Source organism: Balearica regulorum, chromosome 20 (assembly GCF_011004875.1).
Source record: "Balearica regulorum gibbericeps isolate bBalReg1 chromosome 20, bBalReg1.pri, whole genome shotgun sequence".
Lineage (NCBI taxonomy): Eukaryota > Metazoa > Chordata > Aves > Gruiformes > Gruidae > Balearica > Balearica regulorum.
In genome coordinates, this window is record NC_046203.1 from 459,638 (window position 1) to 706,745 (window position 247,108).

Genomic DNA, 247,108 nt, shown 5'->3' on the forward strand with positions numbered 1-247,108 from the left:
CCCAAAGCACATTCCTCCCGTTATCAAAGCATTTCCCAACCATTTGATTTCCCCATCTCCGAGTTCCTGCTTTGTTTATCCTATTAATTCCAACCACCCCCTCTTCCCCCAACACACGCGCACGCAGCCTCATTTACAGCATCTTCGCCAGCAGAAGCCTCCCCAAAATATTCAGGGCACACCAACCGAGAACTTACACGTGCAGGGAAACCCTCGTGACTAGAGGGTTGTGGTTTTTTTCCTCCAGCGAACATGATCTCATGATTATTTTTTTTTAAGCTCTTAAAGAAAAAAAAAAAAAAAAAAAAGAAAAACCCCACCAAGGAGCGGCCCTCCTGGCCTGCCGGTGTCTAACCGGAGGCAGCGGGCTGTGCCCAGCACCCGGGACGGCGGGGATGCTGCAGCCGCCCCTCCGGGAGCCTCGGTAACCCCGGAGCCGCCGGGGCTGAAGCCTCCCCGTTCGCAGCCTCCTCTTCCTCGGGTGGTTTGCCTCCCGCCTGCCTCCCTCCCCGCCCTCCCCCTCCGCTCGCATTTCCTCCCTGCACCTTTAAGAAGCACATTGCTCGCCGGTGGGATGGTGTGTGCTAAAGCTGCACAGAGGAAGTTACGCAGCCGGGATCAAGCACGGAGATAAAAGCTCCGATTGTGATTGAAAGTGAGAGCAAAAGGGATTTCAGCCTCGGCATTAACTTGCGAGGGGAGCCGGGGATCGCACAAAGCTTCCCCGGCCATCTGGCCTTGGGGTCCGGCGGCGCAGCGGCTGTCCGCCGGGCTGGGAGGTGCGGGGGGTTCCCCCCGGCCCCGAAGTTCACTGCTCCGCCGGGAGCCCCGCGCCGCAGAGCTCCCTCCCGGTAAGGACCTGCAGCGCCGAGCACCGGGGGGGGGGGGGGAGGCGGGCGGGGGGAGCGGCGGGCAGCGCGCGGTGCCGGCATCTGCCCTCTGTCCCCATCTCCCAAATGCCAGCGTGTGTGTCCCCCCCGCGCCTCGGAAGTTGCTCCGAGTCTCTCCCGGGGTCCCCCCCGCTACCTGCCCCCCCCCCCCCCCCGGAGCAGCGCCGGCTCCCCACAACGCGGGGGGGGGGGATTTTATTTCTTTATTTTTCCTGTTCGGAGTTTGCAGACGAAGCCAGGGATGCTCCCCGCACGGGGACGGCTCTCCTCCCGCTCCGCCACTTGACCGCAGCCCTTGCGGGCTCTGAGTCCTTCAGTGCACCCGACACGGGGGCGGGGGCAGCGCTTTGCCTGGAACCGCAAACGCATTAGGGAGGGCGGCGGAACAGGAGTGAGATTTACCGGTTTCTCTGTCGGGAGCCCCGTGCTCCTTGGAGCTCCGCACCGTTATGCGTAGGGTTCAGCCTCCCGTCACATCGCGGGCAGAGCGGGGCTTTCCTAACTTTGCTTTTAAGGGTGGAGGGAAAGGGATGAGCAGCGTGGAAAAAGAGGAGGAAAACTCACGCTTGGTCGGGGGGGGGGGGTGGGTGGGAAGAGTGGTTGAGGTTTATTTTGAAGGCAACACTTCTGAAAGAAAATTGCAAACTCCTTCATTGAGTTTACTTTCTGTACTTAATTCCAGAGCAGCTCAGTTGTTGCTCAGCATTGTCTCTTTATTTCAATAGGGTGTTAATCCAATAATAATAATAATAAAAAAAAAAAGAAACCGGCTAAGTCAAGATACAATCTAATTTTGTGTTTTTAATACTCTGGCTATCAGTCCCCAGTGATTGCTGAGTACTCTTCAAAGAAAACAAAGAGCATTGATTCTATTTGTTCCCATGAACTGCAGTTTCTTAATAACATCAGGTGAAGATTTATTTTCTGAGGATCAAACCAAATCAAGCAGGGCACAACCTTCAATTTGGAGAGTCCCTCTCCCCCGTTTGCAGTATGCTGGCTTATTTCAGAGCAACACTGGGCAACCGTTTCTGCAAAGGAGCTGAAACGGCTAGGTGTTGCACCGCAGACTTCGCACGGAACCCGCACGCCTGGCTGATTGACTGCTAATTAATACATTTTTCTAGCAAATTTTTATTTCCCTGAGAGTCTGTGATATTTAGCCAGCATAACAAAAAACTAATAGATATTATAGATCCTTTCTTCCTGGGTTTTTCCCCTACAGCCATTCAAGTGCAAAATATAATTGTTAAGGCTATGAAAATAGATCCATAAACTTCACAGCACGGGAGTCCTCATTAAAACTACCCTGCTTGTTTTCTATACAATACTGGAGTCTCACGCTCTCTGCTGTTATTAGGCACTTGGCCGTGACCAGTTTGATGTAATAATTAGGAACTGACTTGTTATAACTGAAAAGACAGCTCTGATGTCAGCGGGACTTACAAACACTGTGTCACACAGGTTTATTATTTTTTACTACATTTACTCATAATGTAAAAATAGCAGCCAGTCTATTCTTTGTTTGGGAGTTTATTCAGGTCCAACGCAGCTATAATAGGCTGCTCTTTGAGAGCTGGTGATGAAGCATGAGAGAGAGCTTCTCTTTTCTGAACTCATTCATCTCAATCAGCACTCTTTCAACCAAAAAGGGGGGAAAGGGAGATGGTAGCACAGCCATGTGAAGCCTCCGAACATGGATCGATGCATCTGTTAACCTGGAGTTTCTGGGCTTTATTAACAACTGAGCTTTATCAGAAAGCAAATCCTAAACATGCTGTTGAGGCTGACATCCTTAAATTCTGGAAGAAAAGTTGGGGAATCACATAGAAAGGGAATTATCCAGAGCTAAATTTCTGTTCTGGATATGTGCCGCCCACCTCCTCTTATGAGATCTCCCTCCTGGGTCTAATGCTGAGAGAGGGTTTGACTTTTTTCTTTTTTTTTTTTTTCCCCCTTTCTTCCCTAGTTCTTTGTCATTTTGTTTTGTAATTACTTAAGATTTTTATAGCTCTACTGGATAGATGACAAAATTGCAGAAATGTTGCTCTAACCTGAAATTAATACTGGGAAGGTCATTGCTCTTTGTATTAGGTGAACCTTAAATGTTATTAGGACTTTAAATTGTTTTTTATTAAATGTTATTGTTCAGATAAATCATATGTGGGGATGCTGGACAATGTATCTGTCTCCCCAGCTGTCTTATTTATTTGCTTATCTTTTTAAGACTATCAATTTGTCTGTCTGTCCCTGCTCTGTGTCTGCATATTCTCTGTCTTCTAATGACCTATAGCAGCTTCTTGATATTATTTGAAGACCCATTAGAGCTCTTCTCCAGCTGCTGTTACAAACCAGATACCTTAAACGGGGCAGCGCTCCTTCCCATCTCCCAAACAGCAGAAGAGCCATAAGCATCTTACTATGGATTTCTTTTTATTAAAGTTGTATATCTCCCTTTTACAAAAACCTGGCTCGGGAAGCCCAGCTGAGGGCTGTTTCTCCTGGGGGGGCCCTGCTCCTACAAGTCTCATTGCTCCAACTGCACACACACACACACACACACACCCCCTTGCTCCCAGCTAATTTGTTTTTCAATTTGTTGTAGGTGCAGCCCGCTAATGAACTCTCCCTTTGCCCTGACTATGAAAGAGAGAGGAGACCTCAGGTAGCAGCACGGCTTGTGGCTGAAGGCTTTGGGAACTTGATGCTCAGTTGCCAAAGGGCAGAGTCAAACAGAAATCCTTGCCTGCAAGTGCCTTGCCACTGCTGCACGACGCAGAGGGAGAAGCAGCAAGGCCAGAGCGGCTCCTGTCAACCCACTGACCACCCAGCATCCTGCTGGGACCACTGCGGATCTGGCCACCCAATGTGTTACTGTTGACACAACCGTCCTTTGGGAGAAAGGAATTTCAGCTCCAAAGAGCCTCTCTTGTCAGAGTTGTACTGATAAGCAGATGCTATACTTATTTTACGTATTAATACTCAAAAGCCCCAATAATTATTTAAAACCACAGTTTAAGGCACTTTCCACAGCGACGCATTTGCGGCAGACAAGAAGGTTGAGGAAAACCTGATCCAGCACCATCTCACAGCCTCTCCAATTTACTCCTATCAAATTTCATCAGCGACTCAGAACTTGATCTTTCTATTGATTGACTGGAGTCACCTCTAGATATTTTCATGCTGATTTGGAAGCCCTTTCATACAATAAAAGGAGGGAAAAAATGAGGTTGAGGAAGACTTTTGACCACTGATCAGCAACTCTGGCCAAAACTTTCCCAATCAAGTGATTTGCAAAGTTGGCTTCTGCGCCAAGAGAAACTTTCCACAACCAAACACAGCGTGCAGAGTGGGATCATTCCTGTTATTGTCTAGATCTCCTTTGACTGGATCACTTGTAGATGAGGAGTTTCCATGCTGATCCCGAGAGCAACCCCTAGCCCAGTAGCTGCCTTCCTCGGGACTCTCGGCACTGCCCTTGCCCAGGGATCCCGCACTTGGCCGCAGCTGCCATGCTCTACCTGGTTGCTCTCCTCTTGCACTGTCTCCCCTTGGCCATGGGACAGTATGACATTTGCAAGTCCTGGGTGACCACGGACGATGGCCCGTCATGGGAGTTTTATGCTTGTCAACCCAAGGCCATGCGGATGAAGGATTACGTGACAGTACGGGTGGATCCGGCAGGAATCACTTGTGGGGACCCGCCAGAGAGATTCTGCACTCATGTAAGTGTTTTTCCCTCCTTGTTTGATGTGTTACAACAGACTCTGCTTGCGGGTGGCCAGAGGCACTGTCCTGCTGAGATGCCATTATAAGGACGTTTCAGTTCAGGGCCGCAATGGCGACAGCTGCCTTGAGCTCTCAGTCTCCTGGTTTGTAAAATGAGGAGAAGGTGTCCTGGCACCCCGGTGCTGTGCCGACCAGAGGTCGGCCCTAGAATAGGGATGGTGCCGGCACGCTGAGGGGAGGGCGAGGAGGAGCCGGGGAGGGCTGAGCAAGTCCTGCTCTGGGGTGGTAAAGTCTGGGGTTTGGAAAAACTCTGCCTGCAGCAAGCACACAACCTGAGCTGCTCTGAGCACGTCCCCCCGCTTGCGAAAGTGTGGGGGTGTGTTCACCAGTCCCATCCCAAAAGGCGGTGCTGGCACCGGGGTTTTATCAGAGGTGAGCACGTCCTCTCGGCATGAGTAAGGGCGAGGGGCAGGGGGGTGGAGGCCAGCGTGGCCCCGCACACCGGCAGCTCAGGCAGTCGGTCTGACAGCCATGAGTTTCACCCGAGTCCCTGGAAATGCAGCTCTGCCTCTCTTCTAGCCTCCACCTGAAAAGACTCTCTGGACAGATGCTTGCCCTTGTAGTTAAAATCTGTAACTTATTTTCTCTTAAATATTAATCATTGCATTTCATTCCGTGCACCACAAAGCTCAGCAGGAACATTTGATTTATAATTCACGAGGCTTTATGTTGTTAAAAAGAGTTCGGGGGTCAAAGCAAAGAGCAAAACAGGACGGCCGTAACATCCCCTCCCAAGTGTCCTCCAGGAGTGGTCCAAGCACACATTTCAGGCACAGTGACCAAGCCAGTCCGTGGTGACAGGCCTTCTACTGGGCTGAGCCCCAGACAAGGACTATGCTAGCCTATTACTGTAATGAGAAGGGGAGTTCTCCCTCTAACTCGGTGGAAGAGGGGACAGGAGTCCCAATTTCCTTTGCCAGACTCAGATACCCCATGCCTCAGTTCCCCACCTAGAAAATGCTCGTACACGTAGAAAAAACCTGGGGCCCAACCAGCCCAGGGTATCTCTTGAAAATCCAAGAGAAAAATGCTGCTTTGATACTAGGAGATGACAAACATTTACGACCATCAGAACATGCCACCACTATTTATTTACCCAGTTCTCCCTAGCCTAAGGGGTCTCATTAGTACCAGGGAAGATATTTTCACTAATTCCCGATAAGTAGCAGCTTTTCCTTTGAAAAGATCATTTGAAGAGAAAGATTAAGTCAAAGGTTGCAAATAAAACAGTTAACTATTGATGGGTCAGTCTGGATTTCCATTTATCTGACTGGCTGCAGAAGGATTAAAAGGTGAACGACAGATTGCTTTCTGCTACATTCGCTGCAGCTATTTGCAAACGCTTTCTGGCTAAGGATGCTCCAGACTTCAACTCCACTGACCTCCAAGGAAGCAAAAGACACAAACTGCAATCAGCTCTCTACATCTCTTGATTCAGTCAATACTGAGCTAAAATCTTTCTATTCTGGGCACCAGCAGTATTTCCTCGTAGCGTACGCCTGCCATGTGCTGTAACACTTGCAAACACCGTGTACAGCCGTGAATGGGAGTTACACAAACGCAAAACATGGATTTGCCTTCCTGTCCCTGCCTCACCTCGGGGTGCACGCCTGGCCCAGCTCTCATCTCCCAAACCAGAAACCAGCATTCACAGCAACGTCCACGAGCAATTCCCCAATGAAGAACTGTGCTAAGAACAGGAGTAATATATTGCAAGTTATTTTTTAGATTTTTGGGATAGGTTTATGAAATCCCACTGTATTCATGGCCCTTTCTCCCCCATCTTGCACCAGCGCTATCCTCTCCAGAGGATTTGAGAGTTTTAGAAGCGAAGCAGATGAAGAGCAGCCCTGCCAAGGTGAGCAAGGAGCCCACCGCCCAGCACTTAGCGCAGAGTAGGAGGTGGCTGCAGGAGAGATCCAGGCTCTAGTCCAGCCTAAGGACTTGGTGTGTGCTGGGAGGCCATCGAGGTAAATTTTCACAGCCTGTGTCACAGAGAATGACACGTGGCCATTTACTGCTGAGTATCCCCCTTATGGTCAGTAGAAAGTGGAATCAGCAAGAAACAGCCTTTCCATCGCCAGTCCTGGGTGGTGACTTGACACCTATTGATGTGCAGAGAGAGGCGAGCGGAGCCCGCAGAGGACGCGAGCGGAGTTTTGCTACCCCAGTGCAAAGGAAGCGCTGGACAAAAATCAATGTCGCTGCCCACCGATCATTACAACCTCCGAGCCCCGGCCCTTGCAGCGAGAGGGGAGGGTTAGTGGCTGGCACGCACCCCGCGTGGCTCCTTGCCGGCCAACCTGTTCAGATGCCTTTTGGTGTCCTGTTATCCTTTCTCTTCAGGTTTTAATTATTTCTATCTAACAGGTGGGTTCTCGTAGGAGCCTGGCTTTCCAGCAGAGAAGTTCTTATGGTGACTATATTGCTTTCTTAGGTGTCTTTCAAAACAGCAGGGTACTGTCCGTGCAGTTAAACTAACGTTACTCAGAATTAAGCACAGCCCGGCAGGACGCCTGCACTGCTCAGACAACTGAAATCAAAATTAAGGACGCACAGACATCCCTCCACACTTAAGCAGGCAGACGGGAGGGAGCTGGGCAGCGTCGCTGTGCGGGGCATTGCTGCAGAGAGGCGGAGGACGAGGGTCCTGGTGAAAGTCAGGACCCTGTAAGACAGCGAGTGTTTCCCGAGGCTGTACCAGTCCCAGGGAGGCACTGCCCAGCCCACAGGATCACACGCTACGCTTTTAATGACTTTGAGCAGCGCTCAGAGAGTTCTGCAAAAAGGGGCGTCTGGGGATTGCAGGGATTATTTGGAGGATTGTCTTTTCTGTTTTACAGCAGTCCGAGTCAGATCTGGCTGCTCCCTTCTGGCTGGGAAGCGTTTTGCTGCTTGTTAAGGTTGGGGGTTTTGCTTTTTCCACAGTTTCTGAACCTTCTCCTATTCATGTCAATGCCTTTCTGGCAGGGTCACCTGAAAAATTAATTGTACTTTACCTCCTGGCAGGGCAGGGGGAGTGGTGGGAGCAGGAAGACAGATGGATAAGTAAATAAAAGCCTGAATGACTCTAAAAGCATGACTGAAGGCTAATAGGGAACAGATCTTTTAACCAGGGATGTCAAGGGAAGGGTGAGACTTGAGAGATCACATCCAGGGGATGGCACAGAGCAGCTAAATGCAGATTTCAAATGAGAGGGGTTTGCAGGACAGGCATGGCTGGGGAACAGCAAAGCTGCATGATCTGCATGGGGCAGAGGGGAGATGCGGCGTAACTTCACCGTCCCCCCTCCCGGGGAGGAGGAGGAGGAGGGTGGTGGAGCTGGCAGGGCACTCCCAGGTATGGAGGTGCTGAGGCACTTTGATACTGAGCAGGGACCTTTGAGAATTGCACTTTGAAGCATCGGCGTTTTGCACACAGGATAAAAAAATACCCAAGTTTTGTGGGCAATTTACACATGGGATGGGCAGCGGAGAGCGAGCAAATGCCAAAGCCCTGCTCCAACGAGATTTGCAGCTCAAGAGGTTTGTAAATCATTCCAGCAAAAGCAAGGAGGGGTGTCCGCAGCAGACAGCCTGCGAGCCAGTGGCCGTCACAGAACGGTTTCGGTGCTCCTTGACACCCCGGTGAGAGGTCCCCGCACCCAGCCAGCGGCACAGGCTCACCGCGGGGATGGGAGCCCTTTCCCCCCACCAGAGGTGTCGAGGCAGTATTTCTTGTTCAGACAGCGCTCTTTGATGCGGGGCCGAGCTCTTAGCCCATATTGATGGGTCAGGGGTATTTTTATTTGGCGTCAGCATTGTTTCATCAGCTAATAGAGGTTGTTGATTTTGGCACGGGTACATGAAAAGAAAAGGCTTTATTTATTCATTACGCGTTCAGCCAAATTTGATGTTTAGTTTAATTCTTAGCTAAACTTTTCTGAATGACATGTGGTTATAAGGCTTGTACTAAGGAACTATTTTTCTTAGTAGAATTGTGGGATCATTAAAACTAACGTCAAAGTTTTTAAAGTAAGACAGAAAATGTAGATGTGCTTCAGAGATGCTCTTCCAAAAGCATTTTTAAAGATGCAGCATGATGTGGTGGTTAAAGGATGGATTCATCCCTTCTGGTACGCTGAGCGGACACAAAACCCGCAGCCCTTCCCCAGCTCACCCAGCCCACAGGACGTGCCCATGTTGTCCCTGCACCATGTTTCAGGTAGGAGACTCGGGGGGTCCTCAGCCTTGCCACCACCCCAGGGTTCAAGGGCAGTCTTTGGGCTGAGCAGAGCCCGTAGACAAGTCAGATGAAAAATCCCTTTCAAGAAAAGTGGATGTTCTCTCTCCTCCTCGAGTAAACCAGCACTACCCACTGTTGATTGCAAATCCATCCTCGGCCTTAGCAGAGGGCTGGGAGACAGAGCTCCCCTTTGCCCTTCCTTATGGGACCTATGTGGCATTAGGGACAATTATTTTGCCTTTATGCCAAAATTCAGCAGCACAAGAAATCCACTGCCTGCTGTCAAATTGCCCATGACATCTTGGTCAGGGCTGTGGGGACGTAAAGCCACATCTTTCTTTTCACATCTGTAACGTGCTAACAGCCCCCCTTACCCCTCGAACCCTCCGGTACATTAAAGCAACACCTGGGAAATACTCCCCTTTCCTTTGAGGAGAGCCTGGAACAGGCAAGTGCTGCCATTTCCATCCAGATGAAGGTTTCCTAATCCACCCCTTGCACCCATCACGGCATTGCTTTCAACCGTGGGAGAGAGGGCTGGGGCCTTTCGGTTCTGTTCCCCCCTTTAATCCCTTCTCAGCACCAGGGTTGCTGCAGAGAACACTATTTGAAGTCAAGATCAGCAGCTCCGTGCCCTTGGGGCCAGACCCTTGGATTGCACGTTATTAGCAGCTCAGCAAATTACACCCTACTGCTCTCCTACCACAGAGGCTACTCCAGAGCGTGGCAGGATCTCAGTGTTATAAAAGCAGAGGCTTTACAGAAAATGAAAGAATACAATTCAGCTTTAAATTAGAGAGTGCTGAGCAAACAGGATTTCCCCTCACAGTCCATAGCAATTTCCTTAAATGCCCAGTTCGGGATTCATCTTGTTGTAAAGCGGGACGCTGCTCCCCTAACAAGGATCATTTCCACTTGCTGATGGAAAAGACATAGCGATAAAAATCAAGCTGTCAAGTAGATTTAATTGGTACAGTGAGCAGAAAGTTTACCCCCATCTTGAAAGAGATGGGGAAGAATAAACTGCTTTTAAGAAAAGCTTTACTCTTCAAAGGGAACAGCGTCTGGAACGGAAAAGCTGGAGAGAACTGACTCCAAAGACTTGCTGGGGAGCGTGGCCAGAGCCGGGAGAGCAGCTCTTACAGCAGCTCTTACACTCGCTCACACGCCAGCTCCAGGTATCACAGTTTTGCATAAGCAACTTTTGAAGCTGAAGAGATTCAGGGAAGTCCATCCTATTTATTTTTTTTAAAATCTATATTGCATTCTATAGCATAGATACGATCTCCCAATAAACTTTAAAAGGAATTCTTGCTACAGTCAAGACTGCCTGAGTGGGAAGGAGTGCTCTCCTACCAGGCTCTGCTTTCCCTAAGTGAAAGTCCAGTTTTAACCTTAGCTGAGCCTGATTACAGTTTCAGACCCCGAACAACATTTTTACTGTCAGGATTTTGAGGCGTGGGGCTTAAGGCTGACCCAGCCCCATGACCCTGCCTGTTGTCCCACACGAGTGACAGCCACGTCCCCGCTGGTCCCCCGCGGCACCGCTGCAACCTGCGGAGCCACGGTCGGTCGGAGCAGTTCACTGATCTGTCTGAAAATCACCTCTGCAAAACAACCCAAACCGCTTTGCTTTCCACTCCTGCAGCAGCTGTGGGGCTGAGCGCTTGGCTGCGGCGCTGTGCGCAGCAACGGCTGGGTCGTCTGCAGCAGCGACGGGCAGCAAACTGCAGAAGTGGGGCTGCAAGATCACGTCCGGCACTGGACGGGCACCTCTCCCCCCGTGGCTACGCTCTGGGGCAGCACAGCAACGAGCAAGCAATGCTGATGTCCTCAATGGGGACCATCCAAGCTCTGCACCTGCCTCATGGCATTGCTCTGGAGAAACCAAAACGGGAACACGGCCAAGCAGCACCAAACCCCCCCCCATCCACGAGTCAACCAGCACAGCCCCTTCCTTCGCAGCACCCTCGTTTCCCCTGCAGCCCCCACAGCACAACAAAGACGCAGAGGGGCCTTTACAAGCGACTGCCCCCCTCCCCGCCAGAGCCACGGTGCCTGCGGCATCACGGTTTCCTGCTGAGCTCAGCCCCGCTCGCCAGAAGCAACCAGACCCCTGCATCCCACCAGGGAGGGGGACGGGGTGGTGGGGAGCCAGCGGTCGCTCTGTGCACACCCCACGCCATCCCTGCCCGGCTGGGTACAGAGTTTACAGCAGCGCAGCGACGGCCAGGGGGTCCTGAGGTTGATGAATTCCTTCACTGACCTAGATGGTGAGCTCCATCAAGCGTGAGCAACAGCAGCTCGGCAATGCTTGGCTAGCAGAGCCCGAATTTCTGACTTGCCAGAGTTATTATGCACGTGAGCTGTTGCTGACCTGCTTAGCAGGAGTTCTCCACCGAGATGGCGTGAGCCCCACTGCTGCTGCCGCCCTCTCGAAGCGTCCATCTCCTCGGGCACCCTGCAGTGCTGAACGGGCCCTGGGCATCACTTGGGCAGGTCAAGGCAGTACACAGGTTCCTGTGCTGCAAAACACCAAAAGGGCTTTTTCCTCTGTGGACTGTGAAGTACTGCTTGATGACCATCCCGGAGACATCTGTCTCCTGGAGGAGCTGATGCCTGGCTAAGACCCACCAGCAAACAGCAGTTTGGACTTCCAGCCCTCGCCCCAGGCAGATATGCCATCCCCCGCCATGCAGCACCCCAACCCTGCCCACAGCCTCAGACGTGTCCCGTGAGCTCCCCGCAAGCCCCCCCACCTTTCAGACAGGGTCACCAGGCGCCACGGAGAGTGCACATGTCAGCACTGACTCTGCACCCGCTCTGCTCCACTGCCCCGACCTGCACTTGCTCCAGCGCTTGGCACCAGCGCCTCCGCACATCTGCTCTGCGCTACGAGCAGGCAGGCTCAGGGGAACCTGCGGCTCCGTTCGTCAGCTGGCCCCGAGCAGGCTCCAGCCGTGAGAGGGAACTGGCTGGGGCTGCTCGGCCAGGAGCTCAGTGGGTGCCGGCACACAGCGATGCAGAGCCACCGGGTTGGGTCACATCCCAGCTGGCTCCCACCTCTCCCGCTCACTCGCATCTCTGCGGAAGCCACCAACACAGCAGGCTCCCCTCCCTGGAGCAGCTCCGTGCACGGCGCCGCAACTCCAGCCTCTGCCTGAGACAAGTCGCACGGGAAGGCAAGTGCCAGCGTACGCTCAGAGCGGCGCAGTGACGGGTGCCAGAGCGGGCAGCGGGGTCACCCACCCGTGAGCGGTGCCGGGCGGCTCCAGCGCCCACGTGCCCGCAGCCCAGGACTGACGCCCGTTTTGCTGCACGCTCCGGCGTGGGCGATGGGTCTCTGCTCTCCCAGCGCTGAGCTCCGCATGGATGCTGCCACCACCGTGTCCAGTCCTGCCCTTGGCAACCTCCTCGTCCCTTTTGTGGGAATATCCCAATGGGAGAACTAACACAGACTCAACTGGTTTTAACACCCAGCCTTCCCCTGGCTAAGTCGGACGCTTCAGCTCCACGGTGCTGCCATGAAGGGGGTTTGGAGGAGCCCTCTAAAGGACAGGATCACAGTCCTGCCCTCGGGGACACCCCCCACAGCAGCCAGGACACGTGTCAGGCTGACCACAGCACCATCCCGGCCACCAGCAAACACCTGCTGAAATGTGACCCCTAAAACAGAGCATAAAGCAGCCAAACACTTTGCACGCAACAGCAAAAGCAGAGTGCTTGACGCAGCAGACGCAGGATCCCTGCTCGGAGGTGAAGGGGTGGGTGCAGGGGTATCTGCCACCCAGCCACCCTCCCCCTGCAAAGGCTTTGGGGCAGATCTGCACCTCTGTTTGAGGACCACAGAGGAGCCTCTGCTCCCTCGCCTTCCCACCCTCAGCCTCCGCGTCCTGCCCTCCCCCATTCAAACTATCAGGGCCTCTCTTACAGAATAAAATATTAATAGCGGCGTAGCGAGCCTCTCTGCAAAGGCTGCATGTATTGAGCTTACAAGGCGCACAAGCTTTTAGAGAATAGGACACTTTTCCTACTTCCTAAGCATTTTCTTAGTCCTGAATCAATAACGCACTCAGAGCCCAGCACACAGGTCGCTGCTGTTGTGCTCCTGCTGGTAGGGGCTGTGGACACGGATACGTCTCTGTAGCAAGACGCGAGGGCTTAATAATCTGGCAGAGAAGGGATGGGGCAGGGTCCAAGCAGCTTAATTTGTAGACAAGCTTCAGGGAAGTGCCCTGGGAAGAGCAAAGCTTGCAACTCTTGGGTACAGAAAGTCCAGGTTTGGAGACAAGCTAAAAAGCAATCAACGGGATTAAACGCCCGCGTCTCTGAACACGTGCCCACAATTGCTGGCTCAGGGGTGTCTGGTTCATCAGCTTCTGATCTCGGGCTCTAGGTCACCCCGTAATCCACAAACTTGCAAAAGGAACAGTTGCAGGGGTGCAGCCTCGGCAGCGAGGGGGGTGCGGAGGTGAGCCCAGGGCGCCAGGAGGGATGGAGTTAGAGCCCCTCACCGGGGGATTAGCAGTTCACAAAGGAAGAGCTGCTCAAAAATTATTCCATGGGAGGCCAGGCTGCGGGTGATGCGTGTGTGCCCAGCACAGGCGAGATTATCTGCTTAGGAGTGGAATTTTCCAGGCGGCGTTAACCCTTGTGTCACCCACAAATCGGCTGCACATGCATTTTTCAGGACAAGGTGCTGGGCAGTGGATCCGGCAGCAGACGCTGAGCTGCTGCCCGGCCACCCCAGGGCTTTGGAGGTGGAAGCGCTGCCCCGAGGTCACCCTGCGAACAGGGTCCCTTCTTGGAGAGGTCACCTGTGGATGGGGCTGATTTCAGTCTGGAGGTTAAAACGCATCATGTCACCAGATTTTCTGACTGTCTCTGGCTTAGCCAGAGTGGGCACAAAGGGATTTGTGTCTGTGCACGAGCGGTGCCGGCTGCGTCGTGAGGGTCACAGGGGACTTGGGTCGGTCCTCGTGCGTGACAAGCAGTAGCTCCCTCCGGATTGTCCCTTTGTGGAGAGGATGCTGCCTGCCTGGATGTCAGCCTGCTGCAGAGGTGGTACCATCTACATGCAAAGATCAGTTCAGACCCTTTTCGTGGAGGGACCAAGCAGACTACGGGGAGAGTTTCTGAGACAGCGTGGGGCAAGAGCAGGGATTTCCTCGACCCTCACAGTTTGCCTTGACCCTCACATCAAGATTGGGTGAAGGAGCCAGTAGTTTGCCCAGCAGCAGGTGCCTGGGGAAGCTTGATCTTCAGAAAAGTGGAGCCCCCAGTGCTCCCGGTGAAGCCTGGACCTGCTCCTGAAATCCCTTCCTGCCTCAGTTTCCCCACCTGCAGACAGGACATTGCAGTGCCACCACACGACCCTGTCTGGCACTGTGACGTTTCCCCACGGCTGGTGGAGAGAAGGACATAGTGCTGAGCTAGGATGAAATACGAACGAGATGCTTCTCGAATTCAGAAGCAGGCTGGAGGGGGAAGGGGAAGAGCAGCCGCAAGTTCAGGTTGAATCTCTTCTCTGGCGGAGAGACGGGCCCAAGGGAGCCCGAGAGCCTTGAACGAGCGGCATGCTGTTTGGTGAATGAGTATCTGCTTCAGGCCAAAGGAAAGAGGCAAAAAGCAAAGCAAAATGTCTCGCTGAGCGTGTCCCGGCGTGTGCTCGCTAAGAGCCGTGCTGCGAAGCCAGCGGTGCCGGTTTCTGCTGACTCACGCTCTCCCGAATCCCGCACGCAGGCGAAGCGTGTCCTCACGCCCGTGCCGAGGGGTCACCTTGCGCTCAAACAACCTCCGATCCAGGAGGAAGGGGAAGGAAGCAGAGGAGCAATCAATCCCCCAAACCACGGCCGGGGGGAGACAGAGGGAGTGACATTCAGCTGAGCCAGAATTAGCAGCAGATCTGTGGAGGGACCCCATTTCCACCCTATTAATAATTCATTCCAGCTCTGCCTTTACCTGCTCGTAAACAGCAAACAGCTTGTTACTGAGGATGGTTTTCTTCCCTTTTGCTGTCTCTGCCCTAATAAGAATCCCTTGAAAATGGCTGGGGAGAGCGAGGCGGCGAGGGAAGGGCACACGAGCAAGAAAACCAGCCCACCCTGAGCTCCCGTCCCGTCCCGTCCCATCCCGTCCAGGGCTGCAAGGCTCCCTGCCCCAGAGCCCGCTGCCTCCCTGCCGGGGCTGCCCTTCCCCTGTGGGGGTGGAACTGCGGAGTAACCCCTCACCGAACCGCGGGTATGCCTCGCCAGAGCCTGCCCACACGCACAGGCTGTTTGAAAACATCTCTTTGGAGGGTTACCACGAAGAAGGGAGCAATGCCCGCGGGGCACGCGGATCAGGGCTTTGCTGGGAGCCTTCCCAAGCACCCGAGCAACTCTCAGGCAGCTGCCACACAGCATCACCTTGAAGAAAGCTTTTAAGATTTCATTTTGAAAAGGCACAATTTGCATTCCGAGCACCCCCAGCATCTCCGCCGTCCAACACTGTGGGACTGGCCCCATCAGAGACCCTCCCTGCACGCCAACGGGCATCCCAAAACGGCGTGGGTGAAGCTGTACCCAAGACATTTGCCGGGTTCAAGTCACAGCCGAGCTGCGGGGAGAGTCGGCTCGGGCACTGAGGGACGTCGTAATCTGTGCAAGAGGAGCAGATCCCGTCCAGGCAGCTCCACGTGGCCTCTCCGCATCCCCCACCGCCCCCCCACGTCCCCCGGGGCATCAAGCGAGGAGGGCACCCTTGGCTCATGGGGAAGGGCCGGCGCGGGGCTGTTTGGCTCGAGAGGAGCCTTGCATTTCTCCTCAATTATCTCCGTGCTCCCAGCCATCTCTGTCAGTGAGTTATGCCACTTGCCAGCTGTTGGAAATAATCGCTGTAAATTAATTACGGTTGTTTCACCCCTCTGATCCCTCCCAGCCCATGAATAGAGTGAAAATTAATTGTCGGAGAGTATTTCCAGTTCTTTGGGAGTCCCATCCTGGCCACTGGCGGGTTATGGTTTATGCCCTGAAGCATGAGATTTAATTACCCACAAATGTTATTTTTGATCATAAAATCACCTTGTCTTTTCATAAATCCAGATAGAGCAGTTGACCCCTCAGGTCAGGAGCAGCAAGAGTGAAAATACCCCGTAATGACGTTAGGACAAGCCTGCGTTTTCTGCCAGGTAGATGCAATTCTGTTTGGGAAAGAGCATCGTGTCCTGGAGCGGTTATTGGAAGAAAAAACAAGGAAGCTTCTCAAAACGTGCATTGCTCAGCATGGCCCTCGTCAAAAGTAGATAGAAAAGTCTATCTAAATCTAGAAAATAGATTTAACTCGGTATCAGTGGGGGGGGGTAAAGGCAGTTGCCACCAGAGCTGGGTCTGGGATGGCATCTTCCCTACCTGGCGGGTTGTTTCCTGGTGCTGAATCGTGGTGCTGACGGGCACCGGAGCAAACCTGCAGCCCAGCTGGGACGGGGACAGAGAACCCTGCGAAGTGCTGGCAGAGACAGGGATGCTGGAGAAGGGGATGGAGGCAAAGTGATGCCCCGCAGCTCAATCCCAGTGTGAATCCGAGGAACTCTGCTGATTGTAAAGCAGCAGGAAAGCAAACGCACCGAGATGATCATTTCAGCTTTATCCTGCAGCCTCCTGAGCAAACAGATCCAACTTGGTGCTGGATGGGGAACGGGAAGGGGAGAAGCCGACGGTGCAAAATAAAACTTAGTGGGGAATGTGTGCGGAGCACCCGTGGGAGAGGCAACGATGGAGCGGGCTGGTCCCTGCTGCCCTCTACAACTTGGGGACCCCCATCTCCCACGGCCACCCGTCCTCCCCGTGACTTGTTCAGGGAAGGGGAGGCTGCAGGACACCCGCAGTGGCACCGGTCCACGGCAGGGATGTAGCAGGGCAGGAGGGATCAGGTGCACACGAGGATTTTGCCGATGTGGTTGTTTTGCAGGATCTGGAGGAAATTTGATACGGACTTAAGGACTTAGTTGCTGTGCGAGGCAACGCAGGGACTTTGTGAACCTCATCAGCTAACCTTTAAGCAGAAAGTCAAAGGCAGGGTTGTAGGGGCACTGCGAGAAGCAGAAGGGCCTTGGGATGCACCCAACAGCTCCTTAAGCATCATAGATGGATGAGGCGGGTGCTAAGGAGGGGATTGTCCCCTCCTGGGTGGGGGTTGAGACCGAGATGTCCTTGGCTACAAGCGCTCCCAAGAAGGAAGGAAGGAGGTTTCTGTGCTGTCGCCTGCCCCACTGAAATCACTCCAGCAACTGCCCGACTCTCTGCCCACCAAAACGCTGCTTCTGCGCAGGGATGTTTTTCCCCCAAATTACTTGTGCTGCTCAGAAAAACTGGATGAAAACCCGTAGATAAGAGGGGCAGCGCCATGCAGCCCCTCCTCACCCGCAGCCCCTCCACCTCCCGCAGCAGCCGGTCCCAGCTGCCCCACCAAGGCCAGGAGGGACAGCCTTCGGTGGGCACCAGACCTTCTCCTGTCTGCTCCAGCAGCCTGGTTGTTAAGCAGATCTCTCATTTCAGAGTCTGCAGCAAGCTCCTCCTCGGTCAACGGAGCCAGACCTGTCTCTTCAGGCGACGGAGGGGGCGACCAAACGGCGCCCAGTCCCAACCGTTGTCAGGGCTTGCAGGAAAGCCTGGAGACACACAAGGTCTGAGAGCTGTCTGGTTGGGTTTGAGAGCCAGTTCTTGGGGAAAAAAACACACTACAGAAGAGAGGACCCAAGAGAAACTCACACAACGATAGATCTTTGTGCCAAAGAAATGCATTTAACTTTTTGTCCCCTTTGATAAAAATACTCCTATAAAAACCCAAGGATTTCTCCCTCCCCCCCACAACTAAAAAAATTTAAAAATTGGATCTCAAAACTAGCACAAGTTGATAAGACCTTGTCATTATTCTTATTAGGAGACTGACTATAATTAAAACCAAGTTAGTCCCAGGGTGACTTAGGTTGTAGCAGAGGCCTCAGCTTAACACAATTCCATCAAGCAGAAGAGACCCCGGAAGGCAAAGCAACTCCCAGGGGGTCCCCTGGGCCAGGACACCATTAAACAAACCACACCGGGTTACGGGAGCTGTGATGAGCAGCCTTGGCCAAGCAGTACTAACTTTCACATCATCTACTTATTTTTCCTTGCTCAAATCTTGGGTTCCCCCCCAGTATTATTATTTTTATTATTTTTCTTCATTGTGCAGCTAATGATAGCAATTGCTTTCCAGCTTCCCTTTGGCATAGAAATCTAAAAGCTGCAGTTTTATTTCTGTGCAGCTTTCACCATTTGCAGCAGATGTCTAGTTTGTTTTAAATATTCAACAGCTTAATGATTAATCAAGTAATTTCACCTAAAAAAAAAATATAATTTTATGCTATGAGGCTTAAAAATGGCATTATCTGCCAGGGGAAAAAAAAAACAAAACAACTTTGTGCGTTCATTAAGAGCCCTAGAAACCAGGTGGGCTTTGTAAAACTGGGGCCTTTTATTGCGGCTGTTTTCCCCCCACCCCATTCCCTCCCTCCCCAGCAAGGTGGGGAACAGCTTTGCTGCAGCATCCTGGATCCCTGTCATCACGCCTTGTCAGAGCGATATCTTGTTTCTTAAGAAATCCTCTTCAAGGAGCAAGTCCCTGCTGTCACCTTCAGAAAGTCCTTTTTGCAGCATTTCTGCCCAGCAGCGACCCCAGGCACCGAGAGGAGGCAAAACCCAAGGGCTGGGTTTGCACTCACCAGGACTGGGACACATTTCCATCTCGAGAAGTTGGCCCACATGAACATCATGAGGTTCAACGAGGCCAAGTGCAAGGTCCTGCACCTGGGTCAGGACAAACCCCAGCATCAATACCAGCTGGGGGATGAAGGGATTGAGAGCAGCCCTGAGGAGGAGGACTTGGGGGTGCTGGTGGATGAAAAATCTAGACATGACCCAGCAACATGTGCTTGCAGCCCAGAAAGTCAACCATATCCTGGGCTGCATCCCCAGCAGTGTGACCAGCAGGTCGAGGGAGGGGATTCTGCCCTTCTGCTCTGGTAAGACACACCCCCCACCCCCCCACAGTACTGCATCCAGCTTGGGGGTCCCCAGTACAGGAAAGACATGGAGCTGTTGGAGCAAGTCCAGAGGAGGCCACGGAGATGGTCAGAGCACCTCTCCTGTGAGGAAAGGCTGAGAGAGTTGGGGTGGTTCAGCCTGGAGAGACCTTATTGTGGCCTTTCAATACTTAAAGGGGGCTTACAAGAAAGATGGGGAAAGACTTTTTAGCAGGGCCTGTAGCAATAGGACAAGGGGTAATGGTTTTAAACTAAAAGAGGGTAGATTCAGACTAGGTGTTAGGAAGAAATTCTTTACCTTGAGGTGGTGAAACACTGGAACAGGTTGCCTGGAGAGGTGGTAGATGCCCCATCCCTGGAAACACTCAAGGTCAGGCTGGACAAGGTTCTGAGCAACCTGATCTAGTTGAAGACGTCCCTGCTCATTGCAGGGGGACTAGACTAGATGACCTTTAAAGATCCCTTCCAACTCAAACCATTTCCTCCATGGAGGCACGATCTTGCTATGATGCCATTCGTTAGGACAACTTGTCCGCAACAAGGCTTTTACAATTTGCCCCCAAGGATTTGCCCCTTGCTGGGACTAAGTAAGGTTGCAGTGCTCTTTGATGCACCCTCAAGAAACAAGCAACCAGAAGAGCATGCTGGAGAGCCGAAAACCTGCAACGTCTAGTCGCCGTGAGGACACTCACAACTGATTTAATAGCATGAGACTCAAAGTGAACTGGTTTATTTTAAGCTCGCTGAGACCAAGTTTTCCTGGCTAATGCATTCTGACTTTTAGATTGAAGACCTAAATATCTTGAGACTTTGGACAGATTCTTTGGAGGACACACAGCTTGGAGGAGGAAACCAGATTCAAAAATAATACCTGGAATTGTTTCAATAGTGCTATAACTGATCTTACAAGGATCAACAGAGCAGCCAAAGTATGGCCATCTGTTTCCGCTCCCCCCTGCCCTCCCGGCTGACTTCAAACCACCCCACCAGCAGAAAATGCATTGAGCATCCCATGGAGGAAGGACAATTCAATAAACCTAAAACCAAAAAGGAACACTTCATTTTAACAGAGGAAGCTGTAGTGGCGTGACTCACTCGGTGGCTTTTGAGGCTCTCCCCCATCTTTCAGCACTATCACTTAGAGGTTATTTTTGTGTTGCCCTGTTACAACCGTGCAGCTCTTGAGCCGCGTGCCGCTCCAGAGCGTCAGGCTGGTTAAAGACATCTTTGGGCTTGCTTGCCTGCTGTGCTGAGTTTGTTTACAGGTTGAGATGTATAGGAGCCATCAGGGATTGTGCACCTCCATTCCCTGATCTCTGGGACAAGCATATGGGAGACAGGCAGAGTTTTGGCTCCGCTTCTTCCTGCTCTTGACCCGCCAGGTCCCCTGCCAGGGACGTGCCTGGCCAGCCCTGTCCATCCAGACGGGACACTGGGAGGGGGATCGCACTTGTCAGACTCAGTTGCTTCCCTCACTGCTCCTGGGAAACCTGTCCCACCTCCCACCCTTTAATGGTCTGGGTAATGTTTTGTTATTGTGGTTTGGTCAGAGTCCTTCCCCATGCATAATTTGGCCACTGCTTAAAGAAGCCTCCAAAGAAAGCTGTGACAGGAGTACCATCCATAGCCCTGAAGGTGAAGCTGGCCACCGTGGCCACGCTGGGGACATCTCTAGCAGCAAACACTCAGTGGAATTCATCTCACGTCACCTCGGGGGCTTTGGCAGCCCCATGGCTGCTGCACGCAAGGGAAAGAAGCCACACAGCAAGAGCACTCTTGCCAGGACGGCTCCATGCACAGAGACTCCTGCTCAGAGCTGGTCTGAGCAGCAAGGCGGGTTTATCAGGGACTTCTGTGCTGCTGCCTCGAGCCAATTCCCCACCTGAGCCCACCGAGACACTGCACTGCTGCACCCTCCTTCAGACAAGAGGTGAAAATGGACCTTCAGGATGGTCTTTTCAGGACCGTCCTATTAAGCCATCTGTACGGCCACATTGGCAGTAGGACCATACTGCAACACAATATGTTGCCTCAGCACAGGAAACGTACTCAGAGCCCCCCATACTTCAGCTGATGGGGATTTTTCTTCCTTTTCTATCAGCCACTGCTGTAAAGCTGCGCTAAGAGGCAGTTACATCCCCCAGCAGGAAGCTGTGTCTCATTAGCAGAGGTAAACAATTCCTCTGAACGTGACGAGTCAGGAGAGCATATTAAATATGTCAATATCTTAGGTGGTTTTTTTTAATTCCCGCTCCAGAACAGCATGTTGCAGCAGGAGAGGACCCCCCACAGTGTGGCTCAGAGCCCTGCTGCACCCTGGCTGGCATCTCCCCTTGCTTGGGGCATCTCCTCCCCTGGGCAGGTGCCCTCACCCCTCGACCTGACCCACCTGAGCACTCCATTTCCCTTGCTCAGCTGGCACAGCTGCAAGCAAGTGAAAAATAATAAAACTATAGCCATTTGCTTTTAAAACATCCATCAAAGCATCCATTTAGTAGCCTCCTTGCTCCAGGGATGGGCACCGCACCGGAGCTCAGCAGCTGCGGCTGCAGCCCTTCCTCCCAGCACACACAGAGATGGCAAAAGCCACACGTCGCTCGAGCTGAGGCTGTAGCAGGAGGAGCAAATCCCAGCATGGCACTCGTGGCTTTACCGTCAGGCGGGTGCGTGTCCGAGAGCAAGACAATGTTGAAAACAGTATGAGTTTTGCCCCATTTTATCAACTGGCTTCTGCTGCTTTCTCTGGCAGCCTCGTGCACACGCACCCGACAACGCATGCTTTATTTACAGGAGTCCCCTTTTCTCCCCAAGGCTGCTGCTGCATCCCCTGCAAAGGAGCCTCGTGCTCATGTACGGATCAGCTGCTCGCTGTTTTGTTTTATCCCTGCTGCTGGCGGAACAGCCTTCTGCCTTATTTACAGCGTGCTACTCGCACGCTGCTCAGAAGACAGAATTATTTATGTCCTCCTGAGCTTTTCTAGGCTTCTCGGCGCTGTGGCCTCCACTCGCTGTGCAAACAGTTGCTCGCATTCAGCGCGTGTCTCTGAGCTGCGGGGAGGCACCAGAGGCCCATTTTACAGACGCAGAGTGAAGAAGCTCTAAGTAGTTCCCAGGACATTTGGTTTCCCAACTGGAGGTGGCAAAGCCCAGATTTTTCCAAAGCACCTCATGTCACACATTGTTTTCCACATTCAAAGCACAACTGCACTTCACACCCGAGAACATCCATTTGTGCAAGCCAGATCCTCTCCTCTGCTCTGCCCAGGGTATATGTGGAACTCCCTCAAAGCAGGTTACAAGCACTTAGACTCCAACTGTTTCCCAGGTCAAAGCAAGCCCGTGGTGCTGGATCAGTCCCCAGTGCAACAGACACAGGAGCAGCTTCTTTCCACACTTCCCCACGCTCACAGCGGGGCTCTCCCAGCCCTGGGACACAAGCAGCCTGCGCAGACTCCAGCCCTGCACCTCGTTTCTTTGAGCCCCCAGGTACCAGCATCAGCTCCCTGCAAGCTGGGAGCCGGCAGCCCCCCACACCCCGGCACAGCCCCGCTGTTGCAGGAGGTCCCCGGGGCCAGGCAGGAGCGCGCTGCTTCCCACACACAGCACCTTCCCATGGGCTCCTGACCACACACAAAGCATTCACAAACCAAACCACAAAACCCAGCTCAGTCTTACCTTGCGAGTCCACTGTGCTCGGGAGGGCCAGACCTCACACCCCCGTAGACTCCTCACCTCCAGCCATCAGCCCTGAGCAGCTCCAGGTACTTTATCAGCTCCTCCCCTGCCAGGTGGCTCGGCTTTCCCAATAAGGGTCCCACTGCAGCAGAGCCTGCTGTCCTGCCAGTTCCTTTCCCTCTCTGATCCTCTGGATTTTAAGTCAAAGAGGGAAGTGAAGCCACAGCAAAGAGGTGCTTTATGTGCAAAAAAGATTTGCGTTGTGTTGCAAAGTTTTTTTGCAGGCAGTGCCCACTATAACGCAGCCCCGCGTCATCCCCGAGGTAGGTCTGACCCACGCGCTCCTGAAGGCAGGAGCTGCAGGGCAAGAGAGACCGCAGCTTGTAATGACAAACTTTAACACGTGTATGGATGAGCAATGAACCCATTGACGTGGCTAACCCTGATGCCCACCTCCAAAACGTCAACATTTGGTGCGTGCCCTTGACGATATGTCCTTAGAGCAGTTCAGCACATGTGGCTGCGTGCATATGTCCTTGCAAAACACGTGAGCTTGGCTGTGCACTGTCACTTGTGGGCAAAATGGGATGCCTGGACCTTTTCTCCCGTTGCCCAGGCCTGCAGGCAACAAGTGACACAGCAGCGGACATTGTCACCTGGGTGGGATGAGCCATCCTTCCCACTGTGGTCTCTGTGGGTGGGCGAGGACCATCGCACCTCCTGCCTGCAGCTGGGGAAGGCAGCGGGGAAGTGCCTGTCCCCGCAGGCAGCGGGGCTGCCAGGCACAGCTATGTAACTTGGTTTCTGCAAAGACAGACGTTAACTGACGTCTGGTATTTGCCACAGGCTAAGGGCACCTGGACAAGCAGCAAGTGGCTGGGGACGGTGTTCAGGCTGCGGGGGGTCCCAGATCCCTTCTGGGCGCTGGCAGGTGGGCACAGGGCTGCCTACCCCCTTCCCTTCCCGATTCCTTCCCTGTCAGCTCAGCCTCCGGTTCGTTTGGGTAGCATGAACTGAGGAGTGACCAGCAATGGTCACCACGTGGGGCTCAGTGGGTGAGCCCCGCCATACCCGCTCTGTTTGCCTGCGAGGCCAGGGTGCTGTCCTGGGGACAGCGGAGACGCCAGGAGCACAGATCTCTGCCCTCCCCGCTACTGCCCAGTCCTGTCCCAGCTCCCAGCTTGGGAAATCGGGTTTCCCTCCTCCAGCCATGCTCAGAGGTGCTGGGGGGGGACACAGTGTGTCCCCAGCCCATTCGGCATCAGGAGCCATCAGAGGCATGCATGTGCTTTGGGGATTTCAGCCATCTGGTTCTTGCAAGGGAGCAGGGCTGAACGGAGCTTTCCATAGGCTTGTAACTCGGCCAAGCTTAAGCGAAGTTTCTCAGAGACTGTCTCGGGGAAAGTGAAAGTGCTCTCTATGAAAATTGCCCCCATGCCAAACTGAAAGGCCCTTTCCTGAAGGGCCTTTTGAAGGAAACAGCTCAGCTGTTCTTCTAGAAAAGGCAAAGCCACGTATTTCTGTCTTAAATTCATGCTCAGAAACAGCACCATCCAGAGCCAGACCCCAGCATGCCCCAGTGCAGCCCAGTAGTTAACGTTTGACACAAGCAGCTAAAACAGCGCGAGCTCGGCCGTGTGCCCGCGATGCCCACGCGATGCCCATGCGATGCCCAGGCATTGCCTTCCTCTCTCGTGACCGTTGTTGTTGTTCCAGGAGAACCCGTACCTGTGCAGCGATGAGTGTGACGCCTCCAACCCGGACCTGGCCCACCCGCCAAAACTCATGTTTGACAGCGAGGACGAAGGGCTGGCCACGTACTGGCAGAGCGTGACATGGCGCCGGTACCCGGAGCCACTGCTGGCCAACATCACGCTGTCCTGGAACAAGAGCATCGAGCTGACGGATGACATCGTGATAACCTTCGAGTACGGCCGGCCCACCATCATGATGCTGGAGAAGTCGCTGGACAATGGGAGGACTTGGCACCCGTACCAGTATTACGCAGATGACTGCATGGAGGCCTTCAGCATGCCAGCACGGAGGGTCCGGGACCTCTCCACCACCAGTGCCAACAGGGTCCTCTGCACGGAGGAGTATTCCCGCTGGGCGGGCTCCAAAAAAGAGAAGACCGTCCAGTTTGAGGTGAGGGACCGCTTTGCCATCTTTGCTGGCCCTGACCTCAAGAACATGGACAACTTGTACACCCGGCTGGAGAGCGCCAAAGGGCTCAAGGACTTCTTCACCGTGACCGACCTGCGGATGAGACTGCTGAGACCAGCCCTGGGGGGCACCTACGTGCAGAGGGAGAACTTGTACAAGTACTTCTATGCCGTCTCCAACATTGAAGTCACCGGCAGGTAACGGCTGCTGTATTTCTTTGGGTGTCTCTTCTCGAAGAGATGAGAAGAGGGTTACTGCTAGAAAACTAAGCCATCAGCGTTTCTGTCGACCGATAAGATTATCGGTGTTTCTCGCTCTAATACCCTCTCTCCCCAGGCAGGGCAGTATTGGTAATAAAGCAGATGTGTCCTTGCAGGGAGCGGCTGGGGCACCTCCAAGGCTGCCGCAGGATTCTCTGAGAGAAGGGCTGTGTCCTCTCGGAGCCGGCGCGGGGGGAGCTGGGACGTGGCTCGCTTGGGTGGACGGCCGGGCTCCGCATTCTCTCTAAGATACCCTGTCCCCAGCTGTGCAAACCCAGGCAGCCTCTGCCCAAAAATCTCGGGGGCGATGCTAGTGGATCTGGGGGGTAAGGAATGAGGCTCGTCCCACTAAAATCCAGCTAACTGCCAGTACAAGCAGGATGGGTCGTCCCGAGTCAGCCCGGCACCCCTGGAGCAGCCCTGGCTCCCGCAGATGAAGTTTGGGGTGAGGGTAAACCCCCCGACAGATCTGGGGCAGGGGAAGGCAGGAGGGGGTTTGTTTCTCCTGGTTTTTGTTTTTCATTTCCCTGTACGATGCCATATGTTACGTTATGACATCAACCGAAAAAGCAAAGTAAGGTGGAAAAATGCCGAGATGGCTAATTTCCCATCCAGCTTGTGGATTCAGCTTGTGCGAGACTTACAGGCGAGAGGGGAAAAAATCTTCCCATCACCCACCCCTCGCTAACAAGAATCACCACAGCGACAGAGGAGCCGTTTGTATCGGGTCCAAACTGTTTGCTTCTGAGACTTGCAAGCAAAAACGTTTTGCAGGTGCCACCGGGGCTGGCTTTGAATGGGCTCCAAGGGGAAGGAAGCTGCAGCGAGGGACGGGAGAGAGCCCTTTCCTCCCGCGGGGGGAGGCAGGAGGCAGCGGTGAGGGCAGCAGCAGGCAGAGGAGCTTGGTCTCTCCTGCGTCGTGGTTGCCTGTGCGGGATGAGCAGCCGTGGCTCCTCGCTCGGCTGGCAGCGTGTCGGGGTGCCGGCTGCTGGGATTGCTCGGGCAGGAGCCCTGGGGAGCTCGGGCAGACGGGCAGAGGTGCGGAGGAGCACTGCTCTGTAATGTGTGTCTGTATAGCTATGTGCAGAGAGACGTCTTGCACCTGCCCCAAAGTACCGCCAGGCGAACTAAATATGCGCGCTCCTCGGAACAGCTCATGGTGGGGCAAAACCAGCAAAGAGCGGAAGGGAGGAAAAGCAGGCAAAGGCAAGCAAAAAAGCCAGCGAAAAGGCCAGTGTGTTGCCTTCTGCTGCCCCTGGCCACAGCCAGTCCTGCCCCCTGCTCCGTCGGCCGCGGCTCCGCTCCCCCCGGGCGGCCGAGCTGCCCGCAGGGATCTTTGGGGTTACTGACAACGGTGGCAAAGCTCAAATCCCAGCCAAAGCCCACGCTGAGCAGGGTGGCTGGCAGGAAGGGTTGGAGCTGGCGCATCAATCTATTCGGGCTGGTTGGGCTCTGGGGCTGGAACAGGGACACACAGAGTTTTCAGCTCAGATAGTGGTAAATCAGGATTAACTGTTTGATGCCCTTGTGCAATGACCTTTCGTTTCCAAGCATGGAGATGACTCTGCAGGTAACCAAGGACTTGTCACTGCACCCACAGCACCTTCAGGATACTTGATGCTTTAAGATACATGTTAAAATACTCCTGGTGTCCCGTGAATGCCTTCCTCCCCAGAGCCCGTTACCTTTTCTGCCTGCCTTGGGCAGGATGTGCTGCTTCAGCACTTTTACGATCTGGCTATGCTGGTGGGATTCTCCACAAACCAGCACCTTGCTGGCTGTTAGCTGCCTTCCTCCCCCCACAGCCAGTCCCCCACCAGCCTTTGAACTCACTGGCCAAATTTAATACCATTTAATAGCAGCAGAGATTGTTTCAAGAGATAAAATCCCTACAAACTTTGTGAAAAGAGGCAACCAGAGCAGAGGAGGAAAACCCTTTCAAACACCACGGGGAGGGGGAGCACAACCTCTAAGAGACATCTGAGAGTCCGCAGCCGCCTACATCCTGAGGACAGGGCTGCGGAGGGAGGATCGGGCTGCAAACTCCCGGTGGAAGCTGCAATGCTGCTTTTTTTTGCTGGGGCCAGAATGAGACAGGTTGGGGTTTGTTGGCTAATTCCTGGCGGCCTCCCCCCTGGAGCTGGCACGCTGCCTGCGTGGACGCCTGCCTGCGTGGACGCCTGCCCGCGGCTGCTGCAGAGCAGCGGCTCCTGCTCGCCTCCGCTTCCCTCTTGGCTCCGCTCACCACGAGCTGCCTGACAGCGACTCCTCTGATGCAGCAGGGCCTCTGGGAGGAGAGGGCTTTTCCTTGGCCAGGGACAAAGCAAACTCTGAAATCTGCTTTTTCCAGCCCAAACTCCAAGTCCTGAGCTACAGCAAGACCCAGTTTTGCATTGCTCCGGCTCTCCCTGGCTGTCCCTGCTTGCTGGGCCAGTCTCCAGGAGAAGGGGACGCTCATCCTGGATGGATGGATGAGGAAGAAGTCAATGCCTGTCCTGGGCTGACTCTCACAGCACCGATGGGTGCAGGGCAGGGCAGGACGAGCGGCTGAGGAGCTGTGGATAAGTGGTGTATGAGGTGGAGAAGCTTCATGTGAATTAACTCTGTTCCTGTGATTATCCTGGTCCCAGCAAGTAGGTTTTTTCACTGGAAAGCAATCTAATTCCAGCTGTAAGCAAAGCCAGTTGCAGTACAGGGACTAAAACCAAATTAAATCCTGTGTATGGCTCAACAAGGGGTGGGTTATTGAGAGGAAAAGAGGAGAAATCAATGTGAGCCTGACAGGAGCGCTGCATGGGGAAGTGGGGAGGCAGGGCTGGGGATGGACAGTGCCTCTTCCAAGACATGGGAACAGGAGGAAAGCGCCCAGATAAAATGGAGGGTAGTGTTAGATACCCACTACGGGAGTCATGGAATACGAGAGGGAAGACGATTGTGGAGAAATGAAGGCTCAAAGGCAAAAAGCAGCCAGAAAAGCCCAGCTGGAGAGTAGAAGTGCCGGTGACTCAGAGATGTGATCAGCCCTGGGAGGTTGGAGGAGCAGTGCCTGCCGCGGTGCGTGGCATCGGAGGAGCAGTGCATGGCATCGCCTGTGCCTCTGTACAGCTCCAGGGTTTTGGCAGGCAGCTGGCAGCATCCGCAGGGCGATGAGACGCATGGCAGCTCATTTCCAGTTGACGTTCACAGTCAAGGGAAGAGCAAAATGCTTTTCCCTCAGAGCAGACCATGAGCCAGAGTGGTTTCTCATGCCTCAGCCTTAACTGGTGGGTTCAGAGAGGTTTCTCTGATGTCCCTGGGCCCTGTGTCCAGGCACACCCTGTCCTTCACCTCTCTGCTTCCCACCAAGGAAAACCCCTCACTGCCATCTCACAGAGCTTTTGGGAAAAGCAGAAAGAGATGGAGCTAAGGACATGTGCAGAAGGGGAAGGAGTTTGCTGCCTTCTCTCCTCCTGTAGGCCAGATGGACCGGGGCAGTTCAAGAGTTTGCCGGGATCTCTAGAGGGTCTGGTGAATCCTGAGGGTCACTGCTCCCCTCCTGGGTGCTGGTGCAATGGGCTGGTGCTTCAGGGCCCCCTCTGCCCCCTCCATCTGCATCTCCTCCCCCCACAACCTCAGCCAGGTCCATTTCTCTGTTCATGGCCGACTGTATTTTTACTCTCTTCTTTCTTGGTATCTTTTTCTTTTTTTTATTTCTTCCATCCTGTCCCTATTGATCTGCAGAGTAACTGGAGATGCAGAGGAGTCAAGACAGGAATAGACACGAGCAAGCCCTTGGCCTGCGTGCTTGTGTGTGCCAGGCAGGGTGGGGAAGGGAAGCGGAAAGACTTTTCCCCGCAGATCTCTATTCACTGCTTAGTTTTCTCCTTGGTGCAGCAGTGAGCTCAATCATCTTCTCGGGAATGGGTGAATGAGCTTTTCCTGGCTGCCTGGACTGACGGCCGGCGCGATGAAAGCCGCTGGTTCCCTTTCCATTACACACTATGTCTCTCTGGAGTAATTTTTTTCCCCTTCATAACGTCAGTCACCGCAGTGCTCAGCGGGGCACGCTCCATCACGGGGACATTAATAAGCCGTAATTGAAGTTAATGTGCTATGGCCAGGACATGTGGATCCAGTTAGGAGAAATCAGGTTGAGCAGAAGTGAATCAATTTTAGGCTGATTATTCAGATTTCTCTCCTTCATCCTCCCCTGCCCCAGTGCACGCTGTCTGTCTGTCCCCCCGGTGATGAGCAGTCCCCAGAGGAAGGCAGGAGGAGGGAGTGTTACTCAGAACCGAGCAGCACCATGTAACAGTGCTTCGTCTTCGGCTTTGCTCAGGCCAAAGAGCATGAGGTTTCCAGTTTTGTAACGGCATTTCCTTTCCTCTCTTCCCCGATTGCTTTTCTGAGGGTTTCCTTGGCTTCTCTTTTGCTTACACAAAAGAATTGAAGGGAAAGGCCCTCTGTGCTCCCCTGCTTTGATCCCTGCCTTCCCCTTGTGCAGTTCTTGGTGCTGTGTGCTGATGCTCTCTGGGAGGCTTTGCTCTCCACATGACTTGGAGTGGAGAGTTTGCACTAGTGGAGCAGAATGAATTTTCCCAGCCTGTTATCCTTGTGCCAAGAGCCAGGATCAGGCCCTCCAGACCTGGAGGATCAAAGCCATCCCCCAAAGCACCTCCTCCAATAAGTTGGGGTGGTTAATCGTCAGTGGTACCCGCATGCAAGGGATACATTTTTTCTACATTCTTGGTGACTCTTGAGATGCGGTGATATTCAGTGCTGTACCACTGTTAAAAACAAAGCCAATCCTGCTTAGTTTGGTGGCTGCCTACTGCTTCTGTCCCCCAGGCCAGCGCAACGACGGCAGCTCAGCGCGCTTCCCCCTGCAGTTGTAGCTCAGCTTGAACCAGGGGTGCCAGCGCAAAGCGCTTCTCATCTGCCCCCAGGCTGCGTTTCCCTGCTTGGACATTCTTCCTTCTGACGCTGTTGATGAAGCTGTTGGAGAGCCTCCAGCCGTAGAGGTTTGCAACCTTGACTTCTCCGACACAGCCATCTCTAAAAGGGACAGAGGAAAGAAGCAGGTTTGGTCAGTGGAACAGTGTCTTGTTGAGGGTCGTGATTTTGTGTAACGGCCGGTGTCCCTGTTGAGCATCTTTCCCTGAGGAGCAGGATGGGACCTGCCGGCTGCGCCACCACTGCTTTGCAGAAGGGGGACAGGCAGGGACCTGGGGTAAACGATCTGCGAGAGCGAGAGCTTTTCCAGATGAGTTTGCTCAGCCCCAGTGCCGGAGCATCGTCCCCAAAATAGCCATGGGCTCACCCAAATGTCCCCCAAGAACTGGCCCAACGCTCCTGCAGCCCGCAGCCAGCCTGCGCCCGTGCTCAGCACCTTTGGGAAGACCATGACATCCACCTGCGCCTGGCCTGCTCCGTCCCCCCGCAGCTCCTGGCAGCCAGACTTGGGGTCCCAGGAGGTAACAGCATCCTCGTGTCAAGGACGGCCAAGTCTGTGCCAACGGTGCGCCGTGTTCCTCGGCCCCTCCTCGCCTCCGTGCTGGGCAGCCCCGGAGAGCTGGATGGCTGAATTTCCCTGGCGTTCCTCCAGGCTGGAATTAGCTTGAGTTCAAGCAAAATCTTGCTCATGGTCATATAGTTAAATTCAGTTAATGCACAGCAAGTGTTTGCTTGGCTTTCCTTGAGTCTCGTAAAGGTTTTTACTCCCACTGCAGCAAGATGGAGGGGAAACTTGCTGAGCGGGAGGGAGGGAGTTAGCAAGAAACCCAGAGAGCTCCTCCTTCCCCCAGACACTTGTGACACTTTGTCAATAGCCGGAGACAGATGCCCAAGGTCCTATTACCTGCTCCTGGCTTCGGTTTGTGAAGGTTTTTATTTCCCCTCCGATTTTGTTGCCGAGTTGCGTCCGGCCCTGAGCGGATAATAGAATTTCGTCGATAGACTGAGAAGGTGATGTATGTTAAAGCACTTAATATAAAGAGACTTCTACAGGAGCCCAAATTCAATTTGGCCAATGAACTCAATTGCAGGCATTATTGCATTCCAGGAGAAAGACCAAGAGCATTTATACACATTACTCTGCAAATATTTATGTTCACGTATCCGTGTGATGTCCTCTTCACCCTTCCTCCCTTCTGTTGCCCGACCCCCTAATGGGGAAGTTTGGTTTCGTGTTTGCTTTTTAAGACAGCTTTGAATGTAAATAGTGTTCCACCAGTCAGCAGGATCTTGACAGCTGGTGAGTGTCAACTTATTTTAAATAAATAGCCTCTCGGATGGGAACAGCCAGCTAGCGTGCTCTCCACTTTGGCATCTTTTAAATTGTCTCCTCTTTGTAACCCAAACCTCAAATCATTTTGAAGAGCAGCGGGGAGGGTTCCTCCCTACACACAACCAAAAGTGAAAACCCGCAAGGAAAAAAACCCGCTCACAACATGTCCCTCTGACCTAACCCTGGGGGTTTTTTCAGTCTGCAAAAAGCAGCAAAACCCAGAAGCCTCTCTACCTGGTTCAAGCAGAAAGAAACAGCGAGTTAAAATGGCTTTTCCTCCCCCGTCAGCCCCTGGACCGCAGGCTCAGTTACGCTCCCAGCCCTGCTCCTGGGATGAATGAGCTGCCATCGTCTTCATCTTCATCCCTTTCAGCCCTGCTCCGTCCACTGGCGATAGCGAACCTCTGCCAGAGAGATCTCCCAGCAAGGCGAATCCTCATGTCACTGTTCTCTGCAAAGGGATGGTGCTTCTTCCGTGGCCCAGCCATTAGAAGCTATTTTTACCTGCTTCTGCACGCACAGATGGGCCAGAAACAATCCAAGCTCAGCGCCCGTTATGCTTTGCCCAAAAGATTTGCTCCCTGCTTTTGCTGAGCTGCCAAAACAGTTTCAAAGGAGCAGGTAAAAAGCGGGTAAGCCATGGCCAGGCAGCTGCCGGAGCGTGCTGCGAGCAACGGCTGGGGATGACAATAGAGAGATGGAGAAGAGTTATTCATGTTTCCCCGAGAGCCGAGATCAGTTGAAACATCATTTTCCTCGGGGACAGAGAGGAAAGAGCTCCCTTCAAACACATCGTCCCATGAGACTCATTAAAGGCTCATCAATTACAGTGAGAGCAAACAATTCAGGGGAAAGCTATCATACGCCTTCCTTCGGATGGCAGTCATTAGCAGCTCTCCGCTGTGCGCTGCCGCTCCCCAACGCCAGCTCGGGCGAGCGGAAAGGGAGCAGGGGGGCACCACTGCCAAGCCAGTGATGGAGGGGAAGCAGGAGCACGGTGGCCCGGGAGCCAGCAGAAGGGGACCAGGTCTCCACAGCACCCCTGGGGCCATGCGGCCGTGCAGCGGTATCCTCATGGTGAGCACGGGGTGGAGATGAGAGCGTGAGGTGGACTGGAAGGAGACTTGGAAGGGACATGGTGGCCCACTGTAGTGGACTTCTGTTGCCCCCTGTCCTCACCCAGGCTCTTTTTTAAGGAGCTTGGGGCAAGGCAGGATTGGGCCATGGTGGGAGCTGGGTGAGGGGTGCACGAGGATGGAGCAGCTTTCTGGGTCTCCACGCACTGAGTGGTTCCTCCAGCCCTACCCAGTACAGCAGTGGGGTCACGGCGTCAGGCCCAAGTAGGGGATGCCAGCACCCCAAGGTCTGTCTGGCTCAGCCCCATGGGGAGGGACAGGGATGAAGAGATGCTCTGTGCCTTTCTCTGCCTTACTTCCCCGCTCTGCAAAGTGGGGCTGTGGACAGAAAAGAGGTTGTAAAACACATAAGGATCCTTGGAAGGAAAGCACAGGGCTGGGGTGGCTTTTTAAAATTATTTCAAAAGTCATTATTAATGAAAGCTCAGGGATGGGGGCCGCTTTCCCACGCCCAGCACGGCTCCTGCAGCTCTGCAGCACTCACCCCCACCTGCACCCCCTTTCAAAGCCTGTGCATGGGCATCTCTTTCCCTCGCACGCGGGCTTGGCGCCGGACACCTCTCCAACCACTCACTGCTGTGACCTCCAGGATGCTGACTTGGAGAAATGCAGAGATGGCAAACTGTTCTTTACGGCTGGAAAAAAAAAAAAAAAAAAGAGGACACTTTCCTGTAAACTTTCCTTGGCGTTCCAAGCTCCGTGATGTTCCCTGGTGGAGGCATTGGCAGCGTCAGCCCACACTGCACCACTCTGAGGGAAGGCAGCAGCTGAACGACCTGTACTAAAGTGAACTCATAAATACCCCATCATGCAAACTGTAACGTCTCGTGCCACGCGTTGCTCTGGCCACTTTTGCCGAGGAATGGTGTGAGCCAGTTTCTGTTTAATGCAAAACGCAGTTGTGAGCACCTGCTAACAGCCCAGGGCAGGACTCAGGTGTCCCCAGGCCATGGAGGGTGCCTGTGGGTGCTGTAGCTCCTGCTGGGTGTGTGCTGGGGCGGCTCTCCTCCGGGCTGTGCCCCACCACACCTGCGTCCTACCTGGGCTCGGAATGCTTGCCGAGAAACAGCACCATTGCCGCCGGCCTTGACCCACGAGCTAGAGAGGAGAAACGCTCCCGGCTCTTCAGATCTCTGTCGGAGCCAAAGGCAGCGTATTGCGGCCGGCCCTGTGCTGGAGCAGCCGCGGGACTGGAGCGGGGCCGTCGCTGCCTTCTGCAGGACACAGCGCAGGCGTCTGCCCCGCTGCTGGTAGTTAACCCTCATTGCTGAGTAGCTCCTAACCTTTCCCTTCACCGTCTCTGTCCTGCGATGGCTGGCCGCTCGAGGAAGCTGAGCGGAGGCAGGCAGGACTAGCAGCTCCCACCCAGGGGACTGGGCTAATGTCATTTACTCCAGTCTCCACCAGCTGGATCTCGGCTGGGGAACGACGTTGTGCACAGACCATCGGCGGGTGGACGTCCTTGGGCTGCAGGCCCGCAGGAGAAGGCAGGGAAGTCTGAAGAAGGGGTTAAAGCTGAGCCGCCGAGCACGAGCAGCAGGGAGGCCCGGATGCAGAAACCTTCACACAAAATGGGGTTGGCAATCGGGGCTGGCTGACGGTGCTCGGCTGTTCGCTATTAAATAATGCAGCCTGATTGATTGGGCTGAAAAGTGCTGTGTTGCGGGGTCAGCTTGCCGGGGTTATAGTTCTCTGCTTAGATTGATGATCCTCAAAGGTCGAATTCAGAAAGCAATTCCCCGGTAAAATTGATCCTTTGGATAACAAAACTTTTGCACAGTGGCGAAGGGCTGAACGGCGAGAAATATAAGTGACCTGGGCGCAGGTGGGCGGGGTGACCGGCTGCCTCTGCTTTCTCTTTAATTAATTTTCCTTGTTTACCCCGATTAGGAAGCGAGGGCCTTCTCTGGGAAGAGCAGTGCGGTGGCTGGGGAACGTCCCTGAGCACCGCCCCGTGCCCGTCCCACTGGCAGGGCAGCGTGCGGGTGCCTTCGCCGGGGCAGGAGGCAGCTGGGGGCTGTCCTGGCAGCGGGTGCTCGGCTCTCAGCCCTCCTCAGCAGCAAGTGAGCAGCGTGCGTGTGTACGAGCAGGCATGTCTGACTGCCTCCTGCACGCATCTGTGCCTCGCTCTCCCGGTAGCAAGAAGGCTGGGTCCCACTGCTTGCTGGAGGTTTTGTGGCTGGAGCCAAATTAACGGCGAGCGGGTTTCACCCTCCTGTACGGGAGCAGCTGGGAGGTGGGAGGAGCACCCCGAAACGGCTGCGCGGGATGCCAGGAGCAAGGATGTGCTACGGGCAGAGGGAGGTGATGGAGGCTGCCGCAGGCAGTAGTCCACTGAGCCCGTGGGCTACTTGTGAGACTGGCAGGGTCCAGGACAGGAGCCATGTGCTACCCTCCACATCATCCCAGACTTCAGAGAAAACAAGGGGCATGCCAGGCCCTGCCATCCTTGTATGCCCTCCCCTGGGGCCCTTAAACTCCCCCTCAGCTGGATTTTAAGGCTGTGCCCTCAAGCTGGCTCCCGTCCCCTCGCTCCCTCCCACCAGCGGTAGGACGGAGGAGAGCTGCAGCTCCCAGAAGCTGTTGCTCTGATTCAGCTGGACCCAGAGTGGCAGCGGCGAGGCTTTGACCTGCTTTAACCCGCTATCTTGCCTGCTTTCCTCCCGTCTGCTCATTTTGAAGTGAGAGAAGGAGGCTGTGCTGTGTGGACACTGAATAATTCAGAGCCAAGCTCCGCAGCAGCCCGGGGCTGGGCATCGCCTCTGCCAAGGGGCTGGGACAGCGCAGCCGAAATCCTTCCTCACCAGAGGGAGAGAGGACACGGAGCAGCTGAAATACAGCATCCCTCGAGTGCAGGTACCAGCCAAAGCCGCTTCCTTCCCCTGGACACTCGGATTCACGGCTTGCTCCCAGAGCACTGATGCTCGGAGGCTGTTAGTGCTTTCAGCCGTGACGCGGCATCTCCAGCTCTTGCTAACACAGAGATTCAAGTGGAGCATGCTGAGTGTGTCTGCCTCTGCTCCATGGATCACATTTTCTTCCTTCCTCCCTTTTAGAGAACGCAATATTCCCTCCTCTGCTTGGTCAGAGACAGGGCAGGGTTGTAAGACGGGGAGAGAAACCATTCATCCAGCTTACGCTTAGCCTCTGAGGGGGGTTTGCTGGAATTAAGGACAGGCAGGGGAGGGGGAGAGGAAAAAAATCATACACGAGGTCAGCTTATCCAGCCATGCGTGAGGACAAGCATGGCAAAGGCCTCACCGGGTCAGGCAGGAGGCTGGGGAGCATCTTTGGGGGCTCCAAGGGAGAGGGGCAGAGGCACCAGGAGCTGCTGGGCATGCGTGACACCAGCAGCCGGGACGGACCCGGCTCACGGCTGCCAGCCTAATCCAGGTTGTTTATCCCAGCACAGACAGAGCACGAGAAGAAACAGGCCATGGTTCCTCTATCTCCTCTGCACGCAGTTCCTTCCCCACAGCTTTGCATCTCTTGTGCAATTAGCTCAGTAAAACGAAGCGCTGCCCGATCAGCCATCTCTACCCATTCACATAAGGCACAGCGTTACTGTTTTCAATGGTTCTGCTTCTGAGGATGTAAATTATTGCACAAAGCAGTGAAAAAACAGCGGGCTGTGTTAGGAATCCACTGTCTGGAATGAAATGAGAGGTTTTAGTCCCCAAAGTCTCTGTCTGATGGCCTCAGCTTGGGCCTGGGAGTCACATGTGAGTTATAGGCTCAGCCTCTGCGCAAGTCACCTCTGGAATCTGAGCAACAGGAATTATTGTGCACAGAGATAATTATTCCCTGCATACTGCACTACAGCTCATTAAAAGTTTGTTAATGTTTGCAAATTGCTGAATAGTGGTTTTTGTTGTTGCCTTCTCTGATGAGGTGGGGACTAAAAGGCAGATTCTGATGGTGACTTGTTCTCCGTGTTATTTTGGTCACAGCAGGCTGGGGCTGTGCGGCACACAGGGAAGAGGGTTTGTGTTGTGCAACTCCACATCACAGGAGAAAACACGCGTGATTTTAGCACACTGTGCAGGGGTCAAGGGGCTGAGTCCCACCAGCGTTAGCCATGCTCCTCCATCGAAAGCCCAAGGTTGTCCTCTGCCTCCAGGTAAAAGCCTCCAACTGAGCTAATCACCCAGATTTCTGTAAGAGCCTGAAATGTGTGTGAATCCTTCCTGGGGTCTCAGCTGGAGACGTTGACTTACCGTTAGACGGGCTGTGCTACCGCAGTCAGATGGTGGGAGTAAAGTATCTCTTGTCTTGGAATAGAGACTGCAGATCCGCCTTGGGCGAGAACGTGGACATCGTAACCCCAGCACCAGATACCCAGGGAAACCAGCTGAGTTCAGTGAAAAACTCCTACAGAAAGAACAGGAAAGGGGTAACCCGCCCAGCTTCACCTCTACATTTTCACGCACACAGATGGCACTACACCGGGGCAAGGAGGAATAGCACTAATACCTGACAACTCTTCTCCTGTCTTCCTCTTCCAGGTGTAAATGCAACCTCCATGCTAACCTGTGCACCTTCAAAGAGGGCAGCCTTCAGTGTGAGTGCGAGCACAACACCACGGGGCAGGACTGCGGCAAGTGCAAGAAGAACTTTCGCTCCAGGTCTTGGCGAGCAGGATCCTACCTGCCTCTCCCCAATGGGTCCCCCAACGCATGTGAGTAACCTGCAGTGAGCCAGCCCTGCCCGCACTCCCACCTTGGGCTGCGCAATGCCCACAGATGGGAATGGATTCTCGTCTTGTCCTCCTCCATCCCGAATCAGTGCGTAGCTCTGCAGGATGCTCAGCTTTCGAAAGGGAAGCAGGTATTTACCCCTGTCTTGGTACACAGAGATATGAGAGAGGATCTGGGTGGATGCAGAGGTGATTTGTTGGCTAGTGGTAGATGAGCGATGAGGCCAAATGATGGTCGAGAATAGGAAGGATGACCTTGGGCCAAGATACAGGTCCATGGCTTTATGACAATGCAAATTACTGTCCTTTGAAGAGGACATTATTTAGCCACAGTAGAGCACTGGCTTTCAAGTAGTCCACAGGCTCAGTGCTGGCACTGCTCAGCTGCAGGAGTGCAGGTTGCCTTCTGGATTGCTTTCTGGATCCCGTTCAGTGTATGCTGGCATTTCAGGCAAGCACTGCGAGCTGCGGTCCCTCTGCGCAGCTCCACTCTCATCCAATTGCCTGCTGGAGCAAGGCACTGACAGAAGCAAAGGTGCGCAGACAAGATGAAGGATACGTACCCACCATTGTTCGAGCGAGGGAATTGGGGCAGGAAACATCACAGATGGGCCAGTTTCTCCTGGGTTTCTGTCCAGTCCATGTTAGCAGACTTGTTTAAATGTCGTGGAGCCACAGTAGCCACTCCAGCCTTTCAAGCAGCAGCTTTGAGCATTACCAAAGAGAATTTTTTCCCTCCCTCCCTCCAAATTTTTTGAAAGATTTATGTGCTTTAAGATGATCAAAGCTGAAATTCAGACTCCGAAGGCCGTGACGGGAATGTTTTGTGTGTGCCAGGGCTGGTAGATGAGCAGGTTCTTTGAAAGGGAACGAGCTTGTCAGCTCCCACCAAGCGGCTGCATTGCTTCAAAGGAGCCTGGGAGAGTTTCTGGTGTTGACAGGCACAGACATGCTGTTCTCTCTTTTTCCCTCCCCTCCGTTCCTTGTGTCTCTTCCTATTTCTCTTTCTCCTCTGCTCTTTCTTCTCCCATTCATCTCTCTTCCCATCTGTCACTCAGTCTTCTTCCTCCCCCCAACCCTGACTCTCTCTCTGTCTCTTCCTCCTCCCCCCATCAACATGTTCTTCCTCTGTAACAGAGGCATTTCTCTGAAGTCCTCTCCTCTTGGTGGTCCTACCTCTTCCATCACCGGTCCTGTGCTTTAAGTTCATGCAAAGCTGAGACTTTCCATGATTCATCCGCTTGTTACAGTCGAGAGGACCATGGCCATTAGTTTCCTGGGTGCCGAAAGCCAGAAGCTGGTCCTTGGATGGCCTTGGACTGGCGGGTTTGAAGCCGGTGGCTTTGTGGCATCCTGTTGAGCGAGTGCTGCAGTGGGACTGGTGTTCAACCCTTCTCGCTCACGGAGAACTGCCCTGGGTGCAACAAGCTGGTTCGGCAGCTATAGTTTGTACTTAGCAGAGTGAACCTCAGAAGATGTGCTTGTCCTTTGCTGAACTTTAAGGGCAAGTCAAGGAAACGGTTAACAGAAAAACCCATCAGCAAGGACCGCGCTGGTTTTTCTTCCCTAGGTGAAAAGCTTGAGATGCCAAGACCCCAGACAGCACTGCCTGGTCGCCTCTGTGGTTTGACAAAAGCGGATTTTAAGGTGTTGCAGCAAACTGATATGCCTATGAGCAAGAACCCTGCTAATTAATTACTGTTGGGTCCCATGTCATGTATCTGTTCGATCTTCTGCTGGTGTCAGAGCCGATGGCGTCCTGCTTCCAGTGACCGGGCTTCTTCTTGTTTTTTTCCAGGTGCAGCTGCGGGCTCAGCCTTTGGCAGTAAGTAAAAACATAACTGAAATGTTGACATTTACCACCCCGGTGCATGGTCCTTGCGGATGTTGCTAGGGGAAAAAAAAAAAAAAGGTTATTTTCTGTCCATTATCATTTTCCAGGCAATAAGTCTTCCCTAATTGTGCTTCATTTTCTGTCCTGTCAAAGAGTCTTATATTTTCTTCCTTTGACTTCAGTAGCCTCATTTTGCCTCTTCCTCTGGCATGGTTTCCCCCCATGAGGTTCGTTAGAATGGCAGCCAGAAAGGAAATAAAAAAAAGACTCTTCAAAACCATCAGTGCTCGCTGTGAACTTTTCCCCCCCAGTATTGCAGACTTCTGCTCTGAGAAGGAGCTGGGTTTGAATTATTTGGCATAGCATCCAGTCTGGGTCACCTTGGGCTATCGATAAGAAAACATATATAGAGTGCGTGTACATCTGTATGTACATGTGTATGTATATGAACATATGTCTATGAAGTGTCGGCAGCAAAGACGGTAGAGCTCAGCGGGGATTTCTGTTGAAAGATTGATGGTATGATAGGACTCCTTATTTAACAAAGCTGGAGGTAGTTTGATATCAAAGAGCCTTGAGTTTTGGGTAAGCAGAAGCCTGGGTTTGAATTTTGTAGCTTGGAATTACCCTGCAGAAGAAACAAATCGGAGAGCTGAATGAATAATGAATTCTTTGGTTTGCAGGCAAGCAGACAGAACTGGAGGAGAAATAGTTTCAGAGAAATGCAAAAGCAATTAAGAAAAATGCACCTAATTGAAAAGTGGAAGATGGGTTTTTCTGGGTAAATTAACCATATTCAGATTTTAAGCAGTTAAATTTAAATGGTTAAAAACTTCAGTAAAAATTAAAAGTCTCCCTTAAGTAATTTAGGGTTAAAAAAAATTAAATGTTTTAACAGTCCAAAATATTCTTTGCTTTTCTGGTCAAAACCATTTTGATAACTCTTTTTTTCCCCCTTAACAGAGCTTGGCATCCTCAGTGCTACCTTTGTTTCATCGGAAAATGTTTCCCGTCACATTTTTCTGCTAGGGAGAAGCTGGGGGGGATGCTGGGAGCGATGCGCAGGAGGTGGACAGGAGGGATTTGTGTCCAAGGCCAGTTAAGGAGAGATTATTTAGCCTGCATAGGAGACTAGAAGTGACCTAAATTAAGTATTTAAACTAGCTCAGGGCTATTATGAAATTAAGCATGATAATCTGCATGAAGCAGTGGGACAAACGAGGACAGGAGGGCAGCAGGTGTAAGTTAAGCAGGAATTTGTGTTCCGAGTGTTATTTTAGTTCGGGCTGTCGTGGCGAGCATGGTGGGCTGGGCACCGCACCCAGGAGCGCTCCTGCTCAGCTCCGCAGGGGCTTGCCGACGTTAAGCCCTCAATTCATTTGCCCTGCTGAGCGAAGGGTGCCAGTGGGAATTAATACGTGCCGATGGTACGGGTTGGTTTTGGTGGTGCCGGGCAGTTCGCTGCCTGCGGGGTGGCAGAAGGGGCCGGTGCTGTTTGCGGAGCCGGGTAGGCAAGGCTCTGCCGTCTGGCACGCAGCCGTCGGGCAGTGGAAGCACATCTCCCGGCAGGGCGGGCTGGGGGCTCCTCTGCACCTCCCACCCACCCTTCACCCCATCTCTGCCCAGGCAGGCTTTTGTTTCCCCTTTTTAGCTTAATTGGCAATTAGTTTACGATAGAGCTGTAAGTATTTAAGCCAATATCTGCACCAAGAGAGTAAGCTGATACAGCCACAGCGTCTGGCCCCTGCACACACACACGCGTGTGCTCGCTGCGCCCAGCGTCATCAAGCCGCCATCGCCTTAATCCTCTCAGTGCCCTGGTTGTAAACGTGCTGAGAAATCGGTCACCAGTTCAGCCCCAGCAGCAGCCGCCTCAGGGGCGTGCGGGCTGGCAAGGAAACCCTCCGTCCCCCCCAGTAAGTGCCTCCCGCCTCTTCTCTTTGCTTGCCAGCGAATGAGCGACCACAGCGGGTTACCACCACAAAACCCACCACCACAACAACGCCCACCACCACCACCAGCACCACCAGCACGAGCACCCCCCTACCTGCCACCAGCGCCACCCAGCCAGGTGGGTGCCACGCTCCTGCCTCGCTCAGAGGGCCAGGACTCTGCCACCGGGCTCCTCTTTTCGGCTGCTTCCCATCCCAGCTCCTCCGGTGCCGGCGGGGAATGTGTGGGGCCACCATGTTGGTGGCCCTGGTTATCTGCTCTGTAGGATGATAAAAGGACATGGATAAAAATCACCCTGACTCTGTGCACATCTCCCAGCCCCCGGGCAGTTCTGGTTTGCTTTGCTCTCCACTCCGTCCAAGGACACTCTGACAAGTGTGACACCAGCTGGGAACAAGCCTTATGGTCCCTGTAAGCAGGGAGCCAGCCACAACGGGTCCACCTCAAAGCCAAGAGACAGCCACATGGGTTGACATCCCCCCTCACCAGCTGATCTCACTCTGCTGTCGCTCTGTTATCATCAGGGCAGCAAGAAGCGAAGCCAGAACTGGGGAAGCAACGCTTTTCCCTTTTTTTCCTCTCAATTTTGTTTTTTTTAAAAAGAAAATGTTTTCAAAATCCATCCCTTCTAGAGCCACTTGGCAACATTGTCCTGCACAGGGCTGGCACGGCTGCCAGAGATGCTCTCCCACAGCTCCCATCACAAGGCAGGGCAGGAAAGCAATGAAGGCTTTACTGTCCCACCGTAAAATTAAACCACGTACCCAGACTTGCCTAGCTGGAAGAAGAGGATTGTCCCCTGTCCTGCTCTATCCCCGACCTCCACGGGCGATACCAGAGCGGGCAGAGAGTTGTGCCCACCGTCCCTGCTGGGTGCTGCTCGCAGAGCGCAGTGGGGAGGGCTGGGTTCTGCTCTGCCCCTCCGGCCCCTCGCTCAGGCGGGGAAGCTTCCCCGTGGAGAGCTGCTGCCGCGACGCCTGAGCAGCCACCCCCTGCCACCCGTCAGCGGACTCAGCGTGGCCGCGGGCTTCGCTAAGCCGTGCCAGGGACGGGACCTCGGGTCAAGGGAGAAGCTGGCTCTGTCCTTGCTGGGTCTCCTGCGGCCGGGCTGGAGGACGTAGCGCAGGCTGGCTGGTGCCTCGGGGCAGGTTTCCGACGGCAGAGCCGCACTCCAAGTTGCCCAGGCGGCTGCTGTACAAGTGGCGAGGGAGCGTGCGGGGCTGGAGCTCACACACGCGCCACAAACACTCTTTCCTAATTGCTAAAATCACCCCGTGGAGGAAAACTTTTGTCCTTTTTCTGCGGGTTCCTCCTTCCCTCCCCCCCGTGAATGGCGTTCACTTGTCTTTTGGAAATGAGCAGATAAAACTTAACAGCAGGACTTTTTTTTTTTTTTTTTAAAGCTTCTCATGGGGGAATTAGACACGCATTCCTCCCCTTGCCATGCTTTCTGGGCCTGATATTTCCCAGGAGGACGTTTTACACCCACAGTATGTTAGTAACAGTCTGTCTGGGGGAGCTGCCAGAAGCCAGTCAAAGGGATGAGGAAACTTGATTGCATGTTTATGCAAATATAGATATATTCATGGAAGTACCCTGCTCGAGTAGTTAATCAGGAAGCCCAGGGTTTAGCTCCAACTTGCATGGAGTTGGAGTGACCCTGGGCAAAAGAGCGCAAGTCTCTGGTCTGTCGAGAAGTGCTCCTCACCCACGTTGTCCGTGTGCAGGAGGAGGTTCACCCACCACCCCTGCCCAGAGCTTACATCATCACCACGGCCCCAGCAGGGACAGGGGATCACATCCACATCTGCACCACACGCTTGGCGTCATTTGATTTTTATCCATGCTCACCTATAGCAACATTTTAGGTCTCTTTTTTTATTTTTTGCAAGTGCTGTGTACGTGTGGGTGGTGTGTTTAGTGTCTATCTGGTGTATGATTTGCAGTGCTCTGCCTCGCTTGTGCCGTACATCTGGGGCGGGCAGGAAGACATCTGTGTGGGGTTGGGGGGGCGGGTAGTCTCTCCTGCCAAACTGCTCAGAGCGATCTGGGAGTCGTCATGCACTTAGGGGTTTATTCCTTCTCCAAAGCCTGCTTCCTGGGCAGAGAAAATGCTTTCACACTGCTTTCACTGAACGATGGCAAGGGACAAAATAAATATATCACAGTCCAGCCATCGCTTCCGTGGCTTGCTAGAGGCAGGGCTGAGTGCTGAGCTCCTCGCCTCTGTCTAGGACCCCTCGTCCACGTTCCTGCAGAGGCAGTTTTCACCCCAAGATGGTGTGCCTGAGGATGGAGACAGCCCCTGGAGGGGCTGCTCCAAATAAGAAGGTGGTCAGGGCCTCCCAGCAGCTCAGGGACCTGCTCTCTTACCTGGGCAGCATGCTGGGTTTGATGCCAAAGGTCCATTGCGTGCCTTTGACCAGCAATAGTGAATCAAGCTGCAGCCTAATTCTGATCTGCTCTTGGCCAGAGACGTTCCTCCCCCTCCAGTCATGCAAAATCTAAAGTATTTCTTTAAATACCGTGACATGTCCAAGGGGCTGTGAATCTTACTCGCTTGGACCTCAGGGGAAACACCTTGCTAAAGAGCCGACCCTTCGAGCTCCTGGTAAGATGCCCGGTAGATGCAATAACTTGGAGTCCCAAAGTGAGATACTGCATCATTACCGCCCTTCTGAATTTTAAAAGCATTAAACAAATCCCCCCTTGCTTTAAAGCCAGCTCAGACAGACTTTAAAAAAAAAAAAAAAAAAAAAATCCTGTTAGGGCCCTGCCCCATCCCTGTGCTGTTTCACCCTCTAATTTACACAATGTCTTTTGCCCTCTGAATTTTTGCTTCCCACCACAAGCAAGCATCATCAGACCAGCCTCTGAGCTCGCTGCCTCTGTGCCTGTGAGAGAGACACAGAAAAAAACAGGTATTTAAAGCCAGACCGACGTGTTTTTCCCTTCATGCCTCCGCACACTAGTGGGTAGCAGCAAGGCAGAATGCAATGTAGCACGTAGGCTAGAGGAGTAGATTAGATTTGGGTTGTCTCTGGGTTGCGTGGATCTGCTAGACATCTGCTTCCTTTGGCTGCTCGTGATGTTTTCCATGGTCAAGGTGGAGCTGTGGTCATGTTCGTAGGATGCTTTTGTGCCCGGTCACCTGTCGTGCAGCGAGGGGGGCAGCAAAATGAGGTTCTGGGCAAGGTCTGTGGTCTGAAGGCAGTCAAGGCTGCCAAAATGGGTAAAGGAAGGGAAAACACAGAGTTACCCTAAGGAGGATGAATTAAGTGCTATTCTCATTTGCCTTCTGCAGTTCTGTTATTTCCAAACCTTCCTTGAAGGCTGTCAAATTCTTCCTTGCCATTTGTTACATTTTTCCCACATTCAAAATAAGCAAAAAAAAGCTTTTTTTTTTTTTTTTTTTCTCCTTTCTCCTATGTTTCCATTCTCCCCACCCCCTGTTTGTAGCCATTTAAGCAGTGCCAGTTCACCTCTGGGGGAAAAAAAAAAACAAAAACAAAAAACCCCAACCTGATCCCTGCTTGACAGTTAACAGCTCCAGCAGAAAGACAGTACCAAAAGCCCACCTTTGTGTAGGTCCTGCAGAAACAAGACCCCATGTTTATGTTTCGAGAAGGACTTTTCCAGGGTCCTTCCCCACCACTCCAGCACTGCTTCCCCCACTGGTTTTTGCTATAAAGCATGAGGTCTTGGTTCAATTCATTCTGCTTCCCCAGGAGCCCACCAAGACCCGCGGGGACTGACACAAGCCCTTCGTCAGAGCTGCCCAGTGTTTCCCATTTGTACGAACTGGGGCTGGGAGTGAAGCGTGTCTCTGCCCCTCCTGAAATGTAAAACTGTCCATTAACATCCCAGAGCTACAAGGGAAAGGTTCTCAGGATAATGAGCATTAATAATTTTCCTGGCTCTGTACATGCGATTGAGTGGAGGTGTATGTGAATGACTAAAAAGCAAAATGCCTTCAGGGCTGTTTTTTATTGTGACTCTAATTAAACCCTTGCCAATTTGCACAGGGCTTTTTTCATATTCTCTTTAACACCATATTAATATCAATTGGTTTCCACTTTCCAGCTGAAAAGGACAATGTCTATCACCTTCTCTTAGAGCTTGTCACTAAAAAAAAATAATTTTTTTTTTTTTCTTTTTTATTCTGCATTGTTTATCATCCCCTTGACGAGGCTGGGAAATCACATTTCTCTCCTACTCGGGTTTGTCCTTTGAAACTTGGCAAGGATCGAGAGGGTTTTTTTTCCCCGTCCTCCTCCTTATGTTACACAACTGGAGCTTGAAATTAATAATATGGCTTTTAAAATTTCATTCCTTGGTTTGTTTTCTAGCAAACCAGAAGATTGTCACCAATATTGAGAAGACGGGAAGGGGTATGGAGCCAGTGGGGGTGATGGTTTGCAGGGAAATCAAACAAGTGATCTATAAATTTCTTGCTGGTTTAATTTCTCTGCAGTGGCTTGCAAATTCTTTAAACCTTGGTATTTCCAAGGGAAGATCAGAGCCTGAAGGAGGGCCTAGAAGTTTGGATTAGAAACCAGGACTTCGTGCCTCCATCCTAAGACAGCTGTGCTATTTCTCAGTTCCGTTGTTTCAGAGCAGGGAGGGGCACAGATCAGTCAGAGGTCCTTACGCAAACACACGAGCAAAACGCCGTGCATTCCGCGGGGCTGAGAACGGGCAGCTCAGCACACTGCTGCGCTCCTGCCCTTTGCATCGCCAGGGCTGCCCGGCCCCTCCGGTGCCCGAGGACGTGCCAGCTGCCCCGTGCCAGCAGCGGCACTTGCACCAAGCAGGCGTGCAAACCTGCGTGGCGCAGGGTTGGGTTGGTTCTGTCCGCCGGAGCGCTGCAGAGCTGCTCGCCGGCTGCCAGCCCCCGGCACACCGCTAACGCAGCTCTCCCCTTTGATCACTGCCAGACTACACCGGCTTGTCGGCGGCTGCCCCGCTGCAAGTGGGCTCTCCCTCGGCCAAGGCTGGTCCTGGAGCAGAAGGTAGGAGACGTGTGGCTGAGCTGGGCCCTGCCAGCAGGTTCCAGCTCCCGAGACGCTCGGCAAAGGCATTAGTTTCTAGTTCTGCATCTCCATTTTCCATGCATCTCTCTCCTCCTCCCGCCTGGGAAAAAGCTCGGGGCTTGTCTGCACCCTGTGCGCAGCTGGTTATCTGGTGAGGCTGGATTGAGCCTCAGGGTTTAGTCGTATACATGAAAGATGAGGATGGTAAGTGGTAGAAGAGATTGTTCGCAGCTTGCTGCTGGGGTGAACAGAGAGGATCATGGAAATCCTGTCGTCTCCCGAGACCGGAGTCTGTCTGTAGAGCAGAAAAACTTTGTAAATAGATAGGCCTGTGTCATTTGTAGCATAGATGCCTTCTTATGTATTTCCTTGCTTCAGGTCTCCCTCGTGGCTGCCTAAGGTGAGCTGCTCCTGGTGGGAACCTGGGGAGGCTTCACGCTGGCTGTTGAGGCTGAAGCTTCTCCTCCTCAGGGTTCCCACCAGCACACACGCTTCTTCAGCTGCCCGTTGGTGCTCAGCTCCCGCTTCCCACCCGAGATGCCTGTAGCTCACTCCAGCCGCAGACGTTAGCATCCCTTCCAGTGCAGGACACAACAACTGCTGAAGTGGGGCCCAGGATACAACCCAGTGTTTGGAAATACTCAACGGGGGGGCAGAAATTGAGGTCCTTTGGAACTGTTGTGCTTTGGGGCCTGTGTGGCCTCACAGAGAGACAAAACTATTTGATGTAGTAACAAGAAGTAGGCCTACACCATGGGCATCAATGCCAGGGGATGCTGACAGCTGAACAAGGAGGGCTTCTGATGCTTGACAGTGGTCTGCAGATTTAGGTTCTCTCCACACTTGGGCAATGTAATGACCACACGCCAACACTCGCCTATCCAGCAGCTCCCCCGCCCTTCCCTTAGGAGTACTTTTTCTGTCTCTTTTCACATTTAAAGACTCTGATTTCCAGGAGACTTTGTGTCTTATTCCCGTTTCAACGCATCCTCAACCCCAGATATGACTCCACCAACCCACCCTAGATACCTGCCTAGAGCTTCCAGTGTCCCTTTGCCACCTTTTTAAGCAAAACAAGAGGGGGATCTGTATTAAATCTGATGTTCTCTCTAATTGATGCCACCATAAGCTGTTCAGCGCCCACCAAACACAGCAGCACTTGGACCCAAGCTGAAGCCACCAGACCCTCCTGAGAACATTCGAGGTAAGGCCATGCCCATCCCCAAAGACAGGGCAGGACAGGTTTCTCCTCCATTGCCCATGGGCCAGGACAACCCACCTATCCTCAGCATGTCCCACCATCATACAATCTGCTCTCCTACTCAGAGGGTCCAGCTCAGCTCAGTTCTGCTCATCCAGCCCCATGGAGATATTTTTGGGGCATATTTAGGGCTAGGATGGCTGCAGGGGTGTCCTGGGGACCAGGAGAGCCTGTGGGCACCTCAGCTGCTTTGGGAAGAGGTTGCTTGCCACAGGGCGACGGGCACACACCTTTTGCCTCCCAAGATTAATTGCACTAATCAGCTGTGCTGGCCCAATAGGGCCAAGCCTCATTAGTGGATCACCCTGCTCCCAACACCCCGTGGAGCCTCCTCACAGCCATGGCACAACCATGGGGGCTTCTCCACAGCAATAGGGCCACCTGCAGCACCCACTGCAGAGATGCGGGGCTTTGGAGCACCCTGGGGACCCACTTGAGCTGCCCCACTTCCCTCATGACAGGGACAACAGGCCTCATTCCCCCTGCACTGTGCCAGGCTGCTGCTGACCACCCATGAGGAGAGGCCACCATGTTCCCTGCTCAGCCATCGTGCCAGGGGATGGAGGAGGCCACGATGGCAGAGCAGGGTGGCCTGTCACGGCCACGGAGGCTGGAGAGGCTGTGCTGGTGCGGGAGGGTCTGGACATCCCGCCAGCCTACTGTGGGACCAGGGGAAGCCATGGAGACCTGAGGAGGCCCCCAACACCACAGCAGCCTCACAGATGGCATCAGAGGGCCCTGAGCCTGGGGGTGAGGAGCACAGCTACCTCCTGCCATCACTCACTGTGGGGATGTGAGCAGCACCGGTGGGACAGAGCCTGCAATACCCTGAGCGCCACAGCACTGTGCAAGGGCTGGTGCACCGCAAACACCAGTGGGACCCATTTCTAAACACCCTGTGGGGTCTCAGCTCTGGTCAACCTTGCTGCTTCCTGGGGTTACCAAAGCACAGAGCCCCCCATGCACCAAACCCCATCAGCTCGATTTGGAAGCAACTCCCAGCACCCCGGTCATTCCATGCGGGAAGGGGGGTCTGTCTGGCAGCACAGCCCCAAGGAAGCACCGTCCTGGCCAGGGCAGCTCCTTATCCTGAGGGACTATCCCAACTCAACCACGCTGGGCTGGCCCTGGGAGCCCTCTCCCCACCACAGCACTCAGATATGTTTTATCCTCTCACATAGCGGCTCCGAAGAGCAAGGCAGGGCGCACAGCACACTCTGCAGGCAAGCGACACGGGAAGAAGCCAGGTATGTGCTGGCAGGGACAAGCTGGGCAGGACCATATAGCAAGCCCTGCCAGATACCACCTCCATAGCGGTTGTGCTCTTAGCTGTACTCCTAGCAGCTATTTTGGGTGCTGGTTGATGCGACCTCCATCAAACTGAAGCCATGGCCAGTAGATTTTTATTTTTTTAAGTTGTTTAGACTTGTAGATCCTTATCCTGAACAACCTGATTCAAACCACTGAACGTGCATAATGGGGGGATGTGTGAGTAGCATCTCTGCCTCGGCCCCTGGCGCTGCACATTGCAATAGCACCGTGCATTGAGTTTTTCACGCATCAAACTTTGAGGAGGGGAAAAGAGAAATTTAGCAGCTACCAGCTGTCTGGTGCAGAAATAGATGCCGGCGCTGCCAGAGCGGTGTTCTTGGCTCGGCATTGTTCTCGTAGAAGAGCTGCTCGCAGTAGGGTAGGACGCGGAGCGGTGCTAAGTGGCAAGAAAAAGTGTGTCTCTGATTTTTCTTAAGCATCCTCAAAGAGCTCAAAACTCATCCGGCTCAAACCAGACTCTGGCCCAGCAGCTCCTATTGAAACATATAAAGGTAAGAGGCGGAAGCGCGGTGCTCCAGGGATCCTAGTCTTCACGCAGGCGACGAGGTCCAGCAGCCTCCAACATGGAGAAGACAGGGAGGGTTTGCCTATTCAAGTCATGGTTAGCTGTATGTAGGAGTGCATCCCTAGGGTGAAACCACACTTGGGAATTGCAGCAGCCAGAAGCATTTAAGCTGAAATTCTTTGGATATTTGTAGAAAAGGCAGAAGTTGTTTCACAGAGGATCCAGATCACAGTGGACTCTCAGCTCCTCCTCAGGCAGGTGTGAACCTTGGGGAAACCTCTGCCCTGCTCCATCATCCCTGATCTTCATTTCATTGAGACAAGTCTCCTTCTCCAGTTGCATGTGCATGCCAACCCACATCCTTCCCTCCCATCCCTCTGCCATCCTTGAATGTTTAATGCTAGAGCTTGGACCAAAACCCCAGCTCCAAGCCTCTCTCCAACGGATGGGGAAGATCAGACCTGGTTGACTCTGTCTCCACTCATGTTATCGCCTGCCCATGCTGGCTGGGACATCTCCTGACCAGGACAGCTGGGCCACAAGGCAACTAGGGTACCTCCTCTCCTCCTGCATTATACTTTTAAACTCCCAGAAAGATCCAGCACCCCAAATCTAACACTGCAGGGTAGTCATCATCCCGTCATGGTAATAAAAAGCAAACACAAGAAGTAAGTAAACAAATTCCTCTGGCTACAAATTAAACCTAGCTGGTTGTTTTCTAACACATGCCTACAGCTGAGAGAGGCCAGCCCTGAGGACAGGAGCAATGCTCGGACAAGAGATAGTGGCATCTCCCACCCTACAGCAGCCTTTGCAGGTGACCCTGTGCTGTGCCTGCAGCCCTGGGTCAAACCCTCATGCACTTGTCCACTATGTTCTGAAGGACTCCATGCAAACTACATTTCCTTGCACTCATTTTAAGCATTTAACGTTGAGAGTCACCATACCCTGCAACCAGCATTGATTTGGGAGAAGCACCTCAGCGAGGGGCATGCTGAGGAGGGACACAGAGGGGGGAAAAGCCAGAGAGGCAGTGAGGTTTTACCTGGACACGCAGCAGCTTCAACTTTATCCAGGGTCTTCCCATCACCAGAGGATCTGCAGCCCCACCAGAACCAAACCCAGGCATCAAGCTGGGCTCTGCTTATTAACAAGGCAGCTCTTTAATTAACACCTGACTCCCCTCCACAGCCCACTGCCTGCTCCCATAATTAGTATTTCCTTGAAGAAATTGTTTCCTGGGACAGCTGGGAGCTGGCTCCTGCCTCTCCTCACCCCATGGGGACAGAGCACCCTGACCCTGCTCTGCTCTCTGAGCAATGGCTTCCAGCCCGATCCCCCCGTGGCAGCGACGAACAGCAGCTCCTGTGTGCACTCGTCCTGCCCAGCCCACCTCAGCCCTGCGTTGGCAGTGCCCATGGTGCTTCACCCAAGCAGGAGCCTCCTCCAAAGCTTCATGGCTCCTCTCCCCTGCTCGGTGCGAGGGAGGGTGCTCCTGGCCCAGCTCCCCAGCTCTCTCCTCCTCCTCTCCGCAGACTGCGAATGCTACGGCCACTCCAACCGCTGCAGCTACATCGACTTCCTGAACGTGGTGACCTGCGTGAGCTGCAAGCACAACACGAGGGGCCAGCACTGCCAGCACTGCCGCCTGGGCTTCTACCGCAACAGCTCGGCGGAGCTGGATGATGAGAATGTATGCATAGGTGAGAGCTTTGGCGGCCTCGGGCTAACGCGACATGACATGGGATGGCTCATGGGGGACCTCGCTCGATGGGGTGGGCTTCAGTTCAGCCCCTCTGCAGAGGGTGATGTGTCCACCTGCATGCTCCCCAAGGACAGCAGCTGTTACGGTCGCTGCAGCCTGCCAAGGCGTCTCTTCCCTGCAAACAAAGCTCAGATAATATCTTTCCAACTTGATTCAGATGCATTGCTCTATCGGGAGCTGCTCAGCTCCAAAGGGGGGTGGTCTTTGCACCCATGGCTGTTTGCACTGTTGGAGTCTCTCATGAAACCATGCCCTCCCAGCCCCTTGGTCTCTAGCAGCCCTCCCGTAGCACGCAGGCAGCCTTTTCCACGGTCCCCAACACCTCCCTTGGGGCATTAGTGGACACAAAGCCCCCGGGCAGGGCAGGCACTAACAGCCCTGTCTTTGGCCAGAATGTAACTGCAACCAGATCGGCTCCATGCACGACCGCTGCAACGAGACCGGCTACTGTGAATGCAAAGAAGGCGCCACAGGGCCCAAGTGCGATGACTGCCTGCCCAACTACTACTGGAGACAGGGCTGCTTCCGTAAGTACCCGAGCCAGAGGGACACAGGGAGGTGTGAGATGGGCCAGACAAGAGGGGGATCTTTAGCACCGCCTGCTCGGGTGCCCCATGATGTAGGCGCCCCAGGGCGTAGGGTGAGCAGACTCCAGGCATTCCTCCCAAATCCAAAATGACTTGATAGCTTTGCCCCTGGGGTTTGCAGCCCCCACTGTGTTCCTCTGGCCTTGGGGCTGCTCTAGTGCTATGAGGGTTGAATAATTTAACCCCTAGGAGCTAGAGAAGAAAGCCAAAAGCTCCTGGTTTCTGCTACAGTCAGTTTTAACATACCCCAAACTGACACCCATATACCTTCCCTCCCTCCTATCTCGTAGCCAACGTCTGTGACGACGAGCTCCTGCTCTGCCAGAACGGTGGCACCTGCTACCAGAACCAGCGCTGCATCTGCCCCGTGGGCTTCAAGGGGGTCCTGTGCCAGCAATCCAGGTGCGAAGCCGACAAAAAGGACTGTGACGGTGCCCCCAGCCTGTGCAGCAGCCTCAGCACCACCCTCCTCGGGGTGCTCGCCCTCCAGCTGTGCGGCTGGGTGGACCTCTGAAGCCGCGGAGGAGGGAGCCCAGCCCAGGCGCGTCGCCCGAGGGACCTGGGGAGACTAAGGTACCGGGTGGCTCTCCCCACCATCTCCTCTGCCTTCCTTCAAGCTAGGACTTGCGCAACGTCTTTTGGTCCGCTTTCCAAGCAGAGAGGTACGCAGGAAATCGGGGGCTGACTCCTGCCCACGAACCCATCCCAGCAGCAGCCGGGGTGGCCGCAGCGCAGAGCCGGCTGCCGAGAGCAGCACGGGGACTGCACCAGCCTGTGCCGGGGCCGTGGTCCCGCAGCCCGGTGGGGACGTGGGGCCTGCCCTTCCCTCCGCACAGCGACTCTCCTTCCCTGCTCCGCACAGGGTGAGCTGGGGCCGGGGCCACTGCAGCCCTGGTGAAATAGTGCCGTGATCCAAGGGATATTTTTTTTATTATTACTTTATTTACTTTGGTATAGGCTGGGGTGTTCTTTTTATTTTTTCCTCTTCTTAGTGTCCTGTTTTGAAAGAGCCTGTCATGACAACTCCAGAGCCCCGTAACACAACAGGCAGGGGAAGGGGAGGGAGGGAAGGGGGGACTCTGGTCCATCCTTGCTGCATAGTCCCACGTCCCACCATCAGCCTGGCCATGCACATACTGTTGCCTACAACTCTAGTTGCTGCATTGATTTTGTATTTTCATTGCTGGGTTTTGTTTTCTTGCACTTATGGACAACACAGGGGCCATTAGGCATACAGTATGTGAGAAGTGCAGTGTCTTATCCACACATTTCCGTATAGTGTACGGTTCAAATATTATTTTTTTTTTGGTAGAGACTTATTTTTGTTTGGACTAAATGCTATAAAAGAACCACAACTTAAAGGGACACATTACCATAAGCATTTGATTCTGGTGTATCCTCCTCCAGTAAAGCAACTATCAACTGCTGCTTGATCACCACGTTTTCCTTTCTGTGTGCACAGTTAATTACAGGTAAAGACTTATTTTTTGATTCACAGTGTCCTCCTGTGTTTTCTCAGTCACTACCAAGGTACACCACATGGTGAGGGAGAGGGGAGGGGGAGAGAAGGTGGCTCATCACTGAGAGCTGTTAATTATTTCTCCTAATTACTTTGCTGAACCTAGGTTAGACTACTAACTGTAGACAATGAACATAGCCTGAGTGATATATTAAGCACCGGTCTTGTGTGGAAAGGCCATTTCCAAATGAGCCTGCGGCAGGAGAAGGCTGGGTAGTCCAGGTTTGGTTCTCCAGGGGGACCTCAGCTGTTCAGCCCCACTGCAGCATCCCACGGAACTGGTGCCATGATGCACCTTTGCAGGAAAAGCTGTTTGTTTGGAGTATCTTTAACCAGCCACAGCCCAGGACTTCAGTATAGAGCTTGCAGGGACAAGATCAACTCATTTAAGGCTTATAAACGAGCCACTGACAGAGGAAGTGTTTGCAGTCAAGCACATAAATGAAAAAAGGAGAAACCAGAGACAAGAAATGATGTAACTCAATCAGGACAGGAACATCAGGAACACAAAAGCTTTAATTTTGTCATGTCCAAAGATTTACCAAACCAGGAGCTGGTTTGAGGAGTGGAGGACGAGAAGATGGGAGACACCCCCACCTCCAGCTCATTCAGTTCCAGGCTAATTCTCTTGACGAGGGCGCAGCCCCCCGTCACCAGCCCAGCCCTACGCAGCCCACGAGCCCCACGCAATCCAACCTTCAGCCTCCACTCGCATTCCCAGGTCTGGTGTCCTCACCAGAGCGCTACTCCAAGAGCTCCTCTATCGACATCTGTTCTGTTTCAATGCTGTGTCTCCGTGGTCTTCTCCCTACAGCTCATCCTGCTCGGGGGGCCTGTGCTGGGAGCAGCCCACGTTTCAAAAGTGCAAGAGCCCGCAGTGTCTGCCAGCCTGACGCTGCAGATATCACGTACACAGCCAGTGCCACCGAAATGCAGCCACCTCCATGGAGAGGGGGCCAGTGAACTTGTACTTCGAAAAAGGAGAAGAAAATAGGAGTGAAGGCACAGGATAGGTATTGTCACATCAAAGAGCAACACAAAGAAATCTGGTGCACATTTTGAGCAGCATTTAACATCACGGAGGAAGGTCACGTCTTAGTTAATCCACCATAAAATAAAGGAGGGTTAAACTCAGCCTGCTGAGATTTGATCTTTGAGGGAGCAGGCTGGCACAAGCATTGCCTCCCTTTCTTTAATGCAGTCGGTTGCTGTCTGTTGTTACTGACACTTGCCACTTTGTACTTTCTGACTGCAAAATATTTAAAATCCTCATACGTTACTGTTCTTACAAGTAATAGCATAGAACAGACTGTAACAAGATCAAGATCTCTAATGGCACTTCTAGAAGGTGAAGCAACATTCTCCTTCCTCTACACTAGTGTTTTTCTCTAGAATATTAGATTAAGCAACAGAAAATTTACTACTTCATAAAGCCATACCACAGACAAACTCTGGACCCAGCAGATTCCCTGCAAAGGCACACTTCTACTGCAATGCAAGCAGGAACGGGCAAAACAACAGCACTGAGTTCTCATGGAAAATAACCTCAGCAGTGCGCAACGAAGCTCAGAACAGCCCAGGCATGAAGATTGCTGAAGGTGACAGACCTGCACTAGATCTTTTTTGGTTTGAGGGATTTTCTTGTTTGATTTGGTGTTGGTTGGTTTGGGGGTTTTGCTTGTCAATTTTTAAGATAAAACATCACTGGCTCCTAACTCAGCTCCAAAGATGGCACCACCTCCCTGTGGACGCAGAGTGCCAGTAATGTTCAGTCCTGGACCTTCTTTAACCAAAGCCCAATGAATAATGCTGTAACTTCAACCAGAAGTCAAAAGCTGTGGCACTAACCCTCCTGCAGCTATGCCAAAGGACACCTGAATAATGTTGAAGATGATGGGTGGGGAACAAAACCAAACCAAACCAAGTCTACCTCCACACTACGTACACCATTCTTAGGCTCCTACTGGTTGTGCAGAAGCAAAGCCCTCTGTGAGATATTAACTGCAAAGGACAAACACAACATGCTTCATCTTGCAGAAGAAATCAGATGGCCTTCAGGCTGTGAGCAAGAGCAGAGCCAAAAAAGGGAGTTTCTGACTTCCCTCCTGCGGCTCTGCCTGCAGACGGGGCAGCACAGCCCATCTTCAGTCTCACGCAAAGCTAGCGCTGCGTGTCGGAGATCCGGACGGCACGTCGCCTGTCCAACGGTGCTGGAGAACTTGCAATCACAGAACAGAAACCACTGCAAGAACGAAAACAAAACCCTCATGCAAGAAACTTAAACTTGGTGTTTAAGAAAGTAATTGAAAGCTTCTGAAAGCTTCAGCACTGAAGACCCATCAACTGCAGACATCTGTTAGCACACAGGCGTCCACACGAATAGAGTATTATTGAAATAATACAGAAACCATCACAGCAAGTACCTGCAGATCCGAAAGTTCATCTTAAGATAAAAACATTTGTACATCAGTTAATGCTTCCAAACAGGAGAAGTTGTCCAATGAGCTTGATACTTTACTTGTGGAAAGGTTAACCAAAAGGTACTTCTCTTTCCGAGAAAAGCCACTTGCGCTCTTTCAAGAGGTTTCCATGTGTATCCTGTCGCCGGCATTCGATTCATTTGAAAAAATTTTTAAATTACACTTCTGTCTGCAAAAAAGTAACCTCTTTGAACAGTACAAGTAGAGCTTTCGATTTTTTTTCTTGTTTACCTCAAATTCTACTCTGATTTTAACTATTTAGAGTACTGAGAAATGTATATAAACAAAAGCCCCAAAGCAACACAAATCTGCCTGAGGTGACAGACCGCTGCGGCCAGGCTGAGTCCACAGCCGCCAGGTACAATGTTAAGCCTACAGCCCCTGGGCGCTGGAGACAGGGGGGATTCCATTGGCACTTACCAGGCGTGTTATCTGTTGTTTTTAAAGATGAGGAAGCAGAAATATCTAGAGCAATTTGTGCAGAGCCTTGCAGAGGCTGGAGTAGCGAGAGAACCAACACTTTAGTGGTCATAAAATTAACTGTCTTACCAACCAATTTGGTTCTATGATTGGCTTTTGTGGAAAGCTCCAAACGTAAATAAAACAAAGTATAAAGGGAGAGCAGAGCTGGGTTTTGAAGAGATTTGTGTCACCATCTCCTCAGCCCTCCTGGCAGGGAGGTGGAGAATTTGGTCGCTATCGTGCAGAAATCACACGCTGACTTGAGATGCAGAGAAGAGCTTCAGACAATCCCAAAGGCTCCTTTGTCATTTTGATTCTCCAGGTGTCGTAACAAGTTTCACTGCAGGGTGAAACGTGTGAGGAAAGCCTGAACTGACCCATTTTTACCGTGTGACTACCTTCGCTCCTGGCCAGCTCCAAAAGCTCCGTCCCAACCCCGCTCTGTGCCGTACTTCAGGAATTAAAGAGAGGGGAAACCGACAGGGTTTCTCTGTAGCAAAGGGAGTTCCTGCTTGACACCACAGTGAAATCGGTGACAAAACTGGACAGCCACAGCAGCACAGCCTGTCAGGCTATAAAACAGTTTTATACGTTTTCACACTACCAAATGTAACTTGCACTCAAACCACCTTCATTTTCATTTCTGTCCCTATTTGCCAGGGAGTTGGTGGCAAATTAGTCGAGGCCTTCGCAGACAGGTACGTATGGCTGGAAGGTCTCACGTGTCAGCGATATTCGATGTGCAAGGCTGCTTAGCTTACATTTATTTGCACTAAAGAATAAGGCATTGGGCTCCTTTCCAAGCATCTTAAAAAGACAAGAAAGGAGACCTTATAAATGAGTCGGGAATGGACCCATTGTGGCAAGAGACTGTATTATATCATTAACATTATAAATTCCATTTACAATACAGCAGTCATTTCATCCATCATTTATTCATGCAGACCGGAGAGAACGTCTTGCATTTTTAGGACCGCAGTTCTGTTTATCCTTGATACTGCTACAGTCGCCAGGCTGTGAATGAACAGCCCAGCTCCAGGTGTTGGCTACTTCAGTCTCTCCCTCCTACAGACAAAAATAAACCCCAGCAGCTCACCACACTTCACTAACTAAAAAAAATAAAAATAAAAATAAAAATAAAAATAAAAATAAAAATAAAAATAAAAATAAAAATGTCTCAACTCCGAAATCACTGGGGTTCCATGTTATTTTTTGGATCTCAGCTGGGACTGGGAACGTTGTTTACCCTCCATCGATACGTTTGGTCACCACGAGTCGGTTGTTGCTGCGGAAGCGCGCGCTGCTCGGCACACAGCAGGGCTGGGGGGCACTTCCATTTTATGGGCTAGCACGAGGAAGAGGCCGAGCGCTCTGCCAGTCGGCACACCTTGCACAACGCGGGCTCCCAGCTCCTGTGCCTCCATCCTTGAGACCCTGCTGCTAATTAGTTACTGCACTCAGCTTATCTCGGAGGCAGCACCGTAAAAACACACTGCCCCGCCAGCGGTACCAGCACAGGACGGGCGAGAGCTGGCAAAGGACGGGGAGGAGAGGCTGACGTGTTCACCGCTCCCAGCAGCGCGGCGCAGCTCTCACGGCTGCCGTTCCCAACCCAGAGGCACCACCAGCTCTCAGCATCCCTCATCCCCTACCACCACCCCGAGGCACGAACGCCCTCCCTGCTGCACTTCCCAGAGGGGGTTAACGCTCCTGCAAACGGCCGGTTTTTCTCTGCCAGGTCTACAGACACCCGTAGGTACAACAGGTGAAGTCACCATTACATAAGCAAGCACTCCATAGCACAGCATGAGTACAATGAAACATAGGTAAGCAAAACTTACTAAGCAAGTACCTGTTTGGAAATCATCCTTGTAAACATGACTCTGGCTTGTTTTCACACTGCCATAATTTGGAGTAATGACACGGAAAACAATTAGAGTAAACCTTAAAGGAAAAAGGAATAACCAGAATTATACTCTGCCTTTACCGGAAAGCCTATTTTACAAAACCCCAGACTGGTTTGGGTTGGAAGGGACCTCCCAGCCCACCCAGTGCCACCCCTGCCATGGGCAGGGACACCCTCCACTAGCCCAGGTTGCCCAAAGCCCCATCCAACCTGGCCTTGAACACTGCCAGGGAGCCAGGGGCAGCCACAGCTTCTCTGGGCACCCTCTGCCAGGGCCTCAGCACCCTCACATCTGATCTAAATCTCCCCTCTTTCCGTTTCAAACCATTACCCCTTGTCCTGTTGTTGTTCTGTTTCACAAAGAATTTAAAAAAAACCCAAACAACCTTTGAACAAAATACAGTCCAACACTTAGAAGTTTTCCCTTCTTAGTGGCATCAAAGACCAACAGTACCAGAGAGGGAACAGGTTTTGCATTGAGAATTAAGCCGCCAAGCTTGCAGGAAGCATGGGAGCCTCTGTATAAAAAAACCCAACTGCTGCTTCTTCCAAAGGTTTTTGGCACAAACTCCAATTAAACTGTTGTACATAAAGTTGTGTTGAGTATGTTCTTTACTGATTTTTCTGACTTTTACGCTCAGCGGAAGAGAACAATCACTGAACAACCTCCTGACTGTCACCAGTTCTGAGATTATATTAAATGAATAAAGCAAGTCTACACTGACAGCTTACCAACACTGACTGTCCATCACTACTCAGTATTTCCTAACACATAGTGGAAACAGCAGAGAAGTTATGAAAATTGTACCTAATGCCCATGTTCCCCAATGCAGATTTATTTGAATTGGTGAGAAGCGTGCTTTGTGGACTGGAGTTTGCCTGGTCTTCCATGTTATGTGTATAGAAGAGCAGGGGAAAAGTGGTTAATTAAAACTACAAACCTGCTCCAAGTGGTATGTGAAAAGGGAAAAGTGGTCTAAGTGCAACAGCCCAAACATTTTTTATTCAGGAACACACCATCAGTGATACGGACTGATAGGGTAGCACTAAGCTACCACAGAAAGACTGACAACTCAAGTCAGATAAATCTAGTATTAAATAAGCAAAAAAGTCTGAGCCACTGACCATGCCTCAATGCTGATTTACGGAAAAACGCAGGCGTTATAAAGTACGACCTGTGCACTGTGTACGTAATACAAGAAAAATCAAATGTTAAACCAAAATTCCTTCCAGCATGTGGTAAGTATAGCTCAGAAGAACATGTTTTGAAATGCAGATTGTTTAAAGAGAAAGACAACTAGAAGAAAAGTTTCAGAGAAACATTCTTTTGACAAAATTGTATTTAATGGCCAGAAAAGCATTTCCTCATTCACACCATTCCCAGCTTCACTTTATTTACATCAAGACAATCTAAATGGCTTCCACAGCTATAGGATCCTACAGCCATTTGCGCAACAGCAGCCTTTATAATGTGCTAAGTAGGAACAGCAGGCAGGTCAGCACAGCCCTGCCAAGATGAGCCAAGAGGTTTGAAAGATGACAGTATTTTAAATACTCCTATTAACATAAAGGCAAATAACGCCCAGGACATGGATGCTGTGATGTGGGAGTGATGGAAAAGTCCAATTCGTGACAGTCAGATTCATTCAAGCGGCCTTCCTTCTCACACGAGAGTCACAGCAGTTTTGGAAGTGCGTGTACCGCTGACAAGAGAAGGTCGGGGTTCACTGAAGCAATTAAGATTGCAACAGAACATATAACTAAAGCTAAACAATGCACACATTCTCATTTCACTTCACAGGCGTCTCAAAGATTCTTGCCCATTACCTTAAAATGCTCTGTACTACGCGGCACAACGAGCAGGACAGTCACAGACAGCAACTAAGAGCCTCCCAACACACAGCGGAGTTGCTACCAGTAAATCACGTTTGTTCCGGGCTTGGATGCGCTGAAGGTCTAAGTTTTAACCGGGAATTACAGTTTGAACCACAACCTGATGTCTTCTATGGTAAGGCACCTGTACGTCACTGAGCTGGATTGCACACACCTCTTTGGCAGCAGGTTAGAAGGACAAAGCTCACACTAATCACTGCAATGGATGTGTCGGGACGGAAACGTAACTAAAGATTATGGCTAAATAAGAGAAGTCTGGCATGCTCATTTGCTTAGGGAAAGCCACTGCCCTTACAGTGGTTAAGCATACGTCTGTCAGCAAGGGACAGCAGGATGGATACTGCCTGCCTCATAGCAGGCTGCATTTTAACACAGATGCACGGAGACAGCAACCTGGCCCACTCACAAACACCCAACTTGTATTAACGTAGCAAGGTGCTGCATTCTCAGGCAGAAGTGTGCTAGACTATTCTCCACGCAAAACGCTGTGCACATGAAACTTTGCTCTTCACCTCCTCAAGACAGACATGTACTCCAGAAAAAGGAAGGGATATTTCACAGGGACCCAAAGGCATTCTTAATAGAAATAATTCCACTTTTATTGTGAAATGTTATGATGAGAGGAAGGCTTTCCTAAAAATAGCTTGGTTTTTCCCTGCCACCCCATTTTACTGGTTACATTTATTCTTCATCAGCACAGTGGAAAAGAATCCAGTAATAACACCTAGAATGAACCGTGTGCCCTTTCTATCTCCATAGATCTCCAAAAGCTCCATACAGAGAAACTCACGTGTCACCACCAATAAGTGTTAACTAGATCTTTGACTGAGATTCCACAGTGCTGCCGATTACTCGTCACATGGACTCACTGGGATCAAACAGACCTCGTAGGCTTTAATCTGCAGTTTGTGTTGCCACTGCAACAAGAAAATGATTCCAACAAATGAAGCAGCAGTAAGAGCAAAACTCAAGGCACATTTGTATAAACGAAAGCTTTTCCATTCCTATAAAAACAGACAATAAAATATACAAATTAAGTAGAATTCTCTCCATTCAACCAATATACATCTGCCTTCAGTCTTTCCTGAGGCACTAGTGGAGCATGAAGAAGAATCACTGCTACCACATGTTCAACATTCACTCTTTGCTATCAAATAAATTAGACTTACTAGTGCAAAGGGAAAAAGAAGTCTGGCTGGTTTTTCGATTTGTTTGTTTGCTTTTTTGTTTGGGTGTTGGGGTTGGTTTTTTTTTTGCTTTGCTCTGGTTCGTCATAAAAAATTACATCACTAAGAAATTAGCATTTGCACAAGGAAACAAGCAGCTATGTATTTGCCAAATTAAATCTTAAAATAATTTTTTATACTGTACAAATATACATTTTAAACATTTACAACCTTAACTTCCTAGATGACAAAATTCACTGCTCTTCCGAGTAACGCAGCTACCCAACTTTTCTTTTCAAAAGCTCAAAGCCATCAACTGTCAGATGTAAAGTCCCCTTCACAGCTAGGGACAGGATGGGAAAAAGATGGATCTACTGATAGTAGTGGTATCAATGTAAAGGAGTTCCAGGTGTACTAAATTTAAAATACAGTCCTTGCTAGACAGAAAGCCGGGAATAGATTTTCAGTAATGAGCCAATACTGAAGTCAGTGAAAGGTCTTTCTCCGCTTGGCACTGTTTGAGTCTCTGTTCTCTGGTAATTCTTCTGATGTTCTCCTCGTTAAAACATGATAGTCTTTGTTCCACCTACTGCTAGTACTTTGACCTTCTTCACTGCGGGCTTTTGAACTGCTTTTTGATACAGAAGCTCTCCAGTCACCCTCGTGCTGAGTTGCATAAGGCGATGTGGAAGGGACACTGCGTTGTCCCATCGTTTGCTGGGGCTTCTTAGAAGTTTCTGTTCCAGAAACGTGATGCCTGGCAGCTGAGGACACATCAAGGCCTTGCTGTGACGTTGACCCTGGATTGCTCTGGCCTGACCGACTGCTGTCTTTTGAGGCCTGCTCCTTCCCTTTTGTTTCGGTTCTACTAGCCATACTTGCCAGCCTTGGGTCCCGTGGTTTCTCTTGATCAGCAGGAAGCGCTGCAGCCTCCACAGGTGCTGAGACACTGCCTCTCCTGGAGTCTGCAGCCTGAGCCCCTTGCGGCTGCTGCAGCTGCCTGCTTCCTTGGGGCACTGCGTGGCCAGCACCTGCAGCGAGTTCCTGCGGGCTGCTGGCCTCCCTTGGATGTACAAGCTCAGCCCTCTTGCTACTGGAAGAACAAGCCTGTGACAGAGGAGATTGCTTTGTCCCTGCTTTGGTCGGGGGTTGTACTGTTGTCCTGAGCTTCAAAATTTTAACAGCATCTTTCCTGTAGTTTTTTTCTGATGTCTTGATAATGGCACCTCTTTTCTGAGCATCCTGAATCAACTCATTCCAGTCTTTATTTTCCTTTAAAAATAGACAAATGACACACACACCCCCCAAAAAAAGAAAACTGTTATCAGAAAGAAATCAACACAAATGGACAGAGGTGTCAGAGGATGCAAAACCCCTTTAATAAAGGTACCTGACACAACTGTCATGGAAACCACTGTTATGTTCCTTCTGGAATGGAAGAATCTTATGTTTCACTTGCAAAACAGCAATAGGCACTCTGGCTGCTGTAACACAGGGAAGGTACTTTCAACCATCAGTGAGCTACTACTTGAAATGACAATTCCTATATTTATGAAGGCCAGAAGAGTTCTCTCATACAGAGTGAAACAGGAGCATGGCTTTAATGCCCTCTAGTGGTGCAGCTAACACCCCCCCTTGGAAAAAGAATAAAAATCAAGTTCTGTGAGACATTATGTCTATTCAAGAGCACTCCCCACACATTCAGTGGGCCTTTAGAGTCCCCCAAATATGTAATCCTGTTTCAGAAACATCAGTTTCAAAGAGCACAAGCAAAGCATACCCTCAGAAACCACATGACTGCACAAAGTAGCATCAAAAACAATCATATGAAGATCAGGGGAATGTTTTGGGGTAGTTTAGTTTTTTATAATCATTTTCCTTGCTCAAGTATCCAGTGACAACTGCAATAGCTGGGGCTGCAGGAACAGTAAGGATCAAGCAGGAATGTATCTCTGCCATCATCCTATATTACCAGTAGAGACAAGATTTTTCACAGATCTCCCACTTGAATTGTAAAGGACAATGTTACAATTTAGTTACTAAAAATATTGTGAGAGTAATTTCTAACTTTCCTTCTTGGAAGCAAGGAAAACAGATTTATCTTTTTAAAAAAAAAAAAAAAGCTTTTAGGACAGTTACAGCCAAAGCTTTCTAAGAGAACCCTTCAGAAGCCTGGACAGTACTAATTTAACAATACTCTAGAAAAGGGTCCCCTCTCAGACTGGAGCAGTCTGAGTATGGTTTGCACTTCCCCAACCCTGACCTGACATGAAAGGGTGGATCACAGAAAATCATTTGATTAACACTGTACCTACCATGAGCGTTTTCAGTCTTCCAAGGATGAAGAGGCTGAATCTGGCTCGGGTAATTGTAACGTTCAGACGCTGAAGGCTTGCCAGAAACCTAGGTGACAAGACAAAACTAAGCTCCTAAACTACTTCTTCCAAGAGGCTTAAGTGTTATGAGAAAAAGAGATAATATTCAATTTCAGTTAAAAGTAACAGAAACAATTACAAAGAAGGCGGCAGTTTGTGACCATTCCCAGATCCCACTGCAGCAGCCCTGCCTTACACGAAGGGCTTTGCATGAATTGTGTTTTCTTTCTTTCATCACACTGATTCCTTGCAAGGAATTCCAGTTCTTTCCAGCTCTTGCCGATGATGTTTCCTTTCTTAGAGCAAATCCCCTCTTAATGCCAACCACTGCTTCCTTAAATGTTCCTCAAAGTACAGAAGACATCAACCTCACTTCACCTATCAAGACTTTAAGCTTCTTTTTGACTTGAACTGAAATAGATGAATAATATTTGGCGTGATTAATGGGAAATTTTTCTACTGAAATACTGAACACTGGACATGAATATTTTATTTTAAAGGTGACCTGGACTGGAAGCACATGAAGGAAGACTTTTGCTTTGTCATGCTTCAACAGTGAAAAGTATACTATTGCAGAAGAAAGTCTGTATTTGCACTATAAAAATTGTCTAGTCTGTTTCTGTGGGATCACAAACCAAGGTACCGAAACCCAAACAAACAAATGCTTAGTGTATTCTTAAAGGTTAATTTCTGTTAGGGCTTATTTATCAAAACTCAAAAAAAGGTTTGTGAAACTAATATCAACTATTTCTTCTGTAACGAAAAAGCTCCCCAAATGCACAAATTATTCTATACTAACAAAGTCTGCAATAAAAAAATCAAGTCCTTACACAACTTTGAACAGGTCCAACATCAACGCCTGGTACCGCAGTACTCACAGCCCCTGCAGTAACACTGCAAAAGCCCCTGAGCCGCCCCAGAAAATTTGGGCAGTGCAGGGAAAAAAAAAAAAATAGAGAAGCAAGAAGCAGACCAGGGGAGTGGATCCAGCAGCACAGATATTATAGTTCTCTAGGTCTTGGGGGAAGAAAAAAAAAAATGGATCTTGAAAGACTATTAAATATTCCTAACAGTTTTTAAAGCTGAAAGATGACAAGATTATTTTCTCAGGAAAGGAAAAAAAAAAATCTTTTGTTATTTCTTGGACAGTTTTCTCCTACCTTTACAAGTTACTTTCAGAGTAAATTTAGTGCTGGACTAGCAACCTTGGAGACCAAAATACCTTGCTCAGCTACAAGATCATAGGTAAGGGTGATGCAAACTTTCCCATCACACCTTGCCAATGGCACTTGACCCTGAAACAGAGACGTTCAAGTCATCAGTATGTACCTGCTTCTAAGGCATTGCACTGCCAAAGCTCCAATATAGAAACCTTCAACACAGTAAGCTGGAAAGTTTTCTTCCAAAAGAACAGATGGGGTTAAATCCTGTGTCAGCCAAAAGAACTGGCAGGTTCCAGCTGCCTTCAGCTTCCAAACCTCAACCAATCAGATTAAGAAATCTCCAAAAAGCATTATTGTTGTTTACTATAGGATTTGGATTCTTTCTCTTCCCAAAGTAACATGGATCAGCACAATAAAAAGCCCTTTATCTAGCAATTAGAAAATTAGTATCAGAGAAACATAAGTAGCTTAACGAAACCTGGTATGAAGAAGCAAAGATTTTTGTTTATTGGAACAGACCTCCCATAGTTTAACTTAAAAGCCAATGAACTATGAGGCAGCATATTTCCACTACCTTTTTTTAAACTAAAATGATTCCTAAGTTACAGAAACAAATCGACAACTACTGTAGTGGTCTGGGGGTAAACAGCACACCCAGTATCTAGTTCCTTCTGTTTCAGACACGAAAACCCCATATAAAATTATCAAACCTGTAATCTTGAATCAAGACCTGCTCCAAATCTCCTCCTAACTCAAAAGACAATCACATTCAACTACAAATCACAGATCCAGCTCATCTGCATCACACTCCTAGCAACATATATAACTAGTTAACAACACTTTTACAGACAGAATGCTATATTAATAGGATAGTGACAGTCACAGAAAATGGATTTCATTATAAGACAGTGGTAATCAGAAAGTTACAATATATATCAAAAGCTACAAGAAAAATAACTGCTGCAGTACTAATGCAAAAAGCCAAGTTCCCCAGATCAATCCTGCCAAACCAAAACAGTGACAGGCTAAGGCAGCCACACAAATTCATCAGCGTGCAACGCAGAACACAATACTTAACATTTCCACGGCCCTTTTGTTCAGAGATCTCAAACCAGTAACATTAATTCATGCATTAAGATACCCTTTTATTTGCTGGCTGTGGTGACTTGTTCTCTAATAACTTTCTTACTGGTTGTATAAAAATATGACTATAGCTAGAGCATCTCATTGGAAACGCGACTTGCAAATCACTGAAGAGAAACATACCCAATTGATCCTTTAGTGCTGTTTGCCCGGACACACGTCACTATGATGCAATCTTTCTCTCGTCCCTGGAATGCATCCACTGTGTCCACTTCTCCCGGGCTGTTGAAGAAGAATTAGCAAGCTGTTAATCATGTTAGGTGAATTTTTAAGCACTACACTGATTCAAATAACCTAAACACTATTCTGAATGATCAACTGGCAAAATAAATCCAGGATATATTTGTTTCAGTGTATGAAAAGATTCGGTGCAGGAACCTAAAGCTAAATTTCCTTTTCTGAGGCCAGCATCATTGTTGAAAAGCTGTTCAGGTCTGTAGAGCTTGGAATTTTAGGTTTTCCTTTCAATAAGCTTTATTCAGAACAGCAATATAATCAAAGCATGTATACAAGTAATAATTAAGGAATGGTTCAAAGAGGTCATGCCTGTTTTAAGCAAAAGGCTTGCACATTTCCTTCAAAGGCACAATTAAGTACAGATTTTGATAGTGCAGAAAAAAATTTGAGAGTCTGTGCCATTATTTTAGGAGGATAAACAAAGGACTAACACGCAAGAGCCAAGTCCCACTTGAAACCTCATGGTTTCTTTACCTGTTATTCTTAAACACTCTGTCAAGCTGTTCTTGAATTTTCTTTTTCTGCGCGCTGTAAGGGGTAATTATTCCAATGCGACGGAGACCCAGATCCTTCCTTTTTTCTTTAATTGTTCTAATTAATTCCATGACCAGCTTCACTTCCTGGGGATTACTAAAAGAACTGAACAAGACAGAATGGAAACATTATAGGAATATGTTTGACAGCTCTTTCAAATTCAACGCTTCAGTCGAATTTCTAGGAGGATTGCAAGTCAAAGCCCCCGTGTTGAACTTCTGCAGCCTCCTTCACATAGAGGCTCACAGAACTTCACAAGCAGGCGCTGACCAGAGGGACTCAACACTGAGAAGTGCCAGCAGTGAAAGGCGGCACTTCGGATTCCCTTAAAACTACACAGCTTTGCTTTCCTGACAGGATAGGCAAAAGGGAGGACTAAGCCTGCCACCTTCTGGCATTACCCCAGCATGCAGCTGTGAAAGGAAAATCACTGATAAAAAAAATACTATAAATCAGGAATTCAAACTGTTACTAGTGTTAGCAGAAACTGTAGGCATTCACCAGCATCTAGCAGATAGTCAACCTATGATCAAAACCAGTTTTAGATTAAAAAAAACAAACCAAAAAACATTTAACACCTGCTTTTAGTAGATTTTTTTTTTTTTTAAATTAAATCAAATTGAAAATGTAGTTCTTACTACTTAATGCATATTGGGAACAATAGAGGACAGAAGATAACTCTTCTGCAGGTAATTAATTCTCAGCAAATCTAAAATCTGGCAGAGTAGAATGCAGGACTTACTCATTGTCTCGCTCCTCACGACCATCTCCTACATCAAAAATAAGGTAGGGCTGGAACGGCCACTCTGAAGAACATCTGTTCTCTTCTGTTGCTCTGTAAATAACATTTTTATCACCAGGTAACCATATAGAATTTCTAAGAACTGATATTTCATTTATTTACACCACAGTTATGAAACACGAGCAACTTTCAGCTCCCCTCCCTCCCCACCCCAGTCCTTAATTTTCACTGATATCTGCATATACTGAGGCCTGAAAATGAACTCTAAGCAGTAAGTATACTCAATTTTAAGTGATCGTTAACTTAGGTGTCACTGCCAGCACTAACAAGAGATGGAATGCAAGTTTTCTCCCATTAAGCATCTTCCCCTCTCCACAACCTCAAGTATTTTTAGACTCAAAAGAATATCCCGATACAAAAAGGCTTCTTTGAAATACCCCCTGCTCAGAAAGGAGAATAGAACGCTACTCACTTGTCAGTCTTCAGAGCCCTGCCATAAACATAATTGGACGGGAAGAGGCAGATGTCAGGGTGCATCCTGTACTGCACAGTCAGCTGCACAACTGGCAGGCTTCGTAAAACATTCTTCTGTACTTGCTCCTCCAGGTGCCTGTGGAGGCGTGCCATCAAGGACTGATCGTAGCCATATTCCTGAGCTTTCTGCCAGAGCAAAAACATGAGACTGACTTCTGGAGAATTAGGTCTCAAATTAACTACAGGAATTTGCTTTTTGGACTTCAAACTATTTGGTATTTTCTTTTAAACTTCTAAATCACTGACAAAATGACAACTACTTGCACTTGAATTTTCTATTTGGTTACTCTTATTATTTCAGTAAAGATCACCTACATGAATCTGAGTTTTTGTCAGCGTAGTTTTCAGCAAGACGACTTTCCTTTGTGAGTCACAACATAGTAAAATTTTAAAAACACAAACAATAACGAGAAGCAAGATCTTCCAGGTGGGATCTCATTAAACAAGCACACAGCCTCCAGATAATTTACCCTTATAGAGAAGCCAGTCTGTTTTTCCTCTCCTTTATCAGATGTTTAAAGCAGTCCTCCTTACTGTTGGATATAAGAAAGTGCTCCTATATGTTCACCCTTAGAACACACATGTAGGGTGAGGAAGTCCCCATACAAACGGGCAGTCTTCATCCTCCATTCCTTAAGGAATGGGACACTCAAGCTCAAACAATGAAATAACAAGAGTCTGCCACAACAGTGTCCATCACAAACCAAGTGTCCAGTTGCTCTTAAGTTTGCGTTGCCATAGCAATTCTTAACCGTGCATGAAATCGGTTTTAAGCTACACCAGGGAAGTCTATAGAGGTTGCACTCACATATCTGTATTAGCTTTATTCACACATTTGCATATTGCCATGGTCTCCATATAACAGAGACTAAATGTGGCAGGGCAAAAGTTATTGTCTGATATGCATCATGATCTGACATCGAAGCATCTTTTTTCCTTTCTACATAATTTCTATATACTGTTCTTATACTATATAGCACAAAAAAATACAGTTAGAACACTTACTACTGATTTTACAGTAGGAGGGAGTTGTCTGGGATCTCCAACAAGGACAAGTTTATTACAGCGATGGATCAGTGGAATCAGTGTTTCAACCTCACAGGACTGCCCTGCCTTTTGTATATGCAAACAGGAAAAAAAGTAGAAGTTGTAAGCAAAGGAGGGAAGTATGTTAAATTTCCTATAACACTGCCACAATAACTCAGAAATGCTTTTTTAAGACTTCCAAACAAACAAACAAAAAACAACTCACCAAAAAAACCACAAAAGAAAGAGAAAAATACTTTTCTCCCTAATAAAAAACTCCAAAGAGATTCTTCTTTTATAATTAAGTATGCAGAGCTCTCTCCAAACACATACAAATATAACCCAACCATCTGGAAACCTCTATAGCAAGAACCACACTTTAGCCATGATTTTTAAGTAAAAGCCGTCTGCCATTAAAGCACCAAATAAGTCAGAAAAAGCAGCAATTAAAAGTTATTCTTTCTTCTTACAGCTCCACATGGCAGGACAGGCTGGTTATCAGTTAAAAGGTGGAGATGGGGCAGTCAACCCACAGCACATTACACCAGCAGCCAAACAATCACACATAGCTTAAGCAGAGAACAACACAGACCTTTAGAGGAGGAACATGCTGTAGTTCTAAATAGCTTTACTGACCTCATCCACGATGACACAGCTGAAAGGATCAAGTCCTTGCCTCCAAAAAGCAGATTCCAGCAGACTTCCTCCACTTGTGCTCAGTGTGCAGCAGATGATGTCAGACTCCAAGATGATATCCACCTGTACTTTCTGAGAGTGCCCCCGAACCTTCAAGTACAACAGGACACCATGTTTCCTCTTCTCTTTTAGTTTTCTTGAATCACCTTAGAGCAATTTCTAACTGCCTGGACAATTCTAACTGCCAAACAGATCAGGCATAATGCATCATCCCAACGAAACTATCTCCATTATTACAAATGAAAGTCATAAGTTGGCTTGACTGAAGTGTTACTCTCACTTTAAATTACACCACCTTTGAGGTGGCAAACTGGAAAGAAGTACTTCTTTATCTCTACAGCTATGCAATCCAGACACAGTAACTGTGAGCAAAGTATAGCTTGCCATCACATTTGTGACTCCAAGCCTCCATGACCATTAAGAGTCTGCATATATTGTTAAAGATGAACCTTCATTCAGCTCATGGTTCATGCTAGTCAGCCTTAATTACTCATTTTGCTATCAGTGCTTATTTCCACTTTCAAACCTATCTGTTTCCACACACAGAAAAAAATCTTCCAGCTGCTGCTTTACTTACAATCATTTAAAAGTATCTCAGTCCCAGTAGGACTGTATGGGGCATGAAAGTGGTGATGAAGATACATCCTAGAAAATGAGGATTCTATTACCTGTTTTGCTAAATATACATTTTGTTTAAAATTAACTGTAAGGAGTGTTTTGTTTTGTTTTTTTTTTTCCCCCAACATGCAGCCAGAGTACACCTAGATTTCACACCAGGCTGTCCATAACTTACTCTGCTTGTGATCTTTATCTATTTACCTACTACTTTATAAATACTCCCAGCAACATCAAAACCAAATCTCCACCACAATTAAAGGATACCAAGTATATAAATAGATTAGCTGAGGTTTATTAAAGAGCTGCCCTAAAGATAAATTCCTACCTCCTTTAGTTGAGAAGCAAGCTGCTGTCTCTCCTTTGAAAGTCTGCCGATTTCATCATCTAACAATTGACTCTGGATGCGGGCAGATGAGACAGAAGAGAAACCACAGAAATATCAAGAATAATTACAACACATTTCCCATACACCTTTTTTCCTCCCATGCCCTTGTTCATTTTCTAAACATTTGGACTTGTTCAGTCTGTCTTTTAATATCAAACATGCCCCAAAAAGCTGATCACTTTCTTAGAAAATAGTCAAGGTATTTAGGCTTTCCATACACAATACTACACTTTACATTTCTGTGCAACTGACAAAGCAGTTTACCATCAGAAATCTGTAATTTGAGCACAAATGCCAAATTTTTAGTTAAAAAAATAAACAAACCACACACCACACCATGGAAAACTTCAAGTGCAACGCATATCCAAAATCTCCGATTGCAAGGTATCTTACTACCACCAGTTAAACAGAGCTTTTAAGTACACAAGTTAAATCATTCAGTTTTATAAATACGGTTACACTGGTGATAAACCTAAATGAAGACAACTGAACACCAGAGCAAGAAGCAGCATGACTGACCTGCTGAAAATAGCAGTATAAACAGACACAAAAAAATTTCTGATGTAAAAGTTCCTCACTCCCTTTCATGGCGCTAACATTTCCATTAGTTGAAAAAGCAAGTGAAGAGACAGTTAGTGCTCAGAGATGGCATTAAGAGGAAGAGTTATTTTTGCATTCAGTTATGAATACAAACAAAAGACACAAACAGGATTAAAAATACTATTATCTTTCTACCTCCTTCTTCTCACATCTGTGCATGGCCCGCTGACGAGACAGCATGTCCAGCTGTTGATCCAGAGCTGCTTTTTTCTTCTGAATATCCTGGTCACAGTCAGCTGGCTTCCGTTCTGCAATAAAACAAAGGAAGACATATAGGAGTAATAAAAAAACATTACAATAACACTTGCTCTCAGTCATGCATCTTAAGTTATTAAAAATAAATGGAAAAACTCAATTTTGTTGCATTTTCCCTTTTTCTATTGAGGTTTTATCTTGTAAAAGATAATGAGACTTGGTTCCAACTGTAGCTCTCAAATGCTGCATAGCCACATTGCTTACAAATGATGGCTTTAACATGCATTTAATGTAGTTCCTTTAAAAAAAAACAACAAGAAGTTGTCTTGCTTATTTCTTTGGTTATGCTTAGACTTTAGGCCATATGTAAGCTCACACCTTCACACTAACACTGAGAAAAACAATGCTTATGAAGCACTGTTGCAGAAAAATCTTTTACCAGCTCTTCCTTCTTAAAGAACACATAGTCCCAAGCGTGAAACATCATCAAGGTCTTACAGAAGACTGAAGTCCAATTTGCATGTTACTTACTCATTCTGTGTTCAACTTGCTTATCCAGGCTAAATCCCCGCACTTCACTGTTGATTGCTTTTTCAGCACCAAGTCGCACTAATTTGATATCACCACAGTTTCCTGTTTACAAAATCAGAATCAAAATACTTTCAGATTGGTCCAATCATCTCTGCACTTTGGTATGAGGGGGAAAAAAAAATTTAAACATCATGGATATCAAAGAAGGCTTTTCCTTTTCTGCTTTTCAGGGGTTTGCAACAATTTATTTGTACTTATCTGAACGCAGCTACCAAATAATTCAGTAATTTCAAACTCCGAAAAAAAAAGATGTTGCCTATGTTTTAGTGGTGGCCACCAGATAGGAATGTTATTCTGAATTAACAGAAACACCTCGTATTCTCAGGCTTGTTTAGCTAAGACTTACAGAATTCCTAAGTTAGAAAACTACTGAGTACCATCAGCGCATCAGTGCAGCTGGTAAGTCAACAGGAAATCAACATTTGGTTACAATGCAGATTTTTTTTTCCCCACTACATACCAGACGCCTTGTTCAGAATTCATCTACTTTGTATTAGTCACAAAATTCTCATCAGTTTGTTTAGCATGATCAGTGAAGTCTAATTTTATTCAAAAGCAAGGTAATAGGTCTTGTATTCAAATTTTTAAGGAGTACTTAAAACCTGGTGAACTGAAACTAACACTATAAGGAAAGGGTCAGTGTCTATATAAAGACAAAGTGCAATTTATTTTAAAAAATATAATACACCTTGTAGAAAAGCACACTAAAATTAATAACAGTATGGGGATGTACCAATTGTGTTCTGCAATAGACAACAGCTGCTTAGAGTAGCATATAAGTATTATATGTAATCAACTGTTCCAGTTTTTCCTTCAGGTTTTGTCTATTTAACATACGAATAGAATTTTAAAATAAACCATACCCAAAGGCTCCTGTCTGTTTTGGCATTTTTCCTTAAATGCAACGATGATCTTTTTCATGAGTTCATCAACAGCAGCATTTGATGGTGCACAAACTAGAAAACGGTTTGGCTTGATCTTGGAATTTGTTTTTTGAGTTGCTTTCTCATTCCTAGTGTTCTGCAGATTAATTAACAATAAACCAAAACAGGCTCTTTAGATGTTTTCAGCTATGATTTAAAAGCCAGACTGTATGCTCATCTTAATCAGCATGCAGAGTCTGGTGACTACTGCATCCAAATATCTCCTAAGGTATGTCTTACATTGAGTAAGAAGTCAAACCTATTAATACTATTTGCATAAATCCCCTTCAACAATGATATACTTGAATCTACTGGATGCTAATATGAAAACCATTAAATGGGACAGGCCAAATGACATTCTTCAATACATTGTAATATTAAGGGGGTTTTATGTAACAAGTGTTTATACTACTGATTGTGCATGTTTTCTTGATTTTAAAGTTCTGTAAAATAAGTGTTTTCCAAGATGCCCAAAGGTATTATTTCCACTTTTACAAGCTATACAGTACAGACAATTAAGTCAGCTTAATGAATTAGACCCACAGTAAATGGAATTCTAGTATTGGTAGTTAATTTGAACAATCGTTGACTACCATCAAGAAATCAAACACCAGCACATGACGATCACATCGCGTTCACTTACTTGTCTCAAAACACGAAACAGAAGTCCAACAATAGTTTTTGATTTCCCTGTTCCAGGTGGTCCATGGATGAGGCAGATCTTGGGAAGCCCTGGATGTTGCTTTACCATGGCATAAGCTGTCTCAATGGCTCTCTTTTGATCTTCATTGTATTCATCCATATCCGATGCCTGAAGGAACAGACAGGGTTAAAAATAATGAATTACTTCATGTTGATCAAACCTCCCATGCTCATTTTAGGTATTTTCAAGAGTGTCTCCCACCCCTCTAGCTATGACTCAAAAACTTGAAGGGCATGGAAGCTTTTGATTCTAGGTTTGCTCTAGATGCATACCCAACCCTGACTTGAAAGCTGTAACGAAATTTTCATTTACTCTACACACCTTTATTTTGTATTACCTTGTCTATACTACGCCTTATTTCCTGAACAGACACACTTATTTCCTGAGCAGGAAAAGAAACTGAAAGCTGCTTCAAGTGCACTACTCGTGTCTATGTCAATACAGCAAAAGCACCTGCACAAATTCAGACTCCCCCATCCACCCAATCAACCAACTATGAAAAGTAGAGTGACTCCATACTTTTGAAACTTGTCTGTTTGCACAAACAGCATGCAAAACCAGTTCTGCAAAACTCATGAAATCCAAATGCCCACTTTGCCATCCCTATCACTTCTAGCCGCTGGACTTACGGCACTTTCTGGAACGACGGGCAGATCTCTTGGACAGAAGTCGTTGTAACTTGGATTTATGATGGGTTTAGCCAGGGGACTCCTGCTCAATAGTAATAGACCTTTGAATGTTCGGTGTGTCGTCACCAGGGACCCAACCACCACACACTTCACTTGCTTATTTACAAAGAAAGACAAATTGCCTCGAGTTTTCACAGAAAGATGGCAGACTGTATGCTGTTCCTTTTGTCCTATTAAGGGGGGCGGGGAAGGGGGAAGGAAGAGGAAAAAAACCCACACCCACAAGTTGTTAATTCAAAGAATATCCAAATTGTTAACTGAAAGATATTCAAACAGGTCACTCAAAGAATTCACCCGAACCAGGCGCTGCCTTCTATTAGGAAGCCAACAACTTGCAAAAACCCAAAATAAAACAAAATAAAAAATAAAAACCCCACACCAGTCCTCTGTAAAACAACTCAGATCACTGTTTTAATCAGGCAACATTAATCTTGATAGTTGGTAATTCACAAGTTCAGTTCCAGAAGACAGTAAAAATTTTAGTCAGTGAGACCACTGAAGTTCATGACACTTCATACCTTACTGCAACACACTCCTAGATGTATGCAGAGCACTTACTCATCGCTACTTTCTGTTATTACACAAAGTATTAACATCTGTATTGAAGGAAGTCCCTAGAAAAATGCATGGAAAGCAGGTCTGCAGCTTCAGTTCCTGGCTTTTTACAAAGCTTCTAGCATGGAATAGGCATGCAATAGTGGAAAAACATTCCCATTTCCTCTGAGGTGATATATTACAACTATCAACAGTCAGCTAAGAAGAAGCATTTTACAGTACCAAGAAGAATCCCACTTTTATTTCAACCCCATTTACTTACTAGTTAAACACCCAGATGCACGAGAAAATCGTGTCACAAGACCAACATGATTCACTGTATGGTTCTCCATCTCGCTTTCTTCCCTAAAGGTGTCTTTTTTCTTTTGGACCACCAAAAATATTAAGTCATCCTCCCTTGGATGAAGCTGCCTTGCCAAATCGCTTTCTCGAAAATGAGCTACCCAAAATACATTTTAAAATTAGAACATTAAAAGGAAAATGGTTACAATTACTTTCTGACTATAGAAGTACTACAATTAACATACTACATATACTCCAGTAATATCCATCTGTTAACTTCTAAAGCTATTAAAAGCTACAGCAAAATACTATGAAGAGTTCTAACTCCATCCTGCATTCTTAAGCCTGAACATAGCACTATATAAAAATAGAGCATGTCAAGGACTATTTTATTTACCAAAAGAAGCTGAAACAATATCCCAAATGACTGAGATGGAAAGTATTCAAACAGCAACCAAGTAACTTTTCACACTGAACACTTAAGGCACAAATTCCCTGCAAAATAGGTACTGCCGTTACATACATTCTGTAAAATAGCCAATTCAAGATTCTTTCTTTATTTAAAGCAAATAAAAATTTCTACCTCTAAGTGCTAGCTCATTATAAGGCATTGTCTGTGTGAAAATTAGGTTTTATATAAAACCCAAAACCTCATACCTGTAAAATCTGCTGTATTCAAGTCAGCAGAGAAGTTCTGTAAGTAGAAGTAGTAACTCTTCTCTCTTACTCTCTGGTTTTCTATCCACTCTTGTGCCAGCTACATGTTGGAAAGTAAAAGCTAAATAAAAATACTTTGAAGGGTTTAGTGTATCAGGAGAAGAGCTTATGACTCAAAGGGCAAACACACTAAGCGGAAATAAAAGAAAGCTAACAGATCGTCAACTACAAGACATCGAAGAGTCTTACCCATTTCTTTTTTTAATATATGCATACACATTACATAAAACCACACACACACACAAAGCAAACAAAAGTGCTTCCTCCCCAACCACTCGCCATTTAATGTACTTCCTTACAAAACTCTTCAAAACAAATGTGGATTCTCCCTGATTGCATTTTCACCTTAAAATGCCAGTATTATCCTAGTAATGACTTCATTTTCTACCTTATTTCTACAGGAGAAGTGATGCCATGACTTAACTTGAAAGCATACGGATTTTAAACGAAGGAATACTTCATCTTCTCACTACTAAACTATAAACTATTAAAGTTAAGCTGTCTGGAAGGAAATACTTCTCAGATTAACCTACCTTCTCACGTAAGTCCTCAACATAAAACATTACATTCTTATTCTTTTTACAGACACTGTCGTTGAAAAGCCTCAGTTTCTTTAAAGATTTCTGGTTTAAGCTTTATATGCTATAAAGAAAGAGCAACCACCTCCTTTTTCCCTCCTTTTGCATGCTATTGTGGATGTGCACCCAAAAAAAAAGCTTCACTGAGGTGAATAAAAGTGGCAGTCCCCAATTTTAAGCATAACTGTCCAGCTTATTTCCCCCAAATTTCCCCCCTGTATTCAGGTCTGTATCTGAACATTTTCAGAAGGTAAATAGAGGACATAAATGTTTTTAATCTCTTGGTAAAATTTACTAGGGTTGACGAAAACCAACCAAGAGGCAGATAGCTACTTACTGTTTCAAAGGCATTTAGCATCATCAAGGGGAAAAATGTATTAAAATAGTCATTGTATCCCTGAAATTGGACAGGAACAGAGGCTACTACAGACTGCAGGAGATTACTTGGAGTTCCAAACTGGCTGGAGCTTGAAAACATTTCGTAAGTCCACTTCAGGACTTCATTAACAAAAATACTATGATCACGCTGCTGAGCGCCAAGAAACGAAGAATAACACACTTCTCGGGCAGGCCTTCTGGGAATATTTGAAGCGTTGTCATTCTGTCTGTTGCATGACTGGAGAACGTTATTGGAAATACAGGGTTGAGGTACATTACTGAAGCTTGGAGACTTGCATATTTGATTTCCTACTGGTACAGCCTTTGCATTTGATGGCCTGACCAGCACCGGTTTCGCCGCATTCACTTTGCTTTTTGAAGCTGGCGGCAGCTTTGTACCATCTTCGAGATCCTTGCTGAAGGCTGCATTCCGTGAAGAACTTGCCAAGCTGAAAATTTTGGTAGTGGAAGGCTTTCTTGTTTTAGGTGGCAGAAGAGAAGGTTTGGCAAACAAGTGATCCTCCTCTGAGCTGGCGGCTGAATGCTTACTGCAGCACTCTCCTGGTTTTTCCACTTTTTCCATACATTCTTTGTACTTACATTTCACAATAGTCAAGGATTCATTCTGCTGAAGGCTTTCAGCAGTATCCATTTCCTCTGTTTTTTTACTCACTACAGGAGTATCTTGAACAGTTTCCTCCTCAGAACATAATTCCATATCTACAGGATCTAACTGAGTTAAAAATAGATCATCATCATCTTCACTGTTTTCATTTGGTTTAGACCCATTTTCTTTTGAAGTTGTTTTCTCACACTCAGGCTGGACAATGCAACCTTTTCCTGAAAGTTCATCTTTATCATCTCCAACAAGTGCGGCAGAAGAGAGACTTGAATCCATAGGTACAGGAGGAACCATCACACTGTTATCCTCTGATTTTCTGCTCAAGTCTGAAGAATTAGGCATTTTAGAGAGACATGGTGGCTCCTCCACAGAGTGGCTTTCAAATTTTCTCTCGCTGGCAAAGGGACAAACAGTGTCCTCCCTTTTTTCCCCTCTTTGGTTTTCAACAGATCCTTCAACAGATGTCAGTACAAAACTTTTAGGCTTTTGTTTCATAGATTTTGCATCCACTTTGCTAACTTTTTTGTTTCTACTCTCAGAACTTCCTGCAAGATTTTTCACTCTGACACTTTTTTTGGGCCTTGTCTGCCTTAAAAACTGAAGGTCTTGGCAGGCTAGCATTTTCTTATTATTTTTTATAGACAAACTCTGAGGAGCAATTAATTTAATCTTCTGTTTCTGTGCAACTCCAACTCTCCCTGCAGCTTTACCATGGCTGCGCAATTGAGCTAGACTGTCTAAAGAGCGCTGGGATAATTCAAATGCTTTGCGAGGTGCCTTCTTCAGACCAAGTTTTTCTACGGTTGATGCTGGTGCAGGATACTGCCGAACCTTCCTCGGAGGAACCACAGCAGGCATTGACCTGCCAGGTTGAGAATTTTTTAACGTACTTTGAAGTAGTTTTTTATTTTGTGCTGTTTTAAGAACAGGAGGTTTTTTAGGACTTCTTTGAACAGTTCTTGCTACCTTAGATTTTGCTATATTCTTCCGTGGGCTCGCGCTATTTTTCTTAAGGGCCAACTTTGAAGCTAATGAGATGTTAGATGTAGATGCTCTGGGTTCAGTCAATTTTGAGTCCACAGTGAAGTCTTCAGTAACGGCACCTTTGTCTACAAAATTCTCCAGTTGATCTTTTGCATTTTCTTTACTAATCGATTCTTGCAATGGTGAATTAGTTACTACTTTTGTATTATCAGCTTCTTTCTGATGAGAAATATTTTCTATCTGCTTTTCTATCAAGTTTGCTTCTTCTTCCATGACATCATCACTTACGTAATCCACATCATAACCCCATTCATTTGTGTGATCATTCAGTAAGCCATCTGAATTACTACTACCATCCGATGTTGAAACACGATCTTGTTTATACTCTTGAGTTGCCTCCATATTATACGCTTGAGTATCTTGCCAAACCGAAAAGACTTCTTCTTCAGTTTCAAATTCAAAGTACTGAGAGTCACAGTCTTCCAGTGACAAAGTACAGCTTGGTGTCTTTGATTCTATTTTGGTATCACTATCAGGAGTTGAAGGCTGCTTTTCAGGACACACATTTTCATTCAGTTTTTTTGTTTCCTCGTCAGCCACACCTTTTTCTTCATCAGAAGAGTCTGAAATTATAATGACCTCATTGTCAAGGCAATCTGCATCAGAGGGAGACTTGGTACTCTGGCCATCACTGGAAGATCTTACAGCACCTTTCACTTTCCTCTTAATATCACATACGTTATGATATACTGAGCTTTCTTGGCTGGAATCAAAGGAAAAATTGACACTTTTGGCATACGCAGCTAAAGATAATTTACTGAGTTCTCTATCAACCTGGGAGTCTGTTAAAGTATTATCTTCAGAAGCCATCTTCACAAAATCCTCCTCTTTTTTCCTCACTGAATTGTTTTCTCTCTTGAAATATTTTGAAAATTCGAACAATCTGTCACTTGATTCACATTTCATTGACAATGGCCTGATCTGAGAAGCAGGGCTGGATATATCCCTCTTGTTTTCAGAGCTAGATGGAACACGACCATTTGCTGAAGTTTTATCCATACAAAAAGTCTTTGAAATTTGACCTTTACAGTCATATTTAACCAAGTCATTTAAATTAGGCTGTTCCCGGTCTGAACTTTGCATGTCAGTGTCTTTCAACAAGGAATTTGACTTTTCTTCAGTGGATAGTTTCTTCAGTAAGGTGTCACTAATCCCTGAAAACAAAACACTGTCATCTTCATTTTCCTGTATATCAGGTTCATTTTTAGAGGAGCTAGAGCAATCTAATGGTGTTTCTTTTGATACCTGTTTAGTGGGGACCAGTCTGGATTGAAAAGCACTGTTGACGCTTTTCTCCTGAGCACTTTCAAAACGCCTTGAAGATGGAGTATCAACAGAGATTTCACTTTCACACACCATATTCACTCCCTGATGTTTATGACAATCTTTGCTTGTACACAGAGAGCCAGTGCAAAAGTTAGGTTGCTCTACCTCTGCTTTTGAAGCACTTGTTGCTAAACTGCAGTTTTCCAAGTAGTGTGGCTTTACTAGCTGAGATACTTTTAAGTGCCATTCAGTTTTCTGTATCTTGTTTTTCAAACTTGTGAGTCTATGCACATCTACTTTAAACTTTGAAGAGGAACTGGGAGACACATTGCTTTCCTCTGCATCCAAGCTGTAAACACGTTCTGGAGAACCCATACGAGTTTGAGCAGCCAGACGCATTGGTGCTATGGATCCTGCTTCACATTTGTTTTCCAACTCTCCACCTCTTCTGAAATCGGAATGCTGGGCATTTGGATTAAAACACTGATTATCCGTATCGCGTTTCCCTGCCACAAGATCATTGTTCCTATTTTCCTGAACTTTCCTACATACTTTTGTTGCCAAGGAGTTCTGTGGGCAGACATATTCCTGAGTTGGCAAGTCATTAAATTCCTTTTTAATATTCACTGAGAGGCCTTCTGTGGATGTCCAAGTTTTTGAAGTTTTAGATACATCTCTACATTCCTCTTCCCAGGCACTCTTTCTTCTAGGTAAAAGGTTCCCTTGACAATTTTCATCTCCACCTTCCTGCGATATGACAGCTAATGGTGGACATGGGTCATCTCTGCCACATACACTCATCTTGCATTCATCACCACGGGCACTCTTCTCTTGCTTTATAGAAACGGCAGGAAAAGTTGTAGAGTTTGCATTGTTTCCTACAGGCACAGGGGTATTCAGTGCTCTGTCCTTTATACTTCTAACAACTTGCTTTAAACACATTTGTAATTCCTGGGTTTCCTGGATGTTCAGCTGCCAGCCTAAAGACAGATTTCCTCGCAGAAGAAGATTGAGTTTGTCTAGGTATTGCTTGCAAAGAGCGTACTGCCCAATTTGATAGCCTTCTCTAAGAAGGCTGCGTATCAACTGCACACAGGCATGCTGCACAGAGTTAGAAGCTTGTAAAGATACTGCCGATGAACCTCTCACAGAGTGTCCAGATGCTTTTTCAGTGCACCGTGTAAATGCTATAGCTGGAAGCTTCACACATCTCACCACCGCTTCCACCCATTCTTGGGAGCTAATCCACAGCAAATGCAGGCACTTTTTATTTCTGTGTAGTTCAATAATGGATACCAAGATCAGGAGAAAAAATTCAGAGATTTTGTCACACTGAAGGACTCTTTCATTGAGAATATCTTTGATTTCTGAGCAGAGGTAGTGAATGACCTCTACTATATATGCTACACCCAAGTCCTTGAGATCCATAAGAGACTGAACAAAAGGGATGAACCATAGAAATGTGCTGTCATGGACACGCATATCTTTGCCAATATCAGACTGAAGCACGTTAGCCAGTGTTTGCATATCTTCATACATGTTGGGGCAGTATTCTGGACAAATGGCAGTCTTCCATCCAGTATCCTGAAAAATAAATTCACCATCCATCATCCTCATTATGCATATCTGCACAGTTCAATCTGCCAGGTCTTTTTCTAGCCATAAAGTTTACTTTCTCTCAAATACATGTTGATTAAATGATAACATCTCTTATATCCTAATATAAGTCAAAATCTAAATTTTAAAAAAAAAAACCCAAAAAATAAAGATCAAGCTATGACACATATAAGGAATTAACTTCCTAAAAATGTAACCTATAAGTGTAAAGTAGTACTTCTGTTTAAAATCATTGCAAAACCCTCCAAAGATGTTGTTATGCTGACATAATCAAATATACATTTAAAGCCTTTAAAAGACATTTCATAAACACAACACACCAACATCAGGAGAACACACTCACAAATGTTTCTTCTGCTTTATAACAAGAAAAAAAAACAGTGCCATTTGGGAGCATGGTTTCACATTTGAAAGTCTATCAATGCATACCTCAATACTCCATACTCAATATATTAGTTTAGAATACTGAGAAACAAAAAGTAAAACACAAGAACTCAATCAACAACTTTTGTTTTAAATTGAATTCAGCGTTTTCATCGAGGTACCAATGGTTCTTTCAATCTTGATAGGAGTTCTTGGGCTTTAATGCCATCTCTGCCTAATTCACAAATACATTCTTCTTTATTTTTACAGCCTGAAAGTACCAGGTAAATAAGAAGTGACCAGACTGGCTGCTAATTATGGCACACAATAGCGACATACATTATTTAGTATTTTTTCTTTACAACATTATTAGTAGAAACAGAGTATCTTCCCCTCTGTATTTTATAGATGGTTTAAACTGACAGTGTTATTCAGTGATCAGAGTTAGAAGAGCAGGGAAATAAAATATTTTTTAATACCTTTTGAGGCTTTTCTGTGTTGTAATTATACACAATCTGACTGCAAGTAACCATGTCATCATCATAGTCTGACTCCGGTTCAGATTTTGTCCTAAAAAAAAAAAAAAAATTACAAATCATTATAGACTCCACACAACTAACTTTAGTTTATAAAGCCAACCAGCCAAGATACAGATTTCACTTTTCAGATACTGACCATGTGACTATTAGAACTTGTCAGTGATAAAACATACCTATGAAAAGATATATTTAAAATTGTAGAGCTTGTTCTATCCTGCTTGTAAGAGGCAGGGGAAGCAACTGCCTCAGGAAAAAGAGCTTTCTCATAAGTCATGGATTTCACTGCCTAGAACACCCAGAAGAATTCAATTTTTTTTTTTTAATTTTTCAGTGCATAAATGCAGCTCAATCACAGCTACATACCCATAAAATTTGTATGCAACACAACACAAATAACTAAAGAAAATCTCCTTTAATATGCTTTTCTCTGCTATCTGTAACATTCCTTGTGTATGTATCTGTAGCTATCTGTAACATTATAGACTGTGTGTGTATAAAAACGCTGAACATTTAAGACATGGTCACTCAAAGCTGATTAAAAATATATCACAGGAAAACAGTAAACAACTGGTATGGTTATCCAGGTATTATTTTTCATGAACTTTTTTTAAAATCAGACACAGTTGCAGTTTTCAAAAATAGGAGGTGTTCCTATTTTTGCCAAAAGGTAAGTTCAAGTTTACATAACACAATTCTGTTCCCATATAAGCTGTTTCTAGACTTCCCAGCAGCGTACTAACTAACCACTTCCACACTTAACAAGCACTTAATTAACTTTCTGTTCAATACTGACAATATTGTCACTCACAAGTGATATAAAAACTCCATTTTATCTTAGGATATAAGTATATGGCTCCATTTTATCTTAGGATGTAAGTATATGGAGACAAAACCTTTCAAGAGAGTATCTGATGCTTGTTATGTGTTTTAAAATATTTCCTTTCAGCAGTTCACTACATTACCCAAGCTATTAAAGGCCAGTTCTGTGATTCTCACTTTATTACCTTCCTTGAAAGGCATACATTCAGGAAAGGAACAAAACTTAAGACCATACAGTACCATTAAATAAATATTTCTCAATATTAGATTTAAGACTGAACACAAGATGAAAGTAAACTCAAACCAGGTGTCATCTGGAAATACAATAAAATCTAACACTATGTCATCCACTGAAAATTCTGGAATTCCCATAATTTTACCATGAGTCTGAGACACTGCAATCTTCACTAAGCTTAAGTGCAAGGTGGTTATAGCAGGAAATAAACACTAAATATTTATCGGCCTTCCTGACTGAGGAAAAAATTCTGAAAAGTGTAACAGACATCAATGTATTCAAAAACAAGTGAGCATCTATGATTTTGAAAGAACCTCACAATTTTAGGGGACCTACTTCACCTTTTCATTGCTTGAAGTTGGCAACATCTGATTTTTATTTTTTTTTTTACTTGCCATCTCCCTCCCCCAAAACAAATTATAGCAGCACTGACTAGAAAACCAAGACCAAGCTACTACACTACCTGGTATTAAAATCATAAAACTGTTCTAGTCTCTTAATAAAACTGACCTCTTAAAGCTACTGCGTATATTTTTTATTTCATTGTTGTAGCTCACACTGTTGATAATGGTTTGAAAGGCTTGGACAGGATCAATAAGCTGACCCCATACTTTAGATCCGAGCTGATCCAAAATAACCATGAAACAATGCAGCGCTGGCCAGAAGGGGTCAGTAGAATCATCTGAAACATAACAGTAATATTGGGGAGAGTTGAAACGCGAGTCCTGTACATTCTTAGACTAAGCTGAAGTTGAAAGTAGTTGGTTTTCATTGATCTCTTCTTAAATACTAATATAAAGATAAGTATTCTAGTAAGTTGCAACTATAGTTTATAACATGGAAAAAGGATGGGGGGAAAAAAAAAAAGTCAGCCTCTCTTATTTATACAGACAGACACTGCTCCTTGTGTGGTCTTAAATCAGCAGGAACCTGGATAACTATCACTAACATTTCCCAGCTCTAAGAAACTGATTCTTCAACACTGATTTTTGGAGTGCTGTTCTAAGAAGTGGGTACAACTTACATGGCTATGACAATTTATACTTCAACTTTAAGCTAGAAGCAATTGGTTTTCCTTCAAGTGTGTTCTTCCTTCTTCATATAAGATAATATCATATCCTCAACAAACATACCAAGATTACAAGGATCTAGTCATTTAAGAGGCAGCCCTGTTCTTGAGCTCACGTACATTCCCGCGCTATGCCATGGCACGTGGCCTCCAAGAACGGCCCAAGGGCTACTAGTCTAAATTCTAAAGTCTGAATTCCCAGCTGCAAAAGGGGTTTCCAACAACAGACGGACGGAAGAGTCACATTTTAAGCAAGTTGCGGCAATTCAGAAGAAGATGTTTCTTTATTTTAGGACCAAGTTCAAACTTCATGCCACAGTGAAATGTGCATTCCCATACGACCTGTACATGAAATGAAAACAATATGGTAGAAATTATAGATTTGTCCTCTCAAAACCTCTAAGCCAGCCTTATGCAAAGCACTGCCATCCCTTCTCCGCTAAAGGGTTTGTCTGAATGTCATTTTTCAGTATTTGTCAGTATTGCCCAAATACTGTGCAATACTGGCCATCTTCCAGAATATAAATAAGCCTCAGTTAAAATCACCTTGGCATTACTACTAAGAATTTACTCAATTAAACAAGGAAGTTTGTTAAAGATGAAAAATAGGCTATAAACTGTCTTAGTCTCAGTTACCAGCTGCTTCCTTCTCCATGGTGTGAAGTATAGACTGCATGAAATCATTTTGTTTGTCTGGGCCCAGTAACAAGGAGTCCATAGCTTGTTCTTCCAGCACTGTTAGCAACATACAAATCCCTACACACACAAAAAAAGAAGGAAAAAAAGAAGCAACCTATCCATATATTTGCAAAAATTTGTTCTAATTTTCACCAAATCAACGATCATTTTCCAAATGCCATTACCAGTGTGACGCTTGACCAAAGAGATCAGCGGCAACATGGAACTAATTAAACACTGCCTCTCTACCGCAGTTGTGCAACATTCCATTTTCCCATTTGACACGCCCCAAAATAAACACCACCTATGAAAGACTATTGACTTGAAAGAAGCACTTAACAAGATGAGAGAGACTACACCTACAAATTCATTCCTGAACATAAATACTCACCTAGCCAATAGTTCTTGTAGTTGGCAGTATCGTATAAATGCGATGGGAGAAGGATGAGTTTACCCTTTTCAAACATTGAAGAGCTGTAAATATCTGGACTCTCAAAAAGCCCCAACTCAATAACTTTGAACAAGCAAGTCAGCACTTCCTGTAAGTCATAGTAATCGTCCCTGTCAACCTTCCCTAAATTCCTTGCTGTTAGGATGGCCCATCGACGAATCTAAGGATTGAAACAAAAAAGTTGTATATTAATAAAAAGAACAAAAAAGCACAATGCTGTAAGATTAGGAATAATTGCTACTACAAATGGGACAAAAGAATATTTTTACTAACGTAAGGTTTCATAATTGCAAGTAAGAGTTAGTCTTTTTCCAAAATAACCTTAGAAACAGGCTTACTATACCTACGAGACATTGTTAACGGAGAAGTTAAAATTCAGGGTAATATATACAAATAAAACTCCTTGGGATTCATGTGACAAAGGAGTAGCGTTTTGTTTAGTACTGGCTTTATAGTGTTTAAATATTACTGACCAACATTTTCTAATTAGATAACTGTATACTACAACAACAGATACTAAGTTGTACTGTCAGCACAGGACACTCATCATTTCTTGTCTTGGTGGAATCATTCTCTGACCTGCTGAGAAAACTTCAGCGTTTGAACAAGTGTGAAGTACAGTACTATTAAGTCTTTTACTGTTTCTTAGGACAACTTGAAATTTTGTACTCTGCGTTGGTGTTCAAGTCAGTCAGTCTTGGAAACAGTACAGCCACAACCTGCCCACCAGCCACAGCAAATGTAACCTGACTCTCCAAAGCTCCATCAAGTGAGGTGGGAAAATGACGGTATGAACTCACACTCTCCTGATACAAACAGCCCTCTTGAGGTGGAATTCTATACTCCTTTGAGAGTTACACACCCAAATTTACTTCACACAGATAAACACACCACACAGGGACTTTTCTAAGGTCATGCAAAGAAAGCACTCAATCTCCCTTCAGTATTAACTTCGTACATGAAACCAGGATTCACTGTTCCAACAGGCTCTCCCAATTGCAGCAGGGCATATGCTCTCAAGTTCTCTGTATTATCACTATTTCTCAGTACTCTTCCCTATTACTGAAAGCAGTCTCACTTCTGGGATGCGTTTGTGTAGCTTGAAGGAACAGCCCTCTTGCTGGATAATACATCATCTTCAAAATAATGTAGACAACTAGGCACTCAGACACATCTGTACTGCTCTGAGAACCTCAGGTCTTTTTTTGTAGTCTCTCACAGCCTTTTGACCAGGAAAAAAACCAACCAAACAAACCTAAAGTGTTGGTAACAACCTCAATTGCAAATCCTCTCAACCCTTTCAATCTAGACACTTCCAGTATTCCAAAATTTCTCTTTTTGTTACTTTCTTAAGAGATTGGAGAGAAGTCTCTGCTATGTACACTAGCATGAATGATACTAAGATCAGTTGACATTTCTAAATATCATAAAGAATGGAGCTCTCCTGTTTGCACTTTCAAATTAACTGTTGATCTTTGACTGTCCAATATCAGAATATCCCATATGGATTTAGAGACAGGCAAAAAAAAAAACCAAAAAACAAACCACCCACACAAACCACCAAAACAAAACTGCTGAGTTTTGAGTTGTCCCACCACAGAACACACAAATCCACTAAAACACTGTATTGCCTCCTTGTAATGACAAAATTCAGTGACAATTGAAGGGCATTTCAGAGGAAGTACACTGCTGAGCATCTCTTCTTGCAAGTAACTACACTATTCTCACTTTTTCAATTTTTAAGGTTCTGAATATTACTAAAATGTGAAAGTTTCTAGGGACAGAGAAAGAACAGGGAAGGAGAAGGGGATTCACACACTAAATTACAAACCTTGGCCCACTTGAGACTTCCATTTGGGAGTATAAGCCGTAAATTTACAGTTTGATTGAACATCTATAGCTTTTGCTGACTAAATGCAAACGGTAAAGTGATTCTAGAAGTTATTGCAAAAGTTATTGCAAAATTAACACACACAGAGTTAAAGAAAAGTACAGAAAATCAAATACTTAAAATTGTGAATGCTACCATTTTCATATTCTTGTCATTAAAAATCTGTTCTGACACTATTTAAAACTAAGTTTCAGTGAAACAGAAAAAGTAACCTACCACTTCATTCGGGTGTACCAAAAAGAGATAAATTCCTGGATATTTCTCAAAGACATAAAAGGAGTTGTGACTTTGTTCCATTCTACAGAGCACTTCTACACACAACTCGCCTAAAAGGATAAACACAGTTGTAGTAAAGACTAATTGATACGCTAACAAAAAAAAACCCCAAAAACCACCAAACGAAAAAACCTACCACCAACCCACACCTATTTAATGTCAAAACAAATATTATTACATACACACATGCACTGGTACTTCCCTTCAACTATTTGTTATTTTCACCTCCTTCAATAGAAACAATACCAGGCCCTTCCAACCATTTACTATAAGATACATACTGACTCTCTCGTGCAGCAGCAGATATGGGTATTTCAGAATTTCTAGAAGGGGCACTCGCAGGTTATTCTCAAATTCCGGGCCCACGTAAGCAGTGAGTTGTGTCTCTCCATTTTCATCCACTATAAACAACTCATCATCTTCTCCAGCTTCTTCTTGCATGGATTTCTCAATGTGGGCAACAAGACGGGAGGTTTCCAACTCCCACAAGACCTATTCAGTGGGGAAAAACAACTAATCAAAGTACATTCTGAAGAAGGTGATTAGGGGCATTTATTATCACATACAAAAACCTTAACTGGACTTTCAAAACTTACAATGTAATTTTGAAGTTTCTTTCCAAGCATAGTGTGACACAATCAAGTTTTTTACACAGAATTCAGATTAGGCAAATCACAAAACTCTCACTTCAGAGTTAAGATTATAAAATAATTTTTAAAAGAGTGGCATTGAAACCAGAAGGATTTTTATAATTCTGTTAAATATTCACACACGGTTTCAGTAATTATTTCAGGCTGTAAGTCATAAAACTTTGTTCCACTGGCCAGCACAAAGTAGTGCAGGATATAGAAAACAATCATATTTAGGAAAATGGGAAAAGCAATATTAAAAATTTGCCTCCTCACCTATTTTGCAACGTCTTAGTGGAAGGGAGTGAATGTAAACAATGCAAACAGACTGACTTGTAAGGGATTCACCTCGCTTAACGTTACTCATCTAAAGTAACTGCTCCAAACCTCAATTAGAAACCAAGGTTATTCCTTACAGTCAACAGACACAGAAAGGAACTTTCAGCAGTCTGGTCACCCCACTGATTTACAATCTATACTCAGATGGGATTGCCCTCCACAGAAATCTAGATGACTAATTTTAGTCAACCTTTCAGACACCTGTATTATGATCAATTAGCTACAAATATTCGTTTTACATACATATACACATAAGGGAAAAAAAGCTTTCCAAAATACAAAATTGGATACTAATGAGGGAGAATTATAAAAGGCTTACAATAAAGAGGTTTAAAACTTTTTTGATTGTTTTTAATTGCACAATCTCACAGGCTTGCAAGATCAGATCTCTGAAATTCAAGCATAGTAGAAAACTACGAATGAGAAATGAAAGCAAACAAGAGGAACACACCCAAAGCTGAACAGAAGCCAGAGGAAAGAAGAAAATGCATTAAAGAAATAGAGCTGTTAGTTTGTCAGGTGGTTCTTTTTCAGATGTCAAACCATCACAGCATGAATAAAGTTCAAGCTATAATATCTAGTGAGCAACTTCCCACTACTGTTTCAGTTCTCACTAATTTGAATATATGCAAAACAAGAGGGTCCTCTTGTTTTATGATCGGCTCTTTGCAACTCAATATAAAAAAAAACAAACAGAAAGTTAAAAAGCAACATACTTTATTCCAAAAAAGCAATAAAACACAACCCCTGCACAAAACTCCCCCCTACACCAAGGCTGGACCACAGAAATCTCTTCTGAAGTTTTCCTTCAGTTCCGAGTCCTCCGTACTCAGTAACAGGCAGGAGCCAAATCTCTTAATTACCTCATGCAACCTTGGCAATTTTTCCCTTGCTTTGTGGTATTCAACCACACATTCCAGGCAGTAACAGAGATCATCATTGGATCCTTCAAGATCTTCCGGGGACAACCGTTTAGAAGCATAGCTCTTCAGGAACTCAGTGGCGTCAGAACCACTAGGTGTACACCATCGACATGTGCTCATTCTTTGGACAGAAAGAAGAAGGGATTAACAGAAGTCCAAAGACTGAAAGTGACAAAATATTGCAGTGGAGTCACAACAGTACCTAATTTTCAAGAGTGAGGAGTTTCAGGATTTATGTAACTTATTAGCAGCATACACACATATGTTCTCAGCTGTTCTTACATCATATAGGCACACGCAATTAAACAAAGAAATATAGATTAAAGCATTAAATGAACATTACAGAAAAATGTCTGCTGAATAATAAACATCAAAAATAAAGCACTGGAACAAAGTCAAATTACATCATTTGCAAACTACAAAATGTCAAAATTCACTTCACATACAAAAAAAACCTCATCCACACTTCACGCACGCTTTCCAGAACTACAGTGCTAAGTTCATTATATTGTTTTACTGGTATCAGTGGAATCTAGGTCTAATGAGTACAAAGTTTAATTAGGTTTTTTTTCTTAATCTTCTGCTAAGATTTATAGGTCAACAAATCCCTGTTGTCAAAAGCAAAGGATATTTCTGGAGAAATTTCCCGTCTTCGTTATTATTATACTTAGAAAGCATTGGAAAATTCTCGCCACGGATTGCTTCCTCTAAAAACAAAAAATTCTTCACTGAGCAGCAACAGAGTCATCTCAGATCCTGCTAGTCTGAAAAAATCAACAGAATACTGGAAAAGCACCAACTTGAGCTAACTATATAAAAGGAATGACAGTAATTGCTTCTGTTATTTAGCATAACAAGGAACGCAAGAGGGAAACCTAGATAAAACAAAACCTTACATTCCCTCATACAGACATACGGGGGAAACCCCCCAAACAACTGTGGCATTTACCTTTGGAAAAGGAAGCCACTTGCTGCGCAGGAGTGACAGGTCACATAGCGGGAAGGAGAACGGCGCGGCCCTGCAGCCGGGGGAGGGGGCTGACACCTTCAGCCATACGTGCCCCGAGTGCAGCACAGCACATTTACTGTCAATAATCCATCCCCCGGTGACCGGGTCTTGACGGTAGCTCAGAGATCTAGAGCAAAACAGTAACCATCAGAAATCGGCTCAGTTCACACGTTACAGACTAAGAATTGCTCTGGTGTTTAGATTAACACGCTTTACGTTAAACACACGTTTAAGTATGATTTGCAACTGAATCCCTTCCGCTACTCGGAAGCCGGCAACACACCACCTACCGCGCCCTCCTGTAACAAGAGGCGCAAACATTCACCCACGCACATTAAGCAAAGAAACCGCTCAAGCAGGCGGGCACGGCCACAGAGAGCTCGGCTGCGAGCGGAACCCTTCGCCTGCAACGCTCTGCTAATCGCTGTGCTCGCACGGCTGCCCGCTGAGCGGTGGCGGCACCTGCTCGCAGACACGCCTGAGCCCAGACGCAGACCAAGGCAGTTTCTCTTTCCCCGGTTCAAGCCGCCGCACCCACTCCCAGCCAGCCGCTTCCCCGCCCCCCCGGAGCCACCCGGGCAGCCACCAACAGCTCCCCCGCGAGAGCCCCGGGCGCCCCCCGCGCGGCTGCTCCAAACACCGCCTGCCCGGCGGCCCCGCTCAGCCCCGCCGCCCCCAGCCGGGGAACGCGCCGCTCCCTTCCCGCCAAGCAGCCCCGGCCCGGCCCGGCGGGGCAGCGCCTCCCCCGAGGCGGCGTGAGGGAGCGGGAGGAGCACAAAGGGAAAGTCGAACAGAAGGCGGCCTCCGCCGCGGAGGCGGCAGGAAGCACCAGCGCGGTCACGGGAGGGAGCCCCGTCCCGTCCCGTCCCTCACCCCGCTGCCGCCGCGGCTCCGTCGCGGCCCTCTCGTCGCGGCCCTCTCGTCGCGGCCCCGCCACCGGAGCCCCCTCAGGCCACGGCGCTCCCCCTCACTTCCGGCCCGCCGGCGGAAGTGGCGTCAGCTCGCGCCCTGGGGGCGGGGCCGCCCTCCTTGTGCCACCAAGCCCCGCCCCTTCGGGGAGAGCGGCGGTGCCTTAAAGGGCCAGTAACCCGGTGAAGGGGAGGGGGCGACTGGGACGGGGAAACTGAGGCACGCAGGGGGTGGGGGGAAGGGAGGGTTGGGCAGTGTCATAAATGTGGGTAGCACAGTACGGGCACTGCCTCAATGACAGAATTAGGTACTAAAATAATAAACCCCCCCCCAATCCACATCAGGCCGAGCGCGGGGCATTCCCCAGCAGTCTGACATAATAAGCCCCGGGGGGGGGGGGAGCTTCCTCAGCCTCCCACGCACGGGAAACCGCTCCCAGATATACTCAGCAGCCCCCGCACCTCTTCCCGCCCAGGTCGGGCCTGGCCCCTGGCCCCAGTGGTGGCCCAGGGCTTGTGTCCCACCGTCAGCTGGTCGCAAAGAACAGGGACTAGTGGCCTTTCTTCAGCCTTGAGGGGAGGGGGCTGGAAAAGGCAAGTCAGCCTTTGATCTGCTGCTGCCGCTGCCACCGCAACACTCCTCGACTTTGAAGTGCTTCTCCGCTGCAAACACAACTCTTGTAACCCAGCTGTCTCTGTCTTTGATAATGCCACACAGCCAAGAATTTTTTTCTAGAACGCCATTCAGGCCATTAACACGCCAGGAAAATGCTTGAAACGACATATCTGCTTGAATCACCAAAGTTTTTAGGGGACACACGGTGCTTTTTAGACTTGATGGATCTGTCATGCTCTTATTTATAATGCAGCCTGATACACAAAGCTTTGTCAATGTTACTTCCCTCATCATTGCATGGAGCCTGTTCATTTGGCTCTGTTTTCAATAATATTCAAATACCTGCAAGAAACAACTCCCTCCCCCCCTGCGCTCTCATGCGCCTTTATAAGATGATGGGAAAGGGAAAAGCTGCGTTCTGGTGCCTTCTTCAGTGCCATTATTCAGCAAAAGGGAAGTGATCAAGTACTCTCCTCCTCCAAACAAGTATTTGCCCATGTGCAAACAGATTACTAACACCACGTTAACCGAGAGATGCGGGGAAGGAGCCCTTTCCTTACTCTGTCTGTTTTTCCCAAAGCAGCCAGTGTAGCGATGGCTCCAAGTTTACAGTTCCTGCCCTCATGTTATTTTGTGGAGAAATTGCTTTTAACAAGTATCAGCAGGAGTCTCCCTTTAGAAGTTTCCCTTTAAAGCAAAGGATAAAATAAATCTCATTATGGAGGTAGAAGTTTATTTCTGTGATATCTACTCTACAAACTCTACAACCATGCAAGTGTTCATGCTCTAGCCTGCAGAAAATTCAGAGGATCTCCATCTTCCAGGAAAAAAAAAAAAACAAAAACCCACCTTGAAAACCACAAACCACTTAGATTCAAAAATTCAAGTTCTTCAGCTTTTAACCTTCAAACCCATAAGGCAGCAGAAGCAAGTGAAAGACCCAAGTGCAAGGGCGCTGGTACGTTTCCTCCCCTCTGCCTCGTGTCATCTCTTGGCTGGAAAACTTACCCTTGTACAGGTGCTGATCTCAGGGGCTGTCCTGCCTGTCTCACAAAAATCACATTGTTTGCTATCTTCAGAGAGACTAAAGCCGGGCTACAGTTAAATATGGAAAATTCTCTTTTAACATCCTTTGCTATAAGTCACAGTCCAGAAGAACCTTCAACAAGTCCTTTATTTCATGCTGCTGAAAGTTCTGTATTTTCAATGACAATTATTAAAGTAGTAAATTCTCACTTATCAAAACGACCATCAAAAAGCAGTATGTCAGAGACCAAGTCGTCCTGCATCACCTTCTAATACAGCATATAGGAAATATAAACAAGCCCTACAAATACCTTACATGCATAGTAAGATATTAGTTTTGTTTTGGTTTTTTTACATTCACTTGGTCAATTTACAAATAATCACTCTAGGCAGATACTTTAAAATATCATACAACAACATGAGTACAACCTCCATCTTATCCCTCAACTTTCTTACTGAAATGTAGAAATTGTCCTTGGCACAATAAAAATATATATATGTATGTATGTGTGTGTGTGTATATATATATACACTGTCCATTTTGTCTCTGTATTCCAAACAGTAATAACACTTTAAACGCATTGCTCTGGTTAGAATGAAGTGACATTACAGTTTATGAATAGTAATGGACAAAAATCCCTTTTCTCTATAAGGGCTGATAAAAGTATAAGTCTACATCAAAAATAAAAGTCAGTTGCTTTTAAGAACAAGGTATCTTTAAAAAAAAAAACCAACAACTCAAAGTTGTGCTGTTTCCATCAACACAGATGTCTTAAGATTTGTTACAGAGATTTAAAAGCAAACTGAATGCCTTTTTCCAAACCTGTGAATTTTTAAAAATTATTTAAAATTCATTAAAGTTCTAAAAACCCAGTTCATGCTCAAAGGGTAGACAGTACTTTTCAACTGTATAGAAAACAAAGCAGTGGAAAAATACCATTTTTGAGACATTCAGAAAGCAACTTGGATGCTTTAATAAAGACTTCTAAAACCAGAGCTAAATTAAGGTAAAAAACAGCAGTACAAAACCTGTATTTACCTCAGTCTTCAATATGAAACAAGAAAATCAGACATGCGTATCTCTCCTTTTTCCATTATTAGATAGCTTATGTACCTGCAGTTGTTGATCTGCACCCACTTTCAACCAGATCCATTTCTGCAGTTAAATATGCAGACTGGGAATTGCTTTTAAAGCAGTCAATTAATCACTCTCTTCACTGGAGTCAAAAATGTCACTGAGTCGGAACACCGCCGTCTGTTTCCTGGCTGCTGAATTGTCAGAACTAAGGTGATTCCCTTTCCTTTTTTCCAACTTTTCTTCAAGTTCTGGAAGTTTCTTTTCAAAAAGATAATCAATGATTTCTTTGGAAAAAGAGAAAAAAAAATAGTCTTAATTTGATCTGTAGGGGAACTGGATGCCTTGGGGAAACAGGATCTTACAGACAGCAATTATTTTGTCAGTGTTAAATGCAAAAAAATCTCACTATGCCGTAGTAATCATAGTGGCTGCAGGGCAGATCAGACACATACATGCAAAGATAAATTAAAAAAACACAGTCGTAAAACTTTTAAAGCCAAGGTATTAAAGAGAAGTGGTTGATAAGCCCTCCATGAAGATGCCATTGAAAGTAAACTGTTATTAAAAAAGAGTATTTAGTAAAATAAGTATAAAGCTTGAGATTTTAGCCAATTTACTTAGGGGAAAGCTAACTAAGGAAGCATTAAACTAGAATACATATCCTTTTAGAGTCAAGCAAAAACCTTAAGGAGTATATAAACAGCTGGGATACTGACCAGAAAAAGTCTTATTTTGCCAAAAAGGGACACAGGAGACTTTCATCTTATAAAATTTTGCTTGAACATAGGTTTTAGGGACATCTCTGAAAAGAGAAGAGTTCAAAGAATTAGTGGTGCAAGGAACTATTACAAAGTTTAGCTGTTATTAAGTTATCCATTCACAAGAGTGATGCCAGTAAAACAGAACCTTAAGCCTGAGGTAGAAAGGATGGATTTCAAATCCTAATCCAAACAGTTTTTCAAGACAGCAGTTCCCCTGCTGAACCCAAGGTAAGAACCCAAACTACACCATTATGCATAAGCATTGTATGCTTAGTGACAAGAACCAGTAAATGAAACTGAAACTACGTGGAAAAGAAAGCAGCACTGTAGAGAAAGTATAGCATTCACTGTAGTGGTAATTTCATATTCAACACTTACTTTGTTTGGAAGAAGACTATTACATTGTGTCACACATTCCAATAATAATCCCTTTTGATATGTGTTAATCAACACCTGGAAAAGTCTTTTAGGAAAGACTTTAGCACAGACTACATAACACAGTTCTAGTACACAGAATGCACTGGGAATACTGTGAGGGTTGCCTGAAGTGGTTAAAAGCTAGTTTCAGAGATTACAGGCATGGTTTACCATTCAGTACTACGCAAAGATATACCAGACTAAATGACATTTACTATAGTTGTAAAGGTCTAATAACTTTGATTCCTTTGTGGAATTTTTAAGACAGTCTGCTTCAACTATCCTTTGTATCCGGTAAACAGAGGGGAAACAAGTTTACCCAATAGCATTACTGAGTTCTTCCCAGTTTACTTCATTAGCATCCTCCACTTTCATTTCATACAACCTGTGAATATAATACAGAAGCAGTTTGTAGGCAGAATTCAAGTAATAATTCAATAAAGCTCACAGCTCCCCCAGTGAGAAGTCACAGGACATTTTGTCCAAAGAAAGAGTGCTTGCAAAACCTGTATGAAACCACAGGCATGCCATTCTCACTCAGCAAGCTTTTATAGAAACAACTCACAACAGCAAGAGATACAAAAACATTCCAGTAACTCTGAACTGTACCTTTTAATAAGGCTGATCTTGGCCTGTAATCCTTTGGTTCCCCGATATAACTGCTGCCCTTTGGTCATCTTGTGTGTTAAAACTGTAGTCCTTTGAAAACACACAATAAAAGGTTTCTGTCATTTCAAGAAATTGCAAGCATCAAAAGGAAGTGTCTTCAAGATGCTACTGCTGCCACAGAGAAGCAGAAATCAGGCTTCACTATCACGGCAAGAAGAAAACTTACGCAGCCAGCAAAGAGTTATTTATTTGTCTCAGACACATTTGCAACACCTCTTCTGTAGCCTACAACCTATGTATTACCTATCTTACCAAACAATCGTCATGGTACAAACAGTTTTGCAGAATGGAGTTAAATACTCCCCAGAACGTATTTTACTGTCTCAATTTAGTATAAAACCTTACCATCTCTGTTTACATTGCCTCCAATATCGGGTTCCTACTTTAGCTTCAATCTCAGTCCATGGTAATTTCTGGTACAGTTTCTCACGGTCAATCGAGAGATCTCTATTTGACTTTTCCAATGATGAAAGAGAATTTGCATCTTCAGTTTCCATTCTTTTCCTAATCACCTCCTCCACTGCATGCATTAATTTCTGGGTCTCTTCCTTCGACCAAGGACCATAATTAATAGCTAAAATTGAAAAATAAGGTTAAGTTATAATTAATCATAATTTCTTAGGGAAAAAAAGGCAAAAGAGCAAATTATTTTCAGGACCAGCTTCTTAACACACTTCCTAGGAACTCTTCTGCACAACAGATTTGAGAGAGGAGTTGCGCCTCATCACTAATGAATAGCACTGATCCCTAGTTTCTGTCTTTTAAAACCTGGTTGCCAAATTCCTCCTGCCCTCCCTCTGAAAGCATCTATTTAGATATCAGTTACATTTACTAAAGAGTTGCATTTGTTGCACTTTTCCTTTTTCTATCAGTGACCGTTCTTATCCTTTATGTATGAAAAAGCAATCAGTGGTCTGGAAAGAACTACCACCACAAATTAACTATAAAACCAAAAAAATCCACTCTAGGGATTTTTGCCTAAAGTTTAGGGCACATACATACAGTTAAAATAACTTCTCACATTGCAATATACAGAATTAATTGTTTTTCTTAAAATTACGTACCTGACTTGATTTCAGAGTATTTCATAGCAACTGAGAGGTTGGAACGGGACATCATCTCAGAAATCTTCTTCCAATCATTGCCATGCAGAGCATGATACTTCTTTAATTTTTCTTTTTCTTCCTTAGTATACCTAGTCGAGGAAATATGACCAGCTTCACTGCAAATTCAAACCACTCCAATATCTTAAAAGAGCTGTAATCTTTACAAGCTTTCCCATGTTACTCATCACTACCACTTCACGTCATATTTTAAAACAGAGAATTTGCTAAGAACTTGTCAGAAAAATGAACTGCCAATTAAGTCACAGTAACTGACACCAATGGGAGAGATGATCTTCATTTATATCCATTTTTAATGTACAAATAAACATCAGAGACTCATATTAGCATTCAGAAACTCTTTCAAATTACTCACCTCCCTTTATAATTATTTGGGTCAAACATCTTCCTTGCTCGATAATATATCAGCCTCCAGGGTCGTGGTATGTCCTTAGCTAGAAGGTAAATGACTCATTTTTAAGAAACATTTCTCACGTTGGTGAGGCCACTTTAAAAAAGCCAAAACACAACAAAACCAAAACTGAACAACATACATTTTCATAACCGTGCTGCCAATGATAGATTCCCTCCATTCAAGAGAATGTACTCTACAACACTTTGGTAACTGCACAGGAAATAGTCTGAAGAGAATCTCCTGAGGCGTTTCAAAGGTGTAACTGTTATGACCGTGGTACGATTGTGAATGCTGACAGCTGGTAAATAATTGTGTAGGCGTGTGCATACCTGTGGGGGAATATCAAACACTGAACTTTTGAACTCTCAAGCACAAGCCTGCTACTCATTAGCTACAGATCATATGGACTGGCTGTAAATTTTGATAACATGTGGATCAAATGTAAGTAACATACTGAATGCTCCCATAACAGAGAGACATGAGACAGCCAGATACTCTGCTTCTGCGTACAGCCTAGTTCGATGGGGAAAAGCAGGGACTGGGGGCATCCAGCAAAAACAAAGCGAAGATCTTTGCTGGAGGAAAGATCCTTGAAGCAGAGAAGAGACCAATACCTGGGAACACATCAACAATCTTGGCCAGCAACGCCCAGGAGAGGTGGCTGCAAGCAACTCACCGAACACTGACCTGACTTTCTGCCCAGTTTTCCCAGAACAGGAGCAATCTCCCAGATGGGAAGTCAACACCAGGCAAATGTGATGATGCAGAGGGGATGATTGCGTACGTCAAATAATCAAGAAGGAACAAATCTGTAGCCTCATCAATCCTTAAATAAATGCTAGTATCCAAATCCATTACAGGTTGTCACTTACTCTGTCTTGCCTACGCTAATGATACAGAACAAACACAGAACAGAATGCCACTGAAAAGCGCACCGAGTAGATTCATCACAGATGTTTCAAAATGAGCATGTTTGCCATATGAAATGTGAATGTTTTCTAGCCAAGAAAAGCCCAAAAAAGGAGAAAAGAGGAAGAGAATAAATGCTCCTCCTGCAGACAGAACCTTAGCCATAAGAATTCTATTTGTTTTCCTCACACCTTGGAAAATTACCTAATTTCTTTCAGTTTCTGCCATCACTCAGTCTCAAATCTGCCACCTATTTATGTGCTCTGAGAACAGCTGACAATTTCAGACAGGACTTAATCACATCTCCCATTAATAAGTCACTATGTTTAATTAGAAGCTAGCAAATAAGGCACCTTAAGCCATAAAGCCCAAATGCAAATTTGAAAGTCTGCAATTGCTGCTGGTCATGATATTTTAATCTCTAAACTCTTCATAAGCAAGGAAAGATAATCAGAACAGTATACTGTACAAATTACCAGCTACATAATCTCAGCAGCACACTCCTTTCCTGCCAAATTTAGCAACATTAGTGCTTTTCAATACAAAAATATTTTAGAAAATACATCATGATATCACCAGGCTGTGGAATATAACAATCAGCTATTTGAGAAGGAAATTAAATACTTACAAAGTTTTTCACAAAAAAGATGTTCTGATTTTAGGCGATTGATAGTTTCTTTATCTTCCGGATACCTTGAGGTAAACAGGAGTTTTTCAGCACTGTCTATTCCAGTAATCAATAAGAACTCTTCAACATTTTTCCGGATTTGATTATTTTCCTTCTGGGAAAATCTACCAAACTTGACAGCAACACCTGAAATATACAGAAAGTTTTATTTAAAAAAAAAAGCAAACCTCAAGCACCATCTCTTGTGCATTACATTTCAGGTTTTTGCAAACGTATATCAACAAATTCAAAAGGTGAAAAAAGAGAAGTGAAAAAGAGACAAAACAAGAGTTGGGAGCAGGTAATTTACACATGTGCTTTGGGCTGTAACTTGACAATGAGGAAGCAGATGCTACAAAGCAGAGAAACAGAAAATTATGCCCATTGGAATGAAGTGAGCCAGACTGCATGGATGTCACAGACACGATACAAAACCAAACTATTTTTCTTCTGTCAAAAGAATAGCACAGCTGCACAGTCCTTCCTCACTGCAACAATATTTTGAGCGCTAACCTTGTTTTTTAAACTGTTTAAACCTCACTAGGTCTCTTCCAGCCATCTTCCTGATGGAACTGTCTGATATATTCCTCACATGAGGAATAAACTCTTCCAACTCTTGTTTTGCAGTATCCAAATCCACGACTGAACTCATGGTAGAGTCCAGGCACTCTTCATCATCCAGATTAAGCTCATCAGATGGTACCATTTCAGTAAAGGAACTATTCTGGTCCTTCTTTCTATTTGATGCCGAGGGCTCTGATGTCCTGAAATTACAAAATGAGTAAAATAAAACACACAACTAGAGATTTTGTAAAATATGTTAAAAACAGATTTTGTTAGTATCTCTACCATTAATTAATGAACATGTTCATTCTTTTAAAGAACAAGCAATATTTCACACATCCCCCCCCTTGTATTTTCAGCCTTTTAACACAGATGTAATTTATTATCAAATTTCTATACTTACAATATTCAAAGAGCTTCCTGAAGTTTTGAAAATCCGAACCTTTCCCACAAAACTCTCACACATAGACATACAGAATAAATAATGCCTCTTGCTATCACTGGCAACACAGAACTTTTCCATCACCAGTGCTCTTATTGTGGGTTCTACACACTTCAAAAGCACCAAGTGCTACTCCCATGTGCATTTGTTTGCACAGAACACTAAGCTTTTAAATAGAAAAAACTATTCTACGTTGAAGACAATGGTAGTGTACTCTTACAAATTTTTTTGTATTGATAACTAAGCTCTTAAAGTAGGTCTCCATAACACCTCAACATATGCTAAATGTTTTTGAAGTTGTTTTGAAAAATACATACAATACAGACTGAAGAAAAATCTGGGGCCCAAATAATGTGACAGAAACGTATCTGGGGTGTGGGGAAAAGAAAAACAAACCAACCCAAAAACCTAAACTTACATTACATCAGATTCTGAAGAACTATCTTCCATGACAAAAGCACTGCTTTTTATTTTCTTTCTAGCACGCACTGGAGTTTTTTGAGATCGATCAGCTGGTTTAGTCAGCTTAAAAAAATTAGCAGGTACATCTGTAGAATCTTCACGCACAGCAGGAGAAACATCACAGTCACTATCTTCATGCCATTGCTGGGGCGTTGCCACACCACCCTCTTCTGCAGGTGATGGCAAGGTTGTGTCTTCCCCTGGCCTGTTTTGCTCCAGAGATGACAACAGTGACTGGTCAACGGTTACATCTGTGTCTTCTTGCATATCTTGGGTACTACTGCCTCTCTTCTTCTTCTTCTTCTTCTTTTTTGATCTTTTATCATCATTTTTATTGTGTGTTTCTGAGGTAAGCAGCTCATGTACCTCATCCTCTGCAGGCAATTTTTCTTTTCTTTTTCTCTTAACAGATTGTTTTAAATAAATGTAATCAGCATTGATGTTCTGAGAACTATCAGTGCTACACTGATTTACTGTGACATAACTTACATCACTTTGATCATCTGTGCTATCATTATACTTCTGCTTCTTTTTTTTCTTTTGGGAAACATCCACTCCCATTTCATCACTAATTTCATGTTCCAGTCCTACACAAGAATTATCTAAGGAAGACTGTTGCTTCTCCCCCTTGTTTTTTGTTTTTTTTTTCTTTTTACAGCCTTCACCACCCTGTGCTGCTCGATCTTCAAACAGCAGAGGAGAAGCACGGCCACGCTCTGCGCTTTGTATACTTTCTCTTTCATCGTTTTCATGTTCCTTATCGTATTCTTTGTGTTTTCTCTTCTTCTTCTTCTTCTTCTTCTTGAGATGATCCCAAACTTGAAAATCATCTGCACTTGCTTTTTCTGTCATATTTTTTCTTACCTTAAATAAAAGATAGGAGTTTTACTCAAGTGCTATAATTTATGTACCATTACACAGAAAAAAAGAAAAAAAAAATTCAAAAAACCCAAACGCCACCCAAAACATTAAAATACTATGGAACTACTCAATATTATCTTAGAAACATAAAGATACTTACTTTTCAATCCAGCTAATTTTGCAAAGTGACTACAAAAAAGTGACGCCTTCTTCATCAAACAGATGTGCATCACAGCTGTATTCAGCCTTCAAGTTGCCTTCCTAGAACAACAAAGTTACACTTTAACAGCTATTAGCTTTAAGTTGATTTTGAATAACTAAACAACGACAGACTGCTATATTCAACTGGGCTTTCAGCACTGAATCAGCAACAAGCTAAAAGTAGTACAGAAATATTGAACTAATCAGCACTAAACCCAAGCTCTAATCAGAAGCCTCTGACTGGCCTTACTCATGTTCAAACAGGCCCGAGCTGAGCCAAGACCTGTCAGTGTGAACTGACTCTTCAATCAAAACACATATATTCCTGAAAATTAGTTACACAAAGCAGGCAGGAAGTATTTTTTAGTACATTTTCTACGGCCAGTACATAAAAAACACTTATAAAGCAACATCCTATCATCTCTGAAATACAAGACCTTGAATTTCACATCCCCAACACAGCTTCCAGTGCTGACCAGTACCAGACATTACGTCCTCATCACTGCCGGGAACTGGCTGCCCTGAAATGTCTCGGGACAGACACCACACCGCACACCTCCACGGACACCACCGCACGGACACCACACCGCAGCACGGACACCACACCTCCATGGACACCACACCGCACACCTCCATGGACACCACCACGCGGACACCACACTGCACGGACACCACACCGCACAACTCCACGGACACCACCACGCGGACACCACACCTCCACCGACACCACCACATGGACACCACACCTCCACGGACACCACACTGCGCACACCTCCACGGACACCACACCGCACACCTCCACGGACACCACACCTCCACGGACACCACACCGCACAGACACCACACCGCACACCTCCATGGACACCACCACGCGGACACCACACCGCACGGACACCACACCGCACGGACACCACAGACACCACACCGCACACCTCCACGGACACCACACCTCCACGGACACCACACCGCACAGACACCACACCGCACACCTCCATGGACACCACCACGCGGACACCACACCGCACGGACACCACACCGCACGGACACCACAGACACCACACCGCACACCTCCACGGACACCACACCTCCACGGACACCACACCGCACAGACACCACACCGCACACCTCCACAGACACCACCGCACGGACACCACACTGCACGGACACCACACCGCACAGACACCACACCGCACACCTCCACGGACACCCAACCACGGACAGTGCAGCACAGCTCGCCCCAGCTAATAAAGCTAGGCCGCAGGCCACAAGCCGAGGCCGCGGACACGCCTGGGGGCAGGACGTGGGACAAGGCCCCACGGCACGGCCTGCGTGGAGGCACTGCCCACCCCCCGGCCCACCGACCCGCCCGCCGTTACCCTCCGCCTCCCTCCAGGACAACCGAGGGCGAGGGAGGCACCCAGAGCAACCACTGGCCTCTCGGTGGCACCGGGGTGGGCCGAAGCGGGACAAACCGCAGCGCCCTCGGGGCCTCCCCTCCCCCCCCGCCCGGGACAGCGCGTGCCGCCGCCCCCGCGGGGATACCGGGGCCTCCCGCCGTGCCGCCTCGCCGCGCTACCCCCGGCGTCCGCCCGCAACGCTGCTCCCCCCCGCACCCTGCCGCCGGACTCTCCGTTCCCCCGTCCCGCCTCCTCCCAGCGGAAGCTGTCCCAGCCGGACCCATCAAGGCGACGGACCGATGGCTTGGGACGGCCGTTGCCAGGAGACGGGGCACGGCCGCCAGCCCCTCCCCACGCTCACGGGTGGGAGCTGCAGCTCCACGGCGAGATCCTCCCGGGCCCCGTGGCGGGGCTGCGCGCCCACGGGCAGGATAACGCCACCCGCCTCAGCTCCGGCTTCTCCCGCCGCCGTGTGCTGCGGTCCGGGCGGCGCCATGGCGGGCGGCGGCGCTGCCCCCCCGCGGCGGCCGCTGACACTGGCTGAGGTGGAGCCGGGCAGCGAGAACGAGCGGCTGGGGGTGGCCCGGGACAGCATGCTGTGCAACCCGCTCATCCTCAAGGTGAGCCCCGGCGCCTCCCGGTCCCTCCCCTCCGTACCCGCTCCTTGCCCGGCCACGGCCACCCCCCCCCGTCCCAGAGCCGGTACCGGCGAGCAGGGCCCCGGGGAGAGATGGGGGGCGGGGGGGTGTCGCCATCCCCGGCAGGCCGCCCCAGGCTACCGCAGCCACACAGCGGAAAAGTTTCCCGTTAAAGCACCCGGTGGGTGACAACAGTCGAAAACAGTTTATTCCCCCCGATAATTTATGTGACGAGGAGGGGGAAATGTGTTTTCTCACTGCTCCGTTGTGTCCTGTCACCGTTAGAACCCGGTAGCCCCGGAGTGGTGACACGGGATGGGTTTTCCCTCCGAGGGTCGGGTGGTTTTTCCAGCGATTTGAGGAGCGCTCAGAGGCAGGGACCAAGACGTCGCTGGGGCTGCTCTCTGCCACAGCCCCGCAGCGGAGGGCTCGGCGGGACACCCAAACTCTGACCGCCTCAAGCGGGATGTTTAGACAGGCTGTGCAGGTTACGGTCACGTCACACACTCCTGACGCTTCTCGTGTTATCAGTGCCGTGTATCCTGGGCCTGCGGACAGGCCGGGCCTTAGAAAGCTTCAGGCATCGCCCTTCGCTTGCCCGCGCCTGAGCCACGTCCCCGAGCGCAGAAGGTCCCGCTGCGGCCCCCGCTCCCCGCCCCGAGCAGCAGCTGAAGTGCAGCTCTCGTCCCCTGGATGGCACTCGCACAACAGCTTCGTGCCCAAACCGGCTCTTCCCGATCCCAGCGCCCAGCGGGGACACCCCGCCAGCCCGGTGTGTGCACACACTCACACTCACACACACTCACACACCCCCCGCCCGGTGCTCGGGGGCCGGGTCGTTGCTCTGAGGGTGCAGAGGGAAAAAGGCGGCGGCGGCCCCCGCACCCCCCCGCAGCGGGCACCGAGCGGTTTCCCCAGCTGCACTTTTCCCCTTCTCCTGGCGAGGGCAGCCAGTTCTGCTCAAAATCGGGTGTTTTTTCCACAGCAGCCGGCGGTGACATTCACACCGCGGCTGTCCAGCCGGTGCTGCGGTAGTTTTAAGGTCTTGGGTTCCCTTGGGAATCGCACCCCGGCACCGGCGGGCCTGGAAGTCGGCCAGAAAATTTTGGAATTTTGAATACCACAGAAAATTTCAGTCTTGCAACGTTGAATATCTTGTCTTTTTTTTCCTCGTGAAACTCTAAAAATCTATTTGGAAATTATACTAGGAAAGCAAAGGAAAAAAGGACATTTTTGCATCATAACCGAAAAGCAGCTTCACTGTTTCAAATCCTAAACGTCTACTTTCTTTCTTTTCTCTGGATCCCGTAAGTTTGTTAGGAAGCGGCAGTACCTTCGCTTACAAGTGGAACTGGGGCAGGATTTCCTCCCCTAGCTGCCCCTGGAAAGAGCTGGTATGGACAGACGTAGGCAGGGCGAAGCTCCTGGGGATGGAGGTGCCTGCACTGCTGGGAGGGAGAGGAGGCAGCACCGCATCCTCCCCATCCCTCCAAACTCTTTCTGCCTTTCTTAGAAAATGTGCTAGTAAATACATTTTTAGGTGATGCACGAATCAGAAGAATATATAATTATATGGCATTTAAGGTATGCTAGGGCATAATTGCAGGGGTTGGGTTGATCCTACTTATTTTCATAAGGCATTTACATTCCTTAAATTGAAACAGGTATAAACCACCCATCAGCACTGTAAATCCTAGGTCTAAGAATACAACACTGGGCTAATCCTACAAAGGGCAGCTCCTCTCCTGGAGTGTACATGTTGCAGGTAGATTATATGCAGTCATTAAGATTATGTTGATTTATGTGGGAGCTTTGCCTGTCTGGATGGGAGCATTCGGCCAAGCGCTGTCTGTCCCTAGCGCTCAGTTGATGTCTTCTCCCCTCGGGTCCAGCAGTTTGCTCAGCCCCAGCTTTAGGGCTTGAGTTTTTTTTCTCTCAGCATAACTGTTGCAGAGCATCCTGCCAGTGGGAATTCTGAGCAGTTATATAAATCATGGGATGTTTTAATAAGACCCAATCTGGATTTATGCTATCTGGCCAGGTGAAACTAAAATTTAAGCAAGTTTTGAAAAAAAAAAAAAAAAAAGTAGTCATAAATTTTAGCATTCTGAACAACTTCTGTTTGCTCAGGGCTTCCTTTCAGAGGGTGTCCTTCACTGTAAGCCAGCTGGTAGGGAGGTAAAGACATCTGATGCTATCCTTTAGCACAGAGTAACTGTGCTATTAACAGAGATGCTTTTACTCTTGGAACCAGCGGTAATTTCACCTCATGGTAAGTTATGTTGTAAAGTTTGTGTAGCAAACTGCTGCCCCCCTACCAACTGCCTTCCCACATTGTGTCATGCCCCACTGAATGCTGAATTTACCAGGGTGTCCTCTGCTGCCAGGGGATGACAGTGACGGGATGGCAGTTTACTGGATGAGCACTGGCACTCAGCCAGTCCTGCTTGCTGGTGCACGCACTGGTAGTGGCATACTCATCAGTAGTGACATACTCACAGAGTCAGCCCTCTGCCACCTCTTCTCTTCGTGCTTCCAACTGCAGTCTGGGAGTCTGGGATCTCCTCCCACCCTGGGAGAGCCCTGGGGACCAGGCAATTTGGAGAGAGCTACCAAAGGGGATGGCCAGCACGTCCCAACCCTCCTGCTGTGCAGTGCCTCCTGAAAACCAAGGACACAAAGATGGTTTAGAAGAAAGGGACGAAAGGTTTTGAGACAACTGCTGCTTGGACAAGTGCTTCTGGCAGCCGTGGGAGGGCACTGAGGAACACAGAGCTCCAGTAGCTGTCATTAAAGTTCACCAGACAGCAAATACACAAGAACCTGAGGGCCACTAGTGATGGATGGGACACTTGGTCCCTGAGCTTCCTCCTCTGTCCCCAAAATCCTCATGCAAGTGTGACAGACCTCCAACTTTGCAGCAGCTAACAACAGGATCCCCTACTATCTTTCCCAGTTCTCTCACATATCTTCTAAATGAGGCATCACGTATCCAAACGGAGACAGTTGCACAGCCGACTGCCTGCATTTCTGGCTGATCCTCCTGCTTCAGCTCTCCCCAGCCCCATCATCCCACCAGGATGCGTCCACACACACTGGCTTTTGCGGATTAAAAACATACTCTTTTCACATAAGGATTTCTAGGGATGAATGCTCTGTTTTTCTCTGCTAGAATGTATGATGTGTTTTAATTAATCAAGAAATTAATTTAGTTTATCAATATGTATTTGCTTGCAGCATAAATCTGAGGAAAGTATTTCATCTACTAATGCCAGTAAAAATCTGAGCACAGCATTTTTTATTTGTTTGTTTTTTACCAGTAAAAGCCTTACCCAAGCATTTTTCTCAGTACAAACTTACTGAAAACTACTGTGTTACAAAAATAAGCAAGCTCTGGGCAGGAAACAAGACTTCACCACACTTAACCCCCAGCATGCCTGACACGCAATCCAGAAGAAGCGGCCCACATCACTTTGGTTACATTTATATTAACATCTTTTGGATAATATTCCACGATTAAGCTCAATGTATCGCTGCCAAAGTCATTATGTCACCAGCCTGGCATTGGACATATCCCTGGTGTGTGAAGGTAAATGGAAAATCTCAGCTGCTAGACCCACATGCCAAAGCATCCTCTTAACCTGTTAAAGTGCGGCCAGGGGACATGCAGAAAACAGGGAACTGCTCTCCATGAAACACCTTCAGAGCTGAGAGGCGTCCGACTCCCCTTCAGAGCCTGAAATGCGTCTCTCAACACTTAAAAGTTGTTTCAGAACCGTCAGTTCTGAGGAGGAGGATGGTGCTGGTGCTTTGAAGGCTGGTGTCAGGTCATCCAGGCTGCAGGAGAACCAGATTTAACAAACACAAGTTTTCAGCACTACTGGAACATGCAATATTTGTTTTAAAAGCTTTTTACATGACAACAGATGCCAGGCTCTTTGTATTGGTCTGAATGCCAGGCCATTTAGGGTTCATTTTCCTAAGCTTTTGTCTCCAGCCCTGAGGGGTAGAATTTTTTTCTTTTTTTCCAAAGAAGACTGAACAAAAGCTACAGGACTCAGGCAATAAACTTTCAGCAGCCACAGTCTCCAGAGGAAGAATATACAATCAAAAAAAACCTCTCAAAACCACAGAAATTGGCACACTGATAGCCTTGGTTTTGGCAATCCCAGTAGAGGAAGGATTATCTAGATCAGGGAGGCTGAACTGCCCTTTTCACTGGAAGAACGGGATGCACAGGAGAGCTCACCCCATGCTCACCCAGGAACCTGCTCCACGTCCGGGGAGAGCAGCTCGGTGCAGGTGACAGCAGGGCACCAGCCGGGTGGCTGTGGGACTGCACTCACTACGTGGGTACCAAGTAAAGGCAGAAATCACTCACCATATTTTTCTTTTTCCGTTTCATTCCTGTTGGAGCTTATCAGGAAGTATTTCTGAGCAGTCTCACTTGTCACAGAGCGAGGCACTGTTGAGTTGCTGCAAACCTCAATTTGTTTTTTGGAGCAATTCATAGGAAGGACAGCTAAGAAAAGGAAGCAGGGGCATTTTATCAAACTAAAATCATGTCACATCATGAAAAAAAAGCTCTAATTATGCAAGAGACAAACAAGAACAAGTGCATTATGTGCAAAAGGATATCACAACTTTGAGTTGTAAACTGCACGCATCACAAACAACTCTTACAACAGTAATTACTGAAAGGGTAGGTTTTCTATCACTCTGGAGTTGAAGCTTTTATTAATAGACCTGCATTTTGGCTGTAACAAGGCTTTAGACCTGAATGTTGTGCTCAATCTTTGAGCCTTTAACCCTCACCTTCTTTTTTGTTTTTTTAAACCTTCTCTCCAAATCCACCCATCTCTTTTAGCTCTCCCAGCGCCGGTATAGCAAGGAGCCAGGGTGAACCTGGAACGATGCTCCCATCCTGCCAAGCCCTTTCTCAGGGCAGAGCCAGGAGGCACCACTCACCTTTGTAATCCTTCTCCACCTTTGTGCAAGAACTGCTAACCTGCACAGGAAGGGAAGGTGATAAAATAAAAGCTTCCTTAAAAATACACCCATCACTGGATGCTCAGGGAGCTGCTGTATGAGCTATCAGAAACCGTGCAGGTGTAGTGTCTGCGTGACAGCTGGGACTGACAGAGAGCAAAATCACTCCCTCTCCACAGAGCACCTACCCACCAAACATACCAAGACAGCACAGAGCCCCATGGTCTCCACGGCACACCTCTGCTCTCACCAAATGATCTGGGAGCTCAGCCACAGATCTCACAGCTGCTTCCGTGTTGACCGGGAACTCCAGGTGTTGGGAACTCTGCTGACAGCATCACCACCCTACAAAGCCTCTTCCACAAGCATTTGGATAACTCCCTCAGGTGTTAGCTTTGTTAGTTTAAATAACTGTTCCCTCTCCCAGTGCCTGCTCTGAGCTGTTTGGAATCAACGCATCTATTGAAAACTTGGTTGGGGACCAGATTTTAGTTTGTCTCTCTTAGGTGACTAACCCCTGTAACACAGAGCAGAGTAGCCACAAGTACTGCGAGCTGTATTTGGAATAAGGTTGCCTTTTATTTGGTGTTAATTATACTATTTACCTCAAATCACTACATGTGCTGAGCATCCTGCCTTCTGTGCTTGCTGCTTGGGGACACTGAGGATTAATTAGTGTTTATGCAGCATTTTGTGTGCTTATTACTATTATTATTATTATATCACTACTGCTATTATATTTTTGCAATCTAAGGCCAGTGTTGTGCTTTTAAAAATGTATTCTGAAATGTCTACACAGTACAACTCAATAATTCATTAGAGAAATAAACTAATGAGGGGCTGGTTAGTCAAATAATCATTAGGTTTGGTTCTGAGCTTTGTTTTTCCAATGCTCTGACTTCTAAGGGTTTTCTTCTCAGCATGAACTCATTTAAGATTTTAAATGAATTATTTGGTACACTAAAAATTAAACTCCTTATGAGCTTTAGTGCCCTCCCATATTTTGCACAGACACCACTGAAATAAATAAGGCATTTCCAAGAGGAAAGTAAACATTCTGCATGAATAAAAGTAGTGGGGTTTTCTCCTGGTTATTTGAAGACAGGACTTAGGCAGCAAACTGCCAGCTGTGATTCAGCAGACAGAGGGACAGCAGCAGCAGCACCGGGCATTTGTAGCTGCTCACCTCCAAGATCAGCATGCAGTATGTAAAAGCAAGCAAAAGGGCATTTTGATCCTTTATGTGAACAAAACAATGCAAATTAGTGAGACTAATAAGCCCAGAAGCATTACAAGGTGAATGCCTTTTATGTTTGTGAAAATCTTCTATGTTTATTTGTCTAGTACAATGGAAATAAAGCTTCAAAGGCCCTTTGATTTAAAAGTGCGTTATTGAAGTCAGCTAGCACAATAATAACCATTAGACCGAATTGTTGCATTATGACCCTAATAGCAGCATTGTCATAGCAGAGAACATCTGTACAGCCTCTTGCCTGAGTTGTTGGTGCTGTAAAAGCAGAAATTAAGCCAAAGGAAGAGAGAATGTAGGTAGAAGAGAAAAAAGAAAAAAAAAAAAAGAAAGAAAAGAGGTCACAAACAGGTCCATGCACTCACAGTGTGCTCAGAGCTGCGTCAGGCTATAAATTTTTATGATGAACCTGAAACTCAGGCTTTATTGTCTGAAAGATTTAAGAAACTTTTGGGGGAGAGCCAACACCAGTTTATGGCATTGCCTGCCCCAAACCACGTTAAGCCAAGAGATGATTTTTCAGAGTTACTCAAATCGAAGACGCCATGCAGAAAGTCAGGGATATTCCAAATCCCAATTGCGTGCCCTCACTCACAAACCTTTCTCCAGAGACACTGAACCGAGCAGGCTGAGAGCAGCACCGGAGACTCTGCTAAAACCTGTAAGAGCACAGGAACATCTCTGCCCCACTTCCTCACCACCCTCAACTTCCCACCGCGCCAACAATAAATATCCCTCCTTCTTTGGAAGAGGAACAAGAAAATCTCCTGGGCATAGAGGAAAAGCTGACGGGGGCTCAGTAAGGACCGTCCTGGACAGGAGGGCATTGGGCAGGCAACCAGTGGGCAGCTGCCCAAAGGAAAAGCAAAAAGCTCTTAATTTTTAAACCTTTCCGCAGTCATTTCCCCTCTTTTTTGAGTGCTGCCTAGCAGAATATAGAGCAAACGAAGCACATTCACAGCGATCACGGAGACCAACATTTTCAGTTCTGCATTTTTTACAAGTTTTCAGCCACACTTTCCCCAAGGGCAAATTGCTTTCCATGCAAATTCTTAGAGATGCTCTTATGCTTAATTATTGAATTTGAGAAGCCTTTGTCATCTTGTAGAAAATGTTTTCTTCTTGCTTGGCTGATCACATTGTACAGATTAGACAGAACCTGCATTTTGAGGTTATTTTCTTTTTAAACCATTTGTACTTTATAAAAAAAATTACGCTGACTTTTTTACTCACATTTATTTGCACTAGCATACATAAATGAAACTGGGACCCTATTACTAGTTTTCCAACAACAGCCTTTAAGAAAACTTCAATATCAGGGGAAATATCTCTAGTTTGATTTTTTTTAAGCAAACCAACGTGCTTTTTTGCGCCTAAAAATCTCACAAGTGAAACCTAGTTAAAAATAATAGTGTAATTCCCAGGCTAGGGGGGGCGGAAAATAAATCAGAAGAGCAAACACAGAAAACCTTGTGTTGCTTAGTAAAGAGCAAACTAGCCTGAAAAATAAAGCTGGTTTTAATCGTGAGCTTCGGGCTGCTCGTCCAGGTAGAAGAGCCCCTTTGTTTGCCACACGCTTTTCAACTTCCCAACATCCCTTTACATTTGCTCTCTCCGATCACCTTCCTGCTCGCTGCCCGGCCCCTTCGGTGCTTCCCAGGAGACACCAATCAGCTGGTCAGGAGGCGACTGTAACTACACTAATTACCATGTATTACGGTGTGTTAAAGCTCTAATACACGCCGAAACGCAAGTTTTCCCGCACCGGCGCAGCTGCATCCATCGCTGCGCTCTGCCCCTCTCCTCCCTCTCCGCGGAGCCACGGCGAGGGGCTGCCGTGCTAGTTCTGCCGCCATAATCAGGGAGCTAAAATTGTTATCAGATTAGCCCCAGCAATGAAAAGCACAGTCCCAGATCACACTCGCAGTTAGTTAGCATTTAGATAGGCTGGGACAGGGGTCTGTACAATAGGCATCAAAGCTGAACTCTTGGTGCAGCGAGAGGGATTAATTTCTTTAACCAACATGCCTGATCTGGCCTATCTCATTACCCTGCCTTGTCAGTGTCGATGTTAGATTTGATTGAAGATTATACCATTTAGGCCTTTCCCCTGTTTTCCACAGAAATCAGGCCTATTGAATTGCACATTCTTCCATGGGCCCCTGTCAATACTCAGTGGCCTGAGCCTCTAATTCTGCTTCATTTAAACTTCATCAACTTTTCCAATCAAGTGGAAGGATCTGAAATAGGCTCCGTAAGCAGAAAGGCCCTTTTTCCTTTTGTCAGATAATTTATTCTGTTTTCTCTTTCTCTCCCCCTCACTTCCCCACCTCTTTCTCTTTTTCTTCTTTTCGCTCCCTTTCCCTGATGCTGAAAATGAGATTACAGTATTTAAATGACTATGATAATCAATCGGGGGACCTTGAGCCGAGATTGAGGTTAATTTTTCTTAGCAGAACAAAGAAGCGTGATGCCATCGGGGATTTGAAGGTGCAATCTGTGTTTCATGCTTGTATTCCTCCCCCCCAACCCGAAACTGCAGTTTTAGGAGTCTTTTCTTGTTACTAACTAGGCAGTTGTTGTGATTTTTAACAGAGGCAACCCCTAGGAGAGAAGAAATGTAATTTTGGGCTGATAAATAGCTAACAGCCTTCAATCAACAATTTAATAGGAAAAAAAAAATTCACTTACATGGTATGACTGCAGATCTAATGAAAGTGCTATCATTACCTTATTTATTTTTAAATATACTTGGAATAATTTTCAGCAGTGCTATAAGGAGCCCTTCCAGCCTGCACAGCAGAGTTGTGAACTTTTAACTGAATACCCCTTTCATCCAGCCACTCTTTCTACTTAGCAGCTTTCTTGGCTGCCCGGAAAAAAGTCGAGACTTTTGTCATGATTTTGCTAATCAGAAATGGAATCGCTTATGTTCGTCTTACAACCAGCTCGTTAAGTCTTTAGATGATGTATTTTTGGTTGTAACACACCAGCATTCTCTCACCTGGATCCCTCCCCTCCCCTTCTCAGGAAGAGAAAAAAAGAAAAATATGCATTTCTTTGCTTCCATCCTAGCTGTCTTGTCAGTGCTGTTTTACATGCTGCCACCCAATGTTATCTTTTATTTGTGTCAGGAAAGAGGATTTGACAAGTTCAGTATACAATGTTCATTTGGCAAGGCAAATTTTTCATACCAATTTTGAGTAGAAAATGAGACCATCTTTCAACACAATGAGCAACATCATTTTTGGACAGACTTATTATGAGAAGAAGAATTGCAAAACTTTATTTCTCTGCACGATCCAAAAAAAAACTGGAAATGAGACATTTAAACAAAAAAATAAATACATGTATGAATGTTTGAGGCCATCAGTTTCTTTTAGAAATAAAAAATAACCACCAGCTGCTGTCAGGTAGCTGTGGCCTCCTTTTTGTTAATCAGATGCTGCTGAAATTGGTTGCATCATAATGTAGCTTTGTTTTAAGCTGTCAGAAGATTGGGAAAGGCAGACTGACTTCAGAAGTTTGTCAGCATTCACCAAGCAAAACAGTCATTAATCAACAGCACGTAGGCTGAGGTTTGCAAAGATGCCCAGGGCCTGAGCGAGGGAGGGACCGGGAGCATTTCAGAGGGCTCTGGGTGCTTCACCTTCCCCCAGAATCCCAAATGTAACTTCTGGCAGTACTAAATACTCCAAACAATCCAATTGGGGGGGGGGGGGGGGGGGGAATCTCGTTATAAATTCTGCTGTTCCATGTGTGTCACAAGTTACATGGGTTACGTAGCAGGTTCCTGGGGGATGAGAGTTTTGTTCTTGGCAGCTCCCCACCATAATGGGAGTCTGATCCATGACAAGGACTTGCTGGTGCAACTGCATAGCTAGGACCCAGGACAGTTAAATAAATATTTTCTAGGGAAGACCATGCATTGAAAAAGGGCCATCAAACCTTCACTGGGCAACAAGTTCATTTTAACACTCTCCAAGGTTGAGAGGTGCAGCCTGAGAGCCATGGAGGGCTGTTTGTCCTCCATGTTCTGCAAGTCCACGGGAAACCTCAGCCTGTGGTGGGAATCGGGATGCTCTTGGATTGCCCCAGCTACGACCCTCTGTGAATTTTACCCGCAGAAGAAGCAGCAGCAGCTCCAAGATGCCCGTTCAGCCCCACAGACTTGGAAGAAGCTCTGTGTGTCTCGGGCAGTTGTTTCCTCTGACAGTCTTCTCTCTTTAAGCAAATGTTGACTCACCATGGGGAAATTAAAACTCCATTAGACATTGCCACATTGTAGAGCAGACCCCATTACAGCAGTCGAGTTGCAATTAATTGGTTTTCTCAGATATTACTTAATTCTGGGAAGGCATAGATAGATAAGAAGGATAAAGCTGATCTAAACAATAATTTCCTAAAATAACATAATCTAAATAAACTAATGAAGTGATTACATAGTTATTAATCTAAATATAAAGAAGAGTCAAAAGAAAATATTGGGTATATAACAATTTAGAAAGAAACAGCAGAGTAAAAACCGTTCTGGTCAGACTCGTCATGAGGCAATCAGCATTTGTGCTTAGGGATGGATGCTGGCTTAGCAGATTAATTATATTTCATGCAAATACCTGTCATTTCAAAGTGTCCCCCCTTCTGCTTTTGTTTGGTGTGTTGTTCATGCTACTGAAGTTTTCAACACATAGATGGAAGGGGCCGCTGCCTTTGTGGCACTGCAGGTTTGGGGGTTGTTTTTTAGCTAAGGTTGATGTTGGGTTAGGAAATATAGAGCAAAATAACCATAAAAAGAGACTCTCTTGTGTGCAGATAGAATAATGAGTAATTTGGAAATATTCTGGCCCAGGGAGGGCCCTCCACAAGCAATCCCTCTGCAGAGAGGCAGCAGGGAGCTGCATGCTCAGGGCGCCCACTGCATCCGTGCCTTGGGTGCCTTGGGGCTCCCGAGAGGCATGCAGCATCCCCCCCGCCTGCTGCCAGCGCAGGGAGCAGAGCCAGCCATCTTCCATGTAGCTCTTCTGTGCACAGCTCATTCGCTTGCATTATCAAGGTGAGAAAGTATTTGGCTTCAGTAGAATAAATAACTAGGCCTTATAAGTCATTAAAAATGTATTACAAGAAAAATACAGTGTGGCTATAAATAGAAAACAAAGCAACTCCTGCGTAAACTTTTACAATGACTGTTACTAAGACTACTCGTCACTGCCTGTTTTTAAGTGAGCTTAGCATCCGTGATCTCTGGAGACTGATACCCCTTGAAGCTGCAGTTCTGCTCAGGCACCGGCAGCGCGCTGGCCTCTGAAAGCCTCCCCCGGTTTTGGTGATGAGCATTTAGTGACAGCAGCTCAGGTCTGTGACCTGCTCCGTGTGTCTGAGTGGAGATGAGATGAGGGCAGAGGGGCTGGTCAGTCCCAAACTGGAGCTTTGGTAGTTTTCCCTTCCCCTCTTTTTTTTTTAAAGGGGAAATGGTTTACTTCCTTCTAATTCACTTTCAGTCTGACATGTAGCAGTTACTTCCATAAAAGATATCACCTCTCCCTGCAAACCTCCACATATACAGATCTTAATATGAAATGAACTCTATGTAGCGATACATTAATCATTCAGTGATACATCTTTACTGTCTTCCTTTTTGTAATTACTTAAACAGTAGTCGGTGTAGGTAAAGGCAAGTATACCTAGTCATTTTTAAGCCTTTCTTGAGGAATATACACATTTTTTGAAGGAGCCGATACTATCTCCTCGATTCCTTAGTGCTCCAACTGAAGGCAGGGCGAGCTTGCTTTCAGAGGGAGATAAACTGCACTTTGTGTTTTCAGACTTCAACGTTAAGAGTTTGTCCCCTCTGGTCTGATTTTCTTTTTGTCATATCAAGCAATAAAGTGGAAGAATTAGGTGGCTAATTACCTTAATGCAATCTGGCACCCAGCAGCAAAGATATCTCAAACTTTCAGCTAACTTCACCTGTGTGATGTTCTAACACTGAAAAATCAAATCCTGACTGTGGTCCCAACATGAAAACTCCATGGTAGAGTACTCACAGTGTTTAAACTCCTGCATGTAGCTAATAGGTTGCGTCAAGGGAAAGACTGGGTTGCCTTGGCTGGACAGTGATGAACAGTTAGAGATCGCAGCACCCAGGTGTAATGAAGAATCCACAGTTACATATTCAGGTCAGGGAAAGCAGGCCACAGATCTAAAGGGTGAATCCTAATAGTCTGAGGTGTGGTTTCTTGGTAAGGAGGACATTTTGTGCAGCTCAGGTCTTAAGAAAGGTGATGTTTTCTTCACTATTCTCCTGGACACAAGACAGAAGCTGCTGCAGGGTGGTCCAGAAAGAAAAGGTTCTGTTTGTTTGCAGGACTATGAAATAGCATGGGGCGGGAAGGCAACGTTCAGATCTTCCCAAGTGTGGGGGAATTCAGGATTTGGGGTCATGCTGTCCTGTTCCTTTCCATTAATGTGTCCCTGACTCATGACCCTGCAAGAGGGTGAGAGGTCTTGGTTTGCATCTAATTCCTGACTCAAATGTAGAGACTCAAACCACTTTCAAAATAAGCCTGCGCACTGCAGTGGGGGTCAGTCATACGTTGCGTGGGTGCAAGGGAGAGCAAATTTGCTTTTCCGCACGGACATGCACTCTGGACTACACTCCCAGGTATGGAAACTGCTGGCTGGAAACACTGGCTGAGGGTTTCTTAATAGAACAGACCTATTGGGCTCATTTCTGCAAAAATGTGAAATTCAGCAAACGATGATTGGAAAAAGCAATTTCCTTTTCATGAAATGCAGGCACTCACTTTGTTTGCATTCTACACTCACAAGAACCTCTTTCCAAAATGCTCCACCAGCCTCCCTCAGTTGGGGTCTCATTGCTCACCTCCCTCCTGCAAGGCTGTTAGCGTGCAGCAGTCCCTTTAATTTGGGAATTTAACAAGTAATTCTAAATTGGGACGTTGGAAAACCTGTGATCCTATCTACCATGTCTATCCTATCAGATGTGGTTCTGTGCTTTCACTGCCTTGAAAACAAAGGGGACGAAAGTTGAACACATGGTATCCTCAACTAGAAAGGGCTTTCCTGTAAGAGGATATTGAGTTGTTTTATAAAGCCCAATATTACGCTCGAATTATGCCTGAATAAGGAGAAAGGACATTGTTAAAGAGCCCTAAACATTGACCATAGTGGATCTTCTTTCTTCCAAACCCTTCAGTGGTGTTGTTTTTGGCTGTTAATGATTTGGTATTGTATTTATAAGCTGGCAGGGTAATCCAGAGAGCAGCAGGAGGGGCAGTTGCCTTAAATAAAGCTTTACAATGCTGCTAATTAAAATGATCCTTCCTCTCCCTGTGATGACTAATGAGACAGAAAGAAGAACTGGGGAGGGTTAATGAAAATGTTGCCATGAGATTCTCTATTTTTAATTGGTCTTTTTAATGTTTTAATCTTCTTAACGGTGTGGGGGTGGAGATGGAGAAATTTTCTTTCAATCTTTCCTGTACTGTGCCCAATAGGTTGTAATGCATGGCATTTCAAACATGCATTTCTAGCTATATATCGAGAGTCTGTAACCAAAGGTCTGAGGTGGAGTGTAGCCTTAAGATGGAAGAAGCCATTTTAGACTTAACTGAGAGGAGAAACAAGAAATGTGAAACCTGTTTTTAAGTTCAAGCTTCCAAAACTCAAAGGGAGCACTCGCACCGTGAGGACTGAGGCTAAGATCTATTGTGAAGGACTGGCGCTGATGCTCAATAGTATTTACAGCTTTAAGCCATGACGCCCTGTTAAATGCAATATTTATCCCATGAGCATGTCACAGTTCACCTCAGATGTCAAGAATTCAATTAATATTCTATTTAATAGAACACACCATGACCTAACCTTTTAATACTCTTAGTGCGTCTGAGCCCTCGTTATTAGTGTCACTCTCTAACTTTGCTTCTCAGCTGATGCATCTAAGTACGACTGAGATAGGGAAATTGGGAGCAAGGAGAGAGGGGAAGAGATTTAAATTACTTTTGGACCTCACTGTGAGGATTCAGCAGCTTTATCCCTTATAAAACGTGGTTTGCAGGGGGTTAGCACACCCTGATTTTCCCATTTTTATGGGGTTGACATCTTGCAAGTTTCAACTTTCCTTCAAAAGGCACTGCCAAATTTTTCATGGTTTGAGCCTGTCCAGTTTTTCATTGAAACAGTATTGCCCCTGCCTCACATCGCATTATCAAAGTTAGGGGCAGGGGAAACCGTTCATGTGAGTAACACCAGCAGGCTGAAACCTTCAGCTTGACATTTTGTCTGTGTACTGTGATGGTGGGTTTTAAGTACTTGGAGATTTTGGGATCAGCACTACAGAAATTTCCCTGCACTGCATCTGAAAATTGTCTCTGAAAGTGGGATCCCTTGAATGCACCATGATTCTGCAGATCAGACTAGAAAATCACAGGACTCCTTCTAGCCTTAAGTCTGTGAGTAAACAGTGCTGCCTTCTTTCCCCCGTCATTAGCAGCAGTGTCACAGCAGCCCAAGTCCACCAGTTTTTTGCTGAAATCAGAGGTGCAGAACCGGGTTTTGCCGTCCTTGTGTCACCTCTAGTGGGCTACTAGGACAAAGCCATAAAAAACACAGTAAATTGTGCATTTCAGATCATATGAAACAGAAGACAGCGTTAGTAATCTGATGGGTTTTATATCTAGCTTTTTTAAAGAAGAGAATTAATTTTAAAAACTACCGATTGGGATCTGCTTCAGCCCAATACCTTTTCTGTGCAAGACCTGCGTAACACATTAGAAATGGAAAGAGACTGAAAATGAGTGTTTTAAATTATTCTATATCGTGTAGCCTTTACATTTTGAGAAGTACTAAATAGCAAAGGCTTTTTTTAAGGCAGCTTTTCCCTGACTTCAGCCAGGCGGGTAGGATGGGGTTAGCACAGCAGAGAACACCTGCCTGCAGCTGGGAGGGGGCCACGCTATTACCACACCTGTGATTTCAGTAAGATTTGTTGGGAAGATCAGCCAATAAATACAGAGTCTGTACCGCAGCTCCTTAGAGCGGGAGGAAGAACAGACATTGTGCCAGATATTTTCATGCAACTATATTCATTATTTATGCAGAAGAAGAGATATTTCAGGAAAACAGAGCTGAACCATGAGTGACAAGGTATCTTTCCAGAGTGTAGGGTGCAGGAAAATTGCACTGAGGTTGACAGCTTTTTAATGTAGAGTCTCTATTTCACTGAATTACTGCATGTTGGCATTTCGAAAGTACAAGATGACCTATTTATTAGCTGTGAATCAAACAGAAATTACATGCTAGAAAATAAAGAAGTTGTATGTTTCTTCCAGCTGGTAAGATGCTTATCCTACAGAAATAATACATACATAAAAGAAAACCTGCAAACAAAGGATCATCAATCACAAGGCACTAAATTTAATGTCGTAGGACCTATATTCATCTTGTAATATTGCGATCATATGTGCTTGTTCCCTTACATGTGATGTAATATTAAATGTATGTGTGTCATAATGCTTTAAAATTTCACTATCCTTGCTCCACTCAGGCTCCTATCATCCTCTTCCCTTTTGAAGCAGGAAACTTGGCTTCAACAGTGACACGTATCCCAGAGCAACACAAAATGGCTCACCGAGATCAAGCTTTCCATATTCCTAGCTGACCTCTTCGGGCACGTGCCCTCTCCACGTACAGACTGGGATCAAAGATGGCCCTGATTTGGGGATGCCAGGCTGTCTAGTCCTGCCTCTGAGTACATGCAGCACTTCTTTTAGCTCTCAAAAATCCTAGCGAAGCTCAAACAAGAGCTGCCCAACATCACCTGTAGCGCAGAAAGCAGCAAGTTAGGAAGCGAGAGTATAATTGTTGTCAGCAGCAACGGACTATTTTATACAATATGAAGTATCCTTCTTTCTACGCCACTGGATCTTCCAAATCCAGTCATCTCAGAAAATCCAGCCACAATGTTGTAGGGGCTCCTACAACACATGGAAAAGACAGGTGAACATCACCCATCTAATGTATCTCAGTCACACATGGATATACTTCTGTTGTCCATCTAATCAATGCAAAAAACCCTGGAAGTACTACTATTCTATTTTTCATTTGATAATGATGCCATATTTCATTATTTCATTAGAGATGGCATCATGCTGTGCCTTTCAGGCGATACTTGTAGGTCAGCAATAGCAGATTCAATAGCGAATCTCAGAGCCTCAGTTCTGCAGCTCTTTCCTGGTCCACCATTAGAAAGGCAGCCGTTGCTCAGAGAACAGCATGCTGTTTACTGCTGCTTTAAAGATGTTACACAGGCACAGCCAGCCCTGGGGCTCTCTAGGATGTTGTAAAATAGTGGGGATTTACCCACAGTTTCCGATACAGGGAAACCACAGGTTTCTTTTATGAAAGAGCTGAATATCCATATACAGTAGAAACTAAGCGCTGCGTTATTAGGCACATGTCGGAGCCTGGAAGGAGGTGTCCTCTCCTGGCCCCTCTTTGCCTTCCTGCTTGTGAACAGGCAGTGCCAGAACCTCAGGAGGAAGGTAACCAGCTACCAAACTCCATACTAGAACCTGCTGGACCATGCAGATGGAGCATTTCCCTGGGGGAAAGGCAAAAGAGGGAGGAAAAGTTGCCAGAAGAGCCCAAGTAGTCGCCCTGCACTTTGCCAGAAAGACAAATGCCAAACCTGAAGGAAATACCTTTACAAAGCACAGCTAGAAAACAAAAAAGTTGTATGTTTCTTCCAGCTGGTAGGATCCTTATCCTACAGAAGTGATACATAGTACATTTGGAGAATGACATTCAGCTTTCCCTGGCAACTTTGGTATCTAGGATCTGAACAAAAGCCCAGAAAGAAAAAGCTAAAATTGCTGGATTTGGCAAGTGACATTCAAATGCAGGTGGAACAAGTTCCTGTCTTCTCTTCCTTCGTGTTCTTATGTAAACAATTAAGAGAAGTTGCAGGAGCACATGTCCAAGCCCAAACCTGGAGCAATGTTAAATATAGCTTTATGAATGTATTTCATATACCTTTTAGCTCAGAAAATTTTATTTTCTTTCCATTTTTCACTCCAAGTACCACAACCATCAATATGACGAGTAATCCCCACAAAAAAAAGGGCCAACACAGGGAATATGAAAGGGTGCACAGAATCATTCAAGAGAGACAGACGCACACACAGAGTTGGTACAAGTATGCAAGAGCGTAGAAGTAATAATCTGATGTACAGATTGATGCAGGCCACCAGCAGTCTGTAAATAGAAAAATCTGCAGTATCACAGCGAGCAGGTGGCCTCATTTCCTCCCTTTGCCAATCCCTCCCGTTCCCCCACCCTCTGTAGCAAGAGCTCAGAGTCTCGGTGTCTTACTGCGTGGCCTGGGTGATGTTTTTCCGATCAGAGCAGCAGGCTTTGTAGGGAAGATGAAATGATTGCTGACTCTTTTCTTCTCATTAAGTTTGTTTACATTGTGGACCATCGAGGTTTCACTGGCTTTGTGTCTCATGTACTCTGCTTTGAGAATCCCCAGCATTCATAAAAGTGAAGCCAGCTAAACCTGCACAATTCTTACATTACTTAGAAAAGTCCAATATAAACTTTTATCACATATGCATTGTTTTTCTTTTTTTAAAAAAAATAAACCTGAAAACAACAAATTGGCTCTGTAGAAAGAAGATTGCTGCTAGGTTTATTGTACCCAAACCCGTGCTGGACCAGCAGCCTCCAGAATCAGGGCTCCATTATACGCCAGTGGCTATGGCCAAGAGCAGCAAACTCATCCTGGCTTTGCAATAACCTAACAGGCATTTGACTCCTGTCCTGAAGAGGGTGATGAGCAATAACCTCCCAATACAATTATCATTTCTGCTAATCCATCCATGTGGCAGGGAAGGAGAGGACAGCGTTAAAAACTGCCGGTCCAGCTGACTACCCCAGAAGGAAATGAAGGGAAAATATCACAAAATTCCTGTTGACTTACCTGAAACCCATTAGCAGAGGCATGTGGTAAACTTTGTAACTGCAGCTTTGGCTCTGCCACTTTGTCCTTCTGAGACTGCAAAACAATGTCTTTCACCAAACTTAAATTCAACTCAGCTTTGCAACTAATCAGCACCACTTGGATATATATGGATATATATATTCTGTCAATATAATTTTCAGACTTATCAGTGTAGCGTCTACTTCCTCACAACAGCTGGATGCAGTGTGTTTTTAAATACATGCTGATCCAAGTACATTTGCAATAGAAGCAGGGCAGTTATTTCAGCGTCACGCATTCATTCCATGTTAACGTATAGAATCATCAGGAAAAAAAAATCTATGCATTAGAAATATTTAATTGACCACTTGATATTATTCCAATACCTCTGTGTTGAATCCTGAATGGGAAAACTTAACATCACTCTTTTTTGCTAGAATTATCCTCCTGCTCTTGCATTTATACAAGCTATGTGCTGTAATGCAAGACTCATACATTCGTCTTAGTAATTTATCTCATTTCCTTTGGAATGGTGTCCCTCAGTGGCTCAGAGAAAGTGGAGCGGTTGTTTTAATAGATTTGAGTTTTATCTGCCTCTCTATTTGCAGCCGGGCATAATAATAATAAATTATGATACTAATAAGTAGGTTGTGCAGAATGGACTACAGTGGTACCACTTCCCTCCCCCTCCAAAAAAGTAATTTATGGGTACATTCTTGTGACTTTAGGGGTGTAATAAATTATCAGGGTTCGTTTTTCCATCCAATTTGAGGCAGTGCAGCTGTGTTTTGCAAGCAATAAACTCTCTTGTTGTATTTCTTAGCTAAGCACTGAAAAACACAGTGTGATTTTTTTTTTCCCTCCCTTCCCAATTATTGTTGCAACGCCTGGTAGCTTCTCTGTAGTTAAGGGTTTGCCAGTGCTTCTATTATAAACCCCAATTTTCAGGGGCCTATAACTTTGCTCTTTTAAATCATAGAGGGCTAGAACTTGGTGTACATCTCTGTCAATCTATATGGTTTTAACCGAGAAAAAAGCAAATTTTTTCAGGAGTCCAGAACTCCCAAATTGGAACCGTGTGTGGAAGCCAGCGACACATGGATGCGAGCAGCTGGTAATGCTTGGATACCTCTTCATCTCCTGAAAAGCCTATGAGTGCCTCTTATTTTGGCCACACCGCGGGGCAGTATTTGGACCCTAATTATATTTTTGACACAGCCGATAGGAAGGGTAGTACCGTGTGCCACTTTGCTGCTGAAGGGTTTGGGGATCAAGTACAAGTCAGCCACATGCAGAAGCTCCCTCCTTAAAGGTGATGCTCTGCCACTGAGTGCTGGCCCAGTGGTTCGGCATGCCAAAACCACAGAAGATATAAAGGAAAACGTGGCAATTCACCCTTCCCAAGAACCAGCTTGCAGTCTTAGCCAACCGTATTGACCAAAATACTGTCACAGGGTCTCTGAATTCAAGGAGAGGTTAATTGGGAACCTGGTTCCCATACCCAATACTTCTTTGCATTCAGCCTAACACGAGGAAGGGTCAAAGAAGGAAGGAAGAAAATGAGAAGTTACAATAACACTAGAATTTCACAATCTCTCAGCAGCAACCTTGGAGACCCTGGGCCGGGAAGCCCAGTACGTGTTCAGCTCTGCCAGGAAATGGTGCATTTCTTCCCCTCTGCAAAATCTTACTGAATGGGGAAAATAACCCACCTGATTTTCTAATACTGCTTTGTACAGGTACAATTATCTCCTGCTTGTATCATGCAGGCACTGCTCTGCAATAAGGCACCAAATACCTTCCAACACAAGGGAGCAAACCAAGAGTGGAGTAAAAAATGACTGGGTTTCCAGGGTGCTCTTAGGGGGAGCATCGCGGCAGGGAAGGAGCAGCTTGCAGCCCCTTTGTGCAGGCTGCTGTTCCAGCCCCTCTCATATCAGGCTGTACAGCACTGCCAGACTAATGCTTCTGCTAAAGCAGCCTTCTACGTGATCAGCAATTAAGCTGTGAAGTCAGCCCCTTAATATTATGTTAACATAGTTCAGTATATTAAATGTAAAACAAGTCATAATTTTTAAAGGTACCTCGGCTTACTGAGTTTAAATGAAGGCAGCAGTAGGACTATCACAGCCATATGCAAATCACCTGCATTTTAAAGCTAACAATAGATTTTGCTTTATTGTTTTGGCATTTAACGAGTGGGAAAATAATAAATTAAGCCACATGGGGAATCCCTGGTGCTTTTACAAACTGAAGCAGTGCCCATTTGGAGAGAGAACATTCCCCATTTTTCTCCCTAGCTGCATTTCTCTTAACCCACCACCTTATTAAAGCTTATAGGGCAAAATTCTCCTCTCATATTCCTCTGGCAGCTCTTAGTCCACATTCAGCTCTCCCTACCTTCCTAGCTGTCTTTCATCCTGCGAGTTCTCTCTGCAGACAGGGAACAGAAGAAGAGTAAAGACTGGCTGGGCCATGGGGAGTCAGAAGAAAGATGTTGTCATAGTTTTAGAAGGGTTACAATAGCTATTAGAGCACGGACAGCTTTTTCTGCCTGTTGTAATAGGGGATGCAGTCAACAGCTACCAGTGCACAGTCTATGGAAGAGGCAGCTGTGTTAGGCTCTGGTCAGCAGTAAGCAGGATCCACGCAGTGAAAATAATAGGGCCTCTGTGGCTGCCTGGTGTGCCACCGTGCCAGGGACCAGCTACGACATCAGCGCCAGATTCACGGCTCCAGGTAGTGGTGTTTGCTTGGGTCTGCATAACTAAAAGGAGGAAGGGGACGACCGTCTTAGCAAGATGACCTCTCTGGCTTGAAGTGTTTCTGAGTAGGGTGTTAGACTGCATCTCACAGGGCATGAGCAAAAAAAAAACAAAAAAACACAAAAACAAAAACACCAAAAAAAACCCAGAACAAGAGAGAGCGGTATTTTCATTTTAACTCACTCAGCTCTTACTGATCAGAGTCCTGAGCCAAAAGTCAGGCTCGGCTATGAGAATGTTGGTCATCTCAGGCTGATTGGATGGGTAGCTGTTGATCTTGCAAATGGCAATGTTTAGCTTGCTCATTGGTAGTTATGAAACATAGCTGAAAGCAGATCACATCGTGGATGTTTGCTCCTGAACGCCATCCTAGGCATGTCTTTTCCAGGCCATGTTTTTTGCAAGTCACCAAAGGGAAAACGCGTAGCTTCATTGCCCACGCTGCTCCTGCGTGTGAACAAGCACAAACGCTCCTTGTGCGGAGCAGGCACATGAGCACATTCAACACATGCTTGCTTCCTGTGTTATCCGCGAGAAGTATCAATTATACATGTCCGTGAATATATGCCTGCACCTGCGTTCCCCCAGGAACACTGTTTTACCAAAGGATACAACAGAAATCAGGAACCAAGATAAACTAGCCAGCCTAAAGTTAACACGATGTTGCAGCATTAACAAGCAACAGGAAATTGCCAGGGAGAGTGAAAATTTAAACAAGACAACAGGAATGTAGAAAAAAGACTTTGAATGGAAACCTGTAAGCCTGAGACAAGTTTGGAACATGCCTAGGGATAATTCATCGGCTTCCATCTCATGGCTCTGTGCAATCTCTCAGAAAAGCCCCTGCAGTCCTGCCACACACGTCCATTTTCCACCAAATCTGCTGTTTGTCCTATTTGAAGCATTTCATCTGCTGTGTATAACGTTTGCACTTACATACATGCTATATGGGGAAACTGTAGATAGAAGGTTTGTGCAGCCCTCTGAATATATGAAGTGCTGCGCAAGGATTATGGTTATTTTCATAATAATTCTCCACCACTGCCTATGTTTGAAGTCAGGGATGTCTGGTGGCTGAACCAGACAAGCAGAACACACGCAAAAGCCCAATTAGCTTCTTATCTCCAAAGCTCTTACAAACACTAATGCATTAATCATTGTAAAACTAAGAGATGAACATTGGTCTGTACTCCTGGCTCAGTTCAGTTTGGGATGTAACTTGACTGACACTGAGAATTACATGATGAATCTTGTCCATTCATCCCCACTGTGCAGGAGAGGAAACGGAAACAAAGGCAGAGCACCTCTCTGGCCACCCCGGTCTCAGCCCACAACATCCCTTCGTAAAACCCGACCAAGTCTTAGCTCAGGAACAAGCACATCCTAGGCTCAGGTCCAGCTGAGCGTCAGTCCTCTATGCAATGCTTTCTGTTACCCTGTTTGAAAATCTAGATGCTGCTTAAAACACGGAAAGTCTAAAAATGACATGAGAATAGACAAGGAAGGTCTAAACAGCAAAATAAGTGTTTGGTTCTGCAAGAGATGCATAAACACACAAAAGCAAGCTGGCTCTAGGAAAAGCTTTTCAGATTACTTGAATGTCTCTTAAAAAAATGGATTAAAATACAGATTCCCCCTATTATTTTTCAATAATAGAAGTGCAGCACAGAACAACTCACTAGTGCCACAAACTACTTTTTCATTTCTGTTTTTGTTTCGTGCTTCAATATCTTCTTCCAGCTGCTCATGTCTCCTTTTCCTTCTCCTCACTTTGATCTATTAGTTTTCCCCAGAAATGGGGTTTATAAATCATTGTAATGCAGCCCTGGGAAAGACGGTGCTTAGTGCAGGGAGAAATACATTGCAGCTAACAGCCACGGCAGGGAGGAAAACTCTCACCTCGTAGTGGGGCTTTGGCGACAGGTTACTGATGGCGCTGGGTTATTTTATGTCTGCATTCGTGCCATCAGGGGCAAGGCCGCAGGGAGCGCTGCCTGTACCCCCTTTGCAATATTTCAAGCTTCCTTCTGCAGGCAAAAACAAACTGCTCGGGGGCTCGCAAGGGAAAGGGGGGGAGGAAAAATTGCTAGAAGAAGGGGAGGGGAGGCAGGACAGGTAGGGATGGATCACTTAGTTCCTCCTTTTGCACGATCGCATCTTTTTTTAAAAAGAGACATTTGTCTCTAACGCACCCTGAAAAGATGCAAATTTCATGCAAGTCACATCTATTGGCAGCAGCGGCAGGATCCAGCTCACCCATGAACGTTTCCATCCCTTTGTGCCAGAGCTTTTGTGTTCCCATTTTGCACTCAGGAAACTTTGTTGCTAGAGGCCCATGGGCACGACTGAAGCCGACGTTGCTGCACACTGAAGTTGGGGTGTACCGCAGGAGGAGCCCCCTCCAGCGCTGCCCGAGTTTGACCCCCGCGAGAGTGGACGCAGCGTGCCTGCTTATGGTGTTCAAAACCCTTTTTGTATTTGAAACCTAAGGGTTGGACTTCATTTTCTAGACAGACTCGTGGAAGTTGGCTACAGCTATTAAAAAAATAATCTAAAATATGAGGCTAGGAGCAGCGCAAGGCTGGGCACCAGGTCACTGAGCAACCTCAAAACAGCCTTTCCAGGTTAAGCGGGTGGAAGGGCTGCTGTGGCATTTGTGGCAGGACACTGTGGCCAGCCTGGGGTGAAGGTCTGAGCGTCTCCCCAGCAAGGGGAGGCCCCTTGAGCCCCCTCCTGGTAACAAGTGTTAGTCCTAAACGCCAAAAACCGCAAATCAGCTATGGCCAGAGACACAAGTCTCTGTCAGCAGAGGTTTAGGTACTTATCTCCTGCCCCGGGGTGCAGCATGGATTAGGAGAACCTATTGCCAGCCCTATTTAATTAGGGAGGAAATCTTCACAGCCTCCTAAGAGCAGCACAATCACGCACAAGCTATGGGCTCTTTTAAGCACTTGCTGTGTTTTTAGGATCACCAGCTCCTAATAAGACCACCCCAGGCAGACACGCCATCCTTTAGTTTCAAAAGCACACAAAAGAGACACCATGCTGGAATCTTACCTCTATCTTTAACAAAGCATTACCCCCTCCTCACCCTCTTCCCCATAATTGCCTTGTTATTGTCATTGGTGCCATTGTTCATTGGCTCGGCCGTAGAGAGGCCCAAGGGAGCAGTTCTGCCTTAGCTAAACCAATATCTCCTGCAATAACCCCCTGCAGTTTCCCCTTTGCTATCCCATGTTGAATAAATCCTCCATCTCTGTTTGCTGAATGATCATAAAGATATGATTGAAGTTTCAGATTTATGGTTTCCTTCGAATCGAGGAGCAACTCCAATAATGCCAGAGCCTGTTTGCTGACTGCTTTTGACAGGATATATGTAAAGGGAGATTTGTAAGAGCAGAAACAGGAATGCAAAGATTAAAGCGAGGTATTTTCTAGACATGCAGTGCACACATATGCAGTCACGTGCATTGGTTGAATTCACACACACTTCCAGAGCATCTTCCGTGCAAGGACCTCACTGCAGTTCCCAAGCACCCTGCAAGGCAGAGTGTGCACACAATATTTTACTCTAACAGTGAATCTGTCTCGAGTAACCACACAAGGGACCCACAAGAACCGGTTGCCTAGTAAAGGAGGATCCTAACTAAAGATCTTGCACAACTCTATGGGAGACTACTCTAAAGTGGTTGCTGAAGGCTGGGAGAGGGCTGTATATTAAGGTGGTCCTTACTGTCAGCTTCACTCTCCATATCCCAGGAGTTCCCTCTGAACTGTGTTAATGCAGTCCTCTGGGTGCCCGGGGTGCGCTTTGGGGAGCACAGAGAAACTCTCTTGCTCCTATGGGAGAACATCCCAGCCGTTTCCTCTGATCAAAGCACCAACATCCAAAAAAGCAACCAAAGGGGCGTTACACTTACAGGCCAAAGCAGCTGCCTCCCGAGGACACCCAGCACAGCACCTTCCCCATTGAGGCAACAGCCTCCAAGAGCAAACCCAGGGAATGTGGTGCAAGACTGTGAACTTCAAGCTGGGGATCGTTAGCACCTTCCTCAGTGCTATTTTGTCCTGGCCTGGGTGTCAAAACCCTCCTTTCCCCATCAGCCCGTCCCAGCAGCATTTAGTGAGCCATGTCTGTCACACAGCTGTATCCCAGGAACTGCACCGCGTGGGGCACGTAGCTGTTCAGATTCACGTCAATATTAGTCTTTGTGAATAAACCACCACAAAGCTGCAGCGAAATCAAAGTTTGTGACTTAGGTGCCAAAATCTGAACAGAGCACCCAGAATGCATTCCCTCCAGCCCTGTGGCCACAAGCACACTTGCTTTTCCCTGATCCACAGCCATTTATGCTCATTCTTATTTCAGCAAAAACCTATAAAACTCTTACAGCACGATACAGTCCTAAATTAAATGCACTTTAACATCCCCATATAACAAGGGAGTCTTTGCTCTTTTAAATTAATGTGTGTAACTGAGAAGGGGACCTTTCCTTGGAAATTTATTCTACTTTATTTGCAGACAGAAAACCCCACCTCGTTCCACCTTCTCTGAGAGCAAAGATTATTTTGTGTGTTATAATGAGGAATTTGTAATAATGAGAGCATTGTGTGTTAGTCTAACTATGAAGCGAACAACAGAAAAGAAGACTTCTGTGAGCAGCAGTGTTTGTGTGATATATGGTAATATTTTTCCTCAGTGCATTACAAAAGAAAAAAGCAAGATAAAAATATCTTCCATTTTCTCCCTAATTTGTAGTTTTCTGGTGTTAGCAAGGCTTATAAGACACATGCTCCCAATTAGCTGCTCCTCTTAATTTAAATGCTTCATAAATTATCTCCTGCGCTTGTGGATTATCACTTCATAATGCGAGTTAGCATTTAAATAAATAGCTGCGATGTAGGAAATTAGAGAGGTTTACAGTCTGAAGCAGCAGCATAATGAAGGAAAATACCACGGCAGCTGAACAGGGGTTGGGAAAGATGTGATGAGACAGATTTTTTTTTTTTCCCCTTTACCTTTTAGTAACCAAATTTGGACTGCAGCAGGGAAAATATGGGTCAGAACTCCAGCAGAGCAGGAGCCTTTTGTAATGGCTGAGCACGAAGGGAACATAGAGAATTCTTAAGCGCGTAAAATATCTGATTTAGCAAATATGACGCAATTATGAAGTGACTTTTTTGAGCCAACTCTTGCTTACCTCACAAGGTAGCCCCTTTGAAAGCAATTGGGCTACTTGTGTACGTCACCTGGGCCATATCTGACCCTTTATGTTCTAGGCTTTCAAAAAAAATATAGGACTGGAAAGAAAAACAATAGAACAAAGCAGAGTTGAAATTGTGCCAAGAAAATTTATGGGGAAAGCAATGAGGAAGTCAGATGTAGGATTATAGGGAATTTTAGAAATATATGTATCTTGCAAAGATAACAAGCATTAATTTGTAAGCCAGATAACTTTTGCCATGTTTTTAGCACCATTAATAAGATCAACCCATAGGCAATGATAGTTTTTAACCTTTGGCAGCAACTTCCCAGTGCTATTTCAGACCAGTTTCACAATTATTTGTCATAAATGTAGAAAATTAGGAAGGCAGGACAGGGAAAAACCTCACGACAACTCCTTGGGGGACTAAGGCTCTCTCCAGTGCTTGCTAGTCTTGCCTCTGATGTCACTGCTGCTTTTCCTGCCACAGGAGGAAACTCTGGGCAAGATCCTGCCAGCAGTCAGTCACACTTGACTGCCATTGACTTCCTGGGGAGCCGAGGACATAGAGGCGCTTGTGGGCTCAGGACCCTTTGGCGTTTGTCTTGCAGAGTGCCCAAGGTTGAGCACTGCAGCTCTTGGGGAAGTTCAGCTATTACAGCTCCCTGCTTGCTCGCACGCAGAAGTCCCGACGTGTCAAAATCATGGCTATTTTTTCAAAAACACATGAAAATCATAGAAGCCTTGACAGCCTTGACCAAAGTCCAGCCTTAGGCAGGAGTAAAGTTATTAGTTACCTTATTTCCCAGGGAAAGTCTGACACATTAGGATTTCACAGTAACTGGCTGTAAGCGTAATGGGCAGGGTGTGATTTTGCTCACTAGGTTTTGCAGTTAAATTTCAGCATGTTGAATACATTTTGCTGTAGGACAGAGCAAATGATTCAGGCAGATTCTTGCATTAGCACAAGACCCTCTGTGCTTAATGGGAGTTCTGTCTAACTGACAGCACAATTTGGATCTTCATTGTATTTAATATACTTCAAGAGTGGGGGTCAAATTGTCTCATCATTTAAATCCATACAACCCTGCCAGTCCCAGGAGAACTGCTGAGCGGAAGCTCAGGACAACCTGTAACTGACTCAATTTTCTCTGCACCTTCCAGTTAAAGTTTCTAGCAATATGCCCCAAAATGCTCTTAGTTACAATCCCAGTTCTTCCCAGGCTGATAGGACTGAACATGGGCAACCGGACTGAAGTCTGGTGGACGGAGATTTCTGCCTGGACCCCTCAGGATGCTCTGGTGGAGTCTGTAGACGTTGCTTGGATAAGATGCGGTTCACCCTGCAGAGAGTGCAAATCAGCACAGCAGGATCCCTATTTCATCCCATAATTTTCTATTGCAACACATATTGTTTAGAAAGTGGAAAAGGGAGTCATCCCACTCCAACCAACATCTGGAAGGTTGCAGGAGCTCTTCATCCCTGAAAGTTCCCAAGCAGTAAAAGAAAGGCTCTGTGGGCCAAACTGTACTCATGCTCACAGCTCTGCAACGGCTCTGTCCTCTGTGGCATATTTGCATCTCTATTACCGTCGCTTTGATTTCTGCGCTGAGCAGCGAATGGCCATAAGTGCTACTGGCTTCTTCTGTGCCTAGAGCCTGATAAGCCTCTATTTTGCTGGAGTATCAGGACACAGAAACCAACTCATCTGTCCCAGCTGCAAGGGCTCTTCAGGTCTAAGAGAAACCTAGCAGATGTGTTGGGTGCTGAATGCAGGAGGTAGGACTGGACACCCTGGAACCAGATTCCTTCAGGGAGATGGTGCCACTTTTTACAGAATCACCTTTTCTTCTAAAAGGGCATTTTAAATAATAAAATTGGAAGCTGCCGCATATATCTTTCCAACTGATCTACTAATCATATTTCTTCAAATTTTATATCCCTGACCCTTGTAAAGGGATTGCAAGGAAGGCGTTTTTTAAGCTGCATTTTAATAAGTCAATATGAAAGCTCAAAATTATTTAAAGCTTCTTAAATAGGATTATATTTGATTTCTTGTGGGAATAGTGGGGGATAGTCTAGTAAAGACGTTCTGTCCTGCTGAGGTTTTATTACATTAAAGAAACAGCATCCTTTTTAACAGCAAAAACTTTTATCTATTCTCTAATGAAAATGGAGATTATTCTGTACACGAGGTGACTGAAGTTGGCAAGTTCCTGCATCTCTGATCAGAGATTAGAGCTTCTCCTTAAGTGAAAGCCAAAATATTCCTGAACCAGAGGTTTGCCCAAATTTGGCAAGTTGTCTGTTAGTCTGAAATATTTGAATATTTTGTTCTAGGAAGAACCACAAGTGTATTGACTTCAGGCAAATTCTGCTGTGAAATAACAGGTAGCTCTCAAGGCAGCCAGTATCTCATTTGCAGCCAGGGACTGAATTTGGCCCTAAGAATCAGAGGTCTGTGCCACTGTGGAACTGTTTTGCTATACAGGGAACGTGGCCACATTCAGCCTGCGCGAAAAGGCCCACAGTCAAATTCTCACGTGCATTCAACTCCTTTAATGTCATTGTGGCTCATACGGATGCTATGCTGGCAGCATTTGTCCTAATATGTTCTATAGCACCCAAAGAAACTCAGGAGGAGGAAATTAAAACTAACTGTATGGAGTTGAAGGAGCCAGCAGCAAGTTACACGGTGTAAACAGCGGCTTCACTAAGTTGAGTTTTGTTGGACATAATCTGGGACAACATCTGGCCTTGAGAACGTAAGGGGATCTTACTTGAAGTAGTGGATGGGGAGGTTTATAGGACAGATATTACTAAGGATGAAACACAGAGGAAAGGCCATAACTGCTGGAAAGGGATGAAAAGTTTGGGTTTTTTTTTAAAAAAAAAAAACCAAAACAAACAACAAACAAAACTCAGCATTGTCCCATCCTCAAATAACCCATATGCCGCTCTCAGCTGAACCTCAGCACTCCCATTGAAGCCAACAGACACTGAGCAAAAGCATTCCCTGGCAGAATTTGACTTCAGGGTTTGCAACACAGTAGGTATCCTCAAGGCTGCGGTTCCCTGGGAAATGACAACCCCGCTACACCCTGTCCAGCCATTGTCTGGAGGTTTCGCATCTCTCTGAGGAGTCAAATGCAGAGATGGTAAAATAGCTTTTTTTTTTTGCCAAGGTGCTACACACTACTCTGCCCACATTCTCCCCAAAGCTCCCAGAACTGCTGCCACATTGAAGACAGAATTAGTCCACTGATTTTCCCACCCAGATCTGTCCATACCTCCATTTTCCCCCTGATGTTGCCATAGGGAGAGCAAGGACTCAGAGATGTCTTTCTCCATTCAGCTGCTCCAGGGCCACCTCGTGCTATACCAAACCTCTCTGCCGCTGTCCCTTCACGTCCTCAAATCTCTCCCAGGTTCATTCCACCTCTTAGAGGTGTGTGGTGGTTGTAGCTCAAGAAATATCAGGTACAGGTAAGACCTCAGCCTAGCAGTAGCTGTAAACTGCATCCATCTTCGTTTAGCCCAAATAACCCATCATTCCTGCCAGCGGCTCTGCCTTACGACTACAGAGCACGCTGCTGCGTTAGGGCTTGCAAGCAAGCGGAGGCTGACGTGAACTTCACAAGCTGTGACACCCACTGCAGAAACGCGTACGCTTCTTTGACCTTCAACGCTAGCTCGAAACCTTACACAGACACAAATTTATCTTAAAGTCAGAAGCAGATTTAATAGAGCAGGAAAATATAGTTTTCAATATTTCCATCTCAATTATAGTCAAACACCTCTGTGAGTCTCAGCCTTTGGGGCTGTACCTGGACTGCCTGCTCCCAGTGTTGAGACTGTCAGCAGAATCAGCAGAAATAGCACAACTGGGCAAGGTGATGGTGATTTATCAATGCTGAAGTAATTCATACTGACACGAGGAGCTCCGGGTCCAGCAGGCGCCCCCAAAGACCCGAGAGTTATATGGTGCCACGCATCGAAAGCGGCAGACTTGGGATCTGACTCTCTAGCAAAAAGCTTTTTTTTTTTTTTTTCCCCCAAAACCATTTTCAAACAGCAGAAAGAAGCAGCCCTGTGACGGAGAAAGGCAATTTTAACAGTTGCGATATCCTACTGCTAAAATTGTCCCTCTAACAGCACGTTATCTTCTAACTCAATAAAGAGTGACTAGCATTCAGGGTCACAGAATTTTGGGGCAAACAGGATTTTTCAACAGAAAACTAGAAGGTGAATACACCCGTGAAGACAAATGAAAGTATTGTGTACGCAAATACTTTCATATCTGTCTGGCCCTTTAAAACCAAAATGATAGAGTTCATTTGCATTTAGATCTCTTTGGCTCCCTCTTTTCATCTAAAGACAAATCCTCACAAAGGCTGCTTAATTAGACCAAATTAGATTTCCACCTAGTGGCTTGTCATTCATTAGAAAACGCTGTTCTTTTTTTCTGTTTTGGTAATTATAGGCTGGTCTCGCAGTGTTCACTTCAGGCTCAAAGTATGACTTGCATTCATGATTTTGTGCAGATGAGAGGAAAATTATTCAGTCGCATCAAGTCTGCCCATTTTACAAGTTAGATAAAGATCATCGCCGGAGTCTTTTATGTAATGGGGTATACTCTTTCTTAAGTCTTTAATGATTAATTGTAATAGCATATCGCACGGCAATTTTCAAGACTAAAAGCTAAGTACAAACAGTTTGTGCACATAGATACTGTACCAGATAGCGGGTGGCTTTCCTTCCATACGGGTTTCTGCCCCGGGGACCCGTGTGTGTGGCCCTCGGCTGTCGATGTTACGGCCCCGCCGTGAGCAGAGATGATGGGAAGGGGCCTGAGGATGGGTGGGTAGAGCCCTGGGCTGGAATTGCCGTCTGCAGCCCGGTTGTGCCATCGGCATCAAACCCAGTGAGGGGGATGCTCGTGTCCCACCACCCTCGCAGTCCTCTGCTGCTGGTCTTATGCAAGATGTAGCTACTAGAGGGGAAAAAATCTTTCGAATTTAGACCTGACACTCAACGTTTCTAGCTAATAAGGCTACAGCTCCCAGTGCAGGGCAGCCAGGAGCACAGGTTAAGTGCATGGGCAGACACACTGTGGGTTAGCAGCGTCTCTACCCTGTCTGGAGTATTTGTAATGAGAGGAGTTAAACTCCCAGTGAGATCCCCGAGTTTCACCAGTCCTGTTTGCCCAACCATCACCCTTTTCACTGGAGGACTCTCACGCCGCTGCAGGGCACTGTAATAATTTGATCTCCCACTCCAAACACAGCAGGGTACCAGGAATGGTCCGCTTCTCTCCCCAACCCAAACTGCATTACCTTCGCTGTCCTGCATGGCCAGAATAGTTCCCTGCCTCAGTTTCCCCATTATCACAGCAGGATTAATATTCAGTGGCATGTTTTGAAGCTTAACAAATCAGGGCCAGATTTTGCAGCCCTACATCAAGCAAAACTTCCTTTGACTTTCACCTTTAATGTTTATGAAAAGCTTTGAAGACAACTGCCAACTTAATAATAATAATCTTGGGAGTGGAAGTTACAAGCAGTTTGCAGCAGGCAGCCTGGCAGCCACCAGCCCCTGCTAGGATTTCTTCTGCACTAACAAATCCAGGGTTTTAGGTGTGTTTTTTCTAACAATATGTTTGCTTTCCCAACCATTTTTTGAGAGAGGGAAAGTAAGTTTTTTCCCCTACACCTTTAAAAAAAATCTGATCAAATTTGCCTTTCTCAAAACACTGAACATTCCCTTTCTCATCTACCTAAATCTGATGTTGAGATACTGTCCCCCAGAGGCTTTCAGTAGCTCAGTTCTGATGTATCCCTGCACTTTGTAGCTCACTGCCTTCTTAGAGTGTAATCAAACATCAAGCTAAGTAGCAAATAAATCTCCCGATCTCATAAGCTGCACAGCAAGATCATGTAAATGCAAATGAAGGGCTTGATTTCAAGCTGTCGCGGGGGGAAGGAGGGAAAAATGCCGGGCCTTGTCACCGCAATCACTTCACTCTGCAAGTGCAGTAAATCTGCAATAATAATAGTAATGGCAGCGTGACGGGAGGCTTTACTGTACAAGGGGGTGTAATGAAAAGGGGAACAGAAGGTGGGGAAGGAAGCAGGGCCTGGCAGCCTGAAAATGCAGAGGCGCAGGGTTCGCAGGCGTCCACAGATTAGAGCCCTCGAGGAGGGGACGGGGCAGCCCCGGCTGAGGCGGAGCAGAGAGGATTCGTGGATTTGCCCAGCATCCCCTCCCGGCGAAGGGCTGCCTGAGATGCAGGGATTAAAGACCCACACCTCCATCTCTCGCTGTATCTCTCCGCACAGACGCATCTCCTACCGCTCTCGCGGTCTCAGTTGTCTTTAGAAAAAAATTGATGCAACGTGTGTCGATGGGCCATAAATACCAGGGGATAAACCACAAATAGGTCTTGCAACAAAACCTGGAATCCTTAAAGGTTTTGTACTTCCTCACACCTTTGCAACGCATCCACCTCTTACAAACACGCCCATTTCCGAGCCTTCCTCCTCTTTCGCAGCGAACATTTTCCAACACCATTTGACACTTAAATACAAATACAGGGCTCAAAACCCAGGACTGCACAAATCGGAAACTACCTGGCAAAGACTGGGGAACTCAACACCGCTTGCTCTTCAGCTGACCGAGGCATCCCCACCGATCAAACACCCCCACCGCTGCAGCCAGTCCGAGTGTGGCATCCTCCAAACCCAGCTCAGACACACCTGGTTCAACAACAAAAATCATCGTGTCCAAGGAGAAAGGATGCATTAGCTGAGTCCTCAAAGACAGTTTGAGAGCGCAAACAAAGCCTGAGCACACGTCTCTTGCAGCCCTGGGAGGATGTGATGATCTCTGCAGGATGCTATGGGAATGCTTCAGGAAAAAGTCTAGAGTTGTCTTTTCCAAATGGGCTGGATAAACAGTATTTAAGATGCCGGATTTTCCTCACTGAGGTCGTAAAGGGAGAAAACTTGCAGAAGGTACCCAGAGAAAATTAGGACCGCCTGGGATGCAGAGAGAGACGGTTTTAATTAGAGCCAAGAGGTGGGAAATAAGGCAGAGAAATGACATCTTAATGAGGTTTAATGAAGTTGTCTGCTGATGGGCACAGCTGTCAGACAGATCTGTATTCCAGCCAAGCAGCTTTGTGACAGGCTAAACCTGAACACAGGAAACGGTGCTGGAGCTGGGGAAGAAAAAAAAAGATCTTCTGTATCAACTTTGGCTCGCTGTCCCCACCGCTTTACGACACAGCACACCCACAACGCCCCAGGACAAACAAATGAAACCCATGAGGCTGCAACAGCACTTTGCTAATTTATGAAAGGGAAAGGCTGTAATCTTGGATTGCACTGAGCAAGATTCACTCCTGCTACCTCCTCCTCCTCCTCTGCATTTGTGGGTAAGAGATGTTGGCAGGCAACCAGAGTCCACCGAGTCCATTGATCTTCTCCAGGCACAGGTTCTCTCCACATTCAACATATTGGACCAGATTTTATTTTTTTTTAATTAATTATCCAGCACCTTCGGCTTTATTTATTCAGTGCAAAATGACTGTAAAATGCCACCCGATCATAAAAGGAAACAGCGTGCACGCATTTTGCGGTGGAGTAAACACCCAACTGTGTTAACTTCAGGTGCTCTACAAAAAGGAATCTTTAAATCCTGGAATTTCTTCCGTTCTACAGAGGTCTGCATTCAAAGATCTGGAAGCAGCTTTGCCACAGGTTACAAACCTCTCTCCTTTCCTGCAGTTTCTCAGCAATTTTCTCCCATCTGCCACACCTTTGCCATCGTAGCAGATTTCTGACCTCACAAAGCTGATCTGGTATCAGAACCTGATCCCTGGAAAAAAACCTTTTCTCATGCATCTGAGGAACGTTTACACCATTTCCCTTGTATATCAGTGACAACTACTCTAAAAATAGCTAGCGTACAAATGCCTGTAAATACAGGAGAAACAGATCAGCAATGAAAGCTACTTTATCATCCCTGGCACCAGTTTATACGCTTCGTGCGAGCTCCCTAACTCACGCACAGCGTGCACATATGGCTCAGCACTGCCGTGAGATATTTCAGTTGCAGTAGCACTAAAAGCCCGCTCGCTCCCATCGTGCTTGGCGCTGGACACATCTGCAAGGGACGGTCCCTTCCTCTGCTGGGGGTTCACAGGAGGCAGCTGGGGGAACACAGCCACGTCGTGCACAGGTTGTATCAGGTAGCTGAGTCGATTGCTTTCAGAAAGGTCTGTTTGCAGCAAAGCATCTGTAGCTTTGCACAGGGCAAGGACACTGATGAAGTTTTTGAGTCTATCAAAGGATCTTAGCAAGTCCAGAAAATTCATTTTCTGGTGAACTTGTGCTCCTGGGAGTCGTGGGAATACCACAGCTGCTTTATAGCGTCACAAGTGCATGGATTTAACGGGACTGAGATGAAGCACTTCCAGACCGGGGAAGCAAGACCCTGGATTTCCCTGAAAGCACCACTGTACGGGCTTGCAGGCCCAGTGATCACAACGCGGCAAAGCTGACAGCCAGCCTGCCAGGATCTGCCAAGAAGCAGACCTGTTGTCACAACACGGACAAGTCGCTCAAGCAAGCGGGCACGATCTCACTCCCAGACACGCTAGTGAGGAGCCCCATGCCCCAGCCGCTGCGTGCTTTTCAGTTTTTGGGTAGCTGCACGTAGAGACAGAAGCTGAGAAACTCCAAACTGAATGCACAAAAAGTAGCTGCAGGTGAAAAAAATTGAGGAATTACAAGCAAATTCTAGAGAACTCAATGCAGAGCCCTCTGGAAAGGTGCCTGTTCTGGGCAGGGGTCATCCACCCTCACTCTCCAGGCAAAACTGGCTCAGCAAGACTTTTGCCCGAGCTGAGGGTGATGCAGAAGAGCTAGAGCTGCTCAGCAGCAGCACTCACACTTGGTGAGTACCCTTTAACAACCCATTAGAAAGGGGCCACCAGGCTGGCAGCGTACAGGGCAGCCATGGCTGCTCTGAGGCCTGGCCAGGGTTTGCACAGTGCTGGCTGGGAGCAGAATGGGAATTTGGGGTTGGATGATGTTCCTGTACAAGCAGCTCTGGTAAGCAGCGTCCCTTATCGACCGCTGTACAGCTGTGACCTGCCACAGGGGCAAGTTGGAGGTGGTTCAGTTTCAGTCTCACTCTTCAGTCGGTCCCTGCAGAAAAGGCTGCCTTTGATTCGGCATCTCCTGATCCGGAGAGTGTTCACTCTGGAGCGTAATAACGGTCATTCCAATGCCAATTTTCAGTGATTCACCTGTGAGAAGCACTAGAGTAGGATTTCAGCACTTCCACTCTCCCAACAAGATCTGCCAACACCTACACACCCCCCCCCCCCCCGCCAATGCCCTTCCCATGGAAAATAACCTGTCCCAAAGCACCCACACCATGCCTCAGGGCTCCAGGGAACTTGTTGCCTGACTGCTCAGACCCAGGCTGCCAGGCTCTCACCCTTCCCTCCTCCACCACCTCCCTTTCAAGCAGCAATAAGGTTTCAAGACACACACATCCTGCAGTGACTTCACCATGGAGATGGGAGGGTAGAGACAAAGGGGTGAGGGGAGGTCAGTTAATCCCACAGACACCACCAGGCTGGGACACGCATGGGCTGGGGAATAGTTCATTTTAAAACTAAATAGAAATGAGGTTATTGAGCTCAAGTTTTCTTCTTTTCTGTGCTATAAACCCCAGTCACTGCTCCCCCTTCTTCATCCCCCTTCTCCTCCCCCTGCAACACGCCTTGCCTCTCGATTATTCCCAGGCTGGAGTAGTGACGTGATTGTGCTTGGGGAAGTTTGTGCCGGTTTTCTAGGAGGGTGCACAACTTGGAAATGAAATAACTCAAAGGAAAGTTAAGACTAGCTGCAGAGTCTCCCCAGCAGACACCACGGCTGGGCATCCCAGCCAAAGGAGAAAATAACCAAACAAGGAGACTTCAAGTCTTGATATATTGAGTCAGGATCCCTATTTCCAGCAAGGCTAGGTTGCTTTATGACTCAGGTGAAAACTTGTGTGAAATTCAGCATCCCTTAGCCTTCAGCTCTGGTGAAGCCTCATGGCTGAGGTCTCCTTTTGCACTGTCACACTCACTTGTGTCCAGTGGGATACAAACCCATGCCAAGTGGAGCCACAGCCACTCCTGGTACTTGTGGGCGTGTTCTGTTACAAAAGTTTATTTTCAGGGGCTTTAACTTATCAGGACAGGTCTTTACACTTCTCCTTTAACTTCACTCTTCTGCAGGCAGAACTGGGGAAGCCCCAGAGAAACTGCAACACCCTGCCAGGCTTTGATTTTTCATATGGGCTGTACATCCACAGGACAGATGGAGGAGTCCCTGAAGGTATGACAACACCACTAAAATATAGACCTGCAACGAAGCCCTAATACTACAGTAGGGACTCTCCTCTCCTTCCCAGTGCTCTTCGACACTTCTCATCAAGGTGAACTCCAAAATTCACCCATTTTCCTTAATATCACCCAACTTGCTTGGTCACTAGTAAAGTTTCTCTGTCATATTGGAAACTTTTCTAGAGTCACACAGAGCCTAAGCAGAGACGGGTACGGCACCTGCAAAGGGTGACACACGTGGCCAGTTTCAAAACCTGAGAGTGCTCCGACTTTGTGCTCTCAGGGACAATTCCCCTGTGAAACCAGACTTGCTGAGCAAGCCAGGGTGGAGGCTGAGAAGACATCCCATTCAGATGGGAGATGTCCCCGTATGAAATGCAGTGCGATAGGATACAAAGTTCACTCCACAGTGAAAACGTGACAAAATGCATGCAAGCCACGCAAAGCCCTTGTGCATGGTGCACAAACTTCAGCCTGCCTTCCCCAGCAGGAGTTACTGAGATGCCTCATCGCTTTCTCTTTGCCTCTCGTGTTTCCTTCCATCTCCAGCAATAGGCCACTGGAACACGGTAAAGCCCAGGACTGCTTCAGTTCAGAAGATGCCCCGAGACTTCATCACCATGAACTGTGGTGCTCTGAAGGCCGGTTGTACCACAGCCCATGAATTTAATTTGTACTACAAGGCCAAGGACATCCGGCGCAAAGATGATGAATACAGTCGCTTTAAGAGATGTCCTCCTAAAATACCCGCAGACATGACTTATGGCGTCACAGCACGGTAAGGAGCAAAGCTTGGGGCCCTTCTCAGAATAAAATTATCCCTTCCTACCCTCACATCTGCATCTCCCCCACATCTCAGCTAGGAGTGTGCTGAACCTGGACACGCTGCAACTGAGCTACAGCATCACTTCCTTGTCCCATTGCAACTGTGTGTCAGATAAATGACCTAAATTAATCTACATGCCACAACAAATCCTCATTTCACCTCTGGCACCTCTGAAAATTATGTTCAATGGCAATCCTTTAACTTAAAGGAACATGAAAAGCTGTAAGCCAGAATAATGGCTTCCCAGGATCAGAAAAATCAGAGGAACAACATTTCTACTTGTTTGCATTGGTGGCAATACTCTGGTGTAGTTCAGGATCAGTTCAAGTTCTTAATCCCACTCTCTCCCACTTGTTAGTTCACCTCCCTGCATTGGGCAGAAACTGGTAGTACAGCAGAACAGAGGCAGAGAAGTTTTTCACTGCTCTCTCGGGCTCCCTCCCAAGGGCTGGAGAGGAGCTGGTACCTGCTGCTCCCCCAGCAACCCCTCTATAGACGGGTACGAGCCCACCCGTTCATCCCTTGCAATGCTGCAGGGTGTTCAAGACGTCACACCGAGTTAGATCTTTTGCACTGCAGCATCTTCCAAAAGATTTTTTGTAAAGCATCCAGCATACGTGAGCCCTTCCTGAGGTTCCAACAGGTACAGCGTTTAGAAGTGACCCATTTAACATCCCCCTCGCGTAGCAGCTCCCAACTGCCTGCTGTGCTGATTCCTCACGGAAAGTTGTGCAACAAGGAATCTGCAGGGCAGAACATCGGCACTTTGCTTAGACTGACTTCTAGGTCCTTCCACTGCCTGTCCTCCGTGGGAGCACGAGGGAGGCTGGAGGACACCGCGGTCCGGAAGAGCCAGGGCCAGTCCAGCACAGACAAGTGCTCAAAGCCTCTGAAAGGGGCTCCGAAGCAGCGGAAGGTTTTCTTGCTCTGTGCGGGTCTGGACCAGACATTAGGTTTCATTTTAAGAGCTGGATAATAATCACTACCAGAAAAATAACAGCTACAAATTCTAGAGAAAAGACATGATGAACGGCACTGTATATTTTACATGATAGTAAATGGGCTTTGCATATGCAAATTGAATGGATTTTAAAATGGTATTTAATGACAATTTTCGTAGCAGACATTAACATTAATTGCATCAAAATGAAAATGTAGCATTAGCTTGCTGTTAGCTGCAAATGCCCCAGCTATAAAGCTTTATCTTTATCAGTATCAGCCCTCACCGATGTGACAGGGCTACTCTGCAAATTGCAGGCAAAAGGGCTTTTATGTTGCAAAAGTATCCCCCAATGTAGACAAAAATCAACATCAATTTTGCTTTATTTTTTCATAAACGGAGGTTAAATGGCTGCCTGTAAGAAGTCTAGGCACGTTTCAAAAGTTTTAAGGAAAATCTGCAGACCCCACAACAGCAGAAGTAGTGGGAAATGGCTTTTAATTTAAAGTTATTATTGTACAACTTGCCTGCTTCTTAATAGCTACCTTTTATGCAGACTGATTGTATTTATCTCTTTACTTTAAAAGCATGTTATAGACAAAATCAAATTACTGGGATTACCAAGGAGTTGTTACAGCCATTTCGGTAAAAGTGGGAATTTAACACACTTTTCCATGACTGGCAAGTTAAAGATTCCCGCTTTGGTGAGCATTCCCCAGCCCAAGCCTGTCCCTAGTCCCAGCTGGCCAGGTTCAGCAAGACCTGCCCTGTTCAAAATCACTTGGTTGTCAACAGATTTAAGTTGTTTCTGTTTTCAGTCCTGTATGACCACGTTTAGTGCTGGTACTTGGGAAGGCACTCACAACTAAGGTATGTGCTTGTCTGGGGGCAGAAGAGGAGAGCTGTGGCATATGGTCTTTTTCCATGACTCCAAGCACTTGCTTGGCTTTAGAAACGTCCACTTTGATAAACATCAGGTGGAAGTGAAGTTTCTCAACAAGAACGGAGCCTGCGTGCCATTCCCTAGCCAGCGCACAGCACAGACAGCACGGCTGAGGAGGGCAGAGAGGAAAGGTGCCTTCCCATCGCGCTGGAAGTGGCTGCAGCCACCCTGCCCGATGACACCAATGCTCTGGGACGGTCCCCAAAATACCGCTGCAGACCCTGCCAGTCTGTACCCACAGCCCTGTTGCAACTCTTGTGCACAGCTAGAATTGCAGCTAGTGCCAGCACGCAGCCTCAGGGCTGGGCTGCCTCCCTGGGAACAGCAGCACAGGGGTGATAAGGCCCAAACAACTCAGCAGCTGTCACAGGAACGTGTTTGGGGTCTTGCAGCTGTCCGTGGGTTACGTGCAGAGGGCTTCTCCAGCCCCTCCTCAGGCCCTGGGCTGCGCTGCTAAAGGCTTCTGTCTCCTAAAGACACTCAGGTCAGGAGTTCTCCCCAGGCTCACAAGCACGAGCTCTCCTGGATCATCCCAAGAAGTGAACGCAAATGCTGTGGTTGCTGTTTGTGCCTTATTAATCAGGCCCTGGCCCTGCTGCTCCCCTTTAGCACGGCAGATCACTTATGCCTCTGCTTTCCGTTCATGGAGGACGTGCGCTGCATGGAGCATTTCACACGGCAGCGTCAGACACTGGAGTGAGCTTTCTGAAGCTTTGAGGCCTCTTCCTTTCCTCGGATATTTACCTTCAAAGGTCACCCATACCCCACTATTAATTCCCCATAGGCATCTTCCAGGGGAGAGAAGCAGCTCTGCTTTTTTGCTGATTCCCCCTCTTCTCTCCCTCCCTTTTCCCAGAGACATGTTTGCTACGAATCATGTGGCCAGCTTTGTTGTGAGAGTCATAAAAAGAACATTTTTCATCTCTCCTTTTTTTCTGCTCTTGCTCCCTTCTCTCTCTCAGTATTAGACAGAGATTTATTCCCTCCCTGATGCCTGTGGCATTCGGAGCTGGGAGGGGTCAGGGGAGGCACTGATGGGACGATAATAGATAATACAGTGGCTCCCCAGGGTCTTGTCCAGCTCCATAGCTGATCCATCAGCAGGCAGTGCTCGTGCCAAGGTCAGCGGTAACGAGGATGTGGTAGGGTCCCAGCCTCCCCCGTGGGGCATCCTCCACTCGGGCTCCCCCAATTCACACTCCAGGTTCTGATCTCTACAAGAGCTGCCTTGTGCAAGCCACAATTTGCAAGGGAGCACGCGTCCGCTGAGCACGGGGTAACGACCACGTTACAGTGTGTGCATGCTCAGCTTCACCTGTCCCAGCGCTCAGCCCCACTGCAAACAGGTCTACAGGTTATCTGTCCAGGAAAGTGCCCATCCTTGGCCATACCTCCCCTCCAGGAGCTAAGCCCATCCCATCCGCGTGCTCTGTGCATGACATTACATAGCTCTAAGATGTGTGCAGATTAGGGTTGCTGTTCTCCTGGACCCAAGTCCTTGGTCTTTTCATTTAAAATAGCCCCACAGTGCTACTAGCAGGTGTATTCAACCCTTATACTCTCTGTGTAATGGTCTTTTTTTGCAAGAGGGAGGATGCAGGGCACTGAGGGGGCTGGGTTTTGATGATACTGCAGATCTAAAGACACAGAAGGTCTATAAAGACCTCCAGGATCTTCACTGGTGTCAATACAGCTTGGCATTCAAGATGCATTTGGAAAAGCCTAATAGATGTCCAGACCCACATTTATCCTCCCAACTACTTTTTTTCTGATTGAAGTTCACTGTGCACTGAAATTCACAGATATTATGTGGTCATTTTTGGAACTAGAAATAAGTGCAAAGATATGGATGCTGTCTATAGCTAGATTTTAGATTATATAGTTTTGCACAAGGTCACACAAGGAGTTTGAAGCCAAAACACACCAGCACACAGTTGGCACCCCAAGCACAAGTTTTCTCCCCAGGAGCTAGCAGCACACAATGCATCCTCAGCATGAACACACTGCCCAATGTTTCCAGGGCTGCTTTTAGACAAAAAGCTTTCATTTGCCTCTTAGCAGTGCAAGATTCCTAATTCTGCATGCTATGTCCCAGAACATATTCCCGGACACAAGGACCGCACAGACGTGCCATTCTCTGCCATTCTACACCTGTACCTCCTTCAAACCCTGCGTGGCCGTAACCCTGCCTCCCACGTGCTGCCATCCACCTGGCAGTTGGCCTGTAGGTTGGGCTGACCTTGGGTGTGCTGGCAAGATTTCCCTGGCACTCTGTCATCCCCATGTCTCCTGCCGGGTCCCCCCCTACCGTCTGCCTTCGCTTCAACCGTCCCTTTCCTGAATTTTACATCCCATTTTCCTTCTAACTTCATCTCTTCCTACCGTTCCACCTCCCATCCTCTAAAACTGGTCTTAATCCTTCCGCAGCTGCTTCCACCATGTTCCTGCAAACTCACCTCTCTAACGCATTTGGTCACCACAATCTCCTTCAAATTGTTACAATTGGCCAAGGGCATCCATTATCCAGTACCTCCTCTTTGTATCATCTGCAATTGTCCTAATGCTCTGTTGACAATTGTCTCGCTGGCCTTTAGTGGCTCAGCTGTTACCTTGGCTATCCCTGCAGCTTCTTGGCTTAACCGACTGCTCTGTCCTTAGCTTTCACCTTCCTGAGAAAGGAGGTTTCAATGCTCATGCTTCTGCTTTGCAAGTGGCCTTTCCACCCAAAGCATTCATGATGTTTGCATACAGACAGAACAAAATTTAGAAAGCTGCCCAAAAGATGCTTAGATATTTTCAGCCTCTCTTTGGCACAGAGTGCACTGGTAGCTTTATTTTTGACACTTAAAGAACATTTCAGGTCATTAATATATGGCCCTGGAAAAAAAAGGCTAATCTAGCTATAGACCAGCTGCAAAGATATGTCAAAGAAACAATACTGAAGAGCAGAGGGTGTTCCTGGAAAGAACCCACCAGGAAAAGCTGGACAGACAAGAAAGATTAATATTACAGCAAGCTCACAGCTGATCCACGATCACTGGAAACCAAACAAACAAAGACAGTGTAAAGCCATAAAAATGCAAAAGATTGGGGCAAAAGTTTTAGAAAAAAATCTGAGCACTGAAAATAAATTATAAAAATGTAACATAGCAACTGGAACCACTGTCAGGCTGAAGGCACCAGAAAAATGCAACCAAGTTAAAAAAATATAGAACTCCCATCAGTTCAGATAATTGCATATCCTATCCAGTTCCACAGCAAAAGGCACTTTGCGTCTCTGCCACCTCTCTCACATTGCTAAGATAAGATTTTCTATTTCAAGAATCGTTGTCTTCTACTGGAGACGTTCCAGGCTGGGTATGTGCTCGCATTGCTGCGCGTACATCAGCTACCGCAGAGCTCCGAGCCAGATCCGCCTGGATCGTGCTGCCTTGTGCCCGGGTGGCTGCAGCATCTGGTTGGGCAAAGACCCGTTACCCCCTTCAAAAAATCCTGAGTGCACCATGAAGATACTGGTTCTCCTTCAGTATAGTTATTTACTGCGGTTGTAACAGTTTCTGACTACTTCAGGCTCCCGCATTAAGAGAAAATAAACAGCCAAGTCATGGTTTGGCGTAGGGTTCAGGTCCTGCACGTCAGCCACAGAGCTGGGAAAAAAGATCTGAAGAACAGGTATTTAGATCACTTGTTACCAACTGGATTACACTGAATAGGAAAGCAATTTACTTTCTCACACAGACTGGCTGTTGTCCATGGATTTATCTCCACTGGCTGTTGATTACAGCTGGCTGAAAAACTTCTATCAAAACTTTTACCATCTAGAACTACTATGTACCACAAGTGGACTTTTTCACTTGCAAACTTCTGCTTTTGCAGTCTGTGCAATGAAAACCTGGGTTGGGGGAAATAACCACAGAATCCTTTTTGTGAAAGCAAAGCTTTTCACCCCTTATTGACATCTTTTCTTTTCAAATGAAGTAATGTTCCCACCCAGCCAGAGAGATTCAAGCATGGGATGGAGGTCAAGGGGCCGACCTTGCTCTTTGATTTGTTTTGCTCAGTGTTGGGGGGGGGGGGTGGGTTTCTGGAGGTTTTTTTTTTTACTCATCAGGATGTTTTGCATTTGTTGATGGCTGCAGACTGAGCACTGTTCACTCTCAGCCATGGATTGAGACCTCCAGGCAGAATAGCTCTGTCTCATAATTGCATCTCACCTCACTTTGAGAGGGTAACAGCAGATTTCCAGTCAGTACACAAATGTGTTGAAAACTAATCTAAATAATCTTCAATTCAGTCAGCCAAAGGGTATCTCCAACCCAAAAATCCATGCTAAATCACAAATTCCAGCTTGTGAAGCCAGTTATTTAATGGGTATCTTCACTGCAAGACACATGTTTCCATGTGCACATTTAGGACCATTACAAGGAAACATCTCGCTCTGGGCCTGGGGGGGAATAGTAAAGCAAATTGGTGCTCTTGTAACCATGTGTACTCCTAAGTACAGCTATGAGCATCTGATAAATCTTTTAAAGTGCATGTTTACAATGGATTTTATTCTTTTTACTGTTCTGTACATACGAGCCCTCTGAGCAAAATAACAGATCCTCTGACACTTAGAAGAAGCCACTGCCTCATTGGCTGCCCACAGTGAAATAATTTATATTGTTATTTCCTCATCCAAATTACAAGGATTGTAAAGAAGCTTCAGAATTTCAGACTAATCAGTGCTTCAACGGCACAGATCCTGCAGCTGCCATGCAGGTAAAAGACCCGCTATTTCAACTGAGAGTTTTGCCAGCCCAAAGACTGCAAAAAAAATTGGTCCCTGAGTGTTTTCTACCAATTCTTCTCTTGTTATTTTCTTCAGTGTTTAATGAAAAGTGAGGACAAGCGGAGATCATTTAAAAATGATCTTTCAGGCCTCTCCGTGGGTTTATTGCCAGGACCTGTTTAGAGGACCATAAAGCTGTAAGGGGCCTATAACTTTACCATATAGTCCACAAGCTCCTTAGGAAAATGAGGAGCCTTTACATTCACGCCCTGCTTGTTTTGCCATCTCTCCCTCTCTTTACCAACACTCGCACACGTGTGTGCGGGGACTGCCGGAGCCGCTAATTGAATTCATTCTTGTGAAAGCGTTAACAAATTGTAAGTGACCTTTTATACAAATTTCAAAGTCAAGAATTCGCCAGTAACTGCACATCCCTCTTCTGCCATTCACTGTTATGCAAAACCCACAAACAATTAAAAGAAATAACGAAGAGCCCAGCAGCCCTCTTTCCTAATTAGCTGCAGGAGGCAATGCTTGGGAGTGTGGCTAAGTGCTTCAATTACCTTGGCCCTCCTCGCTGCCCTCGTTAGAAGAGACAGGTCCACTGGCCAAAGGGGAACAATTAAGGCAAGGAAGAGCCGGGCAGTTTGCAGGGGGATGCCAGGGCCATGCCGGCTCTCGCACGAGGGCCAGAGCTGTAATCATGCCCCAGATTCCTGCTGGGCTACACAGAGACAAATTAATGGTAGATAGATTGCTAGCTCCAGCCCATCAGTAACCCGGGCGGAAGGAAGACAGTATAGCAGTACAAGGGAGCTGTAATCAGAGTTTTCCTGTGCTATCAGCCCCCTTCCAGGGCAGAGGCACCTGCGCGTTAATGCCTTACTGCTGGCCGTGCCCCAAGGCCCCGAGCACAATCGCAGAGCCCAGCTTGTGCTTTATTTGCCGAAGATGATCTGCGCCGGCTGCACCAAGGAGCCCCGCGCTCCAGGGATGCTGGAGACCAAACCGGTTCCCAACAGAAACCGCTCTGAGCTGGTGGGTGCTGGTTCAGCTGACCCGGCCACAAGCCAGGGGAAAATCTCTTTGTGGACACCACCACCACAGGACAAATCCTTCCCGTCAAAGTACACAAGAGAAGAACACGACGGCTGTGCCCCCTGCAGCAGTCTCCCCTGTGGACTGAAGACCCCAAAGACAGATCCCGGCTGCACGGCAGCAGCAGATCATCACCAAAGCCTACGGCCATGAAACCCCCTGAAACATCGTTACCTTTCAAGAAAGGGTTAAAGTTTTGGGATAGGCAGTGGTGTTGCAACACAGTTTTAATATCAGGACTGCAAACCAAATCAATCATGATTTATCTGTTGCGTAAGCGCCTGTGCAGGGCCAGATCCTGCGGCCACTGAAATTAGAGCAATGTTTTCGGCACAGCCCAAACAGCTGCACGGTCGCTGGGGAGTCGATGTCCACGCACGTGTCCTCTGCTCCCTCGCTCCGCTCCCCGCCGCAGCCCGTCCTGACCAGCAGCAGGATGAGAGCTGCTGGAGCCGTCGGTGCCGGCTGGAGACCTACCTGGAAAATCCAAGGGCTGAAGTTTGCGCTAAAATATTTACAAGCCCCTATGCTTTTGAATTATACAAGAAAAAGGCAATCGCAAGTCAAGTTTTTACCCTTTTACAATACAACTTAGCAATCAAATTGATTGCACCTTTTAAGCTGGTACAAACCCCCTTCCTGAGCAAAGTCTTTTGCATCCACTTTTGCAAAGTACCTTTTTTTCAGTTGATATATAAACCTTTGAAAATAAGTTGGAGGGGAGACTGACAACCTTGAAACCTCAAGAGCAGCATGGCATTGACGGGTGCCGCTCCCTGAGCCGAGTATTATAGATAGATTTTAATTTCATTTTAACAAAATAGCTGTCTCCAGTGGAAGAAGCATCAAGAGGTAAATGAGGACCCATCTTGAGCTGAATCACGTCGAACAGACCTCGGCACTGTCATTGATTTTCTGGGAAGAAAAAAAATGCCTCTGGCTACTAAACCAAATTAGTAGTCACTGATGACCAATTATTTTGCCCCACTGTGAACGGAGAGGCGTACTAAAATTCCAGTTTGTCAGACCCAAGGCTCTCTTCTCAAACACCTTTCAACAAGCGTGTACCAAAAGTCCCTCAGATGGTTCTGACGCCTTCCTGTTTTCGGCAACTTCTCCTTCTCCAAAGTTTTAATGAGCTGCTGCTCTGAGGACGGCCTGCCAGAAAGGGAGCCCTTCCCAGTTCTTTGGAGCACTATTTGGCATGGCACAAATCACAGCTGTCAGAATTTATACACACATACACAAAAAAGTGTCAGCCTAATGTTTGCAAATTATAATTACCATTTCTCTTGCATGTCCCTGGTGCCTTCATTTTAGATAAATCCCAGCTCTGAGGTATCAGCTGCAAAGCACTGAAGGCTCATATTGAATAGAATAGATTTAACTAGTTTGTAGCTCATTTAAGGCCTACACTGTTTTATTTTAATATTGTTAATACTTTATTATACTTTTTAACATTGTTTTCACAGTAAAATAACCTATTAGGAGGCTGCAGCTTCTTTTCCGAGAGATTTCTGGCAGACTAGCATACCACATTGTATAACCAAGTTAGCAGGCGCTTGTCATTTCATTTGAAAATAGGTCTGTACCCTGATTCTTGAAAATAAATTAGAGAGCATCTATTAAAGAGACAGGAACAGTTTCTGGGATAATAGTTTTGAAAATGTGCACAGATAAATCTTAAAATATTTAGGAAATGTCAACATTAGAAGTGGCTCCAACTATTTGACTATAAAAGGAAGCAGCTGATTATTTTTTTTCCACAATTATAAATAATTTGTTACATCCTATCAGAACTTCTTTCCCTTTCCTTTCTGTGGCAGGGTGCTTGTGCCAAAACAAGGAGATCTGAGCTACTCTGAACGAGATGGATTTTAATCCGCAATAAACATTTTCAGCAGATGCTTCTCCCACTCTCCCCACAGCATCCGCAGACGATAACAGCAAAATCCTCCCAGTTCAGAGGAGTGACATCTGGGCAGGGTGACAAAAGGAAACAGAACACACAAGCCGTTCGTTCCTGTCCTTAAGTAACACTAAGGCGAGAGGAGGTTTTCCCAGAGGCCAGCTGCAAATGAGGAACCCTGTCACACTGCCAAGTGGCACTGATATCGGGGCCAAAATTCCCCATCCGCTCCAACGAGATCAGCGTTTGACCTACAAAGAAAAAGCCGCCTCGCAGAAATTTCTCTGGTAACCTTAGTCAAAGAAGTGTTACCTGACATCCCCGCTCTTCCCCGCTTTCTCAGTATTTCTCTCAAAGGAGGCAGGAAGAGCCAGATGAAGCCTCACGTCCTACAGCCCTACCAGCTCTTACGTGTATAACTAAGCACACGAGTCATTCCCACCAATTTCAAAGAAGCAGTTCATGCACGTATTATTCCGGGCATGATTCTATACTTTGCTGGATCAGGACTTAAATGTGATTAATCACACGGCAGGGAAGGATCTCTGAACAGCATCAACCCAAATGTGTCCTTTCAAGCATTTACTTACAAGCCAGCTGTGGACTAATCAGTCACCAAGCGGCTGGTCCACTGGAGATGGTAAAAGTCACCTCCATAGAGATGTGAAAACACATTCAGCTAGCACAAAAATCAATAATCAAACACTGCACACAAAGGCTCAGGGTTTTCCTGTGGCGTCCGTCCCTGCTATTCCTGCACACCAGAAAAGCTCCTGCCTTGGAGAGCAAAGGGACAGGCCAAGGAAACAAGTCCAAGTGCAAGCTCACCATGTGCTTGTGCCAGGACTACCACAATTTACACCATGCAATGAGACTGGAGACCCATCCAGACAATAAGACACTCAAGCACAGGTTTGCCATGTGGTTTGTAAATATTTTCCCCAGCTCTGATCAGTGTGAAATGCCAAACTGGAAGGGAAGGAGTAGGGAGAAGAGCAGACAACAAGGGGTGAATGTCAGTGTTCTCTTTGGCACTGGGTGTCTCTAGATATCGGTCTGCACATTTTCAGCACAGCTGATTTGTAAGTGAAGCCTTGAAAAGCCCTGCAGCATGTGATCTATGAAACAGGAGGTCTGCAGAAGGATGTCTCCTCTGATATGAATGCCCCCTTGGGATGTATATTGCTGGATCGCACATCTAGTATCATTAGAAAACACGACCATAGATTAGGCTGTTTTGAAGCATGTGGTGTGCAATAATTAAGTAATAAAAGTCACCACAGGGGTGAAGGAACAAGAAACAGAAGAGTTACTATTTGCATACACGCTGCTGGCGCTCTCCGTGATTGTCAAAGATTCTTCAGACTGCCAAAAGCTGGCTGCTGCCGATTGTGGACCCGCCTCTGCCAAAAGCCTTGACACACCAGCTCACTCCACGGTGCATAGGCTCTCTCTGCAGAAAACCACCTTCCAGGCCCAGAAGCAGCACAGCAGTTAGCCCAAGTCCCCAGTGTCCTGCGCTGGGTCCAGGCAGGCAGGAAAGCACTGCCTTCTGTTGTGGGAGCTGCAGCTGAAGGCACTGCGGGCTACAGGCGGGAGCAGCGCTGGGGCTGATGGCTCCACACTGCTATAGGTTGCTACTGAGATAAGAAAAGTCCCTCCCCAGCAAGGTGTCCAAGGACAAAGACCAATAAAACCTGAGATCAAGGTCCTCCATCATCTTCAAGTGTTTGCTTCTGGGGGGAAACCAGCAGCACAGCCACTGCAATAAGTGGTATGCTGTCCTCCAGGCAAGAGCCCTGCCGCTGCCACCGCCAGTTCTGCCTCCCATGGTGGCTGATGAAGTTGCAGTATCCCCACTTGCAAGGAGCAAGGCTCAACAATTTCAGGCTGCAGCTCTGCCACAAGCTGCTCAGGTTAATGCCAGCTCAGAGCAGCTGAACGGAACACTGGCCAACAAGCAGTTTATTTTTACTGTTTTTCTAGAACCATGGTCATCTGCAGCTCCTCTCTGCTGTGGTCCTCTCCTGGCCAGGATGCTCCCTGGCAACCTGCTTCAAGGGGCAAATACATCTGGTCTGTGCAGCTGAGGCGCTAGACCAGGGCTCAGCAATTCAGCTCCTCTTTCCGCTGCAGACACCTGACCATTTTCATCCTTATTCAGATTGCTTAGGACAGCACTTATTCCTCTCACCCAATCCATCATTACATCTGCTTGCAGCTTTTTGGTATTACACAGTATTGACATTTTAATAGCAAAAGCAATCTTATTTGAGAAAAAACACACTTTGCACCCAGTGGTTCTTCCCAGGCAGCTGCAACAGCTGTGTCAGTCTGGAGGGGACCCAGCAGGTCCACCTTCAGCAGGGCCCAAGGTTGAGCCACAGTTTGTGGTGCTCCGCAGTCCTTCCAGCACACCGGGGCTTCAACAGCAGTGGTGGTACAGGCCCTGCATGCAGAGCTATAAGTTGTGCCCATGTGCAGGCTGTGGTGTATTAACTGCAAATGAATGCAGGGTCAAGTCTCACTCATGGAAGAGAAAGCCTTTTCCAGTGCAGTTTATTCATGTTCTCACCAGTCACATTTTCTAGGAGCAAAGATGGGCATCAGCATGGGAAGGTAAAGAGAGGCAATAACCCTGCAGATTATATTGTTGTCTTTTCAATGTTTTCCAGGCCTTGTACTCCCTTTTTTGACCTCCTCCAACACAAATATAAGGAGCTGTGGATGGAGCAGCAGAGAGCACTGACAGCAGCCCAGCAAGCGGAAAAGAAAAAGGTGATAGTACTCCAGCAGCGCTTTTCCTTGCCATGCACAGCACTGCTACCAGGCATAACCCCCCCCCACTGTCCCACCCCACGATGGAAGGGCTTTTCCCAGCCATGGGGAGGGCTCTCAGCTGGGAAACCATCCTCCCTGACTACTGGAAGGCTGGTGAAGCCTAACAAAGGTTAACTGCTTCCCAGCCCAGATGAGCCTGGCTCCAGCCAGAGCACGTCCTATGGGGCGATGCTGTGGGAATGAACATTAGATGTCCAAGTTGCAACGTGTGTGCCTGAAAGTGCTCTGGAGACAAAAGGGAAGGGTTTTTAAAAGTATTTTTGTATCTGAAGATACACACATAAGCCAAGCAAGCTCTCCAGGGCAGTGGTGCTTTGGCCAAGGCCTTTCAAAAGGCTTAGGCACCAGTCCCACAGAGACACCTTTCTAGCCATCGTTAAACATCTGACTGCATCAATATGCTTCTAGTCACAGGGTGCCCAGTTAAACTCCTGATATCAATTAAAAAGGAGGCTCTGCCCCTCTGCATTGTCACAATACTAAAAGGCCCTGCTGTAACAAAGAATTAGGTTTCAAATTATCTTTGGTATTTATGTCATGCTCATGCCTGGAGTCCTGCAAACTATCCTTTGAACAGCATCAGCTCTGCTCAGGTTACCTGCAACAGTGGACAAAACAATGGAGCAGCCAAATGTTGGAAGGACCATCACCAGTCCTGATCCTGGCACGGTGTGGTTGATGCCAGCACCCACAGCAGCTCTTACAGTGCAACTCTGTGCTGTTAAACATACCAATAGCATAATAACATTTAAAAGCAGCCAATGACTGTTTTATTAGTTAATGGCTCAAAGGAGAGTCGAGCTAATATGGTAATGACCAATTTCAATGGGCTTACTGCCATCACAAACTATGCTTTATAGTTGAAGTGCAAGAATACAGTGTTCTTAATTAGCAGCTACTTTATGAATACATAAGCCTAGAATGTTGTAAAGTGCATCCCTACCTTATCTATTAATGACTGATGTTTTTAATCACTAAGTTCCCTCCATCAAGTTCCTGAAGCCTGCAGCCACCGATTACTGAGTTAAGCAACACAAACCGACCTCCTAGACCACAGAGCAGATTCCCCAGGGTTTCATACACCAGCCAGAACATTCACCAGGTACCTGCACTGCCTTGTGCTGGGACTGTCAAGCACTGCAAGCTGTAATTAATCAAGAGTGCAACACATGCTGGACAGCCAGGAACTGCCCCCAAGGTGGGGGTGGTGGAAGTGGCTTTCCCAGCTAGTGATGAGCCATTGCTCCAGGTCAGAGCACAGGGCTTCCTGCAGGCAGTGGTCATCTCACTGGGATACCATTTAAAACAGACACTGAGAGCTGGCAGCTGCTCGTGTTTTCCTCATCCATGTTTTAGATATCAGCATTATCTACATGGACATAAAAGACTACCCAGATCAGGCTCTTGTGATCATCAGTCCAAAGCGACTTTTAGTCTTGTTCATCCCAGCGTCATCACATTGCATGACACCAACCTGATGTATATAGCCATGCAACCGTTTCGACCCATTCTTGTTTACCTTTGGTTACAGAAAGGCAAAGTGCATGAAACTCGCACCACATTTCTGCGAAAACAGCCACTACCCGCAAAGGAGGAGTCCTTCTGGCACCTGCCCCACTTGGAGAAGGTATGGAGCACTGGATTGAACTCAGGGACACCTTCTAACCTTGTTCACATGCCCTGATAACACCCTTAGCACACAATGCAGGTAGGCACGAGGCTCTTACCTCAGAGCTCCCTGAGAACCCAGACCCTAAAATACTCCCATGCTGGATGTGTTCAATCATCAGCGCCTTTTGGACTTGAACGTGGGATGTTTTTTGCAACCACAGGCCCTGGAAGAGAGGTAGCAGTTGCCCAGATAAGGGTTTAATGACTTATTTTCTAAGTTGTTGTGCGCACTTTCATGAGCTTCACCAGATGAGAAGCATCTTTTTGTTTATTCCTGTTAGTACTGGGGGTGCCTCTGTTCTCTGCTGGTATTCCTGCAACTGCCCTACACGAGCAGGAACAGTCCAACCTGCATTTTGATAGCCTGCCATTTTATCAGCTCTCACCATAACTCAAACCACACCAGATATTTCAAGAAGCATTTTCACACCAAGAATTAGAGATTTCCAGAAAGCCTGCACTCTTGATACCTCTCTAAACTATCTGATTGACAATATTCACCCTGAGACAACACAAAGGGTCTAGCCAGGTTACAGATGTGCGTGACACTTCCTTTAATTGATCCAAATAAGAGCCAAGGTGAAGATTTCTTGTACTAGCAATGGGATCTGAACATCTCCCTGAATTCATCTGCTCATCCTGCTGTGCTCTGGGGTACTTGTTTGAATCCTGTTAGCTTTGTTTGTGGTGTAAATTACAGGGAAACTTCAAGTGAAGAGCTAGGGGGCATTTTAGGAAGGAAGGGAAAAGAGCTGGGTAAGGGGAATGGAAAGGAGACACCAGAAAGTCTGAGAGCACCGAAACCCTGCAGGGAGTTTACATGGTCAAAATCATATCTGGCATTGATAGATACCACTGCAAAGAGCCTCTCAGCCCTCTGCCCCAGCCCTTGCTCTGATAGGGTTGGGGTTTTTTTGCCATGCTGTTGATTTTTAACCGCAGTTTAAAACAACAAAGAAGCCTTGTGACTTCCTGAAGCTAATTTACTTGTACAAGTTGGAGAGTTTCGACCAAGAAACATGTTTTGCACCACCTTGATGTATTCCTCTTACGTCCTGTCTCAGACTGTCCGATTAGCATATGTCAGTAATCATTTATCCCCGCTGCCTGTCAGCACAGAGCTGCTGCTGCGGCTAGTGTCAAGGAAAGAACATGACCGATCGCTGTTAAACAGATTGTGTAAGTCACACGAGATACTGGGGCAAGCCTCCTCTTTAGAGCTCCTCTCACCCCAGACCTTTCCATCACTATTCATTTTTCAGCCTGTGTTTTTCTTCATTCTTTCCCTTTTGTTTCATCCATGACTGTGGTTGGGTTCCTGCCACAGCTCTCAAACCTCTAAGTCTTTTCTTCTCTCTTTCTCCTTCCTCTCATCTTTCCTTCCTCCACAAGAACAGGATCCAGGGGAGGAGGAACAGCTCATTTTGCAGAGCCTCTACGGATTTTCTGTAGTCCTGCTTTCTTATTACATTAACCTGGAAGGTTTGCCTGGCCCCAGCTGCAGATCTAACAGGCACAGCCAATGTTAGAAGTTGGATCAGGAAATTCATTGCTCAGTTGAGTTCCAGGGCATGGTTTCCTCCATGGAAAAATAAGTTCTCTTGAACATTCATAAATGTTTACTCAGTTAAAAGCAGTAACAACCCAGAGAAAGTTGATAGTCCCTAAAAGACACTTGGTAGCCTCCAAACTGTGCTTTAACCATCTCTGTAAAGTTGGGTTCCACATAGGAGGTGGTGGAATGGTCTTGAAAAACAAACTGGTCTAACTCTTCACCCAAACCCTGGGACTCCAGGAGTCACTCTGTCAATCCCTCCTTTACAAGGGTGACAAGAGATCAGTGCTCCAAAGAGATGAGGGAGTTCTTGCAGTGTTTCTGTCCTCATGAAACCTTTCTCAGGCTCTTCCATGGTGGTGAATAACTACTTTATGGCTTTTTTAAGACTCATTGGCCTGGGGAAGACAGCCATTAGCACTGACCACTGTAGGCACTTTACCAAAACACCATCTTTAATCCATATAATGCCCTCATCCTACTGTGCAAAAAGCAGTATGAAAAGCAAACACAAAAATTTCACTTTATAGAAAGCTTCTTAGCAGATTCCCATCTGCATATTATTTCCTACCAGCCTTCAGTGACATTGTCCTGCTTCAACGCCATTACAGAAGACGCTCTTGGCCCAGGAACAACTTCAAACTCTGGGCAAGAATATTTAGAGACTTCATTGCCCTGACCCCAGCCCCACTTTGGGCTATTTTTCCATGTGACCTGAGGCTGGTGGAAGGGTGTGACATGCCCTCAAGCCACTCATCCTTCTTGTCACTCAGTCACCCTCTGTCATCTGCCATGATGCCTTTCGGTCTGGCCTGCTCTGGGCCTGGGGGGAGCAATGCAGAGCTACCAAGATGGTTGTAACCCAAAGCAGGGGGCAGCAGGAAGATGAGGTTTTGTTCCTTTTGCCCCATAATAACCAACAAGGAGGATTTTTCTATTCCCATCCTAACCCCTTACAGAAAGCTGCAGAAACTTGGCATGGATGTCACTGCTGGTTCTTAAACTAGACTATCCATTCAGTCCCTGCAAGGCTATCTCCTGGCACCATGCTAGAGCCTGCAGAGAAAGTGGAAGAGAAGAAAACAAAGGGGCTTTGCCCTCCTCACTAATTGCCTCTGCTCGCTCCCTGCATTGCCAGGACTGCATGACATTACATAGTCATTCAGTCAGTAAAGTATAGACAAATTGACTATATTTTCATTTGGATTTAGGTTTCAGCCCCACTGCTTTAGAATAATGACCCACGCTATTAAGCTAACCGGGTGATTTACAGGCTCTCCCACACCGGGTGATCGCTCCTGCTCCACGTCTCGCTCTGGAGGACAGACCTGGCGTGTGGTCTCCTGGGCCCTCCTGCTCACTGAGACAAACAGGTCGCAGGGAGCCAGTCATGTCCTGACGGACAGTTCATTAGGGAAAGTTGCTGAATTGGAGTATATATATTTTTTATTTTATTTTACAAACCCAAACATAAGTTAACTCCTTACTCACCTCAGCAAGATGCTTCTACCACCCTCCTCTTCTTCAGTCACCCCCCCCAAGGCAAACGATCTCTGCCTTGCTCTGCCTGCAGTGACATGACTCCTGGGCTCAGGCTTTGCCAACACAGCCGGGACTGTGCACCAAGACTTTGTTTGTTTGTGGATGTGGGTCTACATTCCCAGGGGACTGTACCTCAGGCACCTAGCATGGACATAAATAAATACTCCTGCCCCCCCATGTTCATGGGATGCATCCCATCCCCGTGTCACTCATCGCTAGCATCACGCTGGCCCAGGCAGAATGGCATCCGTTGCATCAACCAAACTCTGGAAAGGATGTTGCTGCTGAAATAAATACAGCATCCCCACAGCCCTACCTGTGCCAGCCCAGGGTGAGGCTCCAGCTACCTCCATCTGAATATTTGATAGTCACAATCCAAGTCAGTAAGTCAACACTGGCCACTCCACGATAGATTTCCAGGGCGCTGTCACGTCAGTCCAGAAGGATTCTGGTAGCAACACCTCACGCAGCAGTGATGTGGGACAGAATTCACCCGTGTGTCAGAACAGCTCCATGCAGTGCGTGTCACTGACACACACCAGGGTTTTTCCTTTGCTCATTAGAGAATTCCAGCTTGCACAGACATTCAAGGTGGCTTTCCAGGGAGGATAGTCTTGTTTACCTGACCAAACAGGGGGAGGAAAGAAAATGCAGCAACTTTGGACGACACTTTTGTCAACATGCATTGCCTTCCCAAGCAGATGAAACGAGCTGCACTCGATGCACAATATGAATAAGCGATAAGCAATTGACGAGCAAGTGTTCGGGTACCTTGGCAAAAGACTTAATTTGCAACCTGGCACAAAATCAAAGGCTCTGTCAACGGCTGAGCGGCTCTCCCGCATATGCCTTGCGTTACCTGGGAAAGCTCTGTCAGGTAAATTTCCACTGAAAGTAATTAGAGGAATCCCCACTGTATAAACTTTGCAGCAAAATTCTGGGCTCCAGAATTTGATTCTCACCAGGGATCCGATATCTGCTCACAGCCTGATCCTTCATCAGAATTAACAGTTGAGGTTTAACACATACACACAAAAATGTTCCACATTTTTTTTTAATGCTTTGCCTCTATTTTTGTCTAAAGAGCTGAACTGACAAGCACAGCTCATGTAATCTTGCAACTGTTGTCTTGTCAGAAAAGCCATAGATTCTGCTTAAATAACCTAGGCTTGATACGCGCAGTGCATGGTGGGCTGGCTTTTCAGGTTCAGTTTATCCTCCCAGCTTTGAGGGCAGCAAAACTTCATGGAGTTGGAGTGTTGCAAAACTTGTCTCCTGCAGCCTAAACAGCGCTTAAAGAACAAAGCAATGAGTTCGAGAGCTTTCTGTCACCATGGTACCAGATCAAACCTCCCTTCAGCTGGGATTTTGACCACCTGATGGCTGTCCAATGGCCCAAGTGACATGAATTGGTGGGTTCCAGCCCAGCGGTGACAGCCGGTGGCCTTCAGTGCTGACCAGCCTACAACAGACACAATGCAAAAAGAAAATACAACACCCTGCAGGGTTCCAAATGGGCAGAGACCCAGCTACCCTGAGCACGATCCCTGCACATCTCCACTGGGGCCACAGCAGCAGATGTCACCTCCTGCACCACAGCCATTCTGTGACTACATGCAGGCTCCAGGCCCCAGTCACCATCACTACATTTTCTTGCAGATTCTGCAGGTTTTCTAGTTTTGCCTAACCACTGAAACGTCCAGCAATGCAATTGCTCAAATCACAGTAAAGCATTTCCATGGCCCAGCCCTTCCCAGTATCCCTTCGCACGTGCCCTAGACACCCAGCGTCTCCATCACACCCTAATGCTGCCCTCTGCCATGCTCAGCCCTTCCTCATAGCTCCCTCAGGGACATCCTAACCCATCCTTCCTCTGCCACTTTCATTGCTCTCCAACATCTCCTAAATGACACAAGAAAACACCACCCCTCCCTGTGCAGCCTTCCAGCCTGGACCGTCTCCAGGGCAGGTTCCACCTGCATCCAAGCCCAGAGGTCCAAAAACAGCACAAGCAACTGTTGGCAGCCAATGCCCATTGCTGTTCTGGAGATACTCCCCCGTGAAGGAACAGATCTGGGGTGCTCACCACCTTACAGCTCGCAGAAGAATAAATCCACAGGTGCTGTGTTGGGTTACACATGAGCACCTACCATTGCTTTCAGTGCTACCTACTGCTTCACACACAAATCCACAGAAGTGCTTTTTAAATGGACTTGGAGTTTTATTCATGGACCTAGGCTGCCTTCAACAGAGATGCTATTTACCAACAGACAACGTAGTTTGAAGTAAAACTTGCCAGGCATGGAAAGGGTCAGGATTCTAATCTGAAACACACGAGGTCTGTGTGAAAGCTGGCAGCTCTGGTCTGACACCAGTTCATCTGCCAAGGCGGCCACACGCTGGGTTACAGCTCCAGTGGGTTAATTCTCCTTTACTCACACTATTGCCCAGACCAAGAGGCCGGTGGACTCCAGTAAACATCTGACACCGTTATCTTCAGGAAGCAAAAAATCACCCCAAATCTCCATGGGCATTAAATACAGCAGTCAGAAATTCTGAGCACTTTTTGAATTCTTCTTGGGTTTGAAGCAGATAGGAACTATTTAGCCCAGACTCCCTTGTCCTGCATTTCCCTACATTCTTGGAATTAGAAAGGTGGGGAAGAATAAAAAAATCAACCTGATTCATTAAACTGGTTAAGCACGCTACTGCCAGGAAAAGCCACAGTATTTGTAACCCTAATAATCCAACACGCACCTCCAAGCGCAGCTCATCTCGGACAGAATAACGTCTGTTTTAAAAATACCTGCCTCTCTCTAACTTGTCATGGCATTTGTTGACAACCCTATTGAAAGCCGCTCTCAACGCAGCTGTGAAGGATCTTTCAGCACCTCTTTCTCTTTCCCAGACAGTTTTTGAAAGGGAGGGGAAAAAAAAAGCCATCAATACAGGGGGAAAAAGGCATCAGCAGCCAACATCGGCTGATGAAGCGCCTCACCTGGGCCCCCAGCGCACCGCCTCCAATTAAATCAAAATGGTTTGTTTTTAATGGTCTTTTACACTGACAAGTGGGCTATCATTCCAGGCCTAGAGAGCTGTCAGGGAGCCGAGGCAAATCCTCCGTTGATAATGCCCAATGCTTCCAATTAGGAGCCGAGGCCGCTCCTGGCGCACTAACGATTCCCCAGCCTCCCCAAGGCCCCTTCGGCGCTGGCTGTTTCGTCTTCCCTCTTCCTCCGCCGCAAATTACTGACACAAAACGGAGGCGCCCCGGTGCCTCCTCACCACGCCGGGCCCCGGCCCTGTTGGATTTAATGAGCCGATGGAAGTTTTTGCGGATCTTTCGCTAAATTCTTTTCTTGTTTGACAGCTGCTTGAGTGTTGACCTTATAAAAGATTTAGTGTTTCTCATTATTTTCTGTCAAGCTTTACAAGTGATAGCTTCACGGAAATCATTTGCATCTCGATGCGCGCGCACGCGTGGCTTTTGCTGGTGCGGGGATGCTCGTGCGGCGTGCGTCAGTGTGCGCACCCTACCCCTCTCCCGTATTGTGTACTTTATTCCCTCCTCCCTGAAAAAATCTACAAACATGGCACTGCTGGTTTTTGTTGTTTTGGGGGAAAAAAAGAACAAAAAGAGGAGACGACTTAAAAGGCCCAGGATTTGTTAGACTCCTGTAAATGAGAGAGGTTTTGAAAAAGGAGTAGAGATTGTTTTCCTGCAACGAGAGCTCAAGAAAGTGTTTTGTCACCCGCTAAAAGGATTCGATCAAATGGATGATGGAAAAACTAGGCTGAGTCTAGGGGCGGCTTTACTGTTAAAATGAAAAATCATGCAAGGCAGGGAAGCTGCCTTTGAGCAGGCGGGTGCTGGGAGACGAGCGGGTACAGCCACATCTCCCTGCAGCCGAGCGTGGGTCCTTCCAGGCCAGGAGAGCCTGGCGCTGCTTGTCAGCCCCTTTCGTGCACAATGCCTCCCACAAACCATTTCATCCAGCTACATCGATTAAAACTTCTCCCCTCCCAGGGTGATTCGCATTTACCTTTCCCCCAGAAGTAACTGTACTGACCACCCAAAGGTGCTGACGGTGCCCAGCACCCACCTGAGTGTCACCAAGCCCAACACCAACAGCACCTTCCCTGTACCAGCTTCACCTTCCTGTATCTCATGTGCGATATATTAGCCCTCCATTAACAGACCTTGCAACATGCATGTGATTGTATTAATGCTTGACAAGTTATCATTTACAGCCCTCCAATTTAAAACATTATCATAACTGAGAAACCCAAATGAAAATAACCCCCAAATACATATTTCAGTTTTAGGAGTGATAAGGTTTTTTTATTGCCCCTCTAATTCTTTGAAGCAAGTACTGACTTTACAACATCCCAGATGCAAGTGTCCTGCAGGTTTTAATTTGCCAATAACAAATGCAATGAACAGCAAAATATTGCTTGTAATCAGCAAATGAAAAACATTGCAGCTCCATCATCCTGCAAGGAAAACCAACCTTGTACCTACAAGCTATATTCCTGTCCTGCTACAGCCAATGCTCCAAACCCACGATTCAGACAAAATCCTGGCATAACAGGCTGTAACCACACCAGAGTAATGGTAAAGATCATCAGCTGTCTCTAGAGGAAGTACCTTTGGGTTCATCATTTAAAATATGAATTAGAAGAATGAGAGATGAGGATTCATCACTGGCATTGACTTCTCAACACCAGTCTCTGTCATAGTAAGACCTTTGACCCAAGGACACCCTTATCTTGACTCTAATTACTGGCCTGGGACTAATCCATACTTCTCAAGTGTCCCTCATTATGAGAGAGTTTCTCATTTTTTAAAATAGCACTTGTCCCCTGTCCTACACCTGGTGCTTCCCACTTACTCATCCTGAGGGCAGAAGCTGGCATCTCTCACAACTTTGTCAAGGGCTCTGCTAATTTTAATTACTGCCAGTCACGGCTCAGTGTGACATTTCTCACCTGGGAGCTTTGTACCAAGACTGGAGTGAGTAAACCGCTGTTTCCCCCCTGTGGCTTCAGCCCAGTCCCAGGCAGAAATTTCCCCCTGCCCAGTTCCCAGCACTGGTGGGCAGGGAGCACGGCAGGGAAGGCAGAGGCACTTTCGAGAGAAGCAGCTCAGCTGTCCTTACCTGCAGGCTCTGGATTTTTCTAACAATCCCAGCTCTGAGGGAAAAACTCCTGTATCTTTAATGGGAGGTTGGACTTGGCCCAGCTGGGGATTGTCCCTGCCAGCTCCCAGGGGCTGCCCACCTATTTTAGCAGCCCTTGGTTCTGCCATCCTCACATTGCCCTCCTGGAGAGGCATTATATCACTGCTACTACTTGTGAGAAAGCAAAAACATCCAGAAACAGCCATCTGAAGTTAGGCACTCAAATGCATATTTAAGTACCTGAACGCCTTTCCTCCAGAGAGGGGGAATAGCTAAATACGCTTTGTTTGTCTTGATTAATGAGATCACTAGCAAGCTTTTCAGGGCAAAGACTGCTGTGTATTTTTACATATGCAAAGCCTGACATCCAGCCAGCCTGAACAGGGTGGGGGAAGCAGGAGGCAGCTCTGCACATCCACACAAGGCAGATACACGGCACAAGGAATTGTGCTGGGGCAGGTAAAGCCCATGGCCCCCCACGGTAAATCCACTCTGTGGATGAGGACACTCACACATCTCAGTAACTCTGCATCTACTGCATAGGCTTGCCACATGCAGCTGTGTGCAAACCCCACCGCTCGCCCCAAAGGGCCCTGGGACCTTTCTCCCCGAGGTGATTTCCCCTTTGTTTATTTGTCACAGGCAAATGTTCACCCCCTCCCCTCCTCCAAGGTGATTCCTGGGGAGAGGCTGCTCATGCGTGTGCTGGGCATGTCACGCACGAGTCCCTGACCATGAGAGGGGCTTCCCTGGGAGCTCCAAGCGCATCCTGGCCCCCTCAGGGAAGCACATAAGCAAGTCCTGCATTGTGGAAAACAGGTCATATTTATTTCAGGGTCCACCTTAAGGCAAGCCAGCATCTGAAAGTGTCAGACAACCAACTCACCATAGTAAGACTACAGGATCTTGTTACCGAGGCAGAATAAGAGTCCCCTGAAATCGTCAATCAGAAAACTAGTCCTCATGTTAAACAGGCTAAGTGTTTAACTTCAGCTAGAGCAACATCTCCCAAACAGGCAAAATGCCTTGCACGAATCTGCAACCTCTTCCCTGTTTGTGCTACAACCTATTTTCTTTGGCCAACTGCTTGCTGTAACCAATCATCTATGTGCTGCTTTCGTTATAGGTTGGACCTCATCTCAGTACTTTTCCAGACCGTGATGCTCGTAAAAAGGCGTTCGGTGCCTCCCCTTGAGAGGTGCCTGCGAGACGTGGTCCCCTTCCCCAGAGCATCCAGGCAGCGAGGACCACAGCACCGTGCTGAGCACCACAGCCCTTAGACCCCACGATAGCCATAGACAATAGGCTTTCTCTCTAGTTTTATAAAGTTATGCTAATGCAGATATAGCCAAATAAATCATAAATATGAGAGGAATGATTCTGTCTCAGCCTGTTCATTGCTTCATGTCAGAGGCACAACACCTTACTTCACCTGATCAACACAATTCTCGTTGCACTTTAGGTAACAACACTCACACCAGTAACAGGGCAGTGTTCGTACCAGCACAGCCCCAGTCTCCTGCACTGGCTGTTCTGAACAAATATATTAAATGCAACCATATCACAGTTGATATCAAGCCTATACTATCTCATAATCCATCAGTCCTTCTCACTTCATTGCCAAGTAAGCTGCCCATCACTGCCTGGGTCAGCAAAGCCCTTGCCTGTGTGAAAGCATCCAAACACCTGCTTTGAGCGCTCTGCCAAACTGAGGCCTCACCACAGAGCGATGCCTTCACTCAAAGATGGCCCCAGCCCGTTCCATGCTTACCCTCAAACGGCTGCTGGTGCTGAGCCTCTCCAAGGAGCCACTGAACAAACTCAAACTCCACCGACACCAACTCAACCTCACAGCACCCAAACCCCAGCCTGGTCACCAACAAGCAACAGCAGAGGCTCAGGCAGGTACCAGCACATTTACAATCCATCTCACCCACAACAGGGCATTTGACCTCAAGAAAACACCACTTGGTAATAACTAAGACTACTTTAACTGTACAGCTGCAAGATTACTAGAGGAATAATTAATTACTCCTATGTAGGCTGCTTCTTACCTCTACTATTACATTTCAGATTGTACCAGGTAACATTTAAAGCTAATGTTAGCTTTCAGTTTTCATATTGATCATCACATTGATACCCAGAGAGCTGAGGTGTGTTCGCCCCAGGATGGGCTGGGCACCTCAGGGCCATGGTCTGAGGGGGTGAGATCTGCTGTCCCAGGCAGCCCCAACTGCCCCCCAAGCTCCGGAAGGGGCCAGTAACAAGCACTGCAGAGGGGGTGGAGGTGCCCAGCATGACTTTGCCCCACACATCTCCGCAACGGGGCTAGCCCAGCGCTCCTACACAGACCCACAAGCAGCCAAGGGACACAAAGAAGCCATGCTGAGTCCAGGGCTTGTCCCCCATCAGATCTGCAGCCAAACTTTTAAAAGAGCAGAGTCCTACATAACATGAAACTGCACTGTTTAAGACACACAAAAAAAAAAAAAGTAAACTGCAGGGGCAGATTTTTCTTACCTTTCCCAGGACAAGAAAGGCTCCACACCAGCTGCTCTGGCATTTCCCACATCCCCTCCCTTAGGGACAGTTTGTGCCTCAACCTGCCCTTTATATAAGGGAGCGGCTGTAGCAAACCCCACCCTGCCCACACCTGAGCCAAGGGAGGAAGGAAATCACCTGCTCCACACAGGGGAAACCCTGGCATGTGGTTCCCTCTTTTTAGCACAGGCCTCTAAATAAACCCCATCTAAAATAACTGGGAGGATAATGGTAGGGTTTGCCATGCTGGTAGAGGTGGATTATAACTGGAGACCTTTCCCACCTTCCCAGGGAGGGAGAAAGCCAGGCCTTAAATTACTTGTCTGCCTAAAAATGGCATTGTTTACGAGTGTGTGAGAAACCCAGACACGAGGTTTGCCCTGCTGCCCTGTTCAGCTCTTGGTCCAGCCACAGCATCTGCGTCCTCCTGCAGCAGCTGCTCAGGTCCCGGGGCTGTGCCCAGGGAAGGAAGCATCTCCGGAGTCCTGCATGGCTGGAGAAGGGCTGGCAAACAAGAACGGTGTGACCCGAGCCCACGCAGACCTCCTGATTCGGGACAGGCCCAAGAAGCCGCCAAAGAGACCAGAAACCCCTCAAAGCAACGCCCAAGTCAAACAAAGTGCGTTCAGGAGGAGACACCGCTCCGTGGGGCTTGTAGCCGCCAGACCCGCCCCACTGCACCCCGAAATCCTGGGCAGAGCCGTGCCCCAAACGGCCCGAGTCTCACAGCTCGGACGAGCTGTCCGGCGGGAGCATGGGGCACCCAGCCCCCGCTGCACCGGCCCCCACCTGCACCCACCCTGCCGAGGGGTGAGGGCTGGCGCCGGCCGGGCGGCCTCGTCCCCCCCCCGAGGTGCCACCTCGGACTCGTCCCCGCCGCGGCCGCCGGTCCCCCCCCCGCCCCCAGCCCCTGGCCAAGCTCGCTGGGGGTCACAACCAAGCCGCAAGCCGGGCGTCCCCCTCCGCTCCCCGCTGCCCCGGCCGTGCCGGCGGAGCCCGGTGCCGGGGTCCCGACCCCCCCCCCGCGCAGCCCCGGCCGCCCTCCGGCGCCGGACGCTCCTTGTCCTGCAGTGACACCCACTGGTAAAGGGGATTTTAACGCTGCTGCAGCTTTCCCACCGCCGAACCCTGCTCCTCCCCCGTCACTGCCACCCCCCAGCTGACTGTGTCGTCCCCCCCCCTTTACTGCCGTTTTCCACCACCCCGAGCCGCCCTGCCCTTCTCTCTCTCTTGAAGATACATTAATTTCGTTACTGGAGCATCCCACCGAAGCCTGGCGTTGCTGAGCATCCCTCTCTGCACCTGCCGGGGCACGCAGGTTGGGTTCAGAGAGAAATTCAGTACAACAGAGCCCCCGGGGATTTTCCTCCCTAAGCCAGACCCTTTCAAGATCCTGGTCTGTGCACCACCAGCAGATATTTCTAGGCTAACTCTTGCTACAGCCATCGCCACAGCCCAGCAGCCCCTGCCCTCCAACCCCTGACCCAGCTGTGGAGGTGACATCCCCCAGCCCATCAGGTTCTCCCCACTGCCCAAGCCTGGGGTCAGCCCTGCCCCATGGCCCCAGGGCCAAACCCGCACTGGCGACTGGTGCCAGGAGAGCCTGACCCTGTCTGTCGGCAGCACCCGGTGAGGTGGGACGCATGGCAGCTCCCAAAGCTGTCCGAGGCCTAGAGCCAACCCTGGGCTGCAACCGGGGCTTGTGAGGAGGTGTCTGGAAACACAGCTGGTACAGGGGATCGCCTCTTGTCTGGTGCATGCCCATGTATTTGTGAACAGGAACAGTCTAGAAAAAGGGGTTTAAGGGCAGACATGCACAGGGAAGGCAGTGCACGCTGCTCAGTGGTCTGTACACGGGATTTCCTACCTGTGGTGGGAGCCACAGACAAATCATTTGGACGTCATTTGTCCAGTGTCCAGTGATGTAAGGGCACCACATATGGGCAGAATGGGTATGTTTCTGCCTTGGGGAGTCTAGATCTGAAACAATACTAATAATATTAATAATTAACATCGATTAACGTCAGCCACACTGACATTAGAACATGAGTAGCAAGTGCATCTGTAGCTGCTAGGAACTCCAAATGTGGCCTAGGAGTGATAGTCTCTGTCCCCAAGGCCTTGGCTAGGGATGGCACAATATAATGCCTGCTCAGGGATGAGGATTGGACCCCACACACCCTCCACAAAATCTTGCACAGCATCAGAGAGTGGGTCTGATCTGGAAACTTCCTTGCAGTTGTTTGAAGGTAGGTGCTTTACTCAAGAGAAGGAAATACGGCAGCAGACCTGCCAGTCCAAATCTGTCCCTGCATGGCTAATGCAAATCCTGACTCCAAACCCACTCCCAGCCCTGCTCCCTCTTCTGGTCCCATTCCTGGTACCAAACACAACCTCAGTGCTGGTCCTGATCCCAGTGCCGATCTCCATCCCAAACAGGGTCTTCTGGTTGGATAGGGAGGCTGCCAGAGCCCAGGACCCAACACAGTCACACTGCAAAGAGCTGGGAATCCCCATTGGGGTCTCTGCCCCATTTCTCACTGGGATCAGTTCCTGCACATCTGTTGCTCTGGACCACCCCAAAGCAACGCTTGACCAGGCCTGCCTGGGGAAGCGAATGCCACAAAACCGACCCCCAGCAGACCAGGACCCTTCAGCTTGGTCCCCGGTCCCTGGCACTGGGGCAGCACCTCTGCAGGGATCCTTCAGCCAGGGACAGGGAGGGACAAGCAGCCCCCAGCACCGGGCGCGTTGCACCCCCGCGGTTGGGGCAGGCTGGGACCGGGGCTGATGCGTAGTTTGTCTCTGGGCTTATCCTGTAAGGCTCTTTTGTTCCGCTGCCCCGATCCCAGCCGGCCCCGAGCCTGCAGGGCCGAGGGCAGGAGGTGCTGGGGGCCCTGCCTGCGCCGCTGCCCGACAGCTGGCAGCCGGGCTTCCCGGGGGGGTGGGGGGGGCGGCTCTCCTCTCGTTGATCGCCTCCAAGCTGCCGGCCAAGGGCGGCTTTGGAAGAGGGACAAGATGCAGCTGCCTGGCCGGGAAGGTGGGGAACAGAGGAAATCGAGTATTTGAGAAATAACCAGCGACGTCGCTTTAAAGCGGCGCAGCTTCAGGCTCACGGGTGCGGACGTTTTCCTCATCTCCGCGGCGAAGGGTCTACCCCCAGGAAAAGCCCCTAAACAAACCCCCGAGGATGCAGGAGCCAGCCTGACTGGGAGGAAGGTGGGAGTCCTGCGTGAGCCGGTCCTCCTCCAGCCTGGGAGATCAACAGCAGCAAAACATCCCGACGGGGCGGGAGAGAGGAAACTTGGTGTCTCCGGCAGAAACGGGCAGGGAGCGGGCAGGGCGGGCAGCCCGGGTTGGGGCCGTCGGGGTTTCATTTAAAACGGGATTAACGGCAGGAAAAATCCGGTCGCTTCCCAGTTGCACCAGTAGGTAACGCCGCTGGGCGCTGGGAGAGCGGGACGAGCAGCCCCGGTTCCGCCGCGCCGGGCGGGGGGCGATGCCCGGTCCCGGCCGCTCGGGCAGCGCTGCGCTGGGGAGGCGGCTGCCCGGAGGCCCCGCGTCCGTTTGCTCTAAAGGACCTCTCTGCTCGTTCACAGCCGATTTCGAGGGGATTCAACGAAATTCGCAGCTCCGAGGTTCACCTCGGGCTCAGAGCAGCCGCCTCTGCAGTGGGGATTTGAGGAGGGTTTCGGTGCTTTTCCCTTCCTTTTTATCTTTTAAAAATTATTATCATTATTATTTTTAACGCCCAGCAAAACTTTCCCTGCTTGGAAGGGACTGACGGATCGGCTAATTGCGGGGGGAGGTGAGAGAAAAGCAGCAACCCGTCGCCATCCCCTCCTCGCCTCCCCCCCCCCCGCGGCTAATCACCCCATTACGAGCCCCATCAGTGGGATAATGACAGCAAAAGAGGGCGGAAACCGCCCGGAAAGCGCGGGGATGCGGGCGGCAATTAATTCCCGTTAATCAAGCTGCAAGGTGTCGCCGCCGGGGAGTGACATCCCCCAAAACGCCTCGCGGCCAATGGGCGCGTTCACACGGGGCGGGGGGGGGGGGGGAGCTGCTGGGGTCCCCGAGCCGGAGTGGCACAAGTTCGGGTTTTCCCCCCATTTCCCCGTCCCCCGCCCCCGCGCAGGGCGCGGCGCTCCCGCCGCTGTCCGAGGTGCTGAAGGCGCCGCAGGCTCCGGAGTGACTCCGGTCCCGTCCCCCGTCCCCCCCCCGCCGCCGCTGTCCGAGGTGCTGGCGAGGAAGGGGGGGCTCCGCAGCGGCCCGACGGCTGGCCACCCCCTCCGCCCTCCCCCCGCCCTTCCCCATTGATTTCTGGATCATTAAGTGGTTAAGGCGCTGCGAAACCTCACTATCGATCGCTGCCTCCCCACCTCCGGCTGGGAGCCCCCGGGCTGCCCCCCAGCCCCACGCCGCCGCGGCTCCGGGCGAGGGTGGGGTGGCCGGGTAAGGGGCCGGGACCCCGAGTGAGGTTGGGGTCCATCCCCCCACCCCCCCACTCCGTTCGCGGCCAAAGTTTGACTCTGCCTCCCTCTCCCCCCCTCTCCTGTCTGTCTGTCTGTGAGTGCAGCTGGGCGCGATGCTGAAGACGGAGCAGCCCTGGATGTAACGCGCGGCGCCTCGGAGAGCCTTGCAGCAATTGTTGCCCGGATCCCAGGCTGAACTTTGCTCTTTTATTGTTTTTCTTTTTACCTTTTTCCCCCCCTTTTTTTTTTCTTTAGCTTTTTTTTTTTTTTTCCCTCCTGTTATTGTTAATTATCATTATCGAACCGCTTCCGCCGCGCCCTCCCCGCCAATGCCCGTGTGAGCGCCGGCACCTCGCGGGGGCCATGGAGGGCTCCACCGGGTTTGGGATCGACTCCATCCTCTCCCACCGAGCCGGCAGCCCGGCCGTGCCCAAGGGGGACCCGCTGGTGGGCGACGGCCGGTCCCCGCTGGAGCTGAGTCCCCGCTCGGAGGGCAGCAGCGGGTGCCCCTCGCCCCGCTCGCCGGGCCGCGAGTGCCTGGAGGCGGCGGTGCCGCGGCCGGGCCTGGATGCGCACCTCCAGCCTGGGCAGGTTTCGGCTCCCTCCCAGTCCCGGACCGTCACCTCCTCCTTCCTCATCAGAGACATCCTGGCCGACTGCAAGCCCCTGGCCGCCTGCGCGCCTTACTCCAGCACCAATGGACCTCACGGTGGGCAGGAGCCGGCGGGCAGGATCCCCACCAAGCCCGGAGAGGACTTTAGGGAGAAAATGGAAAAAAACACCAGTAGCTCCTCCTCGGACTCGGAATACAAAGGTAAGAGACGCTCACCCCGTTGGGGCTTTGCACGGCGGGCAGGGCGGCCTGGACCCAAAGAAGCCTCCCGGTGCACGGGGAGCCCGCTGCGGAGCCGCCGCCGGCGCGCCCCGGTGATGGAGGGGAAGTCGTGGCACCGGTCGTCCCCGAAATGACCGCGGGGTCGGCGTCAACTTGGGAAAACTTAGGGGGTCGGGGCTCGGTGGGGCTCGGCGCTCGGTGGGGCTCGGCCCGGTGGAAGCGGTTGGGGCGATCAGTGTTTCGCCAAACGCTCCCGGGGGATCCGCCGAGCTGTTTCCCGCGGAGAAGATCCGGCTGTTTCGTTCCTACCCGCGGGGAGAAGGGAGAGCAGAACCGGGGGCGGATTTCTACCTGGGAGAGAGAGAGAAAAAAAAAACAAAAAAAACCACAACCAAGAGAGGGAGAAAAAAGAAAACAATAATAAAATAATCACGGATTTGCCGGGTATTTCCCCTGCTCCGGTGAGAAACGAACAAGAAAGTCGGCGGGATTTGATTCGATTTGTATTATTTCTATTATTAATTAGGAGATGGTTTACAAACGAGCACGACAGACAGGGAGCCCGGGCAGCATCCACGGCGCCGGTGGCGACTGGGACTGGATGCGGCGACTGCTCGCCCCGGGCCGGAGGCTTCGGCCTCCCGGGCCCCTCGCAGCCCCTTCCCGGCCTCCCCCTGCGGCAGCCGGGGCGGGGGAAAGCAGGGGAACAGCACGGGAGGGGTGGGGGTCGGTCCTCGCCCCCTGGAGCGGTTTATCCCGGGTGTCTTCGCCCATCCCGCCCCCATCACCCCTGCAAAAACTTTCACCCGGGAAAATTGTTTGCCAGCTGTTTGCGAGGGAAAAGCGAGGGTACCCGGCTGGGGCGGGGGGGAGAAAGGGGAGGCGATGGCACCTGACAGGGCCGCTGGATTTGGGGAGGTTGGCAGGAAAATGGGGGACGGGCCGAGCCCCGGCCCGGCTGCAAATGCACCCTCGGCCCGCCCGGAGCCGCCGCGCTGAAACCTGGTTCGTGGAGGAAAAAATATTCACCCAAACGAGCCTCCAAATGCGGCGAGAGCCCCGTTTTTCGGGGGGGGGACGGGGAGATTTTCTCTCTGAACGAAGGCCGGAGCCCCGGGTCGGTGCCGGCGCTGGAAGTGACCCGGGAGAAAGGCTGGGATCGGCCCCGCCGTTTTGCGGGGCCGGGATCGAAAACAGCGATTCCCACCTTGGCGTTTTGTTTTCGCCTCCTACACCCTCCCCTCTCCGAATTCCTTCAGCTTTTCTCCCCTTCCAACAAATCGCCGAGACGCGAAGGAAGCGAGGGAGAAGAACGCGGGTTCTCCGCACCCCCCTAAGCTGGACGAGCCCGAGCTGGGGGGGGGCTGTTTGGGGGGGGGGGTGTGTCGTTACCCCACGCCGCGCTCGGCTCCTCTCCTGCCCCTGCGACCGCGCAGCCACGGCCACGGTAAAAACACCGCCTAAATGGGGGGAAAAAAATCCGTTAAATCCGGGGAAAACCACCTCTTAAATCCGGGGAAAACCATCTGTTAAATGGAGGGGGAAAACATGGCTTAAATGGGGGGAAAACATGGCTTAAATGGGGAGGAAACCACAGCTTAAATTAGGGTAAATAACACCGCGTAGATGAGGGTAAAAACACGGTTTCAAAGAGGTAGCGGGTGAAGGTCCCCGCTCCCAACGCGATCTTTTTTTAATGCTTTGGAAATAGCTTTTCCTCGGGCAAAACGCCCCTGATTTACCCCGCAAAAGGGCTGCGGGCCCGGGCCTAACCCGCAGCGGCGGCGGCAGGATTTGGCCCAAGCCAAAATGCCGAAAGACCCGTAATATATATTTTTTTTTTAATTTATTTTTGATTTTTTTTTCAAGATAGGAGAGCTCCGGAGCCGGCCGGGGAAGCCGCCGCCGCCAACGAGCGCAGCCCTTGGGCGAGCAGGAACTTTTTAGGAGCCGAGGACCAGCCCCGGCCCCGGGGAGCGAGGCGGCCCGGCCGGGGGGCTGAGGGGGGGCAATTGCCTTCTCCGGGGTGCGAGAGGCCGGACTCGGTTTTTCTCCGCTGAAAAACTCCGCACAAACTTTCGGGCCTTTCCCGGGAGGGAGCAGGGCCGGGCTGGGACCCCCCGCCCTGCCCGGGCCGGATCCGGCCCCTTCCCGGTCCGTACCGGAGCTGCCGTTTTCCCCGGGAACCGGGGCCCGGTCTCCGTGTTTTAAGGCTCGTCCCCGGGTCGGGCTCTGCCTGCTCGCCCAGAGCCGGGATTTCTGGTTGAAGGGGTTTGCTCCCCGGTGGCTCAATTAACCGGATTATTGTCTTCCTACAGAGAGAAATCAGCTCGCGTTCGGCTGCAGCCCTGTCCCTGCTAACCCCCGGCACCACCAAATTTAACATGAACCCCCGAAAAAAAATCCCAACGCCGCTGATTTGTATAAACCGAGACTTTTTGCCACATAACCTCCTCCAGGAGGGTGAAGGAGGCGAGCACAAACACGGATTTATTTTTCCCTCTTTTTTTTTTTTTTTTTTTTTTTTTTTTTCCCCTGCTCGGAAATTTTCCCGTCACCTACTAATGTTTCGCGGCATAAATTCCCGCGTCGCTCCGCCGGTGCGTATGTACCGACCGCGCCAAGGACCCGCGGCCAGCCTCGCCTCGCTCGGTATTTTTGGAGATAAATAACGGCACGGGCGCGGGCTCGCAAAGCCCCTTCTCCGGTATTTCGTTGTGCGCCCTGGAGAGGGGAGGTTTGTTCCATCCCCCGGCAGCATCCCCGGGAGGACGGAGGCTTCTCCGCGGAGGGGGAGAACCAGCACCACCCCAGCGAATCTCCCCTCCAAAAATGGGGGCTCTGAATTTTCATTTTGGGTTAGTTTTGTTTTGGTTTTAAAAAAGAACAAAAAAGAGGGAATACAAAGAAGGAAATGTAATATCCAAGCATCGAGAAAGCTGTTGGGTTTTGGGGAATAACCTCAGAGCAGGATCCTGCCCCGTGAGAAACGAGGGGTGAGGGAGATGCGGGGGTCCCCCCCAGCACAGCCCGGCGCTCCGGCCCCGCTCCCAGGGCCTTGGGATGGGGAAAGGCCGGGCCCGGCTCGGGCACCCCGTGAGTCCCCCGTGGGCAGCCGGGGTGAAAATTTACGGGGTGGCAGAGCAAATGCGCCGTGAGCCCGATTCGGTGCCTGAGCCCACTGCAATGAGTTACGCCCCTCTCTTTTGAGGTATTTTCCCCTTCTGCCCTGACCCGGCCTCTCTTCCTCCCTCTCGGCCCAGTGAAAGAAGAAGGGGACCGAGAGATCTCCAGCTCCCGGGACAGCCCCCCGGTGAGGCTGAAAAAGCCGCGTAAAGCCCGCACCGCCTTCACCGACCATCAGCTGGCCCAGCTGGAGCGCAGCTTCGAGAGGCAAAAATACCTGAGCGTGCAGGACAGGATGGAGCTGGCCGCCTCCCTCAACCTCACCGACACGCAGGTGAAAACGTGGTACCAGAACCGAAGGTAAAAATGCACCGTTCCCTCCTGCCCACAGGGTCCCATCCTGCCCCTCTCCCCGGCCCCGCACCCCCAAACCAGGCAGGGCTTTTGCATCCCACAGCCACCCCGGCCCTCCTGGCACCAGAAAAGATGTGGGGTCCCCCTCTCGGGACTGCCTGTGCCCCGAGGCCTTTTACCCCAAAGTAAGGGAGAGAAAAGTGATGCCGGGGCAGGGCAGGTTTGGGTCGCGGCGGGGGGGGGAAATCCGTGCCCCCAGCCCCGGCAAGGCGTGGAGACAGGACCGGGCTTCCAGCTAAACACAACAGCATAACACATCGGCCCATTAATAATAGATACCAATTACTGCTTTGGGCATCAATAATTAACACCCCTTACAGTAATTACACAATTATTATTATGATGAATAATTTACTGCTGGAAATAGGTTTAGCGCTTCAGCGACAAATCTGGAAAAGGGCTGGAGACGTGTGATGGCTTCAGTGGATTTATCCGGGCGTCCCGGTCTGCGCTTCCCCAGCCCCGACCATTGCCACGGCCACGAAATGAGGGGCCCCCGGCTGCAGCCCCCACCTCGTCCCCTCGCTCCCCCCAGATTTTAACTCCCCCTCCCCCTAATTTCCAGTCCCGCTTCGCCGTCTCCAAAGATGCGCGACTTATCAACACGTCGGGGTTTCGGGGGAGTTTAGCGGCGGCGGAGGCTGTGCGCTTATCCCCTCTCTTCCCAAATCCCCCCCGCAAGGACACGCCGGAGCCGGGCCGGTGCCCCCAGCCCCTTCCCCAGCCCCGCTCCCCGGCCAGCCCGGCCCACCGGTGGCCCCGACGCGGGCGAGGTCCCGGGGCCGGGGCTTCTCGAGGTCCGGCACATACACATATATATACGCACACATACCTATACCTATATGTACGTATATATGCATATACATATATAAATATACAGACATACATATGTAGATATGCGCAAACGAATGCCTCGGGACGCTGCCCCACGCGTGTCCCACCGCGGGACTCCCGCAGCCCCCCCAGTGGCCCGGCCCGGGGAGGGGGTCCCGGGGCGGCGGAGCGGGGCCGCGGCGGCCTCGGGCCGGGCATGGCGGCGGCAGCAGCATCCCTGCTCGGCGGCGGGGCTGCCGGGCAGAGGATCCCCCGTGTCACACACGAGATGTCGTACGCAGTTCGTAATCTACAATCTGGAATTTACACCCGAGGAAGGGACTGAAATACCGTTCGCGATTTATATCGCAGGGATTCCCCCCCCCGGTGCTGTGGCTCCGGTGCCTCCCGGGAGGCTTCGTGGGCGCTCACGCCGGGCTGCCGCGGCGGGGACACCGGGGAGATAGGTCCTCTTGTCCTGTTAATGGGCTCTACGTCCCCCTGCACTTTGCTGGTCCCCCCCCATCCCATTCCATCCCATCCCATCCCATCCCATCCCATCCCATCCCATCCCATCCCATCCCATCCCATCCCTGCCATACAGGGGGGACTGGCCCCGGGAATCAGCGGCGGGGAGAGGGGATGTGCAAGTAGAGCAGAGCCCGGGGAAAGGGGGTATGCAAAGGGTGAAAAGAGCCCGGAAGCGGCTTTTGGAGCATCCCTCCCTCCTTGACCCCCTCTCTCGACTTGTGTCCCCCCCAGGACCAAGTGGAAAAGGCAGACGGCAGTGGGCCTGGAGCTGCTGGCCGAGGCTGGCAACTACTCAGCCCTCCAGAGGATGTTCCCCTCGCCCTACTTCTACCCGCAGAGTTTGGTCTCCAACCTGGACCCCGGCGCCGCCCTCTACCTGTACCGCGGACCCAGCGCGCCCCCCCCCACCCTACAGAGACCCTTGGTGCCCCGCATCCTCATCCACGGACTGCAGGGCGGCAGCGAGCCCCCGCCGCCCCTGCCCCCGCTGCCCGGCGTCCTGCCCCGGGCCGCGCAGCCCCGGTGAGCCCCGGCCGCCCGGGAAGCCCCACCGGCACCCACCGGGCCGGGAGGCTGGAGGGGGCCACCCCACCTCTGGGGCCGCGAGCAAGCGACAGACTCCCACTCATCCCCAAATATATATATATATATAAATATGAGACCTCCCCTCCCCTCCTTTTTTTAAAATATATATAAAGAACGCAGGAAACAAGGGCAGGTTTGGCAGGACGGAGAGCCGGCAGAGCTGCCCCCCGCCCCCGCCGCCTTAACCCCCTTGTGCCCCCGAAGGGCAGCGGGGCCGCTGCGGTGTCCCCCCCCCCCCCGCCTGGGACGGCGCCGGGAGCACGGGCAGGGGCCGGCTGCTCCGGGGGGGTCTTTGCCTCTCCGCCCCCTCCCCAGGAACTGCCGGGGGGGCCGAGCCACCTCTGCCACGGACGGCTCCGGGGAGCTCCCTCCCGGCCTTGTCCGGCTCCCCGAACCCGGGGCACCGGCCTCGCCACCGGGAAGGGCCGGGGGGGTCCCGGGCCGCTGGCCCCCGCCCGCCGCAGCGAGACTTTGGGACGTCCGTAACTAAAAACAAAACAAAAAGCGGCGAAATGTAAATACGGTGCGCAAAATGTATATGAATTATTTATTTGTGAACCCTGAGGGCGTATTTGTGTAAGTGATTCTTGTCAGTCTGTATCCCGGGGCCGGCCCGGCCGGGGGGCGCGGGGGGGGGGGGGGGGGGGTCGGGGCGCCGCGGCCGCTCCCGCTCCCCCCCTTTTTTAAATGTGGAAATAAAACTTCTTTGCAAACAAACGTGTCTCGCCTCCGCCGGCCCTTTCTTCCCCTCCTGCTTGTTTGCTCTGGCGGATCAGCCGCCGCCGAGGGAAAGAGAAAAGCAAAGAGGAGTTTTCCCACCTCCCATCGCAGGGACCCTCCCCCCTCCGGGGCTCGGCTCCCCCTCAGGCCTCGTCCGTCCCCCCGGGGCTCGGGCCCAGTACCGGCATGCGGGGCCGGCCGCTCCGCCGCTGGGAGCGACGGGGAAGGGGGGGACCGGGGCGGTGCTGCTGCCCGGCGCGGTGATAGCCGCCGCGCTGGTGAATTATTAACGCTAATCTTAAGTGTATAATTGCCTAAGTGCTTTAAATGATCGCTTTGGAAAATGGATTGTTTCCACCCTTTAAAAGTGTCGCTCATGTGTCCGCGGCCAGCGAGCCCGGCAGCTGGTCCCCGGGACAGCCGGGCAGCGGCTCGCCGACTCGGGGAGCCGACAGATGGGCTGCGGGCTCAGCCCGCCCGGCCCTCCGCCGCTCCCCCCGGCCCTCCGCCGCTCCCCCCGGCCCTCCGCAGCCGGCGGACCCGGCTGTCTGCGGAGCCGATCCCCCCCCCCAGCTCCCCGGGGCCGGGTCCCAGCCCGATGCCCCCGGCCCGGCCGGCCCCGGGAGCTTCGAGCCGGCACCCCCGAGCCCCGCCGGCCCCGCGGGGAAGGGTATTGTCGGCTCGGCCAAATGCACAGCCACGCCTGGCAGCGAGAGCCCCCGGCCTTTGTGGACCGGGCTGTTCCTTTGCATGTGAATGGGGGAGTTTGGTAAATCCCCGGGCCTCGGCTGGGGCGAGGAGGAGGAGGAGGAGGAAGGGGGGGGGGTCGCTCCCAGCTCGGGGTTAATGAAGTGGGAAAGGAGTCTTTCAGAGAGGCCTGCAAACAACCCCCCTCCCTGGGCAACAAACCCCCGTCCCAAATCCTACATGGATTGACTTAAACCCAGGGGATAAGTGCTTTAAATTAATCTCATTGAATAAGAATGAGGCCAAACAAAACTCTTTAAAATCATATTAAAAATCTATCAAAGGACAACTTGCAGTGGGTGTGCTTTTCATTTTGTGAGCGCAAAGGCAAGGAGCATATAGCAACCTTCCTCCCATTTACACAGCAGGAATGTGAATCAAAGACATTCTCTAATATTTAATTGTCCTTGTAGCCATAGCAGATTCCTCCTCTTACATTAATGAAGTACAAGGCTTCGTTACACGTTTGTAATTGCAATATTTAAATTTGCCATTTCACGTCTGGAAGGAGCTGGAAACTCCCCTGTAACAGCAGGTCTGAGCCAGCGCTGTAACACAGTGACAGGGTCCGGCTTGTGGCAGGAGACAGCGGGGCAGAGTCCCAGGAAACCTCTGCTCCAGGAAGGGGGAATGGCCGTGCCGGGTCTGGCTGGGAAGGAAAGAGAGCAGAGGGGAAGCAAGGGCTGGAGCTGTCTTCTACAGGGAGATCTCAAGCAAGTTAAGCTTCAGAATAAATCAGTTTAGGGAAGACCACGCGCTGCAGGCTCTCGTCAGTGAGCACTGCACTTGCCACATGAACAGCATCTTGTGCGGGAGGATCTCAGCAGTCTCAAAATCTGCTGAAGAACCAGCCTCAGCTCCTGCTTGTGTGTGGGGACAGACGGGACCGCGCTGTCCAACAGCAGAACCCACCAGCACTGGTCCTGCACCTACAGCAGACCCATCCCGGGCTGGAAACTACTCATTTCCAGAAGCCAGTGCCAAGTGGGCGTGATCCTGGCTAGACCTCAGGGGTGGGACAGGCTGTGCAGGGTTGAAATTAGATGCATGATGGCATGGTTGAGAAGGTGCACCAGGGCCATTAAGGAAACCTTTGGAGTATTGCACCAGGTCTGCTCTGCTGATTTGTCCCGGGGTACTGAGACTCCAACAGACAGGCTGCTGGTGGTTGGTTTCTGTCAGCACCAGGCTCTACATCCAAGACACAGACCAGTTAGTGCAGTGACTTTGCCAGGACCAAACACAATCCTGGCTCTCAAGCCCCTTCTGGGCTTTTACCCAACTTGAGGGCCATCTTCTTCCCCTCCTGACACAAAGAATGAAAGCTGCTCCTCTGAACACGCCAACACACACAAATTCAATGAAATCAGCAGAATTGTTTCTAGCCAAGATATTTTATGGTTTCCTCTGAACACCAAACGAAATTATGCCAGAATAGAAAGCCCAGAACAATCGGTGCTTTTCCTACCCTCTCCGCAGGCTTGTGGAGAAAATAAGTTGTAACCAGGGAAGTTCTGTTGCTTTCTACCCTGCTTAGTTACGGGTGCTTCTCAGTGGTGGGGTACCAGTGCTAAGGTGTCTTGTGTTTGACCTAGACACTGAAAGCAGGTGTTCAACTGTGACCCTTGCACCAAGGTGACCTCCTTGCTTTTTCCTATTGCAAAGCCTTGAAGCGTAAACTCAAGATGTTCCAGCTGCAGAGGAGAGGAGGATGTGGGGTCCTATTACTGGCAAAGGACACGGAGCCAGAAGAGAGCAGAGAGAAGGCATGAGAGCATCTCCTGGGAGAGGCAGGACTCGCGGTGTGAGAGCAGGGAGCGGAGGAGCAGCAAGGCAGGCAAACCCCGGCTGAGTCCAGGTCTGACTCACAGGCAGTTATGGAAAAGCTCCAGAGTGACATTATTTCCAGGCCAAATGCAGAAACTTCAAGCTGTAGGGCAGCAAGACCCCTACCATTCACCACAACTAAGAAAGCAAACCTGACCAAAGCCAGCGTCGCTCAAACAAAGCCACGGTTTCACCCACCACTGCCAAGAGCTGATCTCCCTACCCTTATGAGCTGCGTGGGCAGCTCCCACCCAGCCAAGACCCTGGCAACACACGCCACGTACCTCAGAGCAGGAGGGGACAAATCCAGCAGTTCAGGGCGACATCCGCTTGCTCTATGCCAGGGCTGTGCCGTGACCCTCAGCAGCTCCTCCAGCATTCGGGTGCTCAGACGACCCAGGAGCTTCTACACCCCGTTCCTGCTGCTGATGGAGCTCTGCAGCTTGGCCACCCCTGCTCCACCCCAAGTCCCACACCCTGCCCTGCCTTGATGAAGAGATGCTTTGAGTTGAGTACCAATTAACTCCAAACCTACCAAGTTCTTCCTGAATTGAGTGATGCACAACGATGAAGCCAGCTCAGAGCCAATCTAGAGCTGCCAAAGCGTAAATAAGGGCAGAATTTGGTTCCTGCTGAGCCAGCTACAACGCAAACACATTTTGCACGTTGGTCTTCAAGTTTATTAAGAGCAAACTTAGCTTAGCTTCAGGTGTGTGTGCATTTAACAACTTCTCCTTCTTGTTTAACAATCTCCTCCTTTTCTTTTGCCTAAACACACTAGTAATCCAGAGCTATCTGCTAAAAGATGATGAAGCTGAAAGAAAAAGGCATTCTAGGTTTTTTTAAAAAAAATCACATTATTCATCATAACCATTTGTAACGCTACGTGCCCAGTTAATACAGACGGCAATGAGATTTCCTGACATCTCTCACTGATGTGCTGTTGGCCTTTATTCCTATTATTATGAATTTGCCAACAATCCCTATTAATTCATACGTGACAGTCAGCCAGGAGAAGGTCATATATTTTCCCCTCATGCACAAGATCAGTTCTTCCCAAACTTACACTCTTGGCATCACTTTTTCTGAGTCATTTTCATCCTCAGGGGTTTCTTTTCTGTTTAAGTTGACATTTGCCTTAAACCTGATTGCTCTTCCAAACAGTACTCATAACAAAATCAGGTGGGCTTTGTTGTTATCTTAATCTAATAAATGCTAGTAACTTCATTCTCTCTGCAAAACCATGGTTAATTTTGTACCGGAGCCTTATTAACATCTTTCTGAAGTGTTCAAAAAAGTTCTGCAGTAAAATCAGCATGTTTGGTAATTGCCTGTGAGCAAAAAGAAGATCATTTTGGTTCTCAAAAGTTACATTCAGAAATTAAATAGTTTTGGGCTGATTGCTTCCCTCCTACAGCCCTTAGAATGACTCACTACAGCCCAAAGTAGGTGCCCTCAATTCTGTATTCACAAAGCAGGTATCATTTTCATCTGGTTACATCCTTCTTTTCAGTACTTTTCCCTTTCCGGCACCTGAACTTGCCGCTGGATGTGAGCGCTTCCTGGTCCAGGTGGGTCGCGGGTGGGCTATCTTTCCCATCTCTTTCCCCGAGGAAGCCCACACGGGCAGCAGAAAATTGTGTTTCGGTGGGGTTTTGCACTGTTTTCCAATGTGTACTGCTTGGCACTTGTGTTACAGGAGGTGCTGGAAGAAGCACAGGGAGAGGGAGGTGGGTGCTCACCTCTAGGTCCTGGGGGAGCTTGTGAGGCTGCTGCAGGCCTTGGGGAACACCCGCTCTCCCCCACGCAACCCCGGCGCCTCACCAACTCAGCAGGGAGTTTGGTCACGGACTTCACTAGAGCTCAGGTTCCATTTCATGCTGGGCAATGGTGAACAAGCGTCGGCCTCATCACATTTGGGGCCACACCGCATCCCTTTTCTCAGATGTCCTGATTCTCTGATGATAAGCAAGACCAAGAAAAAAGGCAAATGGGAAAAGCAAGAAGCGAAAACCATTAGTTTGGGACATACTCAAAATAGGCCTAGCCAAAGCAGAGAGAACCCCGAACGCCAGGGTTACTACTGGCAAGTGTTAGCAGGAGCCTGCAAAGGCTTTAATGTTCAGAGAGGTGAGACATTTCATACGTACGCTGCGTTATATAATTGGGTATGACAATACGCTGCAGGCAAGGCGAAGTTTGGAGATTGCTGGATTCCACGTTGGCTCCTTCCCACAGTGACGTTTGTTCCCAAACTCAGGAGTTTTGACATGAAGTTTTGTGCCCATGAGCTCTGCCCCAAAGGGACCATGCGTCATTACACTGAAGAGTTCTCCGCAATCCTACCACTTGCACTGAAATTGGGGAGACTCCTTGCAGATGGCAACATCTGATTAACGATCAGTGCCCAGGGACAGACCTTGCCCCAGCACGCAAAGGACAGAGAGAAGATGGCAGCAACGTTGGCTACGTTACCTGAGACAGGAACAGAAGTGTCCCCTGAGTAATGACAAAGAAAAGGGCGGCCTCCCCTCTTACACGTGCTCCTGGAACACCTCCTCTGCCACTACTGTTTATCTGCTTAAAAATAAGCCACCAAACAGATTGTGGAGTGTTTCTATGGATTTTTTAAACAGGAAAGCATCCCCTGCTTGAGTACACTTGTCTCATGTTATACAGACAACACATTTCTCTGAAAACCACATTTAACCTTTTTTATTTTTTCTTGCAAAAACCACCTTAGAAACACGGTGGATCTTCAGGAAGCCACATTTAATTGCAGCAGTGCAACGGGACACGCATGGATTCAACTCCATTTGGACCTACAGAATGAGGGGAAGGAGGCTAGGATCTCCAAGATCCCTCCCCTATTTGCCTGATGAATTGAAACACTCCTCAGTTGATTTGGCAGGTCACCCTGACCCTCGGCTGAGGCACTCAAGCAGGTTTTCCAGCCAATGACTGGAAGGTCCTGGCTTACGTTGGAATCTGCTGGTTGCCAGTTTTTCTCTGTTTTTTCTTCTTCTTGACCTTGGATACACCAGTGTCCATCCCACTGGAATATTCAGATCGCAAGATCTCAGCAAGGCGACGTTTGCTGTGGGTCTTCTTGAGAAGGTCAGACCTGGGTAGAGGGAAGAGAAGAGGAATTAGACTTCCTTCTCTGCAATGCTGCTAGGTGGGTTACTTATTTTACAGCTGTGGAAAGTGACATTTGCGCATTAGCAGAAGAACAGCTTCCTTTTCTTGAGGCTTGATTTGAAATTCTGTCTCATGCAAAATTAGATATTGTTGTGACAGGTTTTCACAAAGGTGGCAAAATATCACGCCGTTTTTAAAAGCAAGCCTTTGTTCTGTACAAATGCTCTTGCAGGGGTGGCGGGGAGAAGGAGGGAAGGTTGTGTGCTGAAGGCTGATGAATTAGGTGACACAGCAGTTTGAAAATTATAATAATAATAAAAAACCCCCCTCTAACAGCCTTAAGACATTGAACAATGGAAACATTTTATAAACAGAGCTTTAATCCAGAGCTTGAAAACACAAAAAACCCAAACAAGCAAAAAAAAAAAAATCAGGAGTCTAAACCTGACAGATTCTTTTCTTGCAGTGTCCTGCAGACATCACATGCACCTTACAGCCTCCCTCTCCAGAGACCAGCTTTTGCAAAGGTAGTTGCATTCTGCCCAGCCACTAAACTCCAACATGGATCTCCCTGCAGCCTTAAACTGCCAGCTATAAATATTAAAAAAAACCACTCAGCATTTTTGCACCACAAGTTCTGCCATGTCCTGCTCTATAACCTTGGGCAAATCTCATCCTGACTGCTGCTATCACCCTCGCTTATTTAAAGTGCAATCTCCCCGGTGCAGGACCCATCGTTCCTTAACATGTTCCATGGTCCTGGGCACAACGTGGTATCCACAGCTATTGGTGTCTGCACATCCCACGCTCCTCTTTATAGTAAGGACTGGTAACAGACCTCAAAGATTTCCAGAGAAGTGAACAGAAATCTATGTGCCCCTCTAAATAGGAGGTAATTGAACAGAAGCCACACGTCCATGCTGGGATGCATTTATGACAACACATGGACCTCAGCAGTCCTGAAGGCTGACACCTTATAGCACTGCCTCTTGTCCCTTCAGGTCCCCAGCACCACACTGGGAGTCACAGGAGAAGGAAGCATTTTTGGCTGCAGCAACAGATCAATCCATTCATTAGGCCAAACACACAAAGAAGGGAAGGGAAGCAAACTCTTGGCTGTCTGGTGTATTTGCTTGCCCCCTTTTCCACAGCTTGTTTTCCATCCCTGTGTAGGTTTCATGGCTGGAGTGGGTTTGGAAGGAGGGATCAGAACGTAAGAAGGATGGTGTCATGATTACCACTGAAAGATGGTTTTCCCAAGAAGAGAAAGCCTGGAAAACACATGCGAGAAGACTCTGCTACCTTTGGTGTAGTTTCCATTCTCACACTAATTAAACATTCAAGCTCTGCATTGGCAGAAGGGCTAGAGACTGGACGTACCAGAGAAATAAGACGCACAGCCATCACCTGGTTTGAACCCACAGAAATGAAGGCAAAAAGACAGAATCAACTCAAAAGCATCCGTACAGCTAAGGAAGCAAACACGCTGTTGGTAAAGCCGTACCTGCAGTACCTCCACAGCAGATGTGCCATGTCAAACTGCCTTCCTGAATGCACAAGCCACAGCAGCACGGAGGGATGGTTGTGGGTGCACCCACAGCGCCAGGCCGAGGCGTGCCCTCAACCAGCCCAGCTCTGCCACCAAAATGTTGTAGTGCAGCTGTATCCTCTGCTCAGTCCCCTCCATCACTTGATAAAGTTTCTATTTGACACTTTCATTGTGTCTCCAAGCATTTACTACAGTAATTCGAGGGTTACCAAGCAACAGATCAGTTTACTTAACAACAGGGAACTATCTGCTGCAAAGGACAAGTAATCCACCAGTAGCTGCGGGGCTGAGTTTCAGCTCAGCAGGGAGGTTGTCCAACACTTTATTATCAATCAGGTGAAATCATTGCCCAATTAGTAAATCAATACCCCCTGCTGTGGTGATCAGCTGTACACAGAAAAGCAAGGATGCAGGGAAAAGGGACATTTCTCCCTCTAACCAGGGCCACAAAAATCAATGGAGCTGTGCTGTGGAGCCTATGCTGATCACAGAGAGAAGAAAAGCAGCTGTCAGGGCCCCATTTAACCACAAGATAGAAGAGCCACAGGCAACAGCAACAGTCTGCTATGACAGCACACCAGAAAAGTGCACCAGGTCAGGATCCCCGGCTGGATTCCGACTCCTGTTGTAAACCTGTAAATTCCCCTCTCTGCTCTACTGGTGAAAGTCTCTGGGGCTCTGCCAGAGCAGTCAAGATAACATCAGCAAGGAAAACCACCCCATGGTTATGAGACAAAGCCCAGGAGAACAGGATGAGACCTTGATACTCACCCTCTAAGCATCCTTGGGCAAGGTATTTAATCTCTTTGGCCTTCATGTCCATTCTCCCACCTCATAACCCAGGACAACTGCATTTTCCCTGTTGCTGAAGGCTGGTGTGATATTAATTTTAGAGAGCTGTGCAGTGATACTGGATACCACGGCAAAAAGCTTCACAGAAAGGCTGTAAATGTAAGATGCATTTGCAACACAGACAGAACCCATGTTCCCATCACTGGATAAACACGTGGATTGCCATCATGTCTTTCTGTGATCTCATGTCTAGCTATCATGCTATACTGAGCCCTAATGAGAACACATCATGTTGATAATGGGCAGAGAAATCCCCAGCCCTTTAAATCTCTTCTTCCAAACACAACAGTCAGTCTTTAGGTGGGGAACTACGAAACAGTGCAGCTAAGGGGAACTTGCAGGGGGAAAAAGATTCACTAATGACTGACCCATCCCAACGTGATACAGTGCCAAGATTTCAGCAGGGCTTAAAGGAGAAAGGAATGTTCAAACACATGAGAAAATAGCCACTTTTATTAGCTGGTGGACAATGAGACAGGAATAGAGAAGTCATAACTCAGAAAATGAAACAGCCCCAAACACGCAAGTTAGGACGCACCTGTCCCTGAACACAAGCTATGTGACTTCTCTGTGTTACTGTCCAGCACACTGGGTGTCGAGTGCTGTCACATACTGGATGCCAGGCAGAAGCACCACTGTACTACTACTCTTTCACGCTAGATATGGGGGATCAGGACTCCCAGAAGACACAAACGGGAACTGGTAAGTAGTCAGATGAGCCAGCAGAGATGAATTAGTACCACCAGCTTCAAGTGGGGAACACATCATCCCTTAATTTGCAAGGCTTAACCCTAGACCCAACCATTGCTTTGGGCTTTATGTTTCAGGTATAGGGCAAAACCCGTATCACCCCAAGAGCTATCTAATCAGCTCATTATCAAGGAGAGAGAAAGGTGCTTTGCACAGTGAGGAAGGGAAGGCAGAGAACCTAGTAATTGCCTGGCACGGTTTGAGAAAGCTCCCCTCCTCCTCATGGAGACACGGAAAGGAATAAAAGACCCAGATTTACAGCTGCCTCTGCACATCTGTAATTAAGTTGCAACCTCACAAAAGCTGGTACCAAGAGCCTCAGCAGAGAGACAATAAGAAAACAGAGGAACTGTCCCCAGATGACTTTGTTACATCCTGAAAGGCCAGGCCAGAGACAAACTTTTAAAGACTAAAAAAGCTCTGCCTTCCTCCAGAAAACTGGAATTATTTTATTCACTCTTTAAACATGAGAAACTCATGAATCTTGCTAAATACATCCCTGAATGATGAAAAGGCAGGAGAGGAGCGTCTGGAAGAAACAAGAGAGAAAAAGTCTCCAGCAAAGGAAAGAGAATACAATCCTCCTTTTCTCTGCTTTGGTTTCCTTCTACCTCTGTCTGCGTGCTGCTGCCCTTCCGCAGCCCACTCAGGAGCCTCAGTGGTCAGGAAGGGAGCTGGTGCTGCCCAACCCTCCAGCTCAGAGGAAATATGAAAGATTTGGACCAGTCTCCTTTTCTGGACCCTTGACTCCCAATTCTTTGCTTTTCTCAAGAGTATTAGAAAAGATTCAAGGCAAATCTTTTTTCACATAATGAAGAAAACCCCAAAGCCAAGCAGGTGAATGCAGCATAGGTGACTAGCCTGAAATCCTCTCTGTTGTTTCCAGCTCTGTCTTCTGTTGTGCCGCGTGATACTAACTCATCACAGAAGTCCCACCTAGCTTACATGCAACACACCTTCAACACACTCAGGAATGGGTATCCAACATAATTTTTTGTTTTCATTTCAAAATTCTCACATGTAAGTTTCATTGACACATATGCTTCATTTAGAGAACTGAATCACAAGCTGATCTCCAAGCCAAAACCTCTGACATGCCAGAGCAGTGGTGCATATACATGCATGGCTTCTCGGACATCATTTGACGCCTCAGAGGATGCCTCTGCTAGTCTTTTTATCTAAGTGGTGAGCGAGCTTGTTTGTAGAGATGTCTCCTTCAACTTGGCTGGCACTGCTGTCCATTCCTTTGTCTTGAGCTAAGTGAAATGCTGGTGCAATGCAGTGCAGCAAGTGCAGTGACCTTTAACCAACTTGCAGCATCTGCAGCAACCAAAGGCTCCCAAATTGCTCCAGCTGAGGAAGAAGGAGTATAAAGTTCTGACGCACAGTCCCAGAACTCATGGTGTGTCTTTGGAGGAGACAGGAGTACGCTGTTTCATTTATCAGAAAACATTTCAACATGGATTGCACTATCAATCTGCCTGACAGCATCTCCAACAGCTCTTTGAAATCGTGCCAGCAACAGAGCTGGGTTACCTCTGGGCCAAGGCTGCTGCAACACCTGTTTTTTCTACTTACAGTGGTGGATGAACCATCTGCAGCCAACACAACCCTGTTTGGGTTGGTTTGTGGTGGTGTTTTTTTGTGGAGTGGGGGCAAGAAATTCATCAGCAATCCTATACTGCTCTCGACAAGTCAACAGATGGCTTAGGTACTCTGTTATCAGCTGATGCAAATGCTACCTTGAGAAGATCAGGGAAAATTATTACCCAGACTGAGCATCAAATGCTGTTCCAGAACAGTCAGACCAGAGCAGTCTTCACGCCGACTCGTGCTAAACAGTAAAGCCCACCTTACAGCTACTGAAGTCAACTGTATTTCAGCTACACAGAAAGAGACAAAACTCCACAGCTCCGCTGTTGCTACCATCCTTTGGTCTTCGCCCTATGGAGAAAGGATGAAAGCACCACTGGGAGGCTGGGAACCTCAAGGACTCTGCTTCTGTCAGGCTCCTTCCCAGCCTAAAAGAATATATTTCAATTAGAGAGAGCTGATCATTTTTTGGTGCGTACCAAACAGCACAGCTGTTTCCCAGCCCCACGTGCAAGCCCTATTAGCTTGGTCAAAGATGGAGGAAAGGCTTTGTGCTGTGGCAGAACAGGACAGTAATAAAGAGCATTGCTGTATGCAGATAACAATCAGATGGATTTTACAACGATAAAACTTTAATTTCATAACAAGACTTGTTTATAATATCATGATGAGCTAAGCAGGACTTGTCTGTTTCCCTGAACTGCCTTCATGAAGAGCGATGATGCTGTTTTCTTTCACAGCAGCCACGTCTCTTACTCTAATTTTTGGATCCGTTTGCACCAGTGCATGAATCCACGCTCTTACCTGAGCTCCAGTCTGGCTTTCTAGAGCTGACTGCCCAAACCAAGTGAAATTCCTAATGGGCAGAATTCCAAACTTGCATTTTGACTAATTAAGTGATATTAGGAAAGCTGTAAATGGCACACAAAAACTGGCAGGCAAACTGCTTCTAATGATTAGACAATTGCTGTGCAGGGAGACCCAGCTGCAGTCTTGATTCGTAAGCCCTGTCAATAGAAGCATTGGTCTTTCCAAAACTGTCAATGCCAAGATGTTCAAAAGTGGAATCAAGGATATGAGGTAGGGGAGAAGGTAAAAGGCTACTAGCTTTCACCCAAAGGAGACTACTGCCCTAACCATGCAGATGAGAATACACAGGGTTACAAGGTAGATTTCCCAGCAGGAGTCTAACTCTATCTGACCACTAAATGCTGAAGAATGAATTAGCACAATAATCTTGCAGCCAAAACCTTAAGGGCACGATGATATCTATATTCAGAGCAATAGCAGTGTAATAATGATGTAAATCAATCCCTTCAAACAGAAGCACCCTGGACACCTTTTCTTGATCCCATTTTAGTTAAGGGGTGGACAAATTCTGAAGCATGAGGGGATTTTGACCTTAATTTTTATACTCATTTTTTGCACATGCTATGAATGTAACTATGAATATACTTGATACTCATATGTAAATTCAATCTTTCTGAGCATTTCTTGCATCAGAGATACCCTGTAGCAATAAGTTCCACAGAATCTATCAAACTTAAAGATTTACCTCTTTCTTTGTAATGGCATGAATTCACAAACAAGGCAAATTAAGCCACAACTCCTCATTACAGTGAAACCCTTTGGGGACATATACCAGTCTTCCACAGTTCAAAAGGAGAAAACAGACCATCAGTCACCACAATCCCATAAAACCCCACCAATCCAAAATGCTAAAAACTGAGTAGTACAGGGATGCTCGGTGGAATGGCAATAGGTCTCTGGCATCTGCATTGTGAAAGAGTCAAAAGACATGTCTATCTGGCATGTCAGCTACTTCCTGTGCATGCTGCTTCTCTGCAGTCAACGAAAGACAGTTAATCCCTCAATGGAAGTGAGATCAGCTTCCTTGTGTCTACCCTCCAGTAAAAGCATGAGCCCAGACACTTACTAAGCTGGTGTACTGTAATTTAATATACGATATCTGGTTCATGTGCTCATCTCTTACCTAAATACAGCATTTCAACTTTCAAAAAAATCACAAGCAATTACTTTGCCATCTTCAGATCAGGTTTTGCAAGAACCACTAAAGCTAAGGGGACAGTTGTTTGCACAAAGAGGTTTAAAAAATACATGAAAGTTTTACATGTGCATTCAGAAGGTGAGGGCTGCTTCCACATTTCAGCACTGAACCATCACACACCTGGCTGCTCTGTCTTTCGGTCTCACCTTCCCCAAGCAGGCTCTCTAAGGAGGCAGTAAGCACAAAAGGAGACTTCAAAAGAAATGAAAAGTTTTCTTTGTCCTCTTAAGGAAACATTTAATGATCGCCTTTACCCCACTTTCAACCTGCACCGCCTCTTCTTTATTTTCTGAGCAGGTGCTGAGAGATGAGGCTTTAGCGAGCAGACTGATTAAAAACAAGTATCGGATGTTTGGAGACAATGTGTAATACGACAACCAACACTCATGGTATCATGTGAGAAATATAATTAAAAAGATTGCTCTGTGACCACGCTGTTATAATTTCAAGCCTTGCATTTTACAATTAAAAACCATTTCTCTTCTAAATGGCAGGCTAAATTCTGCTTTCTGCTTTGTCAGTGTGAAATCAAAAGCAATTCTCTGTACGTTAACAGCACTATCTTGAATTTATGCTAGTGGAGACGGAATTTGTATCTATATTCACTTTCTCTAAACTATCCTATAAATACTAACATATCTTCTCTCTCTGGCTTTTTTTTTTTTTTTTTTTTTTAAAGACACACACAGAGAAAGTTGATTAGAAAGAAGTTTCACAGGCAAGAACAATTGTTGCACATCACAACTTTGGCTATTTCTGCAGGATCTTAACTTTCCAGATGCTCCTGGATTTGCAAGCTGGAGCTTGAGCCATGATGAACCTGTGCAAAGTCTGCCCACTTTCCCTGAGCTGCAATTATACAATCCACGTGCAAATGAGCTTTCAAATCGCTCAGACCATTTGTTCGAACACCTCCATATCCCCCAACCCCATGCGTCCTGTGCATAAACTACCTACTGTATCTTGAGCTTGTCTGTACTATAATAGGATGAAGACTTGGGGAGGAGGAACGCCGTCTAAAAGAGGTGCGTAACAAGAGAAAAAGTAGCTCTAACAGAGTAGCAACATCACAGGAACAGAGAGAGGCATTGTTGCAGGCCAAGTAATCCTGTGACACGCTACTGTCAGTCATAGCTTGACACCCTGCTGGGCCAGCAAGACATCAAAGCCCACCCCATACCATCTTACATGCTCTTTATCGGCTAATCAGGCTATTCTTTCTGAAATAAAGCTCCGTTAAATCCCCTGCTCACAGGGGCATTCCCATCCTGTTGCCCATCTGCTGGTGAAGGTCAGCTGAAGCAGGAGGCAGATCAGTGGCCCGTCCCTGGTGGCTTCTCAAATCAGGACAATGCTGTCTCCAACTTTTTATTTTAAAATCCCTTCCCCACGCTTCCCCTGCCAAGATATGTACACGTGCAAGAGATGTCACCAGCCCAGGAACAATTATGTGGATTAGTGCTTTAATTGCACGGCTAACATTTGTTAATGGAGTTTGCAACAACAATTACATGGAAAGAGTCATAACTGATACTGATAAAAGAAAAAAAGATTTTCCTCCTTTGAATTACTGCAGTGATTTTACAGGCAAGCCACAAGTTTGTATTCTGCTGTTGTGCTAGGGAAGACAGCGAGCCCTTAACATTGCAGTCTCAAGAGGGAAGATTATCCTGTGGAACCAACTCGAAGTAGCTACAATCAGATGTACTGAGCACCTCCAGCTCCATTTCAAGCAGAGGAGAGGACTCAGGGCTCTGCTCCTCCAGAAGCATCAGGGAGTCTCAGATGCCTTACACAGGAAAAGAGTACCCAGGAACAGCCCTGTCCATGCACCGCAGGGGACAGAGCTGTAACTAGCTTTGCTACAGACTGTTTCTGGGAAAAGATCCCACGTGATTTTGCAGAAATGCTTTTGCCAGAACTACTTAAATCTACAGGCAGCACAGCAGAAGTTTGTGGGAGGATCGTTTCTACCAACACATCTGCCTTTTGATTCGGGCTTGTACTTATATAACTACAGTTGATCATATAATAACTAAAAAAATATATTGCAGTCCTCCCTTTTCCTTCAGGTACTAAGCTAATGTCTTCTTAGGGAGAAGAAAAAGTAGTCCAAGCTGCGGCTGACCATTCTGAGAGGATGGACACAATTTGTCCCATGGCAAATCTGACAGCCAGGAAACTGCTGCTGGAACTGTGGGAGAAATCCTACAAACGACTGCTTGTCTAGTGTAGAAAAGGTGATAAAAAAGGCCACATGAGGCCACAGAAGGCCTTTAAAGACACTAAGACATGTACTTTGCTCCTGATTCAGTTATAAAAGCAAAGCAAGGGTGATGTGGTCAAAAAAGACAAGGCGGGAACATTATTTCTGCACAGTGGATTGGAACAAGTGCAAGAAAGGAGAGAACTGGTATGTGTCAAGGCCAGGGAGGAACAGACTGTCTTTGTGAGATAAACCAGCACTCACACAGCCTTGCTCATAATGATCACGAGAGTCAACTTTGAGAAGCAAAAAACCAATAATTTCTCTACTATTTCCTTGATGCTTTTATCTCATGTCCTACACTAACAGCAAGTACTTATGAGCACAGCTGTATCTGTGAAAGCCTTTTCCTATACAGGGATGAGGACAAAGAGTTGCTACTGCAATTGATCCTGAGATAGGGATCGTAGGTCTCTATAGGACGACGCGAGTGGAAGTGGGGATGTGAATGGAAAAAATCTGGCAGCTTCTACTATGGAGGTGCTTGGCCATGACAACAGGACTGCTGCTGGAGCTCTAGCAACCAAAACCTGCATAAGAAAGAGGACCACTCCAACATGTGGGAAGTCTCATGCCTCGCTCTGGAACACTGTCTGTACCCTTCCTTATCCTTCAAGGTAGTTCTGGACTGAAGTATAAATAAATAAAAATTAGGCTGTTTCTGCTCATAAGACTCATAGAAGATGGTGGTTTTCAAGTGCTCAGAAAATGGAAAAGCTGCAGCAAAATCCAGGCTAGTCTATGTAGGTGCACGTCCCCACTTAGCAGCTTCCTTCAAAAAAAGAGCATATTAATCAGAAGTCAAACGAAGTGAGCTGCTTGGTTTTTTTTTGGTTGGTTGGTTGTGGTTTTTTTTTTTTTTAAACGGAATTCCCACTCAAATGTTCAACCAAGCTGGTTTAATAAATGTAATTTTTAGGCTCTCTAAAGCCATCAGAAAAAGGGGAATGACACAACAGCTCAGAGAGCAATGCCAGCTAAGCCAACGGCTCAACATGATTTAGCCTCTCAGAACAACCACATGTGACCTGCCCATGGCAGGGAGGTTGGACTAGGTGATCTTTGAAGGTGCTTCCAATCCAAACCATTCTAAGATTCCTGGAGCAAGAACAAGAATCTTGAGCAGCAAAGCACACCATAGCTTGTCACGTGGTATTCCTTGGCTCAAGAACATCAAGTTGGCCTACCTTTTTGGTCTTGGTTTGGTTTTCTTCTTTGAGCCAGCAGTTGGAAGAGCAGTCAGGTTCTGGGGGGCATCTCTCAGGCCAAAACTCTTGGCCACATGACCCAGGTGGAGAGATTTGATGTGGAAGATGTGCTTGAGGTTCCTGGGATAGGCAGTATAGGCACAAAGGAAAGACTGCAGTGCTGAAGGGAAAGAAACAAAAAAAAGTGAATTCTGTTTGCTACTGCATTTATATATATATATATATATATACACACACACACACACTTAAAGATTCAGCTGTTCCAGCTGAAAGGACATTGGTCTTGTCCTTTGGGACACCTCCTGGCCAGCAGCTGGTAGAAAAGGTTGTTATGTTAAAAATCTGTGAAGGTTGTATGGTACTAGTACAATCCCGAAAGGAGAAGGTAGGTGGTGGAAAAGTGTTAGGGACTGAAAGCTACATTAAGTTGCATTAGGTTTGCTTCTTGCAAGGATGCCCCTTCTGCCAGAAAGGGTGATGTTTGTAGCACATCTCACAAGAAGAGTCATTGACATCAAATGACAGCAGACAGAGGGAGAGAACGAATAGAGGGATGAAGAGAGGGAGAGAGAAGCATGGAGGTGGCATAGGAAGACTCCTCTGATATTACAGTCCCAGTAGTCCATGCATTTTTCACCAGTTACTAGCTAGTCCCTTATAAATATCCGAGAGCCGGATGGATTTCCTGATTCATCATCACACTGAGAACAGAGCTCACCTTCTCAAAAGGGAAAAATAATAGAATTGTGTGCAAATTTCCCTTCACATCTTTATATTCCTGTAATGCCCTTCCCTCAGGGCTCATTGCTCTAAAGACAATCATCCACTAATATGAACACTACCACTGCTCCTCCTCGTACCCGGAACGTTAACTACACCCAGGCTGTCCTCTCTGCTATGGGGAATAGAGGGACTTTTAGTAAGGAAACTCCACAGCTCAAAAAACGCCTCCCTTCAATCCCCTGCTGCTCTTCTGCTTGCTGAACCTTCTGTGCCTCCCCAGCCCTGACTCCAATCACCACCTACATCTTTCTCTCCCCCTCAGCCCCTGACAGCAGCAAGCTCTAAACTCTAACCTCTCCTGCCCTTGCCTGTTGAGCCACCGGACCAGCAAGTTTGCCCATAGCTTATGTCTAATCTCTTGGCAGCAGCCGGAGATTGGAGTTTATGAACAGTAATAAAAATGTCATTTTAGCAGATCAGCTCCTGGAAGGACCCAGGGAATCCATCAAAGCTCTGTTTACTGAGTAAAGCGAACTCCTTTTCCCAATCAATGAGAAGAAAAGATTGAGTTTTTTTGCACCTTCTTCCCAATTTCACAACACTACTCTTTTAGAGGCATCTGAGCATCAATAGACCTGTGTTTTCCCAAAATGAAAATGCTAAATTCCAAACACCTCATCTCAGTGTCTCATCTGAAGGTCATCCCTCTGAGGGCTTATAAGCCACCTCAAATGCCCTCAAACCCCCTATTCTGCTGCTTTTTTTCATAAAGTTATTGGCCAAATTCACCTGCTATGAGAAGGTGTAACTCTTCAAAAGGAACAATACGAACCTACTCTCGCTCCGAATTTGGTCCCGTTGGAGCTAATATAGCTGTCTTTCTTGCAGCATTTGAAATGGTTGATACTAAAGATCCTGTTATTATGAAGGCTGAGCTCACCTTCCACAGTTCTTCAGATAGGAAAGGCTGCTGGTACTAACTCCACAGATCAGAGTTAGAGAATCAAAGTGTCAAAGGCCCCCCTCTTCCCAAAGTCCTGACAGACAACTGCCAGATCCAGTCCTGAGTCAGAGCATGCAAAACCAGGGAGAGCTGCAAGACACTAATCCAAAGCTAAGCCATACCAGCAGGTTGAAACCTCAGCTCATGCAACCGCCTTACCTCTGAGGAACTCAGAGCTGCTAACGTTCATTACTGCACCCATGAGATTTAAATGAAGACCTCTGTGGGTGAGATTCATTTTTAAATCTTTACTATCAGGTCTTTAGACCTCTCAGTGTTGCCAGAGCTTTTATGTGCAATCATAGTGGCGAGGTATTAGATTTTTTTCTTTTTAAAAGTTGAAATACTATTATAATTTTGTGATCAGAGAGATAAGGCTTTATGAAAACAACTCAAAAAGACTGGTAACAGTGCCAGTCAGGCCATAATTCACGTAACGATTACCTCATCTTAACACCACAGGAGCAAACTGCCTGAGCTGTTACAGTTTTTGCCACACCAACATGAGTTTAAGGCAACGTATACTGGCCTGGGCAGGGGCGATTCAGATTTGCACTCATGTAAGAGAGTGGATTTAGAACGGTCCTTTGCACCTGTGAATCCCCACTTTTCTATAGGAAATGTAATTGTGGAAAGCTAAAGGAAAAAAAAAAGAGTGTGCTACATCTGATGGAATTCAATGGGTTGGCTTGTTGGTTTTTTCAAATGGGACAAGAGGGTAATGAGATATGAGACAGGTGAGATAAGCCATTCGCCATGTTCTCAGCTGGCAGCTGGTTCCCAGCACTGGCCCCAGAGTGCAGCCTCAGCTGCATGGCTGGATAAACCTGTGGAGTCATTTTGTCAGCAAACAGAGCAAGGGGGAACAGGAAGGAAGAATGCACCAAAACCACCACGGATTCAAGCATCATGCCACAGCAGTGGGCTCCTGTAAGTGCTGTCCCTCACCACACACAGGTGCTGAGGACAGAAAGGATAAGGCAAAATGTTCAACTATAGGCTACAACATGGGGAAACATGGAGGAGAAAAAAGCAGGATTTGCTTCCTTACCCTTCCTGTAATCCCCGTGGCACAAAGGATCAAGTCTCCCGAGCTCTACCTGTCCCCACAGCTCCAAAACAGAGTACCTGCCACCATGAGACCCTTCAGAGGAGAGTCCTCCATTTCCCAAAAGGGGCTCCACACTTCCTGAGATTGTCCTTCAGCCATACCCCTCCTCCCACCCTCCTCACCACTAATCAGTCTATCAAGTTTGAAGGGCAGCACCTTCACTGAACCATTTGATTTGGGTTTGGAAAACATGGGATCAAGAGGCAGAAGGGGTGAGTGGGCAGGGAGCCACTCGCCTTTTGAAAGCGGGCTGCAGTCAAAACACTGCTTATTAACATTGACTAGGTCAGAAAATAGGGAAAAAGAGAAAAAGAGAGAGAAACAAATGCATCTCTGGCACAGTTTCCAATTGATTGTCTGCCATGAAAGCAAAAGCCAGCTGCCATGTTAATTATTCATGATGCCTGGCACAGAGGGGAGGAAGAGGGGGCTTATGGAAGCCACTCAGCAGTGGAAAATTTGCATATGTAGATAGCAGAGTAGGAAAAAGAGGTGGAGTGCTCCTGTACAAGATAAATGGGATGCACAACACTTCAGCATTTCCCGATATATTTTCTGTACATCTTGTCTGTGACTAAAAAAGTTATTAGTGCTGAGGTCAGCAACAAGTGTGCATGGGGGGTGTGTGTGTGTGCGCACAGTGACATACGCTGTGGAGAGATAAAGCACAGGGGTTTTCTAAGTGTGACCAGAGCCATTCAGCTGTCCTCCCTGTCACAGCCATTTCAGGTTAGAAGTTCACATAGGGTATAAGGAATCCCAGGGGACCAACAAGAAGCTCAACCATGCAGAATCAAGGATTTGATCATATTAGTCACATGATTGTGATTAGTCCAAGATCGTGGACTTAGAAGTGCAGCTATAAAAGTAATTACACCAGTCAAGTAGCACAACACACCTGAAAATGGGTGCAAACAAGCTGCCTGTGTAGCAAGCCTCTAACACTTTCACTGTAGGAGAAAGGTATTTTGAAACCTTGAGGAAAAAAAATCAGCGCTGGAATGGTTGGGGGGGGTGTGTGTGTGAGAATCAGTACAGTGCCATGCAGTGGTGGGGAGTAGAGCAGAGTGAAACAGTAGGATTTCAAATACCTCGCCCAACAATACAGCCATGCATCATTAAAAGCATGCAGAAAAATTTGGGGTAGGCAAGTAGTCATAGTATGAGCTCTAGTCATTCTGCTATGTCATCACCTAATGAGTTAGTACAAAGTTCAGAAAAAAACAGCACCTTTGACCTCTTGAACAATCACTTCTCTTGATTCCGAACAATTTTAATGCTGAACTTAACTTGTATCTTGACAACAGCCTTCCCTTATCCAGTTTCCATGATGATGCTGTACAGCTCAAAGGCCAATTTCCCCATTTGGTTTTGGGCCCCTCAGTATGTGATTTATGTAGTTTAGTACGTATGGTATACTTGTACGCATACGCATAGAGCACGTATATATAACGGTAAACAGAAGTGATGTAGACCATTAAAATTCATCTCATCAGGACTGCTCTCATCCAAACCTAACTGGAAATGCTGCATAACTGGAATCAACAGGACTTCTACACAAGCTTAGACGGCAGGATTTGACTCAGATCAGTGACAAATGAGGTGCAAAAGAAAACAATCAGGAAGAGACACATGCAGGAGAAGTTTCAAAAAAAAATAATGGGAAAGGCTCTAGTCCTGTACATTGTGAGCAAGAGTGGTTTAGTTTCTTGCATAAAGAGTTTGCATTTTGTGGACTTGTCTCAATATTTAATAACCAAATTCCTATGGTGCCTATGTTGCACCACCTTTTTGGCTCCTCTCAGGGGAATGCTTAGTGTTTCTTTTCCTACCACATCCCTGGCGAGTTTTTCGTCTTTCCCCCAAATCCACATTCCTGTGGATTTTCCAAACTGAGAAGCAGAAGGAAAGAGTTTCTTGTACTTCTCACTGACAACTGCTGTGCACCCTGCTTGGCAAAGATGGGAGATCAAATCCCAGGATTGCACCTAGCTACAATTATTATTAAATCCATCCCAGTTTTCCTTCCTCCTGCCTGTCTGAGTAGTTGCCCCCTCTCTCCTTTTTCTCCCATCCCACACAACAACTTCCAGTCTAAGATCCTTGCCTGTAAAGAGTTGCTACCAAGGTATCCTGTCTTACAGGCTTCAAATTCATCCCTGGTGTACAATGAAACCATCTAATGGGTATTGCACCAGGACGTGGTTAAGCAGGTCACCTATGACCTGCCCAGCATGCATAACACATGTATCTATTCGCTCATGCAATTGGGTCAGAGCCCTCAGATGTGAATCCTATCAAAAGCCAAGCTTAAACCTCATTTGCACGTAATACGGGAATGCAAGAAATTAACATTTAATATCATCACAAAGCCTTCTGGGCCCATCTCAACCCCCTAAAGAGCCCAACAGCCCCAAAATGTTTCTTCCTGGCCTTTTCCCCAAAGCTCTCCCCCAGAAGAAAACCTGGGCAGCTTATATGAACCCTTCTGGAATAAGCTCAAAAGAAACACACTGACCTTTCTTTGCCCACCGGACAGTCCCCTCGCTGGAGTGAATGTAATTTTCAAATTTTGTCTGCAAGACCGTGGCCCGCTCCCGGACTTCCTGAGGGTCCATGCCACTGGATTTCTACAAGGGCGGTGGGAGGATTAGAGGAAAGAGAGAATTTGAGTCAGGAATAATGAAGCAGTTTACAATAGATTTAATAACAGTAAAATCACACAGTAACCACCCAGGGGCCAACAAAGGTAATCCTCTCAATATTACTAGAGAAAAAAAAAAAATAGATAAAGATGTTAAAGTCAAAGCAGCCAGTGAGCGCCGTGTGGTGAGGAGAGCAAATCAGTTTTAATTTTGTGTTTTCTAACATCTATCACCTACTTTTTCCCCCTTTTTCCCTTTTTTTTTTCTTTCAGATTCAACAGGCCAGATACCACTGCTCATTTCTATTTCAAATAACTCCCCCAGACTCTATACTAAGTTTTAGACTGATGTTGCAAGTTCCCCTGTGCAGTTCCCCAAAACACCTGGCCTGTGCTTGGCATTAGTGGGGGCAGGAGACCTCTGTTCAGCCCCAAGCTCCAGAGAATGGACCAAATTCAATACCTGTGAACAAAGCCAACTAAATTAACTTCTCACTCTGATGCCTACATAATGTTTTTTCACCATCAACAAGTCATACTTAATGGCAACTGCCATCGCGTGGTTCCTCTAGAATAAGACAAGCCCTCTGCACCAAAGGCACAACAGAAGAAACTTCCTTAGACCAAAAGGGCAATTTTGCACATGCTCAAGCTTTCCCAGGCTCAGACAGCAGGATGCAGTTCAGGATGTGGAAAGCAAACATTCTTGGGAGCAAGGTGTTCCGGGGCGGGGGGGGAAAGCTGACGCTCTCCCTAAGTATCTGAGCAGAGAGAGGAAACGTGGACAAGAAAAGTTGGATGGAAAGTTGACAGCAAAGTGCAAAGCCAAACGTCCATGGATGTGAACCTCTCCCAAGAAAGGACAACACCTCTCAAAAGCTACTCAGACAGGAACCAGCATCCAAGTCTAAGAGTGTCAGATCCAAGGCAGTGACTTGATACTGGTCAACCTCCTCATCTGACCAGGGCTGACAAACATCCAGCTCCCAGGACTCTGTACTAAGCCCATGCCAAGGCAACAATCCTGTTGTTTCTCCCCGTTAGATTTGCATGCTAATGTGCATAACCCTCCTTCCCTCACTGCTGCAAGCATCACCTCTGTACTGCTGCCAGTCCAGGGGAACCATGTCACACTGACACTGCAAACCCCGGCGATCGTGGAAGCCAGGCAATGCTGCTGGCAGCCTACACAAAGTGTTTTGCTTACCCAGATCTGCCACTCTACAGCCTAACAGCAAATCTGCCCAGAGACAGACCCCAAATGCAGTTTAGACGCCCTGCACAGGGCCCTCTTTGCTTCCAGCCACTGGGTTATTCTTCAATGTGGGTTTACTGCATGGAGACTCGAGTTCCTGCTCACTCACTACCTGGACTAAGTGTCCATCTGCATCTCCAGCAAAGACAACTGTGGGTATTTTAAGGCTACATGAAGAATCTCCCAGATTTCTGGTCTCTGCCCTCTCCTGGGCTCACAACACAGCCCATTTCACAGATGCCTTTAGTTTGACTTAACGTGTGCCTATTAATCAGTTGAGACAGTCTCCAGTCGAGGGGCCTCTGTAAAGGTTTAATAAATACAAGTGGTGCTGCCTCCCCGAAGTGGACACTCATCGTTGTGACTAACAAGTTTCCATTGACGTGAAACATAAAACTTTCTCCCCCCACCTGCTCCTCCTAGCCCCCATCACTTTTCTTTTGTTAAGCCTCCTGGCAGCACAAAGTGTCACCTTCCCAGCGTTTTTTAATATGAATGTGAAATTAGTGAGGTTTGCCCTTTCCCCTGGCGGACAGAATCCTCTGTTATTAAAAAGTAAAGCACTTTAATAATGAAAACTTTTTCTCTTTTTCCTGTGTTTTAACTGTTTAAAATTAATGAGAAGGGCATAACGGTTGTCAAAGCGATATTGAAAGCCGGGTAGCCAGGACCGAATAAGCACGAAAATCCCTCCAGAGTGTTAAATAAACAGTGCTTCAGCCCCCTCTGAATCCCTCTGTTGGTTATTGTATACATTCTGTAACAGCACTCAGAATAGATCTGAGCACCGGGGAGGCAGAAAGGTTTCAGAATTCCAATAAAGGCCTCAAATTAAAGACAGCCTGGTGCGAATTCCAGGAGAAAATTAAAGAGACCTCAAGCTTAAGTGACAGGTGACTTGCTTCTGTGTCACAACTGTCAGGGGATTTAGTGATAATATGGCAATATATTACAAAGGACTTTTCTTATTCCCCCCTTTAGGTTTCAAAAATGAGGCATCTCTTCTTCCTGGTGCTGGGGAAAAAAAAAAAAAAAGTAAGACAAAAACGAGGGATAAAAAACCAGATGCATAATTTCCAAAGTGTGAGGTCAGTCCAAAGAAATAAATGAAAAAAAAAGCAAATGGCAGGAAACAATGTACTGGGAAAAGAGCTTCTCCCCTCCTCCCATCTCCACCTTGTCTTTTATCCCCTTCAGCCCCTTGAGACAGATCTCCTTTTAAAATTGCCCCCTAATGGGCACGAAAAAAGTCTGTGTTTGATTCCTGTCTTCCACGGAGGTTCATGAAAAAAAAAAAAACCAAACAAAAAAACAAACCAAACCCAAAACCAATAATAATAATAAAAAATAATCTAAATTTAAAACTGACTCCGGGCCAGAGCCAAACTATGGAAATAAAGCCTGCACACTGTGTGAGTGTCTGGACAGATCAAATAGAACAGTGCTACTGGAAGTGCACTGGAAGCCATCCTGTATGCTCTACTCCGAGCAAGGTTTAAACCTGCTTGCATCCTGGTTCGGATGAACAGGACAATTAATTTGAGACCTTACACATTTTTCCAAGACCCAAAAGGTAAAAGCCTACCCCAGAGGTTTGCTTGATCTGCTCTCCATCTAGATGAATTTGTTCCATCTGTTAAGTAAGAAGCATTATTGCCATTATGGAGAAATAGTGGAATGGGAGAACTTTTTCTACCTTGTGTTTGCTTAGAGTAAAAGCCTATTCCAGCAGATCCCTAACCAGTAGCATAATGACTGTGATGGATAATGGTATCTACAAGCTAAAAGAAGAATGGGCCTGGATGTAACATTATTTAACCTGTCCAAGACATCAGGGGGACTCCCCCAAATGCCAGCTACACCAGGAAAAGACATACTTATTTCTTTCAGAAAACGGAAACTTCTGATTATAAAACTGCAGCTTTTAGGTTTGAGAGGGTGGGATAAATACTGCAAGCTTTGGATTTCATTAAGAAAATATATTAATGGGAAAAGGAATTCAACACAATAAAACTACACTGAAAGTAGAAAAGTTCTTTCTTAAAACAGTAAAAAAAAAAAAAAAAGAAAAAGAGGTTGGGAAAAAAAGCACCAAAAAGCCAGGCTGTAACATCTCCTACTTCCATTATACTTCAAAACAAAATGAAGGATTTTGTTTTAATAACAACTTTTTACTAACCTCCACACACCTTCTCTGGAACTCACCAAGTCCCCCTGCCCCCCTCCATAAAAGTTGAAAGATCAAATTTATTCTCTTTGTAGGCAGGTGAACATTCACACACCCAGACATAGCCACATATATATTTTATACACCTAAATATAAAATATACATTTTACAGGCACTTCAGCTTGCTCCCTGGCTGCACACAGAAGCCCAAAAAAATACATGTTCCAATGTGGTACTTATAATGGACTTCAGTTGAGGCAATGAGAACCGAAGAGCATTATAATGAGGTTCCTGTGTGCACGACTATAATATATACATGACTCAATGCATGGAGAGCTGATAAGCAAAGCTAACACTCTCTCGAATGGCAACACCACAAACAGATCAGGTTCAGCTCCTCATAAGTTCTCAATCACTCTCTGTCCCACACAGTGTCCCATTGCATTCCCAGCTTATTCTACCATCTTTACAGCAAACTTGCAGAATTTAATAGAGATTAACCCTCCTGAAAACTTGGAAACATGCCCCTGCAGCTTCTGAGAACACATTGAGACCACTTACAGAGCCTCTGATGGCAATAAAATGCAAAGCTAACAAACAGAATGAATCCTCAATTGCATTTAATACATTTTTCAAGTAATTCCTGAAGAAACCTATTTGATATTGACAGAACTACTATAATTTCATTCCCATTAAATGATACAGATTTTTTTCCATGAAGAGAAACTCTATTTCTCAGTCCCTGTCCTTTCAGATTCTGAGTCACACAAAAATAGGTTATTCTGTATTTATAAGTTCCTGCAGCAGATTCAGACCATCCTACAGCCAGAGCAGATATAGCTCAGCTCCGGTGAAGTCAACAGCAAAATCCCATTCACTTTGATGGCAGAGGGAAGAGAGGAATTCAATCCCACCTTTGACTGCAAGCAAAAGGAACCAGCTCCTTCTGTACATGTACTCACGTACAGCACCTGGCATGGCAGGGCATGCCCAGGCAGCACTGCTGAGCAAAAACCAGAGTAACAGCTACTTTCAAATATGGTTTGGTTTTATTTTTTTTTTGAAGGAAGAAAGACAAAAGAATAGTATTTAGAATATTCTATGCTTAGGTATGTAGAGTATTTTTACAATTTTGAAAGCGTGGTAGAATTAGCAAACACTCTTGTTAGCTTTTTGTTGCTGTTCCAAAGGGAAGGATACAAAAGGTACTGAGATGTTTAGGTGAGAATTTTCAAAATGGAGCAATGACTTTGAACCTCTACAAGTACTGGGCTCTGGCATTCAACAACATTCAGCAGGCATTTTCTCAAATGACTTTTCAAAAGACAAATCATAATTTCCTAGAAAACACATGCTCTCTTTTTTGCGCACTTTCCATGACACATTTGTCCTCAAGCCCAGAACAGATAATATTTTGTCCCACGTCAGCAACAAATTTAAAGTGCAATTTCTGCATAAATTGTTGAAAAACTCCCCAAAGGAAACCCAAAGTTACCTGCCTATAAGCACATTCGGGAGAAAAGGAAAGTATTTATACATAGAACAACTATTAAAATAATTTCTGCATTAAAGAAGCACAACTAAACTTTTACATATTTGTTGAACGAGTTAAAAGGTCATATCCTGGACACATTCCAAACATCTAAAATATAAGCATTACAGGCTGATTTCAGTGAAAAACTGCAGTGGTGGGAAAGATCTTTAAATAGAGCTGTAACTCAGATGAGCCACAGATCTGACTTTCTGTGAAATATAGGGCATGTAGGAGAATTTAACATCTTTCAAAAGCATGTTTACCAAGAACACCACACTTCGTAGCAGTCGTTTGCAGGAAGCAAGAAGGCTCATACACGGTATAACAGAAAGAACGAGCAGGCAAAACAGCAACAAGAGAAAAAAAAAAAAAAAAGAGCATGCTGCATCATGCTTGACGCATTCTTGACTTCCATTCAAAATGAGGCTTCTTGGAGGATTTAATTTGCCAGAATGCAGAAACACCCAAGCCATCAGTCGCAAATGACTGAATCCTGTGAATTAGCAACTTGAAGGCAGACCCAAAGCTTGCCGAAGTCAATGAAAAGATGCCTGTCAACCCACTGAGCTTCGTTTTAGGCTCCAAGTAAATACAGATAATAATAATAAACCCCAAACCTATGTGACATGTCACCAAATACCTTTTCCTGATTTTTTCAGAGAAGTTTTGTGTCATTTGTGGTCTCCAACAGTATTTTAGTGCAGAAAAGCCAAGCAGAACAGAAACGTTGTGGGGGGAAAAATTCAAAGCTTTTGCAGCCAGAAACCTTCAGTGTATGTTACAAAAGTATTTGCTAAAGAGTTAGAAGCGACTGCTTTTTGGGGACAAGAGCATAAAGATTGGACAATTGTGCTATCAGACAGTTCTCTAATAATTGGCACTGCCTTATATCATGTATATATCAACCTTCGTATTGTAAAGATAGAAGCTAAAGGAGGAATACTTGTGCTGTTTAACTGGTGTATGAAAATGGGAGCAATTCCAAATCAGCAGAATAACTCACCTTGCTTCCTGGTCTGTGCAACTTGAAGCGATCATCTTTCATCAGGCTGGATAACACCTTCTCCATCTTTATCTCTGAAACACTGAAGCAACAAAGACAAAAAATCACCATTTCTCCTACTTTTCAAATACAGCGTGTAATGAGCCACAGGCTGATAACAGATAGCAAAAAGACTGAGATTTACATGCTCAACTTAAGAATTTATCCCTGAAATACATGAGGTCTTAGCCCACTCACTCAGCAACCCTCCAAGGGTAACTACTGTAAAATCTCAATCCCAGCTAAACTGGTGCTTTCACTGGAACAGAGACACAATTTTATTCACAATCTTGTCGCTGTTACAAGTCACCAATACACACTCCAATTCAGAAAGAACATCAAAATAACTGAGGGTGGTTCTCAACCAGAGTAACTGATTAAAAGAAAAAAAATTTAGACCTTTAATTATATTTTGTTTTCATAATTTTTATTTCCTTGCGCTGAGAAGCACCAAGACAATTGGGAATCATTTGGTTACGCTTTCCACAAAGAAACTCAAAACAGAGTTGAAGTAGCTCGTAACATTAACACTTCTTGTAGATTTGCTTTGTAACTATCAACAGTAAGATCTGTAGCCTCCACTTTGAACCCAGTGGGTGTCAAACATTTTATTGTACGTTAGATGCCATGGGCAGGGAGCAGAAGATGTCTACATTCAGTTGCTTTTGCAAGCGTGAGAAAGAGACTGAGACATACACATACAGGCAGGAAAGATGTGCTCCGCTTACTTTGCTACTTCTCCTACATCTTGTCTCCCCCAATTTACCTTCCAGATTCTCTGGAATCAGAAACATTGCTCAACCTTCATTCAAAGGAGCAAAGTGCTTTGGTGCTTACACACATGTGTTTCCACCCATGGCAGTGGCCACATTCCCACAACTAAAGAGCTAAAACTAAAGCTGTGTAAAGACACTGCTCCTTCCTCTCACAGTGACTTGAACTCAGAGGGTAACAACAGGATCCCAAGGAACTTTTCCTATCAAGCCAACTCTCCCACAGCTTCCTTCCCTCCAGACACATCATCGCTCTTTCCTGCAAGATCTTACATCATTCCAACTTACTGCTATGTCGCTTGGGTCAAAGCTCTGAGAAACACATCCTGACGGGCACACTCACCCTCCAATTAATTTATGGCTTCAAAAGCCACCTCTGACACCAAATACATGGTTTGATTTCCTTCCCCATTCTGAGAACTCACCTTCCCTCTCATCTGAAGTGTAAAGCCAAAGCCTGGCCCACTAGGGACCCCATAGCTTTTTTTTTTTTTTTTTAAATACAGGAGACTCAGTCAGCTGTCCTAGCCAGGCTTCACACTGGGCATTTATTTTCATTCTGTCGACTCACATTCCTCCTGTAGATTCAACCAGATGATTTATTCTCCAGTCCTGCTTGCAAGACACTGCTGGGTACTGTTATGGCCCAGATACTGGAAACACTTACAAACCTGCTTCATTTTAAAGTGAGCGGTCCTACTTAGAGGTGCATTTACGGGAGACCAGAAATTCTTCATCCTCTTTAACACTGTCTTGTGGGGCACACACACACCAGGTGACAATACAGGAACAGCTGTGCAGCTCTAGGCTATTAATATTACAGCTGCATCCAAACTGGGTCCCATTTCCAAAGGAATTACTCAGATGATAAAAGCTGAAGTTCGTGGGCCCAAGTTTTCAGCAATGGGCAAAGGTCATCTCTAGAAAAGAGGTTTTTTTTCCTTTTTGACCAGAATAAATCATAAATACTGCATGGAAGCCAAGGAGTTCATTAGGGGTTACATCAGCCTAAGGAAGAGAGAAATCTTGGGGGCTCAACGGTTCTCAGACTACTGAATCTCAGATGGGCAGAAAGACGCATGCCAGTTCTGAAAGGAAGCATTGCAGATTTTCTTCAATTTGTATAGAAAGAAATTATAACAACAAGGATATCCCCTTCAAAACACCTGGCTAAGAGGAAGGGATAAATCTTTGCCATACTGTGTATCAGGATACCGTGACCCTGGCCTGTTCCCCAGTCCGTCCCAGTTAAAGTGGCAAAAACCTTTACTTTTACAATCTGCTTTTTCAGTCTCGGCCAGCTCCTCATCACAACATAAGGAAAGGAAAAGAGATGGGCCAAAGAAAGAACCATCCAGTTGGGAAGGCACAGGCCAGCGTGGCCATAAGATATCCTATATGGGAGACAAGCCCCATCGCTGTGCAGCTAGGGCTCCCCGTGTAGCAGATTCCACCGCAGAGGATGCGGAGAAAGGCGGAGGAGTGATGGGAGAGAAAAGGAAATGGAGCATAAAAAGACAACTGAGGGTTTCTCTGTTTGTTTTTGAAAAGTATAACAGTAAATTAAAACATAAATAGCAACCACTTAAGCAAGCGAAAAGTATACCTCCCCACCCCCCCAAAGGTTGCTTTGACACCGCTATGAATGAAAACGTCAAACCTTTGACATTGATTTGTCTGAGATGTCACCCCCTCTCCGATCCTCCTCTCGCCTGGCGTGCTGCCAGCTTGCAGCCTAACAGATATGTGAACTTGGTTCACAGCGGGGAGCATCGTGTGAGGGGAGCAGGGGAGGGGGGCAAGCACAGCCGTAGAGAAGGGAGAGAAATGACTCGTGCCTTCACGGTGATGCGTTTTCCTTTATAAATTAGTTAGGCCGCTGTTAGGAGATAAAGAAATTATCTGATAGCTGTCGAGGCAGGCGCTACTGGATTGCAGTTGAAGGAACTAAGAGAGACATAAGGAAAAAAAAAAAAGTAAAAGTAAACCTCAGTGACTTCTTTCTGCTTCTTGCCTCCTTCCTTTGAAGGAAAATCTGTTAGTTATGCTTAGAGCCGAGACAGAACATTTTGGAGTCTAACCTTCAAAAAAAAAGGAAAAAAAAGAAGGAAAAAAAAAAAGAGCAAATGTACAGAAAACATGAGCATGCATGTGCGTGCACATATGCATTTACAGTTCGGTAAAGGAACCACAACTTCGAGCCACACAAAAACCACAAAGTAAGTTGCAGAGAGAGGCATGCAGCTTTCTTCAGCCCCAATGGGAATTACTGATCTTAGCAGAGCCAAAGTGAGATCGTTTTGGCAAAGGCTAACACTGCTTTTCCACAGTGGAAGCCAAGGAGAGGCTTCAGGTACCAGTGAAAATTAATTGTGAGCGATTTCCAATTTCAAAGGCAGTCATCCCTAATTCCGAAGTGGATTTTCATCCAGGAACAAAGCCACGTCTGCTCTCATTACTTCCGACTCTCAACATTTCTGGACTTACTCCCATGCATGCTGGGGTGGGTGGAGGGGCTTCAGAAAAAACTCTGGGTCAGATCCTCATCTACTGCAAAGCAGCACGGCACTGCTCATTTACACCAGCTGAAGGCTGCGGGGACCCATCTCATGCTTTGTCTTCTTAGAAATACATATTTTATGAAGTATTTACATTTCAATAAACCCAGCAGGAATTTCATTTAAAAAAAGAAAAAACAAATTAAAAAAAATTCACAACACACACACATCCTCAACAAAAACCAAGAGATTTAAAAATTAAGCAAAGAATTAAAAAAAAAAAGCAAACTCCAGCAACTTGTGCAGTCCAAGTCAAAAGCTACAAAGACTTAGGGTAAAGAAACAAAAATTATCAGTGCTTAAGAGGATCGGTGACGGTCCAACACATGCTGTCTTTCGCCCTTGCACTGAATTAAATTGTCAGGATTATCACCATAATGCTCTGTTTATGAAGGGTAACAGCAATTTGTGCTGATGGCACTTGCTGCCTTTAGTTTCAAGCTGCCTTCCTGCATCTTCTCTGTAATTCATCAGCTCTCTCTTCTATCCCGTTGCCCCTTCTCACACCATGCGCTACTACATAGGAAGAGGAGAGGACACATGACTGCAAACAGACCAAATTGCCCACCCATGCCAATTAGACACTAATTTTCTTCCATCTGAAGACAGGGGTCAAGGAAGGCAAATTACACTCTTTTTTTTTTTTGCAAGTCCCTAATCTGCAGGGCAGCACATTTTATGAATAAGATCAAACAAAGAAACAAGAAAAGGCAATCCCCAGAGTTGTTTGGCTATACTGATTTGAGAAGTGGAAGAAAAAAATATAAATTCACATAAACCTCTTCTCTGCTCATTCAGCACAGTCTTCTACAGCTTCCTGAAGAACATGGCTAGCTCAACAACAGGTCTCCTTAGCAGATATAATTACCAGCATGAGTGACACTGCTCCTTAAACTTGTTAAAAACCAATAAAATCAGATAAAAGCATTAACATTTAAAATAAAAAAGGAGGAAAATGTCCCTCTCCTTCCTCCAACACTATCAAAATATTATAAAATAGAAAAAATAGAACTTTCCACTTGGAGTTAAAGATTCACAATTATGTGGGATTTCACCTTTAAATGTCAGTGCTGTTTGTTACATGAAAAAAATCCCTGTCAGCTTAGCCCTCCATGTCTTGCTGGTGTCTGCTTAATAGATAGTTACCTGGGATGATGGATGGCTCTTTGTTAGACCACTAAATGGCTCACAGCCTAGAATAAGCCTGTATTTACTGCCAACATTTGTTTGTTTCAAGGATGCAAAACCAAGCTGGACTCCAAGTAGCTCCACCCGACATAAACACAAGAAATAAAAGAGAACTAATTTCTGCATGAGTTTACAGGGCTCCATCAACACTAGTACAACACTAAAGGGACTCGACTCAGCTGCTGCTCTGAAACGCCGAGAGACAGCAGTGCAGTGAGAAAGGGGAGTCACATATATCCAGCTGACTGCTGAGGAGGCTTGAGACCCGATGGCGCTCCAGACTAGCAATGTTGAACAGCGAATTGTGTTTGTATCCACAAAAGCACCATTGCACAAGCAGAGCTGGAGTAAAATCTCGTCGTGTGCCAGCCACCAGGTAGCTGACTGCACACTGGGCTGGTCCTTGCCCAGCCTGGCTTGCTCTCAACTCTCAAGTCCTAGCTAGAGTTGGTGCAAGAGAAGCTTTCTCAGCTCACTTGGAAGCACACCCCACTTTTGGTCTGTAGAGCTCCCCCTGCCTTACTGCCTTCCAGGACCATACTGGGCACTCACCACTTGCAAAAGCCTCTACTATTCCTGTCACAAGCCACTTACACAACACATCTTGGCCCATTACCTGCCAGATATGACCCACAGCTCCCTAGCTATTTTTCTGCCGGATCTCTCCTGAAGAGAAAGCACAATCTCTGACAATATGGTGCTACGCAGGCAGATGGCCAGTTAGCATTTGACAGGCTCATTTGACTTGTGATCTCCGCATAGCCACGATTTGAACCCAGGGCCAGAAAGATAACAACAGAGTGTAAAGGATCTCTGACTATCGTCTCCTCACTGCTTCTCACCACACACACTCACTCACGCACAATCTGTCAGGCTGATTATTTTCACACACTTTCCTTTTGTCCTTTTGCTAGTCTGGGGCCAGTACTGGATCACAAGAATTAATAAATTCTTATTAAAATCTGCACGAGACACAGTCCCACTGAAAGTGCCATGGAAGGTTAATTAGCAAGGATGAGCTGAAACTTTTGTTCGCGTTTCTGACTCACTTAATCTTGTGAGAAGCCAGCAAGCTGACATATTCTGCCTCCGAAGGCGCCAGGACAAGCAGGCTGTTCCCGTGACAGCCAATGCGAGCCGTCCTCCCAATCCGGTGGATGTATTCCGCAGGTGAAGCCGGAGCATTATACTTCAAAAAGGGAACATGAGAAGGGAAGGAGGAATTAATAGAACACAGCGTGTTAATTATAAACGAGACACTCAGCCCGCTCATCTGAAACAAAAGAGATCTTAGCAAAACCCACATGCTGTACCTCCCTCGGAATTGGCCTGTTTATAAAGAGCCCATCGGGCTCATCCCTGTAACCATCACTCAGCCCCCTCAGCCACAGCAGTTTTTTGACATGTGAATGTGACACATTGGCCAACTTTCAGATAATAGGACAGTTTCCCCATCTCAGTCTCTTTCTTTGCTTTTTACATTTTATTTCTATACAGGCATGTCAGGAACCTGTTTGCTTCCCTTAAAAAAAAAAAAACAAAACCAAAACCAAACATAACCTCATAAAGACCTCAAACCAAACAGTCCCCAGGACTGCGCATAGAGAGTGGGAGGCTGCCTGCCCCGCATTTGGGGGAAAAGCCATAAAATAAAAAATGAGGGATTCAAATTTGGTGATGGGTAAAATTGCTTTGTTTTGATTAAAGTAAATCATAGCTGGCTACTGGTTAGAAGAAATCTGAGAGAGATGAGGGAGTAAGTGCTGCTTTCAGCAGGATACGATACAGGTAGCAATTGTCTTCCCATGTACAACTACCAGGCACTACCAAAATGTTGCTTAAAGCCCCCCTTAATATAGCGGTGCCTCTCATATACTTCACTGGGAATCAAAACTGCCCAGCCATTTGCAAGATCTGATACAGGGTGACATATTTCCCTCCCTTTAACCTCCCCCTATTCTTCCCTCCCTCCTCTCTTTCCTGGAAAAATGAACATGCACAGAGATACTGCTCAGAAATGAGCCCTCAGCAGTTTAACTGGAAAAAACCCAACAACCAAAGCCCACTCTAGTGTTTATACCTGTGCCCTCTGGCAAAGTTTCTACTGGCTAGAGGTGTGAGTAAGATGCTGTGAGCAATCTAATTGCTCCCTGCAGGTCCTTGCTCTTGGACACAGTTCTCAGGACAGCTGAGATTTCGCCTTCTGGACACACAGAAGTCTCCCAGGGCTTTAGGTAATTTGCACTGCGTTCTAACACTGGCAACTATATCTTTGGTTAAATTATATTAATATACAGATCTGGGAATTAAAGACTTCATTTCCCCAACCTTCTCCAACTAGCTAGCTGCTACACAATCTTTCTTTTTTAAAAACACAAAATTAAAATAAAATTTGTTACCTGAAGGGATGAGGTAGAAATTAAAAGGCTTTGTTGAGGCTCTGTGCCCCGTTCTTTTTACCCAGGTGTCATCTGATACATGAGAATCTCTGGATCAGTTTTTCCTCAATTCAACTAACCTTTTTTTTAATTATAGTTTTCGTATAAAAATGAAATCTGCTTCATGCCCCAAGCTGCCTCTTTGAAATGGCAGGCTGCTATTTTTAATGTTCAATCCATCTCCCTTAGTTTCTATTTTTTTTTTCCAAGACAATATTTCTGTCAAGAGCAATGCAGCAGTGTTGGGGTTGTTTTTTCAGGGAAAATCTGAACTATGCAGTTCTACTGAAAGCTGAATGCTTACAGCTACCCAGCCCCAGCCCAGCAAAGCCCCACTTGAAGCATTCAGGTCATTGCACAGACACTATTGGGCTACTCAATGTTTAACATTAGGATTGCACTTAAACTCCTTGTGGAACTGCCTCCCCAGCAAGCTCAAAAAAGTAGAAACACAGAACTGCAAGAGAGATGGCCAGTACTTCACAAGATTTGGCTTCCTGTGGGGGGGAGAGAGAGGGTGTTTCCTCCCAGCCAGTGGAATATTATTACACAGCTGATAACACTGGAGTTCATTGAAGAGGAAAACAGACTGTCAAAACCAAAGATAGGATAGCAATGCTATATCCTAGCAAAACCTTGAGTCCCAGTCCTGCAGTCAGGAACTTGTGAGTCTCCTACACCTGTAGGCATCAGCACAAAGACCAGCAAACTGCAGACACAGGGTCTGGACTGGACAGAGATTTCATGTGAGCAATACTGCACTTAATACATTCATACACACATACCTGTATGATCCATGTAACTTGAGGCAGGTGTAGTCCACGTGCTGCAACATCCTTTAAAATTAATAGGGAATTTACTTTAGTAAAAATGCTTACAAGATATCAGCAAAGTAAGAACTCTTCAGAGATGGCAATTATGCCAGGAAACAACTGGCTATGCAAGTAGGAATTTTACGTGCCTAGTTTGGGGAGAGATGGACTGAAGGTCAGAAATAATGCTGAGGGTTTAAAACACAAAGAATATTGTTAACAGACTAATACAATAAAAAATGATCCACTACTATGGCCCAAAACCTAGAGGCTATAAAAACACCTACTTCAGGTGGTGCTGATTTACAGCAGTCTGCTATAGTCCCTTTATGTTATATCTGAGAGAATCAACTGTAGTAACGGTAGCGATACCTTTGGTTCTTCAGTTTGTTTCATTGATGAAAACAGATCTGCTTAGAGGCACCTACTACCAAAAGACTGAGACAGGCAGAATTAAATGTCTGGAAGGCAACGCTAGTTCTGAGTACGCCTTTCTCCACAGCAAGCCTAAGAACTAAATCCAGGCTGCTAAGGATGAAAAGGGAAATGGCCATAAAGCAAGTGGTCAAGGATCTTAGGCCTTGAGTAGAATACCCAAAGATGCACTAATCTCCACCTACAACTAACTAGTTGTTACCTAGGTGATGGCCTAAAGTTGAGGAGCAGATGACTTGCAGGTCACCTGGCCAACAATTTAGCAGAATCTGCAGGAATGTGAAGTACAGCTCGAGGAGAGGGGACTTCAGCTATCCCTTAGATTTTAACCAGTCTGGCTTTGATTTGGAGAAACAAAACTCAGTCCCGAAGAAAAGAGTCTGAAACTGCTGTCAGGAGTGTTATTTGATGTGCCAGTTGGTGAGAAAACCCATCAACTTGGAGGAGGACTTGAATGAGACCCTTTGGTTATCCACAGCCAGTGTGGCTCAAAAACCATACCCTTTCCAAGAGAAAAGAGAGTTTAAATACTGTTCGAAATGGAGAGAGAGTGCAAACACGTTTCAATCTCCCTTCTTGATTTTCTGTTCATTAGTAATGTCCTCACATACTCCTTGGATTTTACATTCACCACGTGCAATAACAGAGCAGGTGTGCAGATTTAACTCTGTTAGGAAATGTTTTGGAACACATGTATCTTTTAGCTAGTTGCAAAATAGAATATATTAAGAACGTAAGCAGGAGCTTAATGTACTAAAAATGTGTCAGCCACCCACTGAAGTGTTTTCATGCAACTCCCACACACGTTAAAAGACTAGGAAGCTGATGTTTTGGCAGCAAAGGCCTTCCCATAAGCACCAGCCAGGTTGCTTTGTGGCTCTAACTGCAGTAGAAGAGGAGACACTTTCCACAGCGCCCACTCTGAAATAATACACACTTTCGCTCCAACACGCTCATTAAGAAATGACTTGTTCCCAGAGTCAGAATGAACAGATGTACAAAAAGCCATTTAAAGGAGGTTGGAGAAAATAAATCAAGAGAAGTCGGGGAATGTGTACAGCAGTTACCAGGATAACAAGATTATAAACTCTACAGCACGATCAGACAGGAGCACTGATGTCTGATTCCGATCTGGCTGGCTGTGTTATATACTTGCATGCTGACAAGTCTTTGGTCTTTTCCTATACTGTGCTCCCTCTCACACCCAGTAGTCTAGGAAAGTCTGTGTTTGATGAGAGGGCTCTGACCTTGGGACAGTTTACTCAAAATAAACAGACAGCCAAGCTGTCCGTGTGGTCAGGAGAAGGCACCTCCAACAAGGGGAGAAGTAGATGGCAGGAGCCATACCTCTCATCCATCAGGATTCCTTCCCTTCTCTTGTAAGATACCTTTTCTCAACACCTCTGGCTGGGAACCTACTGCTGCAGATAGTATTGTTCTCATGTGCATTTGCCAAAGCAAGCAGGAAAGTTGAAAAGGTTAACCAAAAGCCTAATAAATAGCCAGGGACAACATTTTAGGAGGAGGCGCTCTCCCATCATCAGCCTTGTATTCACTATTGCTTTCACAATGCCACCAACTCCATTCAGCTGTTACTGACACATATCAGCAGCTATTCCCTCGGGGTTTAACTTGGCTTTCTTTCAGAAGTGTCTTGGGATTTACTGGTAATCGGAGTGTTTTGCAAACTCTCAAAGATTCCTCAGTATCAGTCCACCTGCATCTCCTGTAGCTTCTTTTCCTCAAAGACCCTAGCAGATAGCAGCAAGGTAGAATTAGGATAAAAAGTTTGAGCTGATTCGTCTTCCTCTGCTGGCAGAGCCCATGAGCTGCTTGCTTCTCAGATCTTTAGAAAAATACTTCTGGGTCACCTTACCAGGAAAGGGAATACAACTCAAGCAACAATTACCCAGTTTTACTAGCGCTACATTTATTCCACACACAGCAGCACTAATCTGCTGCCAGTACTCCTTCAAGAAGCCCAAGAGATTTCCAGCGTACTGCCCTCCCTTCTTTTCCACTGCCCCAGATGGAATTCCCCTTTCCATGCACGCCCTCACATCACCATTCCTTAGTAACAGGGAAATGAAAAATACGACACCTCAGCAGGTCACTGTTGATTCCCTTCAATAGGCAATGGAAGGGAGAATTGAGTGACCGTCTCACAACAGCAAGGAGAAATAATCTACACCAGTACAATTTTTAAGAAAATCCAGATGCCAAGCAAACACGGTAATCTGAAGCTTTAACCATGTTCCTGCCCAACTGCAAGCCACAGAACAGCACAACACCAAGGGACAGTCCACCTGAGCACCCCCAGAAATGCTGCAAGCTCTGCTCCTAACAATTCATGTTACCAGTCTGTGCTCGCAATGGTGGGGTGGGTGCAAGGGAACAGAGGGCGATAAGGCCGCACCAAAATCGAGGCATATCACTGCAGAATATCAGAACCAACACAGCCACAAAAGTTTTGCAAGGGCCTTGGTTTGTTCAGTGCCTCTCACACAATCTAATTAGGGCAAAGGAAATTGCTAAAGTTGCTTTTGAAAGACACTCAATGGTGAGGTCTTGAAGGCCCTGAGCTTGACAATTGGCTGCCTACATGAGGCCTAGAAGTACAGATGGAAGGCAGCTTGCTCAGGTGCCAGGCTGTCAGTTGGATTAAAATGACTCATTTATTTACCAAAGAACCTCACAAAGTGCTTTAGCTAACAGGCAGAGAGGGCCTAACGGCTCTCCAAGCTGGGGAAGAAGCTCTCGCGCCTTCCCGGCCTGCCAAAAGTCATTACTGCCGAGTGTGGAAAGCCATCAGCAGGGTAGAGACCCCCGTCGGCAGGGTGACAGATTGGGCTGCGTAATCAGAGGAGGAAGGAGAGAGCACAGAAGCTGTCAGAGGCGAAAGCTCTTGGCTGGGGCCGCCAGAAAACTGGCAAGATGAGTTAGCGTGACTGAGTAAACAGCAAACAATCTCCAAATGATCTTTCCTCTCTCCCTGGAAGAGATGAACTTGTTTAAAAGGCACATCCCAAAGGAAGCCGCAAAGAACTTCAGTGAAGGAGAGAGAAATAAATCTGGATGAGACCCTCTGAGATACACGGCCCTTCTTTATTTTCTTGTCTGCCAGCTTATATTGTCTGGCAAAAATATTTTATGGAATATATTAATATACATATGACATAGAGCAAATTAATAAGAGGAACAGCAGGTCCCATTGCTTACTAGAGCGGAAAGATGGGTGGAGAACATGGCATAAGGGACAAGAGAAGGACGGCAACATTATTTGTGTTGCCCTTTTGTGAGCCAGGTTTCAAAATTTTGTGGGCAGAAAACGTGATTTCGCAGTGAAAAGAACAGAACTGTCTTTCTGCAAAACATTTTTGCTGATATGAACAAAAGTGTCAGAAAAAGCAACGTCCTCGGAGGCAGGAGGTGGTCACAGTGCCTGGCTGCCCTTTGGACATCTGCGTTGGGGAGGCACCTGTAATATGGGACTACAGCAAAGTGTATCTCTATATTAAGGTGTCCATATGGTCCCCATTACTGTGGTAACAGGCCACCTCCTGGTTTCAATGCATTTGTCCTCCCAACATCTCTGTAAGATAGAACAGTGCTACTATCCCCATTTTACAGATGGGGAGCTGAAGCACAGAGAGATTTTGGACTCAGACACACAACTTACTGTGCTTAACGTGCTAACCACACGCCAGCTGAGCCATAGTAACTGTAACTGTCAGGATTTGCATCCCTGCCTTGCATTAAATGCAGAGTAGCTGATTGAAATGAAGGAGGGTTACGATAAATGCATCACCTTACACTACCTTCTTCATGGCAATCTAGGTTAATTCACATTACCTCCCATTTATGACAGGTCAGGAGCAAACACGCAACTATCGCTGCTCAGCTGACACTTGGCTACTTGCCTTGTCACCACAATTCCACATCCACTTGTGTGGAGTCTGTGGCACAGCAGGAAATCAAACCACATCTCCAGTGTCTCAAGAGGGGGATCCCATCCACTGGGATTTCTTTATCCTACTTCTTATTCTTCCTACCTTGTCAACAGCTGTATGTTTCCTGGCAGATTTTTCCTGCCACAGCCTGCATTTCCCCTTCGAACAGTCTCACCCAGGAACTGATATCCCAGTGATTGCAATGATTCTGTTTACTCTTTGTCTAAAATTGAACATTCACTGTCTTTCTGAACTCATTTCAGTAATAAGATAAGATATCTCCCTGAAATTTCTCAGTTATAGACAGCATGTGCATGAATAACAAAGTTTAGCTTTTTATCATTTAGAATTTACCAAACACTTCTTATCTTCAAAACACTTAATCTACACCACTGAACAATTAAACTTTGCCATCCTCCTCAGTTCAGACACTTAAGTATTACCTCTATATACAGGGAAACCAAGTTATAGTTACACTTATGCATTGCAAAGTTGCATATTTACCTTGATCAAATCACTGAACTGTCATACACACGAGCAGGACCAAGACTAGCATGTAACAATTACAGTTTTACAGGTGATACAATATATAATTTGGCAACGCTAAATCAAACACTGCTATATATATCACAGTGCTAGTTTGAACTGCGGACATAAAAATAAGATAAAATTCAGCCCACGCTCTCTGAAAAAAAATTGCAACTAGTTTCCTTTAAGAATAATGTGCTGCAAGAACAGGAGTCATTTCAGAGCTGGAGAGGGTTTCTCAGCTCTAATTACTCCCGATCGCTGTAATTTACAAGTTTGCGGTGGGTAGAAATCGCCAAGATTCACACATTTTCAGATCAACAGCTGCCACTATTAGAGAGCAAATCGTGCAGCCTTCTGCACCACTGCAGCAGGCTAGCTGTGGCACCGACAGGTCAGAAACGAGAAGCGGAAGGTGCCACCACAACACAAGGGTGCCAGCAAACTTCAGTAGAGGACAAGATTTTCTCCCTCAGCACCCTCGGAGGAAGCTTGAAGGGCAAAGCATGGAGAGCAGTAGAGCATGTGCATTTCTAATGACACCATTCTCCGGCTGGGCTTCCCCTCCATCCCTGCAGGTTTTTGTTTTTAACCTTGGGGTAGTCATTAAGATGGGAAATATCACATTACATCCAATTTACCTGGCAGTTATGGTGCATACTACAGATTAGGATTACCTTCTATTGACTCCATGTAGAAGAGAAGGTTCCAGCTTCAAACAAATGGATTTTTCCACACATAAGATCATGCAAAATACTTAGAGGCCTCTTGTGTAAGACAGACATTTTTTCTGTATATGGTACCTTGCAGCAAAAGATCGTATTAACAGTTTGCAAAGAGGGCATCAGTCCTTATTTAGCATGTGAGATGCAGAAAAAGGAGATGACTTTCCTCAAGGTCAGACAGCGAGCTGGAATTAGAGCTCAGTGCCAAATCCTCTGTTCTACCATTAGATATCAGACAGGCCCATTAGCGTGAAGCCGCAAAGGGACTCTAAGTTACTTACAGTGCAAAGCAAGATGCCAGTCTTGGATTTTAGGAACTCCTGGAAGACCTCTGTTCTTTCCTAGAGGATTGAAACAGAAAAATGAAGAGTGCTTTTGCACATTACAATCAAATATAAAGCAAATTAGCTAATGTAACAATTTAACAACTATTCTTCGTTCAAAATACCACATACAGCTTCAAAAGCAAAGGAATTGATTTCATGAGTTCGAGTTAGACTCTTCCTGCAAGTGGGGAGGGAAAAAAAAAAAAAAAAAAAAAAAGAGATCTATGGCACAAAGTTGTGGTGCCAGGTAGGAAGGCACAGAGTCTGGGGCAAGCCTGAATGCATTTGTCAAATGAAAAGAGCCAACAACTCTGTGGTTTGCACAGAAGCATGGCCTGTGTGTGTCAAAAAGGAGTAACTGTTTCACACAGCGGGAGGATCCACAAAAGATTAGGCAGCAGCAACAGAAGCACTGGCATACTTTTTGGGCAACATAGGTTTTTGTCAACGAAAAAAAAAAAAAAGCTGGACACAGTAACTGCTGCCTGGAAACGTATATATCACTTTACAAATGTCCATCCAGTCACACAATGGGCAGGATAAGCCCATTTTGTTGACACAGCAATACAGTCACATCACAAGAGATCAGCCTCATCATGAGCCCAATGGGGCATGCAGACAGTCACTGCACTGACTCTGTAATTATTAAGTATCGAGGATGCTAAGCTGCACAGTTGTTCATGTGAACTGTTGTGGGATAAGTCTTCAAAGTAACAGGGCAGGAGAGATGAGACCTTGGCCAGAAACCCCTGCTCAAGAGGACAAGGAGGCAGGACTTCTGGACTGCCACAGAGCTCCCAGGACACCCTCCCATGGCCTTCCCACAAGAAAAGGTCTCATACTGGTGAGGGCCACCAATGGGGCTGCTGACACTGGGATGGAGATCGTTCCTGCCCTTGAGTGTTGGGGCAGGTACTTCCCAGCCTCGTGCTTATTGGTGGTCTGCATCAGCAGAATTCCTGCAGCCCCCACGTCTAACATGAACTCAGGCTCCCTGGCAGGGCTGGTCCACAGCCCCCAGATCCCAAATTACCCCGCCAGTAGTCTTTGAGCTGCTGAGCCCCAGAACTGCAGTCTGGCTCCTCACCTTCAAAAACCTCCTGCTTTGTTGGTCCCAAAACCTTCCTAAACACGCTCCAGTTAGTTTAACTAACTACTTAGGGGGGGTGGGTTTTTTCTTGATAAAAGCAACAGAAACTGATTCTCCAACCCACATGACATCACAACCATTTTGCCATCACACAAGACAATCTTTGAGCACCTATAACCAAAGGCCTCAGTAGCATTTGGTCTTCACTAGCCAGATCCACCTATCCACCTACACTGCCTCTCCTTAGTCGTGGGAAACAACTGCACACTCCCACTCCCTTGATCTTATTCCATTTAATCTTTTCCTTTTCAGGGCTCAGGCTGTCTCTGGCCTCAGAAAAACCACACCTGTTTCCTTCCTGCCCCTTTTGCTTCCTCCTTCCAAAATATCCTTGATTCCACGTTTCAAGCCTTCCTCCTCAGAGTTCTAGCTAGGAGCTAAGTGAATGTCCTTAAATACTTGACTCCCAGCTAGAGGGACTGTTCTAGGAAAGAAGGGAAACTTGGGCCTTGCTGACACACTGAACCCTCTGCTGACAAAAATTAAAGAAGAGAGCACGCTGTATCTTGTTGACAATGACAGCCGCCGTGCTCAGCAGTACCATATGGGATCCACAATTTAGCTCCATTAATGCTCTTAATTTGAAGACATCAAGCACTAATTACACACTGGGTACTAAAAAGGCAAAACCCTTCCCCTGGTGCCAGCTACTTAGTGGTGTTCTGTTGGCTTAACAGCTGGTCAGGGTAGAGTTGGGCCAGACCAGGCCTGCTCACTCGCTCAGGCAGGCAGGTTGAGGAAAGGCCAGACTGCAGGGACAGCAAAGCACATGTTTCTGGTCTCCACAGGATGGGAATGAGTGAGAAAAACAATGGCTCTTCACCTCTTGCTTCATCAGAAGAGCTCTATTCATTTACCATCTCTGCTGTACAGCTCAGAGTAGAGCGGTAACTCTCTTCATCACAGATGAAGGGCAGGATCAGGGGCTGAACCTTCAAGGCAGGTTCCTCAGCTATTGAGAGAAACGCTGCAGCGACAGCTCATGTGACACCCTTCTCCTGGCCTCTCAGCCCTCCATAGCAAGTTCCAATCTCATCACACAGGCCTATCTGGCTAAAACCTAGACCTATTTTGGGGTAATCACTGTTATATTGCTATTATTCCATCCCAGGGAAAAGAACAGTCTGTCAAGACACTGTTCTTCAAAACCAAAGCCAAACTGCTCCATCCTCATCTAACAAGGGCAACTTATTGGGTAGTACTGTTTTGGGGCTTGGATGAGGTTTTCCTTTGGCATTAAAAGCCTGTCTTGACTGCATGAGAGAGAACCATGGATACATAAATGGTTTAAGTTCGCCCACTGGGAATACTGAACGGCTGCCTCAGCCTGCTGAAATAACACCTCTTGCCTCTTCAGCTGTGTTTTTCAGATATAGCTACTGAGGTACTTTCCAGAAGTGGGACAATATTCTTATTCTCATTAGCAGATGGAAGAGTGAGGCCCCAGAGGTAAAATGATTCTCTGTCCTCTCTCCTGCCCTCCTCCCCAAAATAACCACACAATAAATCATAGGGAATAAGGAATAAAACTGTGTATCCTGACATTTTGAGAATGCTTACTTCTTGTTCCATGTTGCCGTGCAGTCGTAGAAACTGTAGGCACGCAGAGGAGACAGATGAACGTTCAGGTTGTTCTGACTCTAGCCCTCCTGAAAGGACCTTTAGAAGGAGCTCATAGTGGAACTCCACTTGTTCACAGCTGGAGAAAAAGATGATCATCTTATGGTGTTTTTCAAACTACAAGAAAAGCAAGAAAATTGCACATGACCATTTCCACAGGCCTCTCCCAATTCCCTGATCATGATAAGATCCAGGTGGCTTCCCCTTCTGGAGACAGGATTATCCAGGAAAGGATTAAAGGAGTTTGACACCAAATACTAAGCCCATGAAAGAAGTACAAGTACATGCTGCACAGGTATCTCACTGTCGGCATGAAAGACGCAACAGCACCTCAGCTCTCTTGTGGCTCCCTGTACACCAGCTGCACTTCAAAGCCCTAGCTCTAATCCATGCTATCCTTGACAGAGTAACAGATAAAGGAGTTGGAAAGGGCAAAGGGCTACTCAGTAATATAAATGCAAACACATTCTCACCTTGCATTTCTCAAGGATTAAAGCCGCTAATGTGACAAGCCTCAATTTGCTGGGGACCATCATGACATACTGCTTGAGCTTCTCTGGAACAGCAAAGTTTTCCTGGCCCATGCAGTCTGATGAACTACAGGGTTCTCTGTCCATTTGTGATGCTGGCTTGAGCCCCTTCTGTGTTTCATCTGCTATGGAAATGCTGATGGGATCATTCAAACTGATATCGGCCAGCCGCGTTACTCCTAAATCACAGAAAATGAAAAATACCTGAGGTCCAGCCTGGGGTACTGCTGCAGAGGGCGAGGATATATTCACATAAAACCCACAAACTAGCACAATTCCAGTGAAAAGCAGTGAAGGGCAAGGAACTAACAAGACATGCCTCAGACACCGGCAGAACACCTCCACAAACTTCAGACTTTTCAGGCAACTTTTCAGCCAGGCTTAGTTGCCGTGGACGCCACCTAAAGCATCACAAGACACTACTTCAGCTATTTTACATTACATAAATGTCTTGACCAGACCGACAGCATTTGGCAGTCCTGTTTTTTAACTGTGTATGTGGAAAAAACCCAACAGATCTTCGCTCTGTCAAGAGGGCAGGAGTCATGAGGCCTGGCTCAATTCCTGTGTCAGCAACTGACTTCTTGTATGATGCCAAGCAAATCACACAACAGCTGTACTGTCCTGTTGTTAGGTTTTTGCCTTAATTCTGTATCTGTAAAGCAAACAAACAAACCAGTGCTTCCCAGCTTCATGGTGACTTTTCTCAGGAATTTGAGAGACATATGTAAGGATCATGTAAGTATATACATTGACAGGAAGTCTAGTAACGAAGGACAAATGTCATAAGCCCAAAGAAATCAACAGGCATTATTCCATTTCTGTGAAGGGCTTCACATTGGGCTGTAACATAATCAGACTCCACCACCTGTTTTGCAGTTGCCTGTGCATTATTCAGCTAAAAGAGACACCATCTGTCTATAACCCACCTTCCGTGAGGGTGGCTGAGAGCAGGACGTTCTGACGTGTGTCTCTCTCAGCATTTAAAGCATTGAGTATCACAGCTATATCCTTCTCAAAGCCCAGGTCCAGGATCCTACAAAAAAAGGAGAGGTGATGAAAGATGCCATAGGAAGGAATGAGGAGAAAGTCTTAAGGGTACATGAGTCAATTAGGAACAGGGGAGGTGCTAGAGCTGATCTTTGGCCCATCTAGCTTCCTGTTCCATCTTCAACTTTTGACAGGGTCAGACATGTAAGAGGACACTGAGACAATCTCTGCAATGAGTAACTGTACAATAATCTGTCAAAAGGGGACATTTCTTCCTAATCCCAGACATCTGGTGCTTGGCTGAGGCCACCGAGCATGACTGGTTTAAAATCGTGTGTGTGCTCTGTTTTGTTTTTTTTTTTTTTTTTAAACTGTTTAGTGAAATATCAAATGTAGATGCAGAGGGTATCATAATTATTTTCCATATCTAAACACTTGGAAGTTTACCTGTCTGCTTCATCAATAATCAGCCACTGAGTGCGACGGAAATGAATACATTCTGTGGACTTGATGTGATCAACCAGGCGACCAGGAGTTGAAATGAGGATATTTATCCCTTTACGTAATCTGTTTAGATTAAAAAAACCCAAACCAAATAAAACAAAAAAAACCCCAAAACAAACAAAAACAAACCAACCAAAAAATATCCAGGTTACCAGCAACTCTGCAATAGGAACCCTGAGTGAGGAACTGAAACCTACAGAGGAGAAAATCATGAGCATAGTAAAATTAGCAAGGATGGTACTTTCTCACTTATTAAAACTGAAATTTTTTGCACAGCTAAATTTTAACCTTGATCACCATTGATACTCAGAGGCATACTCAGTGATAAAGACATGGTGGAAATAAATATTAATAATATTGAAAAAAATTAAAACACCAAAGCTAGGCTTTCTTTTCTAATTGAGTACTTTTTTTTACTGTCAAGAGTAAACTTCTTTTGTATATGCTTATACATAGAGAAATGAAAATTCCATGTTGGATTAACAGCTTACAATTCTATTCTTGAAAAGGGAAAAGAAAGAGATTTTTAACACCAGGAAATCTCTTCTCCAGAAAGCAATTTCCCCCATAACAAATACTGTAGACAGCACTCAGTGGTAAGCAAATACAGGTGTTTGTCAGAAGAGGGAAAAAAAATACTGACACAAGGGATCATCTTCTCAGAAGGCTCATCAACATTTTAGAAATAGATCCAACTGGGGGAAGTGAATACTTCCTGCTGACCCAGTCACTGCGTGTGTGTAAGATCCAGGGGGATCACAGCTTGATCCAAACTCACAATCCTCTCTCCCAGTAAGCAAAGCACTCTAAAGAAGGGTAACAGATAAAAAGGCTGTAGAGTAGGAGGACCCAAAATACAATTTAAGAAGTTGGCTTCCTACCTGGCTTTTTCCGATTTTCTCTTTTCTCCCCCCATTAGCACTCCAGGCACAATCCAGGCAAATGGCTACAGAAAGGAAAACCAAGACCAATATAGATTCTTCCTAATAAAGAGACAGAGCCTAACCCAAAAATTATGTTTCTTGGCAAAAAGAGAAAGGACTGGGGCTGACAGCAGTGTGCATCTGATTTGATCTAACAGATATAGCCTACATGCACTCTCTCACCCACAGCTACATATCAATGGCACTTTTAGTTCTAGCCACGTAACTTGCTTCCCACATTGTCTAGGAAGATAGAAACGCAATCATTTTTGCACCACTTCCAATCACATAATAATAATAATTCTTTTCCTTCTCCCCATGTAGCCTAAATGTTCAAAGACAAGCTACAATGCTATCTCTTCATCTTCCCTTTAAGCAATACCTTCCTGTGGCCAAGGAAAATTTAAAAAAAACCACAGGACTGAAAGTTTATGTATACATACCCTGATCTACATGCATGCAGTCACCATGTCTGTGAACATTTAATATCAGTCTCATTGATATCGGCAGGAGTTTTTGTCACTTACTTTAATGAGGTCCAACCCTTCATTGGATCCTATATTGCCCAATATTTACAGGGGAGATAATCAAAGCACAGTACTGCCATTGCCTTACTTCAGAGGAAATGCAGGACAGAAGCAGAGCACAGCTTGTAAGGATTGCACAAATGCCTGACTGGTAAATAGGCTTAAGTTTGCACGGGTCACTGCTTGCCAGAAATACTCCAACAAAATAGTTTCTACAAAGAGAGTTGCTTTTTAAGATTTAAAATAAGGAAGATGTCTAAGCAAGATCCACACAATATAAACTCAGCAGCTGGCAGAGTAATTGCATCAAGAGCCGCTCAACTAGCCTTTTTCTCTCAGAAATTACAGAATCATATTACACACTCCAAGGTCAGATCACAATCTAAATCTTCTGCTTTGGGTCACTATGACAATTTACACTGGATTTGATGATTACTACACATTATATGCAACAAAGAAAAATTAAAGGGGGTCAATCAGACTTCATCCTTCGAAGGACATCAAAAGTCTACTCATAGTAACTTCTAATTACTATGGAAGAAGACTGAAGTACTTTAAACCTCAGCACAACACAACAAAATCTTACTTGGCAATTCCAGCACTAAAAAAGACTTGGAAAGTGCCTTCTTATTTCAAAGGAGAAAAAAAAAAAAAAAAAAAAAAAAAAAAAGAAGAGGGAGTGGGACTACGATCAGCTAAATGATTTAGATACCTTCTAGCCCCATGGTAAGATGCTCTGCCTCAATTAAAAGGAAAGCACCATCATTTAATTTTAAAAGCCTTCTAATTTCTCCAGCCATTCAATTGTCAAAGCAGTTCACCAAGTTCTACTCCCCATCTGAAACCCATCTGCCTGGTATTAGTTTCAGTAAAACAGTACTTGTCATTGTCAGAGTTTCTATTCATAACTCAGACTAGACAATGGTAGGTACTTCTAAAAACAAAACATTGTGAAAATCAACTATGCTTGTTATGAAAACATCTGCAACTAAGGTGCCATAATTAATCACTTAGTTGTTCATTTAATAGTTTAAAAGGTGCCACAGGGAAATCATACTTAAACCCACTTAAAGACAAACAGATTTATATTTAAGGACCATGTATCTTGCCAGATGCTGGTTTTCCTTAAACATCCAGTGGAATTCACACAAACTGAAGTGGTTTAGCATCTTACAGCAAGAGGCTCAAGGAATAAGAACACCATGGAGCATTGAATTCTTACCTTAAGTAGTTTCTGCATTGTATCAAAACTCTGGAGGGCAAGCTATGGAAATCAACAAAAGAAAGTGAGTTCTGAAAAAGTCCCTGGTCTACCAAAATGGACTACAAGCCCCTTTGGCTCAAAATGTAAGATAATCTAGTTAAGTAATTATCAGAATTCTGATTATGTCCTTAATTTTTGTTTTAGAAGCTGTGATTCTCTTGCATAATCCTTCTTTTATCATATTTGGATCTGCTCAAAAATCGCTCCACTGGTTCAGCTCCACAAGCCAACTCTCAGGACAATACAGACTCCTGCTGGCTTCTGTGAATGCCCTAGGGAGAAAACAAGCTGAAGCCACAGAAGATTTTGCTCCACTGGAAGAATAAAAGGGAAAATGGCACAATTTCTGGAAGAAAACCACTATGAAAAGGAAACGCAGTCCAGAGGTTAGTTATCTTCTGGCAGTCAGGACAGACCACACTATTCCCTCACCTGACCCACGGAGCGATCATACCTCTGGATCTCTCTACCTCTCTGTTTCCCAGTTAGCAAAACAGATGTGGTAAGTACAAAGTTTGCAAACCTAAATGTCTGGTCAGTAGAAAGCATTTATCTGTGGGGTTTCACGTGCTGCCTGACAACTGCTGCTGCTGTGGCAATGAAGACAACTGAGAAAGACAATGGTGGCACTCCGACTCATCAATGGAAGCAGTATGTGAGCAGGCCTTAGTTATGGGAGTAAAACTATTTTAAATGCTCTGACTGTACATGCTACATACTATTTGCCAAACGCTCAAGAAAGGCTATTGCTTTCATAACAAAGTAAAAGTAATACCAACTGTAATTACAAATTATCTTCCTAAGTACTCTCAGTGGCAGCCCTTTAAACAAGCTTACGGTCTCCTACATGCTTAGTATTCATACAGCATCCTAGAGAGGCAGTAAGTTTGCTGCTGTAAAAATTGAAATAGCTTTGGAGCTTTCTCCTTTCACCAAACTGATCTGAGATACTGCACTGCAGGTTGCATAAAACATTGTGCCCCAAACTAGATACCTGCAATCAATTCTCCACATGGAAGTTACGATCATTTGACATTAAAAAAAAAAAAAAAAGAAAAAAGTTGATACCCTCCTCTGAAATATATTATTTGCAATTGCAAAGGCAAAGTCAAATAGAAGAGAGTTCAGTGGAGAAATCAACTCTTGGAAGCCTCATCTTCAGCATTCACTTATGGATTTGAAAAAAAGGCTTTAAAAATGAAATGTTTGTATAAACCTACATATTTGCAAAGCTGATTTCATTGGTTTTACTTACTCCCCCTCTGTGAGCTAGGCAAGCTTCTCCCTCTCATACACTGAGCTAGGGAGTTTCTCCAGTCTTCACAATTATTTGCCACCACATGAGGAAAACTGGAGATTCCTTCTTTCTTACTTTGGTATGGCACGGAACAAAAATGAGAACACACATCCAGAGAGCAAACCCTCTTTCTGTGAGGGCAAGATCTGAGCAAAAGGAGACGTTTCCTAAGACAGTCCCTGGTAGACCCACATCTACACACTAAAAATCCGTGTTCAAACACTCAGATTCAGACAGAATCAGAAAGAAGGCAGGCCACCTACCTCTCTTGTTGGAACTAATACGAGCGCATAAGGCCCATCGCTGCGCTGCAAACAGAGAAGACAAAAGGTCCACTAAGACTGTAGCACTGATACACAGAGCACTTCCACATCTAGCTGCCAAAGTGAATTCTGAAGGGCTTGAGTACAAGTTTGTACACAACAGTTTGGGGTATTCCCCCCTCCCGTCAGCTTTAAAAGAAAAAAATAAAAAAATCAGTCTTTCAAATATCAGTACTGCCTTGCCTTCTCTTTGCTGTGCATGGAAACTTGCTCACAGTCATACTCAACATCTTATTCTATACACATATTGTTTCACTCTTGTATTTCTGAGTTGCAGAAATACTCTCATGTTTGATGCACAGCAACAATCTGTAGGTAGCAGCTGCAGAAAGGAACAATCCAGGAGGGGCTGGAAACGTTTCAGTCCATAAAGAAAGTCAGGATGATCTCTCTCCAAAAAACGCACAAGAGATGGCAGATCCACAGTAGCATCTTCTGGTCAATCAGATGATCCAAACTGGGAGCAATTATCAAATCTCACTCCATGTCAAAGATTAAAAGCTTATTACTCCTAAAGACTTGGCAGTAACCTTTGTTTTCAGTTCCCCCATGGTGTCTCAGACCATTGCCTCTTCTGCACTTTACCTTCTCCAAACTTGACAATTTGGCCTATTTACAATTTAGCCTACTGCATGAAGTAACGGCAATGTGCAACGTTGTTCTTGTATTATCTGCATCTCAACAGCACAGGAGGATCCTGTTGTATCCTCAACAGTACAGAAGGATTACAAAAGCCATATGCACAAATAAAGGGGAAGAGAGACTGCTTGACCTTTGTATCCAGAAGAGACAGTGAAGACTACAAAATAAGAGCTGGATTTTATTTTTATTAATCTTAATATCAAAAGCAAATGTATTTAATTCTGTTGCACCTACCTGTATTTTGGACTTCATTCCTTGCAAAGACTGTACAAGTGGAATCCCATAGGCAAGAGTTTTACCTTTTTAAAAGGGAAAAAATTGGAAGAGTGTCCATCAAAAAAAAATGTGGCAATTGCAGCACTCCATCAAATTAAAGTACCATTCATCCTACCATTCTTAAACTGAGGTCATGAGTCTGGAAAAGTTTTAATTAAGTAGAGAAAAGAAGATCAACAGGCAATTCACCAAAGGGTTAAATTAGAAAAAAAAAAAAAAAAAAAAAGAGAGGTGGTGGCATCCCACTAAGATCAGTCTGAACAAATATCCCCACCCACCCAAGGAAATGAGACATCCAGACATAGCTCAAGCACTAAGGTTGTATGGTAAGAGCGCGAGCTGCTTAGCTCCGCCGGCCTCCTGGATCTGCATCCCCACCATGAACCTTGGAAAAGCCGTACGTGCAATAGCTGGCAGCTGCACACCAACATTCAGTCCCACCACTACGCCATTACAGAGGTTTGCACAGTATCTGACTGTGCCATGGCAGTCCCATGCCAGGCTTCCCAGCCTGTCGCTTTCATCAGTTGTCCTGGGAATAAGAGGTTTTGGTTCTGTATCTGAGATGCAGTTTAATATGCCCTAGTGAAGGAGAATGACAATTAAATACTGACCTGAACCAGTCTGAGATCTCACTAGCGCATCTTTGCCTTGCAGGAGCACAGGAATTGTTTGTTTCTGAACACTGTGTAACAAATAAAGCAGGTTAAGAAATATGAATGCAACACAGGATAGAATCCTAAGGTCTTAACATACTGTGACTATATCAAAACTGTTTACCCTAAATTCTATGCGTTCATCTCTACTGTGTAGCTACATCAGATAAGCATTGGCTGTGACAAATTGAAAAAAGATAGTTTTATAATTCAAATTAAAAGGCAGGACTCCAAGGTTCCACCTTCAGCTGCAACAACTGACTTGCTGCCTAACTTACAAGTTACTTCTCGTGCCAAAATTTGAAAGCAACAAACCCTATGGCAAATGGGACAGCTTAACAGGTACTGCGGTCTTCACAAACAAGTCAAATATAATGAAACAATCATAGGCTTTAAGAGGTAGTGAAGTGCAAAGTCTTTCTATGAATTTGCTTACCTGGTCATGCTATTTATCTTTAGGACGGTGTTTATTGTGGCGATCTAGAGAGATAATAAAGAACAGTAAACAGATTTTATTGTCAAACTGTTCCTTTTGTAGTACAACATAGAGCAAAAACCAGAAGACTGATGCTTATTCTCTACATTACTGGTCCAGGGCAACTGGATGTAAAAGTTCCCAGGTCCTCAAAATACTTCTTAGTTAATCAGACTTACACCATTGCTGGTACATCATGAAATATCAGACTTGTTAAAATCCTGCACTCCCAAATAGTTCTGTGGTTTTTTTGGTATTACAACTGCAAACAGTGAAGGGTGCTGGGACAGTGTGTTTGGGGATGAGTCAGGATGCTGGCCAGCACGCTGAGCTAAGGACTGCAACAAAATCAGGTGAAATACTGGCAAATCTGTCCAAGTCACCATAAATAAGTGCCTCTCAGCTCTCTAACCCGCCCCTCGCCCAAAAAAACCCATGTTTCAAGGCAAACAGCCTTCCTGCCACTCACCAGATGTGGATGGAGGTCCAACTGGCTAAAAGAATCTGTAGTGAAAACATTTTCTTGCACCTGCTGCACAGCTTTTCTGAGTTAGGAGAAACAAACCAAAACAAAACAAAGCGGTTGATACAATAGCATTCTATGTAAACAGAAACTACATGTACCAAGCAACTGCTTTGCCCCAGCAAGGGCAAGAATTCAAGACAGTGAATTTCAAGGCATTGAAAGGGTTTTTTTTCCCCCTATCCCATTTGTCTAAAATACCTGTGAATTTCTGGGATATCAGGGTTGTTTTTAAACAGGCTGGACGTCTTAATGAAAGGTTTGCTTTTCTGGCTTTCATTTTGGTTGTCAGTCAGCTGCTTTTTAGGAAGAGATTTTTGGGATGAACTTCCCTTTTCCTTGATGTCAGCTTCCGTAGCGCACTTCTTGAAGGTGTTTACTGATGGTTTACGTTTACGTTTCAAAGGTGGGTTTCCATGTGGTGACTGGAGCTTTCTTTTCAGAACTTTAGATTGCTTTAATGTTGATAAAAAAACAGATAACAAGAATTAATTAATGACTGAAAATTAGCAACATGGTATGTTGAACACAAACATCATCCCACAGACAGATCCCTTATTTTTTTGAATCCCCTACCCCGTGACTAAAGAAAGTAAGTTTGACTTTTGCAGCTAGACAGTTCCTACTCTAACAGATTCACCACCATGCCCGAGACCTCTGAACACTACTGAAACGCAAACAGAAATCTAAAGTCATATATAGTGCTCATTGCTAAAGGATGTCATCTAGCTTCTCCAGCAACTGAGCAGAGCATGTTTTAAAAGTCCCTCTCAAAAGCTCTGCAAATCTCATGATTATGTTAAAGCTACCCTGTCAGCTTCCTTCTTTCTCTGGGCAGGAGGGATGCCCTGTACCTCACTCCCACTTATGCTTCTGCCAACTTTCAGCATTTCTGAGGTCTTTATTTCTTCTTCTGCAGCAGTTTATTTTACTGATCTTCCAGTCATCTTAAGAAAAACTTTTGCTCTCCTCATACCCCTCCAGGAACAGAGAAGAAGAAAATTAAATTTAACTTCTTTTGCTCCCCAAAGCTCTTCAATGTCCCACAATCCTTTTTCAATGAACTGTTTTTTCCCGACACAATAGCAAAACGGGTGAAATACCGGCACAATCTTCATTATGCCAACACCAACATTCACTATGAGGAAAGTGATGGTGGTGGTGCCCTACCGCGAAGTACCTAATATAATCAGGGTAAATCCTGGCAAACACTTAACTCTCACATACTTTTGCACAATATTTTAAGAAAAATTTTAAAATTAAGACTACTAATTGAAACAACACAGAAACACTGTAACAACGACTTTAGAATTGAAACCGTCTATTTAACCCATTCTTGTTCTTCTGTCTTCAGACTTACGAGAGTAAAGCACCTACTCCTGCAGCTCATGGCCTGCCCGCGATTAGGAGTTTACTCTAGAAGAAGACATCCCTACACGAGGCAGCTCCAGCACTCAGCCCCCACACCGTGAGGGAAGCGCAGGGCAGCCCCGGCAGCCCCCACACACCGACCGGGGAAGCTCGAACCCGCCGTTTCCCACCCGCTCCCTGACGGCGCTCCCCCCTCCACAACCACCACCCGCCCAAGGCCCGGCTCCCCGCCGAGCCACCCTGTGCGGGCATCAACCCCGTCTCGGGTGGAAAAGCCAAAAGCTCCACTTAGTAACTTTTCAGACGCTGACCCCCGCCCCCCGGCCCGCTGACCACGGCTCCCCAGGCCGGCCCCCAGCTGGGCTCCCCCAGGCCCAGTCAGGGCGAGAGCCACGGCTCCGGCCCGCGGCGGCACCCCGGGTCCCGGCACAGCCACCGCCGCCAGGGCTGGCTCCGGGCCGGCCCCCAGCCCCCCCCCCCCGGCCGCACCTACCCGGCTGGGGGCACCGGGCCCGCGGCCCCGCGGCGCCGAGCTGAGGTTGAGGAGCAGCGTCCCGTCTGCCGCCATGACCCGCCGCCTCCCGCAGGGCCCCGGGGCCGCCCCTCGGGTCGGGCCCAGCCCGCGAGGGCGGAGAGGAGACGGACGGGGCGCCACAGGGGCTCCCCCAGGGGAACGGCCGCTCGCCCGGGACCCCCCGGCCGCAGCCACCCCGCTGCAGGGGCTCGGCGGGGCGCGACCCGTCCCTCCTGCCCGTGCCGCCGGGCTCACGGGGCGACACAGGCGGCGGTGGGACAGCCCCAGCCGGGGCGGCCGGGGGCTTCAGCGGCGGCGGCGCATGCGCGCTGCGGCCCGTGAGGCGGCGGTAAGATGGCGGCGGCGGGACGCAGGGGCAGCCCCTCGCTGTCGGCGGGGGAGGAGGAGCCGCCGCTGGGACTCGACTCGCTCGTCGAGGAGGCGACGGCGGCGCCGAGCGCCGGGTTCCGGCTGACGGTGGTGCGACGGGAGCCGGCGGTGCGGCTGCAGCACGGCGTCAGCGGGCTGGAGCCGCTGGCCTGGTCGGAGGACCACCGGGTGTCGGTGAGCACGGCCCGCAGCATCGCCGTCCTGGAGCAGCTCAGCGACGTCCACAGCGGCGGGCAGGAGATGGTCATCCACCGCACGGCCGTGCCCGCGCCCTCCGCCGCCTGTCTCCTCAAGGTGAGCCGTCCCGCACAGCCCAGCCCGCCGCGGCGGCGAAAGGCACCGGCCGCCTCCCCCTCCGCGGGGCCCGGGGCTGCCCCGCTGCGTGTCCCCGGGCGGTGCGGGAGTCCCCAGGGCCGCCTCCCCCTGGGCTGCTCCTGCCCCGCGCACGACTTGCGGTGTTTCGTGTGTTGATGCATTTTAAAAGTGTAGGGGAGAAAAAACCCAGCCGTGGCCCAGTAATGCCGGGGTGCGGTATGATGATCCAGTGTCAGGTGGATTGAGAATCATGGAATCTTTCAGGTTGGAAAAGACCTCTAAGATCAAGTCCAACCATCAGGGGTTCTAAAGTTTAGCAGTTTTTTCTAAGAATCACTTGAGCTCCAGTACTTTGACAATAATTTCAGTTAAATTTTAAAAATCTTGCTTGGTTTGCCTCCTACGTTGAAAGATTTTTGCAGCAGGGACTGTTTTGGGCTTCTGACTTGTTACACTCCTTAGGAACGAGTGTGGCAAGTCTGAGTGAATATGTCATTAAATAGTTATGTTGTTATGGATCTGAACTTTTCTTCCAAAACAATGCTGAGAACGTGGAGTAACTTGAGTTGAAGTAGGGTGCTTTACAGTTCGAATGTTACACCAAGTACCTTCAAGTACGCACTTGGGACAGAAGTTCGAAAACAGGCTCTTAGATTCAGCAGACGAAGATTCAATAGCTGAGAGTCAAAACTACACAAATTCAAGCCAACAATGAAGCTTAAGTCTTCAAGACTGACTACCCATTGGAACAGCATAGCATAGGGTGTGAGAGGCGATGGCTGTATTTCAAGTGGGAATTCCAGGAAAGTCGTACTAAAATAAAAAGTTCTACAGTTGTTTTAAAAGTTCTTTGTTATCTTTTAGGTTGGTCCAAAAAAGGAGGTAGCAGAATGTAAGGAAAAGTTTGCAAGTTCAGCGGATCCAACGGTTAGTCAAACTTTTATGCTAGATCGAGTATTCAATCCCGAGGGGAAATCGTTGCCGCCTATGCGGGGATTCAAGTATTCCAGCTGGTCACCGCTGGGCTGTGATGCAAATGGAAGGTGCCTGCTTGCAGCTTTAACCATGGACAATCGATTGACCATCCACGCGAACCTCAACAGACTGCAGTGGGTGCAGCTGGTGGACCTGACCGAGATCTACGGGGAGCGTTTGTATGAAGCCAGTTACAAACTTTCTAAGGCTGACACTCCCCGCGGAGAACTAGGAGACTTCTCTGAATTTCAGCGACGGCACAGCATGCAGACTCCAGTGCGCATGGAGTGGTCGGGCATCTGCACCACTCAGCAGGTGAAACACAACAACGAGTGCCGGGATGTTGGTAGCGTGCTCTTAGCAGTACTCTTTGAAAACAGTAACATTGCAGTTTGGCAATTTCAGCTTCCATTTCTGGGTAAGGAATCAATTACCTCTTGCAATACCATAGAGTCTGGAATAAATTCCCCAAGTGTGTTGTCTTGGTGGGACTATGAACATAACAACCGAAAGATGAGCGGACTTATTGTAGGGAGTGATTTTGGACCAGTTAAGATCCTTCCTGTCAATCTAAAAGCAGTCAAAGGCTACTTTACGCTGAGACAACCTGTAGTCTTATGGCAAGAAATGGACCAGTTACCAGTGCACAGTATCAAATGTATTCCTCTCTACCACCCCTACCAGAAATGCAGTTGTAGCTTAGTGGTGGCTGCAAGAGGAGCTTACGTGTTTTGGTGTCTCCTGTTGATATCCAAAGCGGGTCTGAATGTCCATAATTCCCACGTGACAGGGCTTCATTCGTTGCCAATTGTATCTTTGACGGCAGACAAACAGAATGGCACGGTGTACACGTGCTCCAGTGATGGAAAGGTAAGGCAGCTAATTCCTATATTCACAGACGTTGCTTTAAAGTTTGAGCACCAGCTGATTAAGCTCTCAGAAGTGTTTGGCTCTGTCAGGACTCACGGAATAGCTGTTAGCCCATGTGGTGCATACTTAGCAATTATTACAACAGAGGGCATGACTAATGGTCTTCACCCGGTTAACAAAAACTACCAAGTTCAGTTTGTAACCCTTAAGACTTTTGAGGAGGCAGCTGCACAGCTCTTGGAATCTTCTGTTCAGAACCTTTTCCGGCAAGTGGACTTGACGGATCTTGTACGCTGGAAAATTTTGAAGGATAAGCATATTCCTCAATTCTTACAGGAAGCACTGGATAAAAAGATTGAGAGCTGTGGTTCTACTTACTTCTGGCGGTTTAAGCTGTTCCTCCTGAGGATTTTGTACCAGTCAATGCAGAAAGCTCCCTCGGAGGTCATGTGGAGACCCTCGCATGAAGATGCAAAAATCTTGATATCAGATTCCCCTGGGATGGGCAGCACTGAAGACGATCAAGAGGAAGGAACTTCTAAACAAGCCAGCAAGCAGAGCCTGTGTGACACAGGCAAAGGTACGGACGTAGACGACACTGCAGATGATTCTCTTCCTCAGTCAAGTGACATAGGAGGCCGCGAGCCAATGGAAGAAAAGCTTCTTGAAATACAGGCACAAATTGAGGCAGTAGAAATGCACTTGACACGAGAACACATGAAACGGGTGTTGGGAGAAGTTTATCTGCACACATGGATTACAGAAAACACCAGTATTCCCACCAGAGGAGTCTGTGACTTCCTAATGTCTGATGATGGCTATGATGACAGAACAGCACGAGTAAGTGCACCTCTATGCTCTGGGGATTCGGTATTACAAGTGACTTCTGTCTTCCTCCTCTGTATCCTTAAATGAAAATACAGCTTTGGGGGTGGGAAAGAGAACTGTAATCATGTCATCCTTGCCAGTCAGCTTCTATGGATCATACAGCTTAAGTTGTCCTTCCTTGAAATTATGGAGGAGGAGGGAATGTAAATAGAGATGTTGAAATTCGGATCACAATAAAGAATAAGCATGCCTGAGTTTTTGCAGAACAGTGGAGAGGACCACGGTTATTCCACAGCTGTTTGGTGCATTTATAACATGTACTGACTGAGAGTGATGTTTGTTTTCATCGCTAAGCTTATTTAATCTATCATCTCTACAAAACTAAAATTAGGAGGTATTTCCTAGTCAGTTAAACATCTGCAGTTGTAATTTTAAGAGTTGCAGTATCACTTCTTGAAGTATTTATAATTGAAGGTACTGTGACTGTTCAGGTGGTACATCAGGTCTTGTCACTGCTTCATGAGCCTTCAGCAAAAAGATCAGTTACAGAGGTTCTTCAGAAAGTGATTGTGATTTACGAGTTAAATCCAGTGATCCAGAACTTTATGCAGGACTTTGAATTAACCAAGTTGATTGAATGTCTTTGTTGTAACATATACGGCCTGAACCTTCAGGCACGTTTGCATTTATTGAACTACAATAAATATAACTGAATGCTTAGCCATAATAGGAACTCTTCCCAAACTTGCAATATTCCCTCCCAAAATAAAAGCATAACTGCAAGGACAGTATCCTGACTATTTCAATGTGTAGAGTAAGCATGTGTGGCAGGAAACAAGTGATCAGTGAGCCCTGCAGTGGGCAGACAAGTTTTCTGCATACAGATGTCAGACAAAGGAAGCTTCAGTGGGAACACGCTGCTGCCAGCCTCCTGGCTCTTAAGACTCGATGACAAGCATGTCTCAGATGTCTCTGTACCTCTTTGAACAGAGAACAGTTCTTTTCGGTACCTAAGTCCTTAAATCACTTGAACTCTAAAAATCAACCTTTACATTGCATCCAGAAGGACAGAGGAAGGAAGCATGGTTCCATCACCGATGTAGCGTGGTGTTCTCTCTGCTGGACTTAGTAGCAGGCAGGCCACACAGTGTGGCCATCAGCAATTCACTAGGAAAGTGTTCTGGCAGAACGGCTGTGTTTTTCTAGCAGCCAATTACTATGAATTGGAGGTTTGAGAGGTTGCTTCTCTTATCTTGTAAACACAATTCTTTTTATAGTCCTTAATAGCTGGCTGACTTACTCAAATTCTATTTTATCTATTCAGTTTGCTGTCACATTTTAAAGGTCCTTGGGATGTGGTTTATATCTATTGAAATGTCAAAGACAAATTTGATCACATAAATGTTCTACTACAAACATGTATACTCTAAGATGACTGCTGAAGACCTACATCCAGGTAATTTCTGAACAGGATATATTTTTAGCACATCCGTTGCAACAGGCATGAGAACGTGAAAGCATTAGCATTGCAATAATGGTCAGTGGCATCCTCTAAAGTGATATACCAATTTCTTCAGTACTTCTTAAATTTGCGAGCAGCTTAACATAACGTACTTGCTCTTAAGGTCCGTATCCCTTTACTGTGGGACAGAAATCTTTAGGAGATGACAACAACATGAGAATCAATTAATACTTATAAATGTATTAAATTTCTTACCCTTTTATTTCTTTGAATTCACCTTTCAGTAGGCAGCTGTCTTGCTGTAAACGATGCTGACTGCTGTGTGTTCCCAGGTGCTGATTGGGCATATCTTAAAGAAAATGAACAAACAGACTTTTCCAGAGCACTGCAGCTTGTGTAAAGAGATCCTGCCATTCACTGATCGCAAACAGGCAGTCTGCTCCAACGGACATATTTGGCTCAGGTAACTGGTTCTTAAAGAGTTTTTTGCCCTCCTCTGGATAATTTAAGCATACTTAAATAGCTAACCTAAACCACTTTTTATTGTTGGAGTAAAAAGCCGTGAAGCATTTTATCCATGCTGCAGTTAATTGCAATCTTTGCTGGCTGTTAAGTGTCCTCTTCCATGAGAGCAAGGGCATTGTAGATTAGATTTGGTTCCCTTATCAGTACATTTTTTAAAATAAAATGCTTTTGATCATCTAACTTTTTTTCTTCAAGCAGGGGAGGATGGGGACAGGGAGAAAGTAGATGAGGGAAAAATCAAGCTTAAATCATCCTTTGGAAAAGCACACGAAGGAGGGTTTGTTCTAGCCACTTCAGCATTTGAAAACAAAGTAATTTAACAAAAAAAATGGTCGGAATCAGCCACATTGAGAGGTCAGACAAATTCTGGAACATCTAGAAAAGGAAATCTTCCAACATCGATGTATCGGGTACGTGGTGATTGTCCCTAGAGACGTCACAAGTCCGCAGTCTGTAACGAAGAAAAACCTTTGCCTAACAGATACTGTGTGCTGGTTTGGCTAAACAGTCATTGCCTTAATGGTTCTTCCCCTCTGCAGTAACCTTCAGCTTTTCGCCTCTCCTACTCTATGCTAAAATTTTTTTGGCCAATGATGAAACTTCTTTTAATGGTGTATTGATTTTTGGCCTTTTTTTATTTTTGTGACCATATGTAATTGGGTATACTTGTGAAGTTTCATTTACCTGAATTAACAAATTATTAATTTTTGTGTTTCCTATGGCTGATTACTGCCCTTACTCTCAGAAAGCAAGGTCTATTGGGAACAGAACCCACCCTCAGTCAGGGCATAGGAGCAGGTCACAAAACCAAACCAGATCCCAAGCCTCTTGATAAAACTACTTGTCCTTTCACAGGTGCTTTCTAACCTACCAGTCCTGTCAAAGTTTGGAATACAGGAGGTGTTTGCTTCATGACAGCATTGCACGGCATCCAACCCCAGAAGGTAAGCTGTTCCCATGGCCAAAAGGGGCAAGATTGTGTATTCTTAAGTTTTATCTGCCAAATAACTTGAATTAGTTTCACTGACTTTTCCCTTTTACAGGCAGTTAGCAGGTGAAGTACTAGTGCTCTGCATTTCACAGCGTCCTGTTGTTGTCCATGTATTAATGGCATACGTTAATTATGAAGTAGTGACTGCAGAAATGAATTTATAAATACTACATTTTAATGACAGCTGAGTAAACACATAATCTGTGGTGGAGTGCTACAACAGTTCGTTTCTATTCAAGTTGAATATATTAGCATCCAGTTCTGCAAGAGCTGAGGGTCTTTGACATTCTATTTCAGTGCAAGCTGTAACTGATCCAGCACAGGTTAAGAAATAGTTGGCACCGTGCTGGCTTAGGTTCCCAAACCTGCCACAAGTACATCTTTCAGAGACAGTAATGGCAGGCTGTGGGGGCCAGTCAGCCTTTTGGCTTTGTATTTTCAGAGTTTGAGCAAGGACAAGCTGTGCAAAAAAACTGGTATTTTTCCCAGCTGGTACACTAAAAATCATGGAGTACTCTAACAGTTTGTCTTAAAGTGTAGGTCATACTTTTCTTCTCCCCATAATATGTGGGTGTTCCAGTCAGCACTAAGGGTCAAGAACTTAAACCTCCGTAGAGAGAGGCTGTAAACTTAATTTTCTTATACTGGAGAGGGATGAAGAAATAGGAACCAAGGACTGTATTATGTGAAGTATCTAATTTCAGTTCAGAAAATGAGAACACTATATTTGTGGCATGGTGATCCTTTAAATTGTTTTCCTATATAACTATTTAGATGAGTATGGAATGATACAGCATGGACTGTATCACCTTAATTTTGTCCCCCACTGACATGGGACTCCAACTGGCATTACTTGAAATTTCAAGACAGAATTCGAGTTGGATTCCTTCTGAACTCCCAGTTAATCCTGCACAGTGAATATGTACAAACTGTTTCAGGATTACTGTTTAGTTTGTCCCGTCACTCCTGTGTTCATCTCTACCTCCAGCTTTAAACAACTTGTTTTCTTATTTGCAGATCCTGAATGGATCAAGAGGTTATTGCAAGGACCTTGCACGTTTTGTGATTCTCCCGTCTTCTAGAGAAGAGCTATGTAAAGATTGAAATTATTTTCTCTGCTGCATAAGCTCCCTTCAGTCTGGAAGGATATCGAGTGCAGGAATAGACTTTACTGGAGGGGGAAGATGTTAGCCATGCCCCTGTAAATAGAACATGGGAGGTTCTAGAAACTCCTTAAGTCCAGAGCTACTTCTGTGCTCCAGAAACAGGAGTACATCTAGAAGAGCGAGTTTATAAAGCAGGAAATGTACGTTTGGAAACGTACCCCATTGACACATCAGCAGCTGGATACACTTCCTTTTATCGAAAAGGAACTGAAGTCTTAAGCGCACAGTGTGAACTGTCCTTTCTGCCTGACGACTGTGTGATTTCCCAAAAGGACAGGACTGTGTGATTTCCCTGGGACAGGAACAGCGGAGCTGCCTCTTGAATGGTCTTGGTGGGTAGAGAAGGCTTCGGCTTGCGGTGCTCTCGTTTGCTTTTTAACAAGCACTGGCACTTGCTGCAGAATATTAAACTATCAAAATAATTTGTGGTCCTAATTTCTTGCAGAGTGAAGTGTATGCCATTTACAGCCATATGAGAGAGATTGGCCGTTACATTAGTTTCACTTAAAGTCTAGAAGAATAGCTGCCTCTCAACTGTTCTAACAGTATTGCAGTCAGAAGGGTAATATTGGCTGCCCGAGTCAAATATGGATCAGTAAGAATAATTTTTAAATGTAATAATTATTAAACTAATAGCAATAGATTAAACACTAATATATATATAAAACATTTCCAATGGTCTTAAATCTCTTGCCCCACTTTTTTTCTGAACTAAGTTCTAACCACTTCCTAGCTTTTGCCAACGTACATGCCTTTCGTTTCACTTGACCCTGTACCCACAGGAATCATCTTTTCCAGTGTAACTCAGTTACCAAAAACATTACCAATTTACCTTATTTTCAATTGAATTGAGAGTGTCTCTCATAGAGAAGTCTGACACACAAGGAATTGCTCCCAGCTGACATTCTCTTTTCATAAAAATGCAATAAAAATCCCCAAGCCCAGACCCCACCATGGCTAAAACGTTACAGGTGAAGTATAACCCTTTCTCATCAAGAGATTCATACATATGCCAATGATGTAGCATGGCTGAGCCCAGAAATTTATTCTGCCTTCTAACTGTCCTATCAGGAAAAAAACCCATCTTTCTCTCTTTGGCTCTAGTTCCTATGGGGAGCAGGAGAATCCTTTTCAACTTCCTATGCAGTGTTAGAGGAGTAATACCTCCAAAGCGTGTATGGTTATTTGGTACAGTTTGTCTCAACTTAAATCCATGTTGTCAAATAATCCAAAGTTAATGTAGTTGCTTTCTTCAGAGTACCAATCTGGACACTCAGATGTGTTGCCCTGTTTGTGATTCATGACACTTCTAATTGTGTGTGAAGTCCTCTGTAGCTATTTGAGAAATCAAGGAATTGTCCTGACAGGATCAGTTTCCAACTATGCATGTGTGGATTGGTGCTTAACTTTCCTTGACGTAATGACTATGCATATTTTCTTAACCTTCCTTTACCTTTAGTAGGAGCAAATTTTTTCTTCAGCTGACGTGAAAACAAGTCAGCTGTCCTTACTATTCAGAGTTTCATGCATAAAGCATGATAGTGCTGTGACGGAGTAATATTAATGTAGTAGCCTAGAACAGCAGAAGCACATTCATCTGTAAAATAATTAGCCCTGTTTGTAAATACCCTTGGAAGTGATACCATAATTGTATTAAAGAAATGTTTAGTTTTTTATTGTTGTCCATTGAAAATTGAAATTACTTCACTGTGTCTGCAAAGAAAGAAAATGTAGATCACAATAGCATCTAGTAAAACAAAGAGTAACCTCAGTACCTAATGTGTGCGTAGTTTGGGGCCAGGTACCGTACCTGGGGCAGCATCTGTCGTCTTCCCAGTGTTGATGGGGTTTGGGGGAACAGAACATCAGTTTCCAGTATGAGCTGAACAGGTTTATTCATGGTGGTAGGAAAAATGTTTTAAGTGGAAGCTGTAAGTCCTTGTCCAGGCAGTCCTGACCAGTTCATCAGTGAGTGTTCCAATTCAGAAATTCACCTGACTGTGGAAAAGGTGAGAGTGTCTCCAGAACCATGTGTAAATGCTTTTAAAAAAAGTCAACATTTATTTGATATTGGCTTAGAAACCATAATAATATCCTGATCTGCTAAAGTGTTTAAGTCTGGCTGACCAAAAGGTTCAACATGGTATCACTAGATTAACTCCTGGTGATTACTTCTAGCAGTTACCTTGATTTTCCCTGGATTGAGTTTTAATGCTTTAGACATGTAGGAGCTTTAGTACACCTAGCATTGTTAATTTTCCTTGTCTTTCAAGGCAGTAGATACTCAGTATACCATTGCCAGTTTATTTAATCTGATTTATGACTGCTGGGATAATGGAATTTTAAAGCCAACGATGCTGGCTTTGTCTGCATGCCAGTGGAGATCCTTTAGCACACAGCTTTCACTTTTCACCCTGACCCATTCACAACAGGCAAAGAGGTATTGTGATTTAATTTTTTTTTTTTGAACCATCACTGGTTCCTACATTTTTAAGTAGCGTAGGCTTGAATAGCATAGCACACCTCAGACCAGTAATGTGTAACTTCTGATGCTGATCTTAACTGGATTTTTCTGCCCAGCTAGCAGCTGAGATGGCCTCCTTCAGGAAACCTTTTACCGGTCTTGAACTCAGGACTTGCCATTCTGGGAATGTGGACGTTAGTGCCGTTCCTGTTGGAGTACCGTGACAACCTGCAGGGCTGCAGCAGCACCTTGACGTGTTATCCCTCATGTCATCCTCAAACCCCTCACTTTGATCCCTCACCACAGGGAAGGCGAGTGGCTGAGGGAGGTGCGAGCACCTGCTGCCAGATCCCCATGCTATTGTGCCATTAACAGAACTGCCTTCTCAAGCTAATACGTAGTCGAGCTAGCCAATATTAAGGCCCACTCTGTTTTGAGACACCAAGTGAAGTATTCAAAGAATAAATCCCACAAAGTCACAGAGTTTCTCTCGCTAAGTTTTTGCCCTAAGTTTTGCAAGATATCCCAAGCAAGTGAATAGCAGAAGGCTCTCCTCAACCGCTTCGCCATTTAGTGGTAAACACTCTGGCTGTTCGTGGTGCCTCGCCTCCAGAGGAAGAGTAATGCTTCAGCAGAGACTAAGCAGTTGTTGATGCAGTGCTGCCTTTTTTTTTTTTTTGTGGTACTTGCTCTTGCATCTGATAATTAATAGATGCTGTGTTCTGTGTCCGAAGCTAATGTGTCATTGTCCTTGATAAGTAGCTTCTGACAGCATTTAAGATTGAAATGCTCATGCTGATAGGTTTATCCCTCCTTCGCTAGGCTGAAGAAATCCAGGTTCACTGGGTAAGCAGAACAGCTCTGGACTGCACAGCTTCTTAGTGCCTTGGTGCTACGTGCCGTTGTTTGAACTGAGGTCAAAGTTTGGGGTCACGAGGACTCTGTCTTGGGTCTCCAAGCTACACCTCCTGCTCTAGAGCTGGTGGCAGCGGAACTCATTGCTGCCATTCAGCTATGGGTTGGGGACTTCAGCATTCAATCATCCTTTCCTTTTGTACATTCCCCCATCCTATTAATCCTATTGTATATTTCTAGAGAGGAAATATTATGGTTGCTAATGTATACATACAGACAATAAATATTTCCCTTATTTTCTTAAACTTACCAGGTTTTCCACTAGCTAATGTATCATCAGTGATTACAGGCAGCATAACACCATTTATTCTATCCTCATTAAGGGTTTCTTGACATAAAAGAACTGAACGCAAACATTTATAGTCCTAGTTAAAGGCTAACAAATCACACTTGTGCTGTTGTGCCCTAAACTAACATTTACAGGAGACTTGTTTGTACCAGTTTAATTTCTCAAACATAGAGCCCTTCCCTTACGACTTGCCCAGTCTGCGAGGCAGCGAACAGCCTTGCAGGTGCAACTGCTGGAGTCTCAGTTGCCATCTTCAGATGGGGTGTCAGGGAGAGAGCCGGGAAGAGAGCCCATCCCTTCTCTGAGGAGTCCGAGTAATGAATTCTTTCTGGCAGTCACCTTGTAAGCATGTAGTTACTAGCAGTCCAATATTTAACAATATAATAAACTTCAAATTTGTTACTGCAAAATGTTAGTTCATGTTTTTGCAGCTGGAAGTAAGGGCAATAGCAGTCTTAGCCTCAAAGCGTGGGTAGTCGTGGCAAAAGTCAGACTTCAAGTAAGCATCTAAACTAACTGGAAGAAGGTGTTTCTAGGTTCTCAGTAAGTAGAGGTGAAATGCTCAGAGTAGTTACCAATACTATGTCTGTCCTCATCTCCCTCTTGTATTCCCCTTTGAAGTTTCTGTATCAGGCCTGTAAAAGCACAATTACACTGGTTATACTCCAGACTTACATCGAAGTAGGTGGGGTTTAACCAGAAGTGGTACCAATGTCAGCGTGGAGATGCCCGGTAGTTTGCAGCCCCGCTGGTGAATACCAGGTTGGAAAGCTGCTTCTTTCCCCTCCATGTGAGTAAACAGGGAGAACATGAGCCTGGCTCTGTTCCTCTGGAGTCCTGTCCTACCTGTTGTCTTGTTAAGGTTCCTGCACCTTCAGAGTTGAGCCTTCTCTTGGAAGTCTCCATCCAGGATAGCTTTTCACAACTTGTAGAGGTCAGCGTGCGTGTACAGTGATGGAGGGAGAGCCTTGGATATGTAGTCTCACTTAAGTTTCTGCCTGTACTAATCTTTGGCTACACTCAGTCCTAACTCGTACTTTACACTGGAGATGTTCCCAGACCCTTGGTGTCACTTGGAATCTTACTCTGTCACTAATTTTTAACGCTAACTCAGATTTTAGCACTCTTCACTCAAAAGACCTGGAACTCCTGTTGCTCTGTCACAGTCTGGGCAGTGACCTCAGGAGCGTCACAGCTGCCTGCGGATGAGGCGTCATCGTCGCCACGCAGCCGGTACGCAAGGCACTTACTGCATTAACGACACTACAGTTCGGGGCAGGAAGCGGAGTAATTCCACGTGCTGTCTTAGCCTGCGGCTGAATCCACCCAAATGTGAATGTTTGGAGCACCTTCGTCACAGGAGGACTCCTGCACTGCTGAGCCCTGCAGCATTCTGATTTAACGCAAAACTAGGGGGCCAGCCCTGAAAAGGGAAAACCCGAGAGCCATCCAAGTGAAACTGTTCAGAGCAGAGTTTAATTTAATTGCTCCGCTAAGCTAGCTGATCTCTTGGTGCTACTTTAGTTCCGTTATGGGGTGTGAGTATTGTAGCTGGTCACCAGGCTGCACAAAAAGCAAAGTTGAGTTTTTAATCTTCAGTTTCTGGGTTTTTCCTTTGAGACTTCGCTCATGGGAGGGTCTGACAAAGTTGCTGTGAATACTGATGCTGTGTATATGGCACATTTCGTAAACATGAAGCAAACCGGGATGAATGTTTTGTATACTGCGACAGTAGCATTGTAATCCTGCTCCTTTTTTATTCTAAATAAATAAAGTACTTGTTTGTAATGCCTGTATTTTAAAGGACTGAATTTCTGGGAGGGACATGGGGGGCCAAGAGCTGAGACTGACAAGAACGAGCAGTGTAGTCAAGCACTCAGTCCTTCACCATAAGACTTCACACTTCTTAAAAAAAAAAAAAAAAAAGGACTAATAATAAAAAAATCTTACTGTGGCCCTTGTCACAGAACTCTGGTGGTAAAGCCTGGGAGAGGAGCTGGGGTCTGACAGTGCCCTTCAGCCACTCAACCATTCCCTTCTCCTTGCCAGCGCAGGTTCTACCCCCTCTCTTTTCCCCGGCCGCCTGAACTGCCGTGTGGCAGCACCCCAGCTCCTGAAAACAATTCTACTAAAGAACCAACTTTCTTCGATGAAAGGGGCCTGATGTCACCTTTTCTTTTCTTCCATAGAATGAAATGGTTCTTGTTGCAGAAAGAGGAGAATAACCCAGGAACGCCTGCTTGTACAGGGGAACAGACAGTTTTCTGTACCAAGTGCGTACGACGAGGCAAGCGTCACCCTTCAGGTTCGGCGTTGCAGTTGCCAAAACTGAGGGGCAGGTAGAGGGTCATAACCACAGTTTGTTCCTGCTTAAGATCAGCTCAGCTCCAGCTGCCCCTCTGTGGAGCAGAGCTGAGGCACAGGAACCTGCCAAGCCTGTCTTTGCTCTAAACCCAATCTTAAGGACTGGTACGAACGCCTTGCTGCCCCTTCCTTCGTTACAGTCCCGCAGCTTCTACACCACCTTGTGAGCGGGCAGTGGTACAAGCAGCTGTGTTTAAGGGTTTTGTGCTGGCAGCACCCAAGCCTTGTGAGGCCAGGTGAGAAACCAAAGGAGGCAGCAGGGGAAATCTTTCAAGAGCTCCATCCAGGGCGTCCCTGCAGAGACGGTGCTGGAGGACTGGATCTCCTGCCTGGGGGTGTTCAAGCATCCTTCCACCACAGGGCACTGACAGATTATTGTTTGGAGCAGGTGGGCACGAAAGTTTGTAGAACAGTTGGACATACTCATCTTGTTGCGGAACTACATAATTAACAGCGTAATATATAGGGTATGGCACAACCTCCAAGCAGCCCTCTCCGCAAAGTGCCTTCGGAAAGCAGAGTGATAAAAGATGTCCATTTCAGAACTGGGCAAGCTGTACAATAAGTAACGTCTGGTCCCCGCTGTGTTCTTACCACCTCCTCTTTACCTTGTTTTTCTCATTGCTCAACATTTGTTTTGCCAGAATAAGATGCTAATAAAATCAAGTGTAGTTACCAAATTGGTTTTCAAGTGTTGCATTCCAATTATAAAAGCCTAATTCCTCCTTCCACCCACTGAACCTTTTTGGTATTAACAGGCTTTACTATGCAAAGTGATGCAGGGGCTGTTTCGTTTACAGTAATTAAATGAATGTCAATTGTTTTAGTTGTTTCTGAGGGAGAGTTCTACATGAGTATTAGCATGTTCTGCTAACCCTTACGTTCTGCACTTCAGGCCTGCTGCAAACCCTTGGGGGTTGACCATTGACCTGAGACTCCGTACCCAGACATGCCAAGCGCATCTCAATGAGACGAGCTCTTTTTCTCAGTTTCTATGGAACCAGCAGAGCGGAACTAATATAGCGTCCGCATGTAGATGAAAGAATGAAGAGGAAAGAGGGCTTTACAGCTAAATTAATTAAGCAGATGTACCTGTCTAATTAAAGATGCACTGTCCCTTTTGTACCCTAGCTGCAGTACAAACAGTATTTAAATACCCTCTCTATCCATTTCATCTATCAAAATATTTAGTAGGAACACTCAGATGAAGGTGATATTAGCAAGATGAGCTTCCCATGTATTATTAATAGAAGGGCTCCCAATTATGCACGAATGCTACAGCATATCTTTATAGCAATAGCATAAAAAACAGCTGCCCAAGTAGGTTACCAAACAGCACATTTGTAACAGGTAGGACTGTTATAAATGCCCTTGCCCAGCTTTACACGAGAGTTTGTGGCTGG

The 247,108-nt window shown here is 46.9% G+C and overlaps 6 protein-coding genes across 12 annotated transcripts; 3 read left to right on the forward strand and 3 right to left on the reverse strand.

Moving 5' to 3' along the window:
- The first annotated feature begins 309 nt into the window (after nt 1-309).
- On the forward strand, nt 310-52,924 carry NTNG2 (netrin G2). 4 transcript variants are annotated; one of them, XM_075772708.1, is made up of 14 exons: nt 310-851; nt 3,496-4,615; nt 24,356-24,999; nt 36,969-37,141; nt 38,958-38,984; nt 40,945-41,064; nt 43,799-43,867; nt 45,884-45,958; nt 47,133-47,183; nt 48,422-48,487; nt 48,989-49,063; nt 50,613-50,780; nt 51,235-51,369; nt 51,720-52,924. In XM_075772708.1, exons 2-14 carry the CDS (start codon nt 4,403-4,405, stop codon nt 51,941-51,943), a joined length of 2,040 nt encoding a protein of 679 aa, XP_075628823.1. In that variant the 5' UTR covers nt 310-851; nt 3,496-4,402; the 3' UTR covers nt 51,944-52,924. The 4 variants fall into 4 exon arrangements, with proteins under 4 accessions (XP_075628823.1, XP_075628820.1, XP_075628822.1 ...); XM_075772705.1 differs by lacking the exons at nt 40,945-41,064; nt 43,799-43,867; nt 45,884-45,958 and having other exon boundaries at nt 47,109-47,183; XM_075772706.1 differs by lacking the exons at nt 40,945-41,064; nt 43,799-43,867; nt 45,884-45,958; ... (1 more) ...; nt 48,422-48,487; nt 48,989-49,063 and having other exon boundaries at nt 527-851.
- Nucleotides 52,925-60,543: 7,619 nt separating this feature from the next.
- SETX (senataxin) lies at nt 60,544-91,279 on the reverse strand. 2 transcript variants are annotated; one of them, XM_075772676.1, is made up of 26 exons: nt 91,163-91,279; nt 90,230-90,416; nt 89,221-89,401; nt 87,671-87,881; nt 87,330-87,439; nt 85,163-85,382; nt 84,730-84,849; nt 83,535-83,706; nt 81,911-82,001; nt 76,479-81,035; nt 75,504-75,603; nt 74,827-75,003; nt 73,950-74,179; nt 73,261-73,428; nt 72,558-72,714; nt 71,635-71,736; nt 71,044-71,156; nt 70,249-70,320; nt 69,246-69,395; nt 68,589-68,696; nt 67,522-67,709; nt 67,050-67,142; nt 66,248-66,412; nt 65,660-65,758; nt 63,171-63,258; nt 60,544-62,127 (listed from the first exon to the last, which is right to left on the reverse strand). In XM_075772676.1, the coding sequence occupies exons 3-26, from the start codon at nt 89,398-89,400 to the stop codon at nt 61,342-61,344; spliced, it is 8,457 nt and encodes a 2,818-aa protein (XP_075628791.1). In that variant the 5' UTR covers nt 89,401; nt 90,230-90,416; nt 91,163-91,279; the 3' UTR covers nt 60,544-61,341. The 2 variants fall into 2 exon arrangements, with proteins under 2 accessions (XP_075628791.1, XP_075628792.1); XM_075772677.1 differs by lacking the exons at nt 83,535-83,706; nt 84,730-84,849; nt 87,330-87,439; ... (2 more) ...; nt 90,230-90,416; nt 91,163-91,279 and having other exon boundaries at nt 85,163-85,294.
- A 1,690-nt stretch (nt 91,280-92,969) lies between these two features.
- TTF1 (transcription termination factor 1) lies at nt 92,970-102,989 on the reverse strand. 3 transcript variants are annotated; one of them, XM_075772030.1, is made up of 13 exons: nt 102,161-102,176; nt 101,826-101,944; nt 101,348-101,448; nt 100,283-101,190; nt 99,372-99,622; nt 98,820-99,005; nt 97,244-97,322; nt 96,829-96,959; nt 96,110-96,338; nt 95,705-95,794; nt 95,415-95,480; nt 94,634-94,719; nt 92,970-94,201 (listed from the first exon to the last, which is right to left on the reverse strand). In XM_075772030.1, exons 4-13 carry the CDS (start codon nt 101,176-101,178, stop codon nt 94,041-94,043), a joined length of 2,175 nt encoding a protein of 724 aa, XP_075628145.1. In that variant the 5' UTR covers nt 101,179-101,190; nt 101,348-101,448; nt 101,826-101,944; nt 102,161-102,176; the 3' UTR covers nt 92,970-94,040. The 3 variants fall into 3 exon arrangements, with proteins under 3 accessions (XP_075628145.1, XP_075628146.1, XP_075628147.1); XM_075772031.1 differs by lacking the exons at nt 101,826-101,944; nt 102,161-102,176 and adding an exon at nt 102,957-102,989; XM_075772032.1 differs by lacking the exons at nt 101,826-101,944; nt 102,161-102,176 and adding an exon at nt 102,765-102,883.
- A 151-nt stretch (nt 102,990-103,140) lies between these two features.
- Nucleotides 103,141-164,675, forward strand: CFAP77 (cilia and flagella associated protein 77). The gene is made up of 6 exons (XM_075772033.1): nt 103,141-103,405; nt 139,930-140,029; nt 140,587-140,815; nt 153,200-153,302; nt 154,897-154,992; nt 164,440-164,675. The coding sequence occupies exons 1-6, from the start codon at nt 103,280-103,282 to the stop codon at nt 164,506-164,508; spliced, it is 723 nt and encodes a 240-aa protein (XP_075628148.1). The 5' UTR covers nt 103,141-103,279; the 3' UTR covers nt 164,509-164,675.
- Nucleotides 164,676-170,692: 6,017 nt separating this feature from the next.
- Nucleotides 170,693-176,574, forward strand: BARHL1 (BarH like homeobox 1). The gene is made up of 3 exons (XM_075772533.1): nt 170,693-171,143; nt 174,428-174,650; nt 176,280-176,574. Exons 1-3 carry the CDS (start codon nt 170,693-170,695, stop codon nt 176,572-176,574), a joined length of 969 nt encoding a protein of 322 aa, XP_075628648.1.
- A 6,053-nt stretch (nt 176,575-182,627) lies between these two features.
- On the reverse strand, nt 182,628-232,804 carry DDX31 (DEAD-box helicase 31). The gene is given in 22 exon segments (XM_075772692.1): nt 182,628-183,051; nt 193,334-193,514; nt 198,710-198,821; nt 204,795-204,876; nt 210,402-210,541; nt 212,576-212,626; nt 218,522-218,581; nt 221,277-221,453; nt 221,810-222,045; nt 222,796-222,902; nt 223,304-223,423; nt 224,242-224,306; nt 226,033-226,074; nt 227,635-227,679; nt 228,571-228,635; nt 229,227-229,297; nt 229,705-229,748; nt 230,213-230,288; nt 230,468-230,721; nt 232,131-232,331; nt 232,333-232,371; nt 232,373-232,804. Coding segments are annotated over 22 exon segments (2,733 nt in total). The 5' UTR covers nt 232,790-232,804; the 3' UTR covers nt 182,628-182,903.
- Nucleotides 232,805-247,108: the final 14,304 nt, after the last annotated feature.

Excerpts from the sequence above, each read along its gene's own strand:
- TTF1 (XM_075772031.1), bottom strand. The coding sequence starts at position 101,178 with ATGACAGAAAAAGCAAGTGCAGATGATTTTCAAGTTTGGGATCATCTC. Across the intron at positions 96,339-96,828 it reads ATACTCTGAAATCAAGTCAG|CTATTAATTATGGTCCTTGG; the intron begins GTACGTAATTTT and ends TTTCAATTTTAG. Across the intron at positions 94,720-95,414 it reads GAACTCAGTAATGCTATTGG|AGATGTCCCTAAAACCTATG; the intron begins GTAAACTTGTTT and ends TTCTCTTTTCAG.
- NTNG2 (XM_075772708.1), top strand. The coding sequence starts at position 4,403 with ATGCTCTACCTGGTTGCTCTCCTCTTGCACTGTCTCCCCTTGGCCATG. Across the intron at positions 45,959-47,132 it reads GGCTGGTCCTGGAGCAGAAG|CAGCACTTGGACCCAAGCTG; the intron begins GTAGGAGACGTG and ends CACCAAACACAG. Across the intron at positions 49,064-50,612 it reads TCCTATTGAAACATATAAAG|ACTGCGAATGCTACGGCCAC; the intron begins GTAAGAGGCGGA and ends TCCTCTCCGCAG.
- CFAP77 (XM_075772033.1), top strand. The coding sequence starts at position 103,280 with ATGGCGGGCGGCGGCGCTGCCCCCCCGCGGCGGCCGCTGACACTGGCT. Across the intron at positions 103,406-139,929 it reads GCAACCCGCTCATCCTCAAG|GCAGAACTGGGGAAGCCCCA; the intron begins GTGAGCCCCGGC and ends ACTCTTCTGCAG. Across the intron at positions 154,993-164,439 it reads ACCTGCCCCACTTGGAGAAG|GTTGGACCTCATCTCAGTAC; the intron begins GTATGGAGCACT and ends CTTTCGTTATAG.
- BARHL1 (XM_075772533.1), top strand. The coding sequence starts at position 170,693 with ATGGAGGGCTCCACCGGGTTTGGGATCGACTCCATCCTCTCCCACCGA. Across the intron at positions 171,144-174,427 it reads CTCGGACTCGGAATACAAAG|TGAAAGAAGAAGGGGACCGA; the intron begins GTAAGAGACGCT and ends CTCTCGGCCCAG. Across the intron at positions 174,651-176,279 it reads ACGTGGTACCAGAACCGAAG|GACCAAGTGGAAAAGGCAGA; the intron begins GTAAAAATGCAC and ends TGTCCCCCCCAG.
- SETX (XM_075772676.1), bottom strand. The coding sequence starts at position 89,400 with ATGAGCACATGTCGATGGTGTACACCTAGTGGTTCTGACGCCACTGAG. Across the intron at positions 84,850-85,162 it reads CTACAAGAACTATTGGCTAG|GGATTTGTATGTTGCTAACA; the intron begins GTGAGTATTTAT and ends TTGTGTGTGTAG. Across the intron at positions 72,715-73,260 it reads TGTTTCGTGTTTTGAGACAA|AACACTAGGAATGAGAAAGC; the intron begins GTAAGTGAACGC and ends ATTAATCTGCAG.